Source organism: Podarcis raffonei, chromosome 2 (assembly GCF_027172205.1).
Source record: "Podarcis raffonei isolate rPodRaf1 chromosome 2, rPodRaf1.pri, whole genome shotgun sequence".
In the NCBI taxonomy this organism is placed as follows: Eukaryota; Metazoa; Chordata; class Lepidosauria; order Squamata; family Lacertidae; genus Podarcis; species Podarcis raffonei.
In genome coordinates, this window is record NC_070603.1 from 101,747,729 (window position 1) to 101,999,389 (window position 251,661).

Below are 251,661 nucleotides of genomic sequence, written 5' to 3' on the forward strand. Positions count from 1 at the left end.
GACAAATGACCCACCTAGTACAACATTCCGAAGGCCAGGAGTGCAATGGTGTTCTGCCACTCATTATCTCCATTCAGAATTCAGAAGAAAACAACTTCTGGACCTTAGCAGCCATTATGACAAGAAGCCATCAATAGTCTGATCCTCCAGGAATTTGTCTAAGCTCTTTTTTAAAAATGCCCATGTCGGTGGCTGTCATCGCATCTGGTAATGGCAATTCATGTTGTCAGAGTGAATGGAAGTACGGTCGTGCCTTGGCTTTTGAACAAAATGCGTTACGGAAATCTGTTCGTCTTTCGAAGCGTTCGGAAACCAAGGCATGGTTTCTAAAGATAAAGATAAAATAAAATAAGATAAATTTAAGATAAGATAAAGATAAATAAATAAGATAAAGATAAGATAAATAAATAAATAAAGATAAAATAAGATAAATTTAAGATAAAGATAAATAAGATAAAGATAAAAGATAAATAAGATAAAGATAAATAAGATAAAGATAAGATAAAGATAAATTTATTTATTGTCATTGTCCATATATACACAGTATACACAACAACGAAAATCAAACACCCACCCAAAGACCGGGTTCACATACACATTTGCACGTATCTCCAACATTCTCATCCTATTCAGACATAATCTATAAAACATAACATAATCCAGAATATAACATAACCTATTTAAAAGCATAACATAACCTAAAACCTATCTCATTCCTTCCTACTTCCTGCTTGCTATTTCTTGCAACTGGCCCTAAGATCATTATTTAGTGCAATCAGAGCTCTTGGATAGAAACTATTCAGAAGGCGTGTGGTTCGTGTTTTCATTGTCCTATATCTTCTGCCCGAAGGCAACAGTTCAAAGAAGTTGTGAGCAGGATGGGTGGGATCTCTCAGGATATTGTGTGACTTCTTCAAAGTGCGAGACGTGAAGATCTCATCCAGGGTTGGTAGTTGGAGCCCAATAACATTCTGGGCAATTTTAATTATTCTCTGTAAAGCTTTTTTATCCGTTTCAGAGCTGCTCCCATACCACGATAATACACTATAGGTTAAGACACTCTCAATGGTACTGTGATAATAGGACAGAAGTAGGTGCTGAGATAGATTCAGTCCCCTGAGCATTCTCAGGAAATACAACCTCCCCTGCACCTTCCTCACAACCATATTAATATTTGCAGTCCATGAGAGGTCCTCAGAGATATAAATGCCCAGGTATTTAAAACTACCAACCCTCTCCACCTCCTCGCCATTTATGTGCAATGGTAAAAATACACTTTTCTTTCTCCTAAAGTCAATTATGAGTTCTTTGGTTTTTTTGGTGTTAAGCATAAGATTGTTTTCTTTACACCATTGAATTAACCCCTGTACTTCTTTCCTATAAGCAGTCTCATTGTTCTCACTAATGAGCCCCACCACCGTTGTATCATCCGCAAATTTGATGATTGTGTTGGACTTATACAGTGGGGTGCAATCAAATGTGTACAGGGAATAGAGAAAGGGACTTAGCACACATCCCTGAGGGGCTCCTGTGCTTAACACTAGAGTAGAAGAATAGTGAGGTCCCATTCTCACTGTCTGCGGCCTATCAGTCAGGAAATTCCTTACCCACAGACAGATCTTCTGATGTATACCCAAGTTGGTCATTTTAAGAAATAACCTGTCTGGCAGAATTGTATTGAAGGCAGAACTGTAGTCCACAAACAACAGCCTTGCGTAGGTTCCCTGTCGTTCTAGATGACTCAGTACAGTATGGACAGCGACGGAAATAGCATCATCAGTAGATCTGTTTCTTCTGTATGCAAACTGGAACGGGTCTAGAGTGGATGGAAGACCAGCCTTAATATGATCTAGCACCAATCTCTCAAAACATTTCATAACGACAGATGTTAGAGCTATTGGTCTATAGTCATTGAGAGATACCACCACTGACTGCTTGGGGACTGGCACTATAATCGATGTCTTCAGGCAGGTAGGGACAGAACCCTGCAACAGGGATAGGTTAAAAATGTCCGTAAATACCCCAGCTAATTCTGCAGCGCAGTCCCTAATAACCCGTCCCGTGATTCCATCCGGTCCAGCTGCCTTCCTAATGTTAATGCTCCGAAAGGCACGTTGTACGTCAGAGGTCTGTAATAAAAATGGTTGTCTATCAGTAGTAGTTTCTGATGATATGCTGGTAGCCAATGCTGTAGTGACGGTAGTTCCAGTTCCCACCTCAAAGCGACTAAAAAATTGATTCAGTTGATCAGCCAGGTGCGCACTGCTACTGGCCAGTTCGTTTTTAATATTTTGCCCTGTAATTTGTCGCAGGCCTTGCCATACTCGACGAGGGTCGGAGCTTTCAAAATGTTTTTCAATCCTCCGGCAGTACATAGCTTTGGCGTTCCTAATGCCCTTTTTCAATTTGGCTCTGGCTTCTCTATACTGTTGCACATCACCAGAGTGAAAAGCAGCATTTCTTGCCTTTAGCAGAAGATACACATCCCTGTTTAGCCAGGGCTTGTTGTTAGGGAACACCCGTATTTGTTTGATGGTAGTGACAACATCAATGCAGCTTTTAACGTAGAACAGTACTGTTGAAGCGTATGTGTCCACATTATTCTCCACAAAAAGCGACCACTCGGTGCTCCGAAAGCAATCTTGAAGTTGCTCAGATGCACCTACTGGCCACACTCGTATCTCTCTAGTTGATGGTCTGATTCTGCATACGAGAGGTCTATATGATGGTATCATAAGTAAAGATATGTGGTCTGACTGCCCCAAATTGGGCAAGGGCTTGGTCTTGTATCCATGCATGATGTTACTATATACTCGGTCCAGGGTATTTCCCCCCCTAGTGGGACAATCAACATACTGGTGGAACTTAGGAAGCACAGTCCTTAAATCGGCTCGATTAAAATCACCAGCAACCACAAATGCTCCATCCGGGTAGGCCCGCTGCTGTTTGCTAATAGCAGTTAGCAGGTGGCCCATAGCTGTAGTAGTGTTTGCATCGGGAGGTATATACACCGCTGTTATTATAACAACATTAAACTCACGTGGCAAATAAAAAGGGCGGCACTTCACCACTAGGTACTCCAAGTCAGGAGAGCAATGCGTGTCCATTTGTTTGATGTCCGAGCTCCAGTTGTTATTTATATAAACGCAAATTCCTCCTCCTCTGCTCTTCCCGGATTCAGCGGTTCTATCCGCTCTAATTACTGAGCGTCCTTCTAGCTGCAGAAGTCCCTGTGGAAAGGAGGGATCCAGCCACGTCTCTAAAAGGACCATAACACAGCAGTCCCGGATACTTTTCTGCCGAGAGGTAATAAGCTCCAACTCCTCTACCTTGTTAGGCAAGGATCTCACATTTGATACAAGGAGACTTGGCAATGCAGGCTTGTGGGGATTTTTACCTAGCCTCACTCGTAATCCAGCCCTGCAACCCCTCTTCTGCTTACGCCCTCTCCGTTTTCTTTTCTTTCTGGCAAGGAGAGCAAGGGGAGTATCCCAAGAATGTGCAAGATATGGAGGCTCTCTGATAAGCTCAGCTGGAATGTTATAGGTTGAGACCTCCTGGCTGCAACCTTCTCCTCTGCCGATACTTAAGAGCTCTTGACGACTATAAATTTCTTGTGCCTGAGTATTTACAGTCCATAGCAGCAGTAAGTTCACAAATAAAAATAATGCGTCCTGCAGTCAATCAGAAGCTGCAGAAGCCGTGCCAGACGTTCGGCTTCCGAGGCAAAGTTCACAAACCAGAACACCTACTTCCGGGTTCGTGATGTTCCGAATTGTTCGTGAACTAAGCTGTTCAAAAACCAAGGTATGACTGTACAGCCTCCCCAATTTTCCATATTGTTATGTACTGAGTTGAATAGGATCCAAAATGCAGCAGTCTGATTGGTCCGAGAACAACAGGATTCAGAATGCAGCAGTATGATTTGTCCGCAGGAGCCACCCAATCCAGCTCCAGGTGGAAGTGAATCCACGGGACTTCCGGGGTGGTGCCATCGGTAATGGCAGACTACCTCTGAATTGGAGGGACCAGCTCCGCATGAAACGGGTCTTTTCCGCTACGGCGAAGCGGGGACCCTTCTGGAAATCACAGGCGGATGAAGTCTGTGACCGTGGGACTCGGCGGGCACCCTTAGCGCCCCCCCAACCCGCAAAGGAACCCACTAACGGGCTCCGAAGCGACGAGGGGGAAGTGGCGCGGTGCTGTGAGTCAATTGCTTTTTCTGCGGAGTGAAGCCGTATAGCCGTTACCGGAGAGCGCTGCCTTTTTCCTGGGACAATTTGGCATCTAAAATAACCACCCGTGAGTACTGAAACACTGAATAATTGGACTTGAATTAAGAACTGGCGAAATAGAAAGGAATTTGGACTTAAAATTTACCCTAATTTGGTACTGAAACGGGAAGGTCTAAACAGGAAGTCAGCCTTCCGTTTCCTTGTAGCCAGAACAAAGCAAAGACAACGTAAACTAGAGCTTTGAAAATCACTTTTAAAGGATTGGCTTTCATCATTTAAAATCGCTGAACCCCCCTTCGGCAGCAGGAGAAGAAGGGGGATCTTTTTTGGGCTGTTTAAACCTGCAGAAGTGAGTTTAAAGCAAAGTAATTTTCCACCGTCCTGATCCTGGAGCGGGGTGTCAGAATTGACGTTTGAAGCTCATTGACCAGAAACAAATGTTTCTGACAGATAGTTAAGAGAAGAGAAACATAGTGATTCCATTGTTTCCTTTCGCATTTTAAAAGAACAAATATGGACAAAATATCATAAAAAAGAAACTTTGTTGCTATTGTTATCAAAAGAAAGAACAACTAGAAGCTTTCCCCCTAGAGGGGGACTGTGAAATTGTAACTAATTCCTGGGAGCTTGCAGCTGTCTCAGATTACAACCGTGGGAAAGGATTTGTGACCTTGCAGGACAATGTCTTCAGAAGCACTGTTGGGTGCTTTCTGTAAAATAAATGCCATATTGGATCAGTTAAGCCAGAAGACGGATTTAATGACTAATGCGGCCAGAACCCTTGAACAAGTAGTGGGAAATTATATGGAGCCCACCCAGGAACTAAAACAGAACAATTGAAAGAAGAGGATGTTGCTGAATCTTGGGCACCAGAGACGGAGGGAGCAGCGGCCCAGCAGGAACATAAATTTTTGGAGTTGACAAATGAACTTGGAAAAAACCAGACTTGGAAAGATAAAGTTTGGTTAGGTTTGGAAGTGGGGGGCTGGATAGACCCCCCTTTACAGGGAGATTTGGACTTTTCGAGTCTGGCAACGGGCCGTCTGATGTCTGGAGCTGTGGGGGCTCTCAACTTTGGAGGGAATCTGGATCACGTTTTTAAATACCATATGGAGTTCGGTCTGCTCTATGGAAAAGGGGCTGATTTGTTGAAAAGGGTCCAAAACATTACCAAGCTGGAGTTCCCGAGAATGAAAGGAAAATATGAAGAAGAGCTGCGGAAGGGACATGGAAGAGACTTGAGGGCCTCGGATATAAGGTTACCAGGTTAATGTGCTAGATTAATAGGTTAAAAAGGTCTGACAAAGCCCGGGACCAGGAGGAAGGGACGCTGGATGAAGATTGGATTGTTTTTCTCTTTTTATTATATATAATTAAGATTGTTCTATAAAATTAATGAATGTTAGAAAAATGTTGAAATGAAATTACTTGGCTCTTGTAAAAATGTCTAAAGAATTAGGTAAGAATGTTATGGTTAGGAGAAGTTGGTAAAAATAAGATTTAAGCTTTAAACTTTAAGGTTTCTATATGATAAGATGAAAATAGATTAAGGTAATGTAATGACAGAATATTATGAATTAAGGAAAGGATTTGCTGCGAGTATTATTAATCAGGATACAAGAAAAGGGAGGAGGAGGAGGTCAAAGAAAGAAGGTATTGAAAGTGGGGAATCTGAGAATGATGGTTTTATTTTTTATTTTTATTTTTCTGTCTTGTTTTTTCTTTGTGTGTGTGTAATTTTTTTTAATTTTTTTTAAAAAACTTTTTTCCAATAAATATCTTTTTTTTTTTTTTAAAAAGGAAGTGAATCCACAACCTGATTGGCCTACAGGAGAATCCCGGAATTAGCCAATCACGTGTATTAGCCAAGCAGATATTTGGGGGGAACTTCAATTCCTCACTACCATGAGCTGAATAAAGAGCATGAAATCCACTCTTGGCTCCAAGTATATTTCACATATTCACAAAGGATGCTGGGAGACGCATCCACCAGACTTGAAACCGGACTTCCGGTGGAGCGCGACTCTCCCGCAAGCGGGGATTTTACCGCGAGGTGAATCCCAAGCTATTTTGGATAAAAAGGGGTGCTACAGGGCGCAGTAGCCCCCATTTTAAACCTCTGGGAGGTCATCCAGAGGAGCAGGTGCCCGGCGAAGCCAGGAGCAACCCGCCCGGCTGTCAGGTAACCCTTAAAAAGGGCGAAGAGAACGGCGGAGCGGGGAGCGGGCTAAGGGCAGCCATTTTCTATATTCAAATAGCGAAGCCCCGAGCTTGCAAGAGGAGCACTTCATTCTCAAAATAGAAGAAATTCGGACTAATTTGGACTATAATTTGGATGTTAATTAACTAAGGAAGGATCCGGAGCAGAAAGCAAAAGCGCGGAGTTCATCTGTCATCTGCAATCAATACAGACGCAGCGTAGTGTGCAGAGCAGCAAAAAGAAAGTGAGTTGCCGCTGGCAGATACTGTTTCCTTCTCTCTCGGAACTCTTCTAAAAAGTAACATCTTTAGAAGCTGCAAACTTTAAGGTACTCTTAAAGCTAAAAGGGAGAGCAGAAAGTAATGATTACAGTTATTTTGAGGTCTTGGTTGCAGCGGAGGGGAGAAACAATGGCGAACAGCTACTTTCACTTTTAAGAGAACAAAGAACAAAGAGCAGCGGAACGGAAAGGGAACTTCCGGCTCCATTGTAAAGCTTCTGTTTGAACAGCAGCATAGCGGAAAAAAGAATTTAAACGGTTTGTAACCTCTCATTCTTTTTTTTTTTTTGACTATTTGGTTTTTTTTTTTATTGCTTTCTTGTTGGTCCCTATTATAAGCCCATTATTATTGGGAATTGAGAAGGACTTTCTTTTTACCCTCTCCTCTGTGTTTCCTTTGGAACTTGGAGCTTCGAAACTGGCAACCATTATACAACCCTAGTGGAAGGAATGGAACATTACAACTTGTTTTTCAAGATTTTTGATTTGGAGCATAATAGCTGAATGCGGCCTGTGTTCTTTTAAAAATTATAAAGTGACCTGTGCTTACTTTTTTTTTCCCCCATTGGGAATCTGCTATTTTGTGTATGAACTTCACCTTTGGACTCTGGGTGTTTAGGTACATTATGGGAAAGAGTGGATAATTGGATAGAAACTTGGGAAAAAGATTTTCTCTTCTGCTTTTCTGGGGACCATTTTTGTTTATTTTTTTTGTTTATTTTTTTCTCTTCTCTATCTTTCTCTGGAATTTGGATATATTTTTTATATTGGTATTTTTTGTGGACTATTTTGTGTCTGCCATCCTCTTTCCTCATACAACAGTTTTGGGTGGCGAAAGAAGGATTTAATCAATTTACAAGATATTTCTCCCTATAAGAATAATTTGGATTTACCGGTGGGAAGTCTATGTCCTTTAGTGGCTTAAATTAATTCAAAATTGAACAGATATTTGGAAAATTATTCCATTTGGAGATAGCCTAATTGGTGGCAAGAAGAAACGTATTATATTTGTTGCGGTGGGCCCCCCAAGGCGAATACTTGATGGAATAGCCTAATTGGTGGCGAGAAGATTTAACTTGGAGCATCTGGAGTTTTTTTTCCTTTCTCTTTGTATATTCTGTATTAATCTGATAAATTACAAAAATTGAAATTGCACATCAGGCAAAGAAAGGGGCAGATGGGGGAACACCAGGAGAAAGGAAAGGGTCTAAACAAGAGTCAGAATTCAGAACTGAAATTTTGAAGATGTTAGCAGAAATTAAACAAAGTGAAAAGAACTTAGAATCCAAATTGGAATCAGTTGATAATAAGATAGGAAAAATGGATAAAAAAATTGACGAAACAGTCAATGAACTTAAAGGGCAAATAAAAGAGGTATCAAAGAGGGCACTAGCCACTGAGGAAGGTTTAAAGAGGACAAAATTAGAACTTAAGGAAGTAAAACGGGAAGAAAAGTTTAAGGTGGAAATGATGGAATTAAACAAATCACAAGAAGAAATTAAAGATGCGATTGCGATGAATGAATTGAGACAGAGGGAGGTGAATCTGAGGCTGAGAGCCATCCCGGAGATACAGAATGAGAATATTAAGGAGAGGCTGATATCAGAATTGGCTAAATGGATGGAATTACCAATAGAGGAGGTAGCAAAGACAGTACAGAACGCATTTAGAATGAAAGTAAGAACAACCAAGGCAAGGAAATTTACAGGAGACTGTTTAATCACCTTTAAAGATAGGGAGATGAGAAACTTGATATTGCAGAAAAACAGAGAGAAAAGACTATACATAGAAGGAAATTACATAATCATTTTCAAAGATATACCGATAAGATTGTTGAAACGAAGAGAGCCATATAAGCCATTGGTACAGATTTTGAAGAAAAATAACATTGATTTCAAATGGGAATTTCCAGAAGGAATTTCTTTTTTTTACAAAAGTAAAAAGCACAGATTGCTGAACCCAGACGAAACAGGAAAATTCCTGAGAAGGTATAAGGACCTAAAAGTAGGAGATGGAGAAGAAGGAGAAGATGAAGGAGCTGGAGCTAAGGATGAATCAGAAATAGATGATGAAGAAGAAGATCAGGAGAAGAAGGCAGAAGAGGAAGAAGAGGAAAAAGGAGAAGAAACAATTAGATCATAAAAACTAAAATAACATAAAACAACATAAAATTATTTAATTGGAAATCATCATGTCATTAAAATTATGGAATTGGAATATTAATGGGATGAACGAGAAAAAAACGGAATAAAATTGAACAATTTTTAAAGAAGAAAAATTTGGACATTATATGTTTACAAGAAACACACGTCGCAAGAAAACATAGAAAAATCTTGATTAATAAAAGATTGGGAAATGAATTTGTATCTTCAGACAAAGAGAAAAAAAGAGGGGTGGTTTTATACATCAACAGTAAAACTGAATCACAACAAATATTCAAAGACGAAGAAGGAAGAATCATAGCAGTCCGGATCAGATGGCAAGGCGAAAGTCTGATAATTGTCGGGATCTATGCACCTAATGGAAATAAGACAAACTTCTATAAAACTCTAGAAGAAAAATTATTCGAATATATGGATCAGAAAATTATAGTAATGGGGGACATGAACGGAGTGGTCTCACTGGTGATGGACAGGCTAAGAGATGGACTAAGTAAAGAGGGGAAATTACCTAAGACTTTCTTCTCAATGGTTAAGAATTGTAATTTGATAGATATTTGGCGATTGAGACATCCACTGGAGAAACAATTCACTTTCTTCTCGGAACCAAATCAGTCAATGTCGAGAATAGATCAAATATGGATCTCAAAAGAACTGACTCCAAGAATATCACAAATTGAGATCCAACCAAAAGTAATTTCAGACCACAACCCAATAAAAATGGAAATAAAAGGATTTGAAGAAAGAACCTTTAGATGGAGAATTAATGATTACCTATTGGATGATCAAAAAGTTATAGAAAAAGCACAAAAGAAATTAACTGAGTATTTTGTTGATAACAGTAACAAAGGTACAAAAATGAGTATTGTTTGGGAGGTAAGCAAAGCAGTGATGAGAGGCTTCTTTATCCAACAGAATTCATTGAAGAACAAAAACAGAGAAAAAAGTAAAAAAGAAATTTTAAAGCAGATAATGGACAATGAACAAAAACTGATTAAAAACCCAAATAATCAAAAAATAAGACAAGAAATTAACACTTTGCAAACCCAATTTGCAATGATAATAAATAAAGAAGTCAAAATAAATATCAAAATGTTAAGACAGAAAAATTTCGAATTCGCGAATAAATCAGGAAAATGGCTTGCGTGGCAAATTTAAAAAAAGAAAGAAACAGAATACAGTTAATAAGATCAATGTTAATGGTGAAGAAATCGATAATCCAAAAGGTATTAGAAAAGGATTTCTAGACTTTTATAGGCAACTATACAAGAACAAAGAGAGGAACAATATGAGGAAAATAGAACGATTTTTGAAAGAAAAAAAGGTGCAAAAGATCCCGACGGAAAGAAAAGGACAACTGAACGCCCCAATAAGCAGTGATGAAATAAAGGAGGCAATAAAAGAATTGAAGAGGGGGAAAGCCCCAGGACCAGATGGATTCACATCAAGATATTACAAAGAATTGAGAGATGTGTTGATGATACCGTTGAAAGAAGTCATGAATAATATCTTAAAAGAAAGAGACATCCCGGAAACCTGGAAAGAAGCATTTATTACATTTATCCCCAAACAAGATTCAGACTTAACACAAGTTAAGAATCATAGGCCTATCTCACTATTGAACACAGATTATAAAGATATATGCAGGGATTCTAGCGAATAGAATGAAAAAGATTCTACAAGAAAGTATACACGAAGATCAAGCAGGTTTTCTTCCTGGCAGACAGTTGAGAAATAACATAAGAAATATAATAAACATTTTGGAATATCTGACTGCCAGGAATGAAAAACAAGCTATCCTAATGTTTGTGGATGCAGAGAAGGCCTTTGATAATATTGTTTGGGATTTTATGCTCAAGAACTTAGAATGTATGGATGTGGGGGAAGAATTCTTTAATGGGATAAAAGCTATATATAAAGAGCAAAAAGCAAAATTGATTGTCAACAATGTTGTTACGGAAGATATACAAATAACAAAAGGAACTAGACAGCGATGTCCACTTTCACCATTGTTATTTATAACGGTCCTGGAGGTCCTGCTGAGGGCGATTAGACAAAATGATTTAATAAAAGGGGTGACAGTTGGTCAGAATGAATATAAAGTGAAAGCCTTTGTAGATGATCTGGTAATAACAATTGAAGAACCAACAGAAGGTGTAATAGAAGTATTGAAGGAGATGGAACAATTTGGAATTGTAGCAGGGTTTAGATTAAATAAAAAGAAAACCAAAATAATAGCGAAAAATATGGACCAAAGTATGATAGAAATAATGCAACAAAAAACAGAGATAGATGTGGTGAAAAAGGTAAAATATTTGGGAATCTGGCTAACTCCAAAAAATATTGATTTATTTCAAAACAACTATATTCCGGTGTGGAACGAAATAAGGAAAGACCTGGAAGTATGGGGCAGACTGAAACTATCCTTTTGGGGTAGAATTTCTTCTATAAAGATGAGCGTCCTTCCTAAGATGCTATTCTTGTTTCAGACTATCCCTATAATAACGGGGGTATCAATCTTTACAGAGTGGCAAAGAGTGATATCAAGGTATATCTGGCAGGGCAAGAAGCCAAGAATTAAATTTAAGTTATTAACAGATGTGAAGGGAAGGAAAGAGGAGGCTTCGCCCTGCCAGATTTGAAACTGTACTATGAAGCAGCCTGTCTCTGTTGGTTGAAAAAGGAATTATTAGACCTTGAAGGTTTTGATAATAGATTTGGATGGCACGCGTACTTATGGTGTGAGAAGAAGAAAATACATAAAGGGTTTGGGAGCCACATATTCCGAGGTCCACTAATAGAAGTATGGGATAGGTATAAAAACCTATTAGAACCAAGAGTTCCGCATTGGTTATCTCCGTTAGAGATTATGTCGGTGAAGAAGGTAAACATGAGAAGTAATTGGATTACATATGGAGACTTAATAATTAAAGAAGGAGGTAAATGGAAGATAAAACCATATGAACAAGTTAAGGAATATGTTTATGACTGGTTGCATTATTTTCAAGTTAATGAAATGTTTAAAAAAGATATTAAAGGAAGTGGTTACACGGAAAAAGATTCAAAGTTTCAAACAGATATAATAAATAATGATTGTAAAATTTTGTCAAAAATGTATAAGATATTGTTAGATTGGTATACGAAAGATGAAGAAGTTAAAACAGTAATGATACAATGGGCCAGAGACTTTGGATATAATATACAATTCGATGATTGGGAAAAATTTTGGAAGGAAAATTTAAGATTTACTGCTTGTACCGCATTAAAAGAAAACGTTCTGAAAATGTTTTACAGATGGTATATCACACCGGTAAAATTAGCAAAAATGTATAAAACCTGTAATAAATGTTGGAAATGTAAAGAAAAAGAAGGAACGTTTTATCATATGTGGAGGGAATGTAAGAAAGTGAAGGGCTTCTGGGAGATGATATATAATGAGATGAAAAAAATGTTGAAGTATACATTTGTTAAAAAACCAGAAGCCCTACTTTTAGGCATTACAGGAAAGGAAATAAGAAGGAAGGATTACAAACTTTTTTAATACGCAGTTACAGCAGCAAGAATTCTACTGGCTCAGAAGTGGAAACAAGAGGAAATACCGACGAAAGAGGAATGGAGGATGAAACTAACAGACTATGCAGAACTGGATAAGTTAACAGGGAAAGTTAGATATCTTTGAGACCAAAAGTTCATCGAGGACTGGGGGAAATGTGGAATATCTGAAAAACACATGTGAAGTACAAACAACGCTAGTGGGGTTTAAAGAAACACTGTAAAAACTGAGGTATATTGTTAAATGAAAAATGGATGAGTGGAGGGGGGACTAATGGCAATAGAGAACAGAAGAAATGCGTAAGCAAGAGTTAAATATGGATGATTGTCAGAGAAGTTGAAGGAAGTCCACAAGTATGGAATTTGTGAAAGTTTGGATTAAAATTATATATTTATGTTAAAAAATCAATAAAAAATATTATTAAAAAAAAAGAAACCGCCGAACTTCTCATACTCTGGGCAGGATCAAAGCCTTTGTCTTTACACTTTCATTTGTCAACCACCCCGAGGAACCACAGGAGGCAAATGGAGACAGATAAAATATGGTATCGATGAGCTGGATAATGCATGTGCAAGAGAAAGGGAGCCCTCTATTGGATGCCAGAGTGACAGGCACAATGCGGCAGATGGTACCCTGTGGCGTGATAAAGCTGGGCCCTCCACGATGCTCACACAGGCATGACAAATGATGTACAAAATAAGGGTTTTTTTTAAAGGCCTGTGCAGCGTTGTGAAGAGATGTGCCGGATTTGACTATGCTAAAGCAAAGTTGGGTTGTTGTCGTTGGTTAAATGCATTTGTCTGTAGCTCCTTCCCAGACCCTCATATTTAATTTGAACTATAGAGCTCTGACAAACTTCTTAGTGGCCTCTCACCATTTTGGTGCAGACTGCCCAATGCATCATTTCCCAATACGCCTGTCTCTTCCTGGCACGGCCGCTGGAAGCCATCAGGCTTAAATATATATATATAATTTAAAGTCCCCCCGCTGTAGTTCACATTAACCTAATTAACCACCATGATGAGCTTTGGCATTTCACATAATTAGACGGCAGAAGCAATTTTTCACATTTATAAAAGCAATTCATTCAGTCTGTAGGGTGGAATTCAGTATCACACAGTTCCCATTGTTCTATCTGCACAAGCGTTGCAGCTTGCTGGATGGGATGATCCCTCTTCTTCTCCCCCTGAACACTGCTTTGGGGTTTCTCCTGGCCCTCCCCCTCCCAGCCAATTGGGTGGGGGGAAAGTGGGGGAAAGGATGAGGCAAAGCCGTTTTGTGCAAGCAGAATCTTGTATAGCCTGCCATTCTGTTTCTGTCTACTTCACTCTTTCTTTCCCCCTCTTTTTCTCTATGATTCCTTCTTAAAGTGAATGCATCCTTAGGGTGTGGATTCATTGTAACAAGGCATCCCAATCTTTTTCTAACTGATTTTGGGTTTGGGGACGTAAGACGTAATTTACTACATATATTTCTCGCTACCATGTCCAGTGTCAGATGGAACTGTGATTTTTAGCTTTTCTTTTCTTTTTAAAATGATTTTATTGATACATCAGGACAACAAAACAGAAGAAAAAATATATATACAGCAATAAAAAGATATTAGGAATTAGATAATGACCATAAAAGTTACAACCAACGAAACCTATACATTTACACCACATAAATATAAATAACATAAAATTTTGACTTCCTTCATCCTGATATCGGCTTTAAAATTTATTTCTTTTCAACTGTTTCCTTTGTGAATTATTATTATGATTGTCTCACATACATAACCTAAGAATCATAAATCATCTTGCAGAAATTAATCAAAACAAGTCCAGGTTTTCACTTGGGGACACTGTTTTATAAAGTAATCTTTACACTTTCCCCACTCTGTTCTGAACTTTTGTTTAGGTTGGTCTCTGATTACCTCTGTTAGTTTAGCCAATTCAATGTAATGTAATTTTTAACTTTTTCGATTTCCACAAGGGCTTTTCTTATCAGAACTCCGAGTGGCTCCTATATCTTGTCCTACAGTTTTCATTAAAATATCAATAAAAATGTAAATATGAAAGATAGAGAGAATGAGAAACAATCGAAGGTAGTTTAAGTCCGGGGAATTATGGACCTGGGGATGTAGGAGAGCAAATAATAAAATGTTTAGGCTGCAATCTAGTCCATATTTATACACACATAAATCCCATTAACTTCAGTGTACATATCGCTGTGTTCAAGATTTCCACCTCATGTCTCCATCCCATAAATCCCTTTTGCTGATATGGGAGCTCTGATGTATTTGTTGAGCTCATCTGGCTGCCAGGGCTTCCTCAGTCACTTCAATGGAGCTCTGTGTGTCTCAGGGCTTGCATATTTTTGCTCTCTCCACTGAAGTGAAAGAGAAAACCCAATCAGGTAGGAACTCTGACCTGTCTGTTGGAAACCATGCCCAGATCTGTCTCAGGTGCTTGTACTGCAATCATTTTGCTCATGTTCTTCCCAAATAAATCTCCATGGGAGATAATTCGGAGGTGGAGGAGAATTTCACTGACTTCCTCACCAACTGAAAGAGTTTCAGAAAACCAGGCATTACTCTACACAGAAACACAGCTTTCACCATTGCTGCTAGAATGGAGCAGTTGGAGATGTGTTGAAAGGATCTCAACGAACCTTTGTGTTGCATTGCTTCCTTTATACTACTGTATCTGAACTTTCTTTGCCCCCTAATCAATTTCTATCCCTTCCAATACAGTGGTACCTCAGGTTACATACGCTTCAGGTTACATAAGCGTCAGGTTACAGACTCTGTTAACCCAGAAATATTATCTCAGGTTAAGAACTTTGCTTCAGGATGAGAACAGAAATCGTGCTCCGGCGGCGTGGTGGCAGCAGGAGGCCCCATTAGCTAAAGTGGTGCTTCAGGTTAAGAACAGTTTCAGGTTAAGAACGGACCTCCGGAACGAATTAAGTACTTAACCCAAGGTACCACTGTACTGAGTCTCCACTCTCCTGATCTATTTTCAGTTCTTTTTTGTGTGTGTTTAACTGCCCTGGTTAATGCTCCAGTAACTGCCTGCATCACAGGACTTAGCATCTGATTTCAACCCATTTTTCAAGGCATCATGTTTTGATCTAGATATGTTGTCAGTGAACATTCACGAATACCAGGATAAGTTACCACTCTAGCCCCTCCTCTTCTCTATAGTTCTGCTGCGAGTATCAAAAACCAAGTCCATTTAAGAACTCTTCCTACTGTGTGGGCGAATACCATTTTCTTGTCACAGGAAATTTGTCAATTGAACAATAGTTTTGTGATGGGAAGAGATGTGATCTCCTGCAGGGCAAAGGTCAATTGAGTTTCTGTCCAGGTTGTACCATATCAAGCCCACTAATCTTACACTTGGCCAAAATGCCACTGCTTGGAGACAGAAGGAGAAAGGATGGAGAAATCCTCCTTTGCCAAAGAAGCAAAACTATATCTCACACTATTTTAAAAGAAACCTTCTTCACCACTATACTAAAGACTTCTGCCTAGATGCTAGCTCTTTTTTAAGCATTTGATAGATCAAAATAATTTATTTGTTTTTGTTCTTTTAAATCTATCCCATCAGTAGAGAGTTCATAATAAGAATGAAATTAATTAATTTAAAACATAGACTGCAATTTTAAAAGAGCAATAAAACGATGCCAATAATCAATCAGCAGAAAATTCAGAAATAGAGCTCAATAGAGTACAGTTGAACTGAGCTAGGCTGCATTCTCATGGCAGTTTATTGTTTCCCCAATGTTTCCCTGCTAATTTTTGCATTATATCTGGGCTTTCGCATGACATAAAAGTGACTTCCGAAAATCTGGTGCAATATGGCAGAAGGTTTGGGCTTATTTATGTGTTAATTTGTTCCGGGGGAAAAATCTTTTTGCAACTCTATTAACCCAGAAAATCACAGGACTTAAGTGGTGGATTTTTCCACGGTGCGGCAGCATACATTTCTTTCCAGCTATTTTCATGGGAGAATCATGAGGGAACAGAAGCATGCATCCGCAGAAAGGGCAGGGGGTTAGCAGCGCCATTCAATGACATTTGTTGTTGTGTCACACCATGGTCACTGGTACAAATGAGTTTCAGTGTGACACCCCAGGATGTCACCAAAAAGCCACAGTTCCATAACGCAACAGGTACTGCAGTGTGAAAGCAACATTAGAAAGCAGGACAGAATTGCTAGCATTGTACTCAATAATATTAATACAGTGGTACCTTGGGTTACAGACGCTTCAGGTTACAGACTCCACTAACCTAGAAATAGTACCTTGGGTTAAGAACTTGGTTTCAGGATGAGAACAGAAATCGTGCTCCAGCGGCGCGGCGGCAGCGGGAGGCCCCATTAGCTAAAGTGGTGCTTCAGGTTAAGAACAGTTTCAGGTTAAGAACGGACCTCCAGAACAAATTAAGTTCTTAACCCGAGGTACCACTGTACTATGAACTACAGATTTATTAAACATAAATCAAGACAAAGAAACATGTCGTCTCTCCTTGCCGTCTCCTCGGAGAGAGAGCCAAAGCAAAAGAAAAACAATACAGCGGAAGTTCAGCTTGTGCCAGCAAACTGTGCTGGAATGTAAACAGCCATATGACAAGTAACAATCCCATGCCTGCCACTAAAGGTGGAATGGAAAATCCCAACAAGGCGACCCTGCAAGGGCGGGGGGGGGGACTCTCCAGGCACTCTGGGGCTGCAAACCTGCAACCCGGGTAGAGGAGGAAGAAAAGGGGTGCCTCTTTTCTTCTTCCTCCTCCTCCGTGGCAGTGGTGTCTTCCTCCTCCTCATGCTCCATTTCCCCCTCACTGTCACCTGCCTCCCTTTTCCCACAGGGCCGCCTGCCTCAGAGCCTCGCAGCAGTGCAGAGCATGAGGAAGCAGCAACTGAGCAAAGCCAGGTGCCTGGGGGGGGAAGCAACGTGTACTGGGTGGGCAGGCCCCTCGATAGCCCTAGACCAATCCAAGGCTGCCAGGCACACACGCAGAGCGGAGCTGGCCAGCCGCCTCGTCATCACCTCGCTGGCCCCAGACACATAGCCCACAGCAGAAGAGCCCATGGCACTTGGATGGGCTCTGCTCTCCCTGGACTACAACTCTCCTCCCCAGATACTCAGCCTGGCGCTCTTCAGAGCTCGACACCCGGGTGCCCCACACCCCTTGAACCCCCAGGTAGAGGCGGCCCTGGCCACAAAGTCTGAAAACGAATTTGGCAACTGGGCAATGTATGTACAATGAAGACACCTGCCCCAGGGCCCCGCCCAACTAAGAATTATCTGGGAACTTTTGTTCTCCAGTGCCTTTAGTCAAGCTTTCTAAGTAACCCTTAAAGTTTCAGAAAGGAGTAAGGCAGGGGCAGTGAGGATAGTTTTGAACTAGCAGCCTGCCCAGTGCCAGATTTACGTATAAGCTATAGCTTAGGGCTCCACTTTCTTGCCCCCCCCCCAAATGTCACTATTAATATACTTCTTATTAATTGTATTTCAGTTCAACAATTACTTTGATAAAATACATATTTTGTTATGTGCAAATGGCTTTAGATACCTATTAGGGCCATAAATTACCATATAGCATATATTCAACACAAAAAAGAGCGACAATTTGTTGTTGACAGCTGGACATGCAAAGGTCCCCATTACCTTCAGTAGCTTAGGGCCTCAGCAAACCGAAATCCGGCCCTGAGCCTGCCAACCGCAAGGGGCATAGCTCAACCGCAGAGCAGCTGCTTTTGCATGCAGAAAGTGTCTGGTTCAATCCACAGCATCTGCAGGTAGTTAAAGAGACCCTGCCTGAAACCCTGGAGAGCCGCTGCCAGTCAATATTGAGTTAGCTGGAACTGCAAGCCAATACTGAGCTTGATGGATCTATGGTCTGACTCAGCAGAAGGCAGCATCACGTGTGCCAAATTGATGCTAATCCACAAGGTTCTTCTAGAAGGTCACTGGTGGCCATTGATTTCATCACTTATGCTGCTGGGTGGCAAATTACTGAAGGTCCTGATCCGTCCCTTTGGCTTCTTTTATTGAGGTTTGCCCACATATATCTTTACATTCCTAACAGCTGGAAATATAGGAAGGTGTCTTAGTAGTCCAGCTACTTCAGTCCCAGCACCACTCTCCAGCAGAGGTCTCTCTCTTTCCTCTTCACCAGCTTCTGTATCTGAAGCCTTAGATTAGCAGTACCCGGAGGTCCAGCGGTCCGCCAACCCCGTGGCCAGAGGGGAAAAACAATTCCAGAGACTTCTTGGTCAGAGAAAAGAGATTTATTGCAAATCTGTGCACAGAGACAGTCAGCAGAATATAGTTTCTGAAATCTGACTGTGTTGTTACCATGTTCAGCAAGCATTTTTATACCTGAAAGCATTCACCCTCCTCCCATACCTCCCCCCCAATATTTGCTGGCTAAGGCTGCTAGCTAAGCACTTCCTCTGCTGGTTAAGCATTTTCTCTGCTCAGTAAGCACCCCCTCCCACCTTCTTGTACACGTGTCTTTCTTTTGCCAGCTAAGCATTCCCTTCGTATCTCTTCTTATCTTGCATTACTTAAAGCAGAAGCAAAGCAGGAAACATCTTGCTAGTGGTTTTTAGTTGACAGCAGTTTTTGGCTAGGCAGGAAACGACCTTCTGACCTGTAGCTAGCATCAGCAGTTTCAGATAGCTGGTTAGACAGGAAACGGTCTCCTGACCTGTCTGATTTAGGCTTTGCAAATAACTGCATTTTTGAGTTTGAGCTTGTGTAGCCATCCTAGCAGAGTGCCGGAATTTACTATGTGTAGATAATATTAATGATTAACCGTTCCCCTCTCCCTTCACTCCCTCCTCTTCTTCTGAACAACCTAATACTTAGGTTCGTTCTGGGGTATGGGCCTATACTCCCTCATCACAGCGATGACTGTGGGTCCTAGCTTCCGTGACAGGAGTCTTTGCATCATTTGCTGCAAGCATTGCAATAAGCAGGGGATACAGAGGCAAAGAAGCAAAAGGATTAATAGCGGTCCTGCTAATAATACTATAACATTCCTGAGCCAACTGCCATGAGGCAGCCAGGAATACAACCAACCCCATAGATCACCTCCTGTAGTTTTCAGCGGGTTCCTGGCTATCATTGTTTCCATGTGATCAATGGTGACTGAAATATTATCTAGGACATATCTATTTTATTGCTGAAGGGCCCACTGATACTCGTGCTCTATCAGCTGCCTTGCTTTTTGGGAGGTTGTGTCCCACCTCTCTGAGGAGGAGCCTATTATCTTAACCAATTTTCCCACCTGTCCTTGTGGATGCTTAATACTCTCATGATTTCCTCCCAACACACTGTATCCGAAAGGGGCTTCTCCCTCTACATATATTAACATATACCCACAGGAATATATATATCCACCCTTGCAGAGGCCTGACATACGGAGTGACCATATCAAAGAGTTCTGGCCCCAATATCAAAAGTCCTGGCGGTGCCTCAGAATTTGCTGGAAAAAAGTCTCTACGTTGGGGACGCTGCCCGCGGGCGTCCCTCCCATCCACTTGTCCAGCCGTCTGGCGCTCTTCTGGAGATGGTTAGCTTCAGAGGATCATCAGGATTTGGTGTAACTGTCCAGTCTAAAATAGCCTTCTTCACTTAAGTGTGGTGGACCCAAGGGGTGAGGTCAGCAACTTCAACAGCAGTGGGCCTGGGTCCACCTGTTAAGACAGAGAGAAAATCTCGGGAGAATTACTGCACATAATTATTAAACTGCACATTTTGACTAGCATGGGGGGGGGTTATTGCAAAACTGAGTGGACAAAGGCTGGTCCATTGTCAGATCCTATTGACCTAGGTAGCCCATAGCGGGGAATGATCTCCCTAAGCAGGCACCTGGTTACTTCAAATGCCTTTTCAGTTCTGGTGGGCCAGGCTTCAACCCATTCTGTATACGTGCAGGTCGCCACGAACAGGTAGCGGTATGGTCCACAGCGGGGCAATTCAGTGAAATCCACAACAAGGTCTTCCATAGGTGCCGTTCCACTGTGCTGAATCCCTGGGGGAGCCAGTGGTCCGGTTCTGGGATTATTCTTTTGACACAGCAAGCATTTCCTGGAGATCTGGGCTGCCAGTTGGTAAAGGTGGGCTATGTAGAAGCATTTTTCCAGCTGCTTGGTTGTAGCATCGGGTCCTATGTGGGTTGAATCATGGTACCTCTGAATTATTGGCCGCGAAAGAGACTCTGGAATCCATATCCTGTCATCAGGGGTAAGGTACCATCCTTCTTTGGTTAATGTCAGTTCCTGGGCGTCTGCAGTGTCCTTTTCCTGCTTGGTATAAGCTGGCTTGTCAGCGGTGCTTAAAATTTCTTCTGGGACCAGGGCTCCAATAACCGAGGTGGGGGCTAGTTCCCGAGCTGCTTCCTTGGCCACTCTGTCTGCCAATCGATTTCCTCTGGCCACTTCTCCTAGTCCAGTTTTGTGTCCATAACAATGGATAACTGCCACTGCCTTGGGCTCCCATACAGCATCCAGAAGGTTCAATAAGGCTTGTGGGTGGGCCACCTGGTTTCCTCTGGAGGTAAGCAAACCTCTTTCCTTCCATAAGGCTCCATGGGCATGTAAAGTCAGAAAGGCATACTTAGAGTATAAATGTTTATCTTCTGTCCCTTTGCCAAGCACAAGGCTTTGGTGAACGCTGTTATTTATGCCAGCCGGGCCGACGTTCCAGGCGGGAGTGGCTGCACTTCGATCACTTGGTCTTCCAAGGCTACTACTGCATAGCCTGCCTTCCGCTGTCCAGCCTTAACAAAGCTGCTTCCATCCACAAACCATGAAGGCCAGTGGGGGTTTGCTTCATCTTTGAGGTCAGGCCTGCTAAAATATTCTTCATCATCTTTGCTTGGGAGAGGAAATAGGTACCCTTCATGTCAAGCAGAGCTGGGACTGCATGCGGGGTCACACAAACAGTGTCTTGGCCAAAAGTAAATTTGTCTGCTTTGTTCAGTAGGGTGGCTACTGCCACAACTGCTCTCATGCACGGCGGTAAGCCTTGTTCTGTAGGCATCAGGCGCTCAGATAGGTATGCCACTGGCTGTTGCCAGCTTCCCAATTTTGGCACAAAACGCCTTTCGCTGTCCCTTGGTCCTCATCCACGAATAGAGTAAAGGGTTTCTCAGGGTTTGGGATGCCAAGCGCTGGGGCTTGCTGTAGTGCCCTCTTCAAATCCACGAAGGCTTGCTGTTGTTCTGTGCTTCAAACAAAGGGGTCTCTCTCAATTCCTCTGGTTGACTCATGTAGAGGCTTGGCAATGATGCTGTAATTAAATATCCATATCCTACAAAATCCTGCAGACCCCAGAAAGCCACAGAGTTCTCTTGCAGTTCTTTGGCTCTGGTATCAGGATAATAGCCTGCTTCCTTTCTTCACTGGTAACAAAAGGGTGTTCCACTGTGATTGGCATTGCCTCAAGATCCTATGTTGGAGCAGTCGCTCTAGATGCACCTACACTCCTTCAGTCGCCCTTCGTGGGATGGGATACTTATTTACTGCAACAGGATTGACAAATGGCTTGGGCTTCACGATTATTGGTGGGATATTCTTTGCCATTCCTGGGGGGTTCACTTGTTCCAGAATACTGGCGGGGATGGGTCCCTCCTCTTCTTTTATTATCATGAGGCGCCAGTACTCCCTCAGGGGTGCCTCCACAACCAGTTCCCCAAACGACATAGTGGACAATGTGGCTTCTCCCGATGGCTTAAAAGTAATTTGGGCTTGCAACTTTACCAACAAATCTCTTCCTAATAATAGAATAGGGCATTCTCTCTTCCAGTGCCCTTCCTGTCGGCAGATGGCGCACTGATTCCTTCCAAGACGGCTTCGCCCTCCTCCCCGGGCATTTTTTCTCTGGGCTTCCTCATCTCTCTGATTGTAAGTGGTTTGAGCTAACTTCAACATCTATTCCAGCCCATGGCCGATGCACCCCTCATGCTTCTGGATTTTTTCTTTTGGCGAATATTGGACGCTGCTTGAGCTACAAAGGCAGCCTTTATAATGGGGCGTTGGCAATATCATCTGGGTTCTCCTCAAAGGTAGGGTTCTAATTTCTCCAATTGCACACATCAGCACTTGAAAAAGGCACATGTTGGACTGTATAAGTGCATGGTGGTGCTTCCCCACCCTGTCCTGGGGGGCTGGTGGGTCATACACTCTGCGTAGAGGCATCATTGCAGTCCCACCCTTTTTCTGTGCCTTATGGGACTTATGGAGGGACACCCTGGTTGCTGCTAACAAATGGGAACTAACATCCACTTCTTTCACATAGGGTTGTACATACTGTTGCAATCTCAATTGTCTGATACTGTGTCCACATTTTTCCTTTCTTTGCTAACTCAATTAGTCTCTTCATAAACTCCTCATCATCCTCTTCCTCTTTGCTCTCTAATTCATCAACCTTGGAGGGTTCAGGCTGAGGGCCGGCTCCTCCCTGGTCCTGGGGCCCTGGGCCTGGGGGATTCGCTAGAGGGGCAGTTGGTGGAGCATAGGGTGGCGGCGGTTTAATGACTTCCCCCTCTTCTCCTTCCTCTCCTTCCGGCTCTGATATCACCGGAGGCTTTTCTGACTTCCCTGCCGGTCGGACTGCACAAATTGTATTTTGTGGGGCGTCGCCTCGGCAGGCTTTCAGCCACGGTGGATTCTTTTCTACATTGATTTTCCAGGTAGAAATATAAGGGATCTGGTCTGGGTGGACGTTCAAGATATTTTGATATAGTGGACTGATTAGTTGCAAATCAAAGCTCCCCTCCGAGGGCCAGTTAGTTTGTTGGGGCCAATCAACTTCACACAATGTCCTCATCCTCTGTCTTCTCAATTTGAACCCCCAATCATCATGCTTTGTGGCCGCTTTCCAGTTCTTTAAAAAACATTCCAGAGGACTACATTAGCTTGCCCCAGACCCCATTTTTTTTTTTTTTTTTTTTTCAGATACCCCGCACCTAATGGGCTGTAAATTCTTTCACACTCCACGCACTACAGATTGTGACCTGCCGAGGTCGCCCTGGCAGAAAATGCACAACCCTGCAATCGCTCGGCCAAGGGGACGCTAAGCCCCGACCCACACTTGACAACAATTCAGTCACTGGGGTATCCGACATGCAACATATAACATACAAATCACACCATTATAATTTCAACATGCAACACACAAAACACACCAATACAATTTCCCCTCTGTTTCCCTTTTACCCAACCTTACTGGCGGCACTCTACTGCAATCGGCCAGTTCCCTTCCTGGCGGCCCTCTGCACAACCAGGTGAGGCTTGATCAGACCTCGCCCCCCTTTTCCTTGGGGCCCACGCCCTTTCCCTTGGGCTTACCTGTTCCGCTGCGGACCCCTCCTTCGGCCGTCCTCTTTTCTCTCCCGACTGGGTGTCTCGGCTCAGGCACAGCGTGGCGATCTCCCCCTACGAACTGGCAGGGTGCGCGCTGGAGATTGCGAGCGCTGGTCCTGGTTGCTCACCTGGTCGAGTCTGGCCCCTCGGTCCACCTTTCGTGGGGTGGGGACCCATCCCGGACACGAGCCCCCAAAACTGAAGCCTTAGATTAGCAGTACCCGGAGGTCCAGCGGTCCGCCAACCCCGTGGCCAGAGGGGAAAAACAATTCCAGAGACTTCTTGGTCAGAGAAAAGAGATTTATTGCAAATCTGTGCACAGAGACAGTCAGCAGAATATAGTTTCTGAAATCTGACTGTGTTGTTACCATGTTCAGCAAGCATTTTTATACCTGAAAGCATTCACCCTCCTCCCATACCTCCCCCCCAATATTTGCTGGCTAAGGCTGCTAGCTAAGCACTTCCTCTGCTGGTTAAGCATTTTCTCTGCTCAGTAAGCACCCCCTCCCACCTTCTTGTACACGTGTCTTTCTTTTGCCAGCTAAGCATTCCCTTCGTATCTCTTCTTATCTTGCATTACTTAAAGCAGAAGCAAAGCAGGAAACATCTTGCTAGTGGTTTTTAGTTGACAGCAGTTTTTGGCTAGGCAGGAAACGACCTTCTGACCTGTAGCTAGCATCAGCAGTTTCAGATAGCTGGTTAGACAGGAAACGGTCTCCTGACCTGTCTGATTTAGGCTTTGCAAATAACTGCATTTTTGAGTTTGAGCTTGTGTAGCCATCCTAGCAGAGTGCCGGAATTTACTATGTGTAGATAATATTAATGATTAACCGTTCCCCTCTCCCTTCATATCCTTTTAATTTTAATTCTGTATCCGCCCTGACCTGGCCACAGTGATCCATGCAACGGTCATCTCCAGGCTTGACTACTGTAATTCGCTCTACGCGGGGCTGCCCTTGAAGCTGTCCCAGAAACTCCAGCGGGTACAGAATGCTGCAGCGAGGCTCCTCACGGGGTCTCTGCTATGGGAGCATATTCACCCAGTGCTTTTCAAGCTGCACTGGCTCCCGGTGGAGTACAGGGTCAGATTTAAGGTGCTGCTTTTGACCTTTAAAGCCCTTCACGGCCTAGGACCCTCGTACCTACGGGACCGCCTCTCCTGGTATGCCCCACGGAGAGCCTCAAGGTCCATAAATAACAACACCCTTGTGGTCCCAGGCCCTAAGGAAGTTAGATTGGCTTCAACCAGAGCCAGGGCCTTTTCAACACTGGCTCCGGCCTGGTGGAACGCTCTGCCTCATGAGACCAGGGCCCTGCAGGATCTGATTTCTTTCCGCAGGGCCTGTAAGACAGAGTTGTTCCACCTGGCCTTTGGCTTGGAGCCAATTTGATTCCCTCCCTCCCTCCCTCTCTTTCTTTTTTCTTTTCCTTCTCCTCCTGCGATGAGGCTACATTTTAATATTTTAATGTTCCATTATTTTAATGTTGTTTTTTATTTTTGTTTTTAAGTTGTAATCATTCATCTTGTTTTTATTATTGCTTGTAAGCCGCTCTGAGCCCGGCCTTGGCTGGGGAGAGCGGGGTATAAATAAAAAAATATTATTATTATTATTATTATTATTATTATTATTATTAATTGGAGTTGGCAGAGACTGAACCCTGAACAAAACAGAGAATCATAAAACTGGAGAGCTGGAAGGGACCACAAGGGCCATTTAGTCCAACTCCCTGAAATGCAGGAATCTTTTTTGCCCAATGTGGCACTTGGACCCATAACCCTGAGATTAAGGGTCTTATGCTCTACTGACTGAGGTATGTGCTCTACCACTGAACAAACTCATAGAATCATAGAATCATAGAGTTGGAAGAGACCACAAGGGCCATCGAGTCCAACCCCCTGCCAAGCAGGAAACACCATCAGAGCACTCCTGACATATGGTTGTCAAGCCTTTGCTTAAAGACCTCCAAAGAAGGAGACTCCACCACACTCCTTGGCAGCAAATTCCACTGTCGAACAGCTCTTACTGTCAGGACGTTCTTCTTAATGTTTAGGTGGAATCTTCTTTCCTGCAGTTTGGATCCATTGTTCCGTGTCCGCTTCTCTGGAGCAGCAGAAAACAACCTTTCTCCCTCCTCTATGTGACATCCTTTTATATATTTGAACATGGCTATCATATCACCCCTTAACCTCCTCTTCTCCAGGCTAAACATGCCCAGCTCCCTTAGCCGTTCCTCATAAGGCATCGTTTCCAGGCTTTGACCATTTTGGTTGCCCTCCTCTGGACACGTTCCAGTTTGTCAGTGTCCTTCTTGAACTGTGGTGCCCAGAAATGGACACAGTACTCCAGGTGAGGTCTGACCAGAGCAGAATACAGTGGCAATATTACTTCCCTTGATCTAGATGCTATACTCCTATTGATGCAGCCCAGAATTGCATTGGCTTTTTTAGCTGCTGTGTCACACTGTTGGCTCATGTCAAGTTTGTTGTCAACCAAGACTCCTAGATCGTTCTCACATGTACTGCTCTCAAGCCAGGTGTCACCCATCTTGTATTTGTGCCTCTCATTTTTTTTGCCCAAGTGCAATACTTTACATTTCTCCCTGTTAAAATTCATCTTGTTTGTTTTGGCCCAGTTCTCTAATCTGTCAAGGTCGTTTTGAAGTGTGATCCTGTCCTCTGGGGTGTTAGCCAGCCCTCCCAGTTTGGTGTCATCTGCAAATTTGATCAGGATGCCCTTGAGTCCATCACCCAAGTCGTTGATAAAGATGTTGAATAAGACCGGGCCCAAGACAGAACCCTGTGGCACCCCACTAGTCACTCTTCTCCAGGATGAAGAGGAACCATTGATGAGCACCCTTTGGGTTCGGTCAGTCAGCCAGTTACAAATCCACTGAGTGGTAGCATAGTCAAGACCGCATTTTACCAGCTTCTTTACAAGAATATCATGGGGCACCTTGTCAAATGCCTTGCTGAAATCAAGGTAGGCTACATCCGCTGCGTTCCCTTCATTTACCAGGCTTGTAATTCTGTCAAAAAACGAGATCAGGTTAGTCTGACATGACTTATTTTTCAGAAATCCATGCTGACTATTGGTGATCACAGCATTCCTTTCTAGGTGCTCACAGACTGTTTGCTTAATGATCTGCTCCAGAATCTTCCCTGGTATTGATGTCAGACTGACTGGGCGGTAATTATTTGGGTCCTCTCTTTTCCCCTTTTTGAAAATAGGGACAACATTTGCTCTCCTCCAGTCTGCCGGGACTTCGCCTGTTCTCCAGGAATTCTCAAAGATGACTGCCAGTGGTTCTGAGATCACATCTGCCAGTTCTTTTAATACTCTTGGATGCAGTTCATCTGGCCCTGGAGACTTGAATACATCTAAACTAGCCAAGTATTCTTGTACTATCTCCTTAGTTATTCTGGGCTGTGTTTCCTCTAATGAATCATTTGCTCCAAATTCTTCAGGTCGGGCATTGTTTTCTTTATCGGAGAAGACTGAGGCAAAGAAGGCATTGAGGAGTTCAGCCCTTTCTGTGTCCCCTGTTTGCATTTCACCATCTTCTCCTCTGAGTGACCCCACGGTTTCTTTGTTCTTCCTTTTGCTACAAACATACCCATGAAAGCCTTTTTTGTTGCTTTTAACCTCTCTAGCAAGCCTGAGTTCATTCTGTGCTTTAGCTTTTCTGACTTTGTGTCTACACGTGCTGGCTATTTGTTTGAATTCCTCTTTGGTGGTTTCCCCCCTTTTCCATTTTTTGTACACATCCTTTTTTAATCTTAACTCAGTTAAAAGTTCTTTAGATAGCCACCCTGGCTTCTTTAGGCACCTTCCATGTTTCTTGCTTGAAGTTGTGCTTTTACTATCTCCCTCTTAACAAACTCCCAGCCATCATGAACTCTGCTTCCATTATTATTAATATATTTCAGGGAACAGTTATTCTATTTTTTAAAACAATTATACCACGAGAAAGCCCAGCCACTAAATGAAATTCCAGAGTCTACACAGCCAGGACACGGGGTACCACACACACTTTGCCTCGCAAAAATATTGCTGTCTAATAAAGTTGTTCCCTCTAGTGCTGACATTATAAAAATAGCAAATGTTCTAAATGGGAAAAGGATCTGTTTACCAGCCTCGGTTAGAGCGCTACCATTTTTCACTACATTAGTTCCTTGGTACGTTTCCAGGTATTAATATATACCCATTCCAGCCATGCCACTTCCTTAAAAAAAGGGGGAGGGATAGCTAATTATATGGCATGGATCAATTCATCCAGACAGCTGCTGCCTGATCTTGGATTGACTGCCATTTCTTTTACCGGCAGTTTGTTTTGTGCAAGCTCGGTGACATTCCTTGGTAATTGCTAGAAGAAGTTGTTCTGCAAATATGTACAATAAGACAAAGTTTTGCCATGGGGATCACTTACCCTGATACTTGTTTGCTATTGATTTAGCCGGTGTGAGAGTGGCAGGCGGCCAGCTTCCTCAACTTCTTTGGAAGACATTTGTTTGTCGGTTTGGGTTTTTTTATTATTTTTTTAAAATAGAGCCACGCACATTTTGAATTGAAGAGGCACATGCCTGAACTTGCAGTTGCTTAAGGCGGAAACCTCCACTGCCCACACACCGAGCTATAGAGACAAGCACACTCAAAGCAAACACAGAACACAGGTGACTAGACTGTAATAGTAACCTTGCTGGTCTCACCAAATTAATGGAGGTGATGACTTTTACAAGTGAGAGCTGCAACGGAAGTGTGCAGCATGGTATGCTTCTGTTCAGGACTCTAGACAGTTTGTTCCATTCCCTTACCCCTCCCCACTCTCTGTGGCCCCTGAGTATTCCTAGGCTGCATTCAAACACGGTGAATATTGTGTTAGCTTCTTGAATATAATTCAAGTGCTTCTGCCCTCTTTTCCAGTGTTCCTTTCATACAGCAGTCCCTGTTGTGTTATAGAACGGTGGCTTTTTGATCAATATGCCAGCGTGTTGTGCTAAATTTCATTCACCCGAGTGGGCAAGGTGTGACACAACAGCAAGCTTCATTGGACAACCTTGCTGCTGCTGTTCCCCCCCATGATTCCTCCATAAAAACAGGAAAGAACCGTATTGACTTGAGGAAACATGAGGAATTTCCTGTTTGCCTTGAGAGGACTCTAGGGTGAGCAGATCCACAAGGAAGCCGGGTTCCTGCACCTTCAGCAGTTGTGCAGAAGAGGGAATTTCAGCAGGTATAGCTTTTGTGACCTGCTGAAAACTATTAAAAGATCAGGAGGCCTGTTCTCCTTTGCATCTAAGAAGGCTCACATGGGAACTCCTGCTACATTCCAATATAGTCCAGCCTTGAGAGACACTATAAGAGTGTCACACTCGGATGGAAGTTGCCTTCTACCAAGTTAGACCTTTGGTCCATCCCGCTTAGTATCATGTATCTATGTCAGGGATTCAGACAGGCATCTCTCTCAGCCCTACCTAGAGATGCTGGGGATTATACAGTGGTACCTTGGTTCTCAAATGTAATCCATTCCGGAAGTCCATTCCAAAACCAAAGCGTTCCAAAACCAAGGCGCGCTTTACCACAGAAAGTAATGCAAAATGGATTAATCGGTTCCGAACTTTTAAAAACAACCCCTAAAACAGTAATTTAACATGAATTTTACTATAAAATGAGATTACTGATCCATAAAATGAAATCAATATACCATGTACTGCAGTCACACAATCAATCAATCAGTAGCTAAACTGGGTTCCACACAGTCACAAAAACAAAACAAAGAGTCACAAAAACAAAAACGCAAAATTAATAGCAAAACCAGACAGTCCTCAGCGTAACACTCAAAACGGAAGCGTGGCACTCAAATTGGAAGCGTAACACTCAAAACAGAGCACGTTCAGCTTCTGAAAAAAGTTTGCAAATCAGAACACTTACTTCCGGGTTTGCAGTGTTTGGGTTCCAAGTTGTTGGAGTACCAAGGTGTTTGAGAACCAAGGTACCACTCTACCCACATCCAAGTGTGTGCTCTGTCACGGAGCTACAATCCCTCGGGGTGCCCGTCTGTCAATCTGCTTCTTTCATCCTAACTTGCATCACAGGGTTGCTCTGTTCATAAAAAGCGGGATGGAGAGCTCCTTGGGGGGGAAAGTGTGGGTTGAAAATGCAAAGTCAATCCACCCTAGCCTTCCTCTTTCAGGTGGACTGCATGGACATGAGAAACGCAGGTTGCCATAGCACAACGCTTCTGGTGTCAGTGAGCTAAATCTGTCCTTAAGCCCCTACACTGTACTCCTTCATTAGCACCGAAGGTCACCAGCGAACAGGTTAATTTACCCCCATTTCTCTTTCTTCCTGCTTAAAGAAAATAAGAGCGTGCCAAGGCAAAAGGACCGCCCGCCCACCTCCTCAGCTCAGGCGAGAGAGAAAATGAAAGGGTTGGAACATTTGTAGACACATTGATATCTCCAGGGCCTTTTAGGGGCATTTTCCTTCCAACTAATTACTTAGACATATTTTTTGCCTTTTTAAAATAGGGGAATTAGAAACATACTTAGCATGGAAGACAAGGCTTGCTAGAGTTTATTCGTCTCACTTTAACATGCATGTTGCTCTCTGAAAGCTTGCTGCCTATGCTTAGTTTTCCTAAAACCCACTGCCTTGTGTCTCCCACTTTCCCCCCTTAACTGTCTAAAGCTGTTGCCGGGGATTGCATCTCTCCCATTAAAATCTCTGACGCACCAAGCGAAGATGCAGCTGGTGAAAGTCTGGCCCCAGTGCTCTTTCCGTCTCTTTGATGGCCACCTGGTTTTCTCCGTCGTAAGACCTCGTTTCACCCCACAAGCAAGAAAGGAGGCTTAGCAACGGGACAGGCGGAACAAGGGGACAGGAAGTACTCCAGCTAGTTCATCTCATAAGGAAAGCACCCACCATTTCTCAGTGGGACCCTGACAAGCCTAACGATCATCCAAATGTAGCCAGGAAATCTTCTTCATTGTTGGGTTGCACTTCCCTCTAAGAGATTAATGTTTCCTTGCTAAATCTATTGTTGTGTGTGTGGGGGGTGTACATTAATATGCAGGCATCAACAGCGATGGGGAACAGGTTCAATTCAGTCTGCATCTAAAGGTGAAATTGCACTTCCTGAAACAATGCACAAACTGGAACACAGCTGTCCTTTGAAATTCACGCTTCCCTGAGTTTTGCAATGCATTTCTCCTGCCAAGGGATGAGTACAAAAATGCACATGTTAAAGTTAAAATATTAAAATGGCATACTCAGTAGAGTGGCCAGATTTCAAAGGAGACAGGGCTCTTGAACCTTCTAAGAGGTGTGTAAAAGAGGGAATTTTAGAATTTTCATGGAAGTTACATCTGCCTAAAAATCTTCTTAGGGTCCCTCCCAGCTCTAAAATTCTATGGTTCTATAGTTCTATGCAACTATGAATGGTGCCAAAGCCAGTGTGGTGTAGTGGTTAAGAGGGGTAGTCTCGTAATCTGGTGAACCGGGTTCACGTCCCCGCTCCTCCACATGCAGCTGCTGGGTGACCTTGGGCTAGTCATACTTCTCTGAAGTCTCTCAGCCCCACTCACCTCACAGAGTGTTTGTTGTGGGGGAGGAAGGGCAAGAAGAATGTTAGCCACTTTGAGACTCCTTCGGGTAGTGATAAAGCGGGATATCAAATCTAAACTCCTCCTCCTCCTCCTCCTCCTCCTCCTCTTCTTCTTCTTCTTCTTCTTCTTCTTCTTCTTCTTCTTCTTCTTCTTCTCCTCCTCCTCCTCCTCCTCCTCCTCCTCCTCCTCCTCCTCCTCCTCTGTATCTTTGCATTTTGCATCCACTAGTTTTCCGCCATTTTATTTTACTGCATGTGCATCCTACTCTTCTTCCAAGCTGCTCGGGGCTCTCTTTTTCACCCAGCTGATTCTCACGACAACCTTGCTAAGATTGGTTAGACTGTGAGCTAATGATTACTTCACACAGCCACCCCTCATGGCTGAGTGAGGAAGTGAATCCAAGCTACATTAGTCAAAAAAGCAGCGCTTTGAAAGCATTATAAACATGCAACACCAGATGGCGCTGGAAAGGGACAAATATTCTTTGTGATTTCCTATAGCGTTTCCCTCCCTTTTGTTATAACAATTTAATTTCTGACCCTTTCCGCCCCTGTGTGTAGATCCACCCCTGGTCTATAATAGTGCAATATTCAAACAGCTATATAAGGCAGCCATGACCATGCCTGCAAACCAGGGCAGAGCCAAAAACTCTGAATTGCATTGAATAGGTTCCTTATACAGTCATACCTTGGCTCCCGAACAAATCGGCTCCCGAATGATTGAAACCCAGAAGTGAGTGTTTCGGTTTCCAGACGATTTTCGAAAGCCGAATGTCTGGCATGGCTTCCGATTGGCTGCAGGAACTTCCGGAATGGATTCCGTTCGACTTCCAAGGTACGACTGTATTTTGTTAAAGGTTTACAGAGATCCTATTCTCTTTTTGCATCTGGTCATCATCCTACATGGAGGACCAGATTCCACAGAACAGGAAAGAATATCTGGAGTCTTCCCTTCAGATCTCTGGAGTCTTCACAAAGTACAGACACTGTGTTTACACTAATATAAATTTGCTCTAAAACACTCTGCTTGAAGTTCCAGAACTTTTCATAAACAGGAGCTGGTAAAGCTAAAGGGTAGCATTCAGAATTCCCTGCTCCCAGACACATCCTCCAACTGTTTCAGTCTCTCAGGACAAACCTAGCGATATCATTCATAAATGTGTTTTCTGAGAATGATGCCCAATGCGTTCAATGGCATTTAGGCCACACTCCTAAACACTTAGTAGGGAATAAACATCTCTGGACACAATGAAGTTTATTTCCAAGGGATGGAATCCATAGGATTGTGTTGTCAGTAACCTTACAGCATGATCTCATTCATTTTCCTTCAGAAGTCCCACTGTGATCAGTTGGGCTTACGTCCAAGTAAATGTGCAGCCTTCCAAAGTTATCATCGCTCAGGGCTGCTTTGTGAGCTGAAAACCTGACATTTGAATAATCAGTGTGCAGGTTATCAAAGAAATGTCCCCCCACTACCTTTTGCGCAACACGGACCATCTGAAAAGAGAGATTCTAGCTGTCACAAAATTGTCCAGAGGCAAAGCCAAGATAGACCAATTTCAGGATGCCTGAGAATCTACTTCATGTGAAATAACATTAAGGAAATTCTGTGCTTTTGACAGCTCTGTACCTTTTGCAAGAATAAATAGATAAACCGTTATTTGTCTTGGTTTAGCGTTAATTTTATTCGTTATAATGCATCAGGCTAAGATTCAATATAATCTTTCAACTCAGCTCAATAAGCCAGCATTTAATTGCAGCACCCAAAGTCCTCAATACTAACTCTAGGTATTTTCCTATACATTTCCCACACAATAGCCTAGTCAATGAATATACCTAGGAGATGAAACTATTTGTATTGTAGACCTGGTCCACTCTTAAGGTTGCTTCACATGCTCACCCAGCTGGGGTTCTTGTGGAGGAGATGGTACAAGGGAGTGCGTGATGCAGGGCATAATGTGTATGTAATCTAACAGACATGAGGTTGCAGGTGGAGTTCAATAAGGGCAGGACAGTTATGTGAGTCAACTCATACCTTCTCCATCGCTCCAGAAAGTGCACATTCCCATTCCATCTGTCTTGGTGTGGATGGGAATGCTTGTAAGGTATTCGGGGCCAACACACAAAGCCTTCACACCCCCATTGCTTGCCTCATGCAACACCTTCTTGCACACCAGTATCTCTGGGTTGGGGCCAGAATCTCTTTTTCGCCATATTGCTTTGCCCTTTAACGTGCAATTGAAATGCAAATTGCTCTTACAGCCCAAACCTATGCATATGTACTCAAAAGCTTATTGATACAAAGGTCTCACGAGACGCTCTCTGAAAAGAGTGCGCAGGATTGCAACCTCTGGCAGCCAAGTGCATCCTTACTTCCAAATAAGCCCCACAGTTCAATGGGCAAACCTGGACGGATTTGGGTTATTGGTCACTCATCTGATCCTTGATGGTCACACTAGAGCCTAACGGAAGGCAGATAACCTTTTTTAAAAAGCCTTTTCTCCCCTTTTAGAATACTGGCATCCCCCAATTTGCATGCGATGAACTTGTGTGTGACCGTGTATATGCGTGGTGCCAGGAAATTAAATCATTCCATTTACACCAGGAAATGGTGTGTGCAAGAGAGAGAGCTGGAGAGCCCTGGTGGCTTGTGAGGAGACTCTCCCCGGAGTCTGAAGAGGACTTCAGTGGGGGCAGAAAAGAGACTGGAGGCACAGTGGGGATTTGTTTAGGCTACTCAGCCTCCCCGCCTAACAGCTGGTGTGTGGAGCTTCAATTCCTTTGCGGATATTTTTGGTACAGCATTTTTGATATGAATTGGAGAGACAGTGGCAGAAAGGGCATGAAAAGTGTGTTTAGAGTGTGCTCCCCACTTACAGAAATTTCACTTATGCACGTAGGGCACCAGAACGAAACCCCCGCATAAGTGGGGAGTCACCCATACGTCTGTGCTCCACAATTCTGCCAAGGATACCAGTGATCTATCTTTCATTCTGGAAACATGCCATAAAAATAAGATGCTCCCCTTAGTTTCTCTCCCCCCCCATCCCACCACCCAAAAGATCTGTTCAATCCAGCATCCTTTATCACTTTGTTTTTTTCACGTTTCGGATCTCTTCCCGGAGATCAGACATCAGGGTGAGGCTAAGCAACTGAACCATGAAGTCTTCAAAGTCAATTTCGCCGTCCCTGTTCTCCTCAAGAGCAGAAATGATCTCTTGGTATTTTGGCTTGGTTTCCTGACCCTGTGAAAAAACGTGAATCATGTTGTGGCAAAATATGGAAGCTGCTTTCATCACGGCTGCTAATGAGGGAGAGCAGAACAGTTACAAAGCATGCTTCCTAGATAGGTTGCAGAATCAGGGTCAATTTAAGGGGAAGTGCCGCACGTCAAGAGACTATTAACAGACACAATCAAATGCGTTCGGTGCAAGAATGCCAAAGGCACAAATAGCTATGCTAAAAAGGAAAAGAAAAGAAAGGGTATGTGTGACCAGCTGACATGGATTGATGTCAGAAGAAGCAGCCAGAAGAAAGGCTCTGAAAACACACTGCTTTTTTTTAAGGCCTGGAGAGGAGCTTATACTAAAATCTCATATGCTGCTCTTTGTTCCTCTGAGCCGACAAAATAGAAAACTGTATTAAGAGAAAAGCAATAGAAAACGTAATGAAAACAGCAGCAATAATACTAAAAAACCAACAACAGGTTCCCACATAATATTAAATGTTCACCAAATGTTGTTTACCCTTCAAAGGAAGAAGAAGAAGAAGAAGAAGAAGAAGAAGAAGAAGAAGAAGAAGAAGACCATCAGAAATGGGAATTCCAGATTCTGGGCTCCTAAACCCTCACCAGCCCCTGCTCAGCTAGCAGTGGGATATGGGGTGCCATGCAACTCCTCACCCTCAGTAGATCTCAGCAGGTGGTCCTTCACATATTCCAAACCCCAGAAAGTTAAGGCTTTATTAAAGGTGATATTGGTACTTTCAGCTGGGCCTGGCAATGTTCTTGGCCTAGGGCTGAAGAGTTTGGTCCCTTTGGGGGCTGCTAGGGGCGCATTGGAAGATGGCCGACCATACCATCTCTCTGGCTCACACGAGGTAATTAAGAGGCTGATACGGGAGTATGCAGCCTCCCTTGTTACCCCAAGGGAATGGGGAACACTGCCTTGCCTGCGGTTGCCATAAATCACCCCCAGATTCTAAAGAAGGGGGTGAGGGCACTAGGCACACAGCCCTCGTGTGAGACGGCTCTCCCGGACGCTGTCTCTGATTGCGCGGCCTGGTTGCAGGAGCTCAAAATAAACAATTAGAGAGAAGCAAATGCACATATTTCGAGTGAAGAACGGGAGTTAAGACTGCTAATTGAAGTGACCTCTGTGAAGTGGAGCAATCAGTTGGATTTAACAGGAAAACATAACAAGAAGAAGATACATCAAAGGGTCGGTATGTTGGAATGGGACGGAATGGGGGGGAACCTTTATTTTTTTTATCTTATGTGATTACCCAACAACCCTCCCCCCAAGAAGAACCGTTGCGATTACTGATTATAAGCGGGATGATTAAGAACTGTGTGGAAATGAATTACTAATCAAAGACATGGTTTGTGAAACATCGGGGAAGGAATGAAGAGCCTTTGGAATGACGCAGTCATAAAAAGAGACTTGTTTAATAAGCAGGCCTGGATACTGGATTTATGATCGAGGGGGAGGAGACCATGGTAATTGGAATGTGAGTTCGATCTGGCAGAACCCCCTAAGATTGAGGAGAGAATGTCAGACCTGCGAGGATTTAATGGGCAGACTTTAAGAATGTTTTGTTCGGAAGTGTGGAAATGGCGTCTGTCTGTTTGAAATATGGCTCTTGGAGGAACGGAAAATCCACACAGGATAAACAACGTCTGTTTTCAACCCGCTTGTGGAGACTATCAGAGGTCACAAAGAAAGGAATATATGACAACAACAAGAAAATGAGGAAAACAATAAAGAGAAGATTGGATAGAACTGTGAATACTATTTGGACAGAACTGTAACATTAAAGCTGCAGCAAGAGAGATGTTTGGATCCCTTTCTGAGCTCGAAGCATGGGTACCCCCAACAAAAATTTAAAAATTTGGCTTTGTAATTTGGAACTAATGTGATTTGATTGGTTTGTTAATAAAAATTATATTAAAAAAAAGAAGAGTTTGGTCCCTTCTCCTGATGTTCCCTTTATACCAGCTTGATTACTCCCTTCAACCTACTTACCTGCATGAAATGCACAAACTGAGTCTCGAGCAACTTTTTTGCTTCGGCTTTGCTGAGCTTGCCCTCTGTGTCTGCAACGTTGTCATAAACCAAGGCTGCTGTCGCAACAGCTTTCTCCAGATCTGAGCCTTTCCCTAGAGCTGAGGGGCGAAATACAATAAGTGGGAGGCCAACGGAAGCAGTTTTTGAAACAGCAACAAGAAGAAGAAGAACAGTAGAGTCCAGAGTCAGCGAGAGTAAATTATTCTGAGCTTCCTGCAGTTAACAGCAATGACACTGCATACTGTATTTGTATGGCGAGGGTGTTGATGGTTGTGAGCTACCTGCAGAAGAGCCAGCTGCAGGATTCAAAGGAAGGCTTAGAAGACCCTTAGCGGTGGCCCGGTGTGTTGTAATGCACCCAGAACAGCACTATGGATGCCTGCTTAGAGGTGGAACAACCTTGCGGACTAAGAGAGGGTTGTGATTCAGGCTGATGGGTAGAGTTGCCACTTTGTAAAAATAGTCCTGAGCCTGCCCAACCCTTAAAATCTATAGAGGGGCCTTGTTAGCATCCTAGTGTGGGAAGAGATTCATTCTGTGGTGATGCAGGAATGGGCTTCTCAGTGGTGGCAACTCCATTGATGGAATGCCCTCCCCTCTGAGTAATGTATGGTAGGTAAAGGGACCCCTGACCATTAGGTCCAGTCGTGGCTGACTCCGGGGTTGCGGCGCTCATCTCCCTTTACTGGCCGAGGGAGCCGGTGTACAGCTTCCAGGTCATGTGGCCAGCATGACTAAGCCGCTTCTGGCGAACCAGAGCAGTGCACAGAAACGCCGTTTACCTTCCTGCCGGAGTGGTACCTATTTATCTACTTGCACTTTGACATGCTTTCGAACTGCTAGGTTGGCAGGAGCTGGGACTGAGCAACGGGAGCTCACCCTGTTGCGGGGATTTGAACCTTCTGATCAGCAACTCCTAGGCTCTGTGGTTTAACCCACAGCACCACCCGCGTCATACCAACTCATTAAAAAAAAAATTCAGCAGCAACTAAAAATGTATTTGTTTCCTCAGACGTTCTTAAGAGAACCTCAAAAACATTTGGCTTTGGGATGGGAATGATATGTGCTCTGTGTTGCAATAAATTCAGGTTGCAATTCTAACCCCAATAACCTGGGAGTAAGCCCAACAGAATAAGGTTAGAAGTAAACATGGTTAGAAATGCTATGTGCATCACAGCATTTTATGCTGCCCTGTCCAGGAAAATAGATGAATGTATAAAGGAAACAAGGGGAGTAGCTCACTTACCTTTTATGGAAGCCAGCTGCTTGGATATTGGAATACTGGAAATTAAATAGACATTGTTACTGGTATATCTGGGTGGTTAATGTAGCAAGAAATGATTTTTTGATCTGAGAGGAGATTGGGAGGGCTTTTAATATTGGGCTGGTCACTCTCCTTTTTGTTAAATGTTTCTTTTCTTTTCTGAGATATAGGATAAAAATGTAATGCCCCTCAAAATATAATCAGATTCTGTTGCATGCAATAATAGAATCTGTGTCGGTGTATATTGAACACATCTTAAGATAAGACCTTTAGAACCAGGGGTGCCAACTTGAATATAATATTGGGGGGCAGGTAAGCCCTGCCCCACATAATCACATGACGTGGTGCAACCTACACCATTTGAATGGCAGAGCTCATTAACTTGGGGGGGCAGCCCCCCCAAATATTTTATAAGGGGGTGGCAAAGGGACTTCGGCCCTTAGGAGTTGGCGCCGATGTTTTCAACTCATTTTGGACAATTCCGGCTTCTGTTTGTGGACTCTACTCCTTCTACTAGCCTTAGTGAAGCAGCCACTAGGAGTCGACCTGGGTTTGCTAGTTGCCCAGGGAGAAGCCCATCTAAGTGGCTCTGGGATTTCAAAAGGAAGTGTGGGATATAAGTTTGAAAAATAAAGTAATCAATTTTTTAAAGCGCCTATCAAGAAAATGCTCTTGGAGGATTTTCCTAACCCCCCCCCCCCAGGATTTAAACATTTTAATAGACAGTATGATTAGTTTTGCCGAAGTGTGAGAAACTCATTACAGCCCAGCCCACAAGCTGTGAAACCTCTGTCTTTTCCTCTCCTGTGGAACCTCATTCACACACACAGAGAGAGAGCAAGGAAAATGTATGAGAGCCTGCTAGAGGGAAAGAGGTCAGGATGAACACTTACGGCTTGGCCATCTTCTTGGAAGTTGAATTTGTGCCTTTCTTCGAAGAAGAAGCATCTCCCGGCTGATTTAGAGAATATGACTTTTTGTCCGCAGCGCTAGATGCACAGCCACACATCTTTTGCTACAGCCTGAGCACTGTTTACGATCTCTTAGCAACTTCCGAGGTTGTAAAAAAAGACAAACACAAGCTGTGAAGGGGGAAGGTGGTGCAGCCTATTCGCCAGCCAGGCCTATTAATAATGGGAAGGCTCTCTGGTCACTAAGTTGCTGGCAAAATAAATCAGCCCGGGAGGACATTCTAAGCTAAGAGATTAACAAAGGAAGCTCATCGCTGCTTGTGCAACACACCTGGCTCAGGCTGCTTCAGTGCATGGGGCTAAAAACCATCTTGAGCAGGAGAGTCTTTAGCATACAAAGATCTGCCCAGCACCCCCAAATTTAGTTTAGCTCCTAAATTAACTTTCATTATGCTTATGGCAGACACCACGCTTATGCCTTATCTCTTGTTTATAAAAGAAGGGAGGGAAAAGAAACAAACTTTATTATTTGCTCATTTATTTACAATAGACTTATACTCGTTGAGTCTGACAAGTGCCGCTGTTGTGAATGACAAGTGCCGCCGCTGGCGCGGTGCGTCCTTGGCAAATGAGCGCACAAAGTCAAAAGTCCTTTAGTGAAACAGCAGGTATACAATTTGGTAATACCTAGGTATATATGTATTTTGTTTTTCTAGCTTGATCAAAATTATTTATTATTTCATAACAGGTAGATAGTTAAGAGTTTAGGCGGCTTCAGCGGTGGGCACCAGGTGCCCCATCCCCCAGAATTTGGCGCCCGGGTGCCCCACACCCCTTGCACCCCTGGGTAAATACGGCCCTGATCTTGCGCTTCCTGCGAACACTTTGTGAATGTGAGTTGACAACAACGTGTGAATGCTAACGTGAGATTGAAATTGGGGTGGGGAAATCACTTTGTTAAAGGAATGCAGTACTTTCTGGTCATTGTAGATACTACATTTAGATTTCACCCAGCAGTTTACAGGCTGCGGTGCTGAACACACACCTGGGCATGAGTCTCATTGAACTGCATGGGACTAATCCAGAGGATTGCAGCCGTAATGTCCTGTTTGAATATACCTTCAGAAGAGACCCGGATTGTGCTTCTGAGCTAGAAAACTACAGGGATTGCCACCCATCATCTCTAAAAGAAAGTGACAGGTAGTCTCACCTTTTGATATGAATTTTGTATGGAAGGATATAAATTTTAAATCAAGGGATATCAAATTTATATTAAAATTTTATATCAAAGCATTTCAATCTGATTGATTTGATATCAAATTTATATTAACCATTTTTCAGGGTATAATGCAGCCCACCTACATAGAATCAGAATTTTGTTGAGTTGGAAGGGACCACAAGGGAAGAGTTAGAGGATTATTGAATCAGAAAATATTTGGAGAACGGAGAATATTTAAGGATTATATAAGATCATATGGTACCAATCACACCATATTAGCAGAACTTGAGTGATCCTTGTAAACACAACAAATACCGTTTGTAGAGTAGACGGGAACAATATTAAAGAATATAAAACTGTGCGAAAAAACAATGAAAGTATAAACAGTACAATGAGAATGATGGGAAGACTCATTTTGTCAGAAGTCTTTTTTATCTAAGTGTTTAATTAAGTATTAATTAGGAAGATTAAGGCTTTTTTTATATACGTAAATTAGCTTTTTCTTCTTTCTTCTTTCTGTATTTTCTTATTTTCTTATTTTCTTAATTGTTCTTTCTTTAATATTATTTTTGTAGTATGAGATTGTAAATTCTTTGTATAAGTTTGTAGTTTAAATTAATAAAGATTATTTTTTTAAAAAGGAAGGGACCACAAGGGTCATCTAGTCCAACCCCCTGCAACGCAACCATCTTTTGCCCAATGTGGGGCTTAAACTCATGGCCCTGAGATTAAGAGTCTGATGTTCTGCCAAACAAGCTATTGCTGAAAATGTATAACCATCTCGCTTCCCCAGATCTGAAGGACATTTTGAGCCCACCCTAACCATGGCGTGAGTGCTAATCCCCCCTGACAGTTTATGTGGGGCTTAAACACTGGGATTCACCTCAGCCCCCTTGGATGTATGGCATGTTTTATGAGCCCTAATTCTGCCATTGTGAGACATTAAATAACAACAACAACAACAACAACAACAACAACAACAATAGAATTTATATACCACCCTATACCCAAAGGTCTCAGGGCAGTTCACTTAAATGTAAATTTGCTTCAGGATACGTCAAATAAATTTGGTATTAAAATACTGAACACTTGTTTTGAGCATCCCTGATGCTACAGAATAGTTTTATATCAAATTTTATATTTAGAAAATTGATATAAAAATTATATCCTTTCATCTGTGGAAACCAACTCTGGAATGCCGAAAAAAATTCATACATAGTTTGCTTGCACGTGTTTTTGAAATTAAATAATGGTTTTGAAATTTGTTTTTCTGCTTTTGTAACACTGGCAATGTGTTTTGAGACATGCGACCCTTTTGTGAAAGCAACTGACAAAAAATTAGACAGAGCTGCTATTCAGATTCATTTCCCCCTCTGCCCTCATTATTATTTTGGTGTTCCCCAGCAGTTTTCCTTTGGACAATACGGTTGCCACCGCAGCATTGAGCTCTTTGCACTGCTGGTGACGTGTAATTTCCAAGCGTGGTGTAGTGGTTAAGAGCAGTAGACTTGTAATCTGGTGAACCGGGTTCGCATCTCCACTCCTCCACATACAGCTGCTGGGGGACCTTGGGCTAGTCACACTTCTTTGAAGTCTCTCAGCCCCACTCACCTCATAGAGTGTTTGTTGTGGGGGAGGAAGGGAAAGGAGAATGTTAGCCGCTTTGAGACTCCTTCGGGTAGTGATAAAGTGGGATATCAAATCCAAACTCTTCTTCTTCTTCTTCCTACCAACCCATCCCTATAAAAGGTAAAGGTACCCCTGCCCATACGGGCCAGTCTTGACAGACTCTAGGGTTGTGCGCTCATCTCACTCTATAGGCCAGGGGCCAGCGCTGTCCACAGACACTTCCGGGTCACGTGGCCAGCATGACAAGCTGCATCTGGCAAGCCAGCGCAGCACACGGAACGCCGTTTACCTTCCCGCTAGTAAGCGGTCCCTATTTATCTACTTGCACCCGGGGGTGCTTTTGAACTGCTAGGTTGGCAGGCGCTGGGACCGAGCGACAGGAGCGCACCCCGCCGCGGGGATTCGAACCGCCGACGTTTCGATCAGCAAGTCCTAGGCGCTGAGGCTTTAACCCACAGCGCCACCCGCGTCCCTATCCCTATAGGCCACTGCATATCACTGCTTCTCAAATTTCCACCTAGTATTTCCTGTGCCGTGATAAATTCCGACGACAAAACTCTCTGGAGCGACTCTTTATGTAACGTGATGATGACACAGAAAGAAGGTTGCAACAGATGGCCGAAAGAATTAAGACTTCTCCCTCATTTAGCTGCAGTGAAATTACTGAGGCCAAAGCAAATATAGATATCTACAACTATCACTCTTTCTGGATTTTAATTATCTTTAATTATCTAGGAAAATATCATCCCATACACCTCACCTCATCTCACCCACACCATATTTAGTGTGTCATCTTTCAAGCCATTCTTTTCCCCACCCTTGCCCTTTTTGGAAGTGCTTTAAGATTTCTTACATTCCTGGTGCCTTCTTTAGGGAAGGCTTATGAATAAAAGAGAGCCTGTAATTGCAATGTCACTGCCAAAATGCATGTAATCCATGCTCATTATTCCTTCAGTTAACACACTTAAATTACACAGAAATTTATCTGCTCCCAGCTTGAAAATTAGAAAGAGCTTTCACATGAAGTGTGAGTAATAATCTGGATTGTTTTCCCCACCAGCTGAACCCCACAATATGGCACGCAAAGTTTTCTGTCATGCTGTTGGGGAGATTAGAGTCACTGGCCAGGAACCAATAACTGTTTTGGATGTGGGAAGGGTGACTCTGTCAATTTCAACTTGTCTCACTTTCTGATTTCCCTCCTTTTCAGTGCAGTTCTCCACACTTCTACATCAATTGTGAATTTGTGCCTGTACACACGTCTTTATGTAATTCTGCCTAACGTGCAAATTTCTTTTTGCAAAGCACTCTTGCCTAACGTAGCAAACTTTTGCTAACATGTGCATTTGCATCGAAACATTACTAGTTTTTGTGTATATTACGCGGCTGGAGGTGCGCATTGCAAAATTCAGAGAGCTGTGAATTCCAAAGGATGGCTGTTTTTTTGGTTCGCATGTTGTTTTGGACATTGTGATTCGGGTAGGTTCGTCTGTCTGCCCCATCTCTAGTTTAGACTGGGTACCAGCTTTGGGCAGTGTTGTGTGTCAATTCACTCTTGAAACTGAGGGGGCTTGCAAAAGTCATTTGTGACATGACATAGGACTAGGGACATAGGACATAGGACTAGTACTAGCCGCCTGAGAAACAGTTTCTATCCAAATGCGATTGTGGTTTTAAACACAGTGTAAGGTAGTCTCTGGAAGGGATGCGGGTGACACTGTGGGTTAAACCACTGAGTCTAGGACTTGCCAATCAGAAGGTCAGTGGTTCAAATCCCCGCGACGTTCCCTGCTCCTGCCAACCTAGCAGTTTAAAAGCACGTCAAAGTGCAAGTAGATAAATAGGTACCTCTCCGGCAGGAAGGTAAACGGCGTTTCCATGTGCTGCTCTGGTTCGCCAGAAGTGGCTTAGTCATGCTGGTCACATGACCCGGAAGCAGTACACCGGCTCCCTCAGCCAGTAAAGCGAAATGAGCGCCGCAACCCCAGTGTCAGTCACGACTGGACCTAATGGTCAGGGGTCCCTTTACCTTTACCTTTACCTTTTAAGGTAGTCTCTATGGCAGTGTATTGTATTTAATTATGGGGTATCAGAGTTTTTAGGGGGTTATCCATGCAGGGATAGCTGGGGTAGCAGGTTTGTTGGTTTTTGAATGTCTGACATAGATTTTTTCAATTTCGTTGTTCTGTATTGGACAATGACAATAAAGATTATCGTATTGTATCATATCATATCATATCATATCGTATTGACATGAAGGAGGGGCTGGCCCTGGAACTCTAGCTTCTTGGACCCTACATGCACACCAAGAATCATAAAATTGTAGAGCTGGAAGGGACCCCAACGACCATTTATTCTAACCCCTTGAAGTGCAGGAAGCTCAGCTAAAACACCAATGGCAGATAGCCCTGCAACCGCTGCTTAAAAATACCCAAGGAAGGAGAGTCTACCACCTTCCAAGGAAGTTTGTTCCACTGTCTAAACAGCTCTTAATTTCAGAAAATCCGGAATCTCCTTTCTTGTAACTTAGTCATTGGTTTGGGTCCTACCATCCAGAGAAGGAGAAAACAAGCTTGTCCCCTCTTCCATGTGACAGCCCTTGAGATATCTGAAGATGGCTATCATATCACCTCTCATTCTCCTCTTTCCCAGGGTATGGAAAAGTCATGTGCTTTAAATGTGTTGGATGCACTTTCAATATATGGTATTTTAAAGTGGTTTGTCAGTGCAGGATGTTACATTAGTGTTTAGCCTGTAGGTGTGAACAGTGAGGCTCAGAGGTGGTTTGGTTGTGTTAAAACTCAGCTCTAGAAACTATTATGCTCTTCAGCTGACAACACACTTTGTGCAGCTCTGACAGTTAAATTGAGCTCTGTGGGTCACTAATGATTAAAATACTAATCACTTGTTTCTGAAGATAAAGCTGGTAAAATGTCATTCTGAGGAGCTGCTATAATAGGCCTATGACTGTGCAGGTGAGGGCATATCATTTATCGCTTCAATTCCAGGCATGCTTCAGAAAGAGATCACCATACTGAATGTGAAAAAGCTATTTTTGAATTTCAAGGTACCTCAGGGATTATGGAGCCTCACCTTGCATTTGTAGATAATCACCTGCATGTTCCTGTGCTCTCATCTTAAAATACAACCCCCATCTCTTTGTATCAACTGGAACGGAGAACTGGATTATCATCAGGGAAGTGTGGCTGTGGGGTGATTTAAACTGTCTCCCCAGCTTCTCTGTCTCCCCAGCATAAAAAAATAAAATAAAATAATCTCAAAAGAATTGTGTGAAAGCTGAACACCCATTTCCCAAGAGGGTCCACAGGACAAATTTTCTACCTTTGGCTGTATCATTTTTAAAGCTAACTTATGGCCCTTTGGATGTTGCTGGACTAAAACATCCACCATCCCTGACCACTGGGAGCCAGTGCAGTTGGACCAGGATTGGTGCTACATGCTCAAACCGCTTTGCCTTGGTGAGCAACCTGGCCACCAAATTCTAGAGCAGCTGAAGTTCCCGAACAATCTTCAGAGGCAGCCCTATGAATAACACATTGTGGCTATCTAACCCAGGGGTTGTCAACCTGGTCCCTACCGCCCACTAGTGGGCGTTTCAGGGTTCTAGGTGGGCAGTAGGGGGTTCTACGGCACAAGCTGAATCCTCCTTCCATTGAGCACTGGTGGGCCGTAAGGAAACTTTACCATCAAGAAAGATGCATTAGTGGGCAGCAGGTACAAAAAGGTTGACTACCCCTGATCTCACCTAAAAGTTACCTGAGCACAGACGACAGTAGTTAGGCTATCTCCGTCCATGTTACATGTGCCACAATGTGAATTTACATGTGCAACCCTTAAGATGTAACTACAGTCACCAATCTGGATGGCTTTAAAGAAGGATTAGACAAATTCATGAAGGATAAAGCTGCCAATGGCTACTTGCTATGATGGTTATGTACTACCTTCACTGCTGGAGGAGGTATGCCAGTATAGGTTGTAGGTTGTGAACAGTGCTTTTTTCTGGGGGTACGCAGGGGGTACGCATACCCCTAAACATTTTGTGAATCTAAGTTTGGCCTCATTAAGGGGTGGTATTTCAATATGAGTAGGAAAATGAGAGTACCCCTAAACAGTTTTTTTTAGAAAAAAAGCACTGGTTGTGAATATATATATTAGGTTACATTGTTTCCCCCCCACAAAAAAACCCTAGGCAGTTGTCAGGTACTGGGCAGAGGAGGATTGGTGGAGACCGCATCGCTAGACTGACCCTTCCACAGAAGAAGACAGTTCAGAATTATAACAGGGGTTTGAGGGAGATCACAGCTCAGAGGCAGATGAGAGGAAAAACTGGGAAATAATGGGAGAGGAGGAGGAGGAGGAAGAAGCACCACCAGGGGGTGACAGCTGATGGACACAGTATCTTTAAGAAAGCATTCCAGACCCACCCCTATCCCAGTACCCGGCTAACATTGAAAGTGGGAGAAAAAAGAGCTGAAAGGCAGAGGGCACTTTTCAGTACCTGTACCAGTACACATGGGGGGGGGGTGGAGACTCACTCAGGACAATGCCATTATTCCAAGAGGCTGGATTCCCAAGGCCTCTCTCTGTGAATATTGAATAAAAAACAGACGGTAAGGACTTTTCCTTGTCTTCTCTGTTCCTGGCAACCTGGCGTGGGGGTTGGTGTTAGGATATTTCCGTTCCACCTTAAGAAGGGAGCAGGTTGTTGTGTCACAGCCTGCGTATTTCCTGTTCACAGGAAGTTTATGTTTTGTACATTGCTTTCGTTTTCTCTCTGTCCCTGAGACATTGAAGCAGGCAGTCATGTTTTTTCTTTGTTCTGATCAACACTGAATAAAGTTGTAAATAATGCTCTCCTGAGTGCACCTTTCGTTGTACGAACTCTGCTGAAAGAGCGTGCACCAGCCTTGGAATGTGGCATGTTATTTCTGAGGCTCGTGTCGCTAATTGACTGATACTGCGTATCTACGGGAGATCGATGGATCGTCCGGAGGCGACGTGGAGTCATGATGGCCTCCGTCCCCCTGGCAGTATCCCAACAGTTGGTTCCTCAGTAGATGGTGCCACCAGACCATACACGAACCGGACAACATGTGGCCTATTCATTTGGCTCCCTCAGTACTGTACAACAAACTTCTTCAATAGTTACTAGCTCTGATGGCTATGCTCCACCTGTCCTGTGGGGGGCAGTGGTGCCTCTGAATCCTGCTTGCTGGAAATTGCAAGTGGGGAGTGTGCTGTTGCACTCTGGTCCAGTAGGCCACTCTGAGACCAGGACACTAGGCTAGATGATTCTTTGGCCTGATCCAGCAAGGGGCTTCTTATGTCCTTAGGTTCATCCCAGCTGGAAGAGCATCCAGAGTTTATCTGGTAACAAACGAATGAGCATCTGTTCTGTCATGCTGAAGTGTTGCTGAAGATACCATCTAGTAATGATGGATTTCAATTAAGGTGGTTACCAGCATGATCCTATACTCAGAAGCAATTGAATTTGTTGAGTTCAGAGGGACTTACTCCCAGGTAAGTGGATATAGGATTGTAGTTTAAAGCTCCAGGAGGGAACTAATGATAGAGACGTAGGGCCAATTCACACATCGGGTGTGTGTGTGTGGTATCTTATCATACAGGAATGCTTGCCAGGGACACTCTAAATGGCTGCAGGTCCCTGTTTCATATGCACCGAGTGGCAATCTGCGTCCCCTCTTGTCTAATGTGAGAAACGACCTTTGTAGCTTAGATTAAATCATTTAGGGAGCAAGCAAAGATTGGAAAAGAAGAGTTATATGAGTGATAACGGTAGGTGGCAAAGACAAGGCAGATGGAATAAATGTCGCATGCAGCCTCTTTTCATCAATATATCAGAGGCCCTGCTAAGAATAATTCAGAACCATCCTGCAATTCAAGCAATACTTTGTGATGCAGAGTAGGAATTCATCAGGGTGTGTGTGTATGTGCAGTGTTACCTGCTGATAAAATAATGACTGACTTCATTGATATTAATTTACTGATGAATAGCTAACTGCGCTGGAATCCTGAACACAGATTGTAGCTATTCCATTAATAAGGGAAAGGGTTAAATAACAGGGCTATAAGTCCATACATGGTTATCCTGGGAGATATAAGGGACACGGGTGGCGCTGTGGTCTAAACCACTTAGCCTCTTGGGCTTGCCGATTGGAAGGTTGGCGGCTCGAATTCCCATGACGGGGTGAGCTCCCGTTGCTCTGTCCCAGCTCCTGCCAACCTAGCAGTTCGAAAGCACGCCAGTGCAAGTAGATAAATAGGTGCCGCTGTGGCGGGAAGGTAAACGATGTTTCCGTGTGCTCTGACTTCAGTCACGGTGTTCCGTTGCGCCAGAAGCGGTTTAGTCATGCTGGCCACATGACTCAGAAAGCTGTCTGTGTACAAACGCCAGAAAGCAAGATGAGTGCCGTAACCCCATAGTCACCTTTGACTGGACTTAACCATCCAGGGGTCCTTTACCTTTTTTACCTATCCCGGGAGTAAGGTCTACTGAATGCAGCATCACTTGCTGCTGAGTAAGCATGCCTGGTGCAGCAATGCAATAAACTACTATCAAGCTGCTATAGTTTGTGGTGCTGTATGCATTGTTCCAGAATGCCGTTACTAAAATTCTGTGATTTGCAAGGTAGTGCAAACCATAGTACAGAAACAGAAACAGACTGTTTGAGGATGCATTTGCTTAGATTTATAACTTGGGCTACGTCAAAGACTCAAGGCACAAAGTTTCCACTTAGGGCCAACTAAATGTGTCCTAAGACAAAGCATATCAGGGATATATTGGGACCATAGTCATGATCAGGGGTAGGCAACCTAAGGCCCAGGGGCTGGATCTGGCCCAATTGCCTTCTAAATCCAGCCCGCGGATGGTCTGGGAATCTGCATGTTTTTACATGAATAGAATGTCGTTTTATTTAAAATGCATCTCTGGGTTATTTGTGGGGCCTGCCTGGTGTTTTTACATGAGCAGAATGTGTCCTTTTATTTAAAATGCATCTCTGGATTATTTGTAGGGCACAGGAATTTGTTCACCCCCCCCCATATAGTCCGGCCCCCCACAAGGTCTGAGGGACAGTGGACCGGCCCCCTGCTGAAAAAGTTTGCTGACCCCTGGTCATGATGGCACGCTCAGTGGACCTTACCCCTTCCCTCCCTGTGATCTCAATGGAAATTGTCTCCTGTGCTGCTATTAGTGCCCATTGTGCCAAGCAGCGCAGGATGAGGTGGTAAGTGTTTATAGAGGTGCATTTAGTGTCATATGTGGTTTGGCCTTTGCCTTGTTTCTATGAGTTGCAGAGCCCTTTGGCTAGTTAGTACTATGCTAGCCAAATGTACTAACCAGGGGTGAGGAATCTACTGAATGTCAAGATGTTGAACTGCAGTTCCCATCATCCTTAACTGTTGGCCCTGCCGATTAGGTGTCATGGACTGGCTGAATTCAGAGGGGTGGTGGGAGGCATAAGCTGGGGGAACCCCCAAGGGACAAAGGCTCAGAGCCAGGGGATTGGTGGTGGGACGATGATGCGTGGTCAGAGGGAGAAAAGGGAGCAGACTGGGAGGAGGTGTTGGAAGTTGAAAAGGCAACAGGCTTTAGTGAGCAAGAAGAAGCTAGGGCAGAGAGCAGTACAGACTCAGAGGCAGGAGAGGAAGGAGCCAGGAGACAGAGGTGAGGCAGGCTGTTGAAGAAGCCAGAGAAACTCCCCCTCCTGCTGCGACCGGCTCCCCTCCCCTCTGGTCTTCCCCAACACGAAGAGGAATGAAGAAGGTAGAGCAATGAGACACAAGGCAATTGAGCCTTAGGCTTCTGGGGAAGGACCCAGGGAGGAGCCTTAAAGAGTGTTGAGAAGGCAGGGGTTTTCAGTTCTTGCAACTGTCTGATTGGGGCAAGATCTACTAGGAAGAGTTGCTGTGATCACTAGGCTGGCACTGTTTGGGTTTCTTCGAATAAAGAGTTAACTTCACTAACAGAGGACAGAGGTACATCAGAACAAAATGTGATGCTTTTCCTAACCAAGAGTCTTCTCCAGTTGCCTAAAAGAAAGTGTTGTTAGAAGGCAACAGATCTCTGGCGTTCTTTATAAGATTAAGATACATGATGTGTCCATGTTGAGAATTCCTCTACATTCTTGTCACCATGCAAGCCGGAGGCAAGAGGTTCATCACCCTTTTTTATTGTGATATCTCCAGTCTCCTCCTGACAGCAAAGCTAGTACAACCTTAACAGCACAGATTGAAAATAGCCTATGATTCATTGCTTCCCCTTCTTTGCTAAATACATAATGATGTGCCTTCTTCAGGGTTGGCATGTGCCCTTATGGCAAAGGAGGCATTTCTGCTAGATTTTGGGCTTTGCAGAAGGTGTTAAGCCATCAGCTGCTCAACTCCCCTTCCATCTGCTTCCTACAATGCCTCTTTACAACTACTCTGTCTTCACCCTTTTGCCAGAGACTGACTGCTATGTGCTTTCTTCTTCTCCTTGTGAACTTTAAGTCCTGGGTTTGTTTTCCGAATGTGCTGTGTAGGTTTCCTGGAGGAAAAATATATCTGTGAAGCTAGGCAGTCTATGAACTCCAGTCTCAAGATAATCCAGAGCAAGAATTTATTGATTCCTGTTGGTAAACAGGAAATCTTTGCAACACTCTTAATGCCACAGCCAGGCATTGCATTGGCTGTGGTTCAAAATAGGGTGTTGGAAAAGATGGATCCTTTTGATCTGATTCTGCAGAGTCGCCCCCCCCCCCAATTTTTATGCCTTAGAATCAGAGTATGATGATGATGATGATGATGATGATGATAATAATAATAATAATAATAATAATAATAATAATAATAATAATAATATCCCACCCATCTGACTGCGTTTCTCCAGCCACCCTCGGCAGCTTACAGCACATATATCAGGGATTTTGAAAGAATGATAATTATTGCTAATATGTGATTACATATTTCTCCTTCTAGGCACTAATGATTCCCCCCTGTGCTGGTTGTAGGCCATTTGAGATTGATTTTATGCTATTTTATGCTGGTTTTGTGTTGTTGATGTGAATGTTTTATCAGCACAAGGACTTCTCCTTGTACAGTTCAATGCTCTCCCCCTCTCCTCCCCTTATGTACCCCAACATCTGTTCTAGGTGCTCCCCAAACCCTTGGAGCAAGTTTGGAACAGTCACAGTGTGTGTATGGGGAGGAGAGGAGGGACAGTCCCATTATGCAAGTGGACGTTGTTCCACTCACAAAGTTATTTAGCTGAATACTGCCGAGCTACAACAAAACATGTCTCTCCCATATCGGCCTCTACAGCCACAGCAGGCGCTGTAACTCTCCAAGAGTTTGAATCACAGGATGATGTGAGCTGTAGTCCAAAATATCTGAAGGACTATCAAGTTGCAGAAGAATACTCAAGACTATGTTGCACATTCCCATATCAGGTTAAGCCGATCCAACAGAAAACATAATTTCCCCCATTATTTCCAATCCAAACATAATGCATGTACAAGCTGACTTGTCATTTCAGGTTGAAGCCCAAGTTAGACAATAACTTGGAGTGAAAATGGATGGTAAGAAGATGCATGTCCTATTTTATTCCCCCCCTCTCTCTTTCTCTCTCTCTCTCTCCCTCTCTCTCTCTGTGTGTGTGTGTGTTGCAGCACCACCACATGCCTTTAAACAAGCATTGTATGCAATAATCTTTATTTATGCGGGTCAAATAGATATATCACGATATTGAGTCATCCACTGAGCAGTCATACATTGGTTACAACAATCATATAAGTGACTATGCCGTTTTATGCTAAAATATGCTTTGAACATTTACAGCTCATACAATGATATCATAGACGGATACACTTCTATTTAGAAATGCAGATGTTCAGTTTTTACAGTGGTGTGTTCATCTGTAGGCTGCAAACTGAGTTTCGGGGGGTTGCAGGGCAGCTGAAAGGGATGCTAAGATGACCCTAGCTTTGCTGCGCAGTATCCAATGTGTTTTAGGTTAGCGGTTAGCGACACTTTCTCACCAGGATGAGTCTCAGTCAGTGAGACTGAGGCAAGGTAGCAACTCAGTACTTAACTCCCTCCTGACCTTACCAATTCCCTGCAGTACATATGTGTATATGTGGAGACATGGAAATGCTCAACTCACACAGGAATGAGAGTAGAGTTCAGTCTTTCCCTTTGCAGTGTGAGAGAGATTGCTGCTCTCAAATTTGGCTCCATTTAGCAGCACGGCTTGGGTTCTTTTGCTGCTTATTATGTGGAGTCCTGTCTATTGCTGGAGGAAAGAGAAAACAAAGCTTTCCATCTAGCAGCAGAAGTCTGGCTCTGTTGCCTTGCCATGGAGCTAAAGGGTTCTGCGGAAAAATGGCTGAGCGGAAACCATTTCCCCCCCTGGAAAATATTATGCACAATTTGAGATCAGCATGATCTCTAAATTATCTTTACCCCACTAAGGAAATGGCTCAGTGTTCTCGATTGCTGAGATCTTATGTGTTTGACACTCTCTTTTTACTTACGAATAGCACCAAATCCAGTATACATCATCATAACGACTGGACCAAACAGACGTTGAACAACTTTGAAACAGCTTAGAGAGAAAAACATTCTTCACCATCAATGGCCATAGAGGAAAAGTGTTTCGCAACAGCTCTGAATGTGCACATGCTCTGTTGCGCTATCTGTCAAGGTGGCGTTTGCCACCAGATAGTTTCACTTACTGATATCTGCACCTCTGTTATCCTAATTAAATAAATACCTTTGTAAACATGTAAACACAGTTACTTGGTCCTTATATTACACAGTTCACGTTCAAAGAGTCACAAAACATCAAAATATGGATTTAAAGAAGGAATACTGAGCTCGATTAAACAAACAAATTGGTCAGTTTACAGCATATTATTTCTGAATGCCCTTTTAAGGAAAACTGTTTTAGTTATATGCAGCATTCAAGATTTGGGTAAGCCGTTGATCCAACTCTGCAAAATATATAAAATAGGCATACGTACATACATACATTATCTAAAACATTATATCAAACAAACAAACCAATTAAAAAGTAGTAGTGGTGGTGTTGAAAAAATCCCATATACACAGTTCATAACATTCTGTTGGCGTGAAAATGATGCAGCCCCATGCACTAAGACACTCTGCAAATTTGCTAATCAGGACAAATATCAAATAAATTTCTTATGTAGAAAAAAACCCAAAACCAAATATTATAAACCAACAGTCATAGACAGGCAATGTTGAAAACTTAGGCGCTACAATGCATGCACTGTGATACGATCAGAAATAATGCGAAAACACACATTTTGCTGTTCACCAAAATGCAGAAGAAAATCTAAAGCTAATTCAGTTGTGTTCTCCATATCATATACTACAGACTCGAGGCTACAAAATGCTGCCACCATACACATACAAAACTACCGTAAGGTTATCTATACAGTACATACAACAATTATTTACCCCAATCCACCACCTCTGATGACTATAACCTCAATCATCTACTCACAAGGAGAAGATGCTTCATATATAAACAAAGTAAGAACCACAACCCACCTTCTTCGGATGGTACCCGTAGACCTTTGATTTAGATTTCTGTCACATTTATCTAAAACTTGAGAAATCTGCTGCCTGCCACTGTGTTTCAGCTTTCCACACACAATGCTCAACGTAAGAGCTCTTTGGAACTCTGAGCGTGCTAAATTTGATTAGCAAAGGAGGTGGGGCTGCTCTGTTGCTGCTGGCCAAATTCATCCACTTGGCCATAGTTGGTCTGCTGCCCGAAGCTGCTTCCCTGTTGGTTATAGCCACCAGTTGGCCCGTAGCTATCTTGATTGTAGCCACCTTGGTTAAAGCCGCCAGACTGCTTCTCCATGGTGTCTTGAGGGTGCCTCGTGCCTGAAGAATGCCAGCCAGTCTCCTTGAAAACAAACCAAATGTTTCCTGCCCAGAGAATAAAGTTCAAGAATCCGAAGACCTAAATGGGAAGTAAATCAAGACATGGATATGAGACTATATTATGAAGCATCCTGTCTTTGTTGGTTGAAGGAATGGATGACATTACAGAATTCACATATTGTAGACTCAGAAGGTCATGACAATATTTTTGGCTTGCACACTTATTTATGGTAAACAGATAAGAACATTGGCAGGATTATTGTAATAATCGGCAGTTTTATAAGAGAACATATTTAAAGTAGATGGATAAATGAGCAAATTACCGTATTTTTCGCACCATAGGGCGCACCGGACCATAGGGCGCACCCAGTTTTTTGGGCGGGAAATAAAGGGGGAAAATTATTTCCCCCCCAGGCGCGGGGCTGGGGCGGGGGACCCCAGCCCCCAAACAGGCAGCTCTCTGCAAGCAGTGGGAGCGCTCCCACTGCTTGCGGAGAGGTCCGCGAAGCCTGGGCGCGCTGATCTCAGCGCGCGCAGGCTTCGGCATGCTGGCAACTCTCCGCAAGCAGCGGGACCGCTCCCGCTGTTTGCGGAGAGGTCCGCGAAGCCTGGGCGCGCTGATCTCAGCGCGCGCAGGCTTCGGCATGCTGGCAACTCTCCGCAAGCAGCGGGAGCGCTCCCGCTGTTTGCGGAGAGGTCCGCGAAGCCTGGGCGCGCTGATCTCAGCGCGCGCAGGCTTCGGCATGCTGGCAACTCTCCGCAAGCAGCGGGACCGCTCCCGCTGTTTGCGGAGAGGTCCGCGAAGCCTGGGCGCGCTGATCTCAGCGCGCGCAGGCTTCGGCATGCTGGCAACTCTCCGCAAGCAGCGGGACCGCTCCCGCTGTTTGCGGAGAGGTCCGCGAAGCCTGGGCGCGCTGATCTCAGCGCGCGCAGGCTTCGGCATGCTGGCAACTCTCCGCAAGCAGCGGGAGCGCTCCCGCTGTTTGCGGAGAGGTCCGCGAAGCCTGGGCGCGCTGATCTCAGCGCGCGCAGGCTTCGGCATGCTGGCAACTCTCCGCAAGCAGCGGGACCGCTCCCGCTGTTTGCGGAGAGGTCCGCGAAGCCTGGGCGCGCTGATCTCAGCGCGCGCAGGCTTCGGCATGCTGGCAACTCTCCGCAAGCAGCGGGACCGCTCCCGCTGTTTGCGGAGAGGTCCGCGAAGCCTGGGCGCGCTGATCTCAGCGCGCGCAGGCTTCGGCATGCTGGCAACTCTCCGCAAGCAGCGGGAGCGCTCCCGCTGTTTGTGGAGAGGTCCGCGAAGCCTGGGCGCGCTGATCTCAGCGCGCGCAGGCTTCGGCATGCTGGCAACTCTCCGCAAGCAGCGGGAGCGCTCCCGCTGTTTGCGGAGAGGTCCGCGAAGCCTGGGCGCGCTGATCTCAGCGCGCGCAGGCTTCGGCATGCTGGCAACTCTCCGCAAGCAGCGGGACCGCTCCCGCTGCTTGCGGAGAGGTCCGCGAAGCCTGGGTGCGCTGATCACAGCGCGCGCAGGCTTCGGCATGCTGGCAAGTCTCCGCAAGCAGCGGGAGCCCAGCGCTGGGCTCCCGCTGCTTGCAGAGAGGTGTGCGAAGCCTGGAGAGCGTGAGGGGTCAGTGCGCACCGACCCCTCTCACTCTCCAGGCTTCAGCGAAAGCCTGCATTCGCACCATAGGACGCACACACATTTCCCCTTCATTTTTGGAGGGGAAAAAGTGCGTCCTATGGTGCGAAAAATACGGTAAGTTAATTTGGATATGCAGAAGATGTTAGAAATAAATTTAAGGAACAGCAGAAAGAAGGGGAAGGAAGTGAAGATTTGAAATGTTAGAATGATTGTAAAATTAGTGAAATGTATAAATAATGATATTTTTTTTAAACTACATGAATTTTCACATATAGTTTTGCCATCAACCTGTGGCCCTCCTGACAGTGTTGGGCTCCAACTCCCGTCAACCTGGCCGATGGTCAAGGGTGATAGGAGCTGCAGTCCAGTGCCACCGGGGGGGGGCATGTTCCTCCCCCCAGCTCTAGATTGATCTAAGCCCCCTTCGGATCTCCATGCATGTAGAATCAAGCAACAAGGTGCAGGTCAAGCACCTTCAATGATACTGTGTGTCCTGGGTGCCCTCCCTGGCCCATGTGATTCTGAAGGGGGATGAGTATTTCCCAACAGATGAGTAAGGTAGCCCCCTTTAGACGAACATCGACCATGGTGAGGAAGTGTTTGCCTGCACATACCTTGGCATCAATGGGATGGGGCTTGGTCAGCACTTTCCCACTTGTCATTTTATGCATTCAGACTGAAGAGGATTATTGATGCAGACAGATCACTCCAGCAATTAAGATCATGTTTGCTTTTCTTTCTACAAGCTCTTTGGTCTACACCAAGGGCCAAGCGTGTCATCCCATTAAAGCAAATGAAAGACTGATCTAGCTGATCCCAGTGTTTATAAACTGAGATCATAGGAGTAAATAGGAATCTACCAAAGGCTGCCTACAGCTTTCTTCCAGTAAGAGGACTGCTGGTCCCTGATTCAAAGAAGACTCACGTACTTTGGCAGGAGGCATTACATGCCTTTGGCCCCTGTTAATTATTGTGTGCATTATTAGATACGATGAATCACTACCTAGTTGCCTTTTCTGATCGCAAAGATGTTAAAACCATTCTAAAAGGAACTCTTTTGCAAGGCAGATGACAACTCCCTTGGTGGAAGTAACAGTAACATTAGTAGTAGCGGTGGCAATCATCTATAAGAATAGGTAAGTAAGAACTCCCTTTTACTCCAAATACTGCATAATCTAATTATCAAGTTATTTTGCATGCTTGTTCTCCAGGCTACTTTGATGAATGCATCTTGATTGTTAAGTGTGCCACAGCACCCAGTCTTTTAATCTTCAGGTAAGAAGTTTGTCATTTACTATAGTCGGTTGCTCAGATTATTATCATTGCTCCCTCTCTTGTTTTTATGCTTCACAGAAGAGCCTGTGAATTAGGTGAAGTCATGATGTGCTGCGTGTTGGACTCCAGTGGTTTGGCAGGGAAATAGAAAACCCAAAACTCTTGTCTGATGTCATAGCTAAGGACCATCCATCTTCTTCCATGGATGCTCCCCCCCCCCCCCCCCGGCCTGCCTTTCGATAACATAAAAGCAAATTCTTACCACTGAAGTGTTCAAACTAGACATAACTGGGCTGCGCACAGGCATGCACTTGTTTGACTGCTGCTTGCAAGCCGACATCAGTAAGAGCACTTCGTCGGGGTCTGTAGCAACTTTCACATCAGAGAGCCCTTTAGCCCAACCAGAGGAGCCCACAAGCCACAGGAACGAAAACACCACCGTCACAATGAAGTCCTACGGAAAGAAAAGAGAAAATGGAACAGTGCAGGTTCATGAGATGCCTGAATGGGGCAGAGGGGCATGCGGTACAGTCTTCTGCATTGTTTTGGTTTCAAAGTACTCCTGCATCAGTATCTCCTCACATGTAGGCAATCATTGCTCTCCAGTCGTCCCAACATCATGTGTTGTTGTTGTGTAATCAAAAGGGAGAGGGGCAAGGCAGCAAGAGCTCTGTGGGGTGCTGGTGTGGTGCAAACATGGTGGCGGGAGCATCAGATTATCTCCACCACAGCGCCTGCAGTTCAGCAGTGATGTATAGCGTTGGGAAGGCAGGAGGGCAACACAGTCCCAACCACGCAGCCTTTCTGTGGCCATCATGGCGAGAAGCCATACCAACACATATGTAAGGAGGAGATTTGGCGTTTGGCATACATTGGAGAACAAACAGAAAACCAGTGCTCTCTGGGATGTGGAGGAAAACACCAATCCTTCTGTGTGCATTCAAACGGAAGACAAACGTAAGAATTACAGGCCCGAAAATGACAAAGCCTCAACAGGGCTTTGATGAGCGGTGACTGGAGTTCGGTTTCCCTCAGAGCTCGTGTTTTAAAGCTTAGGAGCTAATCACAAGCATTGAAACATTAAAGCACTTTGTGGCAGGGTTTAAATGCTAGCCTGGAGGACTCTCACCAAGACCTCCAAAGGGAATGATTGCAGGCATACGGCTATGTTAGCAACGGAGTAACGTAAGAAAGTGGGTCATAGATTTGTGGCTCAAATGTAAATTTACCAGGGGGGGGGAAGGGAAAATGGTGGCTGGTGTCCATTGGGGCTGGTAGAGCATAAGGCATTGGGGCCACTGGGGGCACTGCCCCACCAACATGTGTATGCCCTCAGCCAGCTTCCATCTACCTCATGCTTAGTTTCAATTTTGCTTGCTTTTGTACCTCTCAGCAGGAAGGAGAAATTGGCTCTGGCGCCACCTGCTGCTTGTCTCCCTGCCCCATTCCCTGTCATTCCTGAGCAGCACCCTGCTGTGGTGCATAACATGTAGTTTCACCATCTGGGAAGAACTGAGTTCAGATCCTGGGCCACTTCCTATACCTCACCTACCTCTTAGGGTTATTGTGGAGATAAAAAGGGAGGCAAAGCAGCTACACCATCCAGAGTTCCTTCGAGAAAATGTGGCAGAGATGGAGGGGGGAGTGCAGATCAACGAAAAGGTCCCCTTTATACAGGCTACTGATTATCCAATTTGTCTTTCCCCTGAGACTGTATGGAAACACAACACTGATTTATGCAGTGTGTGATAGCTCATCTAATTATTTTCAGAAATCGCAGGCAATGAAAATGTCACCATTACATTACAACCTTGGTACGGTTTATTACAATGGTTTATTTTCTGCTTGTGGCTAGTTCAGGCTTTATGGACTAGAAAGACATTACCGAAAAGAGCAGAGGAGTCAGTGCATTAAGATTCTGTCACAACCTCTGCTAATCAGGATTATCTGCCCTGAAAATAATGGAGCCCTAATAGTGTCAGGGAACTCAGATAGGGGGCCATCCGTCTTAGATTAGGTGCAGCCCATGACTTGGGAATGTCTTTTACATGTCAAGCGGAACCCATGCAAGGGAATGCTGCCTGCTGAATGCTGAAATATGCTTTCAACGACACCGTCCTGTTAAAATTAAGTGCGCAGGAGCTGGTGCCCATACAGCTTGCTCCTATGGAGTTTATACATACGCAATTCCTCTTTTTAAAGCGTGGGGTTTGCTATGGGCAATCCTACATGTCAAGTAGGTGCTTCCTGATATTAATTTTAGAACTTTTCTGTAAGTGTGTCTGTGTGACTATTCCATGATGTCTTTCCATGGGAGCTAATTGGTAGACAATCCTGCTTAAGTCTTCTAAATGGGGCAAATTAAGACTCCCTTCTCTCCACAAATAATGAGGTAATTTTAATCAGGAACTCTGATCATGATTCTTGCTGGCCTAAACAGAGGATATAGAGGGTAGAGGTAAGGGGGAAGAAACCAGCCTATGGAACAAAAGTCAAATTCCCATGTCTATTGTTCTGATCACTTTTGCCTAGGACTTTGCCCGTCACTGGCATGTGGCCCCTGAGAGGTTCCACAGAAAGAAATGTGGCCCTTAGGCTTCTCTATCCCTGGTGTAAGCAGAGGCCATTTTTCTGAGGTGGATTTTTGGAAAACCGCAATGACTTGCCACTGTGAAAAACGCCTTTCCCAGTCACTGGGACTGTGGCTACAGTGGACAGCAACTTAACCACAAACTTTGTCTATGAGGCAAAGTTTAGTATATACAAGACGGCGGTGCGGCCAGCTGTTTACTGTATGACTATGATTTTACATAGTCATACAGTCATACAATTTCACTGTTACCTTGCTCTTCATAGTTTGCAACTGGAAGATAGATAGGGATTTTTAACGTCCCTTGCTAAGGAAAGTCTGTCAGTCACAGCTCCCTGGGCATGTTTGTTTAGAAGTCAATGCCCAGCTGAAGAGACAGAAAGCACTCCGCACATGGTCAGTGAAACGGCAAACTTTTTTTTAACCTTTCAATTTATGTATGTGGAAGGAGGCACATGCTCCTATCAAACCATGGAGCCTTTCAGGAACACTTGGGATACTTTCATTTAAAAAGAAAAGAATGTGCTGATGACCAAGATTCACAGTGAGGACCCTGTTTACTCAGAAGTAAGGCCACACATTCCCAAGCAAACAGGGTTCTGCTGGGGTAGGTCTCAGTTTCAGAAATTTGGCTGTGGCTGTGCAACACACTATAAACATAAAGCAAATTTAGAATGCACGGCTTCCCCCAAGGCATCCTGGGAACTACAGTTGCTAAGGGTGCTGGGAACAGTGGCTCTGTGGAGTGTTAAGTCCAGTTCTCAGGCTTATGGGAGGGGGGAAATTATCTGCTTTAAATGGTGTGTACACAAGGCACTGTTTTTCTCCAGCTCTGTCTTGTAACTGGCAGTGCTTGTATGCTTCTGAGGCAAGAAATCCACTACAGTGGTACCTCGGGTTAAGTATACTTAATTCGTTCCGGAGGTCCGTTCTTAACCTGAAACTGTTCTTAACCTGAAGCACCACTTTAGCTAATGGGGCCCACTGCTGCCGCTGTGCCGCTGGAGCACGATTTCTGTTCTTATCCTGAAGCAAAGTTCTTAACCTGAAGCACTATTTCTGGGTTAGCGGAGTGTGGTACCTGAAGCGTATGTAACCTGAAGCGTATGTAACCTGAGGTACCACTGTACAACAGCATTCTTCAGAGGTGGTGGTCATCCAGCCTGTGCTTAGAAACCTCTAATCATGGAGAGTCCACCATTTCCCAAGGTAGTCTGTCCCCTTGTCTGACAGCTCATGCCATCAGGTATGATGTTTAATGTTTCAGCTAATGATCAGAAAAATCCCCTTTTCTGTAACTGGAACCTATGGGCACAGGTCCTACCCTCTGGCGCATCAGAAAGCAAATTTGCTCCATCATCTGTGTGTGACAACCCTTCGCCTATCTGCAGCCTTCAGCTGCAAATGCCCCATTGATCTCGGTGGATCTCAGTTCTTCTGGGAAACTGAGACATCTGCAGGTTTAAAGGAGGCACAAAATCCTCATTAACATCAAATATTTATTGCATGTCAACAGCATCCTGGGAAACAATATATATATATATTTGTGCTGGATTATTTAAAGAAAGCAGGGAATTTTTCATTAGGGGGAAAAAAAAGACTGAATCCTGCTCCTATTATTATTATTATTATTATTATTATTATTATTATTAAAGCTACCACTTGGCTGGAAAGGAATAATCAATATACAACGAAAATAAAGGTTGTTTTAAATTCTCAGCGGAAGAAAAAGGCGTTTAACTTTTCATGAATAATTGATACAATGTAATCATTAGTATTGCTTTCAAAGCTTCACCTTTTTTTTTAATTAATGAAATGTTGCAAAAGAGTTTCGTTACTTCGGGGAAATTTTAATGTTGTAAAGCCTCTGCTACTGTAATACTGTATTCTATATTAAAGCAGTCTCAAAGCACATTTCAGGACTGTTTGTTTTATATTGGGTATAGCTTATCTAATTAATATTCCAGCAGCTCTGCATCTTTTCGCATTGGAATTAACTAAGGCGGTGCTGCCAGACATCCTGCCAGCTCCTTCTTCAGCCATCCGTGGGGTGGATGGAGAAAAGAGGTTCTAATTTTAGCCTTCCGGCAAGCGAGGGGTGGGATCCAGGAGGAACCAGAGTCAGACCAAAAGTAGCGTGCATCTGGAAGATTTGTTCCAGTCCCAGCAAACAGGCAATGGAACTGTACAGACTCCACATTAACAGACAGGAAAGATAAAAAGAATATATAACTGAAATATAAGTTAGTGCTATATAAAATGAAAAGTACAATGTGAGATGCAGATAATGATTTACTGAGTAAAAAAGGGGGGAAAAGAAAATGTGAAATTATTGGCAATTACAGAAACAATAGGTGGGACATGGCAATGGGAATATAAAGATTGATGTAATCTTCAAATAACAACAACAATAGTAGTAGTAGTAGTAATAATAATAATCCTTAAAAGGGATCCATATAAACAATACCAAACTGTATTGTTGCATCATTCTAGACCGAGATAGGGAACCACATGTCAGTAGTGGGTTGCACCAGAGGCAGAAGTGGACAAAGCAATACAGAAGAAGAAGAAGAAGAAGAAGAAGAAGAAGAAGAAGAAGAGGAGTAGTTTGGATTTGATATCCCGCCTTTCACTCCCTTTAAGGAGTCTCAAAGCGGCTAACAATCTCCTTTCCCTTCCTCCCCCACAACAAACACTCTGTGAGGTGAGTGGGGCTGAGAGACTTCAGAGAAGTGTGACTAGCCCAAGGTCACCCAGCAGCTGCATGTGGAGGAGCGGGGAAGTGAACCCGGTTCACCAGATTACGAGTCCACCGCTCTTAACCACTACACCACCATACAGTGGTCCCTCGAGTTACATACGCTTCAGGTTACATACGCTTCAGGTTACAGACTCCGCTAACCCAGAAATAGTACCTCTGGTTAAGTACCTTTGCTTCAGGATGAGAACAGAAATCGTGCTCTGGCGGTGCGGCAGCAGCAGGAGGCCCCATTAGCTAAAGTGGCGCTTCAGGTTAAGAACACTTTCAGGTCAAGAACGGACCTCCGGAACAAATTAAGTACTTAACCCGAGGTACCACTGTAAAAGCAAGCTTGTTTCGACACACATCCCCCTCTACTCTCCATCCAGAGATGGCAAAAGCACTGAGTTCCAGGACCCATTCAGTCAGGCAGAAGAGGGTGCAAAGCAGGGTTAGTGAGTGATGTGGCCCAAAGCACAGCCCCAGACCAGGTCTAATGGACCCCTGGGTTCATCATCTCTGAGGTTCTTCATCTCTGTCTAAGAACTTTCATTTGTGCAAACTAGTTAAACTGTCGCTGAATTCCAAGTCGTAAGGTAATTTGAGCAAAAGGTTAAAGGGGTGGGGGAAGAAAATCACATCTCCCTATCCAAGCAGGGGTCCTGTGTGCTTAGGTGAAAGATTAGGAAGGTTGATCTAGGATCCAGAAGGGTCTGGATGGAAAATTAGTTCTGATAAAAAAATTAGAGGGAAAGGTTTGAAAATGAAAAGGGTGAAGTTTGTGCAAAGCAGTAAATGAAAATAAAATAAGAATATAATACTGTATGCAACAGGGATTATATGCTGAAGAGCATACATTGTAGTCCTAACTGATAGAGTCCCATCCATCCATCCATCCATTCATCTCCTCTGCAATCTTCATTGCTGTGTTCAGCAATGATGTCAGCCGACCGAATATTTCATTCGACCTTGGTGGTCAAAGAAAAAACAATACCACACCAGAACTCAGACTGACCCAACAGAGGGTATTCAAAGCGAGAGGCTAAACAAATGAATCAATAAATAGGGACAAAGCTGTCTGCGTAACAAACACTTACAATCAAAGGGCCCCTGTTGTTTTCACGGTATTTGTTCTGGAAGAAAATGTAAACCACCGTTGCGGCCAAAGAGTAGAGGAAGGCAAAGACTGCAATAGTGACGAAGAATTCCGCGGAAGAAGAGAAGTCGCCTATTAGCGAGAGTTTCTCTCGTCGTTTGCCTTCGCAGGTGGGAACATCAAAATTCACCTGGTACAACCTAAAATCCAGAATGAGAGGACAGAGAGTTGGATTAGTTTTTATTTAAAAAAACAAAACAGTGTGGGTGACAGTTATATGATCATCTCTATATAACTGCCCCATTCTAGAATTCAGTGGGTCAGTTCCTGTGTCTTAAGCTAATACTTTTTTTTAAAACAAATGAATGACCAATTGGAAAGTTAGAGATAGCAGCCATTTAGCCACTTCCAGTTCCACACTGCCACAGAACCAAAGGCCACTTCAAAGCTTGCAAGGCAACACAACTTGTGACCTGCTGAGTTACATTGAGCCCACCAGCCACCGATTGCCAGGAGCTAATATATACTGTACTCCATTTTTCCCTGCCTTTGGAACTGCCAAACCTGGAAGGCTATCAAGTATCTTGTAGGCCACGGAACATGACTGCCAGGCTGCACTTGGCTTAGTGGGGCACATGCTGAGTAATCTGAGGTAAAGGTAAAGGGACCCCTGACCATTAGGTCCAGTTGTGACCGACTCTGGTGTTGCGGCGCTCATCTCGCTTTACTGGCCGCAGGAGCTGGTGTACATGTGGCCAGCATGACTAAGCCACTTCTGGCGAACCAGAGCAGTGCACAGAAACGCCGTTTACTTTCCCGCTGGAGCGGTACCTATTTCTCTACTTGCACTTTGACGTGCTTTCGAACTGCTAGGTTGGCAGGAGCTGGGACCGAGCAATCGGAGCTCACCCTGTCGCGGGGATTCGAACCGCCGACCTTCTGATCGGCAAGTCCTAGGCTCTGTGGTTTAACCCACAGCGCCATCAGCGTCCCTTAATCTGAAGTAGGAAAGCTCTATTTGATTCCATCATTTATGTAATTCTGTTACCAACGCTTGTCACCTATAAAGAAGAGAGGAGCAGAAGCACGAGGAAACCTTCTACTGCAGCAAAAACTCAGTGATGCTGCTGCCTAGAAATCTGTCCTGGAGAGCTTCGTACTTCTGGTGGATTGCCATAAGTTGCTTTTTGTTGCTAGTCCTTATAGAAGTCTTTTGTTTTTGGATTGCATAAAGACTGTATATTTAGTCAGTTTCCCCATCAAAATGGATCCCATAGTTTCCACTAATAGTATGTGCCATACTTTTCCATATATAAGACTAGGCTTTTTAACTTAAAAATTATGTGAAAAACTGTGGGTCGTCTTATAAACAGGGCAATCGCCATATTTTCTTAAATTGGAGTCCCTAAAAATAGGAACTTATACATGGGGGCGTCTTATACAGTGGTACCTCGGGTTACATACGCTTCAGGTTACATACGCTTCAGGTTACAGACTCCGCTAACCCAGAAATAGTACCTCGGGTTAAGAACTTTGCTTCAGGATGAGAAGAGAAATCGTGCTCCGGCGGCGTGGCAGCAGCAGGAGGCCCCATTAGCTAAAGTGGTGCTTCAGGTTAAGAACAGTTTCAGGTTAAGAATGGACCTCCGGAACAAATTAAGTATTTAACCCGAGGTACCACTGTACAGGGAAAAATGTGGTGTTTGGCATTTGTCCTTTATCAGCTGATATATTTTGTTTCAATAATTTATAAAACCAGCTAGATGGCATGTAGTCTGTGCTTTGAGGTGCTGAAACATGCTTGACACATTTTTTTTTAAAATATTAAAAGTTTGCTTCTTCACATTGTGCTAGCGTATTGTCAGGCTTCGGGAAAGTGGCTTCCTCTCTCCCTTTGGCTGTGGATAAGCAGATCAAAGCAAAAATAGTCTCTTACCATTTAAAGAGATTTTAATGATCACAGCGAAAGAACAAAGAGTCCATTCTCGGAGCAAAGGTGCTCCCAATTAAGGTTTACACCCCCCCCCCGAGTCACCCGAGTCACTTCCTCGCCTTGCAAACTGATCTGGCAACCACTATGCCTTCTGTGCAGATACCTTATCTAATCTCAGTGACCTTGGACTGATCGGCTGGATGTTTACCAGCAAACTGGAGTCTATTAACTCTCTCTCTCTCCTGAATCTTCTTCTCCTAGCTGTTCACCACCCAGTTCTTCCCAACTTTTGTCTTTTGAACTATGTCCCTCTGCGAACCACTGTTCCAAATCTATACTGTCCCACTGCTCCTGGGAAGATTCAGGATCCTGATCAGGAGCAGGGGCAGGGGGAGGCTCCCACCATTCCTCATCTGTGCAGCCCTCCTCAGCACGGTCCCTGACACGTACAGCCACACAACAACAGCTGCTTCTCTCTTTGCACACATCTACCCACACAGGCCATGTGGACAAAACCATTTGGGCAGAAGAAAGAACTTAGAAGTGTGATAAGGATGCCAGAGCTTTCTGACTGGTCTTTAAGGTTTTCCATCTCAGTTATGCAAATACTATTCATCAGGGTTTATTGTCTTCTCATGGAGGAGGAATTCTCTCTTTGCATCTGCCTTTGCGATTTCACAAAGCATGGAGACAAAGGCTCCCCCCCCCTAAAGCTAAACAAGGTTACTGGGAGTGTTTGAAACAGAAGATGGACTAGGGCACAGAAAAAGAAACACAGTAGATGGCAAGCTGCAATGCATAAACAAGTTGCTTCTTATGTATGGTAAATATAGAGGACACTCAAAACAGAAGAACCTAAATCCCATGGACTTCAGTAGGATCTGGATCTCTTTATCAATTTGATTCCCTCCCCCCCTTTTCTTTTTTGCTTTCTCCTCCTGTGATGCTGCATTTTAATGTTTTAATTGTTTTAATGTTGTATTTTAATCTTTTTTTAAAAGTTGTATTTCAATCAACTTGTTTTTATTATTGGTTGTTAGCTGCCCTGAGCCTGGTCTTGGCTGGGGAGGGCAGGGTATAAATAAAATTTATTATTATTATTATTATTATTATTATTATTATTATTATTATTAATCCACACAGCACCCCTTGAATCAAGACCTGAGTAATCTTTAAATGTAAATTTAAATTTAAATTTAAATTTACATTTAAAGATTTAAATTTAAATTTAAATTTACATTTAAATTTAAATGTAAATTTAAAGTAATCTTTAAATCTCTGTCTCCTGAGAAATCTCTATGTGGGACAAGAAGCTACAGTTAGAACTGGATATGGAACAACTGATTGGTTCAAAATTGGGAAAGGCGTACGACAAGGCTGTATTTTATCTCCCTGCTTATTTAATTTATATGCAGAATACATCATGCGAAAGGCTGGGCTGGATGAATCCCAAGCTGGAATTAAGATTGCCGGAAGAAATATCAACAACCTCAGATATGCAGATGACACAACCTTGATGGCAGAAAGTGAGGAGGAATTAAAGAACCTTTTAATGAGGGTGAAAGAGGAGAGCGCAAAATATGGTCTGAGGCTCAACATCAAAAAAACGAAGATCATGGCCACTGGTCCCATCACCTCCTGGCAAATAGAAGGGGAAGAAATGGAGGCAGTGAGAGATTTTACTTTCTTGGGCTCCATGATCACTGCAGATGGTGACAGCAGCCACGAAATTAAAAGACGCCTGCTTCTTGGGAGAAGGGCAATGACAGGCCTAGACAGCATCTTGAGAAGTAGAGACGTCACCTTGCCAACAAAGGTCCGTATAGTTAAAGCCATGGTTTCCCCAGTAGTGATGTATGGAAGTGAGAGCTGGACCATAAAGAAGGCTGATCGCCGAAGAATTGATGCTTTTGAATTATGGTGCTGGAGAAGACTCTTGAGAGTCCCATGGACTGCAAGAAGATCAAACGCATCCATTCTTAATGAAATCAGCCCTGAGTGCTCACTGGAAGGACAGATTGTGAAGCTGAGGCTCCAGTACTTTGGCCACCTCATGAGAAGAGAAGATTCCCTGGAGAAGACACTGATGCTGGGGAAGATGGAGGGCACAAGGAGAAGGGGGCGACAGAGGATGAGATGGTTGGATAGTGTTTTCGAGGTTACCAGCATGGGTTTGACCAAACTGCGGGAGGTAGTGGAGGACAGGGGTGCCTGGCGTTCTCTGGTCCATGGGGTCACGAAGAGTCGGACACGACTAAACGACTAAACAACAACAACAATCTTTAAATAGACTGCAGTGACACAAACACTCTTACAACCTTGGCTCTCTATCTTCCAATCATAGCCCAATCATACCCACCCACAACAAATCATACCCACCCACAACAAAAGTCTCTAGGAGGTCTCTGGGGCACAAGCCTGGGTAGTGTGTATCGAGGTCCTGGGCTTCTTGCTGATGTCGTTCAAAGGAAAGGAAAAGAATACATTTGACACCAGCTTGGTTGCAGGAGTTGCCGGAAGGAGACATACAAGATGCCACCCAACTGCCTTAAGGGTCCCACCCTCAATTTGTGTAAGGTTTACTCCTTAGCCTTGACTTCACCCAAAGATGTCCTACAAGGCAGCGGGCATGAATTGTTCCTTGAGGTTCTTTTCTAATGAATGCAAAATATGTAAGAGATTTGTGTTGTTTGTGGACTGTGGACTGAGTCCCCATAGATTCTAGAATAAAATGATGTGTGTATGCAGCTTGGGTAAATATGCACATGATTGCATGGCACTTTCCTGTAACTTTCATCATTCATTGCTCCCTGACAACCTCCTAGCTTTAAATTGCAGGTGGTGTGTAATATGCAGCTTGTGCCTCCCTTGGGCTGCCCTGTTCTTCCCCAACAGAAAACTCCTCGACACACAGAATGGCAGGAGTAATTGGAGGTATTCATAGCAGTGATGAACTATTCTTTGCTGTTCCTCACTCTCTCATTACTCCTCTCGGTGTATGGCAGAAGCAGGTATAGTCTGTTCTCCTGAGAAAGCTCCTCCGGTAGACAGTCAAGCTGCGTTAGCAGACAGACTCATCCTGATTGGTATGCATCAAAATCATCTACGCTTTCAAAAATTAGAAAACCCTCTCCTCATTAAGAGGAGCTAGCATGAATCGGCTAAAATTAGTCTGAATGTATTCTCAAGGTTGCATTTGGTACAGGCACAAATGCACTATTGTTTCTGCTTTAGCATATTGGAAATGATTAGACCTGCATTCATTACACAGGTGGGGGAAACAGGCAAGCCTCACCTGGAGAATTGCATTTTGGATGGGTTGACTCAGTCCCTTGATAAAAAAGGGGGGGAAGGGGGAATCTTTGGGTTGGAAATGCTGGTTCTCATTAGTAAAGTGCTCTGCCAACAGCAGGTAAACCTAGGTTTAATGTTAGCTGGGTAGACATTGACTCTCCAGAAAAAAATCTGTCCCACAATGTTGGCTTGGTTGAACTGAGCTGGGCAAATGCTACATCTCAGCAGCAAGTTCTTCTGCAGATTGTAGAGAAATGTGGGCTGGATCCAATTAGGCTGGCAAAGACTAGTTCTCAGCAGCAAACCTCTCCTTACTTATTATGGATATATCCATGGGAAGAAATCTGAAATCTCTACCATGTATTCTCACAGTTATAAAGAAAAATAATGACTTGCTAGGTTGTAGCAGGATGTAGAAATGGCTTCAACCTCTGGAGTTAAAGAAAGAAGCCAGGAAGTTCTTTTGGACAATGAGAAACAATGATTTATCCTACCTCTAGTTGCTTTGCCAGTTATAGCCACCCTGGGACAGGGGAAAGCCTGACTGTAGTTACCCATGTTCTAGTAACCTCCTATTTCGACCATTGTCATTTGTTTTACATGGAGCTGCCCTTGAATACGGTTTGGAGGCTGCAGTTGGTACAAAAATGCAGTAGCCAGAGTTTCAACAGACCAGACTATACGTGGTCATTAATTTTCAAAGATCTGCACTGGCTGTCTATTTGTCATGAAGCCCAAATCAAGCTTTTAGTTTTGAATTCTAAAGACCTGAATGGCTTAGAATTTATCTAAAGAAGGGCCCATCCCATACTGTCAACAGGATCACAACCTTAAGAGCTTGCCAACTGAGATAGCTGTTGTCTCCACAACAAAATAAGTCTATCCGTTAGGAGAATGTCTATCCTTTAGGAGAATGGATACACACAAAAATTGGTAAGATTCTGCAATTTCTAAGTTTTGTGTGGAATTCAGCATTGCATTATTATGATTGTTCCATCAGTGGAGCAGTGGTGGTAAAGGTGGTTTACAAATGAGTGCAATTGGGTTGTGGTCGGAACAGAATTAGGATGATCTGAAAGATGAGTGTGCTGACCATCAGACCAACTAGATAAGCAAGGACCACTGAAAAAAGATAGCACATTTCCCCCCCTTAAGCAGTTGATCCAGGTATTAATTTTCCTTTTTATAAGCTCTCCATCTCTCTTCCACAACAGCAATCAATGGATTCGAGCATTCTAAACTCTCTACAAATTAAGTTTATGAACTGGAATCCACACTCTTCTCAAAGTACAAAGGCTTTCAGGATTTTAAAAGAGTGGAAACTGAAACCATACAGGTAGCTTGGGGAATTTGGGGAAGTGGAATGAGGATAATTGATAAGTTCCGGTATAATGCATAGTATAATGCATTAATGGAGAACAATTTTTGCAGCAGGCTTTGAAAAGCTGATCTGTAACATATCAGCTGTAACCTCCTACCTGCACATTTCTTTCCATTTTTTTGAGCTGGGGAAAAACATCAGTCAGAAATGTCGATTGAATAATCATTTACATACCCTATCCATCACTGCACTGAGCACAGAACTAAATTAAAGTCTTCCAAACCATGGATAAATGTATTTTGGGTAACACAAATGGAGCCAATATTCTAAAGGATCGATTTCTTACATCCTGCAGAAATTAGTGAAGGGTGAAATCTGCCCATCTCCATTTGTAATGGGCTGGGGTCTTTCTAGGCCTTTGTAGAAGGTCATGATTTTTCTGAGAGTACTTCAGAGTTTGGGGAGATACAGCCCTTCTCTAACAAAGTGCCATCCTAACCATGTGATAGTTGTGCTCTGTTATTAAGGCAGTTGTAATAAGCCAGCCTGGGCTCTGGTAGGAGGGACAGGGGAGGTATAACCATAAAAAAAATGAATGAATGAATGAATGAATGAATGCACTGAGTTACACATTCATTTAATCTTTCAATCTCACTGCAAGCAGAGTTGTAATAAATACGTGGCAGAGTTGTAATAAATATGGAGGACCTTACGGTCTTCAAATAAAAACATCTTGGAGATCCCGGGCCACAGGGAGGTTAGGCTGGCCTCAACCAGAGCCAGGCCTTTTTCGGCCATGGCCCTGATCTGGTGGAACGCTCTGCCACAAGAGACTAGGGCCCTGCGGGACTTGATATCTTTCCGCAGGGCCTGCAAGACAGAGCTGTTCCACCAGGCCTTTGGCCAAGGCACAGTCTGATCCCCTCCTTCTGTAATCCTCATAGAACTCTAGCCCAATGGTTGTCATTAATTTGAATTGATTTTAGAATGAATTGATTTTAGAATGTATTTCAATTAATTGATTGTGATTTTATGTAAACTGTGTTATTTTTACTGTTGTTAGCCACTCTGAGCCCAGCTTCAGCTGGGGAGGGCGGGATATAAATAAAATTATTTTATTATTATTATTATTATTATTATTATTAAAAAAGTATTTTAGACATTACTCCCCCCCCATAATAACTAGGGTTGAGCAAAGCTGAGACTTGATGATGAAATGGGAGGTTATAGGGTTCATGGTACACTCCTGCAGACCTATGTATAATTCACCTCTTCTGTGACTGCTCACAAATTTCTCTGCTGCAGGTGAAGCGAGTCTGCGACACAGGCAAATCAGAGTCACATTTTCCCACTAGACAATCCGGTCCAGCTCTGTCATTGGGCAGAGTGTGCCAGTTGCCCTAGGCATTAGATGCTGGTAGTAATGCGTGGTGCCCAAGTGTTCAGAGGACAGGGCTGTGTCTGTATGGTTCATATCTTGACTTGTGGACCCTAATTTAACCTGCTGCCCCTCAAGCACAACGGAAGATGCTGCCTTATTGTCAGTGTGGAGGAAAGATTGAGCTGCTGTCTGGGCAGAGTGATGGGGATGCTCATCGGGTCCTTCACATTAGGCTGCAAAATGGCTAGCCTTTCAGGCAATTGGTTTCCCAGGCAATCTTCTGGCACAAGGCTACAGCACACAATATATGAAAAGAGGAAAACCTCTCTATGTTAAGTAGCCAATGCATCTGTGCAGCTTTGCCAGCCCTGGCAGCACAATGAACAAGCTTATCTTATTTTTCTACTCCCTTTGAAACACCAATGAAAATCAGGTCAAGGTCATGGGTCCTATACATGAGGCAGCAAAGTTTGTGTTAGGACTTGTCCCATCCCTGCCCCCCAAACCTGTAATAACTTCTTGACCACCGGGATCACTATTAAATGAAGACACTTGTAGTTTCACCTTCCTAAGAAAGATGCTGGAGCCTTGGGTCTACTTTCTATCATTAGGTCGCATTAAATATAAAAAAGGGGAACTGAGCTGTTGAAAATGTCACGACGAGAGTTTTGTGTGCCCTGAAGGATACTTCTCCCAAATTCTGCACGGCGGGGTGCAACATTACACTCTTTGCTTGTTTCCTTTCCAACTGGAGTGAGAGCAATTTAGAAAGAGAAACACAACGAAAACAGGTCCGCTTAGGCTAATCCATTCACAAAAGCCCCAAATTACATAGAAAACTGCACTGCTGGGACCACAACGCGACACTGAATTGTGGAAGTTGATCATAAAAGCACTGACCTATTCCTCGCTGCCCATCCTGGCGGGGCGGTTTGTATAATTAATCGGCAGAGCTTCAGATCTCTGGCTGTCCTGATGCATTATTGAACACAGATGTATAAAGTGCTGGGTAGACTGAACCCAGCAGATATTATTTTATTTTTTTACTATATGAGGTGTGGGGGGTGGGGGTGGAAGGAATTTAATTTTCTGGTTGATTTATCTTTTGTGTCCCTTGGGCAACTTCGTTGTACATCGCTTACAAAAAATGATGTTGCTTAGCAGTATATAAACGGTTGAAATAAAGAAATAAAACAATAGAATTGAATGGATGCTTCATCAGCCCAGCAAGTAAGAACCAGTGTAGGCCAGTGGCCAGTTCTGGGCATGGCCCTGAGTTCAGATCTCAGCTTAATTCTCAGTGTAAATTCTGATTGTTAGCCTTTCCTTATGTGTGCATCCCTCTAGAATAGGAAAGGGGAACTTGTGGCCCTCCAGTCATTGTGGGACTCCAGTTCCCACCAGCCCCGGCCAGAATGCCCAATGGTCAGGAATGATGGGAGTTGTGGTCCAGCAACATCAGGAGGCCCTGAGGTTCGCTATCCCAGCTCTGCAAGAATAATTTATAAAACATGCCAATGGGAAGAGAATGGTTGGGTGCGTCTTTTAGGGCGAAAAATACGGTATCTGACACAGTTTCCTGTATGATCAGCTGCACCATCTTGTTCCCACGTTTTCCAAGCCACGGCAGATATCCTTTCTTTTGCACCAAGTTCAAGGATGAAGAAAGAGAAAAACTGACACAAACACACAACTGCTTCTAGAACTGAGTCATACCGATAGATCCAAATTTTTAAATTTTAGCTTCTTCTTGTTTCCAGCACAGCGTTTGACAGTCATGACAGGTACAAGCTCCGTGGGCTCTCTGCGTGGCATCTTTTGTTTCGGGCTCACCCCCTCAACTCTTCCACTGTCAACCAGTAATCATAAATCAGGGAGGAACTGGTGAAGAAATGCTGCACAAAAACAGATTTGTTCACTCCCAGGTGCAGTGAAGGAGAAACCTGTGATGTTCTTTCCATGAAGAAGCTTACCTGTCTCTTGAACAAAGGCGCTGAGTGGCTGAAGGTCCTAACTTAACAGATACGGAGGTGATTTACTCAGGCCTTTTGATGCCAGCACTGTCAAGCAAAGGCACTCACTGTTACATTTGAATCATAATCAGATATCTATTTTCAAAGTCAGCTCTGAGTAATCTCTTAGCAGGATTGCAGACGGACAACTAAGATATCAAATTAATATAAAGGATTGCAGGGGGGAAATAGCGATTTTACTCACCACCACCACTCCAAATCAAGTAAACAAAAACAAAACGAGGCAAACAAAAGGTGCACAACTTTTGAAACCACCATTGCTGTTGGCTATAAGAACGTAGAGTTTCAGGACATTGAAACAAGATCTTGCTAGCCACGAGGTCAGTGCTGGAATGCATGGTTATGAAATGCTTACGGACATTCCAGCTTTGCAGAAATAATAATAATAATAATAATAATAATAATAATAATAATAATAATAATGTGAGACCTATGGGACTATGTGGCCCTAAGGAACTGTGGACCTGTGTCCATTAATGTGTGTATGTGTAAGAAAGAATGAACAAGCATTTTGAACAAAATGCTTGTTTAAGCTGGAGGTAGGCTGCATGAATTGTGCATTGCTTTGTAATTATTTGTTGGGTCTCTAGACCGTAATAAAGATTGATTTGATTTGATTTGAATAAGTGGACTTGGACACAGTGTAAGGGAAAAGATATCAGAGATATGGATATCTGCATATATAAGTGGGCCTAATGTAGGTTTATATCCAATGGCAGAATGTCAAAAGTTTGAGTATTTGTCATGACATGAACAGAAAGAAATATACACAAGTTCCTCCTGATGAGGAAACTGTCTTCTTGCTCAACTATAGAACGTTGATTTTTACACTCAGAGCAAGCAGAAACCTTGCTCTGTGTGACTCTGCTGCTGCATCAAGAGCTCTTGGGTATCCAAACCAAGCTTTACAACAGGCACCCCCAAATTCGGCCCTCCAGCTGTTTTGGGACTACAGTTCCCATCATCCCTGACCACTGGTCCTGTTAGCTAGGGATGATGGGAGTTGTAGTCCCAACACATCTGGAGGGCCGAATTTGGGGATGCCTGCTTTACAATAAATGGGTGTGGATGAATGGCCTCATGTATGTATACTCAGTTCCTTTTTTATTCCTTCTACAGTCCCACGAACTGTGGTTCTTGCACAACAAAACTTTCCTCAAGCCCTTTCGTAGCATGAAGGAATGCTTGATCAAACTCCAAAAAAATAGGATAAGGATACTGCTCAAGGATGTATTCTGCATAAAACCCCAACTTTATTATTTCTCTCTGTATTAATGAATAATATCCTACCAAATGAGGCTCATATCTTCCTTTATTAACACAGCATCTCTATACACACTAGTCAATAACAGAGTAGATCATATCTTTGCTTATTTGAGACAACTTATATAAATCTCCACTTGATAGTGTATTAATAATGCCTTCTATTTATACATTTAATTAATAAACTAAGATTTTTATTTTTATTTTGCAGAAAGACCACCACAACAAAGGCTTTCCAGTAATGTGTGGCAGACTATCTTTTAATAAACAATATGGTTTTAAAGTAAGCCCACTGATGGATGTTATTTCTGAAACATTATATTGCATGAAGGTAATGGTGTCAACGTGGGATGTGGGTGGCGCTGTGGGTTAAACCACAGAGCCTAGGACTTGCCAATCAGAAGGTTGGCGGTTTGAATACCCGCAACGGCGTGAGCTCCCGTTGTTCGGTCCCTGCTCCTGCCAACCTAGCAGTTCGAAAGCACGTCAAAAATGCAAGTAGATAAATAGGTACCACTCCAGCAGGAAGGTAAACGGCGTTTCCGTGCACTGCTCTGCTTCGCCAGAAGCGGCTTAGTCATGCTGGCCACATGACCCGGAAGCTGCATGCAGGCTCCCTCGGCCAATAAAGCGAGATGAGCGCTGCAACCCCAGAGCCGGTCACGACTGGTCAGGGGTCCCTTAATGGTGTCAACAGCTAGATGTTCATTATCTTAATAAGCCAAGATATCCACACGCCTTGTGTCAGTCAAATTCATTTGCTAAAAAGCATTGGTCATCACAAAAATTCAGACATAGTCAAGCTGAAAGATACATTTTAACATAGGTGGTCTACAGGGCACTGTGATCTGTTGGGAACCTAGAGCAAACATAAAAACCTTTTATGCAATATATTTATCCTAGTCAAGCAATAAGAAACAGTTTTTCGCCTCACTGTTAAAAACAAACAAACCTGTCTCAAGACTCTCTTTCAAAAATCTTTCCCCAGGGGAACTATCCAGGGAGCAATATAATAGGCCTCCTTCCTCTTTCTGGACACAATTGAATAAACAACCATTTATAGGTATTCCTGCATCTCTCCCCTTGAATAAAGCTGTGGGCATAATTTGAAATCTCAAAGCGGTGAATCATTGCACAGAGGATGGGGGAGGGGGGGGGAGAGACCACAATCAGATTTAACAGAATAATAAAACTGTGAGAATTGCAACAGTTTGAGGTTAACTTTAACTTTTTTAATTCAGTATTTTGCAGCTATGGGCACCAGGAATCCATACTTAATCACAACAGTTAGCCTAATTTTGAACAGATCTATTACAAGTTTCCTTCAAACAGGGCAACCTTATATCTGGCATGTATTGCAATTTCAACGGAAGCAAGGCAGCATGAAGGATGGACAATGCTGAAGAAAACACAACCTCGCATCTCATCATGGCAATAGGAGTGCCAGACTGTAGGTTTAAGAGAAACCTTAAAAAAAGAGAGTAGTGGGGCAGTCTTTCACTCGCATGCCCCAGCCTCATGCTACCTTTCCCCACCTTCTCATTGTGCTCTTTTTGAAGACTTCCTGGGTTGATTAACCATAGTTCTAAGAACATCTGAACTGGAGAACTATGGCGATGAGAATAAGCCTTGGCTCTTACATGATTTGAAATTGGCTTCAGTAATATTCTGGCTTGTTCCAGTACTGGTAACATCACCAGATTTTGGGTGGTGTGGCTGGTTCCCCTTCACAGGGTGCCGAGTTGAAGGGAAACAAAATTAAGAAGATCCATAATTGAGAAGATCCATGTGGGGGTTCCAAATTTTAGCCTCACACAGGGCGCCATATTGTGAAAGATGTCTGCCCCTGCTGATAACCACAGTTTCCTGATTCAAACTTCACAGGAAACTATGGTTAATTAACCAAGGAAGACTTCAATCACAGCTCACCAAAAAAGGAGGAAGGAAGGGGTAAGTATAAAGATGGAGTGCACTAGCAAGTATCATGCATACCTCTGTTCAATAAGCTATGTATTTCTGATCTGAGCCAAATAATGCTAGCTTTCGAGTTTTCTTTCTTATATATTATTATGATAAACTAATAACATATATAAACCAACATCTTAAATAGCAATTTCTATTGTGGAACTCCCTCCCATCCTCTGTGAAGAACACTCATGAAATGTGACAAGTTTGGAAGAGAATCAAATTATAAATTTGCATAACTCAATTTTCCAAAGCTGCTTCATGAATACTAAAAGAAGCAAGAGATGAAAGATTGTACAGAACAGCAAAGTTAGCAAAAAGGGGGGAAATTTAACATTTGTAATAAAGGGCAGTACAAGTCTGTGGAGCACAAGTATGGCATAAATATCTCATAAATTAACAACAATTCACGAGTTTGCCAGCTGCTCAGATCCATTTAGTGAACAGCATTGCTATCAATAAAGGCATAAATGGAACTCAAAAGCAAAACAGCAAATGATGTCTGATGGAAATAGCCATTTTACAGACAGATGGTGTTGCTGTCTTTAAAAACATTTCTTGGAATAGAATTTGTATAGAAAGAAATAGATATCTGTGAATCTACTTTTAGGTTTGGGGACTTTTTATAGATGCAGGACATGACCGTTTAGATGCAAGGGGGATGGGCAAGGCTGATAGCCATATTTATTTATTTTTTGCATTGCATCTGCTTGTGAATGTGTTATGTCTTATTAACAGCAGGGTTTTAAAAATATTTCATTGTTAACTTCTGGCATTGGACATTTGCCCTCATTTCCATTGGTGTTTATCATCCCAAAACTGGCTTATGAAACACATCAGACACATCACTAGGCTAAAGAAGGCTTTCTAGGACAGCTTAGCTCAGATGCTATGAAACCGAGACATAGTTGAATCTTTTGGAGAGCTGATGTTTTTGAAAGGCAATTTGTTAGTCAACGCATACATACATTCTGAGAATTATTTATCTATTTAACTTGTTAGTCACTTCCTACAAAATGTCAAGAGCTCAACAGGAATGACACAAAACCCAAAACAACATATGTCAAGAAAACCATTTCGTAGTGCAGGAAAAAAGGACAAAAATATTCAGCGGCAAAAACTTTCCATCAAGTAGGCCATCAGCCAACTTGTCATAATTTGTCATATGTCTGGGCGAAGAGATATGTTTAAACTTTGCACATGGAAGACGCACCAAGTGAACCTTGCTGGGGACAGCATTCCACAGCCAGGGAACTTCAAATAAAAGAAGTCAGAGGCACCTGGAGGAGAGCTTCAGATGAAGACTGAAGGGTCCAGGTAGGGCCATAGTGGGAGAGGTGCTTTGAAAGATACTGGGGCCCCGAGCTATAAAGAGCTTTATAGTATAGTGTATTTTTTAGTATAGTGTATTTTATAGTATAGTATAGTGTATTTTAAAATGGGGTTTCAGAGTTTTTAGGGGTTTTTATAGTATAGTATAGTGTATTTTAAAATGGGGTTTCAGAGTTTTTAGGGGTTTTTGAATGTTTTATGTAGTTTTTCAATTTCATTGTTCTGTATGGGACAATGACAATAAAGATATAGTATCGTATATCGTATAAAAGAAGCATACAGGCAGCCAATGCCCCTGTGCCAGATTCAGTGTTATATGATTGGGTCACCTCCTCATCTGTCTTCAAAAGCAACCCCATGAAAACCACAATGCAGTAATATAATATTGAGGTTACCAGAGTCCAGGTTATGGCAGACAGGCTATCATCATCCAGATAAGGTTGTAGCTGGGCCACCGGTCAAGGCTAGTGGAAGGTACTCAAGTGACAGCAGTGGATCTAGGGGGACCCCCACCCCACCCCCAAACTACAGACCTGCTCTTCCACAGCGAATGTGAGCCCATCTAGAGTAGGGTCTACACCAATTGTCCAGTAAGAACAACCACCCAATAGAAACATCTCAGTCTTCTCTGGATTGAGCTTCAGGTTTATTGACTCTCATATAGTCCATTTTTGGGGCCAGTAACCAGTTCAGCACATCCATCAACTAATCTTTCCCCCACTTTTTAATAGTACTATTTTCCTATAAAAATTAAAAGTGTCTTTTTTAAAGAAATGATTAAATTGGGGGGAAATTGAGAGTCTATTTATCACTGTTCTCACACCTTTCTCATTAGGAGTTGTTGCTGTTGTTATTTACCAGAAAGAAACTTTTCATTAACATTGCTGTGCCTTGTGAACAGGACTAATAATTATAAGAAAAACTTGGCCATGGGGAAGAACACTGCCATATAAGTGCATTATAAGTTTGGGGGGTTGGAAGTAGGCTGTATGCAAGATCCTTGTAACCCCTGAATCCAGCAAGTGTCAAAATATAAGCCAGGCTAGCTTCCTGTGTTGAGGCAATCACCTGGGTGATGGGCCATTAAAAAAACAAAGGAAATAGGTCTAAATGGGTGATGCCCCTCCCTCTACTCAGAGACAGAAGGACAAAGCATTGAGTTTAGAGTTAAAAGGGGCAGTGGTGTGACCTAGAGGTAAAGCAGCAAGCTGGAGAGAGAGTCAGAGCAAAGTTTGAGAGCAATGTCTGATTTCTGTTTGAATCCAAGGCTGTGGCTATGGGAGAAACAAGACCTTTTTGGGGTGTTGATGGTGTGAACCCCCTCCATCGTAGGTTGCATATATGCGTAAATAAACCAAATGGCATAAAGACACTGCAGTCTCTGTTGTGCCTCATTCCCAAAAGAAAATACAAACCCTGGGAACCCCTGGAATCTTGCATCACTCAGAGATTGGGATGGTGTGCAACAATATCACATACTTCCAGAGACAGGTCACCGGGCATTGCAGAGCCACTATCCTAGATTCTTGTCAGGTGGACCTCAGTCACTTACTGGCAGAGGGAAGTCAGTGAGGTGCAAACGTACCACCTGAAGCTAATCTGAGTGCTTCTGTGGAGTCTTCAATTTAATTCCACTTCCAGCTAACTGTGGGAAAGCAAAGCTTCAGCAGTGCTAAAGGGTTCCAGCTTAGAAGCAACTTGAAATGCACCAGTAAGTGACATCACCTTAAGTCTTTGCATGTCTTGTCATCTGCAAATATCTACAGGAAGCACTACACTGAACCACAGTAGACAATGGCTGCCCCATTGCATGTGAATGGCAAAGAACTACAACAGATTACCTGAATGGATAGGCAAAGGCTATGTCAATGCTGAGGTCGCTCTCTGTCTTGTTTGCACAGTCCACGCTGAGCCGCAGTCCTCCAGAATAGCCGCCACATGTTGCAAATGCAAAGATTGCAAAAAGCTGTGGGGGAAAATACATACATACATATATATGTGCGTGTGTAATTTTAGCTCATCTACCAATGCAATTTTAGCACGTGAAAACATTTGTGGAATAGCAGTTATGACAGTACAATTATAGGTGTCCTCTGGAAGAGGAAAGAGGTATTTTACTTATATAATAAATTTCTGTACTGCCCTTCACCCAAAGACCACAGGGCAGTTTACTGTATAAAAACACAAAAATACATAGCATAATAACAAGCAAAAACAATACCCCCATAAGCAGAAGTTAATGGGTTTTTGTAGCATATTCTTCATTTTCATACTGATACTATACCAGTGTTAAATTAAAAGCCAGTGACTTGTCCTCCAACTATTGTAAGGTCCAACATGTATTGGCAATGGGCAGGAATAATGAAAGCTGGACCCCCAAAACATTGGGAGGGCACCATTGGGAGTTAACAAAAGCAAAAAACAAAACAAAACAAAAAACCCAACACACACGAAACCAACAAGAGTTTCATCAAACGAAAGCATCACTGACGTTTCCTATCCTTTGCCGGCTTCATCCTTAGTGACTACTTCCTGCCTGCTTCTATGGGTTAACCCTCCTTAATGTTCCCCTCTTAGGACACACTGACTCCACATGCCCATTTTGCATTGATTTTTTCCAACATGATGAGCCATATTTAGGAAGTCCTCTCACAATACTTCAGACATTATCGATTTTTACATTCCTAATCAGGAGCCGTGCTTAAAGAAAATGCCTCCTGCTCCAAGCGCTAGCAATTCATCGCAAGACTGCCTCAAACAACTCGAAATTGTAATTTTGGATTATTAGATGTTACATGCAGTTATATATCTGTATATATAGATCAATGCAAAGAGACACAATGACATTCCAAAGCAGAAGTGAATTTCACAGCCAGTTCATACAAACCACAGCGTGTAGGCTATCCTAATGGGTAGTTTGTCTACCTTTGGTCCCCACCCTGCACTCAGCTCTCACCCGTGACTCCTAGAAGTTGTCAGCATGCCACAGCGGCCACACCCAGGAGCAGTTTCGCCTGGCCGGCTAAACCAAGGGAGGGCTCTCAAACCCTTGGTGAGTTAGGGACTTCCCCTGCATGCGAAGACAGGCTCCAGCGGATTGAGCAGACAAGACCAAGAATGGGTCCAACAGTCAAGTTTCTGCCCATGTTGTAGAGGGAAGTTAGGGGCAGATAGGGCTTGTCAAACTGGGAAGGTAGCTCATCTAGAAGAACAAAAACTCTGTTCCTAAACCTCCGCTGCCTTGCTGGATATCTTCGGGAGAAGAAAAGGCTAAGGAGTAAACCCTACACAAATCCAGAGTACAGTCCCTAAGATGGTTGGATGGCATCTTGTACACCTCCTTCTGATAACTCCTGAAGCTAAGCTGGTGCCAAACGTATTGCTAAATATTTTATGGGCAGGATGAGACACCTGGTTGAGTGTATGCGCTGCTTGGGTATATGTACTGATGCTTATTTTCTGCAGAAACTCAAGGGTGGGAAGAGATGAGCAGCGACTCCTATTTGCCAAGAGGCTGCTGTAGAGGTAGCATTGGTGGGGGGCTGCTGAGGAAGAGGCACAGCCAGCCTCCAAAGAGTGCAATGCACCATGGCGGCGGCAGCATGTGATGCATGGAGGCCTGCTGCCTGAGGCGGTTGCTTCACCTTGCCTCATGGGTGGGCCGGCCCTGTTTCTCTTCCCAGTCTTGTGGGACTCCAACTCCCATCAGCCCCAGCCTGTCAAGAGTGATGAGAGTTGGAGTCCAACATTTGGAGGGCACCATGTTGACTACCCCTGTATTAGGCAAGCATTGAGTTTATAAATGCAAGCAGCTCTAAACCTATTAAATAGGCAGATTTGGAAACCAGACAACATATTGCAGCTTTCTACACTTGAATCAATTCACTGAATCTTCTCGGAGGACACATTCCTTTTGTTACCTTGTGAAGATGGGCCCAACAAGAGCCCAAGGACGAAGTCTATTTATTTGAGCCATTATAAATATTGTATGTCATATGCTGTCTACAAACACAAAGCAAACCTAGCACTAGAAAACTAGCTCATTCCATACAGCACCCTACAAATTTGTGCTAACATTCCTTTGTTGCAGTTCTTCACATGTGGTGTGTTCCCTTGTCCTTGGGTTGCTTTTAGCACAATTAATAGCACTTATCTGCTTTTACCTCTTAGCACTGCGGGCAGCTGAATTCTAGTTTCATTGTTCTCCTTTTGGCATTTATTCTAGCATGGCATGGCAACTCCAGCTGAAAGGAATGAGGGGTACCCAGAAAGAAAGACTCACTCACAAACGCGAACAAAAGCAAACTTCATTTGCACAACATAGTCGAGATCACACCTTTGAACCAACTCGTAAGAATTAGTGCTTTCTAGTTCTGCAGCCACAGCCACTTAATTTCCCCCCTGTCACAGAAGGGGCTCTCAGCTCAGTGGCAGAGAATCTGCCTTGAATGGAGAAGTCCTCAGGTTCAGTCCCTAATATCTTCAGATAGGGCTGGGGGAATAGCTGGCCAATATCTGGTTTTCAACATCACGATATATCACCAGCTAAACTTCACAATATACCAATATAGCACAACGTCTGAAATAAAGTTGGAACTATGTAGAGGTGAACAGCAGGGCTTGGTGATATCTGGTTTTCAGCTTCATGATATATCACCAGCTAAACATCAGGATCTACTGATATACTGTATCACAGTGTCTGAAATATGGAGGAACATTGGCTGGTTTCACAGTTTTCCCCACATTGTGATTTTTGCGTAACTAACACACACACATCATGATTCGGAATATATTGCCAGGCCAAAAACTATGAAACCAATATCATGATATGAACTTCAAACCAGTTTTGGACGATACGTATATGGATATATTGCCCAGCCCTAGTCCTCTGTCTGAAACTCTTGAGAGCCTGGGGACTGACTCAGCATAAGGCAGCTTGCTATGCTAATATGGAAAGTTGCCTTGTGCCAGGTCAGGCTATGTGTTTTTCTAGCGCAATATTGTCTGCCAGGTGAGCTGCCCTACCAGCTGCTAGTGCTGGCAGTGGCTCTCCAAGGTCTGAGAGCCAGAGAGGTCCTCCCCATCACCTGCTGCCTGGGCCCTCTTAGCTGGAGGTGCCCAGGTTGAGTATGGGACCTTCTGGGTCTGAAGCATATGTTCTGCTGCTGAGCTACAGCCCTTTCCACACTTTAAGACAACCTTTAGACATTATAGCAGTGCCAAGTGACTCATTTTTCTGTGGGTTCACCCAATGGCTTAGCAACAACATTTAAAGGCCCATCACCATATTCTAGCCTAGAATGGCCGCAAAAGGCCACAAGGCCGTACCAGCCTGCCATGAGTCAGAGTGAAGCAGCTACCTCATGCAGCAGATTTTCAGCATCATGAAAGAGCAGCAATTTGGGTGATTTAGCTTATTGTTGTTTTTTGGTTTACTTCCAGAAAGAGGAGGTTGTGGAATTTTTCTGTCTCAGGTGTTAAAAGAACTTGGTCGGCCCTGGATACTGAGGGAGGGGGAGCCATTTGCTTCACTGCCTCAGGCAGCAAAATTTATTGGGCCAGCACAGGCCTCAGTTATTGGCTGAAGGGCCACTCACTGACTATAAATGGGCTATGTGAAGGGATAAATGCTCATGAAAAAATATTTTTTTGGACAGTTCTGTTCAAACTGTCTCTCAGCTGCTCACATATTCTGAACAACAATAGCGAGATGTAATAAAATGTTAATGAAACAATTTGTCCAGGCCCAGGTAGGGCCAAACTGACAGGCAGGGAAAAAATACCGGCAGGTAAAATGGGACGAGGCGGCTCCGTGTGCATTTTGTTGTTATATATTTACACTGAAGCTGTAATTGTTGCCACTATGTCATGAACAATAGACCTCTCACAAGTAAATGAGGCTCAATTATTTCCTCTAACAAAACACTCAGAGCTGATCTCCCCTTGGAATTAATTGAGTTGCACAGGGAACAGCATTGTAAATTGGTATTAATCGTGCAGCTACAAATTGTGCGGCAAAGGGAGAAAAACAATATATTTGGTGAGCCTGGGAAATACATTGTTGGAAGCAACAGTCCCTCTCCCCAGTGCCCCATTTTAATTCCAGCGGCTTCAATGTACCGCAAATGCGCAGGGTCTCTTAGGCTGTGTACACACCACACATGTAAAGCACATTTCTGCCTCCCAAGCAAGAATCCTGGGAACTGTCATTTGTTAAGGGTGCTGGGAACTGTAGCTCTGTGAAAGATAAGCTACAGTTCCCAATATTCTTTGTGCTTTAAAGTTATGGTGCATACACAGCCTGACACCACTTTCCACACAGATGGATTTAGGCTCTTAGGCATAGGCAAACTCTGGCCCTCCAGATGTTCGGGACTACACTTCCCATCATCCCTGACCACTGGTCCTGTTGACTAGGGATGATGGGAATTGTAGTCCCAAACATCTGGAGGGCCGGAGTTTACCTATGCCTGCTTATTGGTCATAGTTGAAAATACCTTTTTGACTGCTTCTAATCTTTGCTGGAAATGTAAGGAGAAAGAAGGCACATTCTACCATATGTGGTGGACATGCAAGATAACTAAAACATTCTGGGAAATGATGTATAATGAGTTGGAAAAAAATGTTTAAAATAACATTTGTGGAAAAACCAGAGGTTTTTTATGTTAGGCATTTTAGGTACAGAGATTCCGAGGGACCAGAAAAGACTATTCATGTACACAACGACAGCAGCGAGGATACTACTGGCCCAGAGATGGAAAGAAGACAAAGTTCCAACCAGAGAGGAATGGCTGGTGAAGATGATGGACTATGGCAAAATGGCAAAAGTGACTGGGAAAATCAGAAACCTGGAGGAGAAGAATTTTAAGAAGGAATGGGAAAGATTTATAATGTACTTAAGAGAACACTGTAAACAACTAAAAACTTTGGCAGGATTTGAGTAATGCTTATAATGTACAAAAAACAATGGAAAAATGGGCAATATTTTTTTAACAACTTAGAGGAAATAAGATAAGCAGATGGAAAATTGGATTGATAACGGTAACCATGGAAGGGTGGAGGGCAGTCAGAGGATTCAGGGAATCCTAAATGAAGAGGTGATTGATGTGTTTGAATTTAAATTTGTTGTGTAAAACTTAATATAAAAATTATAAAAAAAGAAAAGACCTTTTTGAGTCCAGGGCCAGGGCTGACCTGAGAGGTTTTGCTGCACGAGGCAAATGACAAGGATGACAAGAATTGTGACATACGCAATTCTTCCACTGAGCAAGGATTCTTTCAAGCACACTATAATGGGTTGTATCCAGTTCTTTCCCTGAACTGACCCTGCGCTGAGAGGAGACTCTTTCATGCAGCACAGTCTTCCATAAACATAAGGGTGGGGTGTGTGTGTTTCCCCCTCTAATTGTCCTTTCTCTTTGCAGTCCTCTTCTTTCTTTATGCCCCCACCAAATCTGCTCCAGAGGCTTGGTGGACCCTTTCAAACAGTGTGCAAGGTGGTGCAGAGGAGCTACAGGACAAAGGGACAGATTTCCAAAAAAATAATAATCACCTCCCCTTTTCTACTCAGTGGAGGGACAGAACTGGATACAACCGAATAATTACAGTAATGATAATGCTGAGCTACACAACTAGGGTGACATTTGAGGATTAGCTAGATAACAAATGTAAAAGAGTTTTGCACTTCCAGTGTGCTGCATTAAAGGACATCTTGTCATTCCGGCAATAGGTCACCTGTCAAGAGATGCGGCTTGTTAAAGCAAAGCCACTCGCCAGTAGCAAGTCTGCAACCAGTACATTCTGGGAGAGTTGAGAGAATTACAATTTCTCACACTGCGGCAGGGAAGAAGATCAGCATCAGGCGGAGGGATTTGCCTCCATTTCATGCAGAATAGGGCAGAGTATTTTTCTTACATGGCTTCTACTTGGGTCTGAGGTTCATCTGTGCTCTCAGATGACCAACTGTCAATGCCCACCAGGTGAGGAAACAGAAAGCCACCTTTGTGAAATGGGCAACAGCTCAGCTTATATGAGCAGCGGCTAAAACAGCTTAAGTACAAGCTGATTAGAAGAACAAGGTGGGCATATGGGAGCAAAGACACAGCGGTGGGGCATCAATCTTCTCTTGCCCACGTTCAACATCCTCTCCAAGTAAAGCTGGGCAGATCTGTCAAACCCAGTTCCTCATAGTTCCTCATTTTCCCAGTCTCGTGTTCAGTTTACAAACTTTCAGTGGTGTTTAGAATCTGGAAAAAATATTGCGGTCATAAATAAATAGCCAGTATAGGATAGCGTGGGATGTATAGGGTGTTGGGGGGTAGTACTTCTGGTGGGGGACACGCTGTGCTCTTCCTGGGGTAGTTTGTCTACCTTTGGTCCCTGCCCTGCACTCAGCTCTCACCTGTGGCTCCTAGACACTGTCAACACATGACGGCAACCACACTTTGGGAAATGGCTTTGACTGGCCGGCTAAACCAGGTGTCAAGCCCTTGGTAGGTCAGGGACTTCTGCCACATGTGAAGACAGGCTCTGGCAGATCGAGCAAATGAGATTAATGGTGGGTCCAATGGTCAAGAAGGCGGTTTCTGCACGAGCTGCAGAGGGAAGTGAGGGGCAGGTTGGGCTTGTCAATCTGGGAACATAGCCCGTCTGGGAGGAGAAAAACTCTGGTCCTAAACCTCTTCTGCCTTGTGGGATGTCTTCCGGAGAACAAAAGACTAAGGAGTGAACCCTACACAAATTCAGAGTCCCTAAGGTGGTTGGAAGGCATTTTGTATGCCTCCTTCTGGCAACTCCTGCAGCCAAGCTGGTGCCAAACTCATTGTTCTGCTTTCCTTTGGACCACATCAGCGAGGCCAAGAGGGGGAGTCTTGTCATCTGGGCAGTTCAGGGCGTCCATACACACTGCCCAGGCTTGCGCCCCAGGGAGGTCACTTTGGTACTGCTAACGCAGTGGTTTGACTTCATCCCCAGAGGTGCACAATCGGACAATACTGTATATTTATATAGCTATTTTCCTCTCTCTCACACCCACACACCCACACCCTGCAAAACAAAAAGTATTAGAACATATCTGCTGCATTTAAGTTCTGCATTTGTTGACTCAAAAGGCACTGGATGAATTGCAAGCCATCAGCGCATGTAGACATAGGATCTGACTAATAAAAGGCCTGGCTCTTCACATGTCCTGCAACCATTTTTAGAAGAGGTAAGGCAGCGCCTCTAACCTGCCCTCATTAGGTCAGGATTTTGCACACTATAAACACTGTGCTTGGGTATCCCCACCCCCACTCCATTTCCCACCACCGCCTGGTATAGTGACCAAAGGATGGAACACAGCCACCACTGCTGCCCATGTAATGTTGGGATCAAACAATGAAAGCACCTAGGAAGATGCATTATATCAACCAATATTATTGATCCATCTAGCAGCAGTTTCTCTGGTTTACAAAAACATTGGCAACCCCTGGTCCTGTTCAATATTGTCTATTGACTGGTAGTGGCCTTCCAGATAGGAATCTTTCCCAAGTACTGTTTGGAAATACAAGAGATTTAACCAAAAACATTTTGCATGCAAACTGTATCACTACTGCAGCATTGCAAAACTATCCTTTGGAAACCTGCTATGGTTCATTATTATTATGTTAAAAAGGCTATTTGATCCTTTAAGGGAGGATGCTACTGAGAGTGGGTGTACCTTAGTGCAGTATGGCTTTTTATCAGGGCAGCCAGCAACTGACTGTTAACTTGGGGTCCAAGAAACCTGGAGAAAATGCACTGCAGAAAGGATTCCACATTTGCTATAGATATATAGCATCTTTTTGTTCTATGGCTGTATATTTATATGGCGATTTCATCCCGCTGCCCCCCTCCCAATATAAGAACATATCTGCTGCATTTAAGTTCTGCCTTTTGTTGACTTAAAAGGCACTGAATGAAGTACAGGGAATCTTGTTTAGCACCAACACTATGCTCCTCAAAAATATTTCAGTTTATAAGCCGAGGAAAGGTTGTGAAATGTTAGACCCCGGCATGGAATCATAATCTACCTGCCTCCAGCTGACATCAAAAGTGCTTCAGGAGAGCAAGTCAATGGAGTACTTATGTAGTGTGATGAAATTATTGGCTTTCAGCCATTCGACTTTCAGCATTTGCCACAGCAGGTCAGCATTCAACCTAATTCACACTGCGTAGTATCTTGATGAAGTTCTGATTATTGTGATTTTTTTACAACAACAACACCACCAAAAGGAAAATGGAGGCAGCTCCATTTAACAAGGTGCTTCAGAGGCACCAAAATAAATGTGCAACAAGTCAGGTACAAAGTATTTCTGAACATTTGTCACTTGTCAATTGTTATGGAACCAATTCTTCTTCTTAAAACCAGGCTTTTGTGTGGGGAACTTTTCATGAGTAATTCTGATATGCCATCTTCTGAAGGCTGGAAGTGAGAATCCATGCACAGGAGACGATTGGAAGAGAAGACACTTTGCATGGAAGAGAAGACACTTTGCATGCAGATGATTCCCAGCTCAGTCCATGGAATTTCTAGTTATAAAGATCCAGAAGCTTCTAATGGCCACTTACCCTGCTCTGGGTGGGCAGTGGTTGCAGTCCCTCATGGGTTGCCCTCTATTCCCAGGGCAGTAAGGAGTCACATCCCAGCGGGCGGCCATTTATATTCCCTGGCTGGCAGCATTGTAGGGCAAAAGGTGTGGCAAGGGGCATCCAAGTGGCTGGCCAGGGTTAAAACTGACAACTTGTGGTGGGTAAGGCATTGGTTGGAATCCTAGTCATCAAGGTTTGGGGTGAATTGGTGCATCACCCAACCTAAAGCAGGCACGAACTAAAGGGGTCTAGGTGGAAGTCTTTATCCAGAAGCCTAGCGTGGGGCAGATGGGCTATAGAGCTTCCAGGGATGGCCTGGGGTCGGCCACCTCGTTCTTGGTAAGGCCACAATCCTTGGCACGACCCTGTTCAAAATTTAAGCCCTCTAACAGGAGGCTGAAATGGATATACACCCAATGTCTGAGCCAAAGTCCATCTATATTTGCAATCAATAAAGTTGTGACCAATTTCCATCCCAAATCGTTGTCACATCTGTTTCTTTACATCATAACTGTTGCTCTCGCACTGGGGCAGGGGTGAGAGAGAGGGATCCTCACAATGCGAGGATTCCTGCCCAAGGCCTTGGAGCATCTACCAGTCAGAGTAAGCAATATTGGGTGAGATGAGCCAGAAATCAGAGCTGGTATAAGGATGCTTCATATATATACAGTAGTAGACGCTGTGTATTTCACCTAACCTGTGACTAGGAGGCAGAGTGGGTGGGGCAAGGCTGCAATGCTGCAACCCACCCTGGGGCCTTTGGGTGAAGGGTGAGTGAGAATGAAGTGAATAAACAAACTAGTAGGAGCACTGGGGGACACGGGTGGCGCTGTGGGTTAAACCACTGAGCCTTGGGCTTGCCAATCAGAAGGTCGGCGGTTCGAATCCCCACAATGGGGTGAGCTCCCGTTGTTCGGTCCCAGCTCCTGCCAACCTAGCAGTTCGAAAGCACATCCAAGTGCAAGTAGATAAATAGGTAGGAAGGTAAACGGCATTTCTGTGCACTGCTCTGGTTCGCCAGAAGCGGCTTAGTCATGCTAGCCACATGACCTGGAAGCTGTACGCTGGCTCCCTCGGCCAATAAAGCGAGATGAGCACCTCAACCCCAGAGTCGGCCACGACTGGTCAGGGGTCCCTTTACCTTTACCTAGGAGCACTGGATTGGCTCTGCAGGCATGTTTGTAATGCACTATCCTCAATGCTGCCTCCCCACCTTCCCTTCTAACTCCCAGCGGTGATGTGCCCGACTGGATCAGTGGTGGCACCCCACCATGCTGTCTGGAGCAGGATAGGAGCAAAGTTCAGCAAATCAGACATGACAATGATGGACTTTTAGGTCCATTCGCACATTAAACAGCAACTCCATGTGTACCTTCAGCAGGGAGCCATAGCCAATCTTGGCTAAACCCTTACTAGGCATGTGCTCTTAAACACCTATTTGTCACATGTACATTTTTAGCATTTATATTTTAAAAAATCATTGGGGGGAAATAGGACATAATAAACTTGCACCAAATGTTCTGGGTTTTAAGTATGTTTTAGGCTTCAGCTGTTTCATTTGACATTGTCTGTGTAATCAAAGGAGCAGCTCTCAACAGTGTACTTTTTTATAAGTGCTTCAAACAGTTACAGGGCCTACACTTCTCTCCTCACCTCTCTATCCATCTCCCAATCTCTATTTCCTTACTTCCTGTTCTTCCTTCAGACTCTTCTTCCTCCTATTGCTGATTTAACTTCTGAGCAACATACAATTACAACAGTCAAACCAAAACGTTTTAGCAAGAGTGATCAGCCTAAATAAACTGGGCTTTTTCTACCTCTATCTATCTATCTATCTATCTATCTATCATCTATCTATCTATCTATCTATCCACACAGATATACATATACACAACCATCTAATATGCTTGTGCACAGATCATGCAAGTAATTCAGTCATGAGCCCAGTGACATTTTTGATGCTTGGCTCATTGGCAATCTGTAACGCCGAGGCCAAAACATACATTTTCTAGTCGGGACTGGATCCAGGTAATGCATTTTCTCTCTGCCACTCCTGAACTCTGCAACCACCATGAAATACCACTGTGGAAGGTTGCCCAAAATAATCCAAGATGTCAGGACCAGCCCTACCATTAGCCAGAGTGGGACAGACCCACACCGTACATACAGGTTGTGCAGTCACGGTAACCTGTGGTTTGGCTTATTGTAATATGTGAACCAGGTCTATATGACTGAATACTCATGCAGGATCATTCAGTCTGCAACAGACTCTACAGCGGTACAGTCCAAGAACACTTTTACCATCCGATGAGGTGTTTCCCTTAGGGAAACCAAAATTTTCCTGCACTTGCACCAAAAACATGATTGAGGGGCATAGGCCAATATTCAGATTTTGGGGAGGTTGTGGAAATTGCCCTTATTTACATGGGCCACCTGTTGCTCAAAGCTTCTATTTCAAAGTTATCTTCTTAAGAACATAAGAACCTTTTGGATGAGGTCAGTGGCCCATCTATGCTAGCATCCTGCTCTCACAGAGGTCAACCAAATGCCTGTGGGAAACCCACAAACATGACCCAAACAAAAAACCACTCTCCCCTCCAGTGGGTTTTCCAACATCTGGTATTCAGAAGCATTACTGCCTCTGATCATGCGCTCAGAGCATAGCCAGCTTGGCTAGTGGCCAGTTATAGCCTCATTCTCTACGAATTTATCTAATCCCTTTTAAAAGCCGTGTGTGTGTCTTCATTTCTGTTACTTTCCATTAAAGGGTTCCCTGAATGCTGCCTTTAACGGCAGACGCTCCAATTTAGTACTTCACGTTTTAAGATGAAAACCACTTAATATGATTCTTAAATCGATGGATGATGGCACTTGGCGCTGTGAATATTTTAAACTGAGTAACCATCATGTTCTAATAATTTTACTTGCATAATAGTTTAATTCCAGAGAGACAATTTTCCATCTTTTCCTTTGAAGAAAAGCTTTATCTTAATCATCTCCCATTGATTATTTTAAAATAACCATTCCCCCCTCTCCCTTCAACACACCATTTAGCTTAACCACATAATGGAATACTAGTACTCCTCCTCTCTCATTATATTTTAATAGAAATAGAATAAAACTCAATTGTATTCTAATCTAAACTATTAAGATGCTTGCAGGTTCCTTGGTATGTCCAGAGGGCATTTATCTGCAATGGAAAACTGAGCTATTCCCCCCCTCCAATTCAGAAAACAGCTCTATTCCAAGCAAAACTGGATTTTGTCATACCCTTAACGATGCTTTTGGGAGTGTGATGGAGACCTATTCTCTAGCCCCCAGGAGGCCTCCATAGCTTCTGCTTCCCCTCTGTCTTCAAACCTCCTCAGCCTTCCTCCAATTACCAGGCATGGTGAGATGGAGGAAGGCTTCCTGGCATCTGGTACATTGCTATGGCTGTGAGTCAGGTGCAAGCCAGGAGTGCTGGAAAATGCAGATCCCAGCAGGAAGGACTTGCCGTTCACTGGATTGGATTTGAAGCTTGTATGCCGCTCCTTTGACCCTGCCTGATATTATAAATGCTACTGCTGCAACAATGCTTACCTATTTATTTCAATAATTTGTATGCCACTTAATCAATATTGTTCCTAAATGGTGTACAGGACACCTAATACAACAAGACTACAAATGAGTTGCAAGTATAAAAATATAAACTTTTTGCTTTAAGTGCACCCAGAAACCTGGCTATTATAGTTTCAGTTTTCAGCGTCCTGGAAGCTTCATTTCCATATGGTGTATTTGTTTTTTGTTTTTATATATATAATTTTTATTAAGTTTTCTATATTTCATTAAAGAAAAAAACAATCCATAACTTTAAGCATTGCTCAAATAAAGCATCAACTTCCTTCCCTCCCTCTGACAGACTTCCACACACCTTTACCAATTTCTTCGCATACCTATATCCACTTTTTTACCTTATATCAATCTTTTAGCAATCACCTTCTTATATGTAAATCAGCTCCTTAATTTCCCATTACCAAACATTTCAATTCAAACCTACAAACGTTTTCAACTGTTTACAATTTTCTTTCATATAAATTATAAATTTGCCCCAGTCTTTTTGAATACACCATATGGTGTATTTGAGGTTTGTGTTTGTTTTTGTTTTTTTTGTTTGCAAAAAAGGGGGTTCCATTTTATTGCCTTAAAAATGCAATGCAACTTCAGTGATCCACATGGCTCCAATAAACATTCCAAGTATTTAATAAGTCAGAAGTTGAGAATGTGTGCTAACATGGGACATGATGCGAAGGACACTCAAGGAATCTGGATCATTTTGATAAGAGAGTTTAGGATAAGGGCAAAATGAGCTCAAGTCCATGGAGGAAACTTGATCAGCAAGAATGCTGATCAAAGAATCAAAGTGGGATTAATAGTCTGGAGAGAATGTTAATCCACGATAGAAGACCTGGTTCTGCTTATCCATCGCACACAGCTGTAAGGCAATCAGCCTCCTAGGGCACATAAACACTCTCTATCTTCTGCACAATCCACATGTGGTTGCCACCTCTCCCAGAGGAGTAAACGATTGCTGCAATTTCTCATTTGCATTTGTTGGTATAAATATATGTACATTTGAACTCCCCCCTCAACAGTCTTTGAAGTTGCAATAACCAGCACCAGATGCTCTGAAGTAGGTCATCTGCAAAGTCATCATAATAAAATGGAAAGAAAAGGAAAAATCTCCCTGCCCATAGTGACAACTCAGAAGAGAAGGAAGCAATTTTAAAAGCACTTGATGTGTCCCTAATTCTGGTCACCTCTGAACCTTGTTGGAAGGGCCATATAAAGGTAAAGGGACCCCTGACCATTAGGTCCAGTCATGACTGACTCTGGGGTTGCAGCGCTCATCTCGCTTTATTGGCCGAGGGAGCTGGCGTACATGACTAAGCCACTTCTGCCAGCATGACTAAGCCGCTTCTGGTGAAACAGAGCAGCACACAGAAACGCCGTTTACCTTCCCGCCGGAGCAGTACCTATTTATCTACTTGCACTTTGACATGCTTTCGAACTGCTAGGTTGGCAGGAGCAGGGACCGAGCAACAGGAGCTCACGCCGTTGTGGGGATTCGAACCGCCAACCTTCTGACTGGCAAGTCCTAGGCTCTGTCACCTCTAAACATTGTTGGAAGGGCCATAGCTCAGTGCTAAGATCATCTGCTTTGCACGCTGAATGTTTTCGCTTCAATTCCTGATATCTTCAGTTAGGGCTGGGAGAGATCTCGATTTAAAACCCTGGGCAGCAGCTGCCAGTAAATGTGAACACTACTGAGATGGGCCAATGGTCTGGCTCAGCAAAAGGCAGCTGCCTGTTTTACTATCACTCCTGACAAGCGGCCATGATGGCTGGAGCTTATGGCAGTTGGAGTCCATCAAATCTAGGGAGGGCATCCCTTCTTCTAGAGTTTTGAAGCTGACATCAATTGAAATGTTTCTCCTGCACAGGGTTTCCAGGCAATGGTGCTCCATACCAGAGGCATAATATCTTAGAGCTTCATTCCACAGGGATGGCTCAGTTGTGTGTATCTGCCCATATAAGTGTCAGGGACCGTGCTGAGGAGGGCTGCACAGATGAGGAATGGTGGGAGCCTCCTCCTCCCCCTGCTCCTCATCAGGATCCTGAATCTTCCCTGGAGCAGTGGGACAGTATAGATTTGGAACAGTGATTCGCAGAGGGACATAGTTCAGAAGACAAAAGTTGGGAAGAACTGGGTGGTGAACAGCTAGGAGAAGAAGAACCGGGAGAGAGTTAACAGACTCCGGTTCACTGGAAAGTGTCCAGCTGATCAGTCCAAGGTCACTGAGATTAGATAAGGTAGCTGCACAGAAGGCATAGTGGTTGCCAGATCAGGTTGCAAGGTGAGGAAGTAACTCGGGTGACTCGGGGGGAAGTGGGTGTAAACCTTAACTGGGAGCACCTTTACTCCGAGAATGGACTCTTTGTTCTTTCTCTGTGATCATTATAATATCTTTACATGGTAAGATACTATTTTTGCTTTGTTCTGCTTATCCACGGCCAAAGAGGAGGAGGAAGCCATTTTTCCGAAGCCTGACAATAAGTCATATGTGTGGTGCTGGTTGGGGCAAATGTATATGGCTTTCAGGCACTGTGCGTGCCAGATAGAACATTGCCACATGGAAATAATTCTCAGCAGCTTCCAGACAGGAACTGCAATGTTTAAATTCGCCTTCAGTCTTAGGGGACAGGGAATGCTACCATAGTTTGGATGGGGTAGATATAGGCCAGCCAAATATATTTTGGCACCTGAGGCAAACCACAAAACGGTGCTTTCACCCCACCAGGGAAGAAGGAGTGAGATCTATATAAAGATCTACATTGGGAGGAGACCAGCAATGTCTCCTTTTGCCAAGAGACCGCTGTAGAGGCGGCATTGGGGATGTTCATAGCTGGTCTTCAAGAAGCTTGTTCCTCGGAGGCCAGATCTGCAGTTTCTGTGGATCCTGCCACCTGAGGTGGTCGCCTCACTTTGCCCCTCGGGTGGACCAGCCGTGGGCAGAAGTAATAGAATGTTACCATCTCAGTTGAGATCCATAGCTCAGAAGACAGCAGATGCCTGCAAAACACCAGCACCTTGAGGCATCAGCTACCACCACATCCCTGAAAAATCCAGTATGTAAACAATGACTACAGAAGTAGTGTCCAGATCAAGGGAAGTAATAGTACCGCTCTATTCTGCCTCAGTCAGGCCACACCTGTGTCCAGTTCTGGGCACCACAATTTAAGAAGGATATTGACAAGCTGGAACATGTGCAAAGGAGGCTGAGCACGATGATCAAGGCTCTGGAAACCAAGCCTTATGAAGAACAGTTGAAGGAGTTGGGTGTGTTTAACCTGGAAAAGAGGAGACTGAGAGGAGATATGATCCTGCATTGCAGGGGGTTGGACTAGATGACCCTTGGTGTCCCTTCCAACTCTACAGTTCTTTGATTCTATGATAACCATCTTCAAAGATCTAAAGGACTTTCACATGAATGATGGAGCAAGATTCTGACTGAACATTAGGAGGAACCTTTTGACATTAAGGGCAGTTTGGCAGCTGAACAAAGTGCTTTGGAAGGTGGTAGACTCTCCTTCATGGGAGGTTTTTAAATTGAGGTTGGATGACCATCTGCCAGAGATTCTTTAGTTGTGATTCTATTATTCTATGATTCCTGCATGGCAGGAGGTTGGAAAAGATGTACCTTGCGATCCCTTCCAACCCTACAATTCTATGATGAAACATTAAATGCCATTGTGAATTCCATCAACCACCTTCTGCTCTCAGTAGTTTAGGTATCGATAAATGCTGTTTCCTCCCAATTGCCAGGTCCATCGCCTGAACCTTTAGCCCTCCTGTGTACAATTTCCTTGTACTTTTTAACCATCTTGTGAACCTTTGACCTCGCTATGCCCGAGAGCCCTTCGAAAGCAAAAAGCAACCATTTTACAACCAAAACACAAACACACAATGTCGGAAAGTTCAATTTCTTCGCATTAGACCCTATCGGTAGGCTCCACACGCTTCCTTTCCTCCCTGCTGTTCCTGCGGAGCAAATGTACACAGACCAAAGGAGCACTGTGGAGGGAGAAAGTCTCTTCTATCAGCTGCCAAAAGCAGCAGGTCATTGCTCCCTCTAAAGAACACAGCACTGCCCTTGGCAAATTCCTGGGGTGGCCTTGGCTCCACTTGGCTCTGTGGAAGCAGAACACAGCGGTACCTTGCTGCTTCCACATTATAAATCCACACCTTTGGAAAGTATATCAGGACAAGGCCAACACATGAGGTTTTAGCTACTAGCATCTGACTAAATTATTATTTTATTCCCGTTTGTTTAATTTGTACACCGCTCTTCATTCAAAGATTACAGGGCGATTCACAATATAAAAATACAAAAATGAAAGCACAAAATACATGATAAAACACACACACAAAAAACAATAATGCTCCTACTACAAAAAACATTTAAAAGGACATAGAATGTTAATCAGCCAAAGGCCTAGTTATAGAAAAACATTTTCACCTGGTGCATAAAGACATGAAATGAAGGTGCCAAGCAAGGCTCCCTGTGGAGAGCATTCTACAAACAGGGAGCCACCACAGAAAAGGCCGTTCTCATGCTGCCATCTTCCAGGAATCTCATGAAAGGCCTTAGATGATGATTGCAGGGTCTGGGTCGGTTCATATGGGGGAATAAATCAGAGTCAGAGTAGACCCACTGAAGCTCATGGATCTCACAACTAACTTAAACCCACTGATTTTAGTGGGTCTACTCTGATTATGACTTTTAAAAAATTGGATGCAACTCATAATGTTGTTTTTATTTTTACTGCTTACTTCAACATTGCATTGATTTTTGGAATATTTATGAGTGTCAAACTGGAACCTATGTTTGGATGAAGGTGCATTTTAGAAATTCTCCAAATAAGTTCATAAATAAGGTCACTGCAGTCACTTTATTTCATTTCATTATTTTTTTTTGTAGCAGCAGCTTTGTTCTTAGATTAGCATAGTGGTTCCCTCCCCTCCCTATTCCTAGAAACTGCTTTATACATCTATTGACATCTCTTATAGAAAGCTGCCTTACACTGAGTCCAGCCATTGGCCCATCTGACTTGGTATTGTCTGGCGCTGTGGGTTAAACCACAGAGCCTAGGACTTCTTGATCAGAAGGTCAGTGGTTCGAATCCCCGCCACAGGGTGAGCTCCCGTTGCTCGGTCCCAGCTCCTGCCAACCTAGCAGTTGGAAAGCACGTCAAAAAAGTGCAAGTAGATAAATAGGAACTGCTCTGGCAGGAAGGTAAACGCCATTTCCATGCACTGCTCTGGTTCGCCAAAAGCGGCTTAGTCATGCTGGCCACATGACCCAGAAGCTGTACACCGGTTCCCTCGGCCAGTAAAGCGAGATGAGCGCTGCAACCCCAGAATCGGCCACAACTGGACCTAATGGTCAGGGGTCCCTTTACCTTTACATTACACCAGGCATAGGCAAACTCGGCCCTCCAGATGTTTTGGGACTACAATTCCCACCATCCCTGACCCCTGTTAGCTAGGGATGATGGGAGTTGTAGTCCCAAAACATCTGGAGGGCCGAGTTTGCCGATGCCTGGTCTACACTGATGGGTAGCAGCTCTCTAGGGTTTCTGGCAAGAGGAAGTTGTCAACCCCACTGGGAGATCTCAGGGATTGAACCATGCAAAGCAGATGCTCTTTCACTCATCTCCAGCAATTATTGTACAGCAGCAATTCCCCAGAGCAGCAGTTGTAGATAACAGGAGGACTATATCAAGAAAATGCAGTGGGAATTCACCTTGGGTGGAGATTTTTTCAAAAACCTACCCAAGGAAATCAAATGGGTCAGAGAGGTGAATAGGAGACAAAAAAACCAAAAACCACAAACACCACACTGCCATATTTGCAACTGATGACTGTAAACGCTTAGTTATTATTATAGTAAAGGCTTCCATTGCATTATATTATTTATAAATTGAACTGCTCATTGGCAACCTTCAATTAAACCTAATCCAAGATGATGTCGAATTAATGAGGTTGCTAACTTCATTATCATCACGCTAGACGTTGCGCCAATTGTGAACATCACAGTCTATTTTAACAACTCCTCATTAATTTTATGTAGGAGCTCTTTGCAGAACTTGACACAAACGTTTTGTTACCCTCAGTTTCTCTTATTCTTCTTCACTGGAGCAGAAGTAAAAAATATGCGCAATTTTTTACCCATCCCGTTCGGGTAAGCATGTGCAATGTTAGTATCTTTGCAGTGCACCCAGTAATATGTTTCTTTCCTTGGTTAGCTGTTTTCAACACACTTCAGATTTTGCTTTTTAAAAAGTACAGCACACCATGTGTGATCTTTCCAGATATAGTTAAGGAAAATTCTTTCTGCTGTTACGTCACTTAATGGGGAATGAAATTGTGAGAATTATTTTATGCACTCAGCTAAAGGTAAAGGGACCCCTGACCATTAGGTCCAGTCGTGACCGACTCTGGGGTTGCAGCGCTCATCTCGCTTTATTGGTCGAGGGAGCCAGCGTACAGCTTCCGGGTCATGTGGCCAGCATGACTAAGCCGCTTCTGGCGAACCAGAACAGCGCACGGAAACGACGTTTACCTTCCCGCCAGAGCGGTACCTATTTATCTACTTGCACTTTGATGTGCTTTCGAACTGCTAGGTTGGCAGGAGCTGGGACCAAGCAACGGGCGCTCACCCTGTCACGGAGATTCGAACCACCGACCTTCTGATCGGCAAGCTCTAGGCTCTGTGGTTTAACCAAAAGTGCCACCCTACCTTTTATAATTTTTCAACAGAGGAAAAAAATTAAGGTCCTGATAAATGCAAAACAACATAAGACAATGTAAGTGTTAACTGGTAAAGAAAGCCACTTGTAAGCCACTTTGGTACCCCAGAAAAGCAGGACATGTATTTTGGTTTTCCGACCATGCTCAGAACTGAGCACAGAATTGTAGAGTTGGAGGGGTGGTTTCTTTGGGATGGTGGTGGCGATCTCCTTAAATATTTTATGGGGGGTTGGCTAGGAGTCGGCTCCAATGTTTGTAGCTGAGGGTAACACTTCACATATCCAAAGAAGTGCAGTTTACAAAACCTTGTCTTTAAACTCTTTGTCTTTTCCGCAAGAGTCAGCTATCCTTGTGGAAATGCTTAAATTTCATATCTCATCAAAAGTCTGGGTGAGAAGGAGTATTTTAGCCTGACACCAAAATCATATATTAGCATTGGCACCAGGAAGACCTCTCTCCCTAGCGAGACCTGCCTGGCCCCAACACTAATATCACCAGTATTTTGAAAGCGCATCACTAAAGTCATCAGTACTCAGCAAATAACAAATAAAGTAAATAATGAAAACATTTTTAGACCAGTCTTGAACCAAATATGAAACCAGGACCAATCTGAATCTCCCCCTCCACCCCACCCTACTCCCTTTAGGAGCTGTTTTCAGTGTGTGTGTCAGCGGAAACACGCATGCTGAACATGCATAAGTGGGGAGATGCCTGTACCATAAAGCTGTGAGCCTGTTCCATGGTTTTCCTGGTGGGTTGGCACAGCCAGATGCTAGCAACCCTATTATAGGAGCGTCATAGCAAACATCATGACCTTATAAGGGTATGCTAGCGATTGGACCTCACTGCACTGCCAACCCTGCGTGTGTGAGTGAGTCACACAACTGACATCGAGCCCAAGGCAGACAGCAAGTGTCTGTGTTTCATCCATCTACAGCTTTGCACTAGACACAGCCTTGGAGGAGTGATGCATTGATGAAGCACCCAGATTTCCCCCACCAGCTCCTGCTGGTACCGCATGCCTTGCGGTAGAAAAAGTACAACAAACCTATGGGTGTATTTATAAAAACATATCCTATGCTGCAATTTCATTTTTTAAATAAAAAAACCAGAGCAGTTTATAACCACTATATATAAAATTAGACCACATAAAAACTAAAATCACAGATCGCTGGCTAGCTACTGCAAAAAATATTTCTTTTTCTTAAAGGTCTGCATAAAAAAGAGGGTAGGATTCTATGGAGAAACTTGGAGGAGGGCCCTGTAGCTTAGAAACGTGCTTCAGATGCAAAGATCCCATGCTGAATCCCAAGAAGTGCAGTGAAAAAAATGACAATAAGGTAGCAAAGAGGGTGGGGTGGGTTGCGGGTACCTTGGAGAACCAAACAATGTCAACAGTACTGAGTTTGATGGACCAATGGTCCAACTCCATATAAGACAGCCTCATATGACCATAGACCTCCGCGTATTAAATATAGAGATGGTGATGGTAATACCAGTAACCAATTCTGGCATCTGTTTGCTTTTGGAGTTTTTCCCATAGGAAAAAGGCATGGGTGGAAATGTTGTGTTGGAGAAGTGGAGGGAAATCAGCATGGGATTCCTCTGGAGAGATTTAGGAACACCAGGCTCTTGGAATGTAGTGCCCTCCCCACATATCTTTCCTCCAACATCCGTCTTGATTTGTCTTCTCTGTAATAATCTGAAGAGCAGACCTGCGGAGGAAAACGCTGCGCTGGAGCTGGCCCCGAGACAGGGCTGTCTAGTGGTGATGCTCAGCGGTTGGGAGGGGAGGAACATCAGCTCTCAGAATAGGTCGGTGATAACAGGGCTCAGCAATTGATCCTGACATATTGCTATTCAGTGCATAAATGATTCACTCCTCCTCTCTTCTTGCAACAAAAATAAAAAGACTTCACAGGCTTGCAAAGTGCCAAGGTACCATTATGGAACGTAGAGTGAAATAGAATAACAGAACTGTAGAGCAGGAAGGGACTTCAAGGGTCATTTAGTCCAGCCCCATTGCAAGTAGATAAATAGGTACCACTCCAGCGGGAAGGTAAACGGCATTTCCGTGCGCTGCTCTGGTTTGCCAGAAGAGGCTTAGTCATGCTGGCCACATGACCCAGAAGCTGTACGCCAGCTCCCTCAGCCAATAAAGCGAGATGAGCGCCGCAACCCCAGAGTCGTCTGCGACTGGACCTAATGGCCCTTTACCTTTATACTACTACTACTATTAGTGGTGGTAGTAGTAATTAATTATTATTAGAGGCAATCCTTGGAGTATTGCAGTTTTGAGCTGTTTATGATGTACCAGAGTCATTTTGGATCTTGTGCTCCTACAATGCAGAGGTTAGACAATAAGGATAAAACTCCCCACCCCCCTTTTCATTGCTTGGAAAGCTTTAAAGAGTGACAATCTGCTGCCTTTTAGCACTGCATGCTAGGATCCCTTGACCTGGATGTTAGGACAGCACAAGGAGTGTGATCACACTAAACCTTTTATCAATGGAACACAGCAGGGAAAGTTCATGGTATCAGAAGGCGGCGGGGGGAGAGAATGACAGTCCAGTGGCAGCAGCTGTTAAGAAATATTGCCTTCTTCTCGGGAGCTAGTTGAAATTCTTGTGTGATCGTGACCACCTTGAGCTGTATGACAAAAGGGATATATATATAAATACCTTAAATCAATCAGATTGCATTGTGTTATAGCCATAATTGTTGCATCAGCCAGGTGTGAGCATTTCTGTTTGGACAGCTCCGTTTCAGACTTTTCTCAGGCCAGCTTCCTAGGATGTAAAGCAAAAGCTCTCCCTCCTTAGCAGTGGTAGATGTAAATTGATGCCACTTTTTAATTAGGAAAAGCTTGCACCCTAATCTCCTCACCCTTTTGGACTAAATCGCTCCAATATAACAAGTTGCCTGCACCCATCTGTTAACAGCTGCTGAAGCTATCAGATTGCTTTCGAGACATGCTGATACATAATGAGGCACAAAAGTTGAGACCGGGAATCAAGCTTCCTTAAAAGCACCATGGGTTGCATGAAGATTTTTGACGGCAAGACTGACACTGTTTAACAGGCATACAGCACCTCATTCATGCAACGCACAATCCGTTTATGGAATCTGCTGTTATGGGACATGGTGGTGAGTACTACCTAGAATCATAGAATCATAGAATCATAGAATCATAGAGTTGGAAGAGACCACAAGGGCCATCGAGTCCAACCCCCTGCCAAGCAGGAAACACCATCAGAGCACTCCTGACATATGGTTGTCAAGCCTCTGCTTAAAGACCTCCAAAGAAGGAGACTCCACCACACTCCTTGGCAGCAAATTCCACTGTCGAACAGCTCTTACTGTCAGGAAGTTCTTCCTAATGTTTAGGTGGAATCTTCTTTCTTGTAGTTTGGATCCATTGCTCCGTGTCCGCTTCTCTGGAGCAGCAGAAAACAACCTTTCTCCCTCCTCTATGTGACATCCTTTTATATATTTGAACATGGCTATCATATCACCCCTTAACCTCCTCTTCTCCAGGCTAAACATGCCCAGCTCCCTTAGCCGTTCCTCATAAGGCATCGTTTCCAGGCCTTTGACCATTTTGGTTGCCCTCCTCTGGACACGTTCCAGTTTGTCAATGTCCTTCTTGAACTGTGGTGCCCAGAACTGGACACAGTACTCCAGGTGAGGTCTGACCAGAGCAGAATACAGTGGCACTATTACTTCCCTTGATCTAGATGCTATACTCCTATTGATGCAGCCCAGAATTGCATTGGCTTTTTTAGCTGCCGCGTCACACTGTTGGCTCATGTCAAGTTTGTGGTCAACCAAGACCCCTAGATCCTTTTCACATGTAGTGCTCTCAAGCCAGGTGTCACCCATCTTGTATTTGTGCCTCTCATTTTTTTTGCCCAAGTGCAATACTTTACATTTCTCCCTGTTAAAATTCATCTTGTTTGTTTTGGCCCAGTTCTCTAATCTGTCAAGGTCGTTTTGAAGTGTGTTCCTGTCCTCTGGGGTGTTAGCCACCCCTCCCAGTTTGGTGTCATCTGCAAATTTGATCAGGATGCCCTTGAGTCCATCATCCAAGTCGTTGATAAAGATGTTGAATAAGACCGGGCCCAAGACAGAACCCTGTGGCACCCCACTAGTCACTCTTCTCCAGGATGAAGAGGAACCATTGATGAGCACCCTTTGGGTTCGGTCAGTCAGCCAGTTACAAATCCACTGAGTGGTAGCATAGTCAAGACCGCATTTTACCAGCTTCTTTACAAGAATATCATGGGGCACCTTGTCAAATGCCTTGCTGAAATCAAGGTAGGCTACATCCACTGCGTTCCCTTCATCTACCAGGCTTGTAATTCTGTCAAAAAACGAGATCAGGTTAGTCTGACATGACTTATTTTTCAGAAATCCATGCTGACTATTGGTGATCACAGCATTCCTTTCCAGGTGCTCACAGACTGTTTGCTTAATGATCTGCTCCAGAATCTTCCCTGGTATTGATGTCAGACTGACTGGGCGGTAATTATTTGGGTCCTCTCTTTTCCCCTTTTTGAAAATAGGGACAACATTTGCCCTCCTCCAGTCTGCTGGGACTTCGCCTGTTCTCCAGGAATTCTCAAAGATGACTGCCAGTGGTTCTGAAATCACATCTGCCAGTTCTTTTAATACTCTTGGATGCAGTTCATCTGGCCCTGGAGACTTGAATACATCTAGACTAGCCAAGTATTCTTGTACTATCTCCTTAGTTATTCTGGGCTGTGTTTCCTCTGCTGAATCATTTGCTCCAAATTCTTCAGGTCGGGCATTGTTTTCTTTATCGGAGAAGACTGAGGCAAAGAAGGCATTGAGGAGTTCAGCCCTTTCTGTGTCCCCTGTTTGCATTTCACCATCTTCTCCTCTGAGTGACCCCACTGTTTCTTTGTTCTTCCTTTTGCTACGAACATACCCATAAAAGCCTTTTTTGTTGCTTTTAACCTCTCTAGCAAGCCTGAGTTCATTCTGTGCTTTAGCTTTTCTGACTTTGTGTCTACACATGCTGGCTATTTGTTTGAATTCCTCTTTGGTGGTTTCCCCCCTTTTCCATTTTTTGTACACATCCTTTTTTAATCTTAACTCAGTTAAAAGTTCTTTAGATAGCCACCCTGGCTTCTTTAGGCACCTTCCATGTTTCCGTCTCATTGGTATTGCCTGAAGTTGTGCTTTTACTATCTCCCTCTTAACAAACTCCCAGCCATCATGAACTCCCTTTCCTTTTAGTATTACTGTCCATGGGATCTCACCCAGCACTTCCCTAAGTTTTATGAAGTCGGCTTTCTTAAAGTCGAGAAATTGAGTCCTAGTATGCTTGGCTGCTCCTTTCCGCTGTATAGTAAACTTCAGAAGAGCATGATCACTCGCGCCTAATGATCCTTCCACTTCTACCCCACTAACCAGGTCATCAACATTGGTTAGGACCAGATCTAAAATGGCTGTTCCTCTTGTAGCTTCTCCCACTTTCTGGACAATGAAGTTGTCTGCAAGGCCAGTGAGGAATCTGTTTGACCTTATGCTCTTGGCTGAGTTTGACATCCAACAAATATCCGGGTAATTGAAGTCCCCCATTACTACTATCTCCCTTCCTTTTGCATGCTTGGCCATCTGTTCCAGGAAGGCATCATCTATGTCCTCCGTTTGGCTTGGGGATCTATAGTAAACTCCCACAATGAGGTCACTGTTATTCTTCTCTCCCTTAATTTTGACCCAAATGCTCTCACTTTGGCTTTGAGGTTCTAAATCTTGGATCTCTTCACAGGTATACACATCCCTGACATATAACGCCACTCCTCCTCCTTTCTTGTCTGGTCTGTTTCTCTGAAATAGATTGTATCCCTCCATTATTACATTCCAATCGTGGGACTTATCCCACCAGGTTTCAGTGATGCCTATTATGTCATATTTAGTTTGCTGTACCAAGAGCTCAAGCTCATCTTGTTTATTTCCCATACTTTGCGCATTAGTGTACAGACATTGAAGTCCATTAATCATTCCCCCGTGTCTCTTATTTAAGGATTTTTTCCTCCCACCACTAGGTCTGCGTGCTGTTTGCTCCATTCGGTCTATGACATTTGGATGATCATCTTCATCAATTGATAGACTCCTACCTTCAGGAGCACTGTCTCCCTCCCCCACATTAGTCAGTTTAAAGCCCTCCTGATGAGGTTTCTGAGATTTTTTGCAAAAACATTCCTACCAACCGTTGTGAGGTGCAGCCCATCGCTTGCCAGAAGTCCATCTTCAAGAAACTGCATTCCGTGATCTAAGAATCCAAACCGTTCCTGTTTACACCATTTGCGAAGCCAGTTGTTCACTTCCACTATTTTTCCCTCTCTCCCTGGGCCACGTCGTTCAACTGGGAGGACAGATGAGATGACAATTTGTGCATTTAATTGCTTCAATTTCCTGCCCAGAGCCTCGTAATCTCTTTTGATCTTCTGGAGGCTATTGCTTGCAGTGTCATTGGTTCCCACATGAACCAAGAGGAAGGGGTATTTGTCAGTGGGTTTTATGATTCCTTGCAGTCGTTCAGTTACCTTAGTGGCTAGCCTATAAATCATTGTGTAAAGGCCAGTTTTTTTTGGGTGTGCGTGTAAAATTGGAATACTTTTGAGTTACAGACAGAAGCATCCTTTTTTATGTAGTGTGCATGCTTGAACTATATAACCTACGCAGTGCACACTAAGCTTCAGCATGTCATTGCACATGCTATTGTGTGAGTCACAGGTAGCTAATCTAGATGCAACTAGTCTACAAATCCCATCATCCTTGACCACTGATCAGCTGGATCAGGGACTGATGGGAGTTGGTGGCCCAACAGGATCTGGGGTGGGTGGGGTGATTTGGTTGGCTACTTCTAGTTTGAATGACTGAAGGATGCTTGCCCTGCCACCCGCACACCTGATAGCTGAGCCATAAGTGACTTGGTTGTTGTTGGCAGAGCAATAGGCTTTGTCTTCTATCCATCTCTGTGTGCAGTTCCTTCATCACACACTAGGACACAAGCACAGGTTCACTTAGCTCTATCTACACGAGCAAACAGAGAAGCTTTTCCATTCCTGATGAAGTCCACTAGCCTCTGCTACCCGACACGCTCCTGGCTTTATCCCTGCTATGATAATTTTTCAAATCAAAAGTTTTCAACTCTTAATGTAGCCCAAAACATAGTTGTGCTGTGTCAGAGGGCATGGTGAGTAAGGAGCCAGGAAGGTCTTCAGTAGACTACAGATGGTGCCTGTCTAATATTTCCGGGGAAGAAATTCCAAAGGGTAGCTGCCATCGCATTAAAGGCTTGAATCCTACATTGTGCAGACTGGACCTCCTGAGAAGATGAGATCTGCAGGAGGCCACCATGATTGGCTGGACATCTAAGGGTGTGACAGAATCTTTCAGATGATCCCAAGCTGCATAGGGCTTTATACACCAAAACCAGCACCTCAAACTTAGTCCAGTAGTTAACTGGCAGCCAGTGGGATTATTTCAACAGTTGGCTAACATGTTGGTGACATCCTGCCCCAGTGAGCAGTCGAGCTGCCGCATTCTGTCCCAGCTGCAGCTTCACCAGCTACAAGAGCCACTCAAGGACTTTAGTCAAACTGCAGGAGCACTGCTGAAACTTTTATATAGAGCTAGTCTAAGACGTCAGTGTGTTGACTCATATAGCAGTAAGCTATATAGGTGTACCACCCGTGCTGGTTTGGTTGGAATAAACTTTGGGTAACTTAAAAAAAGAAGAAGAAAACCCAGACACAGGTTTGTCACTCACCACCACCGAAAATAATGTGTGATATATCCTAGAGGACCTAGGTACAAATGGGGGTTCTCAGCTGCAAATGTGCAACTTGTTATGATCCTTGATCCACATCTCTGGATATCATGGATCTGATTGTCTTAGGTTTGTAAGGCATTGAAACTTGCACATGTGTGCAAGTGAGGCAAAATATTGTATCTGGTTCTGTTGCAAAACCAAGCAAGTAGTTCCTTTACTGTTCTTTCGTCCCCAATTAAAGTGATCCCATGTGCATGGAATAATGTTTTGGATTCCAGCTACGGAAGCATCTATGTTATCAATAGCAAGATGATGATGATTATGATGATGATGATAGGCTTGCAATTGCTAAAAAGAACACTAACTTGTTTACACTCCTTATAATAATTTTCTGAAATGAACGTGCTTGCTCATGCATTATCTAAAATATTTAGCATTTTTATATAAAGTTTCAGATTCTATTACATGATCACAAAAATGCTAATTGGTAACATTTATCGCCATGCGTTCAAATTACTGGTTTCTCCCTTCTTTCCGTTATGCTTCACTATCCTTTACACTTGGAGACCAGAAAAGGGGCACCCTGCAAAACTTATTAACATTGATTTTGGCTGAAGCAGGTGAGACTCAAAGAACTTTGGGTTATTTTCGGAGGAGGGGAATCTACAATGGGACAGCTTCAATTTAATCTCCATTCTAAAGTTGCTCCCCAGGAAATTTGGAACAGAAGGTTTTAAACTCCCCCTGAAAACCACTGTTGTGCTATTGTTTTCTTTCTGATTTTCCATTTAAATCAATGTCACCTTCCATACTTTGAACAATGCCATTTGACTGATACCATGATAGCAAATGTGTCAGGGTGCAGTTTGATGGATTAGTTAAGTGCTGAAAGACAACAAGGAAATCTCTGTTCATACATGTATTCTGATTGTTAACAGTGCCGAGCAGTAGAACAATTAATGGACTTTGCTTGTACTTTTCAAACACTTGGCATCAAAAGCCACTATTTCCAGGAGGAGCAAGAGCTACAATGCTCATCGTTACAAACCCAGAAATTCTATCGTGCAACTTAACCACTTACACACCGCTTGTTTTCCTTAGCTACAGAGTTACTGTACTGAGTCATAAATGTACACAGTATTACAATGCTGCATATCAAAATAAATGCTATATCCTGTGACTACATAGAATAAAGAATGTTTTCAATGAAAAGGTAGTATACAAAAACAAAACAAAACACAGTGAAATATTTAATGCACAAAAAAAATCTCTGCTTTACAGAAGGAATCCTGCATAGATTGTATCAGGTTAATAACATCTCCAAAGGTGCTGTTGATCTGCATTGTAAGAAATGGTCAGCTGCTGTGATACCATCACTTAACTATTTTGTTTTGCATAATACTATCCAATGGCAGCAAACATCTGCATCAAATTACAGTATGACACCATGCAACCTTTCCTTAATTTTGATATTTTTTTCAATATATTGCATTACTTTGTCCAAAAAAACTGCATTACTTTAAGAAAAGAAAGAAAAGTAAAATATTCTGAAAACACTTGGGCAGTACAGACCAAAGATTCAACGATAATTTTAAAATAAATTCTGCAATCTTTTTTTGTTTTTGTTTATAAACACATCACTACAGCTTCCTGAAGTGCAGAATAAGTTCACTAAAACAGTTCTCTCCCTCTACCCCAAAAAGCAGTATTCTTAATATACGTCAAGGAAACCCACAGAAACAAAATCACCTAAGATTAGGGTGCAGTTGCTAAGACAGAGAGATACAGATACACACAGATCAGTGTAACAAAGGTAGCTTTGGATTTTAAAATAAAAGAGTTCCTCTAGAGGAAAAAGAACATTGACTGGTTACAGTTGTTGTTAACTTACCGGAGCAAATATCACCATACACATTTACAAAAGGTTTTATAATCCAACTTCCCTCATCTGAAAGAAGACAAAATTTGGCTCATGCTAAAAATAGAGGCACCCCAAAAGCTCCTCAGTAGCCAGCAGTAGCTCCTGTCCCTGTTTTTATGAAGCAAATAAAAAGCAAGCAAGAAGAAGAAGAAGAAATCAATGCTCAGGGAAAGTGAGATGATATACCAATCAGGCAGCAGCTAGAGCCTTATTTGCTAGAGGGAGGTGGGAACGGTGGAGAAATGGTCTCATGTTATTAGAGAATGACTACACACAGTCTAAGGACAGGAATCTAATACTACTTTCTCCCTTGGTGGGAGAAGGGACCTGGCTGCTTTTGTAGCAAGTGCTCAGCTCTTGTCTAGGAAGTGCCACAGAGCTGCACAGATCATTGCTCAGACCTGTGAAAGAATTAGCTTTGCTTTGTGGGAAAGGTCATTGTGGGGAACTGGGTCCTGGGCTCGTGCTAAATAAGCCTGAACATTATTCATTCACCTCCGTGTTCATTTGAGAAGAAATTGTGGGGCGAATACGGGTAAGGGGGCACTTTGAATGCGCAACAGCCAGGACTGGCAAAACAAAAAAACCAGAGACACAAAACGCAAAGGTCCTGCAAACACCACAACCGCCACCTAAACATGACTTATTGCTTATTTATCGCATTTCATCCCACCTTTTTCTCCAGTGAGCTCAAGGTGGCCCACATGTTTCTCCTCCTCCTCATTTAATCCTCAGAACAACCCTGTAAGGTAGGTTAGGCTGAGAGGCTGTGACTGGCCCAAGGTCACCCAGTGAGCCTAATAGGTTTAGGCAGTGCTTATTTTACCTAAAAAGGGGTACTCACATTTTGACTCAAGAAAATCATCATTTTATAGTTCAAATCAGGAAAAATATAGTAACTGGACAAAAGTAGAAAGATTCACGGGACGCAGGTGGCGCTGTGGGTTAAACCACAGAGCCTAGGACTTGCCGATCAGAAGGTCGGCGGTTCGAATCCCCACCACGGGGTGAGCTCCCGTTGCTCGGTCCCTGCTCCTGCCAACCTAGCAGTTCAAAAGCACGTCAAAGTGCAAGTAGATAAATAGGGACCGCTCCAGCGGGAAGGTAAACGGCGTTTCTGTGCGCTGCTCTGGTTCGCCAGAAGCGGCTTAGTCATACTGGCCACATGACCCGGAAGCTGTACGCTGGCTCCCTTGGCCAATAAAGAGAGATGAGTGCTGCAACCCCAGTCTGTCACGACTGGACCTAATGGTCAGGGTTCCCTTTACCTTTTACAAAGATTCACAAAATGTTTAGAGGTATGTGTACCCCCAGAAAAAAGCACTGGATTTAGGTCAATCATCCTGTAGTGAAGTGTCAGGGAACTGCCATCGGAGCCAAGAGTGGAGGTAAGGCTCCCCAACAATGCAGGAGAAGGGACCAGCAGGGAGAGAGAGAACACTTCCTTTGGGGAAGGAAATCGGCGTGACACCAGGAAGAAAGGGGAGCAGGGAAGGACTTCGGAGACATGGCTCCAAGACTCTTCCACAGAGGCCAGCGGGGAGAGCCCAGGACCTCTGCTGGCCACGGCCACTCTGCGCAGAAGACTTCCACGCAGGGAGGCTAGGCGGAGACTTGGCGTCAAAGAGCTTTTATGTTGGAAGAAGTTCAGGAAACACCCACTGACGGATTCTGCCAGTGACTGACACAGCCACGGAGAAAGGGCTGTCCAGCCAGGGAAAGGTTTAGCCAGACAACGTTGCCTAGAGCAGCAGCCCCCTTACGCACGAGCAACCCCCAATTCCCTTTACATGAAGTATGAACAATACCTGCTTTTTGCTATTAACCCCACAAGCACAAGATGCAAATCACATGGGACTCCATGGGCAACGGATGTGGAAAATCTCTCCCCCTGCTGGCTTTAAATTGCATGTTAGCACATCCATAGTTGCCCCAGTGGCTGACTTTGGCTACTATGTACATGGGATTAAAACACAGGAGCTTTATTGCACATGCAGGTAAAGAGACAAGAGGCAGAAGTCTTCTTGCTACCAGCAGCGCTGCTGGTCCCAAAGGAAGTGCAGGAACTTCAACATAATGGATTGCAAGAGATTTCCCCAAGCTTTATCACATTCTATAGAATGTGCCAAATTAACCTGGGAAGGACAGGTAGCAGAGTGGAAGTAGCAGAACAACAATCAGTTACATGTCAAGTAAATCTGAATGTCTTCAGTTGGACTTACTTCCAAGTACGCAAATGTACAAAGGTCTGCTGCCTGAAACTGTTTACTCCTTTAGGTTATCTATGCATTTACCTGGGAGTAACTTCCACTGGAAACCCAGGTATTCAGCTCTGAGACAATAAGCATGCTCTACACATCTCCTTTACAGTATACCAACAATATAGTTTAGCATATAGGGGGTGGGAGCCATCCATCTGTCAAAGGTTGAACTCCCTCAGGGTTAATATGCTAGCACACATCTGCTGGTGGTGCGTGAGAAGGGCCAAAGCTGATGGCGGGTTCGAATCTGCGTGATGGGGTGATCTACTGTTTCTCTGTCCCAGCTCCTGCCAACCTATCAGTTCGAAAGTACACTAGTGCAAGTAGATAAATAAGTACCATTGCGGCAGGGTACTTATGGTGTTTCTGTGCGCTCTGGCACTCGTCACGGTGTCCCATTGGGTCAGAAGCGGTTTAGTCATGCTGGCTACATGACCTGGACAAACGCCAGCTTCCTAGGGCTGAAAAGCGAGGTGTCAGGAGCTCGTCCTGCTCTCAAGTAGGACCCTGGCAGAGACACATGCCCGACTGGCATGTTCCCTCCCTCCTGGTCAATCGTTCGGGAGCTTCAAAAGCTTTCTTCTGCCTGAACACCACAGCAACCAATGCCAACAGACATCGGCACACTTAGGGATCCGCAGAGTCTTCACAGCTTGTGTAACAGACCTCAGCAACTCAGCATTTTGGCTAATCTACTTTATTTACATATAAACACACACAGAGCACTGCAACATGGCTCCCTCTCTCTCTAGCATCAGACAACCAAGAGAAAGAACAAAGGACAATAGTCCCACTTCACGGAACACAGTGTCTCCATCACTTCCCACTCTGTGGAGTCAAAACATACACCGTCATGTGATAAAACAACAATCCCATGACTGCAACCATGGAGCAGGAATTCTAACACACCACACCCCATAGTCATCTTTGACTGGACTTAACCATCCAGGGGTCATTTACTTTTTTCTTTTCTCCCTGCCACTCTCCTCTCTCAGTTTCTGCCACCCAGCTCTTCAGATTAATATCCTACCCAGAGATCATCCTGAATCAATTCCTCCCTTTCTGCAAATCATTACCCAGCTGGATTGCCTGACATGAATTTATGTGTTCCATTCCACACCCACCAAAATTAGCATCATCATCGTTACAATTAGAATAGCAAAGAAATGATACGTTTCAATCTTACGGACGCAAGAAGGACCCGCTGGATCACGCCAATGGGCTGCCTAGTTCAGCATCCTGTTCTCACAGTGGCCACCAAATACCCTTGGGAAACCTGCAGGAAGGACCTTAGCACAAGAACATTCTCCCCTCCTGCTGTTTCCAGCAACAGGTATTCAGAAGGATACTGTATTTGACTGTGGAGGCAGAGCACAGCCATCATGGCTAGTAGCCATTGATAGCCATTTACTCATACTTTTGGGTGAAGCAGTAGATAATTATTTATGTTGCGAATGCATACCATGAACATATATGTGTTAGCTATGTTATATGGATTCATGTGTAGCACAAGGATGGGTGAGTGGGTGCGATTGCAATATGGAGATTGCAATATACAGAGAAACTTAAGTCATATCTGGTCATGCTGCATGTTGTTTGCTTATTGTAGCTACAGCTTCTAAGTGCTATTTCATCACCCCTGCATTCAAAGAGTGTCCTCAATGACACAACGCTACAACCAGACACCCAGTTATCAATCAATGAAGAGGCTGTGCATGGAGAGAATGGAGCAGCGTGATATTTCCACTGTTGTGCTCCCAAAATATATGCAAGCACTGTGGAAATAAGAGGGTGATGTGAAGCACTATGCTACAAATTTGAACCTCCACTTTTCAGACAACCACAAGAGAGAGAAATGTTGAGATACGAGGGGTGGTGGAGGAACCGTACTCCAGTTAAACTCCTGTAGTTTACTGGTAACGGTAATTCTTCACACATTGCATTTTTAGATAAACACTTATCTTGTCTTAAATATACACCTGAAAACATAACACATGGATGCAAACATGCTTGCAAATACATATTTCGAAGGTGCATGATCCAGCAAGCTAGAATTGGCTTTGGTTGCAGTATAATGTGTGAAAAAGCCATTAGTTTTGACGCCATACTTGGTACTTATGGGAATTCTTTTCAGAACAGCACAAATATTTTACTTAAATTGGCTGTCCGTGAACCATTTGCAAAGATAATCCTGAAAGCTGAGGTGTGATCCATTGCACAACTATCATCTACAGTGGTGCCTCGGGTTAAGTACTTAATTCGTTCTGGAGGTCCGTTCTTGACCTGAAACTGTTCTTAACCTGAAGCACCACTTTAGCTAATGGGGCCTCCTGCTGCCGCTGCGCCACAGGAGCACAATTTCTGTTCTCAACCTGAAACATAGTTCTTAAACTGAAGCACTATTTCTGGGTTAGCGGAGTCTGTAACCTGAAGCGTATGTAACCCGAGGTACCACTGTATTTTAAACAAGCTGTGAGTGTTTCAGCATCTGCCACGTATGCTTTAACTGAGATACCTGCATCACAGGGGTTTGGGTTAGATGACCATGGGGGATCTCTTACAATTTTACAATTCTAAGACAACTCATCTCTTAACTGGTAGCTTTTAGCAGGGATGTGGGACCTTGCGCTGGTGGGCCAAATGTGGTTCTCTATCTGGTCCTCTGGACTCTCCCCAGTCCCCACTCCTTGTCCTCCTTTGTATCTTGAGTGCTTTTTGCCTGGCTTGAAGATGTCCTTGAACCTTTGATTATGCTTCTTGCTGGCCTGTATAGATAATTGAGACGAGTGTGAACCAGCCCCGGAGCGAAAACAGTTTTACTTCCTGATAATGCTTTTAAACACACTCATCTCAACCACACTCAAAGAAACGCAATGCCAGATGCCCCCCAGGCAGAGCAGAAAATTAAATAATTTTATCTTTTAACAAGAAAAAACGAACAAAAACTATCCTGCACCAACATGGGGGCATCCGGCAATGCATTTCTCTGATCCTGGTTTGGGATCTTTGCAAAGAACCAAGAATGGAGGAACTTGTAGCAGGAGAAATGGGTATTACTTTGATTACGGTGCTGAAGTCCACTGTGGGGACTCTGCTCTCTGCACCCACCTTGGTTTGTTAGTCTACAACTTGGAGTAATGGGGAGGGTCAGTCAGCCCGGCTGTGGCTTGTTTAACCTGATCACTGAGCTGCCACTTACATTTCAGCAAGATTTGAATTCTCAAACATGCCTTCTTTTACTTTGTGAAAGTGGCTGTCCAGAAGAAATGCATGGCAACATTATCTCCTGAAAGTGATCGGGTTCCCATGATGGCTCACTATTTGCAAAACTGTTTGATCTTACTGAAACAACATCAGATCAGTTCACTGGTTGTTTCTCCCTGTATTCCACTGCCGCCGCCGCCGCCGCTGCCTTGTAATTCATTTCTATGACCCCTAAGCCATGCTCAAGAAAACCACAAGGTACATCATTGCAGTGAAACATTTTTTTTTTTATTATTCTTATAACAGAGGACAGATCACTGTGCAGTTCTGTTTTACATCAAAGCTAGAGGAAAACAAGCACAATCTCAAAATAAAATTAATGCACATCATGTGTTTTAAAAATTAATCAGGAGAGGGCTAAACCTGAGGGAGTCATTGGGCTATGTTCTGCAACCCTCCCGAACCTAATGGTGTTGAATAAGCATAATTGAGAGAAGAACTTGGCCTCTCACTTCTGGGCTAGAGTGTTAGTGATGACAACACAGAAGTGAGAGTTAGAATTCTGAAATGGGGGGCAGAGGGTGCAAATTCTGTGATTCAGATTCTCCAGCTGAAATGCCTTGGTGGCCAAAACGAAGTGGACTTTCTGCATTTAGCAACACACTTTTTCTTTTAAAAAAATGTGTGTGTGAAATCCTTGGTTATTTAAGAAGACTTCCATCTTGGTCATGAAACGTCTTAGAATTCCCACCCTCTCCCCCGAAGATAAAATCAAACTTTGGGGGGAGCATTTTCACTCCTATCCCTGTGAAATGCTGAAGAAAGCTTGGCGAAATACTCCAGCCCTGCACTAAACCCAACAGCAAGTCACTTCAGCCTGGGCATAAAAAGGTAAAGGGACCCCTGACCATTAGTCCACTCGTGACCGACTCTGGGGTTGCGGCGCTCATCTCGCTTTATTGGCCGAGGGAGCCGGCGTACAGCTTCCGGGTCATGTGGCCAGCATGACTAAGTCGCTTCTGGCGGACCAGAGCAGCACACGGAAACACCGTTTACCTTCCCACCGGAGTGGTATCTATTTGTCTACTTGCACTTTGACATGCTTTCGAACTGTTAGGTTGGCAGGAGCAGGGAATAGCTTTACATAATTCATAAACCTCTTCTGTGTTGTATTTTAATATAACATAGGATTGTTCTGATGCCACTCCAGTGTATAAAAGCACACTACGTCAGGTCTGAAAAAAGAAAATGGTGATGAACACCTGCTGAAAGCTCTTGCAGTGCCTCACTTTTTTTTAAGAGTCCATGGAATCTGCATTTCCGTTTGGGCACAGGAGCGACTTGCAGGAACATTCTGAAGCTAAGCCAATAATAAGCTGCCATGTCTAACAATGAACTGAATATCCTAAGCACAGTATGGGAATATTTGTATATGGTGAACTGTATTGGACTTCCAAAGAATAAGACTCAAGACACATCTCTCTCTAATCTCCTATTGCTGAGGGAAATTTCAAGGCCAGGCCATTCGCTTTCCTCGTTTTCTTTTGTTTTGTCAGCTCTGCAAAACAAAGAGATACAGATTACACAGGGAAGAAAGAAACTTTCACAAATTCACTCGGAATTTGCCTTAATCACAGCTGCCTGATGAATGAATGTCTTTTACACTGGACGATACACAGGAGGCACTTCAGTCAACATCCCAGGCGCATCTCACAATGACATGCAGCAAGAACAAGTAGAATAACAACGTGCAAGACTGACCAACAGGTGTATCCAACACAGCATGAAAAGGTGAATGAGAAACATGGAGGAAAAATCCCAAACTTACCATCGACAAAATCCCATTGTAATTGAATCGGGAATGATCTGCGTCCTCCTGTCACAGTTATTTAAACCCCACATCTCTCACTGAGTTTCACAGAGTTTAGATCCAAAGATCCCAAAAGATTTCACTCTGGTTCCAAAGGGTCAGGAGACCCCCAGGAGCAGCTTGAGAACACAGGTGGTTATGGCATTGCACTTTGGCCCGGGACTGCAAGGGCTCCTTGCTCACATGGCAAGAATTTTTGGATCGAAGCAAAGATCAAAAGAGAAATTTAAAGTCACTTAGTTGGACCTCTCCTCCGCGCAAGAAAGCCTACTTGAATTCAAGAGATTGTGCCACGAGGAACCTGACCACTACTTAAAGAGGCAATAAGGTTATCATTTGCTAAACTGGTTGTAAATATTACTGTATTTTTATTATATTTTTATTTATACATTGCCTTTTCCCCTGACAGGGACATCAAGGATGGTGGGAATAAGCTTACAGATGTTTCAGACAGCAACTTCCATCATCCTTGATCACTGTCTGCCCTGGCAGGGGCTGGTGGGGGTCAGGCGCCCAGCAAACCGCCCTGTGATCTTTGGATGAAGGGCGGCATATAAATTTAATAAATAATGGTAAATAAAATAATAATAATTGAAGCAGCTTACAGATAAAAGTAAGAATAACTAAAAACATAGAAGAAAGAATTAATGAAGAACAATTAAACATTGTTAAAATTTATTATAATCTAATAAAACCATGCAAATAATTACAATAAGAAGAGCATGGCACCAGCCCTTTCATTAAAAGCAGCCAGTTCCCTGTTGGAACAAGAAAGTCTGCCAGCAGAAGGACAACAAGGAGGGAGCCAGTCTGGCTTTTCTAGGGAGCGAGTTCCCATAGGAGTGTGAGTACAATTGCATGGCATGGAAGCAAAGGGCTGCAGGTGTCTCCTGTGTGCTGGTTGTGATTTATACCTTTTGGGAGATTTAAAGACCACTTAATCCCAAACCTTTCTAAGCAGTGCACACAACAGAATGGTACATAGGCACATATTATTTATTATTCTTAATTGCATTTAGTCACTTTTTTATGAAAAGTAAACTCAAGCCAACCTAGAAATATGACAAAAAGTTAAAGCCACCAAAACAAAACAAAACAAACACTAAAAACATTGACAGACAGCCCTGGTCTGTCTGTCACAGAAAGTTCTAGCGTTGAGGATAGTTGCTTCAGCCCACAGAACACCTTCAAACCACACCTGAATTATAGGAATGGTCAGTACTCTCAGAAATACCTCACCCCTACTATTTAGAGAAACATTAACAAAACAGCAGCACTGTATAACACATGTAAGTGTCATCAGGCCTCAAGTCCTTATGTTTGAATACTTGCAATTTAGAGCTTTCTAGAACTATGCAATTTAATTCCCAGGCGCCATCAGAACTATTGTGGTTCATATTCAGACTCTTTTCTAATATTTACAAGGCTAAAGGCATTTTCAGGATGCTATAATAGGCTGATGTCTTAGCCACAGCAACTAAAATAATAAGATGGCAGTGTGCATTTGCTAATAACCCTTGTGGCAAAAAGTATCTGGGGAACGTTACACACACACACACACACACACACACACACACACAAATTAATTAAGCCTAAAATACAACTGGAAGTATTTTTCCCCTTTCCTTTTGGAAATGGCACACTACTTAATGAACACTTGCCTTTTCATTTCTAAATGCAAATGTCACAGAGCGTGCATCAATCCATGGCTTACTGCTGCAGTTTGCAATGCTAATAAGTAAACCAGGGCTGAAACATTATTATGTAAGCTGGTTTCAGAGAGAGATTTTTGGCATGCCAAATGTAAACAAAGACACCCTCCTGGCAGCTATATTAAAAAAATAATAATACAGTTCTCAGTAAGAAAGTTTTTGCAGACTGGATCCTTAAGATTTACAGCAGAATCATTTCTGATTTACAGCAGTATTGTTTGGAGCGGGAAGGAACAAGACTATGAACTCAATGCACAGTGCGGCAGCAAATCTCCAAACCTCTTGTTCTTCTGCTTCATGTAGTTGGGATGCTTTCAGCAGTCACAATCATGTCATAAGTCACTTCCAGTTTTCCTGGCAAATTTTATAAGGATTTCAGCAAAGCCTAGAAAGATAAATATATGCTCTGGCTCTCGCCTTCTAAGGGCAGCAGCAGCAACGGTGTTCTACAAAGGGTGGAAAGTGTCTTGTTCTAGGATTGTATTCAAGGCTGGAAAAGTATTTCATGTTTCTAGAAGCTGGCCTCAAAATTTTACAAGCCAATGCTACATGACTCAATAAATATTTCAAATTTCGAGGCATCCATGTGAGCAGGCAACTGGCATCCCCCCCACCCCCGTGCTCGTTTTATTCACAGAAACAAAACATTGTAAGGAAGCGCAAACCCTGTAAAATCCCAGGCATTTTTCTTACCTAACAAACCTAGACAGCATCTTAAAAAGCAGACACATCACCTTGCCGACAAAGGTCCGTATAGTTAAAGCTATGGTTTTCCCAGTAGTGATGTATGGAAGTGAGAGCTGGACCATAAAGAAGGCCGGAGGATTGATGCTTTTGAATTATGGTGCTGGAGGAGACTCTTGAGAGTCCCATGGACTGCAAAAAGATCAAACCTCTCCATTCTGAAGGAAATCAGCCCTGAAGTGCTCACTGGAAGGACAGATCCTGAAGCTGAGGCTCCAATACTTTGGCCACCTCATGAGAAGAGAAGACTCCTTTGGAAAAGACCCTGATGTTGGGAAAGATGGAGGGCATAAGGAGAAGGGGACGACAGAGGATGAGATGGTTGGACAGTGTTCTCAAAGCTACCAGCATGAGTTTGACTAAGCTGTGGGAGGCAGTGGAAGACAGGAGTGCCTGGCGTGCTCTGGTCCATGGGGTCATGAAGAGTCGGACACGACTAAACAACAATAACAAACTAGATGTTACATGGCAGATGCATGTAAATGTAAACAGTCTCCTGACTTTTAAAGAAATCAGAACACCCCCGAGCCCACTTACCACCTTAATTTGCCCAGAGGCAACTATACATATACATTATATTCAAATTTGTTTCTCTTTTAAGTATCTAGCCATGCCCCTGGCTAGAAGAAATAAAACAAGAGTGAGGGGAGAATACAACAGCCTTCTGGGGATATATGCAATAGAATTGAATCCTAAAGAATAAGGACGACTCCTCAAAAGGGAAAAAAAGGCCACTGAAGCAAATCAGCCTTAGCAGGACCAGCCCAAGACATCTTGGCACCTCTGGTGGACCCCAAAATGGTGCTCCCCTCCCCACCAGGGAAGATATACCTCAGGAACAAGAAGGGAAGAAAGACTGAGATCAAGATCTGCTGCTATACTGCAGCAGTTGTCTCATCTTGCATTATGGGTAGGCCAGCCCTGAACCTTATGCATATCCAGACATTTTTCACACATAGTAAGAAAAGCTGGACAACAGGGGGAAATGACTAGGGAAATCATGAGAAGAATCCTTTTCCATATATATGTTTAAGAGGAGGCCAGACTAAGTATCCATACATCTTCTCTTCATAAACCTTGGAGAACCTTTCAGCTTCTGTTGTACCAAGCAGTTTATTCCACAGTTCATGACAGCATTTCTTGCACCATGTTAACATTGCTCTGTTCATCCATGCCCACTATCCTGCGCTTTGCTCACTTTCAGAAACAACCTCCTTTCCTCTCTCTCTCTCAGATACAAAGCAGTTAAAATGCATCACCAATCATCCAAAAACAGAAAACACTGAAAGGTAGGAAGGAGCAAGATGAGTTTATATTGAATCTTTTTGCTGCTGTTGTTTTTATTTAGGAGTTAAAAAAAATCAGCTGATTACCATCAACTGTACTTTACGTTTCCAGCTACTATTCAGCCAGCAGAAAGCTGTTATTAAACTACTAATTGCCTTCCTTATCCTGCTTCCCACACAAGAATCATTATTTTACTCATAGCTAAACTTACAATATTAGCTTCATAAGAGGATCTGTCAATCAAAAACCCCAAGTTGCCGCCTAATGGAATTTTTTTGAAGAGTTATTTCTCCAAGGCCTGACTATATTCACTTTTCATCTGACCATCTAGCCCATTGTGATCAAATGCAACAGGGTTTTACTGAATGGCCACATTTGTATCTGGGTGAAATGAAAACAGCAGTCTGTTACCAATCAACACAGGAGTAGCTGCTCCCAATGGATCAGATATTACAATGTCAGTAACTGAGGAATAGTTCCTTTGCTTGTGCACCCTCTCACACACAAGACCAGGGCCAGCCCACCTGTGAGGCAAGATGAGGCATCTGACCCAGGCGGCAGAATCCACAGAGGCAGATGATCCCAATGCTGATCTTTATTCAGCAAGATGAGATCACTGCCTCAGGTGGGAGGATCCTGATGTTGACCTTTCTTTCCCCCTTGATCCACATGTAAATCTTCCCTTGTGGGGAACAGACAGCCATTTTTGAGATTCGTCCTTGACCCAGCCCAGTCCAAGACAAAATTAACGTTTACAAATAAAAGTCCCTGATCTTTCCCACATTTCCTGCCCTCTTGGTCCCTTTCACCCACCTGGTGGGGCAACAGTGTCACAAACTGGCAGTATGGCTCATGGTCTGATGTATTTTCTCAGCAAAATGACTTTGAGGCCTTGTGTTGCTAGAAAGGAAGTGATCAGCAGGTCTCTTTACGTCCTTCCCAGCCAACTCTATTGTTTCTCAAAGCAAGTCCATACCTCATGTATGCCTGCTATCTGCTGCAGGAGCTTGTGGTGACTTAAGGAAGCATGCAGGCATCATCTTAATTCTGCAATTTTGCATGGGAATTTTAGGGACCATTATTTAAAACAAAAAACATGGAATGTGGCAGAGGCATGTTGCCAGTTGCCGAGAATCAATCACACTTCAGAGACAGCAACACTGAGTTGTCACTGTTACAGTCTCTCATCAGATCACTCTGAGTTGCTGGGTAGCTGTTAAAAAAGCAAATATAGCACACACACCCCTCCACAGTACACTCTGTACTCAATGCTCTTTCACTTAAATCACTGCCCTTCCTGAGTAGCTGAATATCAAACTACTTTCATGCTCTTTTAGCAAAGACAGTAACGCTGAGCCATGGTTGCTCTCTAGCGGCCAGAGACGAAAACTACAAGCAAATCATGAATAAAAAGATGAGAGAAATCAGCTTAGCATCAAGAACAGGGGTCAGCAACCTTTTTCAGCCATGGGCCGGTCCATTGTCCCTCAGACCATGTGGTGGGCTGGACTATATTTTGAAAAGAAAAAAAATGAATGAATTCCTATGCCACACAAATAACCCAGAGATGCATTTTAAATAAAAGCACACATTCTACTCATGTAAAAACACCAGGCCGGCCCCACAAATAACCCAGAGATGCATTTTAAATAAAAGGACACATTCTACTCATGTAAAAACATGCTGATTCCTGGACCATCTGCGGGCCGGATTTAGAAGGTGAATGGGCCAGATCTGGCCCTCGGGCCTTAGGTTGCCTACCCCCTGATCAAGAAGCTCACTGTGGTGGACACAAATAAACACGCACATCTACTTGCTTCTATTTCCGTTAAAAATAGGGAATTTAGGCCACAAGCTTAACTCCACTTACCTGGGAGTAAGTCCCACCAATTTTATAAAAGGACTTAGTTCTGAGTTCTGGTTAGGACTGCAGCCTTCCTTTTGAAAATTTTAAAGGTAAAGAATGGATAAGGGATCTTTTTCTTTTCTTGAACCAATTTCTTTTTATTCAGACTGAAATTGCTGGCAATTCCCAGCTTATAATGTGTTAGGTTGGAGGGAGAGAGTTTACAAGTGATTCCCAGTTGAAACTCATGATATGTTGATGAGATACACACTATTGCAACCACACCCACCAAACCAGTATGATTTCAATACAGTAACAGATGTTAATGTATAAACTACAGACAGGCCTATATTTTAAAATGTGCCATATTTAAATGTTTCAGTTTAAGCAATCATATATTATTTTCTATTCTGTGAGAAAGTTCTGCACCATTCAAAAACAAAAACTTTTGCATGTCCCCGTTATAATGACATTTTCTTCACAGGTGAAGAAAAATAGAAGAGCACCAACGTAGCAATTCTCTATTAAGTGGGAATTCTTCTTGCATGTGGAAAGCTTTCATAGGATAGATTTGGATCTCTGTCCCAACTATCAGAAGCCCTATCACAGATTACAGTGGTACCTCGGGTTACATATGCTTCAGGTTACAGACTCTGCTAACTCAGAAATAGTACCTCGGGTTAAGAACTTTGCTTCAGGATGAGAACAGAAATCGTGCTCCGGCGGCCCGGCGGCAGCGGGAGGCCCCATTAGCTAAAGTGGTGCTTCAGGTTAAGAACAATTTCAGGTTAAGAACGGACCTCCATAACAAATTAAGTACTTAACCCGAGGTATCACTGTATAACCTCCAGTCAGGGCCGGATTTAGGTTTAATGTGGCCCTAAGCTACTGAAGGTAATGGAGCCCTTTATATGTCCAGCTGTCCTTTATCAACAACAAATTGTCACTGTTTTTTGTGTTGAATATATGCTATATGGTAATTTGTGGACCTAAAAGGTATCTAACTAGTGATATTTTAGGGAGCAGGCTAGCAGGCGGGGCCCACTACTTACATCACAAGAGCCTACACAACACAAAACACTGTTGCTGTATGTAGGTTTTATTTTATTTGTTTTTTATCTTATATTTTGGAAATGTACATCCAGGTTTTTTTCCCTTTAATTTTTTTTGGGCTCCCCAAGAGAGTGGGGCCCTAAGCTATAGCTTGTTAAGCTTATACGTAAATCTGGCACTGCCTCCAGTTCAGTTCAGTTCTTTATATAATCAAGGTGCTGCCCTTCAGGTACAGGCATATATGGGAGGCTCACCTGGTGCTGTCATTATATATCTAGGTGTCAGGCAAAAACTTTACTCCATAACCAGGCCTCGGCTTTTACCTATCTGTGGATGGGATGTTTTTAATATATTTGGTTTTCCTCTTGATTTTAATATATTAGGATGTGTGTCTCTGTCTGTTTGGTTAGTTGTAAGTTGCTTAGGGTTGCCTTGGGCAAGATAAAGCGACTAACAAATTAATAAATAATAAGCAAATAATGTATGTGGCAAATGAAGAGGGGAGACAAAAGATTCTAAACTCCTGTTTTCACTGGTTGCCAGAGCCAAGGTATTATTATAGCACTGCATTTGGGAGGGATGCAGAAACATCGTTGCTGCTGTTGAATAGTTTACACTCTGCCAGGGATGTGTGTACAGTAGGCTACAATCAAAAAACAAAATTATGTGCCACAAAAAGCCGAATTCTGCAACCTGTATAAATTATGCAAATGATGCAATTTTTTTTATTGTTTTTGCTTCAGCTGAATTAAGTTCTGTTGCTGTTCATCTCAACCAGGAAGAAGTTAGGCAGCATAATTGTGAGGATGGGGGAAGTGCCAGGATGGCAGCAGCGGGTACGAGGGCTTATTCATCAGTGCTCATCATAGCCGCTCACACAACCTTATTACCACCATGCTTCCTTGCTTCATTCTGACCCTGCTTAGCAGCGCCTCACATTGCTGCGATGGAACAGGAATTCTGCATCCAGTGTCATGCTCCATTCAGAATACACGTAGTAGTCCTGCTTTCTTTCTCGTTTGACATTCTAAAGGTAAATGCCCTTCTTTGAACTTAGCACAGAAACTGCACATCAGGTTGTAGGAAAGACCAGCATCTGCAGCAGGTTTGTCTGGTCCAGCATCCTGTTCTCACCGTGGCCAGCCAGACGCCTATGGGAAGCTGCAAACAGGACCCAAGCGCACAGCACTGGTATTCAGTGGCATACTGCTTCCAACAGTGAACTGACATGAAACATGGCACAAGCTTTTGTAGACTGGAGTCCACTTCAGCAGAAGCTTGCTTGTTACTTGGTCTATTGCTATGTTTCTATGATGGTTGTTCACTGCCTTGAGGGTCCCATTAGGAATGACATCTAAGTGTGAGCTTGGTGAAGTATGTCTGGAAATTGGGGCCTTTGGGGGTGCAGAGTTTAAGTGTTGCCAACACTAGGTGACCCCTGGCACAGAGGTGGGGACCCTTGACAGCACAGCAGATGCTTATCAATCACCTGGGCCAAACTGAATACATTTCGCTGGCGCTAAAGTCCTTTCTGTGTGCCCTTCTCACGGCACATTTATTTTTGCTGCCACTGAACTATTATGCTGGTTCTTTGTTTCACCTCTGGGGCTTTGTTTCACAGTCATTTCCCTAGCAAAAGAGCAGCCTCCTCTTCTCTTCAAACACAATTAACGTGTCATTCACATTGTACTTTGGACCGGAATATAACCACTTGCAATAGCTGCTCCAAAAAAAAGGGGGGAGAATCATTCCATAATCACCATAATTATTGCTCGCATCAAGGGAACACTCAACTTCTTTGCTATGGCAACTAGAGCTAGGGAAGCTGTTTAATTCGGGGAAAGCGCAATGCAACCAATTACTTTCGAAAACATTTGACTGCCCACCTGTGTCCACTGGAAGTAGGATCAAGAATGTGAGGGTAGAGAGGATGGCTCACTTAACTGAGCATGCAAATACTAGCTTATATAACGAGCAAAGTCAGAGGCTACTGCATTATGCAAATGTTGGTTTTGCTCCTCAATAATTATGTGTCTGTAATAGTACAAATCACATCTCTATTGCAAAAAATAAACTGCTCTCTGCAGACACTCCTTGCCTCCTCTCCACTGATACATGTAATAAAAGTCTGTGCTAAGTATGTAGTAGGCCAGAGCTCTATTCTGAACTTAAAAATGGGAAGTGTAATACTGGTGGACAACAAAAGAGGTTTAAAGACGCTCTCAAGGCAAATCTAAAAAAAAATGTAACATAAGCACTGATAACTGGGAAACACTGGATTGCGAGCACTCCAACTGGAGAACAGCCTTTACCAAAAGTGTCATGGACTTTGAAGATGTTAAAACTCAGGACGAAAGGGAGAAATGTGCTAAAAGGAAGGCACATTTGGCAAACCCTCACCGTGATCAACTTCTGCCCGGAAACCTATGTCCCCACTGCGGAAGGACGTGTGGATCCAGAACTGGCCTCCACAGTCACTTACAGACTCACTGTTAAGACCATGTTCATGGAAGGCAATCTTACTCGGCTATGAAGTAAGCCAAAGAAGAAGAAGAGGCAGGCCAGAGAATTAGATGGGCTTGGTGCCTGTAAGTGGACAATCCAGGCAGTGCTTTAGTGTCCATCACCAACATGGGATCCATGGTGGGGGATTATTGCTTTGTTTGTTATTATGCTGTGTATTTTTGTGTTTTTATACTTTTAGCTGCCCTGTGAACCTTGGATGAAGGGTGGTATATAAATTTAATAAATAAAAAGGGTGGAGTTTGACACAGACACCTTTTCTGGAGAGCCAACTGGAGCTAATGCCAAGCAGTGGCGTAGGAAGGGGGGGTGTAGTGGGGGCGGTCCGCCCCTGCTGTCATCCCTGGGGGGGGGTGTGTGACAAAAAGGCACACCGTGGGGGGCTTGCCCTGCCACCCCTGTGCACAGCGTCTCAAGGTGCTGCCACATGTGGAGGATTGTGCCGCCCCCCCCACAACTCACCCCCCCCGGGTGCACGGCATGGCTGCTGCTTGGGGCACCCATGTAGCTAACTCCGCCACTTATTCCAAGTGCTTTCCAAGGGCTTCTTCTCCATCACAAACATAGATGAAAAGCAGTATTTTGTTAAAGGTGCTGGGAATTGTAGCTTTGCGAATAGAAACCACAGCCCCCAGGAGTCTTTGGGGGAAGTCACGCGCTCTAAATGTGCATTGGATGTATTTTAAATGTATGGTGCAGATCTGCCTTTAATGATGTTTTGAAGCACTTGGATCCGTCTGAGTTGAGCCGGTAGTAATGGCAGAAGAGAAAGAAAGTACCTTTGATGGCTGACGCCCCGAGATGTCCTTGTGAGCTACCAAAAGAAACCAGCACACAAAGCCCAGTGTGAGCTTATTCCAGGTCCCATGTCTGTCAAATTGGGTCTGCAACTTGGGACGATACCTAGGCATTCTTATATGTGCTGTCATAACATTTCTGTGTCCCTTATTAAAGATCCCGTTTGCTGGAGGCTCCAAAAACCTGAAGTTCTGAAAGTGCTGCCATTTCACGCATGAGAACTTGAAATTACAAAACGGCTATCTCAGTGCTGTTCCCCATCTCACAATGAGTTTTCACCTAGTATCAAGTTGGTTCTTTCCACAGAATGTGTGGATTGTTCATATGCCTGCAATATGTAGAAAATGTATTGACAGAACATGCCTGCTTTTCATGACACCGCTAGGACTGTCTAAAGAACAACAACAAATTCAGAGCAATCCTTCTGGTTTCAAAATACACACTTGAGAAGTACGGATTTCTGCAACAAGGCAACAGAAAGCAACAAGCAAACTTTAAATGAAAAAAGAAAACTAATAAAATGGTAACACTGCTTTACAGAAACATATTTCAGAGTATTGTATGCATAGGCCAAGCCTGCATACACACCACACATTTAAAACACCGCCTAAAGAAATTTGGGGACTATTGTTGACACATCATAGAGCTAAAATCCCCTGCATTCTTAACAAACTAGAGTGCCCAGGATTCTTGCAGTGTGCATGTGTACTTTAAATGTATGGTGTGCACACAAGCAGTGCTGGGAGTGGGGGTTGCAGACCTTCCTCAAGGTTAATCCTGCAGCTTCAGGGTCCGAGAACCAGCTTTTCTTGCAGTTGATCAAGTTGTGCCTGTTGCAACTGTAGTTGGTCCACCACCAGAACCTCCATCTGGTATGTCTATTACATTCAGCAATATGTTTTGCAGTATGTATTTTATTGTGCTTAACTTTTTTATGTACTGCTTTGGGGAGCTTTTAGTGGGCAGCCATAAAAATGAATTTCACCTTACCTGATGAATACACATAGTTGGTCTAGAATGCAAGTTATTAACCAGGTCCTACTGTAATGAGTAACCTGTACTTAAATATTGCCACTGGGTCTTACTCAGCTTGTTTCCAGGCAAAACTGTAAGGCTTTAAAACACACACCTTACAATGACCTAAATTATCTGTGACCACTTTTTGGCATCTGAACCTGCCCATCATCTTGGTTCCTGGTCCGCACCTTCAGATATTCAGCAAAAACAGCCTCTGTTGCAGTGAGGTGTTGTGGGCACATACCTGCTCCTCATGTAGCAGTATTGGCCAGTGGAGTGTGTGAAACACCACAACGCCTGTTATGTTGAGCAAATTGCTTAAGAGTGAGGCAAGCTAAGAAGACACAGCGAAACATGTAAATTCGTCCTTAATCTCTCACAATTGGAAGAACTATTTACATGCTCCAAGCTGCAAATAAAAGGTCTGGTTCAAAGAACTGGGTGCTTTTTATGTTTGGCCACTCAATTAGCTGATTAAAGCACGCACTGCTTGGTACATCATTTTACGACATTAAAAAGCAATTAAGTCAGGCAGGTTGGATAATTGTTTTGTTACAATCATAAATAAATCAGCCCTCATGGGAGATCTAGTTACAGTGTTGTACAAAGAGCAGATTACCTTGGAGGGGAAATTACAAGCACTATCTTGCAATAAGTTTCTAAAATGAAATCACTGATGATACTACTGGTATAAGCCCACCCCGCCCCCTGGATATTCCATATAAACAGTTTTCCTTAATTTATACAACAACCTTATAAGGTTGGCCAAAATAATCATCTACATCAGACTTCCTCAACCTCGGCCCTTCAGATGTTTTTGGCTTACAACTCCCATGTTGTAAGCTAGCAGGACCAGTGGTCAGGGATCATGGGAATTGTAGTCTCAAAACATCTGGAGGGCCGAGGTTGAGGAAGCCTGATTTACATAAAGCAGATGAGGGCTCAGACCCCCCATGCATAACACTCCTGCTCTTGAGTAGGTGGCACAAGAGAGGTCCCTATGCGCCTGTCACTGAGGAAGCCTCCCTGGGGAGGCCATTCTAGAGGGAGGGGAGTGTCTATGACTTTTATGGCTCTTTCTCAGCAACCTACCCAACCTCTAAAGGTGGAAACACCTAGAGGAGGGGCAGGCATATGTGGAAGAAGAAGGCATTTCTCCACATGCTCCGGTTTTGGATTTAACCTTAGAAATTCTAGTTAAGAAATCAGAATTTGGGACCCATGGAATGAAAGGCAGAAAACAAAACAAAAGAACAGGGCCAGGGGCCAGCCTGTTATCTCTGGAGTCTCCATTAGCTAGATCACAAAGTTCCTTTTTAAAGCAAACATGTGAAACACCTAGGTGGGTATTTGACAAATATTTCAGATGGACAATTAAGTGCTATAAAAAGAGGTATCTTGATAACTCATGCAAGAGCCTGACCTCAACGTAAAAGTCAAAATTAGCATTTCATAAACAAATCAGCCTCGTCACTGTGATTAGAGGGTTGGGCAGGTATCCTTCAACTTATCATGACTCCCTCTGGTGAGATTTTGAACCGAAATATTTTGATGGGCACTAGCAGTTTCAACAATTTTCAACTCCAGACTGCTGAGCAGAAGATCCACAGAGTTTTAATACGTCAGTGACATTGGTCTCACAAAAATAGTAACACTGATAATTACAATTTATTTATAAAGCTCCTACGCTTCCTACTTCCCAGGGACCTCAAGGCAGGTAATAAGTCAAAATGCCAGAACAAAAGAAGGGCCTCAGAAGATGATCTCAGGGTCTGAGTAGGTTCATATGCAAAGAGGCAGACTGTGAGGTATTAATTCAAGAAACACTCCAACATTTTCTTGTGATCCCTAACTTGTCTTTTTCAAAGCCACATTGATGTTTTAGTGATCTATTCATCCCCCACACTGCAAGATCTTTCATGGAGAATCACGGACAGTTCAGATTCCCTTCAGCACAAAGGTTAAGTGAGGATTCTTCTTCTTGTTTGGCCTAGTGAAAATGACATTGCCCTTGTTTACACCGAATCTCATTTTGCCATTTGTTGCCCATTAGCCCAGTTTGCAGAGACTGAGTTATCTAGTATCACCATCCTGAATCATACAATATCATCCACATACCCCCCCGACTCCAGATAATTCACGAATAAATTAAATAGGCTCTGGCCCCAGCTCCTCTACCCGTGATGCACTGTTTGGGCAGAAAGCAATCATATCCTTTTAATGTAAAAGCTCGGCATATTCAGGCAGAAGGCCTTTAATCCCAGTTCCCTTTTCGTCAGCCTTCTGAAAACTCTTATGTTGCATGTCCTCAAAACAAAAAAGGCTTGCTAGTATCCCGAAGGCAGACAATGGAGGTGGATGGGAGAGGGAGATGGCGTGGATAAAGCGAACCAAGTTATTTGGCTGACACTTAAGGACAAGAGGAGTCACAGGCAAACAAAGCAAGCATTTCAGTATCTTTCCAAAGCTAAGCAGAGGAAGAACGGGGCTAAAATCCTATGTACTAATAGCAAATTTGTATAGCCAAGATGGTACCAGCCACGCACGCCAGAAGTGTCAGTGAGCTTGGGGAAACCCTGGGGCTTGAAGAACTACAAAAATCCAAAATATTTAAAAGGAGAGTTGAAAACCCCAAAAACATCCCAACCAGGGGAGAAGGAATGGAATCAAATATTTTGGAAGAGAGCACCCTGAACAGGAGTACTCTGCTGTCTCACTTGTATCATGCATACCCATGAAATACTAAAATTCCTTTTGCTTGCATCTTGGTCAAAAAGCAAGAATTCTTGAAGTACTGAACCGATCCTGTTCACACAACCACCGAAATGGGGGGTGGATATAAAAGATGGGGAAATGCCTAGGCAGAAATATTTGTGACTGGCTTATGTGTTATCTTTGTGAGCGTTCAGATACTTAATAGGTGAGCTTGAAGCTGCAAAGTAACAAGCTGCCAATAGAGGATGTGGAGAGAACCACCTTTATTTGTTTATTTTAGATATTGAGATGCTGCCCTTGAACTGAATTCTCAGGTTAGTTTACATATAAAGGAAATAGCTGCAACACAATTAAACTGCAATAAAAAATTTTTTAAAGCCAATTGAAAGGCAGCAACCATTCTAAAGGTCATTCCTTAGTTGAAGTTATGCCACCAAGAAGGTCCTCTCCCTGATAAAAACAACAACATCCTCACCAGATGCTTAAAGCACAAGTAGACACGTCAAGCAGCTGATGGTCCTTCAAGAATCTTAGCTGCAAGCTCATGGAAGCCTTTGTTAATCAATGGGCGGCCATATTGTGTTCCCATACTTTTTATTACCATAATCTCAATCAGGCGTCATAGTCACTTGTAGTGTGAAAGGGGCAGGCAAGCACACAATCATATTTAAGTACCTTCATGGGACGTGGGTGGTGCTGTGGGTTAAACCACAGAGCCTAGGACTTGCCGATCAGAAGGTTGGTGGTTCAAATACCCACGACGGGGTGAGCTCCTGTTGCTTGGTCCCTGCTCCTGCCAACCTAGCAGTTTGAAAGCACGTCAAATTGCAAGTAGATAAATAGGTACCACTCCGGTGGGAAGGTAAACAGCACTTCCGTGAGCTGCTCTGGTTCGCCAGAAGCGGCTTAGTCATGCTGGCCACATGACCTGGAAGCTGTACGCCGGCTCCCTCGGCCAATAAAGCGAGATGAGCACCTCAACCCCAGACTCGTCCGCGATTGGACCTAACGGTCCCTTTACCTTTACCTTTACTACCTTCATGATCATTATTCAACATAGCCTGCTTAATTTTACCACAGCCCGTTAAAATGTTTGTCACTGTAGGAACAAGTGTGTGTGTGTGTGTGTGTGTGTACAGTGGACGCTTGGGTTGTGAACGTGATCCATGCAGGATGCACGTTCACAACCCGCAGCATTCGCAACCCACAGCAGCGCATCTGTGCACACGCGGGTTGCGACTTGGCGCTTCTGCACATGTGCGATTTAGCGCTTCTGCGCATGCGTGACCGCTGAAACCCGGAAGTAACCATCCTGGTACTTCCAGGTTTCAGCGGGTCCGTAACCCGAAAAAACGCAACCTGAAGTGTCTGTAACCTAAGGTATGGCTGTACACACACAAACACACACACACACACAAAATAATGAAATATTATGTAGTTTTGTACCTTAATTATTACCAGAGGTTGGATGGCCATTTGCCTTGGATGCTTTAGTTAAGTTTTCTGCATTGCAGGGGTTGGACTAGATGGCCCTTGGAGTCCCTTCCAATTCTAGGATTCTGTGATTCTATGAATTGCAACTGCAGTCTATACATTGTTTGTACTTCTTGTTGTACTTTCTTTTTACTCTGCTTACTGCTTCTCTCAACTAATTACCTTTTTATTGTTTTGAGCTTTAATCTTCACAAGATAAAATCATCATATACGCAAATAAATAAAATCCTATAGCTATGTTAGCTTATAACAAGAGCAGCAAAAAACCAAAACAAACAAGCAACGAGATTCTCAGTTATCCAGATAATCTATATAATGGTTTTTCATGTAAAAATTTCATAATTTTGCCACTGCAAGAGGAAAAATGGAGCATTTTTCTTTCTCTTGATGCTTACCACTATTTGGAAGCAGAAGGTTTTCCCCCTCTGATTTCAGCAGTGCCCCTTTTTCTAGATATTTATCATTGATTCCTTGCAAATGGGGCAATGAAAACAAATATGGAAAATAGAATTTCCTTCTGATGAGTCAACACCAGATGCACCATGTCTCTGGAGTTAAGGAACACTTTTTATTTGACCATCCTTTTCCATGGAGGGCAACTGTTCAAAACTAATTAGGATAAAGAACCTCTTCTTATTAGAAGTTCAGTAATATCCGATAAGTACTTTTCATAACAATGACCGCATTTTATCATTTGGAACCAAATGCTTTATTTCAGATTAGCCAACAAGGTCAAATGAGATTGTTTAAAAACATGTCAGCTGGCAAACTGGAACACAAACGCAAGTTTGGGAGAAATCTGTGCAACTGGAGAAAGTGAATGGTCCTCTAAATGCCATGACAATACAAAATGGTATTTTTTCTTGGAGTCATGTTTTGGTACCCTTCCTTATTCCATAGATAACAATTTGAAGGAATAATTGAATAAACCTAAGTGGACTCCCATCTCAACTGGCATTAAGCTAAACTGGTTAAACTCTAAGCAGCAGCTGTGAGGGTTTGGCAACTCCTAAATCTGATTGAGGATCCAAAGAACTATGAACAGAGAGAGAAAATGTTGTGTTGGTGCTGTTTGGTGAGTTATTGCGCAAGCACTAGAAGAGGAAGAAGAATTCTTGCAGTGAAGTGTCATAACGTACCAGAACGTAGCGAACAAGGAAAATACCAACTTTAGGATCCTAACTCTACTGGGCCATAAGAAGGTCCACAGGATTCGTGCAACTTCATAAGTTTGTGGTCACTTTCTCCCTACAACACTACTTTGTTGAGCCAAGGAACAATCATTCCATGTGCAGAAAAGGCCTTCTGCTAGCAAGAAGGGCACCTTCAAATCCAATCCACTTAATTTTGATCATGGACTCACTGATTTACAGATAATAATGTCCCCATAATAACTATGTTGGCATCTTATGAAGATGCAAATGTAAAAACAAACCACTACAAAATACTTCTTTGACCTAGGGTCTTTTCCATTCAAGATTTTATTGTTTATTTATGTATTTATTAAATTTGGATACTGCTCTGTATTCATAATCTCAGGATGGTTCACAGTTTAAGCGAATTTGCGAACGTTCTGGACTATCATTTAATCTTTTCTAATAGAAGCACAGACATTTCCTCTAAGGTTTCCATCACATTTTCCTTATTCTAACCACTTGGGGTGCCTCTCTCTTTGCTACTGTATGGATGTATGAATCTATTCATTAAATAATCATGTCTAGCTATAACTGTATTTTGAAATCCGGTGGCTATTTTTAAGTAATGGCAACTTCAATCTGCACATTGTACTGTCTAATTAAAAATATACCCTTTCTTCTCTCTCTCTCTCTCTCTTAATTTTATACACTTACTCATTACTTTTTCCAACTTTAATTAACTGAATATATACTATCCAACCTTGAGGTGAACTCAATAACTGGACAGAACTGCGTAAGCATAACTGATGCTATTTAAAGCACTTTGATAATTAGTATGATCCATTGTTACAAAGGAAATGCTACATCCCAAAAGAAAAGGTTAATTTTAATTGCTCATTTTTCATTTTTAAAGATATATTAAGTTACATTTCTTATTTCAGTCTGCAGAAAACGAAGTGAAAGATCAAAGGCAGTAACTCTATATAGTCTTCATACAGCTCTGAAAAGTTCTGTCACTGCCTGAAGTTATTTTAAGTTTCCAGATTATCATTTATCAAGTTTGAATGCATTGCTTATTTCAATTTTGTTTTAATACTTATTTGGACTGCCAATATGAATTAATACAATTAAAACAGGATTTATAGAATAACTCTTATTGTTAAGGTCAGCTTGCAATTATTATTATTATTTGCTGTGGTTTTATCACTACTATTATATTATTTGTTTTGTCTTTTTTCTGTTATTTTTACAAATAATTAAACCTGGAAAAATTAAGGCATGAAAATATATTGCAAATATGGTTACTTATTTAGATGAATCAATATAAATTGGTCTTTTGAGACCAATGAAGACATGAACTACAATCTTTTCCAAACAAATGTAACCTGTCAGTAGAGGTATTTGATCTTCGTATCTCATTTTTATATGTTCTTATGTTATCAGATATATAAATCTGATCGTGAGGTCTTTTAAGTGATCCAATAAACTGACTGAATTGGCTCAGTGATACAGCGCTAGTTGTATTTTGCCCATAGAATCACAGAATTGTAAAGTTGGAACTTGGAAGGGATCCTCTTGTCCAACCCCCTGCAATGCAGGAATTCATTACTTTGCAATGTAATTTTGCAGTGTGCCCATGTTGTGCATCTGTTACAGGAATCTGTGGCTGAGTTACTATCAAATACATGAGTCTCTGCCCTGCAAACGCCACTGTATCGACTGTCAGGATTATATCAGCTACTGATATCAGAAATCTGCTGCTACTCTGTTGGCTTTTCACTCTGTCCTTTCTTTCTATAGCCCTGCTGTCACTCGGAAAGGCTCCCATCTCCCACCCAAATAAGCGCTGCAACTTTCTCATTGTGCAGAGGCCTGCTGATTTCTTGGCCTACAAAAGCCAACAGCAGATTGATCAGGAAAGGCAGGAGAGAGAGAAATAAAGTGGTCCAGCTCAGTAATTGTAGCTGAAGGAACAAAGACCTCATCTCCCTCCCATCTTAAAGACTTCAGCTTGCTCGCCTTAAGGGCATGACTAGATTTTGAGGCCTGTCTGATGATAGGGGAGCTATCCCCTATCAAAAAAACAAAACAAAACAAAAAAACAGAGGAAGAGCAGCGGATGAAGAAAGCAATGTGTGATGCCATAAACCTGTCAGCTCACAAGGTGTTTTCACTCTCTTGCCTTATTGCCAGGATAAATGTACATATTTTAAATGCAACAGTTTTATTAACATCAAAGACAGCTTCGGTAATGATTCTTTTTCTTCTGCCTATTATGTAACTGAAATGCAATTATGTGGCTGATACTGAAACATGAGAGTTTGGAGAAAGTCTCACTGATCTGAAGAGACGAGCTGTCAGAAGACATCGGGAAGCTCAGCTGACAGGTGGGCTGCGATACTATCAAGTATTTAACTTCTTTGATGGCTTGTGGCGCACCACTGTTTTGGATATCGGTGCATAGAACTTCCATTTCTATCGCTGCCAGGATACTGCCTTCTTGGAAATCACGAATGAGCTTCGGTTCCCTCAGAAAATCTGTGATGTTTCACGTTTGACTGAGAGTGCTGGTCAGCAGCACCCAGTATGCTTGGGTCACTCTCCTGACCCCAGCATTGTATTTTTATCTGTAAAACACCTTGAGTCCCAGAATAGAAAAGGCAGAATAGAAAAAGAAATATAATATTGCACAAAAATACGAGAGACAGAGAGAACTTCAGCTGGGTATGAGAACTACTACTCATTGATTTGTCCCTTTTAGATTGCTCACTTAACTCCTCTGTGCCCTAATTTCAAATTGGCCAGGCGAATCACAGGCCTAGACTGAGTCTGAAACAGACCATCTAAAATCCCTCTGAAAATGCTCCGCCGAATTGGCATCTTGGTTCTGCAAACAATGCAAAATGCTGTAGCACAGCGAACTAAGAGGACCGTCCTTCTGATTGTGGAGCACAATGAACAAAACTACAAGTCTCACTCTGCTTTGACTTCACCTGGCTGCAGAAGCAATTTATTGCTGCTTCAAGTTGGATTTTCCTTTTTTTTTTTTTTAAGGAGTTGCCTATACTTCTGCTTGTACTGTGGGTAGAAAACACAGGTCTGAGCAGTTTCCCACTTGCTCCTTGCTTTCTAGGCACAGGTCTGAGTGGTTGCTGTGAGTTTTGATTCAGAGCTGAACTGTGTGTGTGAGCAGAAGTGTGGATGCACCCTCAATCATGTAAGGCTAAGTATCAGTACATTGGACTAGTTCCTGAAATATGTTTAAGTCTGCTTATCCTGTGCCTGGAAAGTACGGGTCCAAGTGGTTTTACATTTACCCTGCTCACTTTCCCCCAGAAAAAAACCACTCTTTACCACTGAACTGGAACAAACAGCAATATGAAGAAAACCTGATTGCTGTTTGGTGCGATTCAGCAGCAAACCACTGGAAGAACTGAGCAGAACCAGGACTGAGCAAGAAGACACTCAAGGGCAGAGAACAACTGTAGATGCCAGAGACAATTTTTGGACTTCCTTGCTGCCAAGACAAGCACAAGACAAGATCTGAGTCTGACACTGTACAAGGGTGATTTTAGTCAGAAACAGGTGGAGTGTTTAGCCGGCTTTCTTTTCTTTTTCTTCATATGTATTATCATTTTTATTACTATTCATCTCATTTCTATACTGCTTTTTAAGACAAAAAAATCTTAAAGTGGTTTACAACACATTAAAACATCAAATAAAACAATCCAGAATAAAACATCACTGAAGAAAGTCAAATATAAAGTTTACATCCAAAGCAACATAATCGGCAGGAAACCAAAATATTATCTTAAAGATTTTGAAATAAAATGTTACAAAGGAGGTCGACTACAGAATGCACATTTAATGGGACCGTTCAGTCACTGGAGCATGAGACTCTTAACCACAGGGCTGTGGGTTCAAACTCCAAGTTGAGCAAAAAGATTCCTGTGTTGCAGGGAGTTGGAGTAGATGACCCTCACAGTCCCTTCCAACTCTACCATGCTGTGAACAAATATTATTCTAATGCAGCTAAGTCAACAACAAAAATTATCTTAAACATTTCAAAAGAAAACAACACTAAGGAAAGTCAAATATAAAATGCACATTTAAAACAGCATAATTAACAAGATATAATATATTTTCAATTTCATTGTTCTGCATGGGACAATGACAATAAAGATATCATATATCGTATATCGTAAGATTATCATAGGACATACCGTATTTTTCCATGTATAAGACTAGGTTTCCCCCCCTAAAAAATAATGTCAAAAATTAGGGGGCATCTTATACATGGATATATCTCTCCCCATTTTCTTAAATATGAGTCTCTCAAAATAGGGGGCATCATACATGGCGGTGTCTTATAGATGGAAAAATACGGGTATCTGCTGTCGCTGCCAATCCCCATCTGTGGAATGCTCTCCCCAGGGAAGTTTGTCTGGCGCCTTCATTATACACCTTTAGGCGCCAGGCAAAAATGTTCCTTTTAAACCAGGCCTTTGGTGACCGGACCGACATCCTATACCCTTTTAAAATGTGGTTCTTTTTTGGGGTGGGTGGATGTTATTGGGTTATTGTTTTTATTTTGATTTTATATATTGTGATCTTTTTTGTGAACCGCCCTGAGACCTCCGGGTATAGGGCTGTATATAAATAACAACAATAATAATCCTTCCAATGGTGGTTCATGGTGGGCAGTGGCTGTAGAAGCTCAGGCTCATATGCTCCTCACCCCTCCCTCACAATACCATATGGTGCCAGGAGTCACCCTGTTTCCTATGTGTGCTAACAACATTCAGTACTGAAAGTCTGCACTGCAAGCCCTATTGACTAGAGTGTAACATGGACCAGTTCAAGCCACCAGCTGAGTTGTGCCTAACAGGCAATCCTGGTGTAAACAGAAGTCCAGTGTTAGAGAAGTGCCACGTTCGGCAGTGCAAGTGTAATGAGGCAGCAGGAATAGACAACTTTCAAGATGATCCAATGGTCCTTGCACAGGTATGTCACTGAGTTAGGATTTACAGCAGTATCCTGTTAGTTACTGTATAGTGGATAGGAACTGCCTATGGAGAGGCCAGTCCTATTTCAGGGTATAAGCAAGGAGCTAATAACTCAGCCTTTTTCTTTTTTGTAGAGTGCCTGCCAGGGAATTTGTGCAGTTAGAATATCTGCTTAATGCCCCCCTCACCACCCCCACCACCAAGCAAAGACAGATACTGCTTCTGTAAATGTGCTGTAAATGCCTGAGACCATGGGGTACCCGTCTGTGGAGTTTGGATAGAAAACAGATGATTCTTGATGGTGGCTCATGGCGGGAGTGCTAGTTCCTGAAATATGTTCATACACTTCCATAGGAATGTTTACTGCAAGTTGTTCAATTCCTTTTGGTGCCTCTCAGTAGGGCCTAAGTATAGTTGCCGATCATATGTTGGAGAGTTCTGGTCCATGAAAGCTTATGCCCCAACAAATATGTCAGCCTTTAAGGTGACACAAATCTCTTTTTGCTTCTGCTGCAACAGGTTAACATAGCTACTCCTCCAGCACTTTCTCTTTTAAACGAGTTATTGGCTGAGTGCATTTAGTTAAGTTTCCTTTTTGACACTTTTTTGGGGGGGGGAGGGGAGCGAAATCTAGTTGTGTTGAAGCCATTTAAAATGGAGGCATAATCCTCTCTTTGTGAAAATTCATAAATGGGTCGTCTTGGGAAAAATATGTCGCAAAAATAGGCCTTCCTGCCAGCAGTAATTTTAATGTGGTGGAACGGATTTGCTTTATTCTCCTCGAATTCTACATGTAAGCAGATATTACTCACGGGTTAATGCACATGAGAAGTAAAGTCAATTAAAATTCCACTGCTTCCACAGAAAGCAAAATGGATTCAGCATAATTCAACCTTCCAGATCTTTTCAGTTGATGTAAACTACAAAATGCAAATATTTATGCTAACTCAAACAGAACCGTTGATATTATTTTAAATGAACCCAACTGCTAACCAAAGGCATTAGGGAAGAAACAGTGCAAGGCTGGAAGCTTGCAGCAGATAACCCTGTCTGCCCATTTAACTTTGCCGAAGGCTTGAAATGCTGTCAACACTCTGGCTACCCTACTCTGACACACAATGTTGAATATTACTTTCTCACATAGCTGGGTGGGTGGGGTGACGGAGCTGCAGAAGACATAGCAGATCAGGAGAGCAGCATCTGCCAACAAAAGAAAAACCAAACAACAATAGAATCAAATATATTTAAAATTCTATTAAGGTTGCTTTTATTGTTTCGTTTGTGAAAGCACCAAGGCATTAAAAAAAATTCCAGAAGGGTAGCCATGTTAATCTGTAACAGGAAAAACAACTAAGATGCTTATTAGGCATCTTAAAGACTAACAAATTTGTAATCCATGAAAGCTTATGTCACAATAACTTTAAGGTGCCATGAAGACTCTTTCTTTTGTTAATTATTTTCAATAAAAACGTACACAGTCTGTGAGGGTAACTGAAGTCACCTATTACTATAAAATTTCCTCCTTCGGTTGCTTATTCTGTTCTCCATCTCAAAATCATCCTGGGCATTTTGCTCAGGTGGCAATTGCTCTTGTGCAGCACAAGACTTAATCTCAAGGTCCTGGGTTCAGCTTTGGACTGGGATGCCCACGTTGCAAGGGTGCCTCTGCCCAGCTGTGGCTGCTCCTGGGGAGGTCTGACCTGGCTATGGTAACACATGCTTTAGTTACATCTGGACTAGATTATCGGATTACCTTTAAGGACTCTTCGGAAACATCAGTGGATCCAGCAAAAAGGATTGTGGTGAGTGCTTGCTCATGGGGTCATATTGCCCACTTGCTAACAAGTTCTTTCCAGGTCCAATTCAAACATTGACTATTACTTTTAAAGCCCTAAATGGTTTGGGTCCAGCTCATCTGAAGGGGCTTATCCTCTCTTATCATCTAGATCTGGGGTGGGGTGGGGGGAGTCCTGCCTTGTGTTCTGTCCACAGAACAGGACTTTCTCAGTGGCCTCACAAATGTTGTGGAACAGTTTGCCCCATGAGGTTCAGATAAGCTTCCTCACTGAATGCTTTCCGTCAGCTGGTGAATACCTTTTTGTTCCCACAACCCTTTAATTTGCCAGGCTGAAGTGCTTTAGGTCTCTGCTTTCTGTTCTTGCTGCATTTTCCCATTGTGATTTTGAGTACTGTAAGATGCCTTGAGTAGCACATTTGTATTAGAAAGGTGGGATATGCAACTTTATAAAAATCCAAAACTAAAAACATATAAGATTAAAATCCATTATTTAGAATGAACGATATTGTTAAAAATATAAATGTATGTGACTGAGTGTCAAAAACCGGAATCATTAGGTTCTTAAGCTATAGCCCCAGAACCACAGGGAAGGTCTAGTTTCAGAACTTTCTAAAAAATGAATAGAAATAAAACAACTAAAGCGCAGCAATGATAAAGGAGATAAATAAGTTTTGAAAAGCACTTATGCAGGGAGCAGGGTTGGCTTTCTTCCATGTGGTGAATGCAAGAGTGTTTTAGACCACTGCAACTAACAAAATTTTAGGCCCAACCGAGACATTTTGAACAATAAGCTGAAAATTGTAGGGCATGTTCATTTGATGGCTGTGGAAAAAGTCTTGCACCCTCCCTGGCCACCCTCAAATCAAACTTGGAGAAAAGCTGCCATATTGGAAAACGGTGGGTTTTTTTCTATTTATTAAAAAGAATTCATATCTGAAATTAATGAACCCAACTGAACATGCTTATATTCAAATCATCAGACGATCTCAGAGAACTGTTTTGGGCTGGATTTTAAAACTGGACTTATTCGGGAAGGTGCTGACCTCTTAAGTACTGTACAGTCATACCTCATGTTACGTTTGCTTCAGGTTGTGCGTTTTCAGGTTGCGTCCCGCGGCGACCCGGAAGTACTGGAAAGGGTTACTTCCAGGTTTTGCCGCTCGCGCATGTGCAGACACGCAAAATGACATAGCACGCATGCGCAGAAGCGGGGAATCGTGACCCGTGCATATGCAGATGCGGGTTGCATTCTTTTTAGGTTGCGAACGGGCCTCCGGAACAGATCCCATTCGCAACCAGAGGTACCACTGTACTAGGCAGCAAGGTTTAAGAGCAATTGTTTGCTTGTGTTTTCGTCCTGCCTTTCCCTTTAGGCAGGGGTGGCTCCCCTTTGCCCCCTCCCCAATGTTGCTACACTACAACTTCCATCATTCCTGGTGGCTGGGGCTGATGGGAGCTGGAGTCCAGCAACATCTGAAGGGCCACAGGTTAGTCACCTCTGCTCTAAGGAGCTGAACATGGTGCAATGCTATGTTATCTCTATGACAATCCTGGGCATTCTTAAGATATCTGAATCTAGGTGCAGCGTTTGGGACTGTTTTGTTTAGAGACAAGGTGACATGATCAATTATGGCATAGCAGGGAGAAAATGGACAGAGAAAAGTTTTTCTCCCTCTTATCATAACACTAGAAATTGTGGACATTCAATGAACCTGAATGTTGGCAGATAAAAGAACAGTACTTCTTCACACAGCACATACTTAAACAAAGGAACTAGCCTTCCACAGGAGGTAGCGATGACCACAAACTAGGATGGCCTTAAAAAAGGACTGGACAAATTCATGGAAGATAAGCATATCAATGGCTGCTAGTCATGATAGTTGTGCTCTTCCTCCAGAGCTGGAGGCAGTAATACATCTGAATACCAATTGCCGGGAACCACAGGACAGGAGAGTGCTATTGCTCTTGGATCCTGCTTACAGGTTTCCCACAGGCATCTGGTTTGCCACTGGTGAGAACAGGATTCTGGACTAGACAGTCTAAACTGGCACCATCACCACTGGGTAGCTCAGTTGGTTGGAGTGTGGTGCTAATAATACCAAGGTCACAGGTTCGATCCCCATATGGGACAGTGGCATATTCCTGCATTGCAGAGGGTTTGATTAGATGATCCTCAGGGTCGCTTCCAACTAATCCAGCAGGCTCTTGTGTTCTTATGTGTCTCACATAAGATATTTAAAATGTGGGCAGCACATGATGTATAAACACATAAATAAGCACTGTGCTTGTTTCATATTCGGGGGGGGGGGGAATCACATAATTCTCACAAAGCCTTTTGCAAGTGTCAGCTACATTCCCGCGTGCTATTTGCTTTGAATGGCATAGCAGTGAAATGTCTTTAATTTTAATAGAATTCGTTTTTATGAGTTTTCAAGCCTAATCATTTTATAGTGTAAAGAAATTGCTTCTCCAATAGTCTGCAAAGAAGCTTAGAATACGTACAAGCACAACCTTTATAATTAAAAGGTGCCGGTGCACATAGCCTATTTTGAAAGCAATATGCCCTCTGCTGGTATCTGGTTTAAGTGCTTGTTTATACTGAGCTGATATATTTAAGGCACCAATGTAGCCGTGATGGGGGAAGCAGAAAGGAAGGTCAGATTTGGTGAGGTGGGGAGATGAGGAAATTGCAAACGGTGAGGTTTTGCACCACCTGAGGAAGGTGGGAGCCAGGGAGAGAAACATCAGAAAGGGAGCTGCTTCCACAATAGGGCCAGCCGCTTGGCATTGCAAGGTTCCCTTGTAAAATATTTGCCCTCAAGGCTCACAGTAATTGGGGTCCCTAGATGTGGCTTGTCAAACATGCACAGCCCTTATCCTGAGAGACAGCGAAACAGGGATGAGGGAGAGTTGGAAGAGAGGGGCAGGGACAGCCTTCAGAAAGCCTAGGAGGAAATTCTGTTGGCCCATAAGCCTACCCAGAAGGCCAAATAGAAGCAGCCCTAGGAAGGGGATGATATCCATCCCTTCCACTTTATTCTGATTCCCGAGGAAACTTTTTCAGGTACTACCACCATCCTAAGCTGCTGTGCTAAGAACACTTGACATATTTCATTTCATTCGGCAGAAGATGAAAAACCCAGCTGTTGCTCCAAATCTTTTTGCCCAGAAGAGGTGACACGGCATCTTGCACAACTGAAGTGGAACACTGGGAGATTCAGTACAGCGAAAAGAAAATATATATTCACACAGCACAAGTATGGATTTCACTTCCATAATATGTAGTGATGGCCACCAACTTGCACAGCTTTACAAGGGAATCAGGCAGATATACATGGAGGATAAGACGACAAATGTCTATTAGGCATGATGGCTGCTTAACCTCCAGCATCAGATGTGGCCTGCCTCTGAATATATTGAGCCAGACCACTGGTGAGGAACCTGTGACCCTCCAAATGTTGCTGTACTACAATTCCTATCATCGCTGGTTGCTGACTGGAGCTGATGGGAACTGGAGTCCAACAACAGCTGGAAGGCCACCAGGTTCCCCATTCCTAAGTTGGACAGAGAAACAGGCACCAGTACTTTCGTTTACATCACCCAAACCGTTCTTCTTCCCCAGAATGGGTCTGCCACTTAGGTGAGGAATCTCCTGAAAATGCCTGTCAAATGTTTCGTGCTGCAGAGTGGAAGGGGTGGGCAAGATGTAAGAGGTGCAAAGCTGCTGGCATAAAATAAGTAGTGCCAGGACTGCAGAGGGCTTAATTTGTTATAATCAATTAGATCGTAATTTGCAAATTGCCATTATCCTCGCATTGCCACTGGTGCTATTATCCCACTCTATTGCCCTGCGAGACTCTTGCTCCTGACCCCCAGCTGAGTGAAAGGCGCTCCAGATGCTCCAGCTTAAAGCAGCTTGCCCTACATTCCTTTTTAGCGGCCCCCCAAATGCTCATGTAAATTCAGTCCTTGCCCTACCATGCGGCAAGTCCTTTCAAGGCAGTTAACATTACCTTTATTTCACATTACAGTGAACTTGCCCTAATGAACAAAATGGCAAGCCGACTGATAACATCAAAACATTTCAGGAAGAAAAAAAACCGTGTTTCAAACTCAGGCAGTCATTATGTCTTTAAAATAAATTATTCATAGCCATGTGTACCCTCACGGCTTAAAGTGATTGCAAATGAGGCGGGAGAAAAAAAGAATGCGAGAGCAGCAGATAAAATGTCCTAATGACCAACATCTGCACAATGCACCTCAAATTGAGATTTAGGGCTTTAGATCCATTTACACCATGACAAAGTATGCAATTACGGCCTGGGCTGATTTCCGGCTTCAGCCTGTGGCACATGAGTCTCAGTAGCAAAAGGTTTCCTTCTTTGGAAGCTTTCCAATGTCCCGATGCACCATTACAGACATCTGCAGCACATTAAAACTCTGCCATTTGTTATCACTAAGCAGCAGGAACAATGCTCTGTGTCTGACTGAACAAATCACATGATTACCTCAAGAGATGCTACAGAATAAATATTAGACAACCAAATCCTTCCTCCCAGCAGAAAGATGCCAAGTGAAGCACAGAGAATTGGTCCAGGCAAAGAAGGTCCCCACCCAAAAGCCAATGAACAGGTTACTTAAAGAGCCCCACACACCCTACCCCAACAGCTAATGGCTAGATAAGGCACAGGCAAACTTGGCCCTCCAGATGTTTTGGGACTACAACTCCCATCATCCCTAGCTAACAGGACCAGTGGTCAGGGATGATGGGAGTTGTAGTCCCCAAAACATCTGGAGGGCCAAGTTTGCCTATGCTCTAGTTAACTGGGAGGCTCATGGTTCAAAACTAAACACAAAGCCTGCACACATTTTAGGAAATCAGCCTCCACTTGATTGACAGTGTGTGGAGGGAGAGCATTTCTGCTAGTGCATAACCTTCTCGTTCCACCTGCATATGTTAGGGGAATCCCTGTTATACGCAACCCTTGTGCCCTCAGGGTTCCCGCTCACAGGGACAGCCAATGCACTTTCAGCAAATCTTCACCAAGCACATGGTAAAACAAGAGATAGCAGCAAGGGGACACTGTGCAACATTAGGGCAGGGCTAAAGGCAAAACCCCACAGCTCCTTGAAACATGTTTTGCCCCTTGACATGAGTATTGTGTTTCAACTGCTGGCATTCCAAGAGCCCATTCACAAAGGAAGGTATATCGCTTCATTTGGTTACTCAACATTCTTTAACCCATAGTTGACTGCGTGAACTTCCTCCACTGAAATGTATTCTGGTTGGAGAGATTGTCTCAGATCCATGACCACCGCCTCTTGCACACATGCCATTGTTTAGTGTTGCAGTCACTGTGTAATGAACATGAACTCACACTAAATTAAGAAATCGTGAAGGGGTGGGTAGACGGGGGGAACTGACTGTATGTTTCTTCCTATATTCAAAATTAAGAAAAAATAAATAAATGTCAAATTCCAGGGCTTGATTTGGGAATTCATGGTCTATATGGGTTTACATAATCACTCACACGTCACTTTTAGTAGCCAGATTTCTCTTTCCTCCCCAGAACTACTCTGCCGGTCCCAACTTAAAGACGAGCTGCAGATGAGAATACTGAAAACAAGGCAAGATGATGGGCAATTGAGCCACTCCCCCCACCCTTTGATAAATAGTGGTAACATCTAAGGTTTTATTACCAAGGTGGGAATCTTTGGACCACTGGTCAAATCTGGCGTAGATCTGGCTTCCCTAGTTACATGCCCCTCCAAACAGGACAGTTGGGCTTTGAAATAAAAGTCCCACTGATCTTACATTCTCTCCCTATTCCGTACAAGAGTCCTTGCTACTCTCAAACTATTAGAATTAATAGATCTTGTAAGAACCAAAGGAACTTTTGTGGCTGAGCAGCAACTTGAACTGAAGTCCTTCAAGGAAAAGCCCAACACTTTGTCCTCTATCGCACAAAGGCTTTCAGTGCAGACTGATTACCGGTAATTGCTTGGATTTCCATTCTTACACTGGGCTTCATTTTAAAACTTTTTATTTGCCTTAAAACTGCCTTTATCTCATAATACCAGGTGCTGCTGTGGGCAGCACAGAAGCCCTATAGAAATGCTAAACAATTTTTTTCCACCTTCCGATTGTTTATGCCAACCGCAATCCACGGAGTTTCGTATGGAAAAAAACTCAACATGAGCTGGATCAGTGGTTCTCAAACTGTGACTACAACTCCCATCATCCCTGAGCTCTGGCCTTGCTAGCTAGGAGTGATGGGAGTTGCAGTTCAACAACATCTGGGGACTCACAGGTTGAGAAAGGCTGGCTGGAATGCTACACTTAATCTTTGTATTTTAATTGCCGGTAAGCATTTTATGAACCTGCCTGATCTACAGTTACAGTGGGCAGTCATGTTGTGATTATTATTCGTGTCCTTTCTAGAAGGGCAGTATCAAGCCGTTTGGAGTTGGGTGGGGAAAGACCTTCGCCGCAGGCAGAACATTTTCAAATGTTGCCCTGCAACCATGTGATCTGAAAACAACAGAAGATAAAATTTGCAGCACCCAAGTGTCTCAGGAGCTGCATACGGACTCCCCCCATACAAACCATATGGAACCAAGCTCTTCCTGTGTGACAGCCACTTAATTGCCTCTGTAATTAATCTCACATGTCAGTCACCATTTTAAGGAAGTCTGTGGGAAAGCAGGCAAATGAGGAGCAAACTACACGTTATGTGCAAGCGTGTGCAATGAAGTCCTGGCAGTTTTGCTTCTTTTTTTTAAAAAAAAAGCAGCCTCAGCAGGCTGCAGCTTTCAGTGAAAGATGGGAGGGTCTGCACATCTCTTTCCTCCCCACCCATTGCCTTCACACAAAAGATTGCTTTCCCAAACAGCTTTCCTCACTCACAGAGTTCCGGATGTGTGCTTGTAAGTAACTTGGAACCTGCTGTTCCTGAGGTTCAAGTTCAATAGATGCAATGAACCTGCCAGTTGCAAAAGCCTTAGAAAGAAAATTATGGAACCTCACTGGGATTTTGAGTGCAATCGTGGCTTTAATCCAGAATGCACCTGCTAGACTGGGAGCAGCCACTGGAATCATCTAACACCACTCCTAAAAGACCTACATTGGCTCCCAGTATGTTTTCTGAGCACAATTCAAGGTATTAGTGTGGAACTTTAAAGCCCTTAACAGCTTCAGCCCTGTATACCTGAAGGAGCACCTCCGCCCCCATTGTTCAGATCAGGCACTGAGGTCCAGCTCTGAGGGCTTTCTGGTGGTTCCCTCATTGCAAGAAGTGAAGTTACATGGAACCAAGCAGAGAGCCTTCTCAGTAGTTACACTCACCCTGTGGAACACCCGCCTGTCAGATGTCAAAGAGAGAAATAATGATACGACCTGTGGACATCTGAAGGCAGCCCTGTATCGGGATGCTTTTTATGTGTGATGTTCCGTTGTGTTGTTGTTGTCTTTCTATATATTATGTTGAAAACCACGCAGAGTGGCCGGGGGAACCCAATCAGATGTGCAGGGTACAAAAATAAATTGTTGCCGCTGCTGCTGGGAAAGGATTAAGCAGCCCCTCACCCCCCTACCATTCCTCCTCTCAGAACTGCAGCTGCCTATGTCTGCTTTTCATTAAAAGCTTGTGGATTTCTCAAATATCTGGTAGGTCCAACAGACCTCTTTTGGGTGTTTCTAAAAGGGGAGGGGCTTCACTACATGTATTTGTACATGATGCGTAGTTTGTCCCATCCCATCCCCAACACCAAGGTGGATATACACTCATGGCTGATAACATTAAGGAATTATTTCCATAACATAGATAGTGGACACATTACATTTTGCTTGTTAATAATGTGTCATTAAAATATGACACCAGAGGGTGCTGCAAAGCAACCAGGAACAGGCCATAGGGAAACTGCTTTGTTACGGACATTTTAAGATGGTCTCATGTGAGATTAGCTCAAATTGTACCACCACATGTAACACCACATAAGGCACAACAGGTCAGTGTGCCTGGCTGTTAATAATAATAATAATAATAATAATAATAATAATAATAATATCTTTATTGTCATTGCCCCCTCTAAGGGACAACAAAATTACTTGACTGCTCCATAAAAACACTAATTAAAACAATACAGTATAGTACAGCAAGGAAGATTAGATGACTTTCAAAGTCCAGGCTTCCCATTCAGGGCCAAGATCGCTCTGGAGAAGAAGCTGTTCTTAAGACGGCTCGTTCTTGTCTTCATCGTCCTGTATCTCCGTCCCGACGGCAGGAGCTCGAAGAGACAGTGACCAGGATGCGATGGATCTTTTACTATGTCCAGTGTCTTCCTATGGCACCTTGTGGCATAAATCTGCTCTAAGGTGGGCAGCCAACAATGCTCTCTGCTGCCTTAACAACTCTGCACAACCCCATCCTGTCCTGGGTAGTACAGCTTCCGTACCACACACATAAGCCATAAGTGAGCACGCTCTCAATGGCACAGTGATAGAAGGCAAGCAGCAGTTTCTGTGGAAGATGGCTTTTCCTTAGAATTCTCAAAAAGTACAGTCTCTGCTGCGCCTTCTTCACAAGCCCCCTTGTGTTGACACTCCAGGACAGATCCTTGGTGGTTTCGAGTCCTGCATTGCATTGCAGTGGGCTGGACTAGACGACCCTCACGGATTCTTCCAACTCTACAATGCTATGAATCTATGGCACTTTAAAGCCCTAACCCCTTTGGTGGTTTAGTATACATGTTGCCACAGACACATACTGCTTCCTTGCAGATGTGACTCCAACAACAGACCTTTCAGGTTTATGAGGCTGGGAAAAGAGTACCAACGTATTCCTCCATATGGGGAAATGGAAGCATCATCAGGAGGTTACATAAAGCAAATAAAATATTCCTTATTCAAATGTTTCCCTTATCTGGATATTTTACATAAACAGAAAATGTTTAGACAGGATTTTCACATTGAATATTTCCAGCTCCCCAAGTGCTAGCCGCATTAGCATAATCTGGAGAGGCTGTGCACATGCAATGACAAAGTAGAATTTATTGTGCTCTTTTGTAGCTAAGATTTACTCTGGGTGTAACGGCCTAGCTAAATTGGCCTGCTGGGATGAATGGAATAGTTTATGTTTGCATAATGAAGACAAACATGCCTGCACCCATTTTCTTTGCCCACTTCCTGCAATAGTCTCAGAAAAGACACCTAATCAGCTACTTGCTTAAGGTCAGGGATATGGTTGCTTCCCAAGTATCTTGCAGAGGCATGGCATTTTGTATCTCATGCACGTCAGCAGCTGCCATGCTAGTGGAATTGGGTTTCTTCTCCAGGTATCTGCCTGTACTTCCCATGGACTGTTTGCTCATTTTCAAAGTCTTCTTAGGTGGATGCACCCTTAGATATTGGAGCAAATGCAGTAATGAATGAACAGGCTTGGGGAACAATCCTACGCACAAGAACTGGCATAAAAAGCAAGCCTGTCTTAAGCCAGAGGAAACAACCAAACTCCATTCAGGAGTAGGGCCACTGCTGACTAATCCTTGCAGAGGGAAAGCAAGCCTTTAAAAATAGTGTTTGAGGTACCACCATCCTTTTTGCTGGCTTATGCCAGGTTGTCAGGTTTATGTGACCCAGCTGAATGGGCTTAGGATCTAGCTTAGGACCTCCCACTCTGGTCCCCAGCCTAACCCACAAAATGCCCCCTTTTCTGGCTCACACCAGCTTTGGGTCTGCTATGCTTGGCTCATCTGGCTTGTGGGATGGTAATGAAGGCAGCGTATCTCAGGCTGAGCCAAGGATGAGGGACAGCAGAGCACAGCTCCACAGGGATCCTCCTGGCCCAGGGGGAGATCTGCTGGATCCTAACCCTGCTCATCCTGGCAGATCTCGCTATAGGGGTGCTATCCTATCACATGCCTTTTCAGAATTAAGTCTCATTAAGTTTAATGGGATATACTCCTAGATAAGTGGATACAGGATTTGCAGCCTTTGAAAAGAGAGAGTTTCACTTTTGCCTTCAGGAGGCAAGTGCACCATAAATAGCCTGGGAATTGCTTCTTTATTCACTTCAGCCATGCAGTCCATCCGCTTGCATGGGAAGAAGCTAAAGCTGATCCCTCTGACTTTACTATATGCTTCCAGAAAGCAGTGTTAATGGTTTTTAAATGTGCTGTAGCCTACTCTGGCCATTTAATATCCACCGGTCAAATTGTCGGAGAAGCACTGAGTATTTGTATTAGAGGTGTGTACCAACCCTGTGTACAGCCTGAATTATGAGGTGAATAAAGGTGATTTGGGTGATGTTTTTGTCTGTCTGAGCAAATTGCACCATTAGTAAGGCATATTGAGTTATATAAGTGTCACTTTTTGTGGACTCAAATGCTGCATTTTGCCGTTTAAAATAAAACAAATGGTGCATTGCTTCTAAAGAAAAAACAAGTTGACTAGGGAAATATCCTGAGCTTGAAATGGGGAGGAGGTGGAGAGGTGGGGGGTATATTTCAGGTTTTCCTGCATTTGGCTGACTGTAACCCATGGCTGTCAACTTTTCCCTTTTCTTGCGAGGAATCCTATTCGGAATAAGGGAATTTCCCTTAAAAAAAGGGAAACGTTGACAGCTATGCTGTAACCCCCCTTTTCAAATCACACCAGTGGCGTGTTTCCTGTTGTTTCTTGAATGCTGGCATTGGTAACAGGTGTTGGTAACTAACAGGCTTTTGCACAGCTCTCTGGCAGGACTATAAAAAACACAACCTAGCAGCAGGGTTTCTCCTAATCTAGAGAAATGGGGATGAAAGAATTTGGCTGTACCTGTTTTAACTATAACCTACCATGGTCCCAGTCACTGGGTAAGTGGGTAAGTACAAACAATAAATTAAATTAAATTAAATTAATTCTTAAGGAGGATAGCACACAGTTAAATCCCTGTGGCTAAATACAACACAAGCACCACCATATGCAGACACCTCATTTCCTATGAATGCAGAATGGTTAAGTTTGCAAATTGCTGAACCAGGAGGAAATAGCTAAAAGATAACAGCCTTCTGCTCTATAATATTTAAAAGACCAGAGAAGGGCAATTAAGTGTTAATGATAATGATCAGTGATCAGTACTAATGTTAAATGTCCAAGTAATCCCCGGATGAGTGTTTGTGACAATCCACAGATGCAGATAATTAGGAATGGTGCCAGTTTAGATTCATCATGCCACTGATATAGAGGTTTACAAAATCATGCATACTGAGGAGGAACCGGATAGAGAGTTTTCACGCCCCCCCCTCACAATACTAGAACCCAAGGTCATCCAACAAAGAAGAACAGTGCAAGAAGAACTTCTTCACATCATTGCATTGTTAAACTATGGAATTCACTAACACAAGATGTTAAGGTGTGGCAGGTTCTGCCCTGTGGAATTTCATGCCAGTAGAGATTTGTCAGGTACCAGGCCTGCCTCACTGAAGCAATCACTCAAAAACTGTGTTATACAGACAGGGCTTTGAGATGTGAATTTTCTTTTGACCAAGCAGTATTTAACAGATGTTTACTGGTATTTGTTATTGTTGTCACAACTTCTGTACAGTATGCACTGCCTTGTTGGATTTTTGTAAATATATATATATATATATATATACACACACACACACACACATATATATATATATACATATACATATGTAAATAAATGTCATTAGGAACATAGCTTTATACTGAATCACCTCAGTACTATCCGCAATGGCTGGCAATGGCTTGCCGTGGTTTCAGACTGAGAATATTCCCAGCCCTACCTGAAATGCTGAGGAGTTGGGTGACTTTAATAGGGAGTGAGACAAATTTGTGTATAGACAAGGCTCTAAATGGCTGTTGGCCATAATGACTAAATGCTATGATGGAAGCATGCTCCTAAGCACCAATTGCTGGGGGACAACAGCAGTAAAGGGCAATTGTGCTCATGCTCTGCTTGTGGGTTTCCCATGAGTATCTGGCTGGCTTCCGTGAGAAACAGGATGTTGGATTAGATAGGCCTTTGTTGTGATCCTGCAAAGCCGATTCCCCTCGCATGGAGTCGATGTTGCAGGCAGATCATGAGCCCGACCCGTCACGCCGGGCTTAGGTAGCTCCGCGTCACAGGGAGTTCCTAGCTGTATCACTTCAAATTGGCCAGTTCAATCAGCCGAGGGGGGGGGCCTTAGCCCATTTAAACAAGCCGTGGCCAGGCTCCCACCCTCTATTACCTCGCTCCCGCTTGCAGAGTTCTCCCTCCCTCCCTAAGGTTAGGTCATTATCCTTTGACCTTGCTATGGACTTCAGTTGGTCACCTGTTGAAGGGGCCTGGTAGGATTTTTTTCCGCTTGGCAAATTGGCACCAGACACTTGGTTTCTCACCTACCTCATAGCAAATTGTCACAACTTTGTAAGGTTTGGCGGTTAGGCATTGGAGTATTTGGTGGGAGGTGAGGGAAGGTGGCGGTCATCACCTACCCCTCCTATTTCAAGGGTATTCCATTAAAGGAATCTGGGGGGGGGGGTATCCTCTGTCCGAAGCCCAGATGGGGGCCAGGGCCATAGCACGACCCCTATCGGTGATCATGGGGGAATTCCTCGTTGATGTGCATCAACAGGGCTCCCGCTATTGGTGGTTAACCCTTATTAGACTCCCGGCAGGTGGGCAGGAGTCAGATATAGTCATTGGTTCCAATACCACTCACATTCTGTAGTCAATAAAGTTGTGGCCTTTTTTCAGCTCGTTAACCCAAATTCTGGTGTTAAGTGTCTTTATTCTACAATGGGGGAGGGTTCAGGACCTTGCCATGCAAAGCTCTTCTTTACGTTCACAACTGCAAGCCTTTGTGCATTGGGTTAAAAATTGATTAAGATGGACAGTTTTAACATGAAGATAGGAATTAATTGGCAGTGTATGTGTCAGACTTTGTTCAATAAATGATGCCCTCAAACCACAACTGGGAACATAATGATTTCTGTTCATTACTCATTATGTACCTTGGAGTGTCTGAAGCTTAAGACGGAGAATCCTCTGACTGTTGACTCAAACTTTATATATAGACCTCAAAAACTGCAAACTTTTGTTTGTTCAGTTACAGTACTGCTTCAGGGTCTAAGGTTTCGAAAGGGTTGGAGAATTATTGCAGAAGCTGTGATTTTTAACAAAAAAATCGTAAGTGTTAGCAAAAGTGAACATTTTGTTGCATGACATGTTGCTTTTCCACGGCTGTCACTTTCTATTTCAGATGGCTGTGAAAATGTATCTTCCTGTGTGTGTGTGTGTGTGTGTGTGTGTGTGTGTGAGAGAGAGAGAGAGAGAGAGAGAGTGTGCAAGGCTGTATCTGTGTGTGTGTGTGTGCGTGTGTGTATGGTAGCCTTCATCATATGTAGGAAGTTATGAATATAAGATCAAAATAGGACAATAAATTATTTGAAAAGGTACTAGCCAAATATTTTCAAATGTATTCAGCAAAACTGCAAGCTGTTCACACATTTTCTGGAGATGATTAAAAATCAGCAAACTAAAACGTTCCTATTAAATATCCCTATCAAAACAGGACAGCTCATCTTTTTAATGCCGGGGGCAGGGAGCAACAAATAGGACCAGGGCTTAAAGCCTGAGCGTCCACCAATGCATCTATTTCCTCAAATAGAGAGCCAGTGTGGTGTGGTGGTTAAGAGCGGTGGACTTGTAATCTGGTGAACCGGGTTCGTGTCTCCGCTGCTCCACATGCAGCTGCTGGGTGACCTTGGGCTAGTCACACTTCTCTGAAGTCTCTCAGCCTCACTCACCTCACAGAGTGTTTGTTGTGGGGGAGGAAGGGAAAGGAGAATGTTAGCCGCTCTGAGACTTCCGGTAGTGATAAAGAAGGATATCAAATCCGAACTCTTCTTCTTCTTCTTCAAATGGTAAGATCATCCCAACAAACCAATTTGCTTGGGAATATGCAGCACTTCTGAAAGCACTGCCCCTGTTAAGGGGGTAAACATATATTTTAAAATTCTCAATTTGTTTCTAAGAGCACTCTTATTTCCTTGTATTACTCCAGAACAACACAGCTCAGTAATGTCACTTGCTTTTGAAATCTGGTGAATAAAATACATTGGATACACAGAATCCTTATTCCGCAATGTCTGTAACTTTAATAATCTCCTACAATCACCATACCTTGTTAAGTTCCAAGAGAGCCAGTGGAAGGCTTTGCCCTTGGGTTTCTGAACATGGTGCCTGTGTGCATCGCACCCTTTGACACCCCCCTGCACAATTTTTAAATTTTTTTTTGGGGGGTGAGGGTCTTCTTTTGGGTAGCCAACTGTTCCTGTTGACAATTTATTTCCCATTTGCAGTTAACATGGCAAACCCTGTTCACTGATACAGCAGCAGCTTAGTAAACATTGCAGTGAAAGAGCCAGGCGTTCACTTTCCTCTCCTACAAATCACTTGAAAACTGCTGAGGGTCTTGGAGGGACAGCATGATGATTTTTCTGCCTCTTGTGGGAACTGCAATGCACTGTGCTAGAAGCTGGGCGATTCCTTTGTGTTTCAAGTGACTCCTTCCACCATCACTCCAGGTCCATTCTGCTCACCATTGTTCCCTTGTATTGACTCACTCACTCTTTCTCGCTGCTTCGTCCTTCTTCATCACACTCTGCTTTTCTGTCTCCTAATCCTCTCCACTCCTTTCAAGTGCCTATCCACCCACCCCCATCACTTTTGGTACATTTTCAGGGCAGAATGATGCTGGTCCTGCTGTCCTTCGCAGACTACAACCCATGATTTAGATTATACTACATATTTAAATTTAAAAAACTTGTGGAAATACACAATTCCATATTGCAGAATACACAGAACCCATGCATAGAGTAATTTTTTTGGGGGGGGGGGTTGGGGAGACAGCTGTGTAGAGCAGGTGTTTGTCAGCAAAGTCAATTCAATTCTTAAGGAAAGCTAAGTGAGAGCTTGAGTCAGGTGTAGGCTAGAGAGATGCTTTTAACCACAATAACATAACAACAAAATAACTGAATGTGGTTTATAGAACAAGGTGCAAATATCTCTGCAGCAGGGCAAAGAGCTAAGCACAAGGCACCCCTACAGCACAGGATTGCTGGTTGAATAACACAAGGTGTAATTCATGAAAGAATAACATTTATGGACCCTGTTCCAGTCCAAAAGCTCCAGTGCAATAATTGTGCCCATTCCAGGGCAGCCACTGAGAAAGGGTAACATTTTCTGGGCAACAGGCCACACCTCTGGTGTGTGTGTGCATGCGCGCGACCAAAATTTAAAAGTGAGTGTGTCCCCTTGCTAGCCTTATTACTTATTAATTTTATTCATCCACTCCAGTCCACATGTTCCTTACTAATAACCCACACCTACTCTTCATTAACTGGCAAAATTAAGCATCACTGTTTCCTGGTGGTAAAGCATTTTCAGAAGGCAAGTAGATAATAACAGGATGTGTTTGCCACATTAGCCAAAAGCAAGATGCAACTTAAGTTTCTAGATTTCCAAATACTGACCTTAAGCTGTCAATCCTCTGTAAAAGCTGCACCCCTTTAAAGAGTTCCCAACTATTTAGTTATGGGGTTTGGGGTGCAAAAGCTATGCATGTATAAAGGGTCCTGGCCAATCATGAACATGGAATGAGCTATTTATAGCAGTTGTCAGCCAACATTCTAATTCCACTATTTTCAGATTTGTTTGTTTGTGCGTAGACTTTTTTCAGCAAAGGAAAAATCAACTTGTGTGCTCAAAAATACAACAAAACAAAAACAGCACAAGAATATATGCTCTCATTTGTAAATAGGAAATAGACAATTTCTTCTCATTCATCCATTCCAGATCACAGAGAAAGCTCACAGCCTATTAAATGACTCCAGCTTCACATAGAATAAGTATCTATTTTTGCCAAATGCTGTAGTGCTGGATTTATTTTAAATGTTCCATGTAATGTATATGCAATAAAAACATCCCATATCATATGAAAGGACTCCTGTATGTTGCATACATTCTTTTATTTTTAAAATAAATCAGGAAATTTTCTAAGAGAGAAAATTCTGCATTCAATATGCAGAATATTTTCTGGATCATCTTGACAAAAAAAATGAGGACAGCTGGTATCACCATAGCAGCATATTGCTGTTATCTACAGTTAGCACGCTTTCATTAGGGAAACAAGCTGATTTTCACAGAAGCAAGGTTAAAAAGGAATCTATTAGCAAAAGTGGGTCAGCCCACAGTACATATAATTTGCTGGACAATCTTTCTGTGATGCAATATGAAGACTGCCACCAGGTGTCACTAAGTTCTTGATCAAATAAGTAAAGGCCTGATACAGAATCTTCAAACAAACTCTTGTTTTACAAAGCTACAAACCCACAACATAATGGCAACAACTGTCTGACTAATAGAACAAGTACTTAGGAAGTACTGTAATGAGAGAAAAAAACCACTTTATAAATCAGAAAGCCGTAAAGTGCATGCTCCACTTGTCCACTTACTGCGTTCTTCAATTGCCCCAACCCTGCAATGACTACATTCCTTACTGACCTCCTTGCGCCTGATGCTATGTGCAATTCTTCCTCCTCTTCCCAAGTTTAAACACCCCCACACCCCCAACACCATTGCTCTTTATTCAATCATACCATTCTGCCAGTGCAATCTATTCCAAAACTGAAGATCAGGCCATAAAGTTAGACAAGAGGTTAAAACAACAATTCCCAAACTTTGTGGGAGCAAACTAGTATTTCATGAGAAAAGGGCAGCCGGAAGATGAGGGGTTTTGAGGAACACGTTTGAAAGTGCTGTATGTGCTTGGCTGGGAGAAGAGAAGATTAAGGGGGAACTTGAAAGTTGCCTTCTACTATCAGAAGAGCCATCATACAGAAAAAGGAAACATACTTCTGCCATGTTGAGCTACAGTGCAGGGTTGTAAAAGCCAATGGGCAGAAATGGCAGCGAAGCGGATTTCAGTTTAAGATGAGGAGAAACTTCTTAACAACAAGAGCTATTCAAAGGTGGAACAAGTCTGCCCCAGGAGCCGTTGGGCTCTCCTTCGCTGTTAGCAGAAGCTGGGCAGCCACCTGCCAGGGATGCTGTAACATTGCAAACTGTACAGAGTAGCTTGTTAGACTAGATAACTTCCACGGTTCCAGTCTAACAATGTGATTTTTATAAATTTTGAACTGCTAGCTAGCCTAGATAGTGAGATAGAACAAACTGAGAGGCTCTGGAATGGCCAAAGCACAGACCCACAGAGGAGTCAGCGTATGATACGATTCACAGCTCTGGCTTCACCCCTTTTCTATCAATCTCCATCAGTCTATCAATTTTGCCATGTCTTTGCATTGCATGGGCAATTCACTTCAGAAGAAGACACACATGCACAGAAAAACAGGGGCAGGGACCCTCAGGGAAATGCAGCACTCAAACCCCCTTGGGACAATCTCAATGCTCCCTCTCCCTAGCCCACATTCCTCCTTAGCCCTGCTGAGCATGCTCCTTGAGTATTTTTTTGCTCGGATGCCTTGAGCTCTGGTAATGAATCTTCCCTGGACAGGCGGAAGATAGAGAAGTAGGTGTGTGTGAAAACTAGCCTACTGTATAAATCCACCACTGGCACGTGGCTCCCATAAGGCTGACCAGAAGCAAATGCGGCCCTGATGTTTCAGCCTGAAATTCAGTAGAATTCTGCATATTCAGAGGGGGGTCACCACTTGGTTCCTGCATGAATCATTGCTCTTCCTAACAAGAGGCATGTTCAGAATAGGAACTCATGTGGAAATTCCAGGGTTGGACTCGCTAAGTCCAGGGGATTCTATTAATGCTCTAAAAGTAAGGGCAAGACAGAAGTTTTTGTAGCACATTAAAGACAGGCAAAACACTCTAAATTCCCCTTACGCTGGGTTGCTTGTCTTGGATTAGGCAAAAGTGTCACCCTCCATCCAGTTCCCCTAGTTCAGCCAGCCAACATGAGAGCGGGCAGGCATCCTACTGGCTGTTTTCCTGCCATTGGGGGCCAGTGGAAAGTCCCAAAATGTGCCATTCAAGACTTCCGGGTTAGCGCCATTGGCTAATGGCGGATTCCCTCCGAGCTCAGGAGGGAATCGGCTCCGCAGGATCCGGGTCTTGCTGCTGCGGCGACGCGGGGACCCTCAGAAATCACAGGCGCTGAAGCCTGTGAACCTGGTGACTCGGCGGGCACCATTTGCGCCCCCCCGACCCACGAAGGAGCCTTTTTAAAGGCTTCGGAACAGGGGACGGGGTGAGCGGTGCGGTGCTGAGAGTCGACTGCTTCCCCTGTGGAGTGAAGCCGCATGCCATGGTCGGAGAGCGCTGACTTCTTCTCGTGAACAATTGGACTCTAAAAGCAACAACCCGTGAGTAATATGGAAATTGGATTTGTAAAGAAAAAAAATTTTTTTTGAATTAGGCACCATCGGGGAAGGCGCAAACAGGAAGTCCGTCTCTCCGTCTTATAAATAATCTAAAGCAAGGACTAGCTAACTAAGGTCGAGAGAATTTCTTCTTCTTTATTGGGTAAAAGACATTAATTTCACGATTTGGCAGTATAAGTAATTTCACTGGAGGATAAGAGCTAATTTTGAGAGCTGAAGTGCCACCCCCCCCCCGGACCCGGGAGTGATCCGCGAGAGAGCCTGTTGAGGAGATATAGAAGAGTTTGACAGCTGTCAAATTAGCTGTCAAGAAGGAAAAAGAGAACTTTGTTTCTGCTGTCTCTGCTGGATATATTTGTTACAATTTGGTTATATTTTGTTGAAAACAAGGAAGAACTGATACAAACTAACTTGGTTTTTGGATTTGAACTGGAAGGAAGATAAAGTAACCAAAATCCCTCTAGAGGGGATTTTGGGACATTACAAGAATGGCTGGAGGAGGAAAAATTCAAGCTAAATTGGACAGAGTGTTTCTTCTCTTGGGAAAGTTACATGGCCAAATTGATGTTTTGGCTACAAATGTTGCAACTCTGGACTTAACAGTAAACAAATTCATTGAATTTGATAAGGACTTGACTCATGAAGTCCATGCAGCTGGACAAGAAGAGAAACTTGAAAGATTTGAGAGTGTGGAGAAAGAGATATATGTTGTTTCTGAGGAAAAGGAAGGAGGAGATGTAATGTTGCAGATGACAAAGGAGAGCCAGAGGCCTGACATGATGGCTACAAAGGAAAATAAGTACTGGATGATGAAAATCTGTTTTGAATTGAAGATTGAAGAATGGAGAGATCTCATTATGTGGAGATCTGAAGACCTATGGATTACAAATTTGATTAAGGTGAAAGTTGGAGCTTTTGGGACATTTGGACTTAAAAGGAGTAAGAAACAAGATTCGGGCTCCACTTTTAAGTATGGAGGTCTGGCTGGAAGAAATATGGACCCTATTGGGACAGAGCTTCTCCGAGATCTGGTGTTTAATATTAAGGACTACCAAAAAAACCGGCAGAGAGGAATTGAGAGAGAATTAAGAGCCTTGGACGTGAGGTCTCCAGGCTGATAGTAGACTAAGACTGATGGACATTTGTTGGGGATTGAAACCGGGAAAGGGTGGGGTGGGGTTTGGGAATCCAAAGGGTGCAGAATTATAATCTGTTTTTTTATTTTGTTTTGTTATTAGTATGAAAATTGGGGAATTCGTGGAAGGGAATTTGGGTCGACTTTAGAAAAAAGTTTTAAGAATGAGCACTGATGTTTAAATACTGATGTTTATAAGTTAAAATTGGTGTTTTTTTAAAAAATGAATTAAATATAGAAAGGTCAAAAATTGGGGACAAGAACTTGTTGAATTAACAATTTGAATTGGAATATAAGAAGGGGAGGTGTGGGGAAGTCAGGGAAATATGTTATTGAAAATAAGGATTGTAAACTTTATGTGTTTTTAACTTTTTTGTTTTTTGTTTTTTATTTTTTAATGTATAAAGGTGGAAAAACCCAATAAATATTTTTTTTTTTAAAAAAATGTGCCATTCAAGGGTTGCAGAAAGGCCAAGTCTAGTCCGTTCTGCTGTCAAACAGCTGTTACCAATCAGAAAGTTCTTCCTAATGTTTATTTGGAATCTCCTTTCCTCTAATTTGAATCCATTGATTCAGGTCCTACCCACTGAGCAGCAGAAAACATGATGATGGGTGTTACCATTCAGCAACAGCTGGAAGGTCACAGACGAACCACCTCTGGTATAAATTGACCATTTCAAAGTACTGCTTTGGATACTGGGTGACATGGGTGCTTTATCTGTGATGTCTCATTTACACATTAAAATCACCATCACTTGATATTGTGGGCACTGAAGGATGTGTATGTGCGTGTGAGCCAACCTGATAGAAGGACTTCAGACTGATTGGGGAAGGATTTTCAAGTATTTTAAGTGAATAATGCTGTCCTCCAGCAACTGCATGATTCAAAATGAGGAGAAATACACTGTATACTTTTAAGTGGTTATGAATGCAGTTAACAAGTGATGCAGAAGTTGTAAAACTGCCCATTAGTTGTGTGTGTGTGTCAGAGAGAGAGAGAGAGAGAGAGAGAGAGAGAGAGAGAGAGTTTTCCCCAAAGACCCAGAAACTAAAAGTCAAAGAAAATTAGTCCAAATAACCCTAACCCCAAATCCTATTACACTTAAGGATCAGTTTGTTGTGGTTTGTTAGTGCTGGGCTGCCCGAGGCCAATAGCTGTACTAATACATCTAAATCACACAGTGTTTTTGTGTTAAGCTTGCATTTTCTATTTAAGCAGCTTTGCTATGTTAACAATTTTGTACCAGATTAGTGACAAGTTGAGCCAATAGAACAAGAGCCGCTTCATTCTCATTACTCTGCTGCGCTCAACCGCTTTAGTCTCTCTGCGTGTTTTTCGATATGCGGACTGTAGGCTCCATCTGCACCTTACATTTAAAGCAGATTCAGGGAAGCTGGCAAACAGAACGAGAGCAAAACAATATCCTCCCTACCTGTGATTCCCAACAAACTGGTATACAGAAGCATGATGCCTTCCTCACCAGAGGTGCACAAACCTAACTGATGTTGGCACCGACTGCTTCATTTCTGCTTTCTTACATCATGCCTATACCCTATAATCTTCTGCAATGGAACCTTCATACCTGCCCTCCCCCTTTGAAGTCATCATTAGTTTCTTTAAAGCAGGGATAGGTTGCCCTATGATGTTGGGCTACAACTCCCATCATCCATGATCACTAGCCATGCTAGCTGGGGCTGACGGCAAGGGGTGAATTTTGGTAATATGGTGACCTGAGCGAGGACAAAATCTGGTGGGCCCCCCTGCAAATATTTCTTATTTTCACAATAATTCCTTTCGGTACAGCTGCTTTTTTAATGGATCTTCTCGGTAGGTACCCATATATAGATGGTGGTGATGATGAACCCCCTCAACTTGGCGCCCTGTGCAGGAGAACCACCTGCACCACCTTTGTGCTGCTGAGGGGAGTTGAAGTGCAGCACATCTGGAGGGCCCCAGATTCCACATCTCTGCCATAAAGGGACAGAAATGCAGATATAAAAGCAGAGGAACTACTGTTGCGCAGAAGCATGAGGTTGCCTCTGTAAGGCAGAAATCTAACAACCAATGGAAGGAGTCATCTAGTAGATGCCTGAGCCAATCCACTTTGTTAGCTCGGTTGAATGCAGCTCCAAAATACATAGTTTCCATATTATGTATTTGGCTTCTAATACCATCCAGGAGGTTTTTTGTTGATGCACTGAAATAAATCCAAGTTGTGTTATGCTTCCAGAACAGTAAACATCTTATTGTAGTTCAGCCAGTACTCTGGGGCATCTCCCAGAGACCATTCTCCCATCATTAACTACCATTTCATACCAGATTTGGGGAAAGGTCGCTTGCTTATTGTTTCTAGCCATAGTTTCAATATTTTCTTGAGTGAGGAGAGGGTTCATTTCAAAAAACCTTGATCAAGTGACATTGCCCCTCCCATCATCAATTCATAACAAACAAAACACAAAGCGCTGTAACTGGATTTCTTGAATTTGAAATCATGAGTCCAGCCGCTCACTGTTTATGCTACTGGGGACACACAAAGTTTGCTAGGAACTACTTGCGGGCGAAATGTCATGCAATGAACGGTTTGCATGAAATGACATGGAATTGATAGATGTATGCAAGCGGCTGGTAGCAAGCAAAAAGGATTTGTAGAATGAGGCCACAGCCTTTCTAAAAAAACCTGACTGCTTTCACATATATATAGAAAACGAATATTTGATTTCCCCCAAACAAATTAAAATGAAACTTCTTTTAGTACACAAGCATTTCTGCTTTCTCATTTTCATCAATGGAACAACTTTCATCAACAAGTGATGATATTTGGGACCTGCATTTGTGGTGGGAAACAACATGAACTTTAACAAGGTTCTGATTTTTTCTTTAGGTATCTGGAAGAGGACAAAAAACCCCACCATATCAAGCAGCTTTTGGCTTCCCCTTTTCATTGCTCATCCTCAGTGGATCATTGTGCACTAATAGTCACATTTCACAATTTGATTTTTTGTGTACTATTTCCCCCCTTTCTCTTCACTTACCCAATCTGATTATGAAAACTAGAAAGACAACATATCTGCAGAAGTATATCCAGGACAAAAAAGCTTCAATTATCTCCTGCAAGTGCTGATTTACTGCTGCGCTGAAAGCAGTATTTTTAGCATGAGGAGACTGAAATTAGAGTCTGGTGTAAAAATAAAAAGTTAACCTTTTCAAACAAAGGTTGCACTCACGTAAATAGTTTATTGTGATATGTACTGAGAACAATGCCACTAGGTTATTGGGTAGAGGACCTAAAAAAAGAAACATGATTTTTTTTGCTTACAGATCTAAAGACCACAGTCAACTAGATTACTGGAATAGGGGGAAAAAACCCTCCCCTCTCCTTCATCCTTCAACACATGCAAGTTACCTGCAAGTTATTCAGAGACCTGGCAACACCAACCCTGGAGGTACCGGTAATATAGCCACCATGAGCTGTAGCCTTATATCCATGAATTCATCTAACTCCTTTCTAAAGTTGTCTACGTTGGTTGCCATTACTACATCTTGTTGAAGCAAAGTTCTCTGGTTATCTTTTAGGTTATGTAGTCCAACCAGCTCTTCAGTGCAGTTTGCAGGTACAGCATACCTGACAGGTGGCTGTCCAGCTTCTGCTTAAATGCCTCCAAGTGAAGGAGAGATCACCACTTCCTGGGGCAGAATTTTTCCCAGCTGAACAACTGAATATTAAAAACAATACAGCATAAATTTTAAAAAAAATCTAAAACACAAAGGCATACAATAAACATAATAAAAAGTGCTCTTTACACCAAACAAGCAGTACCCTGCTTCTGCAAGTACATCACTATGATCATCATTAAAACACTGAACTAACGAAGACCATCAAACCACAATAAACTGGCTGGAAGAAGGCAACAGTTAAGGCAGGTTCATGAAAGAAAAGGTGCTCTGTAATGTACTAGGTATAAACTTCAGCTATTCCCTTCAGCTATTCACATTACCATGTCTATCCTTCCAACAGCCCTGTGAAATACATTAGGTGTGAAAAAGTGACTTGTACAAGATTGCCCAATAATCTTGATGGCCATTAAGTTTACAATAAACAACAAAAGCAATCAGAAGAGCCCTGCCAGGTGGGTCCATTTAGTTCAACATCTTGTTTCTCACAGTGGCCAGATATATATTTCTAGGATGCCCAATTCAGAGCAGGAAGGTGTACTCCCTCACTCTCTCCTACCTATGCAAACAACTAGTATTCAGGGGTATACTGTGTCTGAATGTCAAGGTTTCATTATCGATCGCTGCTTATGGCAATTGATAGACCCAGCCTCTACATGGCTGGAATCAACTCTTGATCACACACTGTGATACAGTACAGACTAGGCTAGGCAAAAGTAATGATCTTTGAACAGGGATGAAACAGATGTTTTCTGTAGAAGCAAATGCAGGACTGAAAGTTCTTGAAGCATTCTTGGAAAGAACAGGGCAACAATATTGGAAAAACAGGGGAAGAATAACAAAAGGAAAACAGAAGTGTATACAGTAATAACATGTTTTATTCAGATAGGATATGTTAGAGTACAACGTTTCAAGATCATTTTGTGCTATAGGTGTTTGATGCCACGTAGTAATTAATTATGCCCTTGGGTTATTGGTTATCAGTTGCATTTTATTTTTATTACTGTGATTTTATTCTTTTGGCACTTTTAAGTTGTACACTGCCATGAGATGGAGTGTAACAGGCTGCATATAAATACCATTAGAATATTTGGGGGGGGGGGAATGCATACAAGTTAGAGCTTCTACACTATACAGATAGTAGGCCTGTGAAACAAGAGATTAAGAAAAATATACTGACACATTTTAGCATTTTATGCATGTGTGATCCTTGCCTTGAACGTTTTTAAAAATAATAATAAATAAATAAATTTCAGAGGGCAAAAATAAAATTACTGACATTTGCAGCAGGCTGCTCTACAACCTTTATCTATTTATATTTCACCTTTCTGCTTCAAAAGGGGCCTTCAAGGCAGCTTACGAAAGAACAACAAAATCCAGACATAAAAAACTGAAGTAGTGCACATCACGACAAACCTACATAAAAATTAAAACAGCCAAAGAGAGTAGCATTTTAAAAAGACAGACAGGAGAGATGACACTTATCAGTTATTAAATGCACAAGGAATGTAGAAAAAGGTGTAGACACACCATTTTTTTAAAAAAAAAAGGCAGGGGAGTTACTCTGGGAAGGACATTTCATGAACAAACAGGGCACTGCCAACAACAAAAAAGGCCCCGTTTCTAGCTGCACCTAACAATATTCTGAAAGTGGAGGTCACTTGGAGCAGGACCTCAAAGGGCCACTCACAGGTGGAAGAAGAAGAGTTTGGATTTGATATCCCGCTTTATCACTACCCGAAGGAGTCTCAAAGCGGCTAACATTCTCCTTTCCCTTCCTCCCCCACAACAAACACTCTGTGAGGTGAGTGAGGCTGAGAGACTTCAAAGAAGTGTGACTGGCCCAAGGTCACCCAGCAGCTGCATGTGGAGGAGCGGAGACGCGAACCCAGTCCCCCAGATTACGAGTCCACCGCTCTTAACCACTACACCACACTGGAAGGATAATCACAACAGAATGGGCAATGGCAAGATTGCCTCTTTTGTTTTAACAGCAACTGCTGGGTCCTCTTCAACCCAGATTTGAACCATGGCAGTGGCAAACAGTCCCCACTCCACACTGCCATGGTCACAGTCTAGATCAACCCCCTCACTGCCATTTGCTTTTTTAAGCACACACACAACTACTAATTTTTATGATTATTGATGTATCTGTTTTGAGCTCAAAGAGTGGGCCATGTAGAAGTAGGCAGCCCTTCAGATATTATTTTTAAAGCACCATTAGCTTCTATTTTTAATTTGAGTGTGCCTCACATTGGATATGGCTCCCTCTTCCCACCCCCCGAAAAGTGGACTGACAAATATAATTCCTTCCTCCAAGCACCAGAGTCTCATCAAAGAAGTCTTCCTCCAAACACTAACCTACACCTTCCATAATGATGATTTAAGGCTCCAGAGGATGGTCGGCCACTTACATATTTACATATTGTATTATAAAACAATTATCTCACCAATCCGCTCAGTATCAGGATTCTGATGGTGGTCAATGTTATAATAGATACAATGAAGAGGACTTCAGCTATTCAGGCCACAGAAACCGAACAGAAAATGAAATGAAGTGACTTATTAGCATAGCACAAGCAACAGTTCAGCTAAACAAATGTCTTCCTAAAGAATAATGTTTATGCTACCTTTTTGAGTAGATTCAATCAGGGGTCAAATATGCCTGTCTAGGCGCAGATCTCCACTTCGGATAGTGTCACCGCAGAAAATATTGTGTGCCTTACCTCCAAAAGCAGCAGCATTCAAGAGTAGACCCTGTCCTCAATATCTTAAAACAGATGTTGTCAACATGGTGCCCACGAGTGCACATGCAATTGTGGACGCCTTCCCTGCCTCCCAAGGGGGTCTCCTCCTGTTCCTCCACCCCCTTCACTGAAGTTTGGCTTGAAAAACAAATTCTGTTATAGCCAATAGAATAGATTTGTAGTGCAAGCTTGATTGTGGGATGTGTGAGGGACCCACAACAGCTTATTCCCATTTGCAAGTGTGCAGTCCAGCTCTGTCCTGGAACCAGACTGTGCAGGTCTATAAAGTACAATAGCAGCTGCCATTTAAAAAACCAGTACTTTGAATTCAGATGAGAAATGATCTGTTCTCTTTTGTTGCTGCTATAGGGTTAAGTGAATACTGGGGGGTGGGGAGTTAGTATGTATATATTTATTTTTAACCTTCGCATAATCTTTAACATTCTGTTAGGACAACACACTTAAGCACCCCATCTGTACAATTCAGCATTTTGTGTTGCTAGAGGAACAATCTGTTACCAAAGTATCTCCCTCTTGCAAAACTCCCCCCCCCCATGATAACATGCATCATACTTCCAAATGGAAGAGCACAGGTTTGTGACAGGAGTGTTTACTGAAGCTGTCTTCAGTATGTCAAACAAGCAGCCATATTTTTCTTGAAAAGCCATATAAACAAACCCTGCACATATATGTGTTATTTTACATATATACATTTTTTAAAATATCTAAGCCTAGCATGTTCCTTACATCTCTGAGATTTGGTTTTATTTCTGTGATCTCCATGGAGACAAGTTAATCACTTAACCATCTGGTAATCCTTCTCCAAAGTGCATCACAGCTGCTACCTAGCATTTCGTAATCAGGGCTCTCTCTCTCTCTCTCTCTCTCTCTCTCTCTCTCTCTCTCTCTCATTCATACAGAAAAGGTACACACAGCTGCTAAACCAGCCTTTTCCAGTTAACATTTATAGTTCATATTTCTCACTGTTCTTCTCTATCAAGCTTTTACTGCTGAAGTGTTTTATTTATTAATTTGTATCTTTTCTTATATGCCACCATTTGCGCAAGCCATAGGGAGGTTTACAACAAAGCAAATAGATTTTTTAAAATAAAATAATAATCCATAAAATCAAGCAAAACAACGCAATCCTTTAAAAACATGTAACAATAAATCACTAAATAACTACTGCTAATATAGCAGCAGCAATAAGGTCTCTCCTCCAAGCACCTGTCAGAAAAAGATGTTTATTAGTCACCAAAACCTATAGAAAAATTGAAAGCAGGCAGAAAGACAGGGAGCATGCTACACATGTACATCTGACCTCTCCTGTAACTGGAACTTAGGTACTGTCACAAAGCCTGATGGGCAGTAATCGCACAGCTCAAAGTTGGAGTTAACTCTTTAGTAGCAAAAAATACAATCTCCACAGACTTGGCAGAGTGTCAGGCCTAAGGAGCACAGCAGCTCATTCCCAGTGGTCTTACTCCATTAAAGTCAGTTGCCAAGACTGAAAGTTCCTGCCTCCCCACAACCGTCTAAGTCCTCTCCTCTCCAGGGCTTTCCCCAAGCAATCAGAGACTGTGCCTCCATGCAGCCAACCTCTCCTCCGCCCTTTTCATGCCTCTCCTGGTTCTGGGAGACAGAGGGTAGGGGAACTTGATGAGGCAGAAGGGGGAGACACCTGTAACTCTTCACCAGTCAGACATTTCTGACTCCTGGCCTCCCTCCTCCCACCCTTCTGCTTCAGCTTCTTCCTCTGATTCTGGACTTCTCTCTGCCACAGATTCTCCCAGCTCACTAAGTCCTGTTACCTCTAAGTTTCCAACATCTCCTCTTCCCAGTCTTTTCCCTTTGACCCTTCATCATTCTTCCACCACTATTCCTCAGGCTCTGAACCTTCTTCCCTTGGTGGTTCCTGAGCTGGTTCCTCCCACCATTCCTCTGTGTCCAACCAGTCCATGACAGGTACTTAACTTGAGAGAACTCATAGTCATCCATTGTGAGTTGCAAATTACAATCTAGCCCAAATCTAGCCAAAACCTATGCAGGCTTACCCTGTTGTGGTGCAAGCCAATGTTTTGACTGCAATAAATTAAGTGGCATCTGGCAAGTGAGGAAGAGTTACCATCTATGTCCCACTTGCTTCCAAGAACTCCTCAGTCCAACAAACTGCACAGTAAAAAAAACACTATTCAACAGTGTAAAATTTCATCAGCTCTAAATGGAAAGGCTGTCCTTCCACACCAGTGTTTCTTAACCACCACTTCAACCCTTAATTCAACCCTTAATTCAACCCTGCAAAATAAAGTAATTCCAGAATAATGGACAGGCTTTTCTCCAGCACTTGTACAGAATGATGATCACTGTCTTGGAACAGCAGCAAGGTACCTCTCATATAGTGCAAGGAGATGAGATGAGTCAAGTGTTCAGCACAGTAGATCAGAGTACTCAGGGCCGGTCCTACCATTAGATATGATGAGGCAGACTGTCCCAAGCTGGTACCAAAGCTCATCTTTGGCAGAACTTGGGTGCGGCCAGAAACAAAAAACATTTTAGTCCTTTTCATTCTTATGCAAGGATTTCTTTTTCTCAGTCATAGCCCCTTAAATCCAATTTTGAAAAAAAGTAAAATGAAATGGCACCAAATTGCCATCAAGAAGCAGTTACTGATTACTGCCTAGCCATTTGCCATTATTTATAGCAGACACAGATGAGGTATCAGTTTCCTATGCATCTTTGCTGCAGCTGTAGGCTTCCAGCACCAGTAGCATCTTCAGTTCTGAATAATAAGGACAGAATTAGGAACAACTGAGAATAAGCTATCCTTAATTATTTCAAATATACAATGTAGTAAAAAGCATTACCTTTTGGGTATCTGTGTTTGTGAAGCCAGGTGTGAATCAGTAATTGCCATCCTTTTGCAAAGCATCATCACCAAGAGTAAAGTATTGCTTACACAATGCAAGAGATACTGGCCTTATGATGTTAGAAAGCCAGGAAACTGTAACATTCATTGGTAAATCTGAAGAAATGCCAACAGTCGCAATCTTTTGCATGCATATATGCATCTTTTTGCATTAAATATAATTGCATGTGTTTTATTAAAAATGTCATTAAAGTATCAAGCAGTTAAAGCACGATTCATCATGTGATGGATAACATTTTAACTTATTCACTGGTATATAGCATCCAATCTGATTTGGGCAGTTACCACTCTCATAACATTCAAACTTGACATTGTTACAGTGGTACCTCAGGTTATCTACGCTTCAGGTTACATACGCTTCAGGTTACAGACTCGGCTAATCCACAAATAGTGCTTCAGGTTAAGAACTTTGCTTCAGGATGAGAACAGAAATCGTGCTCTGGCAGTAGCAGCAGGAGGCCCCATTAGCTAAAGTGGTGCTTCAGGTTAAGAACAGTTTCAGGTTAAATACGGACCTCTGGAACGAATTAAGTACTTAACCCAAGGTATTTGTTCCAAAATAAAATGAACTCAAAAGTCCCTCAAAGGATTTTTTGGTATTGCTTTCGACTCATTTACCATTGGATTTAACTACTTGGACATGTTGGCAAGACAGAGGTTGAATTGTGTCTAGGGAACTGGTTTCAGGAAGGTAGGTTATTAAGTAAACAAACCACAACAAAAGTGTAGATAATGATCCACTGTCATCTAGGTTACTGCTCCTAAAATGCTTGTCATTTTTTATTTTATTTTTAGTGTAATGTGGTGGGGAGAGAGTAGCTTACACGCAATGTGACTATCATTATATTCAGTCTCTGAAGCATGAAAATGATTTTTTTAAAACAGAAAAACAGCTTGATTCCTAAAGAACAGCCAATCCCTCTTGCTTTATTGGCCCCTACAACTGTTCATGGAGGGCTGAAAGGGCAAGTGGGAGGATGGGTGTCTCCTCTTCAAAAACATTTAGTAATTATGCACAAGAAATAATTCTGGTGTGTTCAATGAGTCATATGCGCGACATACAATGAGTATGCCCGAAAGAGCTCAATCAAAGCCTAATTCACCCCAGCAAAAGGCTAATCGGCTTACACAATAGCATCACCTTACAGAAACAAATATTACTGCAAGCTTCACCAAACACTAGTTGGCAGAAAAATCCCAATTTATATTCACATCAGATCTTTTACTTCAAGGAGACTGACATGGCCACAAAAAACCAAGGTGATGCTTCCTCATCCCACCCCATGGCCTTCATTAACACAGATGATCAAGCTGGATAGCCATAAGAGACACACAAAAGCAGACTTTGGTCTTTAAAATTTCAGTGGCACCCTGCATGAGGGCCTTTCGTTCTGCTCCATTCACTATGTCATAGTTGCGGCGCTCTGCAGCGCCCCCTGGGCTTGGCATCCAGTGCAGCAGAACCATTCGCACTGCCCTAAATCCGCCTCTGGGACATGATCTGATAATTACTGTATTTCAGAAATACTGCTTTGTCCACTGTGTTAGGCAATAGGATGTGCCTCTGTTATCTGGAACTTTGTGTTTCATCTAATAGCGGGGCGTGTACATATTCTGAACTGTTCATCAAGAGTTCATCAAGAACCAAACCTCTACCCCAGGCATAGGCAAATTCGGCCCTCCAGATGTTTTTGGACTACAACTCCCATGATCCCTAGCTAACAGGACCAGTGGTCAGGGATGATAATTGTAGTCCCAAAACAACTGGAGGACCAGGTTTGCCTATGCCTGCTCTACCCCTCCACCTGAAATCGAATTCCTACTCCCATAGCAATAATGGTGTTGGCATGCAAACAAACCATCAAACAGAAAGCATACATTTGAACTTTGTATACAAGCTGACAGAATTTTCCCATAGGAGTGGTAGGGGAAAACGTTTAAGCAGATGTGCATTGGAAATAGGAAAACAACTGAATGCTATAAAGGAAGGACTGAGAAACTCTGCAACATGAGTATCCAACTCTGTGAAACCTAAAACACACATTGTAGGGTAAACATAGAATTGTAGAGTTAGAAGGGACCCAAAGTCCAAACAAACTGCAATGCAGGGATGTTCTGATTTGGATCTTAACTTTCCTTTCTTCTTCAGTTCCCTGAACACTGGCTCTTGGGGATTGGAGGGCCTTTTGGAAACTACAGAGATAGGGTGATAGGCAGAAATACAACCCACCCACCCCCTTTAGTAATTTAAGTCACTCTCGTCAGTCTTCTGTTGTAAGCATCCAAAATCAGCCAATGATCCAATAAAAACCATACCAAGTCAAAATAATGAGAATTGCATAACAAAGATATATTTTGTTGAAATTTTGGCGAGCCATTATAAATGTTGAGATATATCTGCAGCTGCTGCAGGATGAAAACACCTCTCAAAATGTGTTTTAAGGCTACGCATTTCTCTAAAATGTTTGCTTTGTTTCTGAATCAGAATAAGATGTGCTGTGCCTACAACAGTAAGCAATGGCTCGTTTCGAAGTTGGACAGCCCTGTGATAGACATTATTTACTTGGACTTTCAAAAGGCTTTTGACAAAGTTCCTCACCAAAGACTTCTGTGTAAGCTTAGCAGTTATGGGATAAAAACAGTAATTTGTTAAAGAACAGGAAGCAGGAAGCAGGAATGAATGGACATTTTTGCAATAGCTGGGCTGTAAACAGTGGGTGGGTAATGGGACCAATGCCTTTCGACTTCCCAGTGTTAGAATTATTTCTTTTGGGGAGTGACCTCCCAAACACCAGTGCCTCTACAAGCAAACCTTGCAAAAGTCACAGACTTTACATCTCATCAACCAGCAGTGCAACATTTATGTAGGTAAAACAAATTATGCTTTGTATAGGATAAAGTAGTGCCTTGGGCTGCCAGAACTTTGTTTAATTGTGTAGATGGTTTTCAAAAAAGGTTCTGTGTGTGCATGGTAAGTGGTCATTTCTCCCCATGCCTTCGCATAATGGATATCAGGTTTGAAAGAACACATTTGATAGAACAGCACAGAATCAGATTTCAAACGCTTCATTGAAGTTTTTCCCCTTTAATTGTTTCATTATATGGTGAAGAAACAAAAGTGGGTGAATCAATATGCATAATTATAACATCTAAACGCTGAAAAAATTAGTCAACGGACTCTTATTTCTCTCAGGAGGGAGGATTAATCTTCCTTTCCCCTATTTCAAAAGTCTTCCAGCGGGGAAGGGTGTGTGTGTGTGGAATGAAGAGCTTATCACCTAGGAAACATATGGTCTTAATCGCACAGGTCTGGCACACTCTTGGATTTTCAGTCAGCAAGAGGCTCTTATTTAACTGGTCTCTTCAGAAGTACAAAAATAGGTGATTTAACTTATTTTAACTATTTCTTTTTTTGGCAACTGAAGTGGAAAACACACACACACACGTCCTTGGATGAAAACAAGCAGTCAGTGCAGATGATGGCTTAGGGAAGAGATAATGAGATACAAAGCTTATTTTGTACCTTGTGCCTCGGTACATGTTTCACAAGTGTCCTCCCATTGTGAGGAGTTGGGCTTTCTGCAGTTCTGAATAGACTTTCAGCCTTATTTGTTTCTGTTGTTCAATTTAGGAATACTAAGGGCCATGTTTCGCCAAACTAGCAGTTTGAAAGCACATCAAAGTGCAAGTAGATAAATAGGTACTGCTCCGGCGGAAAGGTAAACGATATTTCCGTGTGCTGCTCTGGTTTCGCCAGAAGCGGCTTAGTCATGCTGGCCACATGACCCGGAAAAACTGTCTGTGGACAAACATCGGCTCCCTCGGCCAGTAAAGCGAGATGAGCACCTCAACCCCAGAGTCGTTCACGATTGGACTTAACTGTCAGGGGTCCTTTACCTTTTTAAGGGCCATGTTTAAGGTTTTTCAAGGTGCAACTTTTATGTTGGAGGGTTAAACTTCAGCTTGACCCTCTCCTGTTGAAATCTGTGAGAGTTAAGAAGTAGTGATGATTGTTGGGATTGTGTGTAAGGAGACCTTAGCAAAGGAGTCAACGAGATGGCTCCCATAGGCAACAATACACCTGACAGTACCAGTATTTTGCCCAGGACAGTTCTTAGTATCTATCCCCTCAAAAATGCACAGTGTGCAAGAGGCTATCTGCTCTTTCAGCTCAATTCCCATCTGCACTAGCTCAGCCTCTCCTGCACTGAACATACCAACTCCAGCCGTGATAGAAAAATCAGTGCCCTAACTGTACATGAAGTAAGTCTGGACCAATGATGAAGATGGCATGGCATGGATTATACTGAATACTGAAAGTAAAACACAGAATAGAATGAGGCTTTGAAATAATTGGGTTATGTAAGGACATAAGACGAGCCCTGCTGGATCAGACTAAAGACTCGTCTAGTCCTGTTTCTCAGTGGACGGTGAGATGCTGATGGAAAGCCTGCAAGCAGGACAACGCATGTTCAACAATATTCCCCCTACTTTGTGATTCCCAGAGACTGGTATTCATGAGCAAGCTGCCTTCAACAGTGGAGGTGGAAGCTAACTATTGCGGCTAATAGCCCTTGATAGCTACTAGCCACTGAACTTGTCTAATCCCCCTTTAGCTGGAATCTCCTATCTTGTAACTTGAAGCCATTGATTCAAGTCCTACCCTCTGGAGAAGAGAAAACAAGCTTGTTCCATCTTCCATGTGACAACCCTTGAGATATTTGAAGGTGACTATCATATCCTCTCTGTCTCCTCTTTTCCACCCTAAACATAGCCAGATCCTTTTCCTTGAGAAGGTGTGCTCTCTCTTCGTAGGGTACAAGAGGCACTAGAATTCCCCAGGAAAGGAAACTTAAGCTGAGTTTAAAAGCTTGAATGATCTAACAACTCCACCAACTCTCCCACAGAGATTCAGAAAGCAATATAGCGATGAACCCCTGGGGAAAGCTACTGAAATGGGTTACTGCAGCTCATTTTAAAACTTTAAAATAAACTGAACAGGCAAATCTTACTAAGCTGTTAAGGGGGGGGTGTGAAAGAATGCCTTAATACCTAGAGTGAAAGAATAATGAAGAAAGTAGGACTAATGTATCTCCCACAGGAGCAGTGATTCTCAAAAGGGCTCTGTAAACTCTTGATGTAATGAGACTCTTATCAGGTAAAAAAAGGGCCGAGTGAGAACTATTTCTCTTTTAAAAAATATTCCAGAAAGGAGCAACTGGATAAAGAGTACTGTACTTTGAAAGAGGCCAAGAAATTCAGAATCTAACTGCACCTGACTACAGCAAGCTTTCACCTCTTCCAGTCATGTCTAAAGCTGGGGTGAGGGCAAAACACAAAGTGGCTGGTGGTGGCAGAACCAGGGTGGTATAGTAGTTAGAGGGGCCTGGGAGATCAGGGTTCATTCCCCCCCCCCCCCGCCATGAAGCCCACTGAATGTCTGCTGGCCAGGTATTGTCTCTTAGCCTAAGTCCCTCCACAAGGTTACCATGGGGATAAAATAGCGAGGGCGAGAAATGCATACAGAACCTTGAGCTCCTTGGAGCAAAAGTGTGATATAAATGTGTTAGCAGAGGGAGTAAAGATAATGACAATAACAACTGCAATGATTGAAATTTCCCCTGAAGGGCTTTAAAGAACCCTTGTTCCTCCTTCAAGTAGTTGTGACGACAGTGAGAACCATGAATGACACCTTCAGCTCCATGTAAACTAATAATGAAACACCTTTCCCTGCCTACTGCCCTTGTTGTTTCAGTGAGTTTTGATGTCCTTTTCCCAGCCTGTAATATTTCAACTGAGTCAGGATAAGAGAAGGGTATCCTGGGAAGGGGCTGCAGTGAGGTGGGGGGAAATGGCGACAGCTGGGGGAACAGGAAAGGTTTGTGCTTCATTTGCAGATGCAGGTCTCTCTTAATAGCGAGATATCAATTTATTTAAGAAAAAAATTATTCATAGTGTGTGGACGGGGATCTACACACTAGATCTCTGGGTGGTTTGCAGTAGATCGCCAAGGATTTCTGTCTCCTGGTTATTTAATAATAGCAAGAACTCTCCCCATCCCCAGTTAGGTTGTGCAATGAAGAAAGTGGGGTTGGGTGGGAACCAGAAACACTTTTTTGTGTGGAAGGATTGTTTTAGTTCTAGTATTGGGTGGTGGGGCAGAGATTCCTGGACTGAGATGCTATCAAAGGTGCACTATTCCTTAATTCTAAGTATGGGCCTCCAATCAAAATCTCTGTTTTGCACTAGGCTCCAGCTGGGGTTCAATTGCAGTGGGGTTGGTTAGGGGAAGGAGATAAGCTCATAGTGTATACCACCAGCAGATTCAGTCTGCATGAATATATGTGTGTGTGTGTGTGTGTGCAGGTTTAAGCAGATGGGAAATCATTCTAGACAGTGGCGTAGCTAGCCGCTCAGCTGCCAGGTGTGGTGCGTGCATCCTACAGACAGGGTGCGGTGAGCCGCCCATGGGGGGCGGGTTGAGCCACCCATGGAGGCGGGGCGTGCTGCATGGAGCCTTTCTGCCGCCTCCCCCTCAGCTGTAGGGCGGCTGAGGGAGAGGCGGAGGTCAGACTCAAGACCCACGCTGCTGTTTCAGGGAGTGCAGAGCCTGCAGGCACCCGAGCCACCACGTCACTCCCAGGAAAGACACGTGGCTCAGGCACGCTGTAGGCCCTGCAGTAAGGCCTCTTCCCACACATCCTCTGCCACTTGCATCTTCACTAGAAGGGCTGTGGCCCCTGCAGATGTTATCGGACTCCAACTCCCATTGGACATACTGCCTTGGGCTAAAGGGAGTTGGAATCCAACAGAATTTGGAGGGCCACATATATGGAGAATCATTTGCACATACGGCACCCAACAGAATGTCCCTATTTTCAAGTGGAGTGTTGGAGGGTAAGCTAATGCACCTAGATCAGGGGAGAAGCCCCTACCCCCATACAATTCATTTCCACATCTGTTAGCATCAGCAAAGGAAGGGGTGAAGGATTTTAGGACTCATTGAACCCTCCCCCAGACCACACTCCTCACTGGCCCTGGTTTGCACACTGGGTGCTTTTGCTGGAAAATCACAACACATTAACTTATGCAACTTTCTTACATTAATTTCCTGAATATTGTGCTCTACATTTTGTTATGCATCTGCTGTATGTTTGATGCTTGGACGTGCATTACAGTACTAGGTTTTCATTTCGTTTTCCTGTGCCCCCCCTTCCTTTCCTTTAACAACCCCTCCTTGTTTTGTTGCTGCTGTACTCTTATAAGTTTGCACTGTACCACATAGTTTGTACTGAATTTAGAAAAGTGTAAAAATTTCAACTTAAAAAAAAGAAGAAGATTATGGATTCGCTTCATCTGCAGAAATGCATATTAGTGCTGCAGTTAATACTTAGCAAGTAAAGAAGCGGATTTTGGAAGGACAGAAAACACCGAAAGAAGATTCTTTTGAAATGTAGATGCACAGTGAAGCACTGCTTTAAACCCTTCTCTTTGGTAAACAGGATCTCAAAAAAATTTCTTTTGGAAATTTGGAAGGACATTTCTTCCACTTCCCCTCCCCTCCCACCTCCTCTGTACTTTAAGTCTACAATCATGTACTTCAAACTCAGTGTTCTACAGGATTGCCTGCTACATCAGGTATTTCTTCTGCAATAAACATCAGACTGACAGGCCAACAGTTCCACTAGTCTGCAGAGCTGGCCATTTGCTATGCGCAGAACTTCAGGTAATACTTATTTTTATTGAGGGGAAAAGTTGAATACAATTTTTTAAAAAATTAAACATGGGCATCACAGATTTTTCACAGATGTTGCAACACAATTCCACAGTTGGCACTGCATGCCTAATTCAGCAAGTCTAGAGAAAGTGGCAGGGGGGGTGGTCCTCTCTACTACACCAAAATGGACGTTTTGTTGCAAAACACTTCGTGACCATTTGTACCTGGACTAAAAGAGAAAACCTGAAAAGATGCAGGCTGAAGATGACGAATGTTTGACATTCCCATGACATCCTTCATCTTGTATAAAATCTTTTGAAAGGCAGGGAATGAGCATCACAAAAAAGGTTAGAAAATATATTGCATGCTATTCTTTATATTAATACATTGTTCTAATAAGGAGAAACCCAGCCACTTGGGTGGAGTATAAGTAATATAATCGTCATTTTTGTTTATATTTTAGCATCCCTAGAATGGTAGATCTTTAGGCCAGATGCCTTATATCCAAATGGAAATTTCTGTTTCTTATGCTTTGCCTGCTGAATCCTTGGTTAGTGGATTCAAATCGTAACGACTAATAAATCAGAGCTCATTGGCAGGGCTCTTAACACAGACCTGTAGCAAAATTTCCCATAGACCAAAAGAAGGGAAGGGATTTGGAGGTTCTAATGTACTTAGAGGATGTGCATAGTTAATTCATGGTGCTGGAAAACAACAAAACATGGAACTCCATGGTGCTCATCCATAAAAGCTGTGGAGTTCACCGTATTATTTCGATATCTTAAATATATTTTTGATTTTTTGTCCTTCCTCAAATAGTCACAGTGAGTCCCCACAGCGAGAAGTGGCAGGGAGATAGATAGATGATAGATGATAGATAGATAGATAGATAGATAGATAGATGATAGATAGATAGATAGATAGATAGATAGATAGATAGATAGATAGACAGACAGATAGATAGATAATATCTTGGCCTATCAATTGAGACATATAAACTTACACAGTAGAATGCCCTACTTCAAGATATTGAGCATGGGCAAACCAAGGTTTGGCCTTGTTTGCAGCATATATTGTTGTCCCCCCATCACTGACACTGGGATGTGGGAAGAACAACAAGAGCAAACTTTACATGCATTTGTGAACCCCTTATATTATAACACTTCATGAGATCTACAGGCAACATTCCCCTTCAACAACTCTCTCATGAGACTTTCAAACTGGCAATTTCATAGAATCATAGAACTGCTGAGTTGGAAGTGACTCTGAGGGTCATCTAGTCTAACCCCCTACAGTGCAGGAATGTCAACTAGATCGTACTTGACAGGGTGGCCAATTTGTGTGTGAGCAGGGAGGAGCTTTTGAAAAGTAACCTCTGAAAAAGAAATTGTCATATGCCCCCTCAAGATCCCAGGCCCAATTCAAAGCGCTGGTTTTGACCTGTATAATGACTGCAATACCTCAAGGACCTACCCAGACCCTGAGATCATCCTCTGAGGCCCTTCTTCATGGGCCCCCTCCACAAGAGGTCTAGAGGGTGGCAACATGAGAATGGGCCTTCTCTGCAGTGGCTTCCCGGTCGTGGAATGGTCTCCCTAGGGAGGCTTGTCTGGCGCCTTCGTTACATGCCTTTAGGCATCAGGCAAAAAATGTTCCTCTTCAACCAGGCCTTGGGCTGATTAACATCCAATGCTCTTTTAAATGTGTTGGGAGAGGGGGAATTATTGGTTGGTTGTTATTCTTGTTTTTACTATTTATTTTGTGGTTTTTATACAGTGATACCTTGGGTTATAGAAGCTTCGGGTTACAGACTCCGCTAACCCAGAAATAGTGCTTCAGGTTAAGAACTTTGCTTCAGGGTGAGAACAGAAATTGTGCTCCAGCGGCGCAGTGTCAGCGGGAGGCCCCATTAGCTAAAGTGGTGCTTCAGGTTAAGAACAGTTTCAGGTTAAAAACGGACCTCTGGAACGAATTAAGTTCTTAACCCGAGGTACCACTGTATTGCAATTTTATGTTGTTAACTGCCCTGGGATCTGCATATGAAGGGCGGTATACAAATTTAATAAAAATAATAAAATATATACAGTGCAGCCTTATGCCTGTTTACTCAAAATCAAGTCCCATTTGTTCAACAGGACTTACTCCCAGGTCCATTTGAACATATTTGCAGCTTTAGGTGCATAAGCCAGGTTGGGTCCATGAGAGGCACTTGAGTCAAAACAAGTATAAAAGTGATAACAGGAGAGAAGTACCAAAAAGTTTCAAGCTGACAGAAATATGCAGACACTTTGCCTTTCCTCTCAGTTGCTTTTGAACTGGATGTGTAGACAACTGCTAGCAATGTCATGATCAGAGAATAGCTTTATGTACATTCCCTTGATGAGCTTTGAATCTGCAAATTCTAAAGGAATAGCTGTGCTCCATCCATTGCTACAAAAAAAATATGTAACAAAGAATCTTGTGGCATTTTAAGTTTAACAAATGTATTGTGGCATAACTTTGGCCATGCAAGGTCACATTCTAATGTTGTTAGTCTTCAGGGTGACACAGGACTCGCGTCATTTTTTAAAATTCATGGGTGCCCTCCAACTTTTCCCACTACAGCATTCTCTTAGTGTGACACAACTCTGCACCCAGTAATGCCAAACAGATCCAAAAGGAAACCTAAAAGGAGATTTTTTTTTACTTCTTTGGTCTAGGAAGCCTTTGTATATCCTGAAGCTTCAGCATATGTCCTACATTTAATATAGTTAAGCATGATCTGCATCAACTTCATCTTAATATTGAAAGGGTTGCAGACAATAGGATAAGCCAGGCACAGCGGGGAGTCTCTGCACAGAAATATCTAAATATTTTCTCATTTCTTCCCTCAAACATTCCGCCTGAGGAAGAAGATCTGGGTCACTGTAAACCTTACATATATTTTCAACAGTAATTTGTTCAGATAAGAGTCTCGTGTGCCTCTCTGTCTTCTTCTTCTATGGGATCAACACAACTATGGACTTTGACCAGGAAAAGTGTTTACTGGTTTTATCTGCATTTTTAAATTTCAAATAAAAACTCTTTTAAAGACATCCAAGTTTGTGTCCATCTAACCACCTTGTGATAGCGAATTCCCTAAGTTAATTATATGCAATGCGAAGAAGTAATGAAATGTGGAAAAGCAAGCATATATTCTCAGGCTTTAAACGATGGCAAAGTCTCTTGGTGAAACAATACAAAGGTAAAAAGATTCAGAGCAGCAGCACCTGATGACTCATCGGCAGCGGTACCCGTTCTCCCTTCACTTTTGTTACAGTACACGATATATAAATGCAACGGGTTAGAGACTCAGGTAAGGGCAGCAAATGTTTGTTTACAGTTCTCACCAAGAGACACAGCTGTAAGCCTTCAAAATAAATTGTAGGTTCCACAATGCAGCCCTCTAATAATAGAAAGAGGCAGAGTCTACAGAACAGGAAGCAAGGTCACCTGTTGAGCAAATGTGGGCATTTACCTACATAATTGCAGAAATTAGGGAAATTGAGGCACAGTCCAGTAATCTGCTGGTCAGAACCGTTTCCCAGTTATAGTTTCATTTGATAAATTTTTAAATATTCAAATATTATATTCTGCAGCATTCAAAACTCCCATTGTTCGAGGTGCGTTTTGCGACAAGGAATTTCGTTAGTGGGAGCAGTTTCGCCTAAGATTTCAGATTAAAACTACAGAGTGGAAGGAAAGGAGGACCATTTTCTGCCTCTCCGCTTCCATCCACTTTCTGAAGACTGGAGAAGAGACCCTCTTATGAATATTAGGGGGGCGGGCAGGGGAAGCATGGCTTTGTTTTTTGCAGTCTTCAGATTAGGACTAGACCATGTGAAAAATGAACATAAGATTTTAGCTGCAGTTCATTCATCTTCAGCTTTATATCTTCTTATTAAAAAGCATGCCTAAACCAAACAAAAACAAATTAAGCTGATGACAGAACCCCACACCAGCAGATCAAAAAGTTAGATTACACTGGTACTTTCTTATTTTGCATGCTACTATAACTGCAAAGATGTGTGAAAGTACATTGGGACAACAGACAGAAGAGTGGGTTTTGTTATAGCCTGGATGCAGCATAAAGACTGTGTGCCTTACAGGACCTATTTAAAACAGAATTGCTGGGGCGCGCGGGGGGGTATATGAATAGACCATTAAGTAAAAGCATCATATCCTCTCTTTGCTTATTAAGGTTTTCAAACAGGTACTGCTGTCAAATAAGCACTCAAGGAAAGATAGATTTGAAAGCAGTTTCGTTTTATGACAACACATGTAAGTATTTTACAGCAGTGCAGAGCAGCTTATGCACTCTTTGACTTACTCAAACATAAACACATACAAACTGAACAAAAGCAGAATACATTGGGGCTTAGCCACTCCAAGTCAGCATCGGGTGGGCGGGAAATAAGATTGTTCCATTTTATTGAAAAGGTGCATTCAATATACCATACCAAACACTATAGCTGCTGGTGGTATAGCATTTATACCCCATCCTTCTAAAAAATGGCCCTCAGAGCAGCTTACAAAACTGCTAAGAATATACATGAACTACTCAAACTCAGTTCCCAATAGGGTAGGGTAATCCATCCCATCAGGGGTCACATAGTAAACAGGGTGTCACATTCCCATTCCTGATGCTGTTTCACAAAAAAGAATGTAGATTAACACAATCATATTTGGCTACAAAATATCAAAGTAATATCAAATATCAAAGTAAGGCTGATTTAACAAATATACTGATATTCTACAAAGAAGTGCTGGGGGGAATCATCAAAATCATCATCATCATATTTTGACACTGCAAACATCTTTGTAAAAACAGTAAATGCTGCATTTAATCAATTTATTGAAATAGTTATATCCTGCCTTTAGACACACATATATATATATATACAAACACACACACACACACACACCCCAAAGTGGAAAACGGTACTAAAGTTAAAAAACAATAGAAGCAGTCCCCAAAGCCCCTCTAGAAATAGCCATGTACTGGCAATACAGTGAAATAAAAACATTAATGAAGCATATGTTGATGAGGGAATACAGCTAAGAAGCTCTTGCCTCTAAGTGCCAACCTGCTAAACTCGCTGGTGGTGAAGAGGCACAAGGACCTCTGATGTTGACCTGCATCTACAAGACTGCATACATGTGATGTGTCGGTCCTTTAGATATCTAACACATTAAATAATTTAGGATTAAGCTAGCCCCCTAAATTGGTCTGAAAACAAATACAGTATGTACTCAATGAAAACAAAACAGGCTTAGACTTCTGTCTGCCCCACCCAAATGTTGAGCCACTCTCAGAGTGCCACTCTGGACCAGCTAAAGTTTCTGGACATGCTTTTCCCCATTCAGTACATACTCAGCCCTAGATGTGATACATTTAATTACAGAATACAACAAAAATATAGCCCTGAATCCTCTCCAACCAATTTTGTTTTCGTTGTCTGGAATGTTTGCTCTTTCCAACTTACATTGACCCAAACAGAGCATTTGTGTTCCTAGAATACTTTTTTGCCCTCATTCTCCCATTACTTATGCTGATGTATGTTGAAAATTGAGGCTTATCAGCTTTGATTATCTGAAGACTGCCATGGTAAGGCTCGAAAATAAGTTCCAGCTACAGATTGGGAGATAAATACAGTGCACTAGCATTATCTGTACATTAAAGAGTTTTGCAATTTCTGCCTCAAGATAAAGTGAAATGCCTGTTAAGGAGGGTGAGAGGAACAGAAAGAACAGAACGAAAGCAACACTGAAAAGGAAAGATGTTTTCTCCAGATGAAAGGAAACCAAGGATTGATCCACTAACTGCCCTCTGCCTGTTTTGTGTTTGTTTAATGTTTTCTACCAAAGACAGCAATTCGAAACAGAAGCTGTGTGCCAGTCAGGTTTTGTTTGAGCGGGGAAATAAACTATTTAAAAATTAGTAAAACTGATATTTCAAGGCTTAGGAAGAAAGAGTAACTTCTAAAGAAAAAAACGCATTTCTAGGGCTGCCAGCTGATGCACACTGATTTCCAAGTAAAAATTCACGGGATTGTACTGTAAATAGAAGTTTTTTAAAAAGCAACAAGATTCCACTTTACCAAATGAAATTCACAATTCCTTTTACAAGCAAAAAACCCCAACTCAAACTGAAGCTACTGAAAAAAACATGTTTACCCCAAAACATACATCTCTTCCTAATCCTGGTGCTAGTGTCCTTATTAGTCAGGGCAATTGTGTAAATCAGCATGAATAATCTGTGAGATAAGGAGGTGGGAGTCTCACACTTTGCTTCAGAAATGGGGTGTGTGTCTCATTGTCCTGCTACCAACTTTTGCCACACCTGTGTAGCTTGCTTGTCTACTACACTTACTTTGCACACAAGTGAATTCTGCTTATAGCAGCTTTGGGGCAAGTTCATGCACCGTGATAAAAAGCCACACCACAAGCACAGACTTGAACACCACCCGGCTGAGTCACATTTCTTTTTTAAAATTTTGGTCCCACTGGCCACCAGAGATTCATGTGATGGGAAAATAATGTCATATGGTGTACTCTGTTTACACAGCCAGGACCCATTCAAAACATTTGTCTTCTCATGCATATATTTTGTATTTATTTATTTTTTCAATCTTTAAAACTTTTTTTTAAAGAACCCCTTGAAGGGGCTTACATAAACAGTGCAATATACAAACAATAGAAACCAAATTTACAAAACAACTCATATCTCTTCCCAAGCAGCCTCAAAAACCGCAATTGAATGCACAGAAAAAGAAACAACCCTAATATAATGAGGAGAGAAATGTCCTTCAGTTGAAGTCCATTCTAAACAGGTACATTTTAACCAAATGCTGAAAATCATAAAGTACAGTATCAGGTTTTGGTGAATCTAGAATCACAGAACCGTAAAGCTGGAAGGGACCACAAGGATCATCTAGTCCAATGCCCTGTAACACAGGAATCTTTTGTCCAATGTGGGGCTCAAACTCACAACCCTGAGATTAAGAGTCTCATCTCAACCAGAAAGGTGTTCCATAGGATAGGTGTTGCCACCCCAAGAACACACCAAAACCCTGTTCCTTGTTGCCATCCAGTAGGTCTCAGACAGCTAAGGAGAGCAAGTCAAGGCCTGAAATGATAAATAGAGCAAATGGAAGAAGGCAGACCTTATGGTTCCCACGTCACTTAGTGTCAGGGAAGAGCCAGAATGTGCTGCTTCGTCAGTAGCAGGGGAGGGTTCTGAGCAGGAACTGTCAGAAGAGGAAGACAGGGAAATGAGGCATGAAGCAGAACAGGGGGCAGAGTGTATGTAAGCGGAGCAGGGGGGTCAGAGATGGTGAAGAGCCCTATAACCCACCAGAGCCGGGAGAAGGAAGTTCAGACTCAGAAAGGGGAGGAGCATTCACATCAGCACAGGCAAGGAGAGAAATGAAACGTAAAGATCATAGACATCTCGTGAGATTTCCACGCCTACTTTGTTGGCGCCGGAATCGAAAGAAGCCACTCCCCGAATCTGACTCGACAGGTTCGGACACATGATTTTGAACTGTAGCTGTTCTTTTGTATATATGTAATAAAGACTGTAAATATCATGCTGAGTGTACTGGAGTGTTACTACGAAGAGGTAACACCACCTTGACATTTAGGCACTTAAAGGTAAAAGCTAGGATCTTGAATTGAGTCTGGAAACAAGCTGGCGCACAGAGTAGATCAAAGAAAATGGAATAATATGTTATGCTCACCTCATTCCAGTCAAGACCCTGGCAACAGCATTTTACACTAATGGCAGGTACTTTTAAACCTTTTACAAGGGAAGCCCTATCTAGAACGCATTACAGTAGTCTAACCTAGAGGTACCTAGGGCATGAGTGAGTATGGCAAGGTCCTTTCATCAGGTAAGACTGTAGGTGATGTACCAGTTGAAGTCATGAAAAGATGCTCCTCAAAACCTGCACATTCAGCAGCAACACCATGTCAAGGATCACCTCCAAACAATAGGCTTGGACTTTTAGAAGGAATGCAACTACATTCAAGGCAGGCTGCACTCCTAAACCTGAATTGGGTGGCCCATCCACCACAAGTACTTCTGTCTTTTCTGAATTGAGTTTTAGCTTGTTATACCCCAGCAATAGTCCAGGGTTTCCATTTTCTCCCTAGGATCATATGTGTAAAAAAAAGATAGAGCTGGATATCATCAGCATATTGATGAAGCCACCTCCTAAATCTTCTGCTGCCTTCTTCCAGTGATACACTATAGATGTAAAACAGTATAGGAGACAAGATGGAACCACACAGAATCCTGTAGGCCACTAGGTGTCCTTGTGGTCAGGAATAAATGGTGGCAGTTCCATACCACAATCCTAATACCCATCCCCATAAGGTTACCCAGAAGAACCTTGTTCACTGTTGTCAAATGCCACTGAGAAGTTGAAAAGAAGAACCAAGAGGGTCACACGCACCAACAATCTCCCTTTCAAGTCATCCAGTGGGTCAACAAAAGCAGTTTCAGTCCCCAAACCAGTCCAAAGGCCAGATGAGAAAGAATCTAAGTAATCAATTCCATTCAAGAATCTCTGGAGCTGTGCCACCACCACCCACACACTCCCCTTGCTCCCCCGAAACCCAAAATGTGTTGGATCAGGTGATAGCTGTTTAACTCAGAAGAATTCAGTGATTCCCACCATTCGACAGAGCTCCCGTAATGCAACAAAGAGGTGCTGGAACTCATGAGACTCTCTCTCTGGCCAGACTGATTTCAATTAAGTCCCTCATCACATGGGGGAATTCCACTGCACAACACTGAACAGATGCGATGGTGATAGAAAACAGTAACTTCTTTGCCACCATCATAGAATAAACAGGAAAATGGCCTTTAAGATGTGCTCAGTTGAGTTTGCTGCGAGTCTTCTTCCACTGTGGCCCTAGTTGCCTTCCTACTTGCAAGATTAGCCCCAGTATTGTAACCTGGTAAAGCACAAAACCTTATGAATTCCATCTGAGAGAAGAGGACACTTCGAAGTGATTGCACTGGCCATCCATTAATTAAGTAATCTATCAAGAGTCGCCCTCCCTTTCCATGTAAATGTTACCAATTGTTATTCCCACGACAATCCAGGTTGAGTGGTCTCCGAATAGGCTGCGTGGGACAGCTGGGTACAGCCTTGGATGTAAAGGGAGGAAAGAGATAGAACTTCCTGAACCACAAGAACACAGTCTGTGAATAATGCTCCTCTTACTTGTTGCTGCTGTTGTTTTATTACCTGTTGTTCATATGAAAGTGCCAGGGAGGGTTACAACAGTTAAAACACAACGCTATGAAAAGCTTAACACAATTTATTGAAACAGTCAAACTCAAACCATCATGACACCACTCTGGTCACCAAAGAATGAATATTCAAACATTATGAATATGTGAGATCACTTCAGGATTTACACCTTGCTGCTGGCAGCGAGATACACTGTCTGCAGCACAGTAACTCAAGGGTAGCCATCCCAGCTACTTCCAGATATTTGATGGACTCCAACTCCTATCAGCCTCAGCCAGTATAGCTAATGGTCAGGGATGATGGGAGTTGGAGTCCAACAAACATCAGGAGAGCACCATGTGGGCTACCTCTTGTAGTAACGGAATTGTTCTGAGATGCAGGCCTTCTTGAGACACTGCAGGAAACATAGTACTGTAGTTCAACATACTATTGAAAAGATGTTAAAACTGAGAACTTTATTAGACACTCCAGTATCAAGTCTCCTTGCATGAAAAACAGTGAACAAACACTTCAAATCTTTGCATGGTAGCATCAGCCAAGAAATCACCACTATTAGTAGTTAAAACAGATTGATTCCATTGCAATCAGCACTTTATTTATTTTAACAGGGAGAGAAACTGGTCATACTGCATTCCATTAAACACAGGAAACAGCTGTAAATCTGGTGATTAAGGGGGCATAATTGGACTGTTCTGAGCATATGTGTCAATGGATGCAAACTGGTGTAGAATTTGCCACAACAAAAACAAAATGAGCAGAAGGTTGCTGTTTCCTATTTTAGGTTTTAAATGACAATTCATATGAAGCATTAAGTGCAAGAAAAGGAGATGTGAGATTTTAAACCTATTATATGGCAAGGATGATTGTGTGACCCTAAGTGTTTCCTTTTTTTAGTTCCACTATCTTCAGAGGAATACACACTCTGGCCAGTGTGTTTAGGTTTGCTGCAAAAGTGACAAAGAGTCCTATGGAACTTTAAAGATGCACAAATTTATTTATTTATTTATTTATTTATTTGCAAATTTATTACAGCATAAGCTTTCATGGATTACAGTCCAGTTTATCAGATGCATGAAGTGCTATCCTGAGTTGGTTGGTATATATTCAGGTATACAGTATGCATACCTGCAACTCACAGCACTTCCTGCATTTTATGGGGTAAACTTTGATCCACAAAAGGCATAAGATATTTGTTAGCCTTTAAGAAACCAGAATGGAATCAACATCAATGGAAGATATCTAAATTGTCTATGATATGCAGAAGATATAGTTGCAATAGCCAAAGGTCAACAAGAACTATAAAAAAATGTTGGAAGAACTAAATGAAGTATCAAAAAAGGTAGGATTGAAGATGAACCTAAAGGTAAAGGTAAAGGGACCCCTGACCATTAGGTCCAGTCGTGACCGACTCTGGGGTTGTGGCGCTCATCTCGCTTTATTGGCCGAGGGAGCCGGCGTACAGCTTCCGGGTCATGTGGCCAGCATGACTAAGCCGCTTCTGGCAAACCAGAGCAGTGCACAGAAACACCGTTTACCTTCCCGCCGGAGTGGTACCTATTTAACTACTTGCACTTTGACGTGCTTTTGAACTGCTAGGTTGGCAGGAGCAGCGACCAAACAACGGGAGCTCACCCCGTCGCGGGGATTCAAACCGCCGACCTTCTGATCGGCAAGCCCTAGGCTCTGTGGTTTAACCCACAGCCAAGACTAAAATAATTTATTAAATGTGATGTGTTTTGGAGAGAAGATTTGGACCATGACACAGAGAGACATGAACAGCTTAAGAATAACACAATGTACCATGGAACGTTCAATGTCAGGAATATAAAAGACAGAAAAGCTAGTAACTGGATATGACAGAGACCAAAAGTTATGGATGGAGTGGTGAAGGCCATGAAGTTGAAGTCGGACATAATGCAGGACATGTGACAAGAGGCAATTTAGGCCAATGGAATAAAGCAGGGTTAGCATGGAAAGCCTACAATTTCAAAAGACCACGGGGGAACCACTTATGCAACAGGCGGATGATCTGAAACTAACAGCAAGCCTTATGTGGATGCAAGAAGCAAACAGCAGAAAGCAATGGAGAGAACTTGAAGAGGCATATATCCAAATATGGATGTGAGATGCTGGGGAAAAACAAAACAAGAAGATGCCACAAAACTCTTTGGATTCCTCCCCCCCTTTTGCCAGGAGAATAATGTGGTTACATCTTTGGAACTAGGTTTGAGGCTGAATCAAGCTGAGTTTTGTCATTGGCTGGTTATCACTAGAAAATTAGTCAATAAAAAGGGCATTTAAGAAAACAGAAAACACTGTGCTTTAGTAGCTTTATCATAAACTGCTCTAGGGAATCAGCAACATATCAGTTTGGAAGTAAAATGAATTATAATGTTTCGCTTTCCTACCTAAAAGTCATAATTTTGAAGAATTTTTCATTATATCAAAATCTGTCCAAGGGGACAGACTATCGGGTGAGAGTCAAGCTATATAATCAGCCTACACATGTCTGAACAACTCTGTGATTCTTGATGGATACTTGATGCCAATGATGCTATTAATTGTAGAAAGCTCCTCTAAAACTAATGTGGCTGAAAAGACTAAAGAGTCAAAATCCATAGCACCATAAAGCCCTGACTGCTGCCTTCTTGCATTGGTGTCTCTTCCAACTCTACAGTTCTACGATTCCTTAAGCCAAGCTCTTTGTGGGTCAGCAATCCACCCCATAAGCACCCTCATGGAGTCATGCTGTCCAGTCCCTGAAGTGTTTTACACCTCTGGCTCAAAGCTCAAAAGATCTGTAGGTTTGACTTGGCAGAAGGAAGTGTACGTGGTGCAATCCTCGTATTAAGCTGATAGCAGTCTCTAGATAGCATTCTTTGTATCTTCCTTTGAATGCTCCATACATTTCTGCTTTGACTTGGCTGAAAAAAGGGAGGCAACAGAAGAACCTTGAGGACTTCTCTTCAAAGTCTGAGTAGTCTCTTCCATCCTGCCACAATGCCTCACCCTTCCCTTAAAAGGCCCCAGTTCAAGTTTCATTGCAGAGTTCAGGAAGCACAGAGGATGGTATGCATAAACAATGGCACATAGATATTGTGGCTTTCGTATAAAACAAAATGATATACTGGTCATATGACAGAAAGCGTCAAGCTTCTTCTAACTGACTCTAAGACAATCATAGATAGTCACAACTAGATTCTTTCTGCCCTGCCTAGACAATGTGAAATTCCATACACATAATCCAAAAATCTTCAGCAGACATAGGTGACCTAATGTATCATGGTTTGCTATAAAATGAATACAGATCCAGGCAGACACATGATATAGCAACACAATTAAATTATGGACAGAAAGCAAAAGCTCCATTTCCATGCCTAACTTGTCCTTCAATGTATTTCACTGTGATTGTCTAGCTGGATGATAAGATGCACGAAACAAGTACATCATCATCATTAGGCTCCAGTTGCAACACTGTTTGGAACCAAAGTATGCAGAATTTCCTGGCCTAGCCAGTTTTCTACACCAACAACTGGTTTTCTGAAGCAAGCCTTCACCATCAGCTAGATTCCCTGCTCCCTGAGTTTGTTGTTGTTGTTTTTTGCTCTGCTTTGGGTGTTCTTCAGACTTTGGATAGGCCACATGACTTCATCGTTTCAGCTTCTGCCCCATCCTTGAAATAGAGATACTGTAATAACTATTAAAATACAGTATTCACAGGCAAAGATACAAACTGCCAGCATTTAGCCCAGCAACATACATTTCCTTCAAACAACATTTCCGTGTAGAAAAGGTAGGCTCAAAGCATATAATTCATGCCCAACAGGCATTCCCATCAACTGATGAACTGTTTCTATGGCACACTTCATTTAGCAGTTAAGACTGTTCCTACAGAGCATTTAATTAGCAGCTAAAACTTTTTATTAAAAGCTTTCTTATGCATTCCACAAACATGAAATGAATTTATGCACAAGAAGCAATGGGGTGAGGTGGGGAATAATAATAGATTGGCAGCACTTCCCTCATTGTTTACACACTTCCATAGGAAAGAGTTAGATATAAAACTATTCTAAGTTTCATACAACCATGTGTAAAACAAACTACTTGGCTAGGGAAAACTTATGGGGAAATATGGCCATACATGCCTATGCAAGCATACTTAACATTGGACTCACACAGAAGAAAAGAATCACAAAAAATGCTTCTTCAAAGGGCTTGTGTATGTCAACGCAAACGTCAGATGTGTGTACTAAACGTCAGACGAATGTACAAGTTCATAATATGTGTGAATCAAAACACACACCCCACACACTCATATATATATATATATTACATAATTTGCTAGCCATTCAACATTAGAGGGGATGTGATTAATCTTCCACGACAGGCTCTGAACTTTCCGTTCAGATGGGTTCTTCCTCTTCCTTCAGACCTACTGGCAATGGATGTCATTTGACCTGCAGATTTCACTCCGAATAAGGATCAGAGAAACAAACACTGACATTATTCCGCTAACCAATTATCTGCCTCAATTTACTGCTCAAGCCCAGAGACTAGTTTGCTAAATGCATAACAACTAGAGGGGGTGGGGGGAGAAATGTTTGATAGAAAGGAGGGGGAAATATCGCCAGTTCTTTCGTTTTGCACTTAAATGAGCAGAGTGGATGAAGCCAAAGGAAGCCAGGCACAAAGCAAACGAATTTGAGTTTGGGGAGGTGGAGGTGGAGGGGGCTGGGATCTAAAATACCATTCATCTGGGCTGGCTCAAAAAGTGGAGAAGGAGAAGCCAGGCCTTCTCAAGGGTTTTTGTGGGGAGGCCAAATAGGCTCCTTAGAAAGGGGCAGTAGATAACGAATAACAGGGATAGAGAGAAGCTTTTGAACCATTTTGCCTGCCCTTATTTTCCCCCATCCTCTTTCCTTTCCCCAGCAGGTTGCTAGGAGGAACATGTGCCTCTACTCCATCCTGTGTTTACACTTTGGGAAACTCTCACTGCCCTATCTCCCTCCCCAATTTCCTATCCTGGGGAAGGAAAGGCAACAAGACTGTGTCTTTCTCCACCTCCCCGCACTTAACCCCAAATCCAATTCTTCACCCTACTACTTCTTCCTCCTCAAGGGACTTACAATCCTAGCCAGGCTTCACCAGAACCTTGAAGGGGGTTGGGAGGGAGGGGAGGAGGAGAAGGAAACACACCTGCTTCATCAAGCCAGAAGAAGTGAATGCAAAACAGAGAGGGCTATTATTCCCTAAATAGAAAACAAGCACTGGTAAAATGCGGTCTTGACTTTGCTACCACTCAGTGGATTTGTAACTGGCTGACTGACCGAACCCAAAGGGTGCTCATCAATGGTTCCTCTTCATCCTGGAGAAGAGTGACTAGTGGGGTGCCACAGGGTTCTGTCTTGGGCCCGGTCTTATTCAACATCTTTATCAACGACTTGGATGATGGACTCAAGGGCATCCTGATCAAATTTGCAGATGACACCAAACTGGGAGGGGTGGCTAACACCCCAGAGGACAGGATCACACTTCAAAACGACCTTGACAGATTGCAGAACTGGGCCAAAACAAACAAGATGAATTTTAACAGGGAGAAATGTAAAGTATTGCACTTGGGCAAAAAAAATGAGAGGCACAAATACAAGATGGGTGACACCTGGCTTGAGAGCACTACATGTGAAAAGGATCTAGGAGTCTTGGTTGACCACAAACTTGACATGAGCCAACAGTGTGATGCGGCAGCTAAAAAAGCCAATGCAATTCTGGGCTGCATCAATAGGAGTATAGCATCTAGATCAAGGGAAGTAATAGTGCCACTGTATTCTGCTCTGGTCAGACCTCACCTGGAGTACTGTGTCCAGTTCTGGGCACCACAGTTCAAGAAGGACACTGACAAACTGGAACGTGTCCAGAGGAGGGCAACCAAAATGGTCAAAGGCCTGGAAACGATGCCTTATGAGGAACGGCTAAGGGAGCTGGGCATGTTTAGCCTGGAGAAGAGGAGGTTAAGGGGTGATATGATAGCCATGTTCAAATATATAAAAGGATGTCACATAGAGGAGGGAGAAAGGTTGTTTTCTGCTGCTCCAGAGAAGCGGACACGGAGCAATGGTTCCAAACTACAAGAAAGAAGATTCCACCTAAACATTAGGAAGAACTTCCTGACAGTAAGAGCTGTTCGACAGTGGAACTTGCTGCCAAGGAGTGTGGTGGAGTCTCCTTCTTTGGAGGTCTTTAAGCAGAGGCTTGACAACCATATGTCAGGAGTGCTCTGATGGTGTTTCCTGCTTGGCAGGGGGTTGGACTCGATGGCCCTTGTGGTCTCTTCCAACTCTATGATTCTATGATTCACTTAGCAACCTTTCTAGGTGGACTTGAATGCCAGAACCCTCTTAAAAATAAAATAAAAAATGCACTCCTCTTCCTACCTCAGAAGGGGAAGAAAAACCTGGAGCTGGGTTTTCCTGCTCCCACCCTCGAAAGGGAAAGCAGTTGGTGGAGATCCAGAGGGGTTTGGATTTGCAAGGTCCCCTCCCCCCAAAAAGAGACACCCTTCCCCTAATCAGCAGAGGCTCAAGAAGTCACCGAAACCACTGTCTTGAGACCAAGGGGAGTCTAGCCATTCCCTTCAACGCCCGGCACAGCTTCCCCCCAGCCGACCCAGGCACCCCTCACTCATAGATATCCAGCCCCACACAAGCCCAAACACCACCCCTTCCGCTCGCTCGCTCGCCCTCCCTTCTCCACCTCTTCCAGCTGGCAGTCCGACTTACCCACTCCAGCACCCTCAGGAAAGCCAGGGGCTCCTTCAGCGCCCGGAAGGTTCCCTTGGAGGCGAGCTGGGGGGGGGGAGAAAAGCCAGTGAGGGCAGAGTTAGGGCAGGAAGGGTGCCAACCCCCGCGGCGAAGCCTCCCGGCGCGCGCGCTTTCCCCTCCCTCCCTCCCTCCCTCAGGCGCCCTTACCTGGTTAACGGGTTCCATCCCTGCCCGGCTTTTGGCGCGCAAACTTCAGCTTCCCCGAAGGAGGCGGCGTCCAGGTGCAAGGAGCGTCCTGGAGAGGCTCTAGGCGGCTTGCCCGCGCCGAGCAAGGCAGCCGAGGAGCCCGGGTTGGAGCGAGCGAGGCGGGCGGGGGGGAAAAACCCAGAAGAGCTGAGCTCCCAGCGAACATCCACGCCCGAGCCGAGCGCGCAGGGCGGAGGGAAGGAGAGGAGAAGGAGGAGGTGGGGTGGGCTGCCCGGGCTCGCCGCTCTGCCGCGCTTTAGTCGCCTGAAGAAGCGAGTGCGAGGTGGCCGGGCCGCTGCTTGAGAGAGGAGGGGGACGCTTCAGCCGCTCGCTTCGCCTTCTGACGGGCTGAGCGCTTCTCCCCTCACAAACCTCTGGACGGTGCTGGCGCGCTTCCTCAGCATGTCGAAGCGGAGGCAGAAATAAGAACAGGAGGAGGACTTTTTGAAGAGAGGGGACGCGCTGCCACTCCGGCGCGTTTTTTCCCGCGCAGCGTCCCTGCGAATAGCGGCGCGCTCGCTTCAGTCGGCGTCTTCCCGCCGAGGGAAGAGCTGCGCCCTCCCTCTCGCGCGCGATGTGGGACTCGTAGCCCGATCCTACGTCTCCTCAGAAGCCGCCTTATACCGAGTCAGAGCACTGGCCCGTCTAGCTCAGTAAAGCCTACACTGACTGGCAGCAGCTACATGGAGAGGCCTGGGGTTGAACCCGGGACCTTTTGCTTGCAAGGCGGACCCTCTACCGCTATCTATGGCCCTTCCCCTCTTACTTGGGAGTAAGCCCCAGTAGGGGTGACAGCACAGTCCGTGTGTGCAAATGCCATAAGCAAAAATAAACCCCTGCCTCCAAGGAGTTTACAGTCTGAAATAAGCAATGGGGAAAGCAATAGAGGGAGCAGTGGATGCAGATAATGTTTACTACACCATGTATGCGGTTTAGCCCTGTCTCTCTCTTTGTGTGTATTTTTCTCTCAGTTAAGCTAAATTAGATTTCTTTCCAGCATGTATGCGCTAGGTTTGTACACATCCTCAGCAAATGTACAGTGCAATCCTAACCATGCCTACCATGAGAAGCATGTCTTGCTGAATTGAGTGGGGCTTGGACCTGCGTAAATGGGGTTGTCTTCTTAATCTAGGAGTCAGCACCATTCATTGATCACCAGTGGGATTTGCTTCACTGGAAGCTGACATGCAGAGGACTAGGCTGCATAAGGAAGTGGGTAGAAAGCAAGCCAAAGAGATAACTACAGCCAAGTCTGAGGGTTTTATGGCTGCAATGATGTGCTACTCTTTGGACTGGCAGAGATCAGCATGAGGATTAGCACAGTGTGACTTACAGGTGTTGGGCAATGGCATGCTTCTTTGGCAGCACAACAATTAGAGCCTTAAAAGTCCTCTAATTATGTGCTCCTCTTCATGGAAACTTAAACCTCATTAAAGAGTCGCTGTTGTTGTTTTTTGCAGCGTTCCTCACAATATCGAGATAAAACATCCCGGAACATCGCACATCTCTTGAAATGCTGCACTGTTTTGAACACACCAGCTTGGCTGCTGCCTTTCTTGAAGCACCGAGGGACATTCTTGAGTGTATTTATTTAGAACACACCATTGGGATGTGTGCCACTTGAATCCCGAATGGATTCTTCCTCTGGGGTGCAAGCAGGAGGCTGATATTCTACCCCTCAAGCAAATCTAAATGAGAGGAGGCATGGCATGAAGGGTTCCTGCGAGGCCTCTGCCTCTCTTCTCAATGGGGCACATTTCTGAGGAGCAACAGAGTGGAATTCCTGACATTATTCCTCCACCCCAAGGAAGAAAAACAGAACCCAGAGGAGTGTACGTAAACCTCTGGGTGTCATAAAAATGCAAATACATGTAATGGAAGAGTTTCGGCATTTTAAACCCTGCCCCCCATGACTCTGCTTAGTCCTTCTGTTTCTACAGCTATCCTCCCACCCCTTCTTTCTTGATCTTTGCTACCTCAATGTTTATGAGACTTTTTAAAAATACAGTGGTACCTCGGGTTGCATACACTTCAGGTTACAGACTCCACTAACCCGGAAATAGTGCTTCAGGTTAAGAATTTTGCTTCAGGATGAGAACAGAAATTGTGCTCCGGCGGCGTGGCAGCAGCAGGAGGCCCCATTAGCTAAAGTGATGCTTCAGGTTAAGAACAGTTTCAGGTTAAGTACGGACCTCCGGAACGAATTAAGTACTTAACCCGAGGTACCACTGTATGGGAAACACAAATTTGCAATTTAGAAAACTTTATTTCTTAAAAGAGAACCAAACCTTGAAAGCAGAAGAAAGGAAGAGAGCGCTAAAGCTCTAATCGAAAGCTTATTCACATAAGATAGAATACATGATCATTTAAATATTTCCAAGCCCTGTTTTAGATTCTGCCCCATATCTACATTTGTATCTGCACTTTACCCAATTCGAATTCCCTATTACGATCTGATTTCATGCCTGCATTAACTTATGAAATTACCTGTTCTACCTCTCAGAATATTCACACTTAACTTTGCTTAAGCATTTACTTCGTTAGCTTTGGTTTTGAAATCCCTAAACATCTCCAGATGTTGTTGGACTACAGTTCCCTGGCCTTATGACATGGTGGCTAGGGCTGAAAGGAGTTTGAATCCAGCAACTTCTGCAGGGCCACAGGTTAGCCAACCTGCCACAAGTGGGCTGTGGTATTTCAGAAACAGCCCCTCTTAGATTAACCCTGTTCAAGAACTTTGTGTAGTTTCTGAGGCCCTCTCTCATGGTCCACCCCCACTGGCAGAGGTGTGGTTGGTGAGAACAAGACAGAAGATCATTTTGATTGTGGCACCCAGATTATGGAATGACCTCATTCAGCATGATTCTTTGGCCTCCTCATTGCCTGCTTTTTAGAGGTAAGAGTAGTCTGGTCAGCTGTTTCTATCCTGAAGGATTGAAGTAATTGTTGGGGAATAATCTGTGTAATACTTTTGCCATGATCTAAAACAGAAATACTACTGTATATGACTATTTATTGATTCTCACTTCATTATTTTTTAAAAACAAAGAATGGAAAGCTGATTTTTCCACATTTGCATCTGTTTTAAAAGCTAGCTTGAATATGTAACACACAGGATCAGACCAATAGATTTATGTGTTGAAATAATTGTCTCATTTTCATCATAGGGCTATAGGACACTCTCTCACGCTGAGTCAAGGCCATTGGTCCATCTAGTTCAGCACGGTCTACTCTGGCAGCAGCTATCAAAGTTTCAGACAGGACACTCTCAGCTTTCCCCAGAGATGCCAGGAATTGAACCTGGAAACTTCTGCATGGAAAGAAAATACTCTACGGCTGATCTATGGCCTTTCACCATGAGCTAAGTCCACGAGTTAAAGGAAATTGCAATATTTAGAAATGTTGCAACTTAGTTATTTAAAAAATCAAAGCCCTCCAAATAAAATAACCAGCAGAATCTCTAAAGATCATCGCAGGAAGGACTGTGTAATGGGATGTTTCTCTAGCCCCTTAATAAAAACTGCATTTAAAAAGAGCTTGTGACACTTGACTCCATTTCTTCATTATTGCAATGAAGGGGAATAGATCAGGTAAGAGGCAAGCTGAATTTAAGTGTACCAAAGCATGCTCAGATATCTCTTGTTGGAATTAATGGAACTTTCCTGTTGAAACCAAAATATTAAAAACCGCTATATTGCTTCTGAATGCTGTTCACTATGCAAATTAGCTTTGTGAAGGAAATACACACACTAGATTCCCCTGCCCCCTCAACAACTGGACAGAGATCCTAGAGAGAGGTGAAGAAATTTCTTGTTTCTTTTTAATTTGCATTTTATTTATTTGTTAACATTTTTATATTACATCGGTAAACGTTGTCATATTACAGAAGGGAGGAATTTCTGTAGACCACAGCAACTCTCTGACCCTCAAGTCTGTCTTGATACTGCACCAAGTACCCAGGTGGGCACAGCTGGGTGAGACCAACTCCATCCTGCTCACCCATCCAGGTCTCGGTGATGCAGACCAAATTGGCCTCCTCATCCACAATCAGTGGATGAGAGAGATCTTGCTCAGAGCCAACCTGGCATTCAGCCACAGCAGCCACAGACCCAACACCCAGCTGATAAAAGACAACCACAATTCCCCAGGTTGGAGGAGGGGCTAGCACACAGCACAGTCACTAGCCTATGCCATGTGCCCCTTACCCAAGCTGTCCCATACCCTACCCTGAACCATTGTGAATGGGTTCCCACCCCCTGCTCTTCCCAGCTCTTCTCTAAAGGAACTGTTTTGTTTATTGAGATGGGCCTATATAGACTAGAGACACTTGTTGCTGAGGAAAGCCACCTAACACCTTGTAACGGACTCTTGCAGTTCTTATGCTTTATAAACAGGCTGAATGTGGCTTGCTATGCCAGAAGAATTGCCTACAGGTGGCCAGCCGATCCTGGCTCTCCATCCACTGCTTGATTTCTTGCTGTGCTTCTTGATTCTGAGCTTTCTGTATTGATGGATGAGACTGCCTAGTTAAGCTCTCTGAAAACAGCATATGTATTCTGTATGTAGTCAAAAAGATGTGACACCTAGAAAGGAGTCATGAAGAATCTACTATATACAGTAAGCTTTACAGAATCTACTCTAGATTTGAAGGGTGCCTGGTTAAAAATGTTGGTGTTTGGGCTTCCAGGCTGAACAACCACGAGGTTTTGTGATAACTGCCAATCATGGGGACAGTGCTGAGACATTACTTTTCGTGGGCCAGTTTCTGTTGTTGAAAATGTGCACATTTTCCTGCCTCACACAGTTCTTTTCAAAGCAGGAAGAAAAGGCTTTCCAGCCACTACCTTTTTTTGCTTCTTGAGAACAAAATGGCAATTTTTTTCTTATCTCAGTGGGAGGGGGCGGATTTCACAGTACCTTTTAAAGTGCTCTAAATTGCAGAGTGCTTTAAAATGTTTTAAGGGTGTGTCACAAAAGAGGGCAAAACATAAATAAAATCCAAAAGTGACCGCCAAGCCAGAACTGGTTGAGTTAGAAGCAGTTTGGCACTATATCTTGAAGACTGTACTGCATCAGCTCCTGAGCGTTTCAGTGGAACCAGCAGTGTGTTGCTGTGACTCTTTTTACTCTCTTCATATACACTGATAAACATGGGAAAAGAGGGAACTCTCACAGCAGCTCCTCGGAGGCCTGTTGTCAGCTAGAATGGTGGGTAAAAAGATGAGTATGGGTAAGTAAACAAGGGTCTCTGGGATGCACAAAAAGGTGTTTATCCAAACTTCCATGCCATATCGCAAAAACCGATTTTGAAAGCACCCTCCATCCCAAAACTGGTTTTCCATGTAGTCTGTAGAAACTGCTGCTCAAGAAGGACAAGGACAAATATCTCCTTGGGCACATGGAATGATTGCCGAAGTTCCTTTATTCACAGCTACTATCATTAGCTTTTATCATTTATATAGTACAGTGGTACCTCGGGTTAAGTACTTAATTCATTCCAGAGGTCCGTTCTTAACCTGAAACTGTTCTTAACCTGAAACACCACTTTAGCTAATGGGGCCTCCTGCTGCCGCCGCGCTGCTGGAGCACGGTTTCTGTTCTCATCCTGAAGCAAAGTTCTTAACCCAAGGTACTATTTCTGGGTTAGCGGAGTCTGTAACCTGAAGCGTATGTAACCTGAAGCGTATGTAACCCGAGGTACCACTATAATTGTAATTTCCGTTGCAGTGTTCATAGCACTTTCGCTTTCTTGCCTCGTTGATCTCCGGGTAAATGGATATAGTTTTCATGGTTGTTGTTGTCTTTAAATGTCTGCACTCCTTGCTGCTCAGAGAACCTTGTATGTAAACAGCACATAGTTGCCAGTACCAGAGAGAACCAGCCGTCAACCATGGCATTGCATTGGCCAGTTTGTTTTAGGGGGCAAAACAAGCTCCAGCTGCAGACCTGCAGGGCTTTGGGGAGCAGCTGCATCCTCAGCACAGCTGCACATGACAGCTGGGGGAGAAGGGTGAGGACAATTGCTGGGCCAACCTGGAGCTGGCATGGAGAGTAGGCCTAGATGTAGCATGATGCTGCCACACAATCCTGGTGGAACTGGCTTGAGATGCAACCGGTCTCAGGCCAGCTCAGCCCTGACCACCTCCAGAATGTGCCATTTCAGGTTCTTCTCGTGGTTGGTTCCAGCAGGGGTGCTGCTGCAGCACTTTCTCTCCATCACACGTTCAGTGGGTGGAAGGGAATGCTTTGCAAAAGCAAAGTGTCAGCAGTATCCACTGGGAAGCCAGTTTAGGCAGCAGAGCTGGATGAAGGGACATCTCTTTTTTTTTTTTTTATAATATTTTTTATTACGTTTCTTTCCAAATTTTATACATTACAAACAAGGAGTTTACAAGAAACCATTTTTTTTTTTTTTTAACAAAAATCCCAAGTTGGACTTCCCCACCCCTTCCGATTCTGCGTTCTTTATATTAACAATGTCAGCAATTTGTTACCTTATGTCATACCTTATTGTAACTTTTACATGTTATGTATCTATATTCAATGTATTATGTCAGAATTTTTATACCTTTAAAATAAACGTAACATGTTCAATTTCATATTATCTCCTTTTCTCTTTTATCACTTAGTTTACTATTTACTTAATCATAATTGCTAAAGCGTATCATTTTCAAATCATGCACCGTCTTAAGATTCATACAGTTTGTAATACTTTTGCAAGTAGTCTTTAAACTTTTTCCAGTCCTCCTCAATTGTTTCTACATCCAAATCTCGGATTCTGCCGGTCAGTTCAGCTATCTCCATATAGTCCATCAACTGCGTCTGCCATTCCTCCAGCGTGGGTAAATCTTGTGTCTTCCAGTTCTTTGCGATGAGTATTCTTGCTGCTGTACTAGCATACATAAACAAAGTTCTGTCCTTCTTTAACACTTTCTGGTCTACCATGCCCAACAGGAAGGCCTCTGGTTTCTTGGGAAAGGTATACCTAAATACCTTTTTCAACTCATTGTAAATCATTTCCCAGAAAGCCTTAACCTTTGGGCATGTCCACCAGAGGTGAAAGAAAGTCCCCTCTGCTTCCTTACACTTCCAACATTTATTGTCAGACAGGTGATGTATCTTAGCTAACTTGACTGGGGTCATGTACCACCGGTATATCATTTTCATAATGTTTTCCTTCAAGGCCGTACTGGCCGTAAATTTCATTCCGGTGTTCCATAACCTTTCCCAGTCTTCAAACATAATGTTGTGTCCAACATCCTGTGCCCATTTAATCATAGCAGATTTAACTGTCTCATCCTGTAAATTCCACATAAGCAGCAAGTTATACATTCTAGATAACAGCTTTGTCTTTGGTTCTAACAATTCTGTCTCTAGTTTCGACTTTTCCACCTGGAAACCAACTTTTTTGTCCATTTTGAAAACCTCTTGAATTTGAGCATAATGTAGCCAGTCTCGCACCTTATTTTTTAGTTTGTCCTGGCTCTGCAACTTCCAATTGTCTCCAATTTTTTCAGTCAATTCCCAATATTTCGGCCAATAGGCCTCCATATTGGGTCTTTTTCGGGCCTTGGCCTCCACTGGTGATAGCCACCTCGGAGTTTTACTCTCTAGTAAGTCTTTATATTTCATCCAGACTGCAAAAATTGCTTTTCTGACAATGTGGCTTTTAAACAATTTATGTGCTTTAACCTTGTCGTACCATAGGTATGCGTGCCATCCAAAAGCATTATTAAAACCTTCCAGATCTAGGACATCGGTGTTTTCCAACAAAAACCAATCTTTCAACCAGCAGAAGGCTGCAGCTTCATAATACAACCTCAAGTCCGGCAGGGCAAACCCCCCTCTTTCTTTCGAATCTGTTAATATTTTAAACTTTATTCGGGGCTTTTTGCCCTGCCAGATAAATCTAGATATATCCTTCTGCCATTTTCCAAAGCAATCCACTCTGTCCACGATCTGTAAGGTTTGAAACAAAAATAACATTTTCGGCAACACATTCATTTTTATAGCTGCAATTCTTCCCAACAAGGAAAGTTTCAATCTTGACCAAATTTCTAAATCCTTTTTAACTTCCAACCAACATTTCTCATAATTATCCTTAAATAAATTCAAATTCTTGGAGGACAAATAGATCCCAAGGTATTTCACTTTTTTAACCACATTCAGTTCTGTTTCTCTCTGAAACCCCTCTGTTTCTGTAATTGTTAAATTTTTGGTCAGAACCTTAGTTTTTTGTTTATTCAACCTAAATCCCGCCACCCGACCAAATTCAGATATAAGTTCGAGAACTCTTTTTGTACTGGATTCTGGCTCCTGCAGTGTCAAAACTAGGTCATCTGCAAAAGCTTTCAGTTTATATTGTTTCACTCCGACCTCTATCCCTTGTACCAACCGGTCCTCTCTGATCATATTCAATAGCACCTCCAGGACTGAAATAAATAACAGAGGGGATAGAGGGCACCCTTGTCGTGTCCCTTTTTCAATTTTAAATTCCTCCGTCACCACATTGTTCACTATTAATTTAGCTTTTTGTTCTGAATAGATTGCATATAATCCATTCTCAAACCCCCGTCCCACTCCCATCCCCTCCAAGTTCTTCTTCATAAACATCCAAGATATATTGTCAAATGCTTTCTCCGCATCAATAAAGATTAACACCGCCCTTGTGTTCCTGTTAGTCTGCAAAAGTTCTAAAATGTCAATGATGTTTCTAGTGTTCTCATATAAATGTCTACCAGGGAGAAAGCCAGCTTGGTCTTTATGAATTACTTCATTTAAGACTTTTTTAAGTCTATTTGCCAAAATGTCTGCAAATATTTTGTAATCCACATTTAGGAGTGAGATGGGACGGTAGTTTTTAAGCTGAGTCTTTTCAGATTCTGACTTAGGTATCAATGTGATGAAGGCTTCTTTCCACGTTTCTGGTGCCCTCTTCCCATCCATAATCTGGTTACATACCTCCAACAAAGGTTGTATCAAATAGTCCTTCAGAACCTTGTAATATTTGGAGGTAAGTCCATCTGGGCCTGGAGATTTGCCTAGTTGCATATTCTGAATGGCACCTTCAATTTCCTGTGTGGTTATTATAGAGTTCAAGATTGATCTTTTATCTTGAGTTATTTTTGATAGTCCATTTATCTTTAAAAATTGATCTATCTCTGATTCTTTCTGGGGCCCCTGTGCATACAGTTCTTTGAAGTATCTGTGGAAGCACCTCCTAATTTCTTCTGGTTTCTGTACGGTCCTTCCATCAATCTCTAGATTTGTTATCGTGTTTAGCTTTTGTCTTTTTTTCAGCTGCCAAGCTAGCAGCTTTCCACATTTATTTGCTGATTCAAAAGATCTTTGCTTCATCTGTTTTATTTTCCATTCAATCTCCTGATTGATCAGTTTTGAGTATTCTGCTTGGTGGAATTTAATTTCTCTCAGCACCTCCTTGGACTTTGGTTTGGTTCTCAGTTTTTTTTCTCCTTGGTGTATTTTCTCCAATATTTTGTCCTTCTTTCCGTTCCAGAGTTTTTTCTTGATTGAATTCTGTTGTATCAGAAACCCTCTCATAACAGCTTTACTTGCGTCCCAGATCGTTCTTTTTTCAACTGTAGTATTCAGATTTATCTCAAAATAGTCCTTTAATGTTTTTTGGGCCTTTTTCACAATCTCTTGATCTCTTAGTAGTGTGTCATTCATTCTCCATCTGAAGGAACCGGGTTGAGTTAATCTAAGTTCTATTTTCAAGGCGTTGTGGTCGGAGCATGTTTTTGGGCAGATTTCCACCTTTTTAGTCTTGGGTGCCAGCCCCCTGGAGGTCCAGATTTGGTCGATCCTTGACCAAGACAGGTGGGCCTCAGAGAAAAAAGTTCCTTCTTTACCTAGGGGGTTCTTTGTCCTCCATATGTCGATCAAATCCAGATTGTCAGTCAGTTCGAAAAAAGTTTTGGGCAGTCTGCCATCAGATGTTAAGTTTTGGTTGTAAGACTTATCCATATGTGTAGACACCACTCCATTCATATCTCCCATCATTATGATGTTAGCATAGTCCAAATAGTCCAGCAACGTCTCATGCAGCTTCTTGAAAAATTCTGATTTCCCGTCATTTGGGGCATAAATTCCTAATATCAATATTTTTTCTCCTTGGGTTTGAATTTCAATTGCCAAAATTCTTCCTTGTTCATCCTTAAATAGAAATTTGGGTATCAGGCTCTCCTTAGCATAGATCACCACTCCTCTTTTCTTTACTTTGTCAGACGAAATAAATTCTTGACCTAATCTTTTATTTACCAAAACCTTCCTGTGGAGCCTGGTCACATGGGTTTCTTGTAGGCAAATAATGTCCAATTGTTCTTTCTTCAATATGTGAAATAACCTCCTTCTTTTCTCCGGGGAATTTCCGCCATTTATATTCCAACTGAGTAGCCGCAGAGACATCCTGAACTATTCTGCTACACCTAGAGCGGTGTATCTTCTTTCTCCTCTGGTTCCGAAGGTGCAGGTATTGCTCCACCTGGGTTGGGTATAGGCCAATTAGCTGCTGCTTCTTTTTGGAGGTCTTCTCCGTGGTCGTGCTGGAACTTTTGTAAGTCCTCTGGTGATCTTATTTTAACCTTCTTCTGTTTGTAAGTGAATGATAGCCCTTGTGGGAACTCCCACCTATAAGGAATTGTGTTGAGTCTCAGTAACTTAGCCAGATCTGAGTAGGTGGCTCTCAAGTCCAATAACTGTTTAGGAATATCTCGATAAATTTCCACCCTTTTCTCTTGTATCACAATTGAGTTTTTTTGAAGTGTAGGCCTAGTATTTTGTCTCTCTCCTCCCTTGATCTCAAAGCTATTAAGCAGTCTCTGGATCTATCTTTTCTTACTAATCTTCCCAACCGAAAAGCCGATACAATTTTAAAATCAATTTCTTCTTTTAAGTCCCAGAACTTTGTAAACTCTATTGTCAAAAGTCCTTTCAAATCTTCTTGTTCAATTTCTGGGACTGCCCTTAGTCTAAGGTTGGTCTCGCGATTTTTCAATTCCACCAACGAGAGATAGGTTTGTTGGTCCCCTATCTGTTTATGAAGAGGCTTGACTTCCGCTTTAACTTCCTCGACTTCTTTTTTAGCTGATGTTGCAATTTGAACGGCTTCCCCTGCCAGTTTACGATTCTCTTCTGTTGCTCCTTGCAATTTTTCAATTGCTTGAGTATGTTGGGAAACCTGATCTGTCAATTTCTGAATCGAGGATGTTGCTTGGTCAATTTTTGTTGATTGGTTATCAATTTTTTGATTTATTGCTGACAGTTGTTCCAAAACTTGTTTCAGTACTGCCTCAGCTCCTCCTGCTGCCATATCTTCCTCTTCAGATTTTTCAGGCTTTTCGGTTTCTACTTTTTGTGTCGCAAGCACAGCTGGAACTGATAATCTACGTCCCTGAGTTAAAGTTGTTTGCAAAAGCTGTGCTTGCTTTTTTGCTTTCTCTTTCTCCTTAGCTTCCTTAGCTTTGGCTGCTCTTGTCTTTCCTGTGCCACTCATCAGTCAACGTTCAAGGTCAAGTGTTGTAATCCCATGGGAAAGGCAAGTCCAGAATTAAAAACAGTCTATTGAGAGAAGGTAAACAAAAAAAAACTTTCCCAGGCCTCTGTATTCCCAATGTCCTCTAGGGGGAGTGCCACCAAAGTTTTAGTAAGAAGAAGGTAACTTTCCACAATTAAAGTCTCTTTGTTCCAACTTTAAAAACAATTTTAAAAGCAAATTAGTTCCAGCACGCTAAAAAAAAAAAAGTCCTGCAGAGCCCTTTTCAACATATAACAAAGTTCCAGCAAGGTGCCTGCAATTGTATCCACTTCAGCTAGATGAGCTCAAAAGTTACAAAAGTATCTGGAAGCTTGCAACAGTTCCGCAGTTTAAACAACTTTACCCGGCCACCCGGGAATTTGGGGTTAGAGTCTTCCCTTGCCCTTGGGGTGTCCGCTCCAGGTCAATTTTATGCTGTATTTATTCTTTAAAAATAAAATTCAAATGTGCACGAAAGTCCCGATTTAAAGCTTCAAAGCTTCCCTGTTCACAGCGCTTTCCGCTCTTTAGACCGTCTGCTTTGATCTTGAAAGCAGTGTCGGAAGACGGACTTCCTCTTTCTCGTCTCCCGTTTTTAGCCAAATTTTCCGATTTAGTTTGTAAAGTCTTAGGTCCTTACTCACGGGTTTGATGTTTCAGCCCGATGTTTCTTGGAAGAAAGGTCAGCGCTCATCCGTGACAGCCGCGCGGCTTCGCCTCCGCAGAAAGAGCGATGAACCCACAGCACCGCTCCCCCTCCTTCACTCCGGAGCCCCTTACGGGGTTCCTTTTGTGATTTCGGGGTCGCTCCAGGTGCCCGCCGGGTCCCACGGCCACGGACTCACTCTGCCCGTGGTTTATCTTGATGGGTTGCCGCTGCGCCGTCGCGAGCAACCCTTTTCTGCGGTGCCCCTCTTCAGAGCTCGAAGAGGTCCGCCATCACGGTTTTGCGCCGCCTCCGGAAGTCTCCGATGAAGGGACATCTCTGACCAGACAGAGACATCTCTGTCCAGACATTTCTCCTCAAATGTTGTGAATAATGTACACACAATATTTTCATAGAACCACAAGGAGAGAGAGAGGCAGATCATTTAGTCTTGAGTGGAGCAAAGCAGCATTTAAAAAAAACAAATGTGCGCCCAATTTCTATTTTTTAAAAAATCAAGGTACCCTACACAGATTAAAACAAGACTAAAGAAACATGAAAATGCATTAACTGAAAATACTAACCTTACAAACATCCCAAACCAACAATAAAACTGAAAATGGTGTATAAATCTTAAAATTTACTGAATGTCAAAAAGCTGGGCAAATAAAAAGGCCTTTGCTTAGTGTCTAGGACACCTGGGTCATCAAGCAATATATTCAATATCTGTGTAGGAAAGGTGAGTGCTCAACTTGCCAGGGAAATGTGGTAAGCTTGATCATAAAAAAATAGTTGACTCCCACCCAACTAGTATGGTGTGACCTCCCTCAGGAGGCTCACCTGACACCAACATTACAAGCTTTTTGATGACAACATCTTAGCTCAGGAGTGATGACCCTCATGCCTTGGAGTTGATTGGGGACTCCAAGCCTCTCTCTCTGGACCTTGAAGTTCTCCCCACAGTGACCCTTCTCCACACCCTCCTTCAGTGCTTTTGCTTGACTGGAATGTGTCCTTGGACTCCAATAATGCTCTTGCCTCTCTACATGGAGTATGGAGGAGGATGTGCAGAAATTAGCTTTGCAAAGGGACATTAATAATGATAATAATAAAAATAAAAATAATTTATTACTTATACCCCCGCCCATCTGGCTGGGTTTCCCCAGCCACTCTGGGAGGCTTCCAACAGGAGATTAAAAATACATTAAAACAGTCATTAAAAACTTCCCTAAATAGGACTGCCTTCAGATGTCTTCTAAACATCAGTTGTTTTTCTCTTTGACATCTGATGGGAGGGTGTTACACAGGGCAGGTGCCACTACCAAGAAGGCCCTCTGCCTAGTTCCCTGTAACTTCACTTCTCACAGTGAGGGAACCACCAGAAGGCCCTCAGCGCTGGACCTCAGTATCCAGGCAGAACGATGGGGGTGGAGACGCTCCTTCAGGGGGATACATTTGTTGTCTCACCCACTTTTGCTTTTGTCCCCACCCACAACTGACATGCTGCCTCTGGAAGATTGCCCAGACTGGAATATTGTGCTTGGGTTGAAGAATGTTCCACACTCCTGTTACTGGTAAATTTTTGGAATTGTCTTACCTTAAAAAAAAAAAAAAAGATTTTGCTTTGTCATTTTTTTATTTTGTATTGCTTACTGGTTGGTTTTCAATTGTACTTGTATACTGTGTGAATTAACTTTATCCACACTTTCTGAATTTGTTGGATGAAGGGTAGTTAAGAAATATTCTGGTCCCAACCAAAGAAGAATGGCAACTTAAACTGATGGAATATGTACAGTTTGCAGATGTAACATAAGAGAACAAGAAAATAAGAGAACAAGAAAAACACATGTTTAAAGAAGACTGGAAAATGTTTATTGAAAATATGGGTGAAAATTGTGTACATTTGAAAACACTGGCAGCATTAAGATAAATTCATCAGGGTAAGTAAGTTTTGATGAATGTAATACTGGAATACTGAATGGTTTGGATTATGTAAAATATGCATGTAAAATATGCAGGGATGTTTGGTATGCAAATTGAACCACGGAAGGAGAAGAAGGGAAGTCATCGATTTAAGATTGTTTAAAATAATATTTGAAAATGTAAATTAGAAAATTAATAAAAATTATTATAGAAAAGAGAAATGTTTTAAATAGTCAAAATAAAGACCAGCGAAGGGGCATAAAGATAAAAAGTCCTACAAAAGTAGCAAAGGTGGTGGTGGGGAAATCTCCATTTCAAGTCTGTTTGAATGGTATTCCTAGGAATTGACTGAATATGTCATGGATGGACAGAGAATTATATTTTCTCTACCCTTCATTGAGATTTCCAGATGGCTGTTGGTGCTCATGCTTCAATATGGCCAAAATCTGCTGTTTTGGTTTCCACATCTGTTCTCATTACAGACAACCCTTAGACAGCTTAGTAGTTAAAATATCAGGCTAGCTGTCTCTTGACGCTCTCAGTCTAAACCTTCCTCTGGAAATAGCTTCTCATGTTCAGCACCAGAGACAGTTCCCTTTCGTAACTCTCCCCCCTCCCACCCTAGTACAAATATACAAACATTCCCATCTGTTCAAGTTCACTGCTGTGCTGAGTTATTCAGTTGAAAACACGGAAAAGAAGACCAAGAAATGAGAGGCTAATTAGGTAATTAGATAGGTTATATTTTACTGAGGTATTCTACCTCAGTGAAATGCTTTGGCCAGCATTATGAAAATGTCAAGAGCAGTTCAACCAGTTACAACCACTGGAAAGTGTTAAGTAGCACAGTATGATATACCAGATTTTTGATATAATTAATGAAAATAGCTATTTTTATTGACGAAAACTGCAACCCTGGACTCTGCTACATTCGTAAAGATAAAGTGCTTTATATGCGTTATATCAATGTGAAACCAGATGGCGCTGTGGAGTCCTGTCTTTTGCCAATGGGATTTCCCTGTATGAAGTTTATAATACGTTTAATTCAATCACTTCTTTAATATGTCAAGATCCAGCCCCTATGTTCACTTTGTTGTTGTTTAGTCGTTTAGTCGTGTCCGACTCTTCGTGACCCCATGGACCAGAGCACGCCAGGCACTCCTGTCTTCCACTGCCTCTCGCAGTTTGGTCAGACTCATGTTTGTAGCTTCGAGAACACTGTCCAACCATCTCGTCCTCTGTCGTCCCCTTCTCCTTGTGCCCGCCATCTTTCCCAACATCAGGGTCTTTTCTTCTCATGAGGTGGCCAAAGCATTGGAGCCTCAGCTTCAGGATCTGTCCTTCCAGTGAGCACTCAGGGCTGATTTCCTTAAGAATGGATACGTTTGATATTCTTGCAGTCCATGGGACTCTCAAGAGTCTCCTCCAGCACCATAATTCAAATCATCAATTCTTCGGCGATCAGCCTTCTTTATGGTCCAGCTTTCACTTCCATACATCACTACTGGGAACACCATGGCTTTAACTATACGGACCTTTGTTGGTAAGGTGATGTCTCTGCTTTTTAAGATGCTGTCTAGGTTTGCCATCGCCTTTCTCCCAAGGAGCAGGCGTCTTTTAATTTCGTGACTGCTGTCACCATCTGCAGTGATCATGGAGCCCAAGAAGGTAAAATCTCTCACTGCCTCCATTTCTTCCCCTTCTATTTGCCAGGAGGTGATGGGACCAGTGGCCATGATCTTCGTTTTTTTTTTGATGTTGAGGTTCAGCCCATATTTTGCGCTCTCCTCTTTCACCCTCATTAAAAGGTTCTTTAATTCCTCCTCACTTTCTGCCATCAAGGTTGTGTCATCTGCATATCTGAGGTTGTTGATATTTCTTCCGGCGATCTTAATTGCGGCTTGGGATTCATCCAGCCCAGCCTTTCGCATGATGAATTCTGCATATAAGTTAAATAAGCAGGAGACAATGTTCACTTACCCGACGGTAAATTCCACTGAAGTCCACTGAAGAATTTGCTGTGGAATAGACATGAATAGAATTCCGCTGCTGATCATATCCTTTGGAAATGCAGATGTAGCAATCAGCATATGAACAACATAAAGTAAATAGCACGTCTAGAAACACCCCAATTCAAATGTCCACTCAGCCATGAACTCACCGGACCACTTGCTCTATTCCTAATATGGGATCAATCACTCTTTCTCAGCCTAACCTACCTCACAAGGCTGTTTCATAAAAGCTGGAGAACAATGTTTGCCAACCTGAGCTCCTTGAGAGCATGGATGGGATAAAAAAGTGTTCATTGCACTGTAACGCACCAATGAATCAATTCATATCAGTGACTGATGGCTTGATTTGATTGATTCAATTTATAGGCCTACACTTCACTAATAATCCCAGGATGGGTTACATATACAAAAAACAACAACAAATTTAACACTGTATCAGAAAAAAATCACTAACATATTAAATGTAAGCAGCATTTGTTTCCTTCAGGATCCTAGTATAAGGAACCTTTAATTTAAAAGACCCAATCCTGTGGCCGTGTTTTAAAAATATGCTTAGTTAGGCTGCTTAAATCCAAATGAAGATACTTATATATATGTAGAAGAATTTGTAAGTCAGGATGGCACTTGTTTCCTGAGCCTTTAACAGCCACCAGAAAGACAGAAATTCAGCAGGTGTAACCTTTATAGGCATGAAGATAAGATGCTGGGGAAATGTCATTAGTTTAATTTCTGCCTGAGATCCAGCTGTTAAAAAGCACCGAGTCAGGAAAGCTGGCAAGGGGGTTGGAAAGAGATTTTCTAAGTTTCAGAACCTTGCAATTTGTTATGACTCATTCCAACAAAATAATCGATGTTTAGTAGCTCTGCATGTTTTATTATCTGCCTCCACAGTCATATTTTGTCTAACAAGGCATCACAGAATTGAACTGATCATAACATTATTTTGAATTTAATAGGATACAAGTAGACTCCGTAGTATTTTGTTCCACAGGCTTCAATGCGCAACCTCAATGAGACTGAATCTTCAATCCTATGTATACTAACCTCGGAGGGAGGTCCCACTGAACTCAGCAGAGCCCAACTTTGCATGAGTGAACATGTATTGAATTGTGCTGAACATCTATTGGATTGTTCTGGAAGTGGCCAGTTTGATTTCCATAAATCATAAAAAAACACTTAACAGTAGGTTAGGAAAATGGATGTACTCAACATTCAGCAGGAAGCATTTAACATCTAGATTGTGCTTTGATCTTACATGCCAGTGAGCACAGGAATACACAGCCACAGGACCATTGCTTTCATGAAATTAATTGGTCATGAAGCAGTGTTTCTTTTTCTTATGCACCAATGGCAGTTTTCCAGCTGCTTTCGCAAGCACTGGAACAAGCAAGTTAACCAGGTATTGCTGTGTCACCAGGCACAGGTAAGTGGCTCTGCCTGGTTTAAGTTTCAGTACAGTATAGCTAACAAAGATAATTTGTCAGTTTATCTTAAGGCTGCCATACCAGCAGAATTGTGGATTCACCAAGTGTAAAATGGCTTCCACAGTAGATGGTGGCTGCAAACTGGTGAATAGCGAGTTTTCTGCTGCCTTCCCCCAGGTTTCTCAAAGACCTTCAATAGCATTTGACTCATAATATTGTTATGAATATGGGGGATATGAAGCCACAATCCAAAAGAAACATGTCAGGGGACAGGGCTAACTTATAACCATTTTGTTTTGTTTTTTCATTTGCATGTTCAATCTGTATGTGTAGGGACTATTTTATTTGGAACGGCGCTCACCTATTTGGTATCCCAGAATCCACAGTCATCCAACAAAGCTGAAGGGTGGGAGATTCAGGACAGGCAGAAGGATGTACAGTGGTATCTCGGGTTAAGAACTTAATTCATTCTGGAGGTCCGTTCTTAACCTGAAACTGTTCTTAACCTGAGGTACCACTTTAGCTAATGGGGCCTCCCGCTGCTGCCACGCCGCCACCGCGTGATTTCTGTTCTCATCCTGATTTCTGTTCTCATCATTCTGTTCTCATTTCCTGCTTGGCAGGGGGTTGGACCCGATGGCCCTTGTGGTCTCTTCCAACTCTATGATTCTATGATTCTATGATTCTATGAAGCAAAGTTCTTAACCCGAGGTGCTATTTCTGGGTTAGCGGAGTCTGTAACCTGAAGCGTCTGTAACCTGAAGCGTCTATAAGCCGAGGTACCACTGTACTTCTTCACACAGGGAAGTTGCTGCCACAACATGATGTGATGACCGTCAGTTCAGATGAACTTTAAAAGAGAATCAACAAATCCATGGAAGAAAAGACTACAAACAAGGTGCCAACTTGAATAAAACATTGGAGGGGGGAAAGTAAGTCCCGCCCTGCACAACTGATCACATGATGCAGTGCACACCCATCATTCAAATGAGAATGCCCATCAACTTTGTGGGGGCCTGGCCACCTCAAATATTTTATAGCTCCTAGGAATTGGTTCCTTTGGCTACAAATAATGTCTGCTTACTCCTTCCAAGATAAGAGGCACTATACTTCTGTAAACCAGTCACTGAGGAACAATGATGGGAGGGGCCTGTGGGAGTGTTTCCTATCTGTCTGGCCACTGTGCCTGGTACCTTGCTTCATTTAAAGATTTTCAGAGACTTTGAGTCTAAAGATTTCATTTTGTACTTGTTATAGTTTGAAGGAATTCTATAAAGATTGTCTATTGCGTATGTATGTACATGGTCATCGTGTTGCCTAGATATTGCTGATGGCCATTGTGGGGGACAGGATGTTGGACGAAATAGGCCTTTGGTCTGATCCAGAAGGCTCTTCCTAGGTACATAGATGCCATATACTCTATGGTATATTACAGCAACAGACGCACCTCTCTGTATTCAGTACTTCACCACAAATCAGGTGATTGCTTGTGTGTCGTTCAGCAGAGTGATTCAAAACTGGTGGCAACACGCATCTAAAAATATGCATAAAGATATGCAAGAAACTAGCATCCGCTCCAGGTTGAGGTTATCCAAGGACTTAATTACAGATGAAGGGATCCATTTTAAGAGTGTGGTTGGGAAATGGGGGTGGCAGCAGTAAAAGATAAAGGATAATGCAGCAGCGTCACGGAGGATGACGGCAGTGAAAAGCCTCGCTACAATTTTAGCATGAAGGACCATTCTTTCTAATGGTCATGCTGTTTAAGAATCCAAAATATGTATCTTTTTTTTTTTAATGCCAGAAGAATTAGCAACAAACCGTGCACCAGGAACAACAAAAATATGTGACATAATGTTGAACACTGGAGAATTTCTTGCTGCAAAACGACTTAGAATCCCCCCAGAAGCAACTCCCTTAAGACACGTTTCAGCAATCAAGTGTTTTGACTGTAGCTCTTATCAGTGTTTCCAAAATGGAATTGCATAATTAAATTATTTAAAATTGGCACTGTAATCAGGGGCATGCATTTAATGAATATTCAAGCTCACGGATCATTTGTTTAGGAATGAGAAAGGAGGAGCACTTGCCTAGCTACTCCCCCCCTCTCCTCTTATCATCTAAAGAGCCATCCAGAAGATGGAGCCCCAGTTCTGTCGCTAACAAAAAGTAACAGTCAAAATAATTGAATCTGTGTCTCTCCCAGTATCAGGAAATGAAAATACTTACAGAAATATAAAGTGAAATCTATATTCCAAGGCAGCTGGAATGATGATTGGAGGCACTAACATTTTCCAGCATGGAAAGTCTGGTTTGGGGCAATGTATCGTTAGCGTCTCGGCTCCATGTCACTCAAGGCAAGGTCAGCCATTGCAACAGGAACGGCTCTGGTTGTTATAGTTCTGTGCCATATTCACAGACGAAACACACGACACTTGTGAAACTGATAATCTTGAAAATCACCGATCCATTCAGATTTTGAAAATAAAATGAGCATGGGGCTGGGGGAGGCTTTGGGGAGGCTTTGTGGAAGTTGTGCTCCTTAATAGGCTACATAGCTCTTTGCACTTTAAGGGAAAACATTTTTAAAAGATCTCTTTCCCCAAATGAAATATTGTAGCATCCGACCATAACAGCAAATAGGAATCTTTGCTAACAGGGTTCACTTTGTTAACTCGATGCCATTCTTCAACCATTTTTACAAAACCTGTAGGACATCATTTGGACGACTTATGCATACATGAAACGAACACGAGAGAACACTTTTTGTTTGTGCGGCGATTTCGGCTGGAATGGGGGGCTTTTAAAAAATTTTGATCTGCAATTCTTCCTTGTCTGAGGTCTCTTCTATGTAGTTCAAGCAATTTGTCATCCGATTAGCCTGATGAAGCATGGCGAAGTTATTTGAACTGTAAATTTTCCGCAGGCAAAATAAAATGCAAAGAGGAAGAGCTTCCTGTGCCTGCCAAAGCAATGATCCTTGGAATACAAATAAGAGAAAACCATGCTGACAGCAAAAGCTATTTTTAAATTCTGTCACTGGCTCGCAGGCATCATGCCTTTAACCGGACTGCATCTGTATTCTCCAGCCCCAATAAAAGTGAAGCTCTTGTCTTAAAGAACAGCTCTTTAATCACAGCGAAGGAAGACGCTTATGTGGATATGAGTGGTGATTGCTGGTTCACACTCAAGTGGAATGTTTACTGTTCAGGCCAATCTTAACGGAGAAGCAGGAACAGGAAGAATTCCCAGCACATTTGCAAGATATTGGAGCATGCTATGGGGGAGAAGTAAGGGGCTACCCCTGCCGGTGACATTAAACGATCTTAATGCCTTGTAGGAAGAACTAGTGGGAAGTCCTCACTTGCTTGAGCAAATCTGTGTAATTTACATCATGACACACTCCAGAAGTCCTCAGGGGTGGAACAAAATCCCCAGAGAATTGAAGTCAGGACTTCTCCATTAGGGTTTATTTCAATAGCTCGGAGTCACATTGAAGATGGGAGCGTTTTGCCTAGTCTTCCATATCTTCAGCATTTGCACAGTCTATCCGCTCAGCTGGTTCCATGGCAACGTGCTGCACACAACAGGGACATGCCTCTTGGTCCTCTTTCCTCTAAATGGCTTCAGCTCCATAGAATTCGTGGCTTTGTCCTCAAGGGAACTTGCCCAGGAATCAAGAAGCCTGAGCTTACGTTTTTCACATAGGCAACAACTTGTCTCTCGGTGGTGTGTCCATCTCTTTTATCCCATCAATTTAATCTGGCAGGCTAAGAAACACAGAATCTTACAGCGAACGCTGCAATGAGTACCTCTCAAACCAGGCCTGGAGGTGGCAAGTCTCTGTCAGGAACAGATCTATTAGCAAAGCACAGAACAAACTTTTATAAGAGAAAGAAAGAAAAGATAGATATGAGATTCAACCAATACTTCTGGAAATAAATCACAGTCTCAAAAATACATTTAGGGCTGAAATTGATTCAGAGCACACGTGTGTATCGGTAATATTTAAGCATGGAGAAGACATACACTGTGTGGAGTACTCCATACAGTCCTACAATTAACTTTATCAATTGTCCAAGTTTAACTGGAAATTTGTTGGCATACGTCTCAAGAAACAATGGAGTAAGCCTCTGGGGGTGAAGTAAAACCATTGGAGAATCACAGCACCCACTGGGGTATAGAGACAGGTAACTCCTAACTGCTGCCTCTCATGTTGTTTTTGCTGCATTAGCTGCCTTCGGGGCGCAAGCCTGGGTAGTGCTTATGGAGGTCCTAGGCTGTCAAGACTTGGCCTCATTGATGTGGTCCAAGGAAAGCAGAACAATACATTTGGCACCAGCTTGGCTGCAGGACTTGCCAGAAGGAGGCATACAGGACGCCATCCAACTGTCATAGGGACTCCACTCTAGACTTGTGCAGGCTTTACGCCTTAGCCTTTTCTTCTCCCATAGATGTCCTTCAAGGCAGTGGGTACGGATTTTTCCTCAGGGTTTACTCCCGAAGCCTTTCTCATGAATAAGTATAGGCAAAACAGAGCTCAGTGAGGAGCCACCTATAGAACAATAAGCAAATGGCGATCTCTGCTTATTGTACACTGATGAAATCCTAATTCCCCATGCTTCTGAGTTTCTGCAGGGCCATTCCCTTGCTTCAGACATGTTTTGAAAACTATATTGTTTAGACACACCTTTGAAATGAAATGAAATAAATAAATAAATCTCATTCTAACCAATCAGTATTTACTGATGCTTTATTGATTTTTCTAATGGTGTTCTTATGGATCAGCTTTCTGCTGACTTAATTTTTATATGCTGTGTCCTGCAGGTTATGACTATGTCAATAAATACCGTATTTTTTCCTTTATAAGACTCACCTTTTCCCTCCTAAAAAGTAAGGGGAAAGGTGTGTGCGTCTTATGGAGCGAATGCAGGCTGCGCAGCTATCCCAGAAGCCAGAACAGCAAGAGGGATTGCTGCTTTCACTGCGCAGCGATCCCTCTTGCTGTTCTGGCTTCTGAGATTCAGAATATTTTTATTCTTGTTTTCCTCCTCCAAAAACTAGGTGTGTCTTGTGGTCTGGTGCGTCTTATAAAGCGGAAAATATGGTAAATGTGCCATCATGTCAAGAGTTCCTTTCTGCACTTATGTTTCCATGAATACACATGTGTGCTATTCTATCACGCAAAGGGTGAGGAAAGATGGAGGAGACGCAAACTGAAAACTACGGCAAACTGCATGCACAGTGAAGCAAGATACAGTTAACACAGATAAAAGCCCATGGCTCTATTTTAATGTTTGTTAGGCTTCACGCCCTCAGATTTGGGGCAGCAAATTTCATCTATGCACTGGTAACTTCCAGATTGGATTACAGCAGTGCACACTCTACATGGGACTGCAGCTTAACTGCTCATTGGAGCTTGGCTGCTCACTGTGACAGAATATCATCATCTTCATTATTATACCACTGTTGAAAGAACTGCACTAGCTGCCAATTAGTTGCCGGGCTAAGTTCAAGGTTCCTGTATACAAAGCCCTGTAAAGCTCAAGACTGGTATACCTAAATGATACTCTCATCCCTTATACAGCAGATCACTGTTCTGCAGGAGACAGCAACCAACAGATACCATCTGATCAGAAAGTCTGCTCTGCATTGTTGGAGCTGGCTCTTTAGGGTAGCTGGCCAATACCTACCCCTTGAAACGCCCTCCCATTACATATAAGAGAAGTGCCATTAAAAGGGGGGGGGTTCCTGTTGAAGACTCCTCTTTCAACAGGCTTTCTCGGTGGGGATTTTTTAAAAAACCCAGTTGGTATATGAATTAATTGTATTTTTTAAAAAAAATGCAATTGTTTTTATATGTGCATTTGTTTTAATTATTTTCTTTTGCATGCAGTGATTTTGTGCAGGTTTTTATTGCACCGTGAAATAATTTCAAGATGCTTCATAGGAAATTACTCATAACTGAAATTATTGTTGTTGTAGTAGTAGTAGTAGTAGTAAATGAAAAAGGTTATGTGCTTTTCCTTTGCTTAAAACCCCCCAAACTTTAAAGGGGCTCTACACAACCATCCTTGGAGGGACCTGTCTGTATTTGGGCAGACGTAATCCATTCCTGTGCCTATAGATTTCATCCACTTTGAGCAAAAGTGGAAAAGTTATAGTAAATTTAAGATTCCTCAGTATGGTGGTGAATAGGGAACACACAGATTAATTTTCTACAGAGCAGCTCATTTTGGATCAAAGAGGAGAGAAAGCACAGAGCAACTCAGAAACAGATGGGAACTTTTTTAAATTACAGTGGTACCTCGGGTTACATACGCTTCAGGTTACAGACTCCGCTAATCCAGAAATATTACCTCGGGTTAAGAATTTTGCTTCAGGATGAGAACAGAAATTGTGCTCCGGCGGTGCGGCGGCAGCAGGAGGCCCCATTAGCTAAAGTGGTGCTTCAGGTTAAGAACAGTTTCAGGTTAAGAATGGACCTCTGGAACGAATTAAGTACTTAACCCGAGGTACCACTGTACACAGAAAAAAGGTGAAGCTTGGGGGCAATGCGCTCCATAATAGCTACTTTAATATTTGTGCCCTGCTACTATTTCCTAAAGTTAGCTAGCATAACTATTAAAGCAATAAGGGCTGTAGACAAGGGTCATAATCCCGCTCAGAGCAGACCCACTGAAATTATTCAATGTGGCTATGTTAAGTCTGTTGATTTCAGTGGGTTTACTCTGAGTAAAACTGAATCGGATACAACCCCTGAATGATTATTATTTTACGAGCCCCTGGAATCCCTGGATTCTCTCACCGCTTAGAGCTTGGGATGGCAAACAACAATATGTTGATATTTCAGGCAACGTACAACATATGGGAAAACAAGAACAACACACCAGCCCCCTAAACAGTAATAAAGAAACCCATTACACAAACAGTAAACAAAGCAATAACTAACTTGCAGAGAAACAGAAACTCAACCCGTCCTCCTTAGCCCCCAAATCATTCACATTTCTCCTCCTTAACCACGCCACCCATAATTCTAGCGTCAGGCCTGGTACTGCAAATCAGCGATGGGGAGTGGCAGTCTAGGGTCCCCCTCCAGAGATGCTCCAGCATCTCTCCTCTCCAGCAGCTAAAAGGGTCCCTTGTGACAGTCTTGTTCCATGTGAACTTCAAGGGGAAGGTGATATGACCTGTGCTAGAAATGGAGGTGAGACCTTTTCCTGAGCATGGGCAGACAGCTGTTCACCATGTGGCTGGCAATTCTAAACCCCACCCCACCCCTGTGCCTGGTGGGGCTTTATAGAGGGATGAGACCAGCACTGCCTCTGCAGGAAGGTGAGGAAGGGGCAGGCCGATCACCATGTCAGCTGGAGATGACACAGCAATCAGGCCTGGATGCTACCATGCAACAGCCCTAGGCTCTCCCCAGCTTTGGAAAGCCGAATATTAGCGGTTTTCAGCTGGCTGCCGCCACCAGTGGCAATTCTATCTGCCTCCATATTTGTTGGGTGAAAGAGAGAGCTCTGCGCCAGCAGAGTGTGCAGATAGTGGTTGGTGGATTGCACTTCCAGCTAGAAAAATTCATTTAGGAACGTGGGCCTTATACTAAGTCAGAACATTGGTCCACCCCATTTAATACTGTCTATACGGACTGGCAGCAGCTCTCTGGGGTTTCAGGCAGTAGTTTCTCCCAGTCCTTCCTGGAGATGCCACTAGGAATTGAACCTCGAACCTTCTGCATGCAAGGCTGACGCTCTAGCCATTGAGCTATGGTCCTTCCCCTTTCCAAATGCACAGAGGATGCTCATCCCTACATGTTGCTTCGATGGGTTAAAACACACACACACTTTCTAAAATATGAACAGCAAAGCTCTTCTCCTTTTGAAAATGTACCTAGCTCCGTCTGAAGGGAATGTTCCTGCAGAAAGAGGAGGGGGCTGTCTTCCGAACTATTAGCAGTGACTTTTTCCCTTTTATAACAAGGGTTTTACCCTGCAGGAGAAGAGAGGGAAAGAGGCAGAGTCAACGTCACGGATAAAATTCAAGCCCAAACCTAATTTTCATGCTCTACTTATTTGGCTGGATCAGAGGTCCTGACAGAGATCCTTGAGAATGTAGAAAAAAGTAAGTGTGAGTATGTGAAAGCAAAAAAAGGCAGCTTGTCTCAAAGATGTAGTTGGGTCCAGTCCCCCACCTTTTCGGATTGCGAGACTACACAGATCACCAGTCTTGTTTCTTCAGTGTAGATGCTGCCAGAGAGAGAACCCACACAGGAGTTTTTCAGGGACCTAAATCCATTTCCCTTTCGTCCTTAGGTTGACCCATTGGAAATTGGCCAATAATCCACCAGTCACTACCAGATGAAGTTTACCCCTGCAGAAATGGCCAAAGAACCATTTAAAAAATGGTTGGGAGCTGCCATTTTAACTCCCCACAATTCCTTGGAGTGCCTGGCCCAATGTCATTCCATGGTGTTGTGGCAAATTAAAATGGAGGCTCACAAGCCCAGTTGCCTGGTGTGAAGGGCCTGCCGTAGGCCTCACCGCTGGTGGATCCTGATGGGGAATGGAAGCCACCCTAGGATGCCAAATGCTGATACCACACCTGACATGGGAACTGTGGGTTACCTTCTCCCCTCGTCTGGAATATTCATTGAAGAAGCTGGAGTTTTTAGAAATATTCATCACTGTTGTGGTGGTTCGGTTTTGTCCAATTTTCTTCAGATTCCCTCCGCCACTCTACTGTATCCTTTCTCCCCCTCCAAAATCATGTGGAAGAAGCAATCAGCAGGGTGCCAGCTGATCACATTTCAGATGGGCTGCTACATTCGCTTGAATTAGCAAGCGTCTATTTTTAGGCGAAATTTTCCTTACAGGTACATAACAAACAGTACACAAGGGAGCAGCTAATTAACTGATTCCGTCCGTTAGAGAGTTGCCTCAAAAGGTCAAACTATTCTCAGGTCTGTGCCAGCAAAAACAGCTGTCAACGTTTTGATCATCTCTTTGCTAATTATAAGGAGAGTTTTCAATGCCTTGGTCTCTGTTGGGGCAATTAGTACTCATGCCTTTACCATAACGTCTACTCTAAACCTTATGGTAACGCTTTGGAAATTCCAGCTCAATCCCTGAGATCATCGGCAGGTGTGTCTTTGGTCGTTCCTCATGCTGGGCAAGCTCGATTGATAACAATGGAAAACAGAGCCTTTAGTGTCATCAGCCCAGTCCTGTGGAACACCCTGCCACTGGAGAGTCAGCATGCGCCTTCTGTGTCAAGTTTTAAATGCCTGCTGAAAACTTTTCTGTCCTGCCAGGCCTATTCAGGTGATTAAGAGTATGTTCCCTAAAATGGACTATCAATCCTTGTTTTTATAAAACACAGTTTTTTACTTTTATCTTGGGGTTTGTTTTTTTAATATTTATTGAATTTTATAACAAATAATGATACAAATTTCATTCATCATGTTATTTACAATTATTCTCCTTCCCCTCCTCTGGACTTCCCTCAAGTCCCCCTCTGCTGAGTTATTTAGTTTTATTTATTGTATCCTGCTTTTCCTACATGCTTTTATCTTGTTTTAAACTTTTTGTGATTTTATGGTTTGGTTTTATGTTTTTATATTGTTGTAAACAGCTGTGCTATATCTTTATGTTTTCTCCTGGCACCTAAAGATATGCAGTGAAGGCGCCAGGCGGGCATTCCACAAATGGAGAACCACCTCAGAAAAGGCCCACTCTCATGTTGCCACCTCAGGATCTCTCGTGGAGGAGGCACATTAAGAAGGGCCTATACAGTGCTAATCCTACTAAGAGTAGACCCAATGAAGTCAATAGACATTCCTTATGAATTTCAGTGGGTCTATTCAAAGCAGAACTTAGTTGGACACCACCCATAGACAAAGGGTACGGTCCTGTTTGCTTAGATGGGAGTAACACTACAACTCTAAAAAATCATACTGAATTCAGTGGGGATTAGTCACTGGTGAATGTGGTTAATATTGTAGCATAAGCATCCTTGAATTTAGTAGCACTTACTTCAGAATTCTATAGGAGTCTGCTGCAAATCTGGTGAAACAGCACTATACCAAACAAGGGCAAATAAGAAATGGAGGAGGGGACCCATTATACACATTGTCTAAAAATCAAGAAATTAAAAGCACATTCTACTACTACTACTATTATTGTTGTTATTATTATTATTATTATTATTATTATTATTATTATTATTATTATTATTATTATTATTTAATATTATTATTATGGTCAGAGTCCAGCTTGTAAAACACATAATGGGACTGCACTCCCAAAAGCAAAGCAGACATTTAAAACACCCACCTCCAATAAATGGCATTCAGTGGAACACCAAATCTGCAGTTATTTTCTTTCTCCTTGCTCATTTCATTTTACTTTATTGAGAGCGGATTTCTCCTTTCCCAGTTTTTGTTGTTCGTTTTAAAGAAAGGCTCTGTGGGTGTACAACATACCTGCTGCAACATTGTTCTGCAGCGCTCAAAGTGATTCCGTTGAAAGGGGTCGTTGATCATCCCACTTCACATCTCTAGTGTAAAATTCAGCAGTCAAAGCCACTGCTCCAGGCTGGCAAGTGCTGTGTGTTTAATTAAATTAGATTAACTACATCATTCGGCAAACATCCCCTTTGTCTCTTCCAGTGCGGTATCTTAATCTCTCATTCCTCATTGCAATCTGCGCTGCAACCACACGGTGGTGCCAAATGGCTTAAGAAAAGGAAGGACTATGTGTTCAGTTTTGGGAAAAAAACCCCAAAACACGTTTAATTTAGTACACACTGTGAGTCAGGGCAGCTAACAGTGAGTTTGGGCCCCAGTGTGTGTGTGTGTGCGGGGGGGAGCATCTGAGACCCTCAGCAAAGGAGAACCAGCTAAATATATTTACATGGGATATAGAATTATCTCGTTTTTATATGAATAATAAATCTCACAGTGTTTATTAACAGGTACAAACCAGGGTGGTATTCAAATGTAATAAATCATTTGATAAATAATAATAATGGCGCTTGTGGAAATCTCTGGTGAAAATATGGTGTCCTGCTGCTGCAAGTGCTTCGGTTAGATGCGGGTTTGTTTTTGAGACCGCTGTTGCTGAAATATTGTAAACACAGGAATGCTTCGAAGTGGTCTTTACAGTGGTACCTCAGGTTACATATGCTTCAAGTTACATACACTTCAGGTTACAGATTCCGCTAACCCAGAAATAGTGCTTCAGGTTAAGAACTTTGCTTCAGGATGAGAACAGAAATTGGGCTCCGGAGGCGCGGCAGCAGCAGGAGGCCCCATTAGCTAAAGTGGTGCTTCAGGTTAAGAACAGTTTCAGGTTAAGTACGGACCTCCGGAACGAATTAAGTACTTAACCTGAGGTACCACTGTATTAGCCAACCAGCTTGACTACCACATTCAAGACTGAACCAGAAGAACTCTGCAGGAACCCAGAAGAGACCAATGAGAAACAAACAAAGCAGGAACGTCCCGGTGGCTCAACGTTGGCGCATGTTAGCGCTGTTATCATTTCCACCCGATGGCTCGTGGCACTCTAGGTGCTTGTGTGATAGTGGGAGGGCCATAGCTCAGTGGTAAGAATCTGTTTTCCGTGCATAAGATCCCAGGCACCACCCCCAGCATCTCAAGTCACGGCTGGGAGAAAACCCAGTCCAAAATCCAGTGTGGACAATAATAATAAGCTAGACAGACCAATAGCCAGACTCAGTATAAGGCAGCTGCATGCATTCTTGTGTGTTGCAGCCAACACACCTGAACCAGAAGGAATCCTGGTGCTTGCAATCATTTATTTCATTGGTTTAAAGATCTCAGTTCACTGTCAGTATTTGGGCTGCAGACTACGAGGAGCCAAAAGCACTTAATGATAGCCCTTGGGTATTTTTTTGGGAAAACAGGTGCCAAAGGAGTAAATACATTTGCATGGAATAAAGACATTTGCAGTACTGCTAGTGGAAAATCCTTACCCATACCTACTCTTCCTTAACAAGCAGACACAAACTTAATAATGTACCTGCTGATTTTAACAACATCCTACAGGAATTGAAACATCAAGAGGATCTGCTCTCCATTTGTCTTACACAGTTTTACTCATAAAGACCACCTATAAATATTTGAAGCAATGAACTAAATATACACATCCTAAGTCCACCTGCAGCTTCAACTCCTTTGGAGTCTTTATATTTTGGGAAAGGGGAGGCGGAAGAGCGTGATGAGCAAAGGCTGGCGCCATTTGAAAAGGACGGCTGCTTCATCTTGTGAAGACGGTCTCTGAGGCTCCAGCGTACTCTGTGAAAAGCTAATATTTCATCAAGAGGAGTTCTAATCGACTATCTCCCTGCTTGAAGTAGCCACAAAATTACACAATAGGTTAATGAAAGGGCAGCGCATACTGTGACACTTTCAGGAGGGATAACTGAAGTCAAATATCTTCATGGGATGGGAAAATAATATTCACCCTTGAAAGCAGGCTTCTGCAAACCACTCCGTATGTGTTTGGGATTACAGCTACAGCACAGCCAATGTGGGGGGAAATTCAGGGATGATGGCGATTGTATTCCAAACATCTGGAGTGCACCAGATAGAGGGAGGCTGCTTTCAAAGGTGATTTGGGCAGGTTTTTTAGAACAGTGTCTTAAAATATTATCTGTTTATATAATACCATCCATGGCATGGCACTTTGCAAACATAGGAAGGTGGGAAGCTGCCTGGAAAGAGTCCTCCACAGTGATGAATGGCCCCTGCCCAGTGAGGCCATCTGATGGACACATCTGCCATATCCTTCATGACATCAGGGCTGGTTACAATTGCTCTCTAAGCATTTATTGTGACTTATCCTTGGGGGCGGATATTATCCTTAAAGAATGTATGACGAGTGAACCGTAAGAGCGAATGAATTCTTTCACATCTGAGTGGATCGAAGGTCTGACTTGTTATAAGACAACTTCATATATCCATATGTATTCAGTCAAGACTGATCCTAGAGAGGAAACTCAGTTTGGACCAACATAATGGTCCAGTTCAAATCCATGCGACAGCATGAGCTCCCGTTGCTCTGTCTCAGCTTCTGCCAACCTAGCAGGGAAGTTTGCCTGGTGCCTTCATTATACACCTTTAGGCACCAGGCAAGAATGTTCCTTTTAAACCAGGCCTTTGTTTGATCTTACTGACATCCAACACCCTTTTAAAATATGGTTTTTTGGGGGGGGGGGTTGTTGGGTTGTTGTTTTTATTTTGATTATGTATTTTGAGGTTTTATATTTTGATTTTATTATTTGACCTTACCCAAACCGAAGAAATGTTGGGAATCTGAGGTGAGATTCCCCACGTGGCACAAGTTGCCCCCAGTTCCAGTTCACCACACAGAGGCAGCTTAAGGTCCAAAATAGTTTACTGCGGCAAAAGATAAGGCTTCAGTAATACAGTTATGGACGTTGATACATACAACTTGTAGGCTTTGCAGATACACACACACACACAATACAGTGGTACCTCTGGTTACATACGCTTCAGGTTACAGACTCCGCTAACCCAGAAATAGTACCTCGGGTTAAGAACTTTGCTTCAGGATGAGAACAGAAATCGTGCTCCGGTGGCGCGGCAGCAGCAGGAGGCCCCATTAGCTAAAGTGGTACCTCAGGTTAAGAACAGTTTCAGGTTAATAAGAACGGACCTCCAGAACGAATTAAGTTCTTAACCCGAGGTACCACTGTATTTCTTTTGCTCCAGCAATTTGTGACGTGACACAGACTCTGAAACCCAGCACAAGACCATGACACTAATGAGCTGAAATGCCTTATATATTCATCACTGGAGCATTAACATAGCAACTGGCTTGGCTGCCCATGTACCAGTTGGCTTATCTTATCCATGGGGTGATTTATGCCCATGAACAATATTAAGCCCTTCCTCCATGTCCAGTTCCTCCAACAAGAACTGTGTGCTAGCCACTGTGTGCTAGCCACTAGCCACTGCAGAAGCACTCCAACATGCAGTGTGCCTCTTGGCAAGCAAGAGTCTGCAAGAGCCTGGCACTGGTGCCTCCAACTGCATTAGAACCGAGAAACCGGGGACTCAGCTACATTAGTCAAACAACAGTGTTTTGAATGTGTTATAAACATGCAACACCAGGTGGTGCTGTAGAGCAAAAATATTTTCTATGCGATTTTACATAGTGCTTTTTTCTTTCGTTATAACGATTTCATTTATGACTTCTTTATAGCGGTTTCTTCCTGTGTGTAGATCCACCCTCGGAGTCACTTTACTTGTTGCTTATGTGTGGCCCGAGTTTACTCTGAGCATGTGTCCAATGTGACATCGTCCAATGAATGTCGGTATACAGTAATCCTGCCATGTGCAGGACCCCATCAGGCATGTTCAGCAGCTGTGCTGTACAGTTTTGCGTAAAACACCTGCATAATTCAGCATGATACAGCTTTGTACCTGAGAAGTACAAGAGTGATAATTTATTTTAAATTAAAAAAAATTAAAAACCCTAGTAATATTTCTAAAATGTCCATAATTGGGCAGTTTCAGAGTAGAGTCTCAGAAACAGGGGTGCCCCATGACTGTTGGTTCGGTATTTCTGCAGAAAGCCAGGATGAAAACATTTTTAAAAAACAAAGAACTAAATAGTGTAAATCTGTGAAGCTGCAAAATGTCCCCACCACATAACTTATTGCTGATATTTCCTTAGCTAGCAGCCATCATTGGGAAGAGAGTAATAGGTTCATTCATGAGAGCAAGATGGCAGTACAGGATCAGGGTATAGTTTATGAAGATCTGGGACCCTCTGGCATCTCCCTTTCTCCGCATAAGCATGGTTTAGGAGTGGTGGTCAGCACTGAATGGGTTGTGACTGTTGAATGGTTTCTTTAAATGTAAAGGTTCATCATTGTTCCACTCGATGTGTATGTCTTTAAGGGGCCAGAGCAAGGGCCAGAGCAAGATAACGAGACCCAGCTTTGCAGCTGTGAAACACAGCAGGTGCTGCTGAGTTGTATTTGATTAAGGTGTGTCAGCATTTGGGTGTAGTATATAAGGAGCAGCACCTAGCTCTCCCATTACCCTGGGGGATGGGTTGGTGGTTGGGTCTGGTTTGGTTGTTAATGTACTTAGTGTAAAAGGAGTTTTTGTTTTTCTTATTAAAACCTTGTTTAAGTTATTTTTGAGTCCTTTCTTTTTAATGCATGGTCTCCCCAGCAAGCTCTCTGCAGCGTTACCATACTGCAAACAGCCAACATCTTTGGTTATGGGCCCAGCTGCTGAGTGGATGACTGCATATTTTTGGACTCTGAGAAAGGTTTGAAAACTCCTTCTCCTGTTAGCGTAGTTCTGTGGGTCTGGAAGAGTTCCAGAATGGTTGACCGGGTTCCTGAAGCTGAGAAGGCTCTGGTCTTCCCACAGCTAACAGATGAGAACTATAGTTTATGGTCTTTTCGGGTGGAGGCGCTTTTGACCTCTAGAGAAGTATGGACCTATGTAACTGATGACCCTCCTGACCCTGTGACTAATGCTTGGTCGAAAGGAGATGCAAAAGCCAGGGCAATAATTAATTTGGCAGTCAGCGACCAGCAAGTAGTCTATATAAGAAATAAGAAAACTGCCAAAGAAATGTGGGACAGTCTTGCAGCAATGCATGTTAGAAAAGAGTCAGCATCTGCATTGACGTTTTTCAAGCAGTTGTACCAGACGAAGTTGCAGCCTGGTGGTGATTTGGCAGCACACTTGAGACGTCTGGAGGCAATACGCGGCGAATTAATTCGAAGGGACATGGACATACCTGATATTCAGTATGTTTTTATCATTCTTTGTTCCCTTAATGAGGACTTTGATGGTATAGCTAGCCAGATATCTGCTGTTCCACCAGCACAATTAACTGTGGAAGGGGTAACGGCAAGATTAATGGGCGAGTTGGATAGAAGGGAGGCTTGTGCCATAAGCACTCCTATTTCCAGAAGTAATGAGGAACGCCATATGCAAACCTGTGGTGATACAACTGCATTTAAAGCTGCAAAGCGTTGTTGGTTCTGCAATAAGCAAGGACATTTTGCAAAGGACTGCAGATCCAAAAGAAAGCAAAGTACTCCCAAGCCTGTTTCTGTTCGTCAGTCACGGTCGTCAGCCCAGCAGCCGACATCGTATAGTAGAGACAGAAACGAGCCACGAGTTTTCCATGCTAGGACAACAGATCGTAAAAGACTTAAACGTGCCAAGTGGAAGTCTTTTGTTGTGGACTCAGGAGCATCTCAGCATATTTGCAACGATCGAAGCTTGTTTATTTCTTTCGAAGAGGAAATTGGTAATGTACATTTAGCCAATTCACAAGTCTTGCAGTCGCTTGGCAGGGGTACTGTTAAACTTGACTCTTTAAACATTACAATAGCGAACTGCATTTACTGCCCGTCAGTGGACAATTTATTGTCAGTAAGGTGCTTTGCTCGTCAAGGCATAACTGTGCGTTTCTTAAAGTCAATGTGTGAGTTTTTCGATGGGAACAAACGTCTATTATATGCCCGGGAATCTGATGGTTTATATAGACTGTATTTTCGCACCTACTCCCAATCGCCTATAAATTGCAGAGCAGCGCAGTCAAGCCAGGGGTTGAGGAATGTAAGGCCACATTCCGGGTGTGTCCATGAGACGCACAGAATTCTGGGACACCTGAATTTTGCTGATGTAATTAAGACAAAGAATATTGTTAATGGCCTCAACTTAAAACCATGTAAATTCTTTATGCAATGTCTATCCTGTTGCAAGAATAAGATTAAGGTTGCACGCAAGGGTAGGTGCTCAGATAGGAAAGTAACTGAGCCATTTGAGCGTGTACATTGTGATTTAGTTGGGCCACTCCCACCATCATTAGGAGGTTCTAAGTACTGGCTTACTCTGATAGACCAGTATAGTAGATATTGTTGGACTTATGCAATAGCTGAGAAGTCCCAAGCATTTGAGAAGTACAAAGTTTTTTGCAACTGGGTAAAAACGCACTTTAACAAACCAATTAAGAACCTGTTTTCTGACCGGGGCGGGGAATTTGTTTCTGAGGATTTTGAGAAATTCCTGGAAGCGCAGGGGACTACTCATGAGTTATCTTGCCCCCGAAGTCCCTGGCAAAATGGGCTTGTTGAAGTTGTGCAGCGTGACCTACAGGCAGGGGTTAAAACGTATCTGCACGATGCTAATCTGCCCAAAGACTTTTGGGCTGAAGCGCTTAATGCGTTTTGTTATGTTAGAAATCGCAGTTATCATTCTGGTTTAGATGTCACCCCCTATGAGAAGCTGTTTAAAAAACGCCCTAATCTGAAATACCTACGCATTTGGGGTTCAGATGTAATTATGCATTATCCTGCTAAGCAGAAATTGGGTGAACGTAGTGTCCAGGGAAAATTAATGGGCTACCAGCAGGGGGCGTACAGAATTTACATACCAGCAACTGGCAAATTTCATATTACCAGAAGCATGATACAAACTGTAAATTGGAATGGAGTTGCTGTCTTCCAAGATACTGATGGTATAGATAATACTGAGGAAGAAGAGGAAGAAGCAGCAGCAGCAGGAAATGGTGCTTCTGAATTAATGGAAAAAGACAAAAAGTCTGTTGAATCTGATTTGTTTGATGATTTAAAGTCACAGGCACCCGAGGGGAGGTTAGATTCTCTTGAGTTTTCTGATCGTGAGCTTAGCCTACAGGCATCTCTTCAATCTGACAATGATTTACAACCTGAAACTAGTGGTTCACTTAGTCCCATTAAGTCTGAGGAGTCTGACTCTCCTTCCGGACTGAGACGTTCAGATAGAAAGAGACAGAAGCCACAACGTTTTGCAGATGAACATTTTAATACTGTGTATGCCAATAAGGCAGTTTTTGAGCCAAAAAGCTACAATGATGTTCAGAAATTACCTTAAACACACCAAACATTATAGGTTGCAGTTTACAACTTGTATTGACAAAGGTTTTGAAATTTTCTGCGATGCATCTCATGCAGTGGAACAAAATAATTGCAGGGGTGTGTCTGGTATGGTGTTTTGTTATAATGGTTGTCCATTTGAATGGAAGTCCCAGACACAAACCATTATTTGTCTCTCCACAACAGAGAGTGAATTATGTGCATGCGTTCAGGCCACTCGTGATGTAGAATGGTATCTGCAAGTATTTGCAGACCTACAGATGCAAGTAACACTACCAGTAAAAGTTTACCTTGATTCCCAGAGCGGACTTGCTATCCTGTGTTCAGAGACCAATACGCAGCGCACTAGAGTCTTAAGGTTACGTTTGCAGTTTGTAAAGAAACTAATTGCTGACAAAATGATTGTATTTGAATATGTTCCAGGTGATAAGCAAATTGCAGACATTTTTACAAAAGCACTTCCAAAGGTTACACATGAAAAACATGTACAAAGTATGCTTTATGTTTTTGTTCCACAATGATGAACCGCAGGGGAAATGTTGAATGGTTTCTTTAAATGTAAAGGTTCATCATTGTTCCACTCGATGTGTATGTCTTTAAGGGGCCAGAGCAAGGGCCAGAGCAAGATAACGAGACCCAGCTTTGCAGCTGTGAAACACAGCAGGTGCTGCTGAGTTGTATTTGATTAAGGTGTGTCAGCATTTGGGTGTAGTATATAAGGAGCAGCACCTAGCTCTCCCATTACCCTGGGGGATGGGTTGGTGGTTGGGTCTGGTTTGGTTGTTAATGTACTTAGTGTAAAAGGAGTTTTTGTTTTTCTTATTAAAACCTTGTTTAAGTTATTTTTGAGTCCTTTCTTTTTAATGCATGGTCTCCCCAGCAAGCTCTCTGCAGCGTTACCATACTGCAAACAGCCAACAGTGACGCCACATTCATGTATCTGTAAAAATACATTTTGCTGCACATTTTTCCCTCCCTGTTGTTAATTGTGGCTGCCTTCCTGATGCAGTGGAAGATGGTTTGATTGGATTTGGCAACTTGAGAAACAAATACTGTGAGCGCTTCATTTTGCTACCAGAGCTGAATAAGCCCTTATTAGCCCAAGAAAGAACTGCCTATCCATATTAATTTAATTCCAACTGATTTGAATTACTGAGTTTCAGGGAACGAACAAAAGGGCTCCTCTTTGAAAAGCAAGGATTATCCGTGTCCTCATTTTCTCATAGCTTCAGAAACTATCAATCCTTTTTATGTCCTCTGATCTTGCGTCCCTGCTTCTTAAAGCCTACAGTGGCAGGATGAATGACTTCAAGGGTATAGATGTTTGCTGACAGTGTCAGGGAACGTGGAGGGATCAAATATTTCTGAAACCATTTGTGATCAACTGGATCAATAAAAGACCAATGTGGGCAGTTTGCCATGCTGACTTCCTTTAACACACACACACACACACACACACACACACACACACACACACCACGACCTTTAAGAGATCAGAACGTTCTAATGCATGTTTACATGGAAATAAGTCCTAAAGGGATTCAGTAGGACTTACTTTTCATGTTCATGGGTTTGCAACCTGAGAGGCCTGGAAGCTGAATGTTTAAACCTTGGGGCAACTGCTTCTCTTTGGCCCCTTAAAAAATCCCAAACCATCAAAGCAAGCCTGTTTTTATAGGTATTTTGTGTTGTCATACACACATTTAATCTGATCAGAAAGTAGCTTTTAAAAAATATTGTCCTTGTCTCTCACCAAAGCAAATCTGAATGCCATTCTGCCTTGCAGAGATGCAGCAGCCCAGGTCAAATTATATAAAGTCACTTGTGCTAGCCCAATCCTGATTGGCTTCCAATCTTGTCTTCCACATAATAGATTTGTCTATGTCATAAGGGATGGAACACTTTGCCAGCACGGATGATTTCCCCCCCATTATTATACAGAAGCCTGTTTGGGGTGTGGTACCATTTTGAAGTTTGTTTGTTTGCTTTTAATTTTAGTTGGAGCTATCCTCCAATTAAGAGCTATAAGCCTATTGGGCTTGCCAATCAGAAGGTTGGCGGTTTGAATCCCCACAACGGGGTGAGCTCCCATTGCTCTGTCCCAGCTCCTGCCAACCTAGCAGTTCAAAAGCATGCCAGTGCAAGTAGATAAATAGGTACCGCTGTGGCAGGAAGGTAAATGGTGTTTCTGTGCACTCTGGCTTCCATCATGGTGTTACATTGTGCCGGAAGCACTTTATTCCTGCTGGCCACATGACCCGGAAAGCTGACTGTGGACAAACACCAGCTCCATCAGCCTGAAAGTGCGATGAGCATCGCAACCCCATAGTCACCTTTGACTGGACTTAACTGTCCAGGGGTCGTTTACCTTTACCTTTTACCTATCTTGTGGTACACATCAAGGAGGATGTTAACAGTTTCTGCTTGACTACAAGATCTCTCATACCACTAAACAATGCAATTTTGCACTACTATACCTATTGCTTTAGATGGACCAAATCTGAATGTTGCATACAGCAAAGCCATATCAACGCCTTCACACGCTGCTAATATAATTTTCTACCTGGAGTTGCATACTGTGGAATAAAACTTGAAACAAGTGGAAGAAATTGGGCATAATTCAACGAGAAGAAACCATCTACACGTCTATTCAGAAATATGTCCCATTGTCTTCAGTGGTGCTTATTGCATGCTTAACTAGGAATAAGTTTGACAGAACTCAGTGGCACTGACCAGTGGCGTAGCGTGGTGGGTGCAGGGGGGCCGGCCGCACCGGGTGCAACATCTGGGGGTTAGGGTTAGGGGGCGCAAATCCACGGGTTAGGGGGCACAAATTACTTGCCTTGCCCCGGGTGCTGACAACCCACGCTACGCCACTGGCACTGACATCATTTTTTTTTTTTAATAATATTTTTATTAAACAATTTTTTATATAACAGAAACAAAACATACATGAACAAACATTCAACAATGATAAAACATAAAACAAGTACCATTTCATAACCCAATTTCTAAACCTTACTTCCTCGACCTCCTCTTACTTCCCGTTTCTGTATTCCAAATTCTTACAGTTATTCAGCGAAATCTTGCCTTATTTTATTATAAATTTATGCTAATCACCCTTATTCTCTTTGTCATAACCATTACTGATAGTAACCATTTGTTTTAATCCAACATCATTCTAACTGTCTCCAATTTTATAATATTTCTTTAAATAGTCCTTGAACTTTTTCCATTCTTCTTCCGCCGCTTCTCTTCCCTGGTCTCGGATTCTGCTCGTCATCTCTGCCAAGCTCATATAGTCCATCACCTTCATCTGCCATTCTTCCAGTGTGGGTAGATCCTGTGTCTTCCAGTACTTTGCAATAAGTATTCTAGCTGCTGTTGTAGCATACATAAAAAAAGTTGTATCTGTCTTTAACACCCCCTGGCCGACAATACCCAAGAGAAAGGCCTCTGGTTTCTTGGGGAAAGTATATTTAAATACCTTTTTCAGTTCGTTATAAATCATTTCCCAGAATGCCTTAATCTTCGGGCACGTCCACCAGAGGTGAAAGAATGTACCTTCCTTTTCTTTACATTTCCAACATTTATTATCAGGCAAGTGATAGATCTTTGCAAGCTTGACTGGGGTTATGTACCACCTATAAATCATTTTCATTATATTTTCTCTTAAGGCGTTACACGCCGTAAACTTCAACCCGGTGGTCCACAACTTTTCCCAATCAGCAAACATGATATTATGACCAATGTCCTGAGCCCATTTAATCATACTTGATTTTACCATTTCATCTTGTGTATTCCATTTCAGCAGCAGATCATACATTTTTGACAAATTCTTAGTACTGGATTCTAACAGTTCAGTCTCTAATTTTGATTTTTCCACCTGGAAGCCTATTTTTCTGTCTAGTTTAAACACTTCATTTATTTGGTGATAATGTAACCAATCTCTCACCTTCCCTTTTAATTTTTCAAAACTCTGCAATCTCAGTTTGTCCCCTTCCTTTTCCAAGATTTCCCAATATCTTGGCCATTTCGACTCCATATTTAGCTTTTTGACTGCCTTAGCTTCCATTGGTGATAACCATCTTGGAGTCTTATTTTCCAGCAAGTCCTTATATTTAACCCAGACATTCAGCAGTGCTTTTCTGACAATATGGTTTTTGAAACTTTTATGCGCTTTAACCTTGTCATACCACAAATATGCATGCCACCCAAAAATATTGTTAAATCCTTCCAAATCCAAAATGTCTGTGTTTTCAAGAAGCAGCCATTCTTTTAGCCAGCAGAAAGCTGCCGCTTCATAGTACAATTTAAAGTCTGGCAGGGCAAACCCCCCTCTTTCCTTTGAATCCGTTAATATCTTAAATTTTATTCTGGGCTTCTTGCCCTGCCAGACAAATTTAGATATATCTTTCTGCCACTTCTTGAAACAGTCCATTTTATCCATTATTTGTAATGTTTGAAACAAAAACAACATTCTTGGCAAAACATTCATTTTTATAACTGCAATTCGACCTAACAAGGAAAGCTTCAAGTTTGACCATATTTCTAGATCTTTTTTCACTTCTGTCCAAGTTTTTTCATAATTGTCTTTAAATAAATTCACATTCTTAGCTGTCATATTCACACCCAAATATTTCACTTTTTTAGCCACAGTCAACCCCGTCTCATTCTGAAACCTTTCTTTTTCAATCTGTGTTAGATTTTTCTCCAATACCTTAGTCTTTAACTTATTCAATTTAAATCCTGCCAATTGACCAAACTCTTGGATTATTTCCAAAACTCTTTTCGTGCTAGCTTCTGGCTCCTGTAATGTAAGTACCAGGTCATCTGCAAATGCTCTCAATTTGTATTGTTTGACTCCGACCTGAATGCCTTTAACCAACTGGTCCCTCCTGATCATATTAAGCAAAACCTCAAGGACCGATATAAAAAGTAATGGGGAAATAGGGCACCCCTGTCGTGTCCCTTTTTCAATCTTAAACTCTTCTGTTACAACATTATTTACAATTAATTTTGCTTTCTGTTCAGAATATATTGCACCTATACCGTTTTCAAACCCTTGGCCTACCCCCATCCCCCGGAGGTTCTTCAACATAAAACTCCAAGAAATGTTGTCAAAGGCTTTCTCGGCATCCACAAATATCAAAACAGCCTTAGTGTTTATATTCACTTCCAGCTTCTCCAAAATGTCAATTATATTCCTTACATTGTCCGACAAATGCCTTTTCGGGAGAAAGCCCGCTTGGTCCCCATGAATCTCCTCCATCAAAACTCTTTTCAGTCTCTTTGCTAAAACATCAGCAAAGATTTTGTAATCCACATTTAGTAAGGAGATGGGTCGGTAGTTCTTAAGTTGGGTCTTTTCAGTCTCTGTCTTTGGTATAAGTGTAATGTAGGCCTCTCTCCACGTATCGGGTGCCCTTTTCCCCTTCATGATCTCATTACAGACTTCCTTCAAAGGTTGTATAAGTCCTTCCTTCAAAACTTTGTAATATTTGGAAGTCAGTCCATCTGGTCCAGGTGATTTGCCCAACGTCATGTTTTGAATGGCATCTTCTATTTCCTGTATTGATATCTCCTGATTCAAAATTGTCTTACTTTCCTGCGAAATCTTTTTCAGCCCATTTTTCTCGAGGAATTGTTGTATATCTGTTTCATTCTGCGGCCCTTGTGTGTACAATTGTCTAAAGTAGTTCTGAAAACAATTCCTAATTTCTACTGGGTTGCATATGTTCTTTCCTTCCACTTCTAAGTTTGTTACCGTGTTGAGTTTTTGTCTCTTCTTTATTTGCCAAGCCAATAACTTGCCACATTTGTCTGCAGATTCAAAAGACTTCTGTCTCATTTGTTTAATTTTCCATTCTATTTCTTGATTCATCAGTTCCATATATTGTGTTTGGTACAATTTAATTTCTCTTAGAATCTCTTGCGATTTTGGCTTCAATCTTAATTTCCTTTCCCCTTCTTTTATCTTATCCAGAATTTTCTCCTTCCTCTCATTTTGCTTTCTTCTCTTTAATGTATTTTGTTGTATCAAAAACCCTCTCGTCACGGCTTTGCTTGCGTCCCATACTATTCTTTTTTCTACTTTAGTCCTTAGATTAATTTCAAAATAATCTTTCAGGGTTTTTTGGGCCTTTTTACAGATCTCCTCGTCTCTAAATAAGGTGTCATTCATTCTCCATCTGAAAGAGCCAGTTGTTGTTTGCTTCATCACCATCTTTACTGCATTATGGTCGGAGAGAGTTTTTGGGCAGATTTCCACTTTCTTTATATTCGACGCCATACCGCTAGTCACCCAAATTTGGTCGATCCTAGTCCATGTCATTTTGGCTTCAGAAAAGAAGGTTCCCTCTCTCTCTAGTGGGTGTTTTGTTCTCCAAATGTCAATCAAATCCATATTGTCAGTCATTTCAAAAAAGGTTTTTGGTAGTCTTCCATCTTTTGTGACTACCTGTCTTTGTGCTTTGTCCATATTTGTTGAAACTACTCCATTCATGTCTCCCATCATGATCAGTTTATAGTCCATATAGTCCGTTAAAGTCTCATGCAACTTCTTAAAGAATTCTGTTTTCCCTTCATTTGGTGCATACACCCCCACTATCAGAAATTTTTCTCCTTGAAATGGAATTTCAATTGCCAAATATCTTCCTTGGTCATCTTTAAAGATTTGTTTCGGCTGCAAATTTTCCTTTACGTAGATCACCACTCCTCTCTTTTTTACTTTATCTGAAGATATAAATTCTTGTCCCAGTCTCTTATTTGTTAACAATTTTCTATGTGCTCTTGTCACATGGGTCTCTTGTAAACAAATCAAGTCCAAATGATCTTTCTTTAAAGCATGAAATATATTTTTTCTTTTTCGGGGGTTGTTTAGACCATTACAGTTCCAAGTTAGAAGTTGCAAAGCCATGATGGGGTTATTTAATTCCTCCTACAGCTCCCAATTGTTGTTCGTCCTTTGTCGGTGGTTCTGTGTCTTTGTCTAATCTTGAAGGATGTCCTTCTCCTGGATGGGTCTCTTTCTGTAGGTCTTCTTCGTGTTCTCCCAAGAACTTGTCTTTATCACTCACTGTTTTTATTCTTCTTTTCTTGCCTTTGTATTTAAAAGACAAGCCTTGGGGAAACTCCCACCTGAATAGTAATTAGTTCCTCTTCAGTAGTGTCACCAAATCCTTATAAGGACCTCTTGCATCCAAGATACTTTTAGGGATGTCTTTAAAAATCTCAATATAAGAGTCCTCAATCCGAAGGGTTGTTTGATAATGCAGGTTCAATATTTTATCCCTCTCTTCTTTGGATCTTAGAGTTATCAAGCAGTCTCTGGGTCTATTCTTCTTCTGCCTTGTTCCCAACCTAAATGCACTCTCAATTTTGAGCTCTTCTTCTTTCAAATCTTGCTTCCAAAAGTCAGAAAACTCTTTTGTCAAATAATCCACCAAGTTGTCTCCTTCTTTTTCCGGCACAAGTCTAATCCTTAGGTTTTTCTCCTTGCGTTGCATATCCTGCATAGAAAGTGTCAGTTCATACTCATCCAATTTCCTGTACACCGGTGGGAGTTTCCCTTCAACAGCAGTAGCAATTTCCTTAGCTTCTTCGGCTATCTTTCGCGTTGTAGATGAATCTTCCAATAGTTTCCCAATTGCTTCTGCATTAGAGTTCACTTTATTTCCAAGGTCAGTTATACTTTTTGTATTCAGATCAATTTTCCCAGAGATTTCTTCAATTTTCTTATTTGTTTCAGCACCTTGCTTCTTTAATTCCTCTAAAGAATCACTTATTTTTCCCAAGGCCTTTGTAAACGCATCTTCTGAAGACATTGTTTTCACTCTTGCCTTTGTTGCAGCTGCAGTTCCCGGGGCCCCTGATACAGAGGCCCTTCTTTGCATAGAAGAGTCCACTTTGTATTGTCTACCAGATCTCAAAGTTGTTTCTTGTGGATCTTCTTTCTGTTTACCATCTGCCATAACAAAGTCTTTCGTTCAAGGTCATTCCCACACTCTTAAACTGTCAACAATAAAAAGTTCTCAGGTTTTAAATTCCACTTAGTTCCTGAAGCTGACCAAATCCTCTAGAGGGCGCAAAATCAGTTTCTGAACTTTAAATTGTTCCCACACTTCCAAAAAGCAAAAGCCCTCCAAGTCCCTTACTTTGTAAAAGATCCAAATTAAAAGTGTCCTGCGAATGACTTACTATGTAACCAAATACGATGTTTCAAGTTGAGAGTAACCAAAGTCTATATGTCAGTTACTTTCTAACCTTATTTGTAGCAACCGTCCTTAGCCGGTGTCTTTCCTCCGGCAGTCCGACCCCCAGGTAGATAAGCAGCGGTAATCAGTTCAATCTCCTTTAAATTAGGCAGGAAATCCCTTTAAAGCCTTCTTCCCCCCCTCCCCTGCCTTTTGGGGGGGAGTTCTTTGCTTGGTGTTGGGTTTCTTAGCTCATAAAAGCTCCTGTCAGAAGTTACAGCTTCACTGTCTTTCGCTTTAATCTTGCTGCAGGACGGTAAGCAGACTTCCTTTTTAGTACTTATCCGTCTCGGTGCCCAAATTCATTAATTTTGACGTCCAATTTGTAATGCAAACTCAATCCTACTCACGGAAAGTTGCTCTCTTTTAGTCCAAAATCTTCGGAAGAAGTCAGCGCTCTCCGCTGATGGCGACGCGGCTTCGCTTCGCAGGCTGGGTGAAAGCGACTCTCAGCACCGCTCCACGCACCCCTCCGCTGATCTATAGCCTTTAAAAAGGCTATTTCACAACGTCGGGGGGGGGCAAAGGTGCCCGCCGAGTCTCCGGTTCACAGGCTACGCGCCTGTGACTTTTAAGGGTCTTTGCTCCGCCGTGAGCAACAAGACCCGAACCCGCGAAGCAGATCTCTCCCGGAGCTCCGGGAGAAATCCGCCATTCAGCGCTGGCGCTAACCCGGAAGTCCGCCACTGGCACTGACATCAGAGTAGATATGCATAGGATTGCACAGTAACTGGATCTAACACACTGAATTGTATACAGTAGTGAAATGGAAATTTATTTATTTATTTGTGAGATTTATATGCTGACCTCCAAATGTAATAGAATCTATTAAATAGATTTTTAGCATCCCGAAGTCAAAGTAACTACTGCGGACGCTCTCTTCCACAACTCTGGATTTTTTTTATTTAAAAAATATCTTAGCCATCTTGATGATTTTAATTCTAGATGTTGAGGAACAGAAATGTCAACATATTTCATAGTGATCCTTGATCTGTAGTGTAGGATATCTGATTATTTTTATTCTGTGCCAATAAAAAAAACGGTTCACTTTTTAACATTAAAATTCAGACCTCCACATTGTAGAGAAACTTGTCATCGGGATCTGCAAATGGCCGTTTACCCGGTTACAGGGTGGGCCACTGTTGCGGCCCATGACGGCAGGTTTTGGTCTCCTGGGAGCAATGATGGGGCTAGGTGGCCAGCAGCTGGGGAACCCCTTGGCTGGCCACTTTGATTGGCAGGCTTTCCTGCCATCTAAACATTTGAATCCTTAGCCAATCCAGTGAAGGTGAGTGGGTGGGGCCGCAAGCACTGTAGCATCTATCATTATATGAAAGGGATGGAAAACCTTTGGCCCTCCAGATGTTGTTGGCTTCCAACTCTCATCAATACCAGTCAGCATGGCCAAGTGTTTGGAATGATGGCAACTGTAGTATAACAACTTCCCCATTCCTGTGGTAACTCTTCAAAGCCAGACCCTGTCGCAACCCTGTTCAGAGATATGCTAAGTCACTGTCATGTCATGTGACATTTAGTTAATTACTGATCGATTCCCTAATATTCTACAGAGGCAGTTTCTGGCACATTTACATAGCTTGAAGAGCTCCTTCTGAGTCTAGCTGATGCTCAGAATTGTGGACCATGTTTCCAGATACATGTTACTGCGGCCCTATCACATGGCACTACCTTCCTCCTGTCCACAATGGAGAAGACTGGCACCACTGCTGCCCTCCATTTTGTTTAGCTTACTCAAGGTGTAGAAAACAGGCAGCTACAAAAAAAGGGGGGATGGGAAAAAGTCTCTCAGACAGGATTGGCCTTGAAGAGAAGTCAGACTGCATAGACTTGGCACCCACAGTCAAGGAGAACGGAATTAGGATCAGGGCTGTTAGAATGTGTTTGCCCAAGCCAGACTCTGGGAAAGGCAGCGTGCCAAACCTTTGCAGGAATGAAGCTTTTGGGTGAGCAAACTGCCAATTCTTGAATCGCTGTCAGCTGCGTAACGGGAACCTTCCACTGAAGTGCTTATGCAAATCCTATCTTTGCTGAAGTAGATATTCTAATTCACACTCACTGTGGTAAGTAGTGGCAAGGCGTCTGGATTCTCTGATGAAATAATAATAATATATGCAGGCTTAGATCCATCTTTTTATGCTAACGTTTTCATCAAATCTGTTTTATTATTTCCTACTTGGAAATAACACATTTATGCTGAGTAATTATATAACCACTGCTGATTTCAGAAGTGCCGAAATAATTCTCCCTGTCATCTATGATTTTCATAGGCCCAACTTTTGTGGGGGCAGGCAACCCCAGCGCTAAGTGTATGCCACCATAGTTGTCCACTTCTCATCTGTGGCCTTCACTCTTATTCATCTCTTTCCCTTTCAGCCAGGTGTGGAGAATCTCTGCTCCTCCAGATGTTTGCTGAACGACACATCCCATCATGCCTAATCATTGGCCATGCATGATAGGATTGTTGGGAGTTGTAATTCATCATGGCCTAGGACCCTCTTACCTATGGGACCGCCTCTCCCGGTATGCCCCACGGAGAGCCTCAAGGTCCATAAATAGCAACACCCTAGTGGTCCCGGGCCCTAAGGAAGTTAGATTAGCCTCAACCAGAGCCAGGGCTTTTTCAACACTGGCTCTGGCCTGGTGGGACGCTCTGTCTCATGAGACCAGGGCCCTGCTGGATCTGATTTCTTTCCGCAGGGCCTGTAAGACAGAGTTGTTCCGCCTGGCCTTTGGCTTGGAGTCAATTTGATTCCCTCCCCCTCTTTCTTTTTTCCTTTCTCCTCCTGTGATGAGGCTGCATTTTGATGTTTCAATGTTTCAATGTTGTATTTTAATCTTGTTTTTAAGTTGTATTCATTCAACTTGTTTTTATTATTGCTTGTTAGCCGCCCTGAGCCCAGCCTTGGCTGGGGAGGGTGGGGTATAAATATTTATTATTATTATTATTATTATTATTATTATTATTATTATTATTATCAACATCAGGAGGACAAAAAGGCTCCTCACTCCACCTTTAAATACACCATGCCTCTGAATGGCAGTTGCTGGGAACTATAAATGGGCTCCTGAGCTCTTGTCCTGCTTCTTGTCATTCCCACAGGTATCTGTTTGGCCACTGTGAGAACAGGATGCTGGTCTAGGTGGGCCATTGGCCTAATCCAGCCAGCTATCTTTTGCTTGTAAGTCCTTATTCAACTACCACCTTCTTGACTCACTTTAAGGAATCATTGAAAACTCATATTTTGTTACCTTAAAAATATATATATGTCCCTGCTCCTGGGTTAATTCCTGCATTTTAAAACTCCTTCCTCCTCCTTTTACTCCCTCCTGAAAGCTGTGCAAATCTTTCCCTCCTCGCCCATCCCCTCACAAACTCCCCTTCCCCCCCTCTCTAATGTAAGCTTGTGGACAGGGACTTGAGCTTTTCAGTTTTTGTACAGCGCATCCAGTACACACTTTCCAGTTGTCGTCATCATCATCATCATCATCATCACATACCCTCCAACATTTCTCTGATGAAAATAATAATGATTTAATAACAATAAAAATTTTATGATTTCTACCCCACCCACTGCGGGAGGCAGTGGAAGACAGGAGTGCCTGGCGTGCTCTGGTCCATGGGGTCACGAAGAGTTGGACACGACTAAACAACTGAACAACAACAACCTCACCCATCTGACTGGGTTGCCCCAGCCAATCTGGGTGGCTTCCAACATATATAAAAACATAATTAAACATTAAAACACTTCCCTACATAAAGCTGCCTTCAGATGTCTTCAAAAGGTTGTCTAGTTACTTATCACCTTGGCTTGTGGGGTTGCATAACTCCGATGAAAACAGGGACATCTTACCACACCCTCCAACATTTCTCTGATGAAATTAGGGATGTCCTAAGGAAAAGAGGGACGTTCTGGGATCAAATCAGAAACCGGGACAGCTTCTATAAATCCGGGACTGTCCCTGGAAAATAGGGACACTTGGAGGATCTGTCACCATCATCATTATCCCGATCATCACCATCCTGCTGTTCACCCTAAGGTCCCAGGGCAAGTTTTATCCTCGTTGTGATGATTATGAGATGGGCTATTTTCATTCCATTTCCTTTGCCCGCTAATTGCAAAGTGCTGAGTTCTTACAATATTAGCTTTATTTCTTGTCTTCAGAGATGATGACCGCTGTGGCAGGCTGGTATGGATTAGGAGACTTAGACTGCCAAGAAAAATCCCAATCTTAAAAAGCATTCTTTCCTCTAGGGAAAAAATTAGCATTCTCATTTTACATGTGCAGGCTGGACAGATGCCTCTTAGTCACAGGAGAAAATCAATGGGGAACATCAAGGCATTTTCGTAAGCGCCTGATCAGCTTGTGTTCAACTTCTCAAATGCTTTCGGACTTTACAAGAACACTAGGCTCTCAAACACCAGCAGAATAAATGGTTCATTGCTTGCTAAGCAGTCACGCTGGAGAGCTGAAACAACAGGACATAATGGATTTAGCAGTTGTCAAGGACCAAGGTGACAAGTGCAAGGAGATATTGTGCTAGGAAACAAAGCCATATTGCTTTTGGGGGTAAGCTTTTTAGGCCACAATACTTCTTCTTTTATCTTATGTCAACTGCATTGGCTGTGATTTGTTTCTGGGGGCAGTTCAATGTGCTAGTGCTTACCTACGAAACCCTAAAACAGTTAAATAGCTGAAATATCACATTGCCCTGTATAAACCTGCCCATAGACTGAGATCACCTTCATGGGCTCCGATATATATGTCCCACCGATAGTTCAGTTAGTGCAAAGATAAGGCAGGGCCTTCTCTGTGATGGCACCCAGGTTGAGGAATTCCCAAAGAGGTGAAACTGGCCCCTTCCCTGATGGCATTTAGGCAGGTAGCAAAAGCATTCTTGCCCCATGTGGCTTTTAACAGGGAGGTTTTGACTATTTTAAAATTATTTGTTTTAGAAATGTCTTTTCCAAAGAACCTCAAGGCAGCTAATTAATCAACAGCAAAGCAGTATAAAATAAAGCAGCAATTCTGCAAATTAAACTGACTCACACAATCAAAATATTACGATAAAACTAAGAACTAACAGTTCCAAACAGCCATCAAAATAAACATAAAACTTAGCTAGTGAAAAAATAAATTAGTCAGCCTTTTTAAAGAACCTTTCTTAACAACCATTTGAAGCAGTATAATTCTGATATACTTCACTTGCCAAGATATTCTATAAAGTGGTGTCGCAAAGCAAAAAAGCACTACCTTTTCCTTTTAATCAATTTTAAACCTTTTGGTAATGATTATTGTTTCCTGATGGGTTTTGTTTGTTTTTTATTGTGCTCTTTTTTGTAAAAAGTTTTGTGGGGAGCCCTTGTTAGGGCCAAAAAGTAGTATAAAATGACTTTATAAACAATTCTAACAAGGGCTCAGTGCTGTTGCACCCAAATTGATGTACATCTGAATAAAGGTGTGTGTGTGTGTGTGTGTGTGTGTGTGTGTGTTGGCAGTGTGAAGGGGGAGTTGGCAATTTTTAAAATAAATCTGACAATCCCATCTGAAAAATTTCAAAGCAATGTACAACAGGTATTTTACAAGATGGCAACATATAAGATAATAAGAGCACATTAGAACAATATAAAATATTTCTCGGGCATTTGACAAAACTAATGGTAGACACACCTGTGCTCACCTATCTGGGTAGGACTTTCTTAATTAAAAACATGTTCAGTAAGAGTTGAGGGCCTAATAAGGCAACACACCTCTTTGATAGTACTTGGAATGAAGATCTATAGTACAGGAGCTGCCACGCTAAAGCCTTTGCCACAGACTGAGCTTCTGAGACATGTGGGACCACACTAATGGCCACAGTGACCAACTTGGGGTACTGGGAATAAGGCACTCTCAAGTATCCTGGTCTCATATTGTTTAAGGTTTCATATAGTAACATCAAAACTTTAAACCTGTCCTGGTAGTGTATTTGACAGTGTAGATCCACCAATGGTGTACTCAGCAATGGTAAACAGTTTACAAGTCATGGCACTGCCAGGAGGAAGTAGATTAGCAACGCAAATTGGAGAGGGACCAATTGATTCCAGCATTGGGACACCCCAGTTTTTAAAGGCCACAACCATCAACTCAGGGTTCTTCTAATCTAGTCATCTACCTCAACTACCTGTCTTCCTCAGCCCTTGAAATCTGGGAATTTTTTTTAGCAACAACAGCCTGCTTTTTTGTACTGTGCTAGCATGGCTTAGCTTTCTTGGGTTCCATGATCACTGCAGATGGTGACAGCAGTCATGAAATTAAAAGACGCCTGCTTCTTGGGAGAAAAGCAATGACAAACCTAGACAGCATCTTAAAAAGCAGAGACATCACCTTGCCAACAAAGGTCCGTATAGTTAAAGCTATGGTTTTCCCAGTAGTGATGTATGGAAGTGAGAGCTGGACCATAAAGGCTGATCGCCGAAGAATTGATGCTTTTGAATTATGGTGCTGGAGGAGACTCTTGAGAGTCCCATGGACTGCAAGAAGATCAAACCTATCCATTCTTAAGGAAATCAGCCCTGAGTGCTCACTGGAAGGACAGATCGTGAAGCTGAGGCTCCAATACTTTGGCCACCTCATGAGAAGAGAAGACTCCCTGGAAAAGACCCTGGTGTTGGGAAAGATGGAGGGCACAAGGAGAAGGGGACGACAGAGGACAAGATGGTTGGACAGTGTTGTCGAAGCTACCAGCATGAGTTTGACCAAACTGCGGGAGGCAGTGGAAGACAGGAGTGCCTGGCGTGCTCTGGTCCATGGAGTCACGAAGAGTCGGACACGACTAAACGACTAAACAACAACAAAAGCTTGGCTGAGTGTTGTCAGTTGATCCCAAGGACTAGTACTTCTCAACCAAGCCCTGTAAGCCCCGCCTTAGAATTTACTCATCAGTTTGAGCAAATTGTATCTGGGTGAGCATACTGCTTCTGCTTCCAAACCCTTGGGGCCTGATCCACATCCATTTTCAGTCATGTACTTACTTTTTGCTGCATGGCATAAAGCAGCAAATGTCTCTCCCCATACAATCTTGGTCAAGGAACCTAGTACTCAAAGCCTGCTCCCTGTCAGTAAAAACACAACAACAATAATAAACTAAAACTGACCACCATTTTCTGCCCAGTCACAAGCTACTGTCTTTTACAACATCCATGATCAGTTGACAGAGGTAAGTGTCTTGCTCTTCCTGATGATGGGTCTAGTCTCATTCTGGATAATCTAAGCTAGAATTCACCCCCTACCTGTTCTCTGTAATTCTTGGGTTTCTTACAATACCAGCCTCCACCACTGGGTTGCATCTGTTTTTCTTCTACAAGACTCCAACTCCCATCACCCCTGACTATTAGCCATGCAGACTAAGGTTGATGGGAGTTGGTGTCCATCCCTTGCTCTAGGGCTTTGCCTTTTCTGCATTTGGACCATGCCTCCCTCTCCAAGCTAGATCTGATGGCCTGGAGCCAGCGAGCAAGTCACTCTAGGTGAGACAACCAGGGCAGAACCAACCTGAGCTCCTCCTTCGTCACAGTGAAGAAAAAGCTGGAATGGAACAATCAGGCAAAGTTGTTATCCGGTTGCACAGGAAGAGTGGGTAGGAAATGTTCTAGATAGATAAAGGACACGGACAAGCAGGATATTTTAATTTCTCTTCCAGTAGGCATATATCGGAATTTGGAATGGATTGAAAGTGCCTTCCAATTGCAGGTTGGATTCCTAAACAAAGAGACAAGGTCATTCAGGTCCCGCTCAAGATGTAGGGAATGGCAACAAAAGAAATGCAATCAGTTTTTGAAAAATGTTATGTACTAGCATTTGCATTCCGTGGCTTGGCATACAAAACGAAGGCAGGGGGAAACAAGAGAAAATAATGAGAAACCAAACCTTTTCCATCCCTGCTCCCATCTAACACCATGGAATGGGGCAGGAAAGAAACAGCCAAAATAATAATAAGAAGAACAATCGACTGATCAAGCAAAAAAGTGCCACAGCCCTGTAGGTATAAACCAGTACCCTGTAAGGGAATTTCAATGGAAATAACCTGCTATAATAGTGGAATCCGTAGGGTGTCATTGTCTCTTAAGGGTTTTTCTGTGTGACATGGTGTCTACACATCCATACTAGCCAGAGGTTTCATTTTTTTCTTGTGTGAGCTGAAGGTTCTCATTTTTTTATTGGCTTTCGTGGGAAAACAAACCCATGCACATCTTGTAGAATGCTGAATGATTATCGAGCTTGCAGTCATCGACTTTTAAAAAATTCTGGAAATCTGCTGTCAGTTTGGGGCAGATCTTTTTGTAATTGATCTTTTGCTAATTAAGAACTTGCATGTCTTCCTCCCATGATGTGCTGCCTTCGCTTTGGATCAATTTGGTTTTATCTTGAAAGTTGATTCGTCAAACATTTGGGATAATGAACTCAATGTCTCGACAGGATATTTGGCAGCCATGAAGATAATATAACTTTATCTGACGTACTGTAGATAAAACCAGAAGCTTACTGAGAAGTTCACTGCCGTAGCTGTCAGTTCAGCTATCTCGGCTTGCCCTATGCTAGAATGCTGTATCTGGGTGGACTCTTTGGCTAGAATCCAACACAGACTGAAGCACTGAAATCCATTGGCTTCACTCTGCATTCGATGGTTGTGACCCTGCTTTTCTGAGCAGATTAAGGCTGGCCCAAGTTGGTTAGGAGTCCTAGGCGACTGGTTTTCAACCACCAAGTTAACGTAATGATCCAGGCATTGCCAACATGGTGCCCAAGGGTGTCAGTGTATCCACCAGTACTTCCTGTGGTGCCCATGAGAGATCTCAGTAAGTAGCAAAAATAATCCACAGTGCACAAGATTCTGGCCTTCCAGCCACTCCTACCTTGAATATGAGCTGCCCGCTCCCCGGCCTAAGCATACTCACATTTCATTCAATCCATGCATTCTGAACAGAGAAGGTGTGCGAAGAACTTCTCTGTGAGTGGGTGTGGTTGTCATGCCTTTCCACCTTGTGGTACATATCAAGGAGGATGTTAACAACTTTTGCTTGACACCAAAATCTCTCATACCAGTAAACAATGCAATTTTGCACTACTATACCCATTGCTATAGATGGACCAAATCTGAATGTTGCATACAGAAAAGCCATATCAACGCCTTCACACGCTGCTAATATAATTTTCTACCAGGAGTTGTATGCTGTGAAGAAAAACCTGAAACAAACGGAAGAAATAGGGCATAATTCAACGAGAAGAAAATGTCTACACATCTTTTCAGAAATACGTCCCATTGACTTCAGTGGGGCTTATTGCATGCTTAACTAGGAGTAAGTTTGACAGAACTCAGTGGCACTGACATCAGAGTAGATATGCATAGGATTGCACAGTAACAGGATCTAACACACTGAATTGTATACAGCGAGATGAGCACCGCAACCCCATAGTCACCTTTGACTGGACTTAATTGTCCAAGGGTCTTTTACCCCCCCTTTTTTTTTTTACCTAGAGCTGCTGATACTGTGTATGGAGAGCTATGTGGCAATTTGAGAAGCCACAGGTGCTGAGGCATGTGGGTCAAAAGAATAAATTCTGCAGCGTTATGTACAGTGCTGAGAGGCTTACCACAACATATGTATATAGGCTCCATTTTAGATTTTGGTTGTGGGGGGTGCAAGGAAATTTAGTGGGGAAGTAAGATTCAGACAGGCCTGAAAACCTTTGTTTTGCTATATCAAGATCAAGTAGCCAAGAAAAGCAGTTTATTTTTTTAACCGTATTTGAAGTTATCTTCTTTTAGAGCACACAATACTTATAGTGTCACCAATGAAGGACAGACAAGACATCCATTTTTTTTTTTAAGGACAAGGGATTTGTGCATTTGCTATTCACACCTGGTACATATGCCCATTTAATTGTATATTGCCACCATCATTCAACTGGTAGAATCAGGAAGCTAGACAGCTATGTAGTGGTCCTTGAGGAGCAATCATATGAGGTCAGAAAGAGAGAAAAAAGGGGGGAAATGGAGGTTTCATGTTGCATTTTGAAGTACTATTTGCAGCTGCTTTGATTTGGGGTAGAAATGTTTTTAATAGCAAGCTGAACCAATGGAAATGGTAAAAATTGAATGAAAGCGTCACACTGGCCAAGCTGACTATAATGGCGGTTCTTTGGCAACTAGCCACTTCCAGACGGCCTGCTTGTTGAGCATTCATTTTGATTTGTTTGCAGGGAGGTGAGGCGCTGCTGTGTCAAGCCCATATTTCCTGGTGTATTTTTCTTTCAGTTTCCTTACAAGAAAAAAACGTTGCTTTGCTGTGCGAGATCTCTAACTGTGAAACCTGAATTTGACTGTATGTGATTGAATCCCACCTGAACATGGTAACAGCCTGGAAGCGACCCAAGAGTTCTTCCATAGCTCCCACCTTGCACTAGACTCTCCTATATCCAAATACTCACCGGCGTTTGCCAGGAAAAAGACACAGCTGTTGCAATGACTTTGCAGGATCTGGCAAGCTTCTCTCCCCAGCATTCCATCACCTACTAATAAGAGACGCTGTCATTCTGTTATTACATTTGTGCTACAGACTCTCAACATATGTCTGTCAAAACTAAATTACTTAGTAGATTGTAAAGAGACAACACTCCTCTTTCCCCTCTCCGACTTCTTTGCTGACGTTCACTCAGAAACATACCAGTATTTAGATGCAGCAGAGAAGCTTGAGCTCATAGTGACACAAGGTACACAGTTCCATCTCTCAAACACATAAGGAATCACCTTCCTCAACTAAGGTGTGCTGCACTTGTTCCCTGATGAGAGCTGAAATCCCAAGCATCTGGAGGGCACCAGGTTGGGGAAGGTTGCTCTTGAAAAATGAAAAATTGGATAGAAGCAGATGTGGCTTGGGAGCCTGGTTCAGCACAAGGCTCCTAACATTTGGGTGGAGTCCAAATTCATAGTCACTACAAGGTTGCATAGCTGTCAACCGTCCCTTATTTGGTGGGAAAGTCCCTTATCCCAGCGCTGTGTCCTGCTGCTGTCCCTTATTGATGATGTCCCTTAAATTTCTCGGGTTTCAAAAGAAGCAGCTCCTCTCCCTCCCTCCCTGCCGGCCAGGGAGGAGTGAGTCTCCAACTGTGTTGCTTGGCTGCGTTGCTCACCCAATAAGGAGTCTAAGAACGACTGGGGGGTGGAGCTTGCATGCCTTGTGCCGATCAAATCAGCCGCATTGCCTGGGGACTCGCCTTTGCTCAGCGCTTCCCAGCAGAGAGGTGATGGTGGTTTCCCTTGCTGGGTTGCTGTGCTGTGGGAAGCCCCGCTTGAGGCTTCGTTTGGCTGCTGGCTGGGCTTTCTGCCTTTGGCTCAGAGGGGCTCAGAAGTTGAACATACCTGTGCTTGGAAAATCCCTTATCTCTTATTTTCAAATCTGTAAGTTGACAGCTATGCTTCAAGGTTGCCACCAACTATTTGGGAATCCTACAAGATGACCTTTGTTGTGGCAGGTCTCACGGTGAGCCATGCTTCCTCTAGATCAGCCTTCTCCAACCTGGTGCCCTCCTTTAACTCCATCAGCCCCAACCAGCCCAGCCAATGAGCAAGGATACGTCCGAATTGGATTCCAGCAACATGTGGAGGGTACCAAGTTAGAGGAGGATGTCCATATGTCTTCTCCTTCTTCGATAAATGTCTGGAAACTTCCCTACTTTCCAGAGATGTTTTTAGAGGGCCCATTCTTTATTGACACACACCCCTCCATTGCTCTGTCTTGCCTTCCTTTTCCTTTTCCACTTTTCCTTTTGGAAATGCTATATTTAATGTGTTCATCGGTTTTTCATAATTGAGCAACAAATGTGCTAATTGAATTTTAGTCTGTGAAGTAGCCTGAGCAAGAACTGTTAAAGGAGATATACTAAAGATAAGAATAGCGAAAAATTGTGTCTGATATTTGAGCACGTAGCAATGTTCTTTATTTCTTTAGCATTTAATGTAGGGGAAGTTTTTAATAACTGATGTTTTAATGTATTTTTAATCTTTTATTAGAAGCCGCCCTGAGTGGCTGGGGAGACCCAGCCAGATAGGTGGGGTAGAAATAATATATTATTATTATTATTATTATTATTATTATTATTATTATTATTAATTTATTATTAATAATAATTTATTATTATTATTATTATTATTATTATTATTATTATTATTATTATTATTAATTTATTATTATTAATAATTTATTATTATTATTATTATTATTATTATTATTATTATTATTATTATTATTAGGAACCTAGTGAAATGAGACATTAGGGGTGCTGGCCACACTAACACTCTTGGATTAGGCTTGCTGAGTGGGGTGGAGCAGCTTTGCTAGCTTCCTGCGGGGTTGCTGTTGCTTACTGGGAGAGATCAGCATGGTGCAAATGCCCTGGTGGAACCAATCTGGTGCTCCTGCCAAGTGTGTTTGCACCAGGCTGACCTCTGTGCTGCCTTACTCCTCCCAATAAGGTCCAGCGGCCCATCTTCTGGGAAGCTAGCATAGCAGTTCTGCCCCCACCCAGGGAGCTGCTTCTGCTAAATCTTCTACATCTATCAAGGTTTCATTTTTTCTTCAGGTATCTGAAGAAGTGTGCATGCACACGAAAGCTTATACCAAGAACAAACTTAGTTGGTCTCTAAGGTGCTACTGGACAATATGTGTGTGTGTGTGTGCGTGTTTTGTTTTGTTTTCTTCTTCACTCTGAGCAAACATGCATGTGTGCACAGTCATTGCCAGGATGAAATCCAGGAAAGTTTTTAATATTTGATGTTTTATCGCATTTTTAATATTCTACTGGGAGCTGACCAGATTGGTTGGGGAAACCCATCCAAATGGGTGGGGTATAAATAATAAATTATTAGTATCAGTATTACCCACTTACCATTGTGCTCTATATAAATGATTGGTTTTCCTTCGTATTTTAGGATGTGGGTACACTTGTTGCGTTAATAACCATGGTAGTGGTTATTTTTATGACATTTAGGCAGCACGTCCTTGAGAAAGACTGCTGTCAAAATGTGTCATGCACACTTGCCAAAATGAATGTTCACTTGAAAGCACCAGGCTGAGCCTCAATCTTTCTTTTCAAGCCCTGTGGGGTTTTTGCTGCAGCTCTGTGTGGACTGAGACTCACAGCAGATGTTATGCTAAGCCAGGGTTAAAGAACCTGTGACCCTCCAGACATTGTTGGACTTCAACTCCCATGAGGCTCAGCCTGCACAAACAGCTTCCAGAGGGTGATGGGAGATCTAATCTAGGAGCATTCAGAAGGCCTCCCCTTCCTCAATGTAAATTTTTCGGTCCCAATCATCTTGATGTAGAATAATATAGCTAAGATGACATATCTATAGATGCATTCCAGAATTCATGCAGTGGCTCCTCATAATAATAATAATAATAATAATAATAATAATAATATATTATTCATACCCCGCCCATCTGGCTGGGTTTCCCCAGCCACTCTGGGCGGCACCCTACTGAATATTAAAAAGACAACACAGCATTAAACATTCAACAACTTCCCTAAACAGGGCTGCCTTCAGATGTCTTCTAAAAGTCTGGTAGTTGTTTTTCTCTTTGACATCTGGTGGGAGGGCGTTCCACAAGGCGGGCACCACTACCGAGAAGGCCCTCTGCCTGGTTCCCTGTAGATTTGCTTCTCGCAATGAGGGAACTGCCAGAAGGCTGACTGATGGGGGTGGACATGCTCCTTCAGGTATACTTGGCCAAGGCCATTTAGGGCTTTAAAGGTCAGCACCAACACTTTGAATTGTGCTCGGAAACGTACTTAAATCACTTAGATCACCAGAGGAAATTTTACTCCTGGCCCTGCAATCTACAGAATTTCACTGGGCAGTGACCCCCAAACAAGCATTTTCCTCCATTGTCCCTGCACTGGAATGCCTCTCCCTCTGTCGCATGTGAAGCATCATCTGTCAGATGTCTTGTAAAAACATACAGCGGCATAGCATGGGGGGGCCACAGGGGCAGTTGTCCAGGGTGCAAAATTGTGAAGGGCGCAAAATTTCAACAACAGGTGCTGCTTCAACACAGCTGTGTGCTTCTGTTGCTGGGCTCTGTTGAAAACAGCATCTCCATGCGAACCAGGAAGTGACCTCTCCAGACCACAGGATGACTCTTCTTTTCTTATCTCTGTGGCTGCAATCTGCATGGCTGAAATGCATACTCCATCCATTTCCCTTCTTCCCCTGCGCACAGTCCTGGGCGCTGGCAATCCACACTATGCCACTGAAGACGTATCTTTTGACTCAGGGTTTCCCTGGCCCATAAGACTGGGCCCTGTTATTACTGAATTCCAGCTTTTATGTGTTTGTATTATACCCATGGGACGTGGGTGGCGCTGTGGGTTAAACCACAGAGCCTAGGACTTGCTGATCAGAAGGTTGGTGGTTCGAATCCCCACGATGGGGTGAGCTCCCGTTGCTTGGTCCCTGCTCCTGCCAACCTAGCAGTTCGAAAGCACGTCAAAGTGCAAGTAGATAAATAGGTACCACTCCGGCGGGAAGTAAATGGCATTTCCATGCGCTGCTCTGGTTTGCCAGAAGCGGCTTAGTCATGCTGGCCACATGACCCGGAAGCTGTACGCCAGCTCCCTTGGCCAATAAAGCGAGATGAGCGCCGCAACCCCAGAGTCGGTCACGACTGGACCTAATGGTCAGGGGTCCCTTTACCTTTTATTATACTGTTATACTGGTTTTTCAGGTTATAGCTCTTTTTAGGATACTGTTTTATTTTTGAATTACCACTCAGAGATTTAAAAATATTAAGCAGCTCAGAAATGCTTTTTAAATAAATAAATATGGTATTGATTGGTTGTAATACACGCCGGGAGGCTTTATACCTCAGAGAGGCAGGCGAAAAGGCCATTCAGTGAAATAATACATAATTATTTCCCACCTGCTCCTATTCCCAGCATCTTCTATGATGGACTTTGATTTTAAAGACAGCAAGGCTTTGCTGAAACCATAAATTGTGTGTGTAGTCAAAGTTGAATATATATATTTAAAACCTAGGGGCCATAAGGTATTACATTCAAGGAGCAGGAGGGGGCGCCCTTGGAATAATAAAATATCCAAGAAGCAAATTGAAGCATGGGCTGTAAAAGCAACCCTGATGAGAATTATTTCCACGCTGTGTGAGTAGCAGCCTAAGAAGTAGAGCTGTTGCATAAGGGCATTATAATGTGTGTGTGTTTCTTGCGGTTGTGTTTTGCACAACTACAAACAGTGAAGCAAAGGCATGGAGGAAAGAGTTTTCTGGATAACCTTCATAGTGAGGCAGTGCAACTTGTTTAAGATGCAGAAGATGACAGGGTGACCGATGAGAATTCTAGCAGTCAAATAGCACCTAACAATGTTGAAGATACAGGAGTCCTGTCCTCTTTTACATCTGGTCCTAAAGCTGTCACAGGTAATTATCATATACAGTGGTACCTCAGGTTAAGTACTTAATTTGTTCCGGAGGTCCGTTCTTAACCTGAAACTGTTCTTAACCTGAAGCACCACTTTAGCTAATGGGGCCTCCTGCTGCCACCGTGCTGCTGGAGCACGATTTCTGTCCTCACCCTGAAGCAAAGTTCTTAACCTGAGGTTATATTTCTATGTTAGTGTAGTCTGTAACCTGAAGCATATGTAACCCGAGGTACCACTGTACTCGTAAGCTAAAGTGGCTTTCTTCCCCATGGACATTGTGGCCACCAAACTACAGTTTGAGAGGAAATGGATAAAGCCTTAAATTAAATGTTTTTTTTTTTGTTATTTTGCCATGACTCTGTTTTATTTTCCTCTCTGTTTTTTGCCACAAGGGTGGGGAATCTGTCCTTTACTTGTTGACCATGATGGCTATTCACTGTCACAATCCCAACAACATCTGGAAGTGGCTGCAGGTTCCTTATCCTTGATTTACCATCACAAAAATGAATACTTTGCCTCTTAGCTAAAACAAAAGTGAAAATGAACTACACGGAGGACAAGCCTCTAGAGTAGTGGCTTAACCACATTACAAATGCATTTAATAAATTGATTTTGTAGAGCAAACTAAGCTTACTTAAATCCCCTACTCAGCCATCAGCTCTGTGAAGTTTTAATAAGGACACACATATACGACACAGTGCATGGTTCTAGTAATGGTATAAGTTCCCATGAATGATTCAATCCTTGTATTTTCGTTGCATCCCCAAATCCCTTCCCTGTAAGTTTCACATGGAATGAGTTTGCTTAGGCAAAGCCAACTTTCCATTTGTTCTTTGGTCATTTCCCTGCCCTCCACATGGGGGGAAATAGCAGCAGGTCACTAGTTT

At 42.9% G+C, this 251,661-nt stretch overlaps 2 protein-coding genes across 3 annotated transcripts; both read right to left on the reverse strand.

The window, feature by feature from the left end:
- Window positions 1-34,168: 34,168 nt before the first annotated feature.
- Window positions 34,169-39,000, reverse strand: SNTN (sentan, cilia apical structure protein). The gene is made up of 4 exons (XM_053378317.1): window positions 38,838-39,000; window positions 37,927-37,961; window positions 36,639-36,778; window positions 34,169-34,640 (listed from the first exon to the last, which is right to left on the reverse strand). Exons 1-4 carry the CDS (start codon window positions 38,951-38,953, stop codon window positions 34,482-34,484), a joined length of 450 nt encoding a protein of 149 aa, XP_053234292.1. The 5' UTR covers window positions 38,954-39,000; the 3' UTR covers window positions 34,169-34,481.
- Window positions 39,001-51,418: 12,418 nt separating this feature from the next.
- SYNPR (synaptoporin) lies at window positions 51,419-192,050 on the reverse strand. 2 transcript variants are annotated; one of them, XM_053378318.1, is made up of 6 exons: window positions 191,504-192,050; window positions 191,315-191,380; window positions 79,344-79,468; window positions 62,982-63,180; window positions 56,817-57,008; window positions 51,419-53,719 (listed from the first exon to the last, which is right to left on the reverse strand). In XM_053378318.1, exons 1-6 carry the CDS (start codon window positions 191,519-191,521, stop codon window positions 53,441-53,443), a joined length of 879 nt encoding a protein of 292 aa, XP_053234293.1. In that variant the 5' UTR covers window positions 191,522-192,050; the 3' UTR covers window positions 51,419-53,440. The 2 variants fall into 2 exon arrangements, with proteins under 2 accessions (XP_053234293.1, XP_053234294.1); XM_053378319.1 differs by lacking the exons at window positions 191,315-191,380; window positions 191,504-192,050 and adding an exon at window positions 108,163-108,527.
- Between the last annotated feature and the right edge of the window lie 59,611 nt (window positions 192,051-251,661).

Excerpts from the sequence above, each read along its gene's own strand:
- SNTN (XM_053378317.1), bottom strand. The coding sequence starts at position 38,953 with ATGTGTGGCTGTGCATCTAGCGCTGCGGACAAAAAGTCATATTCTCTA. Across the intron at positions 37,962-38,837 it reads TCCAAGAAGATGGCCAAGCC|TATTCCAATATCCAAGCAGC; the intron begins GTAAGTGTTCAT and ends TTTAATTTCCAG. Across the intron at positions 36,779-37,926 it reads GCAGCTGGCTTCCATAAAAG|CTCTAGGGAAAGGCTCAGAT; the intron begins GTAAGTGAGCTA and ends TTCGCCCCTCAG.
- SYNPR (XM_053378318.1), bottom strand. Across the intron at positions 79,469-191,314 it reads TCCTGAGGGTGCTGGAGTGG|CTTTTTGCAATCTTTGCATT; the intron begins GTAAGTCGGACT and ends TTTCCCCCACAG. Across the intron at positions 53,720-56,816 it reads CTAGTTTGAACACTTCAGTG|GTCTTCGGATTCTTGAACTT; the intron begins GTAAGAATTTGC and ends CTTCCCATTTAG.